This window comes from Zootoca vivipara, chromosome 10, assembly GCF_965207765.1.
Source record: "Zootoca vivipara chromosome 10, rZooViv2.hap1.1, whole genome shotgun sequence".
Classification (NCBI taxonomy): Eukaryota; Metazoa; Chordata; class Lepidosauria; order Squamata; family Lacertidae; genus Zootoca; species Zootoca vivipara.
In genome coordinates, this window is record NC_142593.1 from 33,228,178 (window position 1) to 33,516,535 (window position 288,358).

General features: G+C 43.6%; 5 protein-coding genes and 1 long non-coding RNA gene across 9 annotated transcripts; 3 read left to right on the top strand and 3 right to left on the bottom strand.

Moving 5' to 3' along the window:
- Positions 1 to 16,582: 16,582 nt before the first annotated feature.
- On the bottom strand, positions 16,583 to 19,830 carry FOXD1 (forkhead box D1). Its single transcript, XM_088652868.1, has one exon. It carries the CDS (start codon positions 19,346 to 19,348, stop codon positions 18,002 to 18,004), a length of 1,347 nt encoding a protein of 448 aa, XP_088508994.1. The 5' UTR covers positions 19,349 to 19,830; the 3' UTR covers positions 16,583 to 18,001.
- Positions 19,831 to 27,248: 7,418 nt separating this feature from the next.
- On the top strand, positions 27,249 to 34,193 carry BTF3 (basic transcription factor 3). Its single transcript, XM_035099872.3, has 6 exons — positions 27,249 to 27,349; positions 27,833 to 27,901; positions 30,920 to 31,033; positions 31,212 to 31,413; positions 32,650 to 32,706; positions 33,899 to 34,193. The coding sequence occupies exons 2-6, from the start codon at positions 27,833 to 27,835 to the stop codon at positions 33,943 to 33,945; spliced, it is 489 nt and encodes a 162-aa protein (XP_034955763.1). The 5' UTR covers positions 27,249 to 27,349; the 3' UTR covers positions 33,946 to 34,193.
- A 3,506-nt stretch (positions 34,194 to 37,699) lies between these two features.
- On the bottom strand, positions 37,700 to 48,855 carry ANKRA2 (ankyrin repeat family A member 2). The gene is made up of 9 exons (XM_035099871.3): positions 48,760 to 48,855; positions 47,274 to 47,662; positions 46,706 to 46,864; positions 45,839 to 45,904; positions 44,866 to 44,963; positions 43,771 to 43,896; positions 43,553 to 43,619; positions 43,378 to 43,458; positions 37,700 to 41,260 (listed from the first exon to the last, which is right to left on the bottom strand). Exons 2-9 carry the CDS (start codon positions 47,563 to 47,565, stop codon positions 41,205 to 41,207), a joined length of 945 nt encoding a protein of 314 aa, XP_034955762.1. The 5' UTR covers positions 47,566 to 47,662; positions 48,760 to 48,855; the 3' UTR covers positions 37,700 to 41,204.
- Positions 48,856 to 49,325: 470 nt separating this feature from the next.
- Positions 49,326 to 64,019, top strand: UTP15 (UTP15 small subunit processome component). The gene is made up of 13 exons (XM_035100134.3): positions 49,326 to 49,400; positions 50,961 to 51,134; positions 51,736 to 51,828; positions 52,841 to 53,025; positions 53,699 to 53,877; positions 54,994 to 55,119; positions 55,834 to 55,969; positions 56,851 to 56,935; positions 58,645 to 58,794; positions 59,125 to 59,226; positions 60,336 to 60,475; positions 61,432 to 61,490; positions 63,162 to 64,019. The coding sequence occupies exons 2-13, from the start codon at positions 51,045 to 51,047 to the stop codon at positions 63,350 to 63,352; spliced, it is 1,536 nt and encodes a 511-aa protein (XP_034956025.3). The 5' UTR covers positions 49,326 to 49,400; positions 50,961 to 51,044; the 3' UTR covers positions 63,353 to 64,019.
- Positions 64,020 to 69,131: 5,112 nt separating this feature from the next.
- ARHGEF28 (Rho guanine nucleotide exchange factor 28) lies at positions 69,132 to 211,492 on the top strand. Of its 4 annotated transcripts, none has more exons than XM_035099489.3 (37): positions 69,132 to 69,365; positions 83,110 to 83,153; positions 99,314 to 99,455; positions 103,505 to 103,798; positions 117,588 to 117,771; positions 119,236 to 119,416; positions 122,205 to 122,277; positions 127,713 to 127,765; positions 129,248 to 129,296; positions 155,479 to 155,609; positions 156,500 to 156,735; positions 157,442 to 157,646; positions 158,072 to 158,183; positions 159,091 to 159,133; positions 159,460 to 159,583; positions 160,689 to 160,821; positions 163,192 to 163,247; positions 164,567 to 164,618; positions 166,029 to 166,176; positions 166,263 to 166,384; positions 167,577 to 167,723; positions 168,502 to 168,752; positions 170,207 to 170,329; positions 172,815 to 172,932; positions 173,573 to 173,827; positions 175,289 to 175,365; positions 176,573 to 176,751; positions 177,645 to 177,733; positions 178,224 to 178,406; positions 179,153 to 179,284; positions 180,440 to 180,525; positions 181,307 to 181,345; positions 181,455 to 181,502; positions 183,943 to 184,425; positions 185,996 to 186,296; positions 207,497 to 207,610; positions 210,254 to 211,492. In XM_035099489.3, exons 2-37 carry the CDS (start codon positions 83,121 to 83,123, stop codon positions 210,412 to 210,414), a joined length of 5,157 nt encoding a protein of 1,718 aa, XP_034955380.3. In that variant the 5' UTR covers positions 69,132 to 69,365; positions 83,110 to 83,120; the 3' UTR covers positions 210,415 to 211,492. The 4 variants fall into 4 exon arrangements, with proteins under 4 accessions (XP_034955380.3, XP_060136209.2, XP_060136210.2 ...); XM_060280226.2 differs by having other exon boundaries at positions 69,176 to 69,365; positions 155,545 to 155,609; XM_060280227.2 differs by lacking the exons at positions 69,132 to 69,365; positions 83,110 to 83,153; positions 99,314 to 99,455; ... (4 more) ...; positions 127,713 to 127,765; positions 129,248 to 129,296 and adding an exon at positions 141,259 to 141,584 and having other exon boundaries at positions 155,545 to 155,609.
- A 62,032-nt stretch (positions 211,493 to 273,524) lies between these two features.
- On the bottom strand, positions 273,525 to 276,976 carry LOC118076861 (uncharacterized). The gene is made up of 3 exons (XR_015945974.1): positions 276,908 to 276,976; positions 276,637 to 276,758; positions 273,525 to 274,087 (listed from the first exon to the last, which is right to left on the bottom strand). It is a non-coding gene; the product is annotated as an uncharacterized LOC118076861 (long non-coding RNA).
- Positions 276,977 to 288,358: the final 11,382 nt, after the last annotated feature.

Consider the following 288,358-nt stretch of genomic DNA (forward strand, 5'->3'; position numbering starts at 1 on the left):
GAGGCAGCGGCGCGGGTGATTTGCGGAATGCTGAGCCTTGGCTATAAATCAGCCAGGAAGGAGGGCGAAGCAGGTGTAAAAACAGAGCAAGAACTGCCTGCTTCCCCGGCAAGACTGGCGAGGGAGGGGATCCCTCTTCTGACTCACCAAATGCCACCCTGAATGTGCTGCAACAGCAGGTCGCGCTGGATGGAGGCGGGGACCTCGAGGCGCTGTAGGAGGAAGCTTCGCCTCCTTGCCCCGCCCGGGAACATGCCAATGCGCAAACAGCAACAGCATCAAAACCTCCTGAGGGCGCTTGGGGGTTGGCCTGCCAGTGCCTCCACCCCAACTCTTCCATCTGCCTTTGCCACCACGCCTCCCACCCTTCACCCGGGGAGATTACGCAATCCGACCGGAGGGAAACCCCCAGCGACCAACGTTCAATGCCGGCGCTCCAGCCTAGCCACGACACACGCGACCTTTTCCTATCTTCTTCGCACGCAAGGCGCTCTCTCGCTCTCTCACTCGCTCTCCTTCCTCCATTTATGTGAACAGGATTCCTCCCCACCCCCCCACCCCCACCCACCCCCCACCCCCGCTTCCTTTTCCCAGCCACTGCTCAAAGATTAGGCATAATTTTGTGCACCGCCTGCTTTTCCAACAGCAAGGGAGAAAGAGATGATGCACAGTCCAGTTAAGTCGAAGGGGCTGGATTTAAGAGCATCATAGGTCGCAACGAGGACTCCATTGGCTTTGATCCAAATACCTTGACTTACTTACTTACTTACTTACTTACTTACTTACTTACTTACTTACTTACTTACTTGGGCTCTCTTTCCCTTCGACTGTTTTATCTATTTGGTTACCGCTGATTTCTCTACTGATGCCCAGGCCCTAACCGCAACTGCTTTGAAGTAAATCTAGGTAAAACCCTCCCCGCCGACAGAAACATTCCCAATCAGCCCATTCCTAGTCATCGAAGTCATTCCTAACTACAGTACAGTATGTGCTGTCCCAATGACTTCCAAGGAAACTCCAAGCAAACGAGAAGCCCAGGATTGTGAGTTTAATTGCATCCATAAGCACGCGCGCGCCTTATTCCTTATTTATTTCTATTACTGTAGATCCATTCCTTTGTTTAGAGATAAATAGATGCTCCTGTCTAATTAAAAAGATCGTCAAAGCGAGAGGTTGGAATTGGGAACGTCCTGTGAGTTAGGAATATTTGCGGCCGTTGTATTCCGTGGACACGGGAATCAGCACAGGGTATTTGTAAAGATGTTTAGGGTGGAATCTAAGGCCCCAGGTGCTCATTTGTATCCAAAGTGTACCTAACAATAGTGTATGCCAGAGGACACCAACCTAAGGCTGCAAGTCCAGCAGTTTCTCAGAGCCTCCAGCAGGGCTTCAGACTAAGGTCGCTCCCAGAGCAATGCTCTGTCTGACCATTGAGCCCAACTTATGTCCTGGACGCCGCTGGCTGGCCTCGGTGTGACTTTCGCCCACGTGGGAGGGCAAAGGACCCTGGCCTGACGGTGCTTAGGATCCAATCGCTTCCAAATCAAAATATCTAGCACACGTTGCTGCAAAGGCACCTATTTGCCTGGGTGAACATCTGCTTCCTTGCTGTTAGTGCTACTGGAGCTAACACCCTTTCCCCGGTGGCTAGCTACTGGATTTTAAAATTTGGGAGCCAGGTGTGCATGCGTGCGTGTTTCGCATTGAAAAATATACCGATTTGTGGTAGCTTAAACTAAGAACAAAGTGCCTTCTGCGCCTGGGTTTCCAAAACCCTCCCCAGTCACCAGCCTCCAGGGTGCGCCGCTGTAGAAGAGAGCGCCGAGCTCCAAGCACCGACGCGAATGAACTGCGTCGGTCCTTTCTCCCGAAGAGCGTCTGGGAATACGTGGGGTGGATCGCGGATCTGCCAGGCGTCGCAAGAGACCCTCTTTCCTAACCGCTATCTGTTCTGTAGGCACCCGGTGTTAGGCAGCTCAAACCGTAATCAAGACTCCAAGGGAAATAGATAGCAGCGGGGGAAGCGGAAAACGCGCAAGAAAAAACCAAGGAGGTGTAGGTCTGGCCTTATGCAGCCAACCCTTCCAGTGAGTCCTCCCAGGAAGACTCGTTCCCTTGAGGGCGGCCCAGTTGGGGCTTGGTTGCCCAAATTAGGAGCCCTAATCGGCACAGGTCAGTAGGATGAGGATAATGGACCAAACTCTGCAGAGACTTCCTATGGCTGGATGTGGTGTTGTATGTGGGGTGAAGGTCTGGCGGTGGTGGTGGTGGGCGAATTGTTTATTTGGAATTTTTCCTTTGGGGTTATTTATCGGTATAATAGGGTTTTTTTTTACTGTGTAAGAAAGTTTACTGTCTGAGGGGTTGTTTTTGTTGTTGCTGTTTGAGGTTTACCTACTCTGTTCAAATAAATATAGTTTCCCTCATATATTGACTACCAAAGATCCTTTAAAGAACCTGCAGAGTTAATTGGCACAACAAAGCGAAGGCTTTAAAAAAATGCATTTAGAAAACAATGAAGGAGGGGGGAACCTGTCAAAAGTCCCCGTCAACTTTCTGGCAAAAGTACACCACGGGGGACTCGCGGGCCAGAAAGGCAAGAAACGGAAAGCCCGGTTAGATCATTTTCTCAGGACATTGTTTATGGCCTTGGGAAGGATCAATCGTTTCGAAATGTTGCCAGTGTAGGAGAGAGAGAGAGAGAAATGATCCGGAGTGGAATGCGACTAATCCTCTGGATTCCTGTCAACGGTTTCCATAGAAAGAAGCCGATTTTTCAACCCAAAGATCCAGATTTTGTTTGGCCATGGATTTGTGTGAGCTCCTGAGGCCATTCGTCCTCCTCCGCCTCCGACCCCCACTCCCCAAAATATGAGAACCTGCTGCTCTCTCTGAATACCTGTCTTGGGTGTAAAGCGTGCCGAGACTGGGTTTGGCTGCAGTCTGTAAAAAGACTCACCCCAGAGCACTCCGGCTGAAGGCAATCGGATTGTTACCCAGGCGCAATACACACACACACACACACACACACGCTCACAGCACACTATCCCGTGCTCTAACACGACTACAAACACTAAATCAGCTTGGCATCTTAGAGCGGTAAATTTTGGGAGAGACAACCCGGAAGTAATCTAGTCGACCCCCCCCCCTTGCTCAGGGCCAGGGAGTCTGTCTGCAATGCTAACTCCACTTACCTAGGAGCAAGCCCCGTTGAAGTCAATAGGAATTCCTTCCGAGTAGACATGGTTGAAATTGCGCTGGAAAGCGAAGTTCTGCAGCGATTTACGGTTTTAGAAAATATGCAGAGGATCGGACTGCGGTGAAAGTAAGTTGGAATCAATGGCATAAGCAAATGTGTTTCCGATGGCCTGCCCGTCTCGCTGTTTTCATGAACGGATTCGTAAGTGAGACATGGATTCTACCCATAGACATTCTAAGAACAACTGTTTGAAAGTTTTCTCCGTGCTAAAAGCTGACTTTTTGGAAGCCAGCTACAAACATAAAGGAAACTATCTACAAAGCTATAACAAGCCAGCCCGTGCACACACGTTAATCCAGACACTTTTGGTTTTAAACCGGGTCAAATATTTTCATTCCAACCCCGACACGACAATGAGCACAATTGGGGGGGCGCCTTTGCGCATTGCCCATTGCCCATTGAAATGAATGCCCGTGGAGAAGAAGATGGAGTGATTTGTTTCAAGGGAGTTTCCCACTAAATTGGGCTTCTAAAAACCCCTTTCCCCAAAAACTAGTTTTCTTTTACAGTATTGTTTTTAAACCCTTTGTAATTTACTCTAGCATGTTGATTATTCTTGTAGAGTCTGCCCTATCACTGAAGGCTTAAAGCAACCTGACTTTTCCCCTCTTCCGGCGACCCTGTTTGGTAAACTGAGAGATCCTGAGATGGTCAGAGGAGCACATCAGGCATGTATTTTTTTTAATTAGATAAAATAAAATAGGGCCTTCTTTGTGGTAGTGCCCACATTTTGAACGTTATGCAGTTCCATTGTTCCTAAGCTGTATTTTTGTACACTGCTTAAATATTAATAGGTTAGGAGATGTGTTTAAATAAGGCAGGACCTTTACATAAATGGGATTTATTTCCGAGTAAACACACATTGAGTTACACAGTTGCAGGTGATTTCCTCAAGTCAACTAAGTAACAATCTCAGAAACCAGACAATTAAACAAACAAAAAGGTGGGGGCACAGGAGAGCATTGCGCAAGAGAATGGATCTCACTGGATAATTCGCAAGAGACCTTCCTTGTGGTTTGTGCCTCTCTTCTGCACCATCCATATATTTTTTATAGAACAGCTTTCGCCAGCCTGGTGCCTTCCAGATGTTTGGGACCACAACTCCCATAGCTTCCATCACCCTCAATCAGCAGAGTTGCCTAAGGTCCCAAATATTACCAGGTTGGCGATGGCTGCTCATGGACTGCTCAGTGCAGTCTCTGCCAGTTCCAGAGGAACAGCGCGATGCCATTCAAGTCCAACCGAGTTCAATGGTGCTTATTGCCAGGTAAATGCATCTAGAATTAAGGGTTTTACTTTTGAATAGGCATGTATAAGATTGCCCTGATAATTCAATCGTGGTTTCCTAGTGTTGGTAGGTCCCACTAAAGTAAACGCAGGATTAATTTTATGTTCTTGGGTAGTTACTGTGGAAAGGTCTTTACGCACCCGAAATGCACTGTTCATCTCACCACTTTTATATCCTGCTTGACTGTCAGAAAACGTCAAAGCGGTTTACAAAAGATCTTAATCCATCCAGTCCCGGACCAGATCTTCCATCCTTTCTGTTCTTTGGTAAGGGTTGGTGGGCTGAGCTGGCGCTGCAGAAAAGCAGTTCAGGCCGTTGTGCTAAATCCAGCCCGGTGACTTAATTGGGGTTGCTGGGGGAGATTTGTTGCTGCAGGGGGGGGGGGACGAAGCCGGATGCTGCAGCCTAGAGGTAACAACACCCAGCAGGTTGGGGTCACCAATACCACCGATGCTTAGCGAGCAGACACTCGCCCAGGCAGGTTGACAAGCAGAGATTCTGCCTCAGTGCGGGACCTCAGCCGCTTTCCAGCTCCGAACATTCTTCTGCCGCCAGAGTTCAAGAGCGAGCGATATTTCCCCCCGGTTCCTCCGTTGCCATTGCTTAAACGGGCTTCCTCTAAGAGAGGCAGAAATCAAAGCCAGCTCGCACGTGCTATGTTGATGCTGCGGCCGTGAATTTAGGAGTTTGATACTTACCATAAGTAAGTTCCATTTCGTGCAGCGGGAAAGTCGAGGCCCTCGAGTTTAAGCCAGGCCCTTGCAGGCCTGGGTTGTGGATTAGTTTGGAAGCAATACGTATGGGATGTTCTTCCGACTTCAACAGGAACCTCGAATCCTAATGCTGATATTTCTTCCTTTGCCTAAATAATAGTTTTTTTAAAAAAAGCAGAAAAAATAATTCAGTTGCTCGCTTTACTTGGTTGGGCTGATTCTAGAGATTTAAAGCGCTAGTTGTCAGCGTGCGCTTTAAACACTATCTAAAGACGATTTGGGTATTTTACTAAACAGTTCCCTTAAGGCTGGAAAGCTCCAACAACTTACTCCGTGTGAATATTAATGTCTTTTAAATAACGCACAGTAGAATTTCTGTCGGGGAGTTATAATAGTGATTCCGCAACAACTCAGACCAGTTAAATTTAAACCCACCACTGCCAAATCATGCATCGGATTAAGTGGACTGTAGTCCAGACTCCAGAGAAGTTTATGCCATAATAAATGTGTGTCCTTAAAGTCCTTAAACACTAAGGATCCACAGGACTCTTCTTTGTTTCAGTTAAACCTGATAGCACAAGTGGAACATTCACCTCATGCATGTGTTTACTCAGAAGTAAGTCCCACTGTCTTCCGTGTGCACTGGATCGTCGCCTTAATTGGCTCGTGGCTTCACCAGATTAAGCCCACCCAGCTCCAATATAAACTGAGAAATTAGTGTGTATTTCTGATTTCAATTCAATTCAATGATGATGTATGGTTTTGCCTTAACTGGTAAGACAATATGTAATGCAGTTATTGGTTACTACTTTGGGCAACTGATATATTGCCCTTCAGCCCTAAGGAATCCCTCTCGTTGAAATCAATGGGATCCACAGCCCAAACCTACGCTTGGTTACTCGGAAATAAGACCGGCTCAGTCTAGTAGTGGTGCTTATCAACCTACCTACTGGACGCTGGAGTGAAGGACTGTTCCTTTCCGTTTTCGTTGCTAAAGACAGAAGCCTCAGGCTTTTCTTTCTCTTCTGTTCTGCCTTGTGGGGGTGAGCTAGCCGACCTTAGCCATACTCAGAGGAGGGAAACTGAAACCAGTGGACTTCACACTCCTATATCAAACCAGCTGATATTTCTATGAGACTTCTTCTCCTGTCTATTCCTCCCGCTGACCTTGCTAGGTTTGTTAGTGTTTCAGAGCAGGTTTGCCAAACAATAAAAGACGGAGGTTTTTTCTTTCTTTTCTTTTTTTTTCAAATGCAAACCTAACAGGTCAGGGCAGAAGGCAGGACAAGGGCTATATAAACAGAAGCAGTTGGCAAGGCACACAAAGCGACTTGGGAGGAAGCAGCTTCGAAGCACTCCATAAAATGAGATTGGCAGATGGTCGGCTTTATTTCTTACTGACTTCTCCTCCATCGGGTATCATTGTCCACTGATTTCAGTGGGCCTCCTCTGAGCAGGAGTAACGTCGGCGATCGCCCTGTGCCCGTGTATCAGCCAGATTCACACAACGCAGAAGGTGAAGAGAAGGATGGGAGCTGAGGCTGCGTCGATTCTAGATGCCACAACTAAAAGCTGTCGAAGGCTGCCATCGAATGCACGTCGACTCGAGAGTCGAGTTCTGCTGAAGTCAATGGGACACCTCTGGACAAACACGTAAAGAGTTGCCCTGATTCAGAGCAAAGGATACTTTTTTCATTTTTTAAAAAAACCTGCTTACAGTTCAATATTTAATGTACTTGACATTATATGTAGATCGCGGGCTACTGGGTGGGGTTATTGTTTTCTTGTTTGGGTTTAATTATTGTGTTTCATCTTGCATTTTATTTTTGTGAATCGCCCTGAGATCTTTTTATGAAGGCCGGTGTATAAATTTTAATAATAATAATAATAGGAATCCAACCTAAAGGAGACGACACTTTTAATTATCCGCTGATAATATTAAACCTTCCACTTGGATTTTAACACCTTACTTAGGAAGTGGAAGGGTGTCTGACTTACTTTATCAAGAAAGAACCCTTGTCACGTGCACATAAAGTCTTTATTTGCTCCCCAGTCTCGTATTAAAACAGAGGAAACAGATCGCACATTCCGATGGAAGACGTTTACTGACTGGCAAGTTTATATACAGACCTTGGAAAGTTTTTCCAACGCACTTTTATCCAGAGGACTGACTGAACAGCGCCAAGCCCAATTCCCCCATAGAAATCATTTCCTCTCTAATCATTTCTCTAGATAGGGGATCTGAGAAATCTCTCGATCTGGCGAACGGGCCAGATTCAAACTGCACTCCTTGGCAATCTCTCACCCGGGAGCAAGCGAGCCTCACCGAACCAAGCAGGTCTGGGCGGGGAAAAGGCGAACCTCTCTCCTGAACCCAGACCCGAGTTCTGCGGACCCGTCACGGAGTTTGAATTAAGCGAGGGATGTTTTGATTTAGACTCCTGCCTCGTGGCAGGTTGCTTACTCCCGACGACCGCAAAACGTTTGGAAACGCGTTTGGAAAGGCCTAGGAAGCTCGGCTCGGAGGCAACTCGTGAGGTCCGGTCTTGGAGGCCTCTCGGTGGTGTGGCTCCTCCTCCTTCTCAGCCATGTTGTGTCCTTGCCTTTACTGAAGACCAGAAGGTGCTGCTAAGCAGCCCGTTCATTGGGGCTTCCCCCGAGGCTCTTTCCCATCTGTTCTGCCTGCCCACAAAAAAAATCCTCACAACTCCTGTCCCGGGAGAACCAGTCCCAGCTCCGAGTGGAGCAGCTGGAGCCACAGGAGCCTTTTCGCCAGGAGCCCCTTAACCGTCAGCCCCCGGAGTCCCGTTTAATCTAACTGAAATAGATTGACCCACAGGGGAGGAACAGCGACACACGAAGGACTGGAGGGCAAAGTCTCGTTAGTGCCAGAGGAATTTGCGATCCAACATGGAAGTAAAAACAAAAAACTTCCCTGAAATAAATGGGATGTGTCCTACTCAGAGTAGACCCATTGAACTCAGTGGATATGATCAACAGACCCATCAATACCAATTTGTAAACACCATTGGGCTCCTCCATGATAATATGACAGCAACAATCACAGATAACAATGGCTCTCAAAGTGAACCATTCACAGTGGGATCTGGTGTTAAACTGGGTTGTGTTATTGCCCCAACTTTATTCATTATTTTAATTGCCTTGATCCTACACTTTGTGGAAGGGAAACTCCCCACCAGAGTAGAAATCATATATGGAACAGATGGAAAGCTGTTCAATCTGAGCAGGCTGAAAGCAAAGAGTAAGGTTATCCACCTTCCATCATAGAGCTTCAGTATGCTGATGACAATTTAGTGTGTGCAGGCTCAGAGGATGACCTCCAAATCATCCTAAATATCTTTGCAGAAGCTTAGGAAAAGCTTGGCCTATCACTCAACATCCAAAAAACCAAAGTGCTGCACCAACAAGTACAAAATAACTCCTCTGCAGCGCCACAAATCCAACTCAGTGGTGTAAAGTTGGAAAATGTTATGTTGATCACTTCTCCTACCTAGGCAGTTACCTTTCCACAAGGGCCAACAGTTTTGCTGAAATCCAGCATCGCCTGAGCTCTGCGAGTGCGGCTTTCTCCCGATTGAAGTGCAGAGTGTTTGAGGACCGGGACATTTGCAGAGAAACCAAAATGCTTGTTTACAAAGCTATTGTACTGCCAACCTTACTATATGCTTGTGAAACATGGACCACTTATAAAACGCCATCTCCAACTCCTCTAAAGATTCCATCAACGATGTCTCCGAAATTTTTTACACATCACTTATGAAGACAGACAAACTAATATCAGTGTACTGGAAGAAGCAAAGATCACCAGTGTTGAAGCAATGATTCTTCAACATCAACTTCGTTGGACTGGTCATGTTGTGCGGATGCCTGATGATCGTCTTCCAAAGCAACTACTCTATTCCGAACTTAAAAATGGAAAGCGTAATGCTGGTGGTCAACAAAAGAGGTTTAAAGACTGTCTCAAGGCAAATCTAAAAAAAAAAGTAGTATAAACACTGACAACTGGGAAACACTGGCCTGTGAGCGCTCCAGCTGGAGAACAGCCTTTACCAAAGGTGTCATGGGCTTTGAAGACACTTGATTGTGTTTAAAGTGCTTTGTTATTATTTTCAAATTATATTGATTATATGTTTCTAGCTGTGTCTGTTTTAATTCATGCTGCAAGCCCCACCCCAGATCCTATATTAGGGGAAAGGCGGTATATTAAATACATAAACAAATATCCTCCAGGGAAGCCATTCCCGACCCATAAGTGATTCTTATTGGGAACAGCACTGTGTCTTTTGTCTCATCTGAGGCTTAAAATTAAAAGCCATTGATTTTTTAAATAATCTTAAAACGCACTGTTTTTTCTTTATGTAGAAATCTCAGATATGACCAACATGATCCGAACCCCATCTTGCCCTCTGCTGAAAACTCAACGATGCACTGAATGGCCTGAATCTGGCTGGGACTATCCAGGGGAAGGAAACGATCTTGAGATCGTTTGTGGACATCTCTTTTAATGAAGCAGCATTAAAAACGGGGAGTGGTGGTGGTGGGAGACAGAGAGAGAGAGATTGTTAGGAAGGATTCCGGGAGGGGGCTGGAGATAAATTTGCTCGTCCCTGAATGCCTTTTCCTAATAACAGAATTCTGAGTTGCCCAGGGACACGGGTGGTCCGTAGGGCTAGGGTTCAAAAGGAGGAACTATTGCAGAGTTATTGTATGGCATTTACTAAAACAAAATGTGGAGATAATCAAGCTTATAAAAAAAGTTAGGGCACATTAATGGCTGATCAGCTATCAGCAGCAGTTAACCATAATAGCTAAAGTGTGGGTTATATGACAGGTGAAATATTTCTGAATGCTGGATGATCGTAACAACCTATAATGGGCAGGAGGTCTCTTGAAGACAGGTTACAGACCTGCCTACCAAACAGGTAAACACCAGTCCCTTACCATTCCACTTCTCTAATGGGACTTACTCGCAGGTAAAGGGTTTAAGGTTGGGTACTATCCTGAAGCTGAGGCATGCAGTGTTGCGGATTTTACATTTGTGACGTGGCTCCGATCCTGTGCATTCAGAAGGAAACCCCCCTCCTCTGATGTCACCCTAAAGTTGAAGTCATGAATTGAATAGTGAGTCCTCTCAGCTTCAAAAGGGCCTGGCACCGCACTCGAAATGTATTTCCACTGGACCCTAAACATATGGTTTGTTTGCTAGAAATGTCTGCAAACAGGAATCTCTTCGGAGCCACAAGACTTGGAAATAAAGCTCGCTGATTTCTAACTTCCCAAACGGTGCAATGGGAAGAGCGATGCCAATCTGCTCTGGCCCCGTCCTTCTGCTCACTCGACTGCACACACACTATAAAGTACACCCCCGTCCAAGAATCTTGGGAGCTACGGTTTACTGAGCTTCGATTCCCAGAACCCTTAACAAACCACAGTTCCTAGGATTCTTGCGGGGGGTGCTTTAAATGTATGGCGCCTATACTGTACTAATGCAGTCTTTACCCCGGCTTTTGACTCTTTTGAGATGCATATTTTAGGACACCACCTTATTTCCGTGATTATAAGTTGTTTGGAACGGTTTCTGCATTGTGTTTTAATTTTTGCAGAAGGGTGGGTGGTTGTTGTTGTTGTTTATGGGAATGAGGTCTGTCTCACAGAAGGCAAGGCAAAGGCCTGCCTGGCTCAACGTCCCAAGGCAAGACCAGTAAGTTAAGACCCGTGATAGGTGCAAGGCCCGGCCGGTTCTCGGCTGAGGCCGAGGCAGGGCGCATGTGGACAGTTTCGACGTCAGAGGCGCTTGCGTGCGAGCCGCGGCTCATCCGCATGCAGGAGCAGCTGCCTGTTTCTGCAGGCGGGTTTTTGTCTTTTCTGAAAGCAGCCTCTGGCTCTGGATTTCCATTTTCACCCACCCATCAAAATGCCTGCTGGACACCCATCGTCCTCTCCTGCAATTCCCATTCTTTCAAGAGCCTCTGTCTTTGTTTTAGAAGTCCCTTACCAGGAGCCAGGAATAAACACGAGGCGCAGCTTTCTTAGTGCATCTGGTGAATTTCCTCTGGAGAAGAAGCGGGGCGGGCGGGGGGGTTGTTTCAGGGGCTAGCAGAGCTCCAGCAGGAAAAAATCCCAGAGGAAACAGACCCACAAGAAGAGCTGCAGGAGCATCTGTGCGAGGCGCATAAGCCGATGGCTGTGAACCACGACACGATTGCAACTGAAAGCCATATAAATAAACCATTTGCAAGTGTGCGGTTTGCATGCCTTTCTCTTAGTCTCATCAACCGATTCCCCATCCGCTACACGCCGATCTTTACACTTATCGCTCTGCATCTGGCTCTTGTTTATTGTAGCGGCGCAGATCCAACATTAATAGCTATCAGGCCTTGTTTCATTGAGAATAAAACAAAGAGAAGAGACGTTCAGACCGATGTGGATACATTTCCTCTTCCTTTCTCACGGGCCCGGGATGGGAGTGGGAAGATGCCACTAAAATCCAGGAGACTCATTTTCAAAGTCAGGGGACAGGAAGGAGCTTCCTCAGCGAGCGGCCCCTGCTAAGCCTGATTTGTCTCTACTGTCGCGCATCAGCAAGGAGAGGCTCTAACCACTCACCTTCGCTCATGCGCAGCTGGATTCTAGGCTGCCAGGATGAAAAGCGCCCAGGAGTGGACCTTGGCAATCTCTGATCCTGGGAGTGCCTCTCTCCTCTGCTCAAAGTCAAAGTGAGTGGAGGTTTAAAAGCAGCTGGCTGTTCCAAGAGTATTGGGGGGGTCACTTTTACTGCAGGTTAAGCCTCTCGCAAACGCGCCAACGTGGAGCCCCACCGCACGCTTACTAGGAAAAAAAAAGCGAGTTTCCAGTTGGACAAAGTAGGCCTTATTGTTGTTGTTTAGTCGTTTAGTCGTGTCCGACTCTTCGTGACCCCATGGACCATAGCACGCCAGGCACTCCTGTCTTCCTGTCTTACTTCCGAGTAAACCTGCAGAGCGACACTCGCTGCTGCACGGTGCTTTTGAGATCCCAGAGTTTTACACACTAAACAAAGTCTGCTTTGACGACTTAAAAAAAGAATCGCAAGGGTAGGCTATGTATTTACGAGATGGTGGAGTTTTACTCTGAGGCTGGCAGACGCAAACAAGGCAGGGAGCACAAACTGAAACCCACCTGCCTGCGAAGAAATAAAAAGTCAAGCCTACGCGCGTTATTTATAGGCTCGCTCGCCACCGCTTAGCCATGTGATAAATACGCGTCTCCAAACGAGAGAGTCGACTGTCAAACTAAGCTAGGTAAAATGGGATTGAGTTATGGGGACATAAATCCAAACTGGAAGGAACAGATGGTGGCCATGATCGCGTTTTACACCCACCCCACTCCGTTAAATAATGATAACGCCTTTCAGTGAAGGCGACAGGAATACTCACCGGGACTGATGCAGGAAGGTGTTAAAGGCTGGGAAGCGGAAACGGGGCCTCTTCTCTCTCTTTCTCACCGGCGGTGGCTTAAGGAGCCTGGCGCGCTTTCCTAGGCGATCCTCAGGTAGCGGTGGTGGAAGGAAGAAGATCTCCTAGTTCCGCGACGCAGTTTTCTTTTCTTCCCAAGACTGCGACCTCGCCGAGTCCGAGCCAGATCCGGATCCACAGGCGGAAGGCTCCCCTCCGACGTGGATGAAGAGGATAACTGGGAAGCTAGAAGGTGCAAGCCATTTCCTCGTCCAGAAGGCACCTAAATCCTCAGGAGAAGCTGCAAATTTATTAAGCACTAAGGACTCGCGGGCCTGGGGTCGGAAAGAAAAGACAAGTCTATCTGTTTACGCCATATTCATAAGAAAGACCGTTATGACCCAATGGTTTGTCGAAAAATCACCTGCTCTGTTAAGCGAATACACATATTGAAGAACCACCCAGTTTAAGTTAACAAGAAACATATGGATTTACCCGTCCTCGATGGTAAGCACCTGGAATGGACGTCAATTCTAAGGATTTTTGAGGAACCTTCCCTCCAAAACAAGAAAACCTCCCGAATCCACAGTTGGGCAATGCCTTCCAAAATAGTGTGACTTTGATGGCAGCCAAAACTGGATACATCCCAGGCACTTTTAGTCATTCCCTTCTCTCTTCCCACTCCCCGCCATTCCACCTAATGTTTCTCACTCGCCGTAAACCCCGTTTCTGTGGAAGCTCAGCTGGCGAATAAAGCGGACCTTTTCTTTTTAATAGAGATCCACATGGATGTAACAAAAGGGAAGAAGAGCCCGGCAAGTTGGGGAGAATTGCGTTTTTAAAAGCTAACTATGAACAATATTTGGGGGCGTTGAGGGAGAAACAGCAGCCTAACCGAACATGAATAAATCACAGAACTATTTAGAAAACACACACCCGCATCCATACAAGTGAAGAGAAGCCCTGTTGGTTCAGAGGCGCCGTGTGTGGCATTCGTAAAAGGCTTGCCTCCCTACAGAAGGGCTTCATTACGCTCCCAATAGATAACATTTGGAAAAGTCCATCCCCAGATTAAAACGCTACATAATGGCATCGTAAACGAAGTCGTGGCTTTTTGTGTGGTCTTTGTGGGGGGTGGGGAATTGAAACATTAGCCTTTCCCTTAGACCAGCCATTCCCTCCCAATTCAGCCCCAGTAATTCGCCTTCTCTCCTGCCCACGGGGGATCTGATGAAGGGCCGGTGGGCGAAAAGAGGAAGGCGGGTGAATGAATCCGCACTTTGTACTTCGGGGAGAAAAGAGGAGGAGGAAGGTGGGCTGCGAGGGCGCTTTGACACCGTCCCACCAGCTTGCTTTTTCGGGCCCAAGCCTCTCCACCCGGCTTGATCTCTTTCGCTGCGCCTTCAAAGCGAAAGGGGACCCCGGGGTCCATTTGCATGCCAGTGGGGAGTCCCTGTTCAAACGAGGTTGCTCGGAGTCCCATCAAAGGCTGCTCGGCCTTTGTTGCAGCAGCACCTGCTTGGGCAAACAGAGCCAGCCAGCCAGCAGCAGCCACAGCCTAGCTAGGCGCTTCTTGCTGGCTAAACTACGGTACCCACCAGGGCCGCCAGGGCAAAAGAGAATGGTGCTGAGAAGCCGAGCCCCCCCCCGCCCCCCGGAGAAAGCCCAGACATAACAAACACGACAATGTTGCGTCGGCCAGTTTGGAACCAGACTAAACACTCGCCTGCCCTCGTTTTCCCCATATTAGCGATTGCAAAGCAATATTTCCAACTCCGAGCTGCTGTCAGGTGGAGGCTGCTGTCCAGATTGCACAGCCAATAGCTGATATCAGAAATGCAAGCGAGCGAATGGGTGGGGGGGGGGAGAGAGAGCTCCCTCTCAACAAACCTTGGAACACGATTTGCCTCTTAAGGAACCCCAGGGGGGGAATGCCAGGCACGCACATCCCGAGCATCACTATGAAGTCTCACGCCCTGAACCCAGGAGCTTTTTCCTCCCTCCTCCGCCTCACCAGGGGAAAACTAGGCTTTATTTAACCCGGGTCAAAGACCCAGAATGACACAACCCCCCACGTGCATTTGCGTACACACACACACACACACACACACACACGTACGTACGTTGGGAGCCTCAATAGCTAGTTCCCCGTAGCTATGGCTCTGGCCTCACTGTTTTGCTGTCCCTGTTGTTGGTAAACAAAAAGATGGGAGGGGGGAATAACAAGATAACGAACCGGCTTGTGGAAGCTCTTTTCAGGTTTGTGTGTATGTGTGTGGAATCAGATTACTGCGGTATTCTGGCTCTTTAGGAAATAATATTTACCCAAAGAAAGGGGTGCCGGGGCTTTTCAATAGATCATCCTAAACACGAGTTACCCATGACTGGGGCGGGGCGGGGGAGTCTCATAGATTTCAGTTGGGGGTATCATTGCAGGGAAGCATCTTAAGACCGGAAACTTATTTAGAAGTAAGTGTCAAGGGAGAGGACGGGATGTTTTTACTTCCAAGTCAACGTGTACCGGAGCGAGGTATTGAATTTTCAGAAATTTCACTATCACCTTCTAACTCTGAATCCTCCGGGTGAGTCGTTACAAATGAGGCACCCGGATCTGAAGTTTTGCGGGACAGCTTCTTCAGGAGGGTGGTGGAAGTCAGCCGCGTCGAAGTCTGCGCAATTTCACTTCCAGGCGAACGAGCTAAGGGCAAGCAGAAGGGTCCGCTTCCTGTTTTCGCTGGCTGAGCACCTGCCACTTCCGGTATGCCACCACGTTTTTACAGAGATGATATGGAAAGCTTCGTTTAAAATCTGTGACTGCTGCAAGATTCCAGGCCCTGCGACCTTACCTAGCTGGGAGTACTTCTCAGTGGGTTCAGCGAGATTTACTTCAAAGTAGACATGCACAGGAGATTGGTAATGTATTTCGCCTTGCCCAAGTGCCCTTTGCATTATCCACTGGTTAAATAACCTCACGAGGTGAAAAAGAATTTAAATCGCACCACCTATTTGTGCACTTAAAAAAGAAATAAAAGTAGACCGTAAACATTCTTAAAACGACTTCATAAATCACCTATAATGTGTAATACTTTCCCAAGTTTTTTTTTGCAAGGAAATTAGTTGGATAATGTTTATTTGCTTTTCTGAAAGGAGCACTACATGCTGATCTTGAACACGCCTCAAAAACTCACCGACTTTTAGCACATTTTTTTAAAGTTGGATTTCGACAATTACTGCATTATTTCAAAATAATAATTCCAACTCTGCGCTCCTAGAAGGCTAATCCTGTTTTACAATCTTTTAAAATAATAATAATAATAATAATAATAATAATAATAATAATAATAATAATAGCATTCGCAAAACCCTTAAGGGGAGTACTCCCTTCAGCTTAATAAAGTAGTCCTCTCCAGGTTTGGGGAAAGTAGTGTCAGAATCCAAAAAATACTTGGGGGGGTGTCTATTGTTATTTGCAATGGAACTAAAATGTAGAACCAGGGTATTTAAACCTATCATTATGAACGCTGATTAATTGTTCAGCATTTTCATAAGCGACAAACCGCCTCATACTTGTCCACCAGTCTTTCAAATATTTAAAAGCAAAATGTGCGATATTTATTGTCACCTTAAACGTTAGCATATCTTCTTTTCTCTTTAATGCAATACTTTAATGATGCCCACATAGCGCTGCGACTGCAGTTCTAGTGTGATTACCTTGCAAGGTGGGCACTTATTTGCCACACCGTCATAAAAACCTAAAAACCACAAATAATAACTCTTTCCCCCAATTATCTATTGTATAACCCTAGAGCGGGAGGAAACTCATAGCGATTGTGATGCGGTTGCAATGTAAAATACACTTTAGAAGTTCTTAAAAGAATCTACATTTATTTGATTCAAATACAAAAGGTGTATTTATAGAAGATTATAGCCTGCAGAAGGCTGAAATTATCCATCACCAAAACAGTTACTTTGTTTTCTTTGGTTAGTCATTGCTCGGGTTTACCCATGTATTTTTAAAATTTATTTGTGAAGGCTTGAAAATCATATTACTGTATCACTGTTTGGTATACCATAGCAGTACCTAAACCAGGTTCCATGAGTGAGTGAAGTTTAATACGGTCCAAAATTTAAGCCGGTTGGCGTCATGTCTGACTAGAAAGCAAGTCCCCTTGATTCCAGCTGAACTTCCCTAGAGAGAATTTTCAAGATGGCCGCGATCCTGAGTACCTATTTAGAAGCCCAACTGAAAGCAAAGGAAAACTTCCTTCCTACTAAACCCCATTCTTCCTACTAAACCCCATTGAGCAACATGGGGTCCAACATTAAATGAAGGGGTGGTTTTTTAAAAAGTAAAAGGGGCACCCCCTAGCATTTCTAGACTGTGGAGGATTCTTCTGAGTTAATTATTTGGTGGAACAACATTTTGCACTCTTTCTTTTCAACCATAGATTATTAATCTACCTTGGATTTTAATTTTTTTTTAAAAAAATCCTATTCCCAGGATCAAAATTATAGGTTAGAAGTTCATAGGACAAAGCACTAAATAGGTGAAGGTCTAAAGCCAATTGTGGAATTAATTTTGTTGAAAATTAATTGCTTTATTTTCAAAAAATGTGTAAAAAAAGTTTTTTTGTTTTTGTTTTACAATTAGAATGGTACAATAATACTTGGCAGTAATTTTAACAATATTCCTGGTAAAGAATATGCACAAAGTATAAAAGAAAAGAAAAACCGCACAAGCCTATTATGATACAAAAACAAACACAGGTTAAAATAAGAATTGATAATCTCGACTTTCTTCTGTGTAAACATGTTTTTAAAATTTCTTATATGAAGGTACATAAGACAAGTGAACTACAATGAAAGAAGATGGGTAAAGCTTCTTTTTGTCCTCCCCCCTTACTCCAATTCATAGTTATTTTTTGGGGTGGGGATTGTTGTAGTTTAGCTGTTGTTTAATTTAATCCTTGGACCCGGGAATCTCTGCCTTGGAATGATTTATTTAGAATGCGTGTGTTTCTTAAAGGAAAGAATTAAGGGCCACTTCTTTGCCATTTAATCTTTCTGCCAATGCAGCATATCGAAATGGCTTTGCATAAATAGGAGGTGCTGAAGAGGACCGAACCAGGTGGGCCGAAAGACAGACAAACAAACAAACGAACAAAATCTGGCCTAGGGAAAATAAAAAATACAAACAAAAACTTTCTTTGCCTTCTTTAGCGGAAAAAAGCAAAAACAGCCCCAGAGGGTCCTACCTTCGGCAAGACAGTTATTTTGTGTTTTGTTTTTAACAATTGGAAATCCTAGCAGTAAAGTTCTCGACATTGGCCAAGGCTGCCCCTTGGTGCAGAGTCCCTAGCGAGGCAGCGACGGAAGAGGGTGGAGGAGGCGGCGGCGAGGCGAGCGCAGGCGAGGAGGCCATCAGGGACCTGGCGAGGACCGGCAGGACGGCCGACTGGGAGGCGCAGCTGCTGGCGGCCAGGGGACTCAAGCCACCGCCACCGCCGCCGATGATGCTCTCGATGGAGAAAGGCGACCTGGCCAGCGCAGAGCTGCTCTTGGCGGCCGCCGCGTGCAAGGAGGCCGCGAGAGACGGGCTGAGCTGCGCCGGGTAGCCGAAGCTGGTAGTCCTGGCCAGGTCGGCCGTAGGAGACGCAGCAGCCGGAGGCAGCAGCGCGGGCGGCGCAGCCGGCAGGACGGGCCCGGCGGCGGGAGGCGGCGGCGGCCGTGCCTGCGGCTGGAAGGCGAAGAGAGCCGAGGGAGGCGGGTAAGGCGGCAGCTGCAGGCCGTAGGCGCAGCTATAGGGCCCGTAAGCGAAGGGGGGAGGCGGCGGCGGCGCGGGCGGCGGGTGCTGTTGCTGCCGCTGAGGCGGAGGAGGCGCCTGGTTCGGGTGTTGCTGCGCCGCTTGGAGGAAGGCAGCGGCTGCTGCTGCTGCGGGCTCGAGCCCCCTGAGGAGCAGGTCGGGCGGCTGCAGCGGCTGCCTCTTGAAGCGCTTCCTGCGGCGCAGGAAGGAGCCGTTGTCGAACATGTCGGCCGACTCCGGGTCCAGCGTCCAGTAGTTGCCCTTGCCCGGGTTGCCCGGCTCGCGCGGGATCTTGACGAAGCAGTCGTTGAGCGACAGGTTGTGTCGGATGGAGTTCTGCCACGCGGGGAACTTCTCGCGGTAGTAGGGGAAGCGGGCGCTGATGAACTCGCAGATCTCGCTCAGCGTCAGGCGCTTCTTGGCGCTCTGCAGGATGGCCATGGTGATGAGGGCGATGTACGAGTAAGGCGGCTTCACCAGGCTGTTCTTGGCGCCCGCGGAGACGCCGACGCCCCCTGAGGCGCCTCGGAAAGAGCCCTGAGGGGAAGAAGAAGAGGAGGAGGAAGAAGACGACGACGAGGAGGGCGACCCGGAGCCGGGGGACTCTTCTCCTGACCCGCGCGCCCCGGGCGCCTCAGGCAGCGAAGCGGCCTCCTCGTCCTCGTCTTCCTCCTCGTAAGACCGGCGGCGGAGGGGCTCGTCGTCGTCGTCGTCGTCGTCGTCCTCGTCGTCTCCCTCCTCCTCGTCGTCATCTCCCTCGCCCACCACGTCGATGTCTGTCTCCTCAGCCAAGGCGGACGCGGCCTCGGACATCTCCGCGCTCAGAGTCATCGCGGGGCGCAGCCGGGCATGAGAGGAGGGGGCTGCCTGGCACAAGGCTGGCGGGGCGGCGAGGGCAAGGGGAGGGCGCCCCGGCTGGGCTCACACGCTTCGCCCCCCGCCGGCCCGCCCGCCCGCGCTCCCGCCTTCACGCCACGGTCGGGGCGCCGCCGGAGAGACAGCGGCGCGAGCGAGGCTGGCGACGAGCCTCTCCAGCTGGGCACCTCGGCGCTTCCCTCTTCCTCGTCGTCCTCCTGAGGAGAAGTCGCTTGGTTGCTGCCGCCGCCAACGCCGCCGCTTCCCTCAGACATGAATGGATCCAGGGTGGGAAAGGGAGAGCGACTACTATTGGGGAGGGAGGGAGAGCGGCGGGCGAGGCGGGCGGGGACGGGGTGGGGGGGAGAGGAGGAGGAGGAGCGGGAGGCGCCCGCGAAGTCTTGAGCAAGATCTTGGCAGCGCCCGGGCTGAGGCCGAAAGGGGGCGGCCTTTCCTCCCGGCTGCCCGCCCTGGAGGGGGCCGTCACGTGGTTGGAAACGTCAGAGCCGCCGCTGCGAAAACATTCCTGGAATAAAAAAGAAAAGAGGCGTGCGGGGGGGGGAGGAGAGAGAAAGACTCGGAATTGCGGGCGGGAGAGGAGAGTAAATAAATAAATAAGCGCCCATCTCGTGCCTTGAATAGCCACATTGTTGAGCTTTAGGGTGGCCGAGGGAGCCGGGAGAGGCAGCCCTTCCATCTCCAGCGGGCTACTGCCATAGCTGCCAAGTTATCCCTTTTTTAAAGGGATTTTCCCTTATGCTGAATAGGCTTCCTCGCGAGAAAAGGGAAAACTTGGCAGCTATGGCTACTGCTTCTCAGTCAGCCTTGATCCTCTGCTTCACAACCCAGCCCCCCTCGACGGACCTTTCTGGCCTGGAAGGGGGCGGGTCTAATAAAAGCCGCCTTTGGAATGCCAGGACCCCACCGACACTATCCGATCATCCCCCCGAGAGAAAGAGAAAACGCTCGATCTGACCGAGGTGAGAGAGGTCTCCAGGCTCGCCCTGCGTAACGCAGCTGGCGAGAAGAAGGCAGGCAGGAGGCGTCCCACCCCCGACCGGACAAGCGGGTTTCCTGGTCGTGGGAAGCTGAACGGAGTGCCGCGTTTGTCAGAAGCCTGTCCTCCTCCTGCCGAGCTGAGTTTACGCAGGGGAACCGGGGGCTGTCGTCCGCGTCTCTAGCATAGCTGCCAAGTTTTCCCTTTTCTCGCGAGGAAGCCTATTCAGCATAAGGGAAAATCCCTTAAAATAAGGGATAACTTGGCAGCTATGGTCTCTAGTGCGCTTGGGCGGTTCCAAGCCTCGTCGTGTCAAGGGCTCCAGCTACTCGCTTGTTGTCGAGGAAAAGGAGGAAGGCGCACGCCAGGGGAAAAGGGTTTTAGGTCTGGCAACAAATCGCCGCGGAAATGATTCCTGGGGGGAGCACAGCATCCATTTGAAAGGTCGCCCCCAGTCCCCTTAAGTGATCTTGGTAGAAGTGTGTAAATAATTCCTGTGAAATTCGTCAAGAACTTTTCCAAGCTGGGTCCTCCTCATAGGCAGCCTAAGGACACGATTCTGCGGGAACTTCTCCTGAGCAAGCAACGCTTCCCATTCATTTCAAGGAGGGGGCGCGCGCTGGAGAACTTCCCGGGGGCTTGTTGTTCCGAAAGAAACCGCTCTTAAAGAATAACAAATTATTTCCCCGCACAAACAGATGATGGAGATTCGAAGCTAGAAATGTTTCCAGTTGAAGAAAAGAAAAATAAACGGAGAATGAGAATGTGGGAGATGAGCAGGATCCTATTTATGTGAAGCACATGAAAGTATTTGGTTTACACACACACACATTCTATTTTACACCAAAGTGAAAGCAAAATAACGCAATAGAAGGATTTCAAAATAAGAGATCGACACTCAGATCCTAAATGACTTTCCTCAGGTATTCCAATGGAATTAAAGGGAGTCCGCCAGAACAGATTGGGGAGAGCAGAGAGCGCCTGATATTGTCATTCCTTTGAGGGAAGGCAAGATGAGCTGGCTTCATTTGTTTCCGCGAATTTTTCCTGCCGGGTGAAGCGACCCGATCTTTCACCGGTATCCTAAAGTTCAGGACCTAGAACAAACCTCTCTGAAAATCTTATTTATTTCCTTGCAACTTTTACTTCCGACCAGACGGGCTTCAGAAATTATAGCTGCTTCACTGTTCTTAACGCTGCGGTCCATTAAGGGTGATTTAAAATATGGTTTGTTTGGGGGATTTAATGAATAATTTATCACACGAGAGGTGTGTGTATATATATAATGGCCACACGGGATTATTCAGGTTTTCTCAAAAAATAACTAACATATGTAACACGTTTCTTTTAAATCAGAGCGTTATTTACAAAACACTGAATACAATACTACCCGCAAAGCATAGTCATTTGCCATAGGTTTTTTTTGGGTGTGTGTGTGATAGTTTCGCATATAAAGAGTTTCTCCTGAATAAAATATGATAGGAAACTTTCCCACATATTCCTACCGCCCCTTATGGTATGACCAAAGGTTCCTGAAGTGAAATACTGCCCTCGTACCGGGAAGCCTAACTACTTTCTGTAGAAATAAGATGCACTTGAAGCTATTTAGCAAATGAGTGAAAAGACAGAAGTCCCGCTCTTTCGTAAAACAGTTCTAGGCGGTTTATAGCACCATAATTTTGAATCATCTATTCCCCCCCTCCCCAAAGTAATGGCCCTATAAACATGGGGCGTTCATGTCCCATTGATTTCACTGCAAATTACGCCTGTAGCCTGGCCTTAAGATCACCCAGAACTCAGGCTGTCAAAATACAGTTAAGAATTAACAGATGTCACGAAAGCCGGTGGCGAAAGCGGGGCTCTAACATCAGATCTTTCTACTCAGGCTTGTTTGCCAACTAGTTTTATCACCAAATATTTTAGAATAAAACATCTACTCTCACAAGGAAGCGGGCATGGAGAAACGAACAATTTATAGATATTTAGGATGATGAATAAGAAAGCAAGACGTTTATTTCCCTCTTATACAGCTTTTTAAAAAGCAGTCTACCAAGCTGAAAAGTCTTCTACAGTGATGATGATGATTTCACTTTTCCGAATGTTTGAGTGTTTAGGATGGAATTAGGTGACCTGCGAGAAGGCAGACTTGGAGGCATTTAGTTGGAAATGTCTGATATTATGGGGTGCTAAGTAATTGCAGAAGAAGACCATACCAAAGTCTTTAAATGCAACTGAAGAATGTATCTAAATTGGGATGGAAGCGGGTGCATATTTACTTGGTAGTACTGTAAGTCGCATTGCAATCAATAGGGTTTACACCCAGGCAAGCAAGCGGGTCTCGGCTTTGCCGCCTGAGAGTGAAGCCTGAACTTATTCTCATTCACATCGCTGAGACTTGAAAAGGTTCAGCTGGAAGTGGAAGATGTCTAGGAGAGCGAGGCGGGCGCAAGTCCCATCATCGTAGCCTGAACCTGAAAGCATTTAATTGGGCACGAACCTCACCAATTTCAGCAAAACATCCCTCCAAGTAAGCGTAAATGCCAAAGAAGAAGAGCCAAGATTAAAACGCTGAGCGATCAGGTGAAACCCACCAACCGGCACGCATCGTGTGCAGGGGGACAATGGCCCTCAGTCAGCGGCCCTCAATCAGACACATAAATTCAGTCCATTTCCTTTGGAAAGCTGCCTGTTGGAGATCTTACTTTTAGGTCAAGCCTGATCTCACCCCGGGTCGTATTTCTGGGGAGGAGAAGGTTGCGTTGCTTTAGCGAAGCTCTAAATGCGGCTGGAGAGCCGCCTTTGCCAACCTGGGGCCCGCCAGGAGTTTTGGACTACACCACCATCAGCGGTTGGGGATAATGGGAGTTGTAGTCCAAAACATCCGGAGAGCGCCAGGTTGGCGAAGGCTGCTTTGGAGCTCCCTGTTGTAGCTCATCGATCACATTTGTCTCTCACCCTTCCTCCAAAACCTCGGTGGAGGAGGCGAGGCAAGCACCCAAGGCCAACCAGGAGAGGGGCAAGCAGAGGTGGATGCGGGGAGTGTGGAGAGACGGGAAAAGCCCCGGTGCCCAAAGGAAGATACTGCCAGGCTCTCCAGAAACTCCCAGCGCAAGGAAGGGAGCAGCGCCTTGCCGCCTTCACGGCCTCTGGGCTAAATCATTGCTTGCTTCAGACGGTACCTTGCAAGTGATCTTGCATCCTCCCTCTAGTGGTTGTCTTGTGCAATTACCCGCCTTCCCTCCTCGTGCAACAAATCTCTTTCCCCTTACGTATTTTCTCCGGAGGTCCCAGCAGGTGAAGAGCGCCATCTAGAGGCCATGAGCCCGCAGGGAGCGAGGGGCTGCTCCGTGGAACTGACCGGTCTCATCTAGGGCGGATGCAAGTCAGATATTAAAAAGCATTGCCATTAGGCGTCCTCATCACGGCAGATTTCTTTAGACGCCTGTTGAAAACCGTTTTGCTTCTGTCTAGACGCATACTGTAATGGGAGTTAGTAACCCGAGAGTTTGCCAAGCATTGGAGTCAGAGTGGCGTGGTGTTGAGAACGTTGGAATAGGAGATGGTCAATTCTGCCCTCAGCCAAACACTATACTTTGGGTAAACCAGGGGCAAAACGAGGCTTTATTTCACGTGGGTCAAAGACTCAGTTTGGCACCCTCCCATGCGCAGGGGGAGCCTCTGGAGGCTTCACCCAGGGCAAAAAACCTGGCTAGCCCCCCCCCCCAGGTTGTTTTGAGGATAAAATATGTGCGGCTTTTTTGGGGGGGGGGAGAGAAGTCGTTGGAGGAAGAATGAATGAAAACACCTCCTGCAACATGGTGATGAAACATTTGGACAACAGAGTCCTTGTCTCTTCTTGCTTTTGACTTGCTTCCTATTCCTTCATCCTTAGGTATGTAAGCTACATATTTTCTTATTAATAGAGATGCAGAAACAAAGTAGGAGATTCCAGGGTTTTCACAAAGTTTACAAGCAATCATGTCACAGGAGAATCAAGAAAGAAAGTAAAAAAATTCCTTCCAGTAGCACCTTAGAAACCAACTATGGTAAGTTTGTCATTGTCATGAGCTTTCGTGTGCATGCACACTTGCACACAAAAGCTCATACCAATGACAAACTTAGTTGGTCTCTAAGGTGCTACTGGAAGGAATTTTTCTATTTTGTTTCGACTAAGGCAGACCAACATGGCTAGGAGAAACAAGAGTTATCAAAGCAGAAAAGTTAACTTAATTTCTCTTATTTCTAACCTACTGCATCTAAAAATGATACAAACTGATGAAAAACAGTATAGCATATTGGGGTATACTGCTTCTGCAATACTTTATTAAATGTGTTCCAACCCTGTTTTTCTTCTCGAGTATGTTAGGTTTGCCATGAGAGTGTAGTCCCATAAATATCCAACCAGTCCTTCATAGTATGCCGACTCCATTATTTTTTGCATAAAGTATTGCTGTCCACACCCTAATCTCTTAGCAGCAAGAGACTCCAAGGATTCCAGGGTTTGGTTTCCTTGAATAGGTCAACAGAGACTGTAGTGTCTTAAGGATAAATGGTTTTATTTACACATATATACAACCTGAACATAGGGTGGAGGGGCCCCAGCCGATCTTGCTTCCTTATTAAGTTTCCAGGGAAGCCCTAACCACAGCCAACCCGAACCATGAACACATGTACAAACGGACACACAACCAAGTTACAAAAACATGTAGAATTTCAAGCACTTAATGCACCCCACCCCATGGATCTACTCCTGAATAGACATAAATTTATGTTGTGAGGCCGTTTTATGCAGTCCCTGATGGTCCTACAAAGTTTTACTCACGGTGTGGGAAGATGCTCATATTAAGGAAAAGAAAACAAAGTTTTCAGGTCATAAGATAAAGATAGTCCAAGTAGTTTTAATTGCTTTGTAGGATTCGGGTCAAAGTTCCAGCAATGCTGCTCAGATACTCCCAGGAAACCCAAAAGAGGAATAGGATGGAAATATGCATCCCCTTGTTTGCCATCAACATCTGGTAATCAAAGGTGCATTTGATTATCTGTATGGAACATTAATACATAGATGATTCATGTTTGATGCTTGTGTCTGGAAGCCATTCCAAGTCTGAGTGCATTTCACTGAAAGTACTATTTATGTTCCACAGAAATTACCGGTAGCTTGCAAAAAAGCATTTCAGAAACAATTGGTAGGTGTTGTTACTTGCATCTTATGTTTATATAAGAAAAACAGAAACTCAAATAGGATCCGAGAACTGTTGTACCAGTGATGGACTGCATCTCATTAGTACTGTACTTTTTGCATCTGGTGATTCTGGCTAATGTTTTTGTTTGTGAGTTTGTAACTCAGCCACATTCCTGTACCCTCAAGAGCTGTCATTAGCATGCACAAGAAAGGGGTGTCAGATCCTGGTATGATCTAGTAGACTGTACTTCTTCTGAATGTAATGCTGGGGTGCCAGGTGTTACTGCCTCCCCAACTCTCCCTGCAAGGAAAAAAAGTGAGAGTATCAGGGAAGAAGGTTCAGCTTGCTTATTGCTGTGCTTTCTTACTTTTTGCAGGGTGCTTTTTCCATAGGGAAATATTTTAAAAGTGTGCATGTGGACTGAACTTAGATTTTACCTTTAGCTCTAAGAGTTCTCACAAGTGCTTTGATTAAAGCTTTTGATGATGGTGCCAACATTCACTTTAATTTATTGCAACTATGCAGTGTGAATCAGTCTACCACAGGGATGGAATTCTAACTCAAGGTGGTGATATGAGACACCAAAGACATTACAACTATCCAAGGAACCTCAGATGCCACAGGAATCAGGTTCAAATCCCCACTAGGCTATGAAGCTGAGGATTGTTGTGAGGGTTAAATGGGCAGGGCAGGAACCATGTGCAGTGCCAGGCCTATTTTTCAAGAAAAAGAGGTGCTGCCGGAACCCTTGTGCTCTTATAATGGGCAATGGTGCCCACCTGAGAGGTGCTGTAACTGAGTTCCATAAGTTCTGGTTGAAAAAAATGCCTGTGCAAATGCCTTGTGCTTCCTGGAGGATAAACGAATGTATTAATTCTGGAGCATTCTGGACCCTGCTGTAGTAAAGGCATTAAACTGTATAGAAATATACTGTAAAACTGAAAAGTAGACAGAAAGTTAATTACAGTATGTAAATGCTCTATTAACACAGAAACTCTCAATAAGAACTAGATGGCCTTCAAAATAAATAGGCAGGCAGGCTAGGCAACCAGTTAACCTGGTTTTCCTAATAGTAGTAGTAATAATTTGTTTATTATTAAATTTATATGCCACCCTGTACCCACAGGTCTCAGGGCGGTGCACAGGATAAAATCATAAAATAGAAAAACAAAATACATAATAAAAACTAACCAAGAACAACTCAATAATGCCCCCTGCAAATAATCAGAGGGAAAACTGAATTTAAAACACACATACACAATATTTGCAATGAAACATATAAAAATAAGCACCCATCAGGTATCGTCAAGGAATCTTTGAAAATAAAAAATTAACTGTCTTTCAAATCCAAAGATTTTAGGCATTGCTCCCCCCCCCCCAAATGTAACCATTCATAGAAGCTCTTTGATCCAATCTGTTAACACCACGACATGCCACGACCAGTCGTTTTGCTGGGCGGCGCGGCAATCCACGGCCAAGCTGAGCCGTCACGCGACAAGGACCTTCGCTTCCCACGCCTGCCTGCCTCCCGAAGGCGGGAGCAGAGAGCGCCAACTACGCTCGCGCACGCGCGCTAAAGCTCAGACTCCGGAGAATGCGCATCGAACGCTGGGGTGAGTTCGTGCGTGAGCGCGTAAGGACGTATTGCTTCGTCACGGCGCCGCCGCCGCCTCCTGTTTTCCTTTCCGGCGGCCATCTTCGTCCTTTTCCGCGTGCGTACGTCAGGCTCTGCGCTTTCCCGGCCGCAGCCCTTCAGTTCCTCTCTCTGCCCAGGTCGGGCCGCTTCCTTCTGAGAAGGTACAAAGGAAGGGACACCCGAGGGAGGTGGGGAAAGGGAGATAGGCAGGCGTGGAGGCGGCGAAGGTGGGAGCAGCGGGCGCAGGTGCGTCTGATAGAAGCCCTCTGAGGCCTTTGAGCCGGGGAGAAGCCGCGGACTTCGGCTCGGAGGGAGCGGGCTGCTCTGGGTTCTGCGTGCTCCCTTCTTTATCCAAGCCTCCGGGGTGTGTGTGTGTGTCTTGGGTCCGCTTTCGGCCTAGCGGCTCCTCTGGCTTGAAGGCCATTTCTTGCGATGGCGCAGGCTGCCTTCCTCACGTAGAAAGTTCCTCACGGCCTGGGCCCGGCCGAGGGTGAGGCGAGGCCTCTCTTCCCTTGCCTGGGCCCAAGAGGGTGAGGAGGCTTTGGGAGCGCCGCCCGCCACGATAACTGGGCTCATCGGACCCTCTCCAGCCTCTTCCCTTGGGTGTCGCCCGCCTAATCGCCTTACGTCTGTTCTTCCCTTAGATGAAAGAAACTATCATGAATCAAGAAAAACTAGCTAAGCTGCAAGCTCAAGTGCGCATCGGTGGGAAGGTAAGGTGGCCTCGTTTCATCTTCGCTGCCTCTCGAAAATTCGTGTTTCATTTTATCTTGGCTGCGGCTGCTGCATTTTACAGTACTTGTACAGGCCTTTTTTTTAATTGTCTAGCAACGCTGCAGTTATGTTTTTACAGTTTTTCTGCAGCCTGTATTTTGAAGAAGGATTTTGTTGTTTGGAGGGGAAGAGGAGGTTATACCTGAACGTAGGCATATGTAAATATATTGTTGCATCCCACCCCAATCTCCTAGAGATTTAGGGGTTTAAGGCACTTACTGAGGGTCTGTGTTTCCTTTTGGAACTGGGGCGCATAGCGGAGACTGGCATCCTTAGGGTATATGGTTTATTTACACATGTATATGCGGGTGGCACTGTGGTCTAAATCAGAGCCTAGGGCTTGCCGATCAGAAGGTCGGTGGTTCGAATCCCCGCGACAGCGTGAGCTCCCATTGCTCAGTCCCAGCTCCTGCCAACGTAGCAGTTCGAAAGCATGTCAAAGTGCAAGTAGATAAATAGGTACTGCTCCAGCGGGAAGGTAAATGCTGTCTCTGTGCGCAGCTCTGGTTTGCCAGAAGTGGCTTAGTCATGCTGGCCACATGACCCGGAAGTCATCTGTGACTGGACCTAATGGTCAGGGGTCCCTTTACCTTTTACAGACTGACCCTATGATGAAGAGGTTAACAGCATCAGCAAACCAAAGGAGTCATGTTTCTCCCATAGCACCTTGGAGTTAAAATAGTCATCAGACATTGCTCTCTGACACATACATACATACACACACACACTCCCTCTCTAGCTAGCTGCTTTTTCCTGTAGGTCACAGCTCTGCAAACTCCACTCAAGCTTTGCCCTTCTAACTATCTCTGAGTTGATGGTGGGGCCCCACCCATTTGTTGTCTCGCACAGAGCCCCATTTCCTTTGTTCTCTTAATGACACATCACTCAGGTGCTCGTCTCAACACAGGAAGCTAACCTGGCTTATATTTCAACACTTGCTGGATCTAGGGTTTAGAGAAGGATCTCACATACAGGAACTCAGCTACTTCCCTCCACCCCAAACTCATAGCGCTGTTGATGAAGTAATGTAGAGTAATGGTTAGCGTGCAGGACTTGAGACGTGTATTAAATTTTTACACAGCTGTGAAGCTCACTGGGTGCATCTGGGCCACTTACCATCCCTTAGCCTAAACTGTATCGAAGGATGCTTGTAAGGATAGCAAAAAGATGGAAGAAGCTGTTTTCCCTAGGGAGGGTGGTAATAAGAAAAAACAAATTAACTAGTGCTTAAATGTTTATTAGCTGACTTTAAACAGAAGACGTACTCTTCTAATGTACACTCTTCACAATATTGTTAATGCCTGAATGAGCACAAAGAATGTGATTGTGTTCAAATATTGTTGTTGGTAGATTGTTAAAAAAAAGCTGGTAGATGAAAATGCTTTTACTCATGGTGTAGGGTTGCCATAGGATTTTGTGTTACAGCAAAATTTCCTGTAATTTACAAGGCTGCAGTATGAAAGGCTGAACTCAGATTTATCTTTTGAGGAAACAGGCTTAGGATTCTGCTGTAAAGGTTTAAACTAATGTGTATACAGCCATCAGTTTTTTACCTAATACTTTTGTCAGCTTTTATTATGTACAACTTGCATCAGGAACCTATCTTTAATCAAGGTGGAGCCAGTGGAATTTCAGGTCCGAACATAAGTGCTTTACTGCTGGAACCTATAATTTTCATTATGCTAACTACTTAAAGGTGTCTGTCAATGTAATTGAAGTAAAACAAGCTTGGCCTTTAAAATATAGTACAAGTAATTACTATTGTGAGGCTTAAAAATGCATCAACCTACAGATCTTGTTGGTTTTGTTTTATTTAAAATAATTTCTATTTTCATAATGCTTGCACTGACATTAACATTTCCAAAAAAATTATTAGCTATAGCAAAACCATGGTAGTTCAACTGTTAATAATTACTATTTTTTTCTTAACAGTTAACCTGTATTTGCTTAGCTAGTAAACACGACAACCTGTTCTGGCAAATATTTATGGGCAGATATTTAGGCATCCATAAAGGGTAATTTTTCTAGTGATTATTTGTTACAGGTTTAAACAGGCACATTTATCAACTTGGTGTTCAGACACATCTCTGGATTTATTTAGAACTGCTGACAATTAGGTTCAAATCCTCATATTTTGTTTGATATTGATGGTAGATTAGGCTAAAGTAGAATTCCTGTACCACTGATGTTAAAATAAATAAATCATTGATTAATGGATTAGATTTGTACCTTTTTGGTTTTCCTTGTTTGTTCCGTTTACTACACCTTTTTTGCTTTCCTCATACTCCTCTGATTTCTGCAACAGAACTTCACCTCAGATGTAACTTCTTGAATTTTTTTCTAAAAGTTCCTGAAGATGACTTGTGCTGACATTTGTCTCTTTATCTTCTAATTCTGGACTGTGGTATATGAGACTCATTCTATTGTTAAAAAACAAACAAACCTAGAGTGTGTGGCAATGGTTATGCTTAATTTTTCCCCCCTCTGGAGAATATTTGTGTTTCCTCTCCAGCCAGACGTCTGCTCAGATAAATTATTTAGATTAAAGTAAATGACCAAAAATGAAAAACAAAATAAAAACAAAACCCTAATCTTAATTTGGTGTTGCAACAAAATCTATAGAAACAATTCCTTGCTATCCAAGAAATATTTTTTTTAGGTATCTGCCTAGATATACTTGTGCTGCTCATTTGTGGGATGTTGCTTGCCAGAGGCCACAAGACAAATATCTACTTCAGACAAATATCTACCTTGCTTTCATAATTCCTGCGAACAGAAATTAGTTGGTTAGTGGTCACTCACTTCTCTTTAGTAGCCAGTGTGGTATCGTTGCCTAGCTTCTGAAACAGACATTTTTATTAAGTTACAGCCAGGGATAGAATAGAGTTGCATGCCATTTTGCTACTTGGAATTCATACATTTTGAGAGGGCTTAACATTTAGTCTTCTTATTCATAGGGTACTGCCCGTAGAAAGAAGAAGGTGGTTCACAGAACAGCAACAGCAGATGACAAGAAGCTTCAGTTTTCATTAAAGAAACTTGGAGTAAATAACATCTCTGGTATTGAAGAGGTAACTACTTTTGGGAACTACTTTTTTGTTTTTATGGTGCTTTCATATATTCTCTTTTCTGAGAAGTGCTGGTTTTAACTAATTTGAGAATATTATCACTCTAGTTTTTGTATTAAAGTTCATTTTGATTGCAAAAGTTTGTTTGCTCAAAAATAAATAAATATGTGTTGCTTTGCAGGTAAACATGTTTACCAACCAGGGCACTGTCATCCACTTCAACAACCCTAAAGTTCAAGCATCTTTAGCAGCTAACACTTTCACAATCACAGGCCATGCTGAGACAAAGCAGCTGACTGAAATGCTGCCTAGCATCTTAAACCAACTTGGTGCTGATAGTCTGACCAGCTTGAGGAGACTAGCAGAGGCTCTGCCCAAACAACGTGAGTAGAGCTTGGAAGACTCACTCTGAGAATTAAAATTCTTGCACCAACATAGGGCTTGCAGTGTTTGCTTGCTTGATTTATAATGTTCTTAATTTTATTTACCCTCTTTCTCCAAAAATAAGACGTAGCCATAAAATAAGCCGTAGCAGGATTTTTAAGCATTCAAGGAATATAAGCCATACCCGGTATATGTACTTGGAGTGTTTGGATGATGCTCAGACTTTGGCTTTGGGTGTCCACAGGAGTGACCTCTCTTAGAGAAGCCACTGAGACAATATCTGCCTATCTAATTTCATTTGATGTGTGTGTGGTGCTGCTGTTGCTGCTGGTGGTGGTTGGGACAGCCAGTTGCTTTTCAGAAATAAGACCTGATATCAAAGCTGCTTAGTCATAGAGTCATAGCCCTCAATTATATTATGAAGGCTATTATTGGTGTAAATAAGTGTTTCCCAAATTTGGGTCTTCAGCTGTTTTTGGACTACAACTCCCATCATCCCTAGCTAGCAGGACCAGTGGTTAAGGATGATTGGAAACCAGCAGGAGACCCAAGTTTGTGAAATGCTGTTCTCACAGTGGCTATTTGAAGCTTCTGAAATAGAGAACCTGTTCAGATGTTGTCCTTTATATAACCTTCCCCAGAGGATTGTACCATGGAGAGAGAGTGGATCCCTCCTCAATTGAAAGAGTTTTATTTCAGCTGTTATATTTAGAAACAAATGGTGCTTGGGGTACTCTTCATTTTGTCCTTCAAAGAATCTTAGATTGAAATGGCTATTCTTCAAATACATTTGATTTGTTCCTCGAATATGAGAATGAGTTCAGAAGCTACTTCTCTCAAAGGGATGGATATGGGACTTAATGCCTTTTCTTGCTTGAAGGAACCTCTTCATGACTGAAGTTTGACTGCTTGTTTCTGCTTTGTCAGATAGCGTTTTGGGGTCCTCTGCTTTGGCTGTATTCTAGCAAACAACATGCAGTTAAAGGCTGTGGACTATTGTGGAGGGGAGTGGTTGATGAGCACAATATTCTAGAGCGGGTACTTAGGGATGAAGCACATGCAGTAGAAGCAAAGATAATTAGAAATAAGTCATGCTGAGTTCAGTGGGACTTACTCCCAAGTAAGTGGGCACAGGGTTGTGTAATCAGTTACTGTGTTTTGCTGCAAATTTGGCTAGTTTTGGAAAAGCCTGGCTTAGAAATGTCTTATTTGTGTCAATATGCTTGTTATTACAGCTGTGGATGGAAAAGCACCTCTTGCTACTGGTGAGGAAGATGATGATGAAGTTCCAGGTAAAAACAAGTCTCTATTTATTTTCTTACAAAAGTAATGAGAGAGTGTGATGAATGAACAAGGAAATGAAGAGAAAGTGTTATGGCATTTAGGTAACAATAATAATGAAACAAAATACATCTCTGCTGCAAGAATAGTTAATTCTCTGGTTCATGCTTAAATCAAGTGCCCTAGGTCTTGATGTGTTTCCTTCTGTGTTTTCTTCTGTGCTTACTTTAATGGATTTGGGTAATTGACTTTGTAGTTTCTGGTACCACACTGCATTTCGAGAGCCGAGTTCTGGTCATGGAATGAGGTTTCCTTACTTTCTTTCTCATTGCAGTGTCTGAAAATCAGAGGGTTGGAATTCCTGGATGGTGCATAGGGGCTGTAGTAAGAAGGGGGAAATCGCTAAAATTGTATGAGTGGAAGTGCCTTTTCACTCTCACAGGGCACATTTGACTTCTAGTCATTATGTTTGTTCCTGGGATATCTGATGACAGTGAGATACAATAGAAAAACTGAAATAGGCCTGCCTATGGGGCAATGACTTTTCCAGGTGCTGGCTGTTCAAAAGCAGATCCCAAGTACCTACTTTGTCTTAGACCTGATATCTGTCAGGTTGAGGAGGAGGATGGGGAGAACATGGTGGTGGTTTACCTGCCAGAGTACTTTTGGGCTAAATGCAAAAGCACAGTTCCCTCATGAGAAAGGAGTGAGGGTGAGTGTGCTAGATCTGTCTAATTCTTGCGGTTCCTCTTGGCCCACATGAGTTGAGGTATAACTTCTGAAGTATGTAGGCTCCCTATGTGATTTTAGAGACGTGGAAAAATCGGGTTTAAATTGCACAGGGAGTCTACATGCATGGAAAGGATCCTTACTGCAGAACTTATTCCTATGGCTGATGGTGGGTGATTGGGATGGGGCAGAGCTAGGATCTTCATCTTAGTTCTTCCTCATCATCTGATAAATTTAAAACACCTGAATAGAGCTTAAGTTTCACTTCTACTTCCTGGATTGCAGAAAATAACTGGAAGGTTACAGACGGGTATAGCTGGGTACTTGTCCAGTGGGCTTTAATACTTAATGTGCTGTGGTAGATAACTTGTTTATAATTCAGCAAACTCTGGATTTTAGGATGAAAGACTTTGAAATGGCAGTGCTGATTCTTTGCGTGTTAAAAGCCTGACTGTTGTTAATTCTCCTTTTCAGATCTTGTGGAGAACTTTGATGAGGCATCAAAGAACGAATCAAATTGAACTGTCACTTTGAGTAAGACTTGAACATTACATGGAGCTGCTATTTTATATTGTGACTTTTTATTTGTAACATTTTTGTACTGATCTTAATAAGTCTAAGATCTCTAATTGGAAACTCCTTCAAATTGCAGCTCTCTTCAGTTATTGCTGGTGCACTGAGCATTTAATTATTCACAGCTGGGTTGAAAGTACACAAAATTGAAAAGTACTACATAAAAATGCTAATAAAGACTAAATGTTTAGGCAAATACTTTTAGTAGTGTTTTGTACATGGATAATAATGTATTTATCGAAAGTTCTGATGTAAAATGGAACACCTTGGCTTAAACCGAATCAGAAAGTGTTATTAATTTACTGAATAACCATAATATTCCAAGTTCTTCTATCCCCATTCCCATTTTTGCTTTGCATAATTTTCAATGATCGATATGTATGCCAGCATATGTAGCACAAGCAGAGCTCAAAAGTGAAGTACGTTTAATAATAATAATAATAATAAATTTTTATTTATACCCCGCCCTCCCCAGTCAAAAACCGGGCTCAGGGCGGCTAACACCAACAGAATTACAATAAAACATAAAAACAATTAAAATACAGATTAAAATACAGTATTAAAATTTAAAGTGCAGCCTCATTTCAAGTAGGCCATAAATCCAAATAGCCATGAGGGAGGAAAACACAGGGGTCAGGCTGAGTCTAACCCAAAGGCCAGGCGGAACAGCTCTGTCTTGCAGGCCCTGCGGAAAGATGACAAATCCCGCAGGGCCCTGGTCTCCTGGGAAAGAGCCTTCCACCAGGTTGGGGCCAGTACTGAAAAGGCCCTGGCTCTAGTAGAGGCCAATCTAGCCATCTTATGACTCGGGATCTCCAGAATATTATTATTTGTGGACCTTAAGGTCCTCCGCGGGGCATACCAGGAGAGGCGGTCCCGTAAGTACGAGGGTCCCAAGTCGCATAGGGCTTTAAAGGTCAAAACCAGCACCTTAAACCTGATCCTGTACTCCACCGGGAGCCAGTGCAGCTGGTAAAGCACTGGATGAATGTGATCCCGCGGCCGGGACCCTGTAAGGAGCCTCGCCGCGGCTTTCTGCACCCGCTGGAGTTTCTGGGTCAGCTTTAAGGGCAACCCTGCGTAGAGCGAGTTACAATAGTCAAGCCTGGAGGTGATCGTCACATGGATCACTGGCCAGATCGGGGCGAGAGAGGTAAGGGACCAACTGCTTGATACGGCGGAGATGGAAAAATGCCACCTTTGCTGTGGATGCAACCTGCACCTCCATGGAAAGGGAGGCATCCAAGGTTACACCCAAACTCTTGACAGAAGGCGCTGGTACCAATTGAGCCCCTGCAAAAGATGGGAGTTGGCCCCCCAACCCCATGTCGCCCCGACCTAGCCAGAGGACCTCTGTCTTCAAAGGATTTAGCTTCAGTCGGCTCCCACGTAGCCATCCAGTCACAGCTTCCAAGCACCTGGTGAGTGTGTCCGGGGCCGAGGCAGGGCAGCCGTCCATCAACAGATAGATCTGGGTGTCATCAGCATATTGATGACAACACAGCCCAAAACTCCGTACAATCTGGGCAAGGGGGCGCATAAAGATATTAAAAAGCATTGGGGAAAGGATTGCGCCTTGCGGGACTCCACACACCAAGGGGTGCCGCGGCGACAACTCCCTCCCTAGCGCCACCCTCTGTCCCCAACCTGAGATGAAGGAACGCAGCCATTGTTGGACTGTGCCCTGAATCCCCACGTTGGCAAGGCGGTGGTCTAAAAGTTCATGATCGACCATATCGAAGGCTGCTGACAGATCTAAAAGAATCAGCAGTCCCGACCCACCTCGATCCAGCTGTCTACGGAGATCATCTGTTAAGGCGACCAGAGCATAGCTGCCAAGTTTTCCCTTTTCTCGTGAGGAAGCCTATTCAGCATAAGAGAAAATCCCTTAAAATAAGGGATAACTTGGCAGCTATGGACCAGAGCTGTCTCGGTCCCATGACCAGGGCGAAAGCCGGGCTGAAATGGATCTAGAGCCGATGTTTCATCCAGAAACCTACCAAGCTGTTCGGCAACCACTCTCTCAATTATCTTACCCAGGTACGGAAGATTCGAAACTGGGCGATAATTGGATAGATCTAAAGGATCTAGAGATGTTTTCTTTAAGAGTGGACGCACCACTGCCTCCTTCAACTCCTCTGGGAAAGTCCCTGTGCCCAGGGACAAGTTGATGATCTCACCCAGGGGGGCCCGTACCTCATCTGGACACGCTCTAATCAGCCAAGACGGGCACGGGTCCAGGGAGCAAGTGGTGGGCCTTCCAGCTCGGAGGAATCTGTCTACATCGGCAGGGAGTATCTGATCGAATTGGTCCAATACTGAACTCGAAGACAGTCGAGGGGCCTCCAGTTCCGATGTCAGAAGAAGGCAAATAAAGGAGAATGGTCCAAATCTAGCAAAGATCAAATACAGGTCACTGGCAAAAACATAACCAGATTGTCAAAGGTAAAAGCATTAATGGTATTCCATTAGTTATAGGCATGAAGACTGGCTTAGAATTTTTAATTGAGACAGGACCCTACCTTTCTGATTTACTTTAGGAACTCTCTTGTTCTCTATAATCTGTCCTTGTCCTTATCAGAAGCAACCATAATGTTCACAGAGTGCACAAGAAGCTCTGTGTTACAACAAAATAATTTGTTCAGGAGGTTGACTTCTACATTACACACATGCAGAGAACAACTGTGTAATCTTAGGAAACTTAATTGTGTCACTTTAAAAAAACGGGCAACATATTGTTAATTCTGTTAGTGGAAGCGGCATTGCTTTGAGTGTGGAAATAGTAGACTTAATTGCAGTTTAATGCAAATGTAACTGCCACAGTCAAATTATATGAACAATTGCCTATTCCAGCCCCCCCCCCCGGCCGTTTAAACAATGAAGGGGCAGCTCCTGAGTGCCAAGTTTGAGTTAAATGTTATCAACAAGGTAGTAGCTGGAAATGAAGGGTGGCTAATCTCTGGCCTCTGATGCTGTTGGACTCCAGCTTTCATCAGCCTTGGCCAGTGTAGCCAGTGCTCAGGGATGATGGCAGTCTTGCTCCAGCACCATCTGGAGGACCACAGGGTAGCTTGCCCTGCTGTAAAGTGACTGCTCTTCTTGCAGCAGATGGCTTGTTAAAACAGAAATTGAGCTAATTCATTGTGCTTTTTCTGCAAGGTAGAACTGGAATCTGGTTTTGTGGGCCTCTGAAGAATACTCACTGCTCCTTATAGAAAAAAAAACATTTAATAAGAACTTTTCTCTTGTGTCTGAACTGCAAATACTGCAGTAAGAGCTGCTAGTGAGCACCTGTGCCATGTAAGTTAGGTTCCTGTACCTTAGAAATTGATCTTGATTTTTTCAGCAGAACAAATAAGTTACTGTGGTCTAGTTAGCCAGGCTGTGGCACTTGGACAAAAAACAACACCCTAGTGCTAAAAAACCCTTTATCAGATGGAGTACGGACATTTTGTTTATTCAGCTCCCTTCATTTGAAAGCAATTTACACAAAAGGTGGTATCCAATTGTGTATAATAGGTAAGGGAGTTTTTTTTGGGGGGGGTCAGTTTTCTCTAGATCCCTAAATCTGCCTCAGTGGATCTCCTAACCTTGGCAATAGATCTAGGCCCAGATCTCTAGGTCCTGAGACCTCTGGGTATAGGGCGGTATATAAATTCAATAAGTAATAATAATAATAATAGGTAATATTGGGGGGGGGTTGTCAAAATTGCTTCTCAACTCTGTTCTGATGTATTCCTTCTCAATGGACCATTCAATACCAGCCTATGATCCTATCTATATAAAGGAGACAGGAACACGTCTAGCTGTAATTGTCTTTAATAACAGTCACGCCACTTAAAGGGATAAATTGAATGACTTGCATACACCAAAAGGATGAACGCATGAAGAATATCCCATGGAATAGCAGTACTGTACATGTCAATTATTTTCAACAAGCAAGAACACATTCAAATGTCAATGGAAAGGTGAACATGGTATAACTGCCAGTTAAGTAATATTCTACAAAACCTACCCTGCTGATATTGGCCATGGTTATGCCCAATATTAAGTGGTTAATTAGTCTGCCTGAGCCGTTTGCTGCTGTCTAGTTCTTAACCCATACTCCTTGCTCCAGGAGAGAAACAAGCTGTTGCAGCCAAAGCAGTGCTTGTAGTTTTATTTCCCCCCAAACAAGCCATGAGTTGAAGCTATGGTTTATTCTGACCTCCGCATCATGGCTGGTTGGGGAAAAACAGCATGAGCAATTCAGACATAAGCCTAAACTGCCCCAGGATTTGTTTCCTACTGGAATAAACGAAGAATCCAGGGGGTGCTTCAGTTTCAAAGGAATCAGATGTGCATGTTTAAGTGCACTCAGATTTCTTCCTTAAAAATAAATTCAGTACTGACTGAGAGCTCCCAAGAACAGCCAATTACAGCAGGGCTTATATTTGCCACAAAATGTGAAATGCACTGAATGCAAGCCCTGCTTGCAAAGGAACAATTCATAGTAAACTCTTAAGTGGGTCTCAGTTGCTCCTTTGCAGTTGCAGCTTTACCTGCCCAGCAGTTTAAGTCAGATGTAGAGGCAGGATATGATAGGGGGAAAATGGCCATATAGGCCATATAGGCCAAATTATAACCCCTGGGGTGGTCTCATTGACCTTGAAGCTATATAAAACAGGCATGGGACATCCCCAGCCTAATGCTGCATAAAATGCAACCACTGACAGTTACAAAGGAAAAACCATGTGTGTTTTTCAATTAGCATGCTCAAGAAGAAATCAAGGTAAACAATTTCATTTAAAAACAATTTATTTGCACTATATGAACTTGCAACTCTCAAAATAGGTAATAACACCTAAGACACAACTTTACAAGATCAAAACAATAGTTTAGCTGAGCAGCTTGAGCAAAAACTTGGCAGACAAATTGTAATACATATTACATCTAAGACATAATTTATAGAGGGGTACACTTGCATAGGTCCATCTGGGGTAGGGGGAATGGAGGAATTTAAATAGTCTGCTTTGGCTAATCAAATTCTTGAGAACAGGGAACCTATCGCATGTTCAGTATTGCACAATTACCCCTCAGAGAAAAATGTTCATTTCATTAATGGAAACATGCATTTTAAACAGATGCTAAATGCTTTTAACTTTATAATAAAACATTGTTACTTTTACAGGGTTTTTTTTGTTCTTTAACTGAAGAATAATGGTTCCGTGTAATATGCGATAGAGATAGGGCAAACATGGTAGCAGGCTCGTTTTCATCAGTTGTAACCATAAAAGGATGCCCTGTTCACAATCTGCCTTATACTAAGTCTGAAGCACTTTTACTTGGAAATAAATATTTGTTTTAATTATTGTTCTAGCTCTTAGGCTTTGAGCACTACCTAACTTTTGTTTAAATACATTTACAGGTCACTCTTAACACATTTTTAGGCATATTTAGGCAAGCATAGAAGCGGAAGATAGTCCCATTGCTGTTTTAGACAGCTTTTAGGTACACTGGGTGAAAGGGGAAGGGTTTATTTACATTTATACAGCATTTCATGGTAATCTGTGCAAAATTCTCAGTAATCACAAGTTCACAGTATTGACCATTTGAACATCTTGGCTCTTTGGGTATGACAAAGTCATAATGCATTCTTGTGGATGTACCATTTACTTGTCTACATTTTGAGTATAAGCCTTGACCTGCAGCAGAGGATTATGTTGGAAGTTTGTGGTTCTCAGCCTTTTGGAAAGGGTGCTCTAAGGTTTATCTTATTTGTGTGAAGGTACCTGACTACATTCTCCACTCGTAGTTTTAAGATCTGCCCTATATGCTCAGAAAACACAGGTGTTGCATGGAATCTAACCATTTCAGAAGTAAAGGGACATGATTCAAACCTCTCATGTCAAAAAATCTTGGTTCATAGAAATCTAGCATATTGGAGAAAAGTACTGAAAAACACATTTCTCGCTGATGGCTGATATTTATTTTAAAAATACGAAACAAAAGAAAACATCCAAACAGGAAATTTACTCACTTATATTCTGAAGCATAACCCTGAAAGAACTTCACTACTTACAAAACAACTTTCGGCTCCAAGTAAACTAGCTAATTGGGGGATTTATTTTCAGATGACTTGGGTGGAAAAGTCAGAAAAACAGAGGTAGAGCATCCTTCTATTTAAGCAAGACCCAGCACAGAAAGGCAGCAGGATGCAAATGGGATGAAGCTCGACCCTCCTGCCATTCACCAGTGACCGAGTAACGTATACTGAAGTCCAGTTACATCTGTGGGCTGATATACAAGCTGATTGTAGAGTACAATCAGGGAGAAAGCCTTTCTACCCTCACCTAAGAGTACCTAGCCAGTTCTTGTTACAGGTAGGTAGCCGTGTTGGTCTGGATCGAAGTAAAATAAAAAAATTCCTTCAGTAGCACCTTAAATACCAACTAAGTTTTTATTTTGGTATGAGCTTTCGTGTGCATGCACACTTCTTCAGATACCAGTTCTTAACTGCAAATTTTAATGCATATGCTGCATTCCCTGGCACCAACCTGACTCATTTCAGTAGCATGTGCACTAATATAGTGTTCCAAGTAGGCTTTTAATCGATTCTGAAGAATAAGGAGGTATGCTATTTTATATGATGTGAAATTCTCTCCAATTCCTTTGCCAAAAAGAATATTCAACATTGCATGAAATATTTGCAAGCAGGATAGATGTGGTTTGACAAACAGCCAAATACATGAAACTGAATCATGTTAAAATCATGTTACCAATGAGAGAAGTCTTGCCTGAGCAAAGCCTCAGAAAGTTTTCTTGAATCCAAATGTCAAGCACTATCTTGCCCAAAAACGTAGCTGAGGAAGTTTCTTACACAGCAGTCCCCGTCATGTGATTTTGTACACTGTCTTTTTCTGGTATGATAAAGCAGCACTGTTCCAAGGGAAAGGCCACGCTCAACACTGCAGCTCTGGTGCTGCTAACTTTTCCATCTGGACAACCAATAACTGCTTAAAATGTGCAGGCCAACAGATCCCTCGTTTGGGTGGCAAACTAGAACTGCCTCAAGTAGTGAGTCTCTCCACCTGCCGTCCTCCAACAAAGGTGGGGTCACAGTACTGATTTTTTTTAAATAAAAAAAATCAAGTCTTTTCCATGTTGCTCAGTCCTAAAACCCAGTTTTTCTTCACATACAAAGTCTTGTCTCATAACGAAAATGTCATTATTCTTTGATGTTTTGAAGGAGTGTTAATAGGTGTGACTCAATAACCTGTTGAACTGTATCAGGAAAAAAAACATGATTAGTGTTCAGCGCTTAAGTGGTGATCTATCCTATTTTGGAGATGTAAATACCGTGTTTCTCCTAAAATAAGACACGTCTTATATTTATTTTTCCTCCAAAAAACACACCACGGCTTATTTTCAGGGGATGTCTTATTTTTTAAAAAAAGTAAGTATGGTACAGCGATCTACATTTATTCAATTATAATTGTGTGTTTGCTTATTCCTTAATTGGTAGCAGTCCTAAACATACCTTACTTACGGTACTTCAACTATGACTCACTAAGCTCACAGTAAACATTCATAGGATCCATCTCAATTCTTGTCATCAGAAGCATTTCCCCCTTCCCTCGGCCTTTTGATCGCAAGGAACATGGACATGAAAGGTTTCGGAAGAGGGAGGGGGGTCCTGCTTCGGTGGAGATAAACTCTCTCACGCTCTCTGAATGTGGCAGGCGCGCAAAAACTAAAACAACAGGGGGGACGGAGCGCGAGTGCGCTCAGCACCAAACTGCACAGAGAGGGACGGTGCAGCAACACAAACACACAACTGGAGCCAGCGGGATGGGAGAGCTGCTTCCCTCCTCAGCCAAACCCGGCTTGCAGAACAGAGCGGGTTTCTGGTCGAGCAAGCTGCCGGCACCCACCGGGCAGCCAACCACGTCCCTGTCTGCACACACACGCTCTCCGGAAGGCGGGCGGCAACTGCTATGCCATGGCCGCCACTTCCTCTTGCACTGTCTGCGCTTCAGCGTGCAGGACCCGATAGACGCTGCAGCGAGGAGAGGAGGCGGTGACAGCAAAGGGGGAAGAGGAGGAGGAGGCGATGGCCTCCTCCCTTTGCAAGGCTCCTTGGAAGCCTGGGCATGAGGCAGAACCTCGGGCCCGGGAGCCGCCGGCCGGCACTCACCAAAGGGAAAGGACCCGCGCCCCCTCGGCGCGCCGGCAACGCGGCTTGCGTGCCTGTCAGCTGCACGGCTGCTGCCCCCATTGCTTGGATTCATTCACGCCGCCTCCACCATGTTCCTGGGGCACCGCACATGGCCGGCCCGGCAGCGGGACTGGGGGCGGCACTGGGGGCTTCCGGTTCCCTCCGCCTTTGCATCCTCCCTTTGCAGCCTCCTGACAAGGGCGGAGGGCGCGGGTGGTGGCTCACTCACTGTCTCCGCCGCTGCCACCATGCTGCGGACCCAGCTCGGAGGTTTTGGAAGAGGGAGCGGGGGCGGGAGGTCCCGCTTCGGTGGAGATAAAAACTCTTGTGCAACCTGAACGCGGCAGGCGCGCAAAAACTAAACTACCGGTAACTAAACAGAGGGACGAAGAGCTTGCGGGGTGGCAATGGTGGCGGGGGGGCACCCTCAGGAGCTCTAGCCAGGGTCGTCTTAAGGGAGGTGCCGCGTCCAGCCTAGCCTCTTCCTTGGCGCCCTCCAAAACTGCGCCTATCAGTATGGCTTATTTTCGGGGTATGTCTTATATTTTATTGCCTCGAGAAAATCGTGCCATGGCTTATTTTAGAGGCACATCTTATTTTAGGAGAAACACGGTAGAAGAGCTGAAAAAGTAGAAATTGCATAGAGTTTGTAGTAATCCAAAATAGAAATCCGTGTGTGTGTATGAATATGTAAAATGCTTTTAGCCTCATTCACTACTATTTGTATATCTGATCACATTAAGGAAAGGCAAAAACTTCCATTGGAATGTGGCCTGCGGAGCGTTGGCCACATTTCAGTCTGGCCCCTCTGGTTCCCTGTCGCTGCTCTGGCATGACCTTGGCCTCTTCATACATAAATAGGGGCAAGCTCATCTGCTGGTCCTATCATGACCCCACCAAGTTCCAGGTCACAAAAGAAGCAGCTATCAATCTACAGCATAAAGGATAACAGTCAGTGAGATGATCAAGGGTTGGGGGAAGGGAGTGCAATGCATGCACAGCACTAAGCTGTCTTCCCCCAGCTCTGCATAAACTACCACTTATGTGAATGATGATAAGGAAGGCCTCTCCAGAAGCAACAGTTAAAGCCTGTGCATTTTGCGAACCACCAATAGGTAAAGCGGCTGATACAAAAAAAGAGCACCAACCCTTAAAGTAAATCCTAAAGTGCTTGAATACGCACCACTACGATGGCCCAGGGCTACAGCCAGATCCATGGAATTATATCCGGAGTCTGTCTCTATAGTAGGATCAGCACCGTGCTCTAGTTAAAACAACAGGAAACAAATCATTGATTTACTAACATTCTGCAGTTCTTACAGCCCTTATTGGCTAATAACTGCCTTCATAATACTTACCTAAGAGTATTTTGACACATTTTACATGGTTCCCATGCACAGCATAGAGCAAAGGCGTACCACCATTCTGGAAAAAAAATATGAAAAGAAATAATAATATCAGAATTCATTTACACAGTTCAGTGACCCAAACAAGCTGCATATGAACAGGGGTCCATATATTTTGGCTGCTTTTACTACCCAAAAGTTTGTAATAGTAGCTCCAGTAAAGGGCTTACCCAGTCATATTCATTTACATCAACTCCGCAGTCGAGCAACATCTTGACAATGTCTGTGTAGCCTTTACTGCAGGCCAGTGATAGTGCACTCTCTCGCCCTTTTCCAAGGATCTGTGCGTCTGCACCCTGACAGAAAAAGCAGTGGTTTAAAATGTGTTATGGGTTAGATTAATAAAAACCCTGATGGCTGGAAACCCATGTGTCCAATTATATACTGTCCAGATTCTAGGTACTGAAATCACCCTGGACTCAGCTCAACCATTTACTTCTTTATATGGGGAAGAGGAGATTCCAAAAGTTCCACGGACAATTTGTTAAACTGACCGACTGCCTACACTTTTCCCGCCCTTATGTACAGCCTAAGCATGATATGTTGCAGCTCAAACTACTGCTTCTTTTCTTTGTACCTGGTAAACAGTTCCATTGCTTATGGACTTGTTCATTCATGCCCTTTGGAAAGAAAGAGGCGGAGACGGTGCTGCGAGCTGCCCACGGAGTCCACCTGGTGGACGCAAGCCCCACACTGCCATTTCGGGTAGCGCGGGGCCCCGAATCACCGCGTCACTCCCAGGGGAGACACGTGGCTTGGGTGCGCTGCAGGACAGGCCCTGCAGTGTTTCATTTTGTCACCCCCTCACCCAGGCCGGTACGCACCCCCTTCCTATGCCCCTGCTCACGGGGTGTCAGAACCTAGGATTTGTAGAGGTAGAACAGTTATCAACAGTTAGCAACATATGTTCAGCCAGGAATTGTAAGTGGAAGAAATGGGTACCACCCTCAGTGGCTAGATAAAAATAAAAAAATAGCCCTCAGACTGATTTTTCTTCAGACTTTGTGCATAAATCATGCATTGGTGTTTCTCCTCTGAATCTTTTGTAACATGGCTAAAACATGGTGTTGACCAGGTCTAGATAGAAAGTTACAACCTGGGATTTAAATGATAGCGTAGCATTGTTACCATCTATGTAAGGCTTTGCAAGAGGTCTTCAGACAACCTTCAGAGGCTATAAGCATTTTTCTTGATGGATTTAGAGTACTACAGTTGTTGACTATCACTACAAATGCATGGGAGGGGGGAAACATATTTTCACTCACATTTTGAAGCAGAAATTCTACCACTGCTATCTGCCCATGAGCTGCAGCCCACATCAGAGGGGTAAAGCCTTCTTCGTCCGTATGGTTGATTACATTTTCTATTTAACAAAACATACAGATCAACCATCTCATTCCTGTTGTCTCCATGCGATGCTGGAATAAAGTTATTATGAATATTTGGGGGGATTGGGTCTCAACTCAATGCTGGATAAAGAGGGATGCAGAAAAGCAGTGAATGCTGCCCTCTGCTCCTTTTCAAAGGTCAGTTTAAAGTGAGAGACACCCTTCTCCAATCTTTTGAGTCCCGCAGGGGAGCGGAATTGGTTGCAAACAAAAATAACAGCTGACTACTAAGCCAAGACACAATTTGTGGATCCCTGCTAAGGTGGAAATGCAAAGTAGGCAATGCCATGGAGTGAATAATGCCAGACGTGGGTGAGAAGGAACAAATAAGTCCGCTTCAATCACTTTTGGAAGCAAATTCTGGATGCCATAGGCCCTAAAAATGAAGACAAGGCTTGCTACAATAAGGGGCCAGGGCAAACACCTCCTACTATCTGAAATATGCACCTTGTCCTCTTACATAATTCAACATTAGCCTGTTTGGCTAATGAGCAATAAACATTGCATAATTCAAAGAACAAATATCACCGGATAACTTGGATGAGAGTTATAACCAGAGAATCACAGCACTAAAAAAACAGGTTTGCACTATGTTTCTTTTCTTAAAGAAGAGTGACTAGAAAACATAAAACATTTCTATATATATAATTTAATTTTCTGCAGTGCTGATATATAAGTTTTGACATGTTCTATGAGGCAAAAAACATTTCAGAACCATTTCCACAGTTAATTCAGAACAGGAAATGTATGAAATAAAGACAAATGTGAATAGGGCAAGTTGCAGGACCCACTCCAACCTAGCAGCTTGATCATTTTTTGCCAGAAAAAAAAGAGCAAAATAAATTCTCACCTTGCTCTATGCGTGTAGCTAAATACAGCATTTCCCCTTGAGCTGCCAGCTGGTGAACAGAAAGAGCTGCAAAAACAGCAGAAATATATCAACTTCTGTGGTGCAATACTGCCATGATTGAGGACTATAATACTGACTGCATGTTGTTAGAGAAAAGTAATACAGAGAGGATGATCACATAGCTGACACAACCATGTAGCCTGCTACTATTTCTGGACAGAAAGTTACTTTACAATTAATTCACCTTCACAACCATCCAAAAAGAAGGGTTGTGTGTAGACCCTGATTCCAAAGGAGGCAAGAATGTGGGACCGGGGTTAGAAAAAGCAGCTTGCTGAGAATTCCAACTTTCAATGAGATGTATACAAAGAGCAAAGACACAGACCCTATGGCTACAATGATAAGTCTTGAAAGTATATGAGCAATGCCTTACTTGGATTTTCAGAAGTGTACATGAATAAAATATTCATTGGGTGGGGATAAGGCTTCCATGTCCTTGCCCCCAACATGACTAGCATGAAAAATAATGTAGGTTTGCTCAATGTACAAATGATGAATTAGTTTACAATTTCTTGACGTTCCTTAGGCAACAGCATATCAAAGACATTATGTGGGGTGTCTTTTGGCTTTCTATTCCAGCAGGCTAACATGCCTAGCCCTTTTCTATTTTGAAAGAAAGCTTGGCATCCCAGAATGACAAAGTCATTGCTTTCAGTTAAAGAGATCTTACCCCTAATCAATTTAGAAATAAATAAATGACTGGGTGACTGGTTTAAAGTGAATGCAAATACCACTTTCTTGTAGTAATCCCAATGGAGGATCCCAAAATGAAAACTTAAATTTACCATTCCACGAAGAATCACTTACAGTTTACAAGCAAAGGGGTTGTAGAAACTTCATTTCCCCTGTGCTTGTTAGTTAATGTGGTTGACTGCTTTATGGGAGAAAAGTGCTTCGTAGTTGATGGGGTGTAGACATGTCTTACTTGAATTCCAGGAGAAGGAGAAGTATGGATATTACACTCAGCTACATGAAGAAAGCAAGAAAAAAGTAGAGTTCAGAATAGCTTCTACAAATTTACTTTATTTATAAAAGCATTTATATACCACTATATCATAGTGATATATCATTTGCTCTTTTTGTACACAAAGTGGTGTACAATAATATTTATATATTATAATAACAACCTAAAATCAGAGGCCATCAACTAATCATTATGGAAATATGTATTCTTATGAATTGCTGTCATAAGCCTCGTGGCATAGAAAAGTTCTCAGCAGGCAGTTAAAGGCTGATACAGAAGATGCCTGCTGAACAAGAAAAATGTTAGATATTCATATGTGCATATGCATTCTTTTGCCAATATAGCATTTTCCTGTTTATCTATCTATCCAATTGTAATAGTTAAAGCTAAAGATAAGTTTTAAATCACAACCTTTAAATAATACAGATGCCACTTCAAGGTCAGAGTTCACTTGATCCTGAATGTTTTTGCTGTCTTCTTCATTCAATGACTTGACAAACCGAGAACACACATTCATATCAAACCTATTGGGCAAAATGAATTTCATTCCCATGGCAACACTCTGAGCTGGTCCTTCCTCAACACTGGAATCGAGGTGAGGCTCCACTTTAATATCTGGCATGTGAGACAGGCTATAGCTGCCAGAACAGTCTTCCACAATTAACTGGGCTCCAACATCTAAATTTGTAGATGATTCCATCATTAAAATTTCACTTATACGATGTGTTTTCTTATGGCTTTTACTTCAGTTTTCTTTCAAAAATCAAAATAAAATCTCAACAGCCAAGGGTTACGGCCATCTGCAATTGAACATAAAATAGTAATGTGTTATTGGACTATAATGCCACAAACATACAATGAAAATGCAATAAAGTCATTCTGAACAGATGTGATTATTTATTCTGTGTTGAACAGGGGTGGGCCAAGATTCCCAAATCCACCAACCAGAACTTGGTGCAAAAAACTTACTCTTAGAATTAAAGAATTCAGAGTTCAGCAACTTGTTCTGAGTAGCAGAACAAAAGGGAGTTCACAACCCTTCAGCCCAAAAGTGCTCTTAATTTTAGTAATACTGTATATATTTAAGTGGTGGTGAGTCATCTTGTTGCTGCTACTGTTAAACAACTATGAATCAGAGAGCCATGGTGATCTATTGCAAATCACCTACAGATCTAGCAGCAGATGCAGATCTACTTACCCCTATCATAGAATAGAACTACCTTCTGTGCATAAGAAAATCCCCAAACATTTTTTGTATTGCATATAAAACTTTAAATCACATTGCCTTCAATTTTTGATTACTGGGTAGGGGGCAATTTGCACCCCCAGTGCTATGCGTACTTTATTTCTTTTTACCATTGCTACCAAACTGGTGGGGTCTTGCAGACAAACACCGGCTCCTTCGGCCTATAGAGCGAGATGAGCGCCGCAACCCCCAGAGTCGTTCGTGGCTGGACCTAACAGTCAGGGGTCCCTTTACCTTTACCTTTACAGTTACTACGAAGTAGGGCAGGCATCTCCAAACTTCGGCCCTCCAGATGTTTTGGACTACAATTCCCATCTTCCCCGACCACTGGTCCTGTTAGCTAGGGATCATGGGAGTTGTAGACCAAAACATCTGGAGGGCCGCAGTTTGGGGATGCCTGATGTAGGGGATAGCCTACGTGCAGTATGAGAGAGGCGCTTTTGCTTCTGCAGAGCAGCTGCTGAGGGTGAGTGCGGGCGAGGGCGCTTCAGTCTCTCTCGGATGCTCCCACTGGCCATGGTGGGAGACGGGAAGGGCTTTGCGGCTAAGCGGGGATTTGAACCCAGGTCACTCTAGCCCAAGACTGACGCTCCAGTCTGCACAACCCCGCTCCCCCACTTCCACCCCCCCTCCCCTTCTCCGCCCTTTTACCTTCCTAGTCTCGCGTCGTTCCTCACTGACATCTTCCACCACGGCGCTGTTATTGTTGTGTTATTGCGACCCATGGCGTCACTTCCGCTTAGACCCGGAAGGAAAAAAGTCAAGCAGCCTCGCGGAGTACACTTTGAGTTCGCGGGGAGAAGGAGGAGACCGGTCACCACAAAAAGCTCCTCCCTCCGATTTCCCGAGATAGAGATAGGGTAAGGTGGCAAGCCCTAGGCTCTGTGGTTTAGACCACAGCGCCACCCGCGTCCCTAAGGGTGGGAAAAGGAAGGCCTAATAAAATTCCGGTTTCAGGATGATTTATAATGATGGTGAGATGATATGAGCTGAATAGGACAGAAATGCGGGCACCGTCATGCGGCTCTCTTGCGCTGGGTTATGTTTGTGCCACTTCCCGCGGGCAGCACCTTTCCGATAGGAACCCGAAGTTTAGATGGTGTTATTTTCTTCCTACTGTATCTCTAGGACAGGGATCGTGAGTAGAACACAACGCGCCGCTGTTGGCGGCAGGGGCGGCGCACTGCTCATGACGTAAACATCCTACCCGGAAGCTTGAGCGCGGTGATGGCGGCCTCCATAGGCGGCAACGTGACTCTAAAGCGCTGAGGAAGAAATCTTCAAATTCTGAGGTAAGATTAGTCCCTTGGTTAAAAGCCTGGAGGTCTTGTCCCGCAGGAAACACGCGTGTGTGACTTTCCTCTCAGAGGAAAGCCTCTGTGCCATCGCTGCAGAGTGAGCGCATTCATCAGATTCCCCCCCCCCCGCCTCTCCTATTTCATGTAGGAGAGGCAGGAAATAGGCTGAAGAAGCTGCCCCTCAATTTCAGGGAAAGCTTCAGGAGATCCAAATTTAGTCCAGTATCTTATTTTCAACGAAGACAGAGAAGCCTACAGGCAAGGAATTAATGGCAGCAGCATCTCTCCACAGTTGTCTGTTGCTACCGGTAGTATCCTGATATTTAAGTGAAAACTGCCTTTGAATGTGGACATTCTGTTGAGCTATCCTGGCTCATTGCTATCGATAGCTTTCTGAACTAGTGACCATCTTCAGCACATAAAGAAGTACTTTAATTTGGTCTATTCTGAACCTCCAATCCAGTTTCGTCAGGTGATCAGTTTCATCTGGTGATCCTAAGATCCTAATATTATGAAAGAGACAGAAAAATGTTCTAGCTACTTTATCCACGCTATACATAACTTTATAATCTTGTGTCATGTGTTTCTTTCTCTCTCTGCTCCACCTCTACCTCACTTACCTTTTTTGGGGGGGGATGTCTCCAAAAACTTCTCTTTTGGCTTTGCTGAATTGTAATTATTGAAGCTGAAGTCCAGCAATACCTGGAGTATCCCGACACATTGACTATTCCTGGTTTGTGAAGTCAGGAATTTCCTTCTGTCTTGTATATCAAGTTCTTTGTCAGCTGTGGTCCTAAACATGCTTATTAACTATGGTGTTTGTAGCTGACATTGACTGAGAGTTTTGTTTGCATTGAGCTGATATTGACTTTGCTTGCACTCCACCACCCTTAAGAAACTCAAATGGCAGTGCTCTGAGTTTTTGCTTTTCTGTAGTTTTATCAAAGGGCTGTAGGTCATTGGTAGAGCATGGAAACATAAGGTTATTGATTCCACCCCTGGCATCTTCAGGTAGGGCTGGGAATGTCCCCTGTCTGAAATTCTGAAGAGCTGATGCCAGTTACTGTGGACAGTACTTGGCTAGCTATGTCAGTGGTCTGACTAAGTATAAGGCAGCTTTCTATACTCCTATGATCATTTACTCCCTAGACTTCATGTCAGTTCAGTTTAGTGATTGCTTTGCACAAGATCCTGTGATCCTGGAGAAACTTAAGACAGTTCAGAGTTGTTTTGAAACCACTCGTTGCTTTGCACGTTCAGAATATATAGGTTTTGTTTTTGAGGCAAAATACTGATACTGAGTTCTGTTAGAAGTGTTTGGATAGCTATTCTAGTCTGCTTTAGATACAAAAAACTGCCAAATAATAAACAAAACAAAATACTTGTTTAAGATGAGGATTAAAATGTGTCATGTCAGTCAAAATGAGGGAGAGTAGGTTAGTTCATAGGGGTAACAAATAGTATGTGAATTGTTTTAAACTTTGCAGTACATGTTTGCTTAGCATTGTAGATAGATTTCAGCGTTTTTGTGTACTCTTGTTCTCCCCTCCTCAGAAGCCTGGTCTACTTTTGCCATATGAAATTTGCAACGCTGGAAGATTATATTTTGCGACTTGAAGAACTTTTGCTTAAGATAAAATGACTGACTACAGACCTGTTAAAGTTCAGTCTTTTCCGAAGCTTGGTGAGAAAGTAACAAAGGATACTTCGTACTGGAAGAATTTCAAGGTAATAATACATTGCTTCAATCTCACTAATTTGACTTGGACATTGAAAGAGAATGCATGGAAACTTTGCATTTGAGTTCTGTACTTCCTTATATTAGGATAATATGTTGAAAATGATTTTCTTAAATAGGTGAATGATTTTGAACGATTTTCTTAAATAGATGTACCTCTGCCACAATTATACTGCTTTGTTATGACACCAGAATGCAAAGAGAAATGTAAAACCTTTTTAAAACAGTTATAGTGAAACAGAGAAACAACTATGCAAGAATCAAGAGTACATGAATTAAATAATCAGATGAAATCCTGTACATGCAATTCCATATAGCAGTTATGGCACTAAAATCAACAACAACAACAATTTATTATTTATATCCCGCCCATCTGGCTGGGTTTCCCCAGCCACTCTGGGCAGCTTCCAATAGAAGAATAAAATAATCGATTAAAGATTAAAAGCCTAGTACATGTTCGAATGGTTTTTAAAAGTTCATAATCTAATAAATATTTTAACATTTTGATGTGCTTTTCTCGCACTTTTGTAAATATTCTGTTAAAGGAGCTGTCTTAAAAATGTGATGTTAATTATGTTACCATTTTTTTAGGCTCCTATTCAGATAAAGGAGTTTGGTGCAGTGAACAAAATAGACTTTTCTCTAATTTCTCCATATAACTATGCTGTCACAGCTTCATCAAGGGTAAGGTTTAAAATATAGTCTGGTTTTCACAGCATCTTCTTGTACTCATATTATACAGGGCTCTGCTAAGTTTGCTTGCACACTTATTTTGGCTGCAATGGAACAAGCATCTGCTTGTGTTGCAGCTGCGGAAGTAACACCATAGGACTGTGCTGTCTTTATCTGCAAAGGGCCTTTACAATCCTGTTTGCCTCTATAAAGCCCTGTTGAGATTTTTGTTGTATACAGATAATTATTACCTGATTGTTTGGGGCATTGGGATATGTGCATTATTTAGAAAATAAACTGAAAATGGATGGAACATATGCTGGAAGGAAAAGCATGTCTGGCAATGGAAGGATCGGGGTGGTGGAAATTATTACTTAAGCAGCAAAAGTTTATTTATAGACTATAATTCTTGATGATGTTATCATCTCTGTCTGACCTGGTTTGGATGTAATGGTAAATTGTGGCTTAGAGCAGGGGTGGAGGACTGGATTTGACTGGTGGACTAGCTTGCTATCTCTTCCCTATCCCTTTGCAAGGTTTTGCAATTTGACAGGTGGGTGGGATCACCTGTTTGTCAATCACCTGACATCACAATGATACTTGCATGGTTTGAAATCAAATCAAATGTATAGCCTGGAAGTGGTTCACAAGACCCAATAGTCCACTGGTTGTTGCACTTTTACTTTTTCCCGTGAAAGTAACTGGTTGCCATTCAGACCAATGGGGTGGGGGTGGGGAATGAAATTTTCAGGGCTATCATTGCGTTAATGGAAAACCCTGCCCCTTATTGTCATCCATTTTTGACACTTCATGCTCAAATTCCATAGAGCAATGTACTTCTGTGCACAGAGCCTACAGGTACCAAATCTCCCCCTCTCCATCCATGAAGGGCCTTGTGCTAACAATAGATGGAATGAATGGCTGAAGTCCAGCAACAATACTGCTATTGGGCAAAAGAGATAGCTGGTATTTCAGTTGCATCTGTATGTCATGCTCTCCATGTACACATTACATTTTGTTCTAGATCCACATTTATGGTCGATACTCTCAAGAACCAATCAAAACATTCTCTCGCTTCAAAGATGTAGCATACTGTGCTACATATCGAGATGATGGGAAGTTGCTGGTTGCTGGCAGCGAAGAGGGCATCATTCGACTCTTTGATACCAGTGGGAGAGCAGCGTTGCGACAGTTTGATGGCCATACTAAGTAAGAGAGCACATTTTACTTAAAACAGGTCCATTCTGCAAAGATTTGTTTTACACTCTGCAAGATCATTGGGTATTGAAAATGCATTTAATGAATGCTTTTTGTGTAATCACGATGCATCAAGCTTGTAGCCTGCATTTTGCACTGAATTTTTATTTTATGACTTCCCATTTGAACCTTCCTGCCAACTTGAGCTTTGTGTGCCTTCATCTTGAGAGCTTTGATTGCTAGAGATCCAGGCAAGGCTTTGTCAGTTATGGTCCTGCTGTTCTGGAATACTAGTCACCTAAGGAAACAGGCTCACACCTCAGTCCATTCCAGGTGGATCATTTTAGTATGTCTACTTTTCTGTTTAATAATGTACAAAAGCAGGAAATTTCACTTTGCTTTCTGGTGAATTCATCACACCAGACCACACATCCAAGGTCATCTCAGCAGAATATTCTCAGGATTTCCAATTCATGGATTTGCCTTTAAAGCTTTTGTGTCTAGGTCCTCTAGACATTTGTCAGTAGTAAACTACCTCACAGGCTTGTTCTGAGGATAAAATGGGGAGTGGAGACCCATGTATGCCTCCTTGAACTTGGAGGAAAGGTGGGATATAAATGTATTCATGTATGTGACCAAACATTGCAAAGAGCTAATTTGGGGGATTTTGAATCTTGCTTTTTAGAGCAGTACATGTTGTGGGCTTTCTATCCGATAAATTCCGAATAGTATCTGGAGCAGATGATTACACATCAAAGGTGTGGGACATTTCATCCGCATCAGAAATCTTATCCTACAACGAGCACACAGACTATGTGAGATGTGGCTGTACTAGTAAACTGAATGCTGATCTTTTTGTAACAGGTGGGTGGTTCACTTTCTACTTCTCTAGGTCACTGCTGGGCACACAGATATTGCAGCTTTGCCATAAAACAGGGCTGGAGACCAAATGCAACCCTTCATGATGCTCTATTTGGCTCTTGGTTCTCTCTCCCTATGCCCCCCTCCAGCACATGATCTGGTCAGGCCACACCCCTCACCAGCCCCATTTCATGCCCTCCGTGAGTGCTTTTGCCTGGCTGGAATATGTCCTTGAACTTTGATAATGGCCACTCTAGTTTCCTGGATGGGAGGATAGAGAGGTGTATATGTGAGACAACTAGCCTGCTCTGCACAAAGGTACACTTATTGCTCTGCCCACTTTAGCCCCTGGCCCCACCCACCACTGGCATTTGGCTCTTGGGAGGTTGCCCAGAAAAGAGTATGACCCTCATGCTGAAAGAGTTTCCCATTCCTGCTATAGAGGGCTTGCTTTCCCTATTGCTCTGTAACTGCCATTTGCTTCTCTAATTTAATGCCTTCTTAATATTTTGTTGCAAATTTTTGTGACTCTGTTCTGGCAGAATGATTTTCTGCTTAAGCTGAATTATTTTTTTGCACTTGCGCTTGCTTTTTTTGATCTAAGTAGAAGTCATTGCATAAGAAGACATAATTGTAGTTGGCTCATTTAAAAATATTGCAGCCCAGACACTATGGGTGATGAGAGAGGAGTCACTAAATGGCTACTTTGGATTAAAATCACAAATCAAATGAAAACACGATTCGAACCCCACAGGTGTTTGCTGCACTCTTTTTACTGAGCAATTTATTTTAGACTCTACCAGTAACTTCTGGAATCATGCTTGGGTAAAGTGGTGTGTCCCTTCAGAGCAGCTGCTTTCAGTGTGATTTGGTGTGGAAGGGTGTTGATCATTGATGTTTTATATTACTCCCATGGCTGTTTCATTAATACACTGTGCTTTGGTTCTGGGGGGAAAGTTGCACCTAGAATAACACCCCATTATTCTATGTATGTTAAAAATCTTGGGGTTGCATCCAGCTATGTCATATGCAGTACAGACTCATTGAAATAGTAGGCTTATAGTCATGATGTCAGCTGTTACAACTCTTCTTTTTCCTTATTTCTGGGATGCCTTCTAGGTTCATATGATCATACTGTGAAAGTGTTTGATGCACGTGCAGAAAAAAGTGTCATGACAATAGAACATGGGCAGCCGGTTGAGAGTGTTAATCTCTTTCCTTCCGGAGGTCTTCTTGTGACTGCAGGTATTTCATCAAATGGGCAGCTTCCCTCCCTCCTTTCAACCATACAGCTTGTTTCTAGTTCTATCTGCAATGGTTCTCTTATTGAATTCCCTCTTTGTAATTGATAGAGGGTGCAGACCCTTGTGTACTGCCGTAAGGTTATGCACCGTTTGTGGCTGATGCCTTGTGCTTGCTAGATTGCAGCTTCTAAGCCTTCTTAGACTTTTTCTTTGTTCAAGGGTATATTGAAATGCTGTTTTTAGTCTTGGTTTTCCATCATCCTTTTAAGAAAAAAACATGCAAGGTTGACTTTGGATTGCCAGAGGGAGATATGTTTGTCTTTCCTTTTGCTGCTGCTAATGTAGGTAGGTCTCTGTGTGTAATGCAGTCTGTATGGGAGACAAGTGCTTCCTACTGTAAGGGGATGTTTTATTGGGGTGGGGAATATGTAGCCCTCTAGAAATTGCTGTGCTACAGCTCCCACCATCCCTGATCAGTGGCCATGCTAGCTAGGGTTGATGGCAGTTGTAGTTCAGTAACATCTAGAGGGCCACAAGATCCCCCACCCATCATCCCCAGCTAGCAGGACCATTGGTCAGGGATGATGGGGGTTGTAGTCCCCAAAACAGCTGGAGACCCAAGTTTGGGAAACCCTGGCCTAGAGGAAAAATTGTGGCATGCCTATGAAATGCCTTGTTTACTATTTGTGTACAAATAATCCTTTCTTTTTAAAAGGTGGTCGTTATGTTAAAGTCTGGGACTTCCTTAGAGGAGGACAGTTACTAGTGTCCTTGAGAAATCACCATAAGACTGTAACCTGTTTGTGTCTGAGTAGCTCTGGTCAGAGACTGCTTTCCGGCTCACTAGACAGGTTTGTATTTTTCACAGTTTCTCTTACTGGCTTTTCTAGAGAGCTTTCCGTGTAGAGGTGTAATTCCATACACAGAGCTGTGTGTTTCCTGTTTTGTCTTGTGACTGGTTAAAGGTGCCTTCTCTATCACGATTAGCTTTCAGAAGGAATTTCAGAAAAATTCCTTTTTACCCATGAATTTGGTGGAATTCTACTCCTGGCAACCCGAAGATCACTGGATGGAGGAATGTTTTGTTTTTGTTTGTTTTTACATGTAATTGTTCTCAGAAAGTTTGTGCTTTGTTTTTGTCTTTAAATTGTGGATCTGTTTGCTGTCCTGGGCTCCCTTGGGAGGAATGGTGGGATATAAATTCAATAAACAAGCAGACCAAAGAATGTAGAGCTGAATACAGTGGTACCTTAGTTTATGAACACAATTGGTTCCGGAAGTCTGTTCATAAACTGAAGCGTTCATAAACTGAAGCAAACTTTCCCATTGAAAGTAATGGAAAGTGAATTAATCCGTTCCAGACGGTCCACAGAGTACTTAAACTGAAGCGTTCATAAACTGAAGTGAACTTTCCCATTGAAAGTAATGGAAAGTGAATTAATCCGTTCCAGATGGGTCCGCGGCGTTCATAAACTGAAAATTCATAAACCGAGGTGTTCATAAACTGAGGTTCCACTGTATACAATTTAGCAGTGTTCCAAGAATATTGACTTGCATGCATTCTTACTCTACTTCTGGTTTCCCCCCTTCACTAAAAGATATGACTTGAAAATATGGGTTTAGCCACATCTTTTTTATTTATTTTTGCTGCAACTGGGCGCAAGTCACATTTTCATGAATTATTTAACCTATTGAGTACTCTGAAATCTGTATTTTTGTTTTCTCTTCGTAGGCATGTGAAGGTTTACAGTACAACTTCCTACGAGGTCGTCCACAGCTTTAACTATGCAGCATCCATTCTCAGCCTTGCCTTGGCAGTAAGTACTAAAATAAACCACCTGGCAAGCGATGACTACCTGGCAATTTGAAAATTGAGCTTAGGCACACACTAGGTCGCGCACTGGCTGCTTCATCGAATGGTAGGATTGGCAGGCACCCCAAGAGGTTTCTTTCAGTTGTGCTTGCAATAATGGTATGGAAGCAATGTGGAATTCCCCCCCCCCCCCGGAAAGGGGCTTGTCTGGAATATATTGCACCAGGTTTTTCTTTCATATGGATATTGTTTGCACCAGGCAGGTGATTTCAAGTGAGGTGATGTCCGATGCCATCTTAGATCGCCTGAATTGTAAATAGGTACATGAACCATCAAATTAAAGGCTGTTGGCACCAATGCCCATCACTTCAATCCCTCACGCACTGGACAGCATGCTTATCTTGAAATAAACCCTGTGGAACTTGCTTTGAGTAAACATGCATAAGATTGCATTATTAGACTAGAAGAAGTTGGTGGGGCTTAACCTCACCTGGGTAACAGCTCCATCATACATTTAAAGCTCTCTTGTTCCCACCCCCAAGAATGCTTGGAGCTATAGTTGTTGTTAAGGTAGCTGAGAGGTGTTAGGAGGCCCTTAAATGGACTACAGTACTCAGGGTTTTTTGCAGGAGGGAAGCTATGACTTTTTTTAAATTAAAGATTTCTTGATTTACAAAAGTACGTGCAATGTCTCTCGTAGTTTTCCATGTATCGTTTTTACAAATCAGTTTCATTTGTTGAGACATTACCCTGTTTCTCATATTTTAAGACATACCCATAAAATAAGCCATAGCAGGATTTTAAGCATTCAAGGAATATAAGCCATACCCCGAAAATAAGACATAGTGATAGGCGCAGCAGCAATGCCGGCCGCGGCAGGAGGAGGAGGAAAAAAATAAGACATCCCTTGAAAATAAGCCATAGTGTGTTTTTTTGAGGAAAAACTAAATATAAGACATGTCTTATAATATGAGAAACACGGTAGGAAGAAAAGGGGGAGAGAGGTGGACAGGGAGGGGATGGGTGGGGGTGGGGTCGGGTGACAATGTTTCTATTTTACTTAATATATGTATGGTTTGATGTCAGTGTTACTTGTGCAGGTTCTCTGTTGTTCGTTTGTGTTCCTTTGGTGGTGAGAGAGGTTGGGGTTGGCCTAGGGTGTTGGTTGTTCATGTGTGGTTGGCTTTGGTGGTCCTTGTTATTGTTTTCATGCGTGAGAGGGATGGGTGTATTGAATCAGGTTAGCCATATTGATTCGTATGCTGTTGGTGGATTTTTGTCATTATCTTGTTAGGCTGTGTATGTGATAAAGGCTTCTTCTTCTATTTGTCCCCGTGTCAGTTTCAGCTTGGAAGCTATGACTTTTAAAATGGAATGAGAGTGCAGTGTGCCTTAAATATGTGTCGTGGATGTAGCCTGGGCCAGGTAATTAGGGCCAGGTTTTAACTTGATTCCATTCTTTCAAAGATGTCTTTTCACAATTGCCCTCTGCTCAGAATGGAATGTTAGAAGCCATTGTTGCCTTATTTTATATACTGCCCTGATACCTAACTGCTGAAGGGCAGCTAAAAAACAAATCCTCTTAATAAAATAAATATTATCCGAGGCAATTCTTCTTTGCTGTAAATGGGAAGCTTTAAACTAAAGACAGAGAACTAAAAATGTGTGTCTGAGTTACAGTTTCTGGTTAAGCAAGCCTGTTTCTCCTTTTAGCCTGAAGATGAATCTCTAGTTGTAGGCATGACAAATGGAATACTGAATGTTAAACATCGGAAGCATGAAGGTGGAAGAGGGCTTCTTCAGCAGAGGAGAAGGCCTGCGTATAGGACCTTTGTGAAAGGAAAGAACTACATCCCAAAGCAGGTATGAAACGAAAGGATCCACAGAGCAAGTCCTGTTTTCTACTAGCAAAAGAGGTGCAATAACTGAGTAACAAAGATTTAAGGGGAAATTAGTTAGGCTGCAACATTTCATTGACCGATCAGTTGGAGGAACATAGGAAGCTGCTGTATACTGAATCAGACTTTTAGTGTACTGGGTGTAGGGGAAAATAAACTTGGCAAGAACAAAATGTATCGAGGTTTGCATTTCTATGGCAGGATAAACTATGCAAACAATACAAAGGTGATATTGAAGTAGTTGGAATGGTGGTTTGTGGGTTTTATCATGGATTGTCTCTCCCTTCATTTTAAGGAGGATTTCTTTGTCAGTAAGCCTGTAAAAACCCATTTGAAGAAATATGATAAGCTCCTGAGAGGTTTCCAGGTTTCTAAGGCTCTTGATGCTGCCCTTCAGGTAAGGTAGTAGTACTTGAGTCACCTTTTAGATTCTGTTTCAGTTACACTATTGTACTGTAAAACTCTTTCCAGTGAATCTGATCCATAAACAAAGACCTTCTATTGTTCAAAGGGCTGTGTACAATTAAATAATTGTGTGTGCAGAATGACTTCCACAAGTACAACAGAACTTGCCCTTCCTCTGCTCTGGGGTCCCCCCAGCTCTGAATCAGATTTGGGGATACATAAGGGGAGGAGAGGGAGAGGCTGTTCCATTGTGTTTGCAGTAGTCATCCCGTACAGTCAATAATTTAGTGAGATACAGCCCATAGTTAAAGCATGGATGTGTAGGGTTTACTCCTGAGCCTTAATGAACTTAAAATACTCTTGTGCCTTTTTATATTTGATGAGCCATGCTTTCTTCTATTTTATATACTTACTTATACCAGAAAGCAAAACTCACAAGTGCTAGTCTTGGAGTAACGGTGGAGTGGTCCTTCTGCCTGGCCGATGATGGCCCTCTAGACCTCTCCATCTGGCCCTGGGACTCTTCCCAAGCCACATCCTTCACTGGGTCTGCTTTCCTGTGTCCTTGAGTGTATTTGCCTGCTAGATTGTGTCCTGGAACCCTGATTATGCCCCACATGCCTGGACAGAGAGAGAGAGGAATGAGAGTATGTGTAAAACTAATCTATACACAAGTCAAACATTTCATTGCTCTTCCTACTTTTCTCTCTGGCCTCACCTAGCCCTCAGAAAGTTGCCCAGAAAGAAATGTGTCCTTCTTGCTGAAAAACATTCCTCAGCTCTACATGCCCCAAATCTACATACTCTTATCACCACTTCTGGGCATGGGCTCTATTTGTAGAAATAACATCTTACTTTGGTTAGGAATAGAAGCCAGAGTTATAGATGTTTCACTTGATGGTCTTTGAGCAGCTCCTTGGTGCTAAAGGACTGACACAGGAACTGGAGGCTTAGAAGCCCAATGAGCTGTCCCATTAATGAATTTTAAATACTTTCTGAAAGCATTCCCTTTTCTTTATGGACAAGGAATGATTCAAATTGCTTAAGTTCATGCAATCCCCCTGCTGCAGACTTGTGCTATTGAATGCTTTGTGCTTCTAGGATTTTAGAAGCACAAGGAAAAAACCACCTGAAGTTATAGTCACGGTCATGCAGGAATTAAACCGCAGAGGAACCTTGAAAAACGCACTCGCGGGGAGAGATGAAAAACAGCTCAGTGTCCTCCTTTCTTTCTTGATAAGGTAATTGCTCGGTAATTGCGTTTTCTGGGCCAAAAAATTGTGCTACAAATTGGGAGAAATGGCACTGGGTGCTCCGCTTTCTACAGCAAGGCTTTCAGACAGTTCTGCCATGTCAAAGTGGAAAAAGGAAAGGTCAGCTTGTGAAGGTTTGGGTGGGATGGTCACAGGAACCCAGTACTGGCAAAGCACTGCTTAGTTTCTATGTACACATCTGAACTAGGTGCCTACAGCCAGGGAGCCAGCAAGTTAGGTCAGATCAGCACACGCAATTCAGCCCCCTCTACTTTTAGCTCTCACATCTTGCTGGAGATTGCTGCAGCTGTCAGAATTACTCTGTCAGGAGCTGGAGGAGCTATTCAGACGTGGCCATTGGCCATCCTAGCTGGGGCTGATGGAACACTGAGTCTCTGCAGCACCTGCAATTCATAGTGTTAGCTACCCCTGCTTTTTAGCAACTTTATAGCCCCATAACTCTTTAGACTTCCTTTTCCTGCCCGGCACATGGCGTCTGTTTCTTCTTTTTAAATGTCATTGCATTTGCAAGCTGCTTAAAAAGAAACCCTTTGCCTGAAAGTTGTGGCTCTCTTCTCCTTTTCATGCATCAGCTCTGGTTTCATAAAGCCCAACTATCTAGCTGTTTAGAGGTGGAGCTCCTTCATGTATGTGATTCTTTAATATGGATGTCAGAATGGTATAATCCTTAATTCTAAATTATTTTGAATACTTGGTTCATAGAAGAGAGGCAAATATGATTGGTAGAAGTCCCTCACTTCCTCTCTTGTTAACAGAAATAGTATGGAAGGGAAGGAACTTTGGTGGCGGGCAGTTGTTCTCTATTTGTCACTGGCATCTCACCAGCTCCCTACAGCACTTTCTCCATATGACGGAGAACATAGCCTTTGGTGTGTTTCTTCTACAATAGTGAAAATCGCTAACATCTGGCTATTAACTTGCAGACACGTGACTGATGCAAGATTTGCTCCTGTGCTGATAAATGTTGCAGAAATGATTATAGGTAAGTACTAATATCTGACAATACAGGTGAAACTCGGGAAATTAGAATATCGTCGAAAAGTGCATTTATTTCAGTAATGCAACTTAAAAGGTGAAACCAATATATGAGATAGATACATGACATGCAAAGCAAGCTATGTCAAGCCTTTATTTGTTGTAATTGTAATTATTTGTTGTTAGGCGGGTCAATTATAAATGGAATGTAATTAATGAAATGTAAGAGCGATGTTTATTTTTGTAACTATTTGTTTTATTACTGTGGAATTTCCAAAAGAAAGCATTTGTAAAAATTAAAATAAAAATAAAAAATAAAAAGTTGCATTACTGAAATAAATGCACTTTTCGACAATGTTCTAATTTTCCGAGTTTCACCTGTACTAACAGAATTGATTCATACCCAGGTAACCCAAGACACACTCCCTTTTTTCTATTCACAAAGAAGGATGCACTAGCTGTGTATTGGTATGGTTTGGTCTTTGCTTTGTGTACAAGACTTTCTACACTACCATGATAACCAATTTAATAGAAGTTTGTGGTCTGAAGGCGCACGATGTGGGTCGGGATCTGGTTAGTGACTGGATGAGAGATGGTCTGATTGCTGCACGTGCCACCCTGAATTCTACTATAGAAGAAAGATGGAAAAGGCACGGGGTCAGGCAAGGGGCACTGCAGTAGGAAAGAGGAAATTGGCTGAAACTAAGTGGGGACACCTTGTACAAGGTGCCTGATCTTTATTTCCTTGCTGCCACTGAAGCACCACTTTTCATCCCATAGCATTTCAAGGGGGCCCTTGAATCCATAGTTTGTGCATCTTCAGAGGGCTGCAGTGGAGAGGAGGGGCTGGGGAAATCCCCTTGCATGAAAGTCCTTGTGCTGTTGTGCCCCTGGATGCAACCCAATAATTAAACTTCTTTTTTAAAAAAGGCCTGTGTATATTTAAAGATATTCACCTGGAACGTAAAAAGTGGTTGCCTCTGGGGCCTTCTTTGAGCAGAAGGCCAAAGACAGGGTGCTCCAATTGAAAAGATGCTGAGTCTACTTGCCACCTGCCCGATCTCTGGGTGGCTGAGGCACCTTGATGGTCTGATGGAGATCATAGTACCTGGGCAGTTTCCTGTGTGAGAAGCTGACCCTTTTACAGTTGACACACACAGTTTTGCTTGTGGCTGGATTTAAGTCCTTTCATAGAAAGCCTTCTATGCTAGTCCTGTCCTTTTTTTGTTTTCCACAGAGACTAATTGGAAGCTGGTTGTGACTTGCGTTGCCAGCTGGTTTGGAAACTTGAGCAAAGCATTTTTATAAACGTGTTGACAATAATTAATTTTAAAAAGCAAAATTAATCAAATATCTGCTTATAACAGTTATAAGGGTAACTGTTAATTTAACAATTTTTGAAAGCACTTTTAGACCTCATTGAAATGATTTTATTGAAAAAGCATTGTCTTTTTTTATTATAAACAATGACCGTCAGGATGATGATAGCAATTGTATTGCATTTATTAAAATTCTCATTGCCTCTTTAATTTGATACAAGATGCCAGCCTGCAAAACCTTGCTGTCTTCAATAAAACAATTTTAGCCTTTTTAAAGGTGCAGCTGGAAACTCGTTTTATGCTTATAAGACATGTTAAGCAGGGGAGTTCCATTTAAACTTGTATCTCTTCCTTGGCAGAAATCTACAGGCCTGTGGTTGGACAGTCCTCGGTTATTGACAGGCAATTTCTAGAACTTCAAAATCTCATTGAAAAAGAGATTGATCTCCAAGAAGAATTACTAGAAGTCTTGGGGATGATGGATGCACTGTTTGCTACCATGGCAAGAAAACCCATTCCACAGGACAAGAACAATACTGATGGTTTATAGAGGGCACTTGAACAATGTCCTTTGCTGGACAACTTCACCTGGGAGTTCATTGCATTTGACTCTTCTTTTCACTAGACCTCCCCCCCCCCAAAAAAGGTATTGCTTTGAAGCAGGGGGAAAATGGCAAGGTATCCTTTTGAAGGGTGCAAATACTGGTGATTGAAGAACAAAGACCCTTTGGGATTTATCTTTTTTGCCACAAGGTGTTTTTTTTTAATCAGGAGCAATTTAACTGTTAAAATATCTCTGCCTATATTGTGTAAAGTTGGACTTTATACAAACCCATTGGGCTCTCAATTATATGGTCACAGACAGATAATTCAGGTATCTTCATCTTTTTCTCCTTGCTTTATTGAATACTCAGCTATTCAAATAGAAAGAAATATGGCAGTTTCAGTGAAATTAGATGGCGTTGTTTTCCATTTTAAATTTCTCACATGGAACCATTGGTGGTCAGTAAGGCCTGATTTCATGTTGGAAAACTATATGCGTGTTCAATTCTCAGCTTTTCAACAGAATTCGTGCTGTGTGTGAAAATGACATCATGTTTAAATAGCATGTATGAAAATGACATCATGTTTAAATAGCATCTGAGGCTGCTTATGATGAATATATTTCCCTTTTTAAAAATAACTTTAAATCCTAAGGATAAATTTTTTAACATCAACACTGACTTTGGCTACATTATTTATTCCAACTGATTAAAGCACATGTTGAGTATTTGCTAAATACATGGTTGGTTGATGTCTCCCCCACATCACATCATAGGAATAGGAGCTGTGTGTCAACCAAGGGCTCTGATTATTCATAACTCTTTCTAATCCAAATGACAAGTATCTTTTGTACAATGATGCCAGGATTGCTCAATGGTGGATAAGTATGTTGTCAAATATGTAAGGCGTTTACATATGGTCTGTACCACGTTATTGTGCTTCAAAGCCTGAATATACTTGTTTTACCAAAATAGGAATATCATCATTATCAGGGAAAAAATGTGTGCCTTTTTAAAGGTGAAAAGGCTCAGAAATGGAATCTCCTCTTGTAACATTCACACCAGCAAGCAGCCTCTTCACTTTTAACATTTTTCAGTGCAAAGAATCCAGATGCTAGAAGCTTAGTCAACTGAAGAGGCTATTTCAGCTTCTGTTCTACGCTGGTGGAGGCACATGATCACTGAATAAGAAGCAGTTACTACCTAGCAAGTTATAGTACCAGCTAGGTCCTCATCTCTTTTAGCTAGGGTTCTTGTTTTAGTCTTCTATACTTATGTTAAAAAGGTAAAGGACCCCTAGACGGTTCCCAGTCGAATTCGACCATGGGGTTGGAGCACTCATCTCGCTTTCAGGCTGAGGGAACTGGGGTTTCTCCGCAGACAGCTTCCCGGGTCATGTGGCCAGTGTGACTAAACGGCTTCTGGCACAACGGAACACCTTGACAAATGCTAGAGTGCACGGAAATGCTGTTTATCTTCCCACCTCAGTGGTACCTATTTATCTACTCGCGCTGGTATGCTTTCGAACTGCTAAGGACAAAGCAACAGGAACTCACCCCGTCACATGGATTACAATCGGCTAGCCCAAGAGGCTCAGTGGTTTAGACCACAGCACCAACTGCTGTTAGCAAGTTATACGTTAGCAAACTAAAAGCAAAACATGCTTTTTATATATGGAAGATTTTTTTCAGATGTCGTTTGCATTGAAAAAGACCTTGTTCAAACTAGAACTGCAAGCCATAAGGAAAATCTTCATTTGTATCCCTTCCTGGTATGCTTTTCTTCGTTAATTACATTGGGGGGAATACAGTGGTACCTAGGTTTATGAACTTAATCCGTTCTGGAAGTCCGTTCTTAAATCAAAGCTCTTCTTTTACCAAGGCACGCTTTCCCTAATGAGGCCTCCCACTGCCGGTGCCCTTCGACCATTTGGATTCCGTTCTTAGACCGAGGTAGTTTGCAAACGGGACACTACTGGTTTTGTGGAGTTCGTAAACTGAATAGTTCGTAAACAGGGCTGTTCTTAAACTGAGGTACCACTGTGTATGGATTTTCTCCCTAGAAGGCAGGGCTGAAGAGAACTAAATGTGAACCTATACATCTGTTAAAGAGCTTCTGGAAGTATCTTGCTGTCCATTGTGCTGTGGTCTATTGGTCATCTGTAGTTTTACTGAAGGGCTGTAACTCTGGTATCTTACTTGCTAATGGAGCTTGTACAGCATGTGTTTGCTACCATCCTTGCTTGTGGTGAAGCCTGAGATGAGAGCTTCCCTTTTTTTTGTAGGTGCTCATGCCACCTCTGCAGAAACAGAATGCTCACAGGTAAGTCTGAAACCTTGCCTTCTGGTGCCAGTAACCTGATATAGTTAACACACAGCCTAATTGCCTGTTTCAAGGTGAGTTATTCTTAGCTCAACTATGAGATGAGGTGGCCTCCAGATAAATCTCGAGTCCTGGGTCACAACGACGTTATATTCTTTTCATAGGAAACCTTCAAACTGCTTCTAAAAATTATGACTTTGCAGTGAAATGTGGGGAAAGATCAGGTGACTGGTTTCATTAGGGGTGGAGTAGTCTCCCCCCCCCCCACTCCATTGTGCAGTAACACAGAGAAATGGTCGTGAAATACAACCCAAGTAGTTTCAGTGAGAGAAGGAAATCCAAGATGTTTCCAGGGTCAATGGGAAAGCTTGTGTATGGACTCGGCATGCTGGTTGAGAGTTCACCAGGACTAACTGTTCCAGCACTACAGCTTAACAACAGTTATAAAACACACAAACAATCTGAAAGCTTAATTTGAGGTTTTCTTGCAGAGAAATGTGTTTAAAAACTATGTTTTATTTTGCGAAAGTATCATTTTTTTCTGGAGGCCTGTAAACTTTCATTGGTGCTATCGTCGGATGAATCAACCACCAAAACTTTAGTTGTTTTCTCAATGGGGGCCAATTTTAGTTGGGATGGAGAGTTAAGAGCACAATTGCAAGCAGGCCATTTTGGTTCCCGTGTACTGCTTAAACAGATGGGTGGTGGGAATGTGATGATAACCTTACTTTCCAACAAGCACTAGGGGTCCTTGTTAAAGTCATACATTTATCTTATACTGCTTTCACTGTCTGAAAAGATACAGGACTTGAAGTTCCGTAATTTGCATATTTATTTAAAGAAAATAAACTACAATGGCCTGTTTTTTGAACCACAACCGTCACCAATTTTATCTACTACATACGTTTTTAGAGACAAACGCAGTCTTTTAAAAATAAAAAAGTTACATTTAAGTGGCATGTCTGTTTCCAGTACTTTATATAGCGATGCATGATGTTGGTGTCACTCCTTTGATTTTCAAAGTCCCAGCTTAGGAATGGGGAAACTTTGACCCTCTTAATGTTTTGGGGCTACAGCTTCCAACATTCCTGATCATTGGACATCCTCTGAGGGCTACAGGTTCCCCATCCCTGTCCTAACCACACTAATAGTTTGCTTGATTGACCCCCTAAGATACCTAATTGAATAGCCCGTTGATTGAAATGGATGCTTATATATCTGATAGGATTCTTTATTAGAATGTTAAGTCTAATAAAGTCTTATTTAGTCTTATCCAAATGGCTTCAGAAATGTCTCACAGAAATCAGAAGCATAGATAAACCGGAGTGAGATTTAATAAAGATAAACTGAGATGGAGTAGGAAGGAGAAAAGTAAATTAATTGTAAATGGAATGACTAAGAGTCATACACTTACTGCTAGCTAAGTTGCTCAAGGCAGGAGATAACTCCTGTTGAGATTCATGTTTCCCATGCATCACCATCTATGTGACCAGGAATATTTTCATAACTTGCTTCCAGATGAAAAGTTTGACATGGAGTAATACTGATTTATGGTGCAGAACTTCGGTATATAGTCAAGAATGCTGAACTCTTGACAGTAGACAAGATACTGTTTTTGTTTATTTGTAAAGCAAACAGAGTGGTATGATAGAGCTATTGTTGCTTGTGCTTCATGTAGTCATTTGTTTGTTAAACCATCATTTGATTAAATGCAATTAACTACTTTTTTCGATAATGCTTCATAAACCGGCCCAACCTGTTTGAATAGCTGTAACAGTGGCCAAAAGAAATAAGTGGTTACTTTCAACTCTAGAAAGGGCCTTTGAACACACAAATGGGTTTGGGTGGTTCTTTGTGTGAATACTGGTCATTGATCATAATAGTTGGTTGATTGGGTCATAATGTGAGAAACCATGCCCATTTCAATTATTTGATCATAATTTAAGCCATATTAACTTTGAGTACATAGTGTAGTAGGCTAATTCCCCTTTCTCCGTAAATGCTTCCACAGCTGCATCAGTGTGTGCTCCAGGGCTGCAATTACGTGCTAGTAGCAATGCTATGCAATTCAGTGGCACAAACCTAAAACTGACCAAGTTGTGAGTCCCTCAAACCAGGGAAGCCAGCTTTATTATGGGATGTCTTGTATTTGAACTCCCTCTTCCTCCCTGTGAGGCAAATAAGCGCATGAGCACAGTGGTCTCCCCCAGTCATTTAACCTCTACCTTCAATAGTGCACAAAGATTCTTTTGCCACGTCTCTTCACAAATAACAGTAACAATCGGACAACTGCAGCAGAATCCTCCAGGTCCTCTTTGGACTATTCTTGACCCTCTCATGAAGTCCAGCCTGGGCTGGCCTTAAGCTTATGCCCTGTATCTCATAAACTATCTGTTGCCCCCAAGGGCGCTTCAATGCAAGAACTGGAAGCAAGTTTCAACCGGCAGCAACAATATTTAATCACATTTATATCTCAAGGTGGGACGTGGGTGGCACTGTGGGTTAAACCACTGAGCCTAGGGCTTGCCGATCAGAAGGTTGGAGGTTCGAATCCCCGCGATGGGGTGAGCTCCCGTTGCTCGGTCCCAGCTCCTGTCGACCTAGCAGTTCGAAAGCATATCAAAGTGCAAGTAGTTAAATAGGTACCGCTCTGGCGGGAAGATAAATGGCATTTCTGTGTGCTGCTCTGGTTCGCCAGAAGCGGCTTTGTCATGCTGGCCACATGACCTGGAAGCTGTACCCCAGCTCCATTGGCCAGTAAAGCAAGATGAGCACCGCAACCCCAGAGTTGGTCACGACTGGACCTAATGGTCAGTTTTACCTTTATAACTCAAGGTGGTATACATGGTTCCCTTCCCTCCTTTAATCCTCACAATAACACTGTGAGGGAAGATTAGGCTGAGAGGCAGTGAGTGGCCCAAGGTCACCCAGGGTGGATTTGAACTCTGGACTCCCAGTCTGTGGTTGATCTGACACACTAACCACTGCACTGCACTGCCTCTTTCTTGAGCCAAGCCAGCCCTGCAGCTAGAAAATGACCACAAACTTGCATCTTTCTTATCTAGGGCTGGATTCCCAGAAAGGGAAGAAGGGCTTTGCTAATTACGGAGGTAGAGGGGCGAATGGGCTGACTCTCGGCGTGGTCCTAATGCACGGGCACGAAGTACACTTTGGCTGAAAGCTTCTCCCTCCCAAGCCACAACCCCATCTTGGCAGCAGAGGCGACTCCAGATTTTGCCTCAGCTTGTCCCGGCACTTTTCATGGCATTTCAGTCGCCCGGGTGCAGCTGTTGCCCAGCGCAGAGCGCCGCTAGAGGTCGCTGCCCGGCTCCCTTCAGCTGCCCGGGAGAGTTTTCACGCGCTCTGGGGAGCCGAGAAGCCCAGCCGCTCCCCTGGCCGCTTGGGGCGGCCCTGCCAGCGCTCGGCAGCAACAAGTCGGACGGGGAGGGAGGGAAGGATGGATGGGCGGGCGGGCAGGCAGGCGGCGCCCGGCTCCGCCCCTCGGAAGCCTACTCAGGAGAAGCAGCAGCTGCAGCAGCAGCAGCCTCGGGAGAAGCAGAAGCAGCAGCCGGCGACGGTGCCGGGCAGGCAGAACCCCGCGAGGGCGCGCCAATTCGGAGGTGGCGCCGGAGCGCTTCTTCGGCCCCCGGCTGCGCTCCAAGGGCCACTCCGGGACTCCTCTGGGGGAGCCAGCAACAGGTATGCCCACACCGGGGGTTGGGACTCCGCTTTCTGGCGGGGCTGGGGGAGAAGGGACTTTTCCAGAGTCTGGCTTTCTGCTGCTTTGCTCAGCAGGTGTCTTTCATCTCTCTCTCTCCCTCCCTCCCCCATGGCGCATTTGGCTTTAATGAGTGTGAGAAGCTGCAATTCAACAGGCGCAGCTTTTTTTGTGTGCTATGCCAAGGCAGTGTTTGGTGGTTTGGTACTTCTCCGCCCTCCCTCCCTTCCCCTCCTCCGGCAAAGGCTTATCTGCCTTTGTTGACAGTGAGAGGCAGAAATCCAACCGATGTAGCTTCTTGCTGCGCCAAGGCCATGATGGGAGGAAAGGCTCACCTCTCTGGGATATCTGCCTGTCACGTAAAACGGTGGCACAACCTTGCCAGGTCAGTGTGGGGTGCCAGGGAGAAAAAGGACTCTCTTCAAAAAGATTAGCTGAAGTTTTCAGTGGGATATGCGTTGCGGTGGTGGCATTTTGTGTTTGCAGCCAAGTTTGCCAAGTGTATATGCTCTGAAACAGGGGCGGGCAGACGGCAGATTGGGATCTGCCTGGTGATCTGCTGTAGACTGGGAAGGGTTTCTGATTCCCACTAACAATTAACAATAGCAACAAGAAAAGCAGCTTTCCTCACCTAAATTAGGCGCTGAAATGAGGAAAGCCAAGCAGGTGTGGATTTTTGTGTGTAAGGACAGCCGGCTCTGTTCAAAACAAGTACTAAAACACCTTTCTAGGCTTAGCATTTCCTCAGAGGTGTTATTTAATTCTGTGTGTCTTTTGCATAGGATTCTGGCTGGTGGCTCTTGGGGTTGAAGTTAAACACAAACAAAGCTCTGAGAAGCCTGAAGTTTGCCCAACTCTTCTCCAAAAGGATTAGCTAACTTTCCCATTATGTCTAATGAAATGTTCAGTGTAATTTGAAGGCTTCCTTGCACACATCTACGCAACAGACTGAATTTCGTCTAGTAAAATAACATATTGCTTTATCTTATTTTGTGGATCCAGGACAAACTCAACTGCTTAGTCTAGGGAGGGGGAGCTTGTGGCTTTTCAGGTGTATTTGTACTACAACTCCCATAATCCTTGACCATTGGCCAGGCTGGCTGAGTTACAGATCCCCTACCTTTGACCTACTCTAAGGCAGATTAGGCAAGGTGCATGTAGTGGTTGTGGTGGTGTTTGGGCCAGTGTGCCTGTGAACACCTACTTTTTCCTTCTGCCTGATTAAGAGTTCTGTGTGACTTAAAGGGATACATAGATGCATACGTCTTTGCAGCACCTATTTTCCAGGTCCAGTAATACAGCCACATCTGCTCGCTGGTCTCAGTCTTGTACTGTACAGTATTACCTAGCTCTTCTGACTTGGGACTTGTCTGCACTGGTGCCATATGTAGCATGTCAAACTTGATTTCACAGTGAATTTCATGCATGGCTCACCTGTGGGATCTGCACAATGCAGCTGGTGTCTCAAAATGCCTGCACTAAAAACACCACACCACCTTTCCAAAGAGGTGTTGAAGAGGCTTTGAACAATTTACAGTGCAACAAGTTGAAATGCAAACAGATTTTGCAATTGCCCCAAATGAACTTGCAGCCCTAAGGAGCCTCGTCTGGTGTCACCTTTGTTGGAGCATCAGGGCTCAGGCATCCCAAGCCCTTATCTCCTTGCCTCCCTCCGTCCCTCAAAGTCATATACTGTTAGGCCTCCTTACTTTGGGTGGAGTTCTTGCCTGTCAAGTATCTTGCAGTCTAGGTTGCTGGCCAAACTAAGGGTTGTTGTTTCAATTTTTAAAATTTTATTCGGCATACTGATTTCCACCTAGAACAGGGGTCCCCAGACTTACCCAGCTTTGGGCCGGTGCCCGCCACGTCGATTGCATGGCGGGCCGGAGGGCGGGGGAGTGCGCGCCCGTGCGCATGTGCACACACACTTACTGGCGCGGTGGCGCGCTTCCAGGTCGGAAAAGGCGCCGGAAATCATTTGTGCGCATGCGTATGGGCCTCCCCCGACCCGGAAGTGCACCAGAAATGACCTCTTCTGGGTTGGGAGAGGCCCATACGCATGCGCACAAATGATTTTCGGCACTTTTTTCCGACCTGGAAGAGCGCTGCCGCACTGCGCGCCATAAGAGCGGGCGGCGGCAGTGGGCGGCAGGGATCGTCGCGGGCCGGATTGGGAGGCCAATTGGGCCACATCTGGCCCGCGGGCCGTAGTCTGGGGACCCCTGACCTAGAACAATCACCACCCTTTCTGGTTGCTTCTGACCATGGACTCAGAAAGGGTGATATACCTGTCAAGCTCTAACACACTCAACATGACCTCAAGCCCGACATGTCAGTAATTCTCCAAACTGGCGTTGCATGAGAAATAAATAAATTTAATTATTAAAGGGGCTTGCAAGGAGAAGGCTGCTCATTTCATCTCAATGTTTGAGTGGCTGCTTTCTCTCCACCCAATTCCTGTCGGCATTGTGGATAGGGGTCATTCTGTCCCTTTTGCAGGGCCAATTGAATCATCCAGTGGCTCTCAGTGCAAAGACGTAGCAGAAGTACCCCCTACCCCCCCCCCCGCTCATTGAGGAGGAGGAGGTCTGTTGCATCTCTGTATGAGTGACCAGTGTTCAAAATTAGCCAGGCACCAGGTGCCTTTTGCACCTGTCGGCCGCAGGCAACTAAGTGAAGATGCCTGGGTGCCAGGATGGCTCACCATCTGGAGGTGCATGCCTGGGGTTCGTTGGATCTTGACTGTTTTCACACACTAGCAACACATCCTGTAGAATTCTATTTGTTATATTTCATTCGAATGCTCGGAATGAATTTCAGGCACCAAAATGCTTTTTCTGTGCAGAAAAAGAGGTAGAAATAGACTAATATATAAGTGGACTGTCCCTGGATCAAGTGACTTTTCTTCTTTTAAGTTCTCAAAGTTCTTAACCGAGCTCAAGGTTGTCATCTGAACTAGCCAGATGTTTAACCGAGAATCAATCACAGCCAGCCCATCATTTGAAAAATGAGACTTTAGAGCTGTCTTACCCCAAAAATGACAACTAGACATTCCATTTTGGTGACTGTATCCTTGGTATAAGGAGCCATTTGGCCCATAGCTTATATCTCGGAGTTTCTAACACTGTCAGAATGACTGCTCTGTGCTTGCCTCCTGCCAATCAGCATTTGCTATGGGTTGGGTCATTCTGTTTCAGCTCCAAATTGAATTGTTCAGTCAAACCTGATGTAGAGAAACAGCAGACTAACCTGCCTCCAGGGTAGGAAACCTATTGTACTGTATCTCTGTATGAGCCACTGCTTTGAGATTGCCATATTCTAGTCAGGAAGCCCCCCCCCCCCCCGTGCCATGCCCAGAAATGCAGCATACCCAACTCCCTCCAGCAACAGCCACCATTGCCAATGGTCAGGCATGATGGGAATTGTAGTCTGGCAGCATCTGGAGGGCCATAGGTTCCCTACCCCCGATATAAAATAACCAACCACTGTACATGTTGCATTTCTGCAGAGTTTGCACCCAATCTGCACCCATCCGTTGAAGGTGGTGCATTCTGTGTCCTGCTGTAGAGACTGATTTCCAGGACATGTGTGCTTGCGGCTTTCCCCTTTCAAGTGTGTGCAAGTTATTAGCAATCGCACAGTTTGAAAAGGGAAATGCTCTTAATTTTATTGACTTTTTCATCAAGAAGTCTTCCCCCTTCCTTTCACTGTAAAATGACCTCAAGGAGGCTTATAACAATTAAAGCATTATGCAGTGCTGTGACACGGTAAATGCAGTGCTAACAAAGCAAGATAAAGCAGTGAAACCCCGCAGATAAAAACAGCAGATAGAGGTTTCCACTAAGAGCTCTTGTATACCATTGGGAGAATTTATAGACATGGGATGTGGCCTGCAGAACTGATGCAAATGTATATGGGTTTTTATTTTTATTTTTATAGAGTTTGCAGTTGGAAGGCATCTTCTGTGACTCCTGCAACTATGCAGATGCTAAATGTATTGCTTTTCCTTTCCTTTGGGTCACATCAGTGAGGCCCAGAGGGGTGTGTGTCTTGTCATCTGGGCAGTTCAGGACCTCCATAAACACTGCCCAGGAGAGGTCACTGGCTGTTACCGAGGGATGCCCAAACTTTTTTCAAAGAGGGCCAGATTAGATGAAGTGAACATGCGTGAGGGCTGACCACAGTTCTTGAGCTTTTTTAAGGATTGTAGTTCTTGAGGCTTTTTTTTTTTTTTTTACAATTTTACCCCAAAGTTGTTGAGCTTTTTAAAGGATTTTGCCGCAGGACATATACTGCCACGGGGACTGGATTGAATCAACCGGGGGCAGAATTGGGCCCATGAAACAGACTTTAGGCATGCCTGCTGTTACCCAAGTATAAAAACTCACTGTAAGAGGTGGCGCTCAGATGACACAAATCGAGTAACAGAATAAAGATGCATGCTTCTTTAGGAGTCAGCTACATCAAAATGATTGCATAATGTCTATAGATTTGCTGGTCCATTAATTAAATGCTATGCAAATTCTCTTGGCACACGTTCGCTAAGCATTGCTAGTTGGAACGTAGGATTATGTTACAGCACATTAAACTGTAAATGAGAATTATTGCTACTGAACCAACAAGTTCAGTTCCCACAGTTAAAGGGGGAAATGTAAATGAGGAAGCTATCCTAGTTAGAGTTCTAAACGCCCCCCCCCTCTACCTGGAGTGCTTTTTCTGTGTTGTTTGGCTTCTTCGCAAGATTTAAATTTCTGGCTTGCTTGTTCCTTTGAGCAGACTAGACTTCTCAGACTGATTTGCTGATCGTTATTTCTAGTATCCAGCATGCAAAACTGTTTCCTCTTTGAAAGGCTTGTCCCTGCTGGCTCCCCCCCCCCCCGCCCGGGAGACAGAAATGGGAATAACTTAAGATGCTTTTATGTGTGATGCTTCTGTTGTTGCTGTTAAAAGAAGGGTTGAAGTAGCAGGATTTGAAAAGGAAGCAATGTGCGTAACAAGGGGCTTGGCAGGCTCACACCGAGGAACACTTTTTGACCTAGAAGAAGGAAGTGTGGAAAAAGATAGAGCTTTGAATGGAAACATGAACCCCCTTATATTATTGGAGAGGCAGGGAAGGGGGAAAATACGATGCTATATAGGGGGTCCAGTGAAAGTGGGCAGTGCTAATACGCTGATCTGTGCATTGCAAAGGATACCTCTACTGCATTAACAACCACCAGACACTCATATAGATACCACACGAGATGTTCAAAGACCATTTAAATCTCCCATATGAAATCACTCACAGAGTCAGGTCAGCAAAACATTTGCTATACAGTATAGGCTGCCAGCGCAGGGAGTCCTTGAAACAACTCTTTCCAGCACACTAGAGACAGCAATGGAGTACATTAGAATGGTATGTTCAGAATATGAAAGTAAATCCATGCATGCGTTTTGGCATGGCTAGGACTCTAGCATTCACTGAATAAATTCTTACCGACAGCAACACATGACGTGGGATAGCCATGATTTCCCAACGTTTTTTTAAAGCTACAAAGCAAGCAGGTGGATGGCCCCACAGCTGTAGAACTTGGAGAGGTGTTTAGCCCCTGCCCCTATGCTATTATCCCAGTTGATACACCTGCTTGTTCCTCTCCTTCAGTGTCAGTATTAGTAGCCTCAAATTGGGGGGGGGGGAAAGGTGCAGGAGAAAAGGGTTAACACTGCCCTCCTCAACCGCAGCCATGGTGCAGTTAGGTCATTATATAGACTATGGGCTTAATAGACTGGGGTGCTCTTTAGATGGTAACATACATTATTTCACAATGTGGCAAGGCAGCCTTGGTTCATTGGGGACCCCCCCCCCCGTTCTGCTGAGTGAGGGGTTCTGGATTCCTGCCCTTAAATCTTGCTTTGTTAAGCCCATATCTCCAAGTGAGTTTTTCCAGGTACTCGCAGCTGCTGCTAAGCATTGAAAAATAGCTGTCAGGAGTCTAATCACAGTTCATGGGTAGTTTGGTGCTTAGCAGCTTTGTAATTTTGGACAGCTCTTATTATAATTTTCAGGAGCTGTTTTTTAACTTTAGATTCTCCTCCCTCTTTTATTTGTTTTCAACATTGGGGTGATCCCTCGGGTGAACTCTGGTGTGTTTGTATTGTGTGTTTGTATTATGTTTTCATTAATGACAATACGTGAAACGCCAGAAAAGAAAGAAAGGGTAAGATGTGTCTGTTGGAGTGCTTCTGCTTAACTCTTAGCCAATAAAAATGTTCCTGCTGGGTTTCCCCCCTGCTAATGTGGCCATGGGAGAATGCCCCAGAACCCTTTCCGCTTTTACATATTGCTAATGCGACTGTCAAGTTCTGATTACAGAACCTTTATGATTAGTGGCAGACTGTGAGCTTATGAAATGCCACACCCTTGGTTAAGAAGCTATTGCTGATTCACCAATTGGGTGTGGTTGTGGTGAGGAATAGGACTCCTACCTACAGCTAAGCAAATTTGGTCCTAATTCCCATAAGCGATCCTTTATTTCTAATGTTGAGCAATGTTTTTGTGAACATTTTTGGTTAAAAAGCAAGCTTCCGTTTTCTTCATAAGGTGGAGGTAAATGCTACAAGTAGTATGTAGTGTGGTGCAGTGGTTAAGAGTGTTAGTCTTGTAATCTGGGGAACCGGGTTCGCATCTCCGCTCCTCCACATGTAGCTGCTGGGTGACCTTGGGCTAGTCACACTTCTCTGATGTCTCTCAGCCCCACTCACCTCACAGGGTGTCTCAGGGCAGTCTCAAGCAGGTCACGCGCCCTGGCGCTGAGGGGCGGAGATCGCTCCGGCGCCCCCACCCTCACAGGGCGTAGCATGGCTTCCGCGCGGCTTTGCCACGCAGCATCCTGCCTACCGGCCCGGCACCCTTTCACCCTGCGCCGCCGGGACTCTACCTAGAGCCGGCCCTGGGGTGTCTGTTGTGGGGGAGGAGGGGAAAGGAGATTGTTAGCCGCTTTGAGACTCCTTCGGGTAGTGATAAAGCGGGATATCAAATATAAAACTCCAAACTCCTCCTCCTCCCACTTGTCTAGTACAGTTGACTCCATGCTCTGATGTAATTACACAGCAGATGGAATTCAGCCTGGGGCTGCCATATTTGATGGTAAACCCATGCCCTTTGTAATGTTCAGTTACACCCTGTGATGATAAGGGTTGAATGCATGTGGGCAATGCCTGGTGAAAATTCAGAAGGGAGAGGTGCAATTTGGAATTCAGTTACTCTTCCATTTTTCTTACCTCTAGAAATTTTTGCAATACAGGTGTTTTATTTTGACATATTTTTTTTAATGCAATTTTTCTTATGTGGCCAAACGGGCAGGATGTGGAGAGGAGGCCAGACTCCATGTATCCCTCTTCTGAAGTTATTTTGCTATCACTGTGATGTTGTGTTTAAATATCTGTTTTCTTTTCCCTTTTGGTTTACGGAGCAGCTGGCAGGTGGCGGCGGGTGTTGTGCAGTTCCAAACAATAGCAGCATAAATGTTTCTTAGGGGGAAGAAGGAAGGGTAAATAAAGTTAATCTGTACATGTGATCACTTAGCCAAGTATTCTTCCCTGTTGTGTACTTTGCTTAATCTGATTTCTTTAATGGCGCGCAAACAAAAACAATCTTCTAACAAAACTCATTCTTTCCGTTGAAAATTTGTTCTCATTTAGTATCTCATCACAATGTGCTTTGTTTGACACTTCCAGGCAAAACGCTCTCTTTCTTGGGGCTCTGGCAGTGGAGAACTTTCCTGATACGCAGTGCTTCTAGAAAACTTGAAATTCCTTCATCCTGAGTGCAAGCCCCAAACTGGTCTTCTGCTGAGCAGTTTCTCAGCCCAGGGCTGGCCTTAACGTAAGTCACCCTGAGCCACTTGTCTCAGGTGGCAGTTTGGGAGGGGCAGTGGAATGAGGCCTCCACATCACCCGCCCCAGACCCCAGCCTCATTGCCAGCCACTGCTGTGCTTCTGGGTCTCCCCCGTTGGCGGCAGCTGCCTCAGTGGACATCTTGGCAAAACCTTGTGAGACCTGGGATGGCTTCTCTGTGGTGCAGTAACTAGCAACCAGCAGTGCTGTGTGGTGTAGCATTGGCAAGTCCTGCCTTGCCTCAGGTGGCAAAAATGGCTTGACCTGGCCCTGGTCAGGCCTGCCACAACTTAGTTTTAACGGAAAAGGGGCTGCTTTCACCCTAAAAGGCAGGCAATTATGGCAGCTAAATTGCTCCATACAAGCTGTGGTTTCATGGCTCGGTTAAACAGGAAGCCTGAACGCCAATAAAGGATGATGCAGGTGAGAGGAGGGAGAGTCCATCCCCAGAGGGGGGGTCAACAATCCCTTCAGCTGTGATTTTATTTATTTTTATTGTATTTATTAAATTTGTATATCATCCTTCATAAATCTCAGGGCAGTTCGCAACATAACATTACAATATAGAAAACATAAACTACATCAGCCTTTTTCAACCTTGGGTCCCCAGATGTTTTTGGCCTACAACTCCCATCGTCCCTGACCACTGCTCCTGTGAGCTAGGGATCATGGGAGTTGTAGGCCAAAAACATCTGGGGACCCAAGGTTGAAAAACACTGAACTACATAATAAAAATAAGAACAAAAGCCAACCAATAATCCCCCTCCCATAACACATTTAAAAGGGCATTGGAGGGCAACCATCCAAAGGCCTGGTTGAAAAGGAATGTTTTAGCCTGGTGCCTTAAGGTGTGTAAGAGAGCCAGTGCGGTGTAGTGGTTAAGAGCGGTAGACTTGTAATCTGGGGAACCGGGTTTGTGTTTCCGCTCCTCCACATGCAGCTGCTGGGTGACCTTGGGCTAGTCACACTTCTCTGAAGTCTCTCAGCCCCACTCACCTCACAGAGTTCTTGTTGTGGGGGAGGAAGGGAAAGGAGAATGTTAGCCGCTTTGAGACTCCTTCGGGTAGTGATAAAGCGGGATATCAAATCCAAACTACTCCTCCTCCTCTTCTTCTTCTTCTTCTTCTTCTTCTTCTTCTTCTTCTTCTTCTTCTTCTTCTTCTTCTTCTTCTTCTTCTGAAGGTGCTAGCCACAACACACTAGGGAGAGCATTCCACAAATGGGGAGCCACTGCAGTAAAGGCCCGTTCTCATGTTGCCTCAGAGGATGATTGACCCCCATTATATCTCCCCTGTCCTTCCCACTTCATCTGTTTCATGAGTTTCTCCATCTTATGTTCCACAGGGGGAGATTGTGTGGTTTGAGGGTTCTGTAGCCTGATCCTTTCCCACAGTCTTGGAGCTGTTTCTCCTTTAGAGTATCTTCATTTCATCTCTGAGGCAGCACATACGATCCCCCCCCCTTGCTGCTATAAATGTCCCCGAAACAGCGTATAGACCAACACTGCTGTTTTTCTTCAGATGTTAGTGAGATCTTACACAAGAGCAGGAAGCCAAAGAGGATCAATTATGTGTCCTGTTGCACGTCCCTTTCAGGAAATACCATTATTAATGTGTGACTCTACTGGTGCTTGCTTAAAAGAAATAATTAGCATGTTTTTAAACAATGGTTGCTGTCCTTTTGCGTGGAAGACATAATATGTTCCTGAGAGTGCTTGGTGTGGGGCTTAATGCTGCTTGAGATGCAGGGGAGTGTAATGTAAGAACGCCTATCACATGTCTGCTCCATTGCCAGGTTATGGGTGATAACTAACTCTAGCTACAGGTGAAACTCGGAAAATTAGAATATCATCGAAAAGTGCATTTATTTCAGTAACGCAATTTAAAAGGTGAAACCAATATATGAGATAGATGCATGACATGCAAAGCAAGATATGTCAAGCCTTTATTTGTTGTAATTGTAATTATTTGTCGTTAGGCGGGTCAATTATAAATGGAATGTAATTAATGAAATGTAATAGCGATGTTTATTTTTGTATTATTGTAACTATTTGTTTTATTACTCTGGAATTTCCAAAAGAAAGCATTTGTAAAAATTAAAAGAAAAAGAAAAAATAAGAAGTTGCTTTACTGAAATAAATGCACTTTTCGACGATTTTCTAATTTTCCGAGTTTCACCTGTAGCTAGAGTTAGTTATCTACTCTGAATATCACAAACATAGGGTGATGTGCAAAGTTGTTGTTGTTGTGTATGGGATTTGACCCCTATGTTTTCCTCCCTTATGGTTTTGATTTGGGCTACTTTAAAATGAGGCTGTTTTTCTTTCTTTTCTGTTTTATTGTAATTTTACTGGTGTTAGCCGCCCTGAGCCCAGTTTTGACTATTTATTATTATTATTATTTGGGCAAAGCAGCATTGTGGCTGTCAACAATTTAAAGTGTCCCTAGTTGCATATCTTAAAGAGCAGAGTCGGATCGAATGGCTTAAGGCTGCAATCCTAAAATCATCTCCTCTAGGAAGGGGCCATGGCTTAGTGTGGAGTACATGTTGAGAACACAAAAGGCCCAGGGTTCAATCCCTACCATCTCCATTTAAAGAGTTCAGGTTAGCAGGTGATGGTGAAAGATCTCTGCCTGATACCATGGAGAGCCAGTGAGAGTCAACTACGGTAGTGTTCAGCAACTGCTGTGTTGGGACTAGGGATGGAAGAATCTGTGTTAATTTCAGTTCTCTCCACTTCTCATCTTTTCCAATCTTAAATTTGGTTCTCTACATTTCTGCAGCAGTCTGAAAATTTTCTTTTTTTAAAAAAATCCTCAACTGTGGTGAAATGGCGTTGTATTTCTATTTAAATTATAGTATTTTTTTAAAAAAAATATGCACCTATAAAGCAGCACATGAAAAATTTATGCAAATTATGCAAATCTTTTCGGCTTTTTTTTTTGGTGAGGCACTTCTCTTTTGGGCAGTGTTTATAAGAGGCTACCATAATACGGTAGAAGGGAACCCAGCACTCAATATATTTGGAGGTGATCAAAGCAGAGGCATGGCACATGCTTGGGAATGCTTGGGTGATATTTAATGATAGAGCTATACAGAGTAGACCCAATGAAGTTAATGCACATGGCAACGCTAGGTTCATTAATGTCAGTGGGTCTACTTTAAGTAGGACTTTACTGAATACCACCCTTTGTTCTGCGACTTTTGAGTTCTGCACAGCATTCGTGGTCTGTTTGCTGCAACTATGTTAATTGGGCAGCTGCTACTTCTGTTTGCTAGCTTGACAATGCCCTCAAGGTGAAAAGAAAGTTTGCTCTGGGCTTCCTCCACCCTATGTGGAGCTTACTTCTGGGTACATAAGTAATGCAATGTGTGAATCGGTCCTTATTAGCCCTTTGTAGCATTCTAGCTGGGGCTGATGGCAGTTGTAGTAACAAAACAAAAAAAATCTGGAGGGCAACAATTTGTGAATACTGCCTTATAGAAACAAGGAATTAGTCATAGAAACAAAGAATCAGTTTTGTTTTGTTGCAGTGGAAACGGCACAGGTAGATTTGCATCCACAAGAGAAGAAATGTTTAAACAATTTCTGACTCATTGATGCCACATGGTATGAAATAATAGACTGTGCAAAACAGAAGCATATTTATTTTGGAAAATGTTCAACTTGACTAACAAATCCATTTCTGAATGAAGGTGACCTCCTTTAGGGCAGACTTTTTGTTTCAGGTCCAATTTTTGTTCCTTTTGGTGAGAGTGTTTTGCTTAGCACATTTATCAGCTAAATGATAAATCATTCCAAATTTTGTTTCCACACCCAACCTGAACTAATTTCAAATGAAATATTTTTGAGGCTGCCCACTGTGGCTGTGATGGGAGAAGGAAGGCAAACTGTTCCACGACTTAATAACTGTTTATTTTTGCCGAGTGGGTAGATTGAGTTACTCAGTATTGAAAACTCAGTGTTGCAGTCAACAGGTCTACACATCCTGGAAATGCTACTCCCTGCCATTAGGTGAGGAGCTTCAGATTGCTTTCCATTGCTTTCTGAACATTTGCAACTCAGGAATTACTCACAAGTAAATGCTCAGCTTGTGGGACTCGACAACTTGTAAGTAGTAGTTGTAAGTAGATTAGCTCCTGGAATAGAGTAGTATGGCAGGCTGGAAATCTTAGAATCATAGAATTGTATCACTGGAAGGGACTCTAGGTGTCATCTAGTCCAACCCCCTGCAATGCAGGAATCACAACTGAAGCATCCCTGACAGCCTTGCAACATCTGCTTTAAAGTTTCCAGTGAAAAAGGTTTTCTGTAAGCTGATCCTGGCAAGCAAGAAGCTTGTGGTCTAGTCCAATATCTCTCTTGGGGAAAGAGTCTAAAGAAACAGACCCCCTTCCTTGAATGAAATCAATTGTATGGGGATCTGCTTTGCAGATCAACATTAGGAAAGAACTCTAGGCAGCTTGTTATTTGAAGCAGGAGGTTCCTACTTCGGCCTAACTGTGAGTAGAATTACTTACAAATAGGGAGAAGGGAGAAAAGTACGCCTACCTAATGTGAACTTTCCAAAACAATATGCGAATCTTCGAAATTCAATACTGTACTTATTTGAATTTTACAATGCAGTTATCCTGTTGAGTAATGTTTACAAAACTGGATATACTGGATTAGTGTGTGTTTAATATAGGTATGTTACTGAAAGTAGCATACAAAACTGCATCACATTAGGGTAAATTGTTTTGCAAATATGTGTATATTAGACAAAATCGCACACAATGGTGGTTATATTAGGAGAAAGTCACACTACAATGCTGATGGATTTTCACGAGGACTTAAAAAAAATATCACAAACAGACGTGGAAATATGGAGAAAAATGAAGAAGTGACAGATTCAACCATTCCTACTTGCAAACAACCACCCTGGTTTGCTGTTTGAAGTGTGAAGCTTGCTGGGGGCGGTATAAGAGTTTGTGCAAAATGATGGGGGAGGCAGCAGGCAAAATGACAGAGTATGTTGCGATAATTGCTGAAGAACTGCCGACTTCTCTCAGCTTATTTTAAACCGTAACTTCAGAGCAATAGTTTACTCAAAATATGTTCACTTAATCTATTGATAAAAGCGAGCACCCCTATCAAAAATATGGTCAATTCCTTTTTAAAAAATGCAACGTAATTTATGTGAATGAACACCAATGGATAATTATGACAGGTGAAAAATGTATGGCATTATTAACTGAATAATTTTAAACCAATTGAGCATACTTTTCACCTGTGGTACAGAAAACAAGAGTGAAATAATATGGATCCCTGGATTTTTTTAACCACATTTACTAAAAGTATCCTATCTGCTCAGTTGGTTAGAGCATGGTGCTGATCATGTCAATGCTGCAGGTCTGAACCCCATATGTGACAGCTGCCTATTCCTGCATTGCAGGGGGTTGGACTGGATGATCCTCAGAGTCCCCTCCAATGCTACAATTCTATGATTCTGAGCTACAGATAACAATATACAGAGCTGAAATAAGCCAAGGTTCAGGTTTATAGTAAATAATCTCATGGAAACTGAAGCAAATATATATTGATGCTCTGCAAATGCATTTAAATTTTTTAAAAAAACTGGTGTAACTTCTCCCCTATAATTCTACTTTTGTACCTGCCATGTTCCCTTGGCTATGGAGAAATGCACAAGGAGGAGTGGCTTTTGCAGATGCTAGGAAATGGCTTGCTTGGAAAGCAATTCAGGTGCCATGGTGATAGGCTGAGTGTTAGATTCAGAACAATGCGCAGAATAGTGTCGATGCCTTGAATTAAAGTGTGTGATAATTACTTTGGTTTCCTCTGTTTGTAGATGCTGCAACGATGGAATTGAGCTGCACTGAAGTACCTCTTTATGTAAGTTCCAATGTGTTAGGCTTCTGCCCTAAAAGGTCCTTTTGTTTTCAGTAAGGTCTTACTGAGAAGCAGTGTGAATGAAGCAGAAATTATGTTCCCTGCTTGACAGAGGCTTTAAGCCGTTGAATGCTACTATCTCATTTGAGCTGGTGTAGCAGTAGCACCTTTCATGCATATTGGGGCACGTGTTTCTGAAGTAGCTTTGAAATAGTTTTCACATTCTGGCATAAATATTACAGCACTTTTCTATCCTTTCAGCTGGCAGAATTTGGAATGGATATTCTAACTGTGGCAGGAAAATAGCCTCCCTGGTTTTAGAAGATAAACATTTCCATTGTGGTTGTTTTTCCTTCTTCTTTCTCCTGTCAAAATAGTTCTATATGTCATGCTAGTGACAAGTAAAGGGTATTGTGACTGAGGTTGGCATACAATTGTTGAACGTACAGGCCTTGTTCAGACGTAAGGGGAAACCATGGTTTCTCCGTACAATATGGGGCAGCCACTGTGATGACAAAACCAAATGTTGCTGTGCTACAGTTCCCATTAGCCTGATGGGAGTTGGAATCCAACAACATCCAGAAACACCACCATGGAACAAGCCATGGAAAGGCTTGAGATTCTGCACTCTCATCTCGTTTCTACTCTTCTTTTAGGTACCAGAAGTGGAGACTGGAAGTTTCTGCGCCCAGTTTAAGCTAAACCCAGTTTCCCATAGTAGTGTTCAAATTCTGGGAACTTTGGTTTGTTTAAACTGTAATTTATTATACAGACCAGGATTGGAAACCATGGTTTGACTGGGGTTTGTTCTCACTAACTAGAACAGGGATGGGAAGCCTGTGGTCCTTAGTCCAATTTTATGCACACCTCAGCTCAATTTCAGGAGGGGACAGAAGGAAGGTGGTGCTGGTGGGAAAGCCAGAATGGATGGAGCAATGGAAAAAGAGGCAGTAAAACCTTTCTAAAGAGCTATCCGTATTATTATTACACAACTGCTTTGATTAATAGTTTTGGGTTTTAATGCATTTTTTCAGTTTAGTTTGCCGGTGGTTTTTTGTTTGCTTTCAGTAGGGCTCTTGCTGACTTAAAACCACCTTACAGTACAACACTATGCATTCTTACACAGAAGTAAGTCTGACTGATTCAATGTGATTTGCTCCTTAGTTAGTTTGCATAGGATTATAGCCTTTCAAAGCAATCATAACTACAGTATAGGAAGCCAGCTTAACAAAGACTGGCCTAATTTACCCCTATTGCAAACTCCATTGAGGAGCCTCTGGGAGGGGCTACTGCTGGTTGAGCTGGTGGGTGGTGTGGGCCTGAGTTTTGAGGATTGTGCCCTAGGTCACATGACTGAGATGAACAGGTTTTGGAATAGGGGCAAGTCTCTCCCTGTCCCTTCCTGGAATGCTCCCTTTCTTGGGACTTTCACTGGCATAACTTATGCTGGTTTAAGTTTTGTTGCTTGAGCCTATGTCCCTTACACACTTTGTGCTCTCATGTGTTGGCCTGAATGCTGGAATATGGCTTTAAAACAAAAGAAATAAAAAAATTAAATGCTATAAATAAACCATTCTCTAAAAATTTTCAAAAACGATATCATGGCTTTATGATTGTAGGCATCCTGGTTTATTATGAGCAGGTGCACACAGAGAATATCAGCCACAATTGTCCCACTGAGGAAACGGCAAAAAGTTGTGCCAAGGCTGGCCCATCGCTGGCTTCTAAAGCAGTATATAAACCACTTGGGAGTTCCTTCCATTAGAGAAACTCCTGCCTTATTAGTGTGCCTTTCATGGGATACACAATCAGACCTGTATTTAAATTAGGCACTGAGAGTAGTTCCTTTGTTTGTTCTCATGGAATAGATTTCTGACCTGTTGTGTTTGGTTGAAATTCTATACATTTGGGTTTCTGAGGACTACAAAGTGTCACGATATTTTTCTAAGACAGATGATGAAAACGTTCTTTTACCTGAATTTCCATCCTTTTTGTAAAGTGGGATAGAATCCACATAACTTCGAAAAAAATTGATACTTTCGAACCAGATGCAGACAGGACTTCAGATTTGATTTTTTCAGAGGAGGCAGATCATTTCAGGTGAGGCTGATTCTTTTTGTTGACTTACTGCACTAGGAAGAAATTGACCTAAACATAACTCTATGTCAGATGAGTCAATAAAAATATTGTCTTGAAAGCTAGCAAGATGGAAGTCAAAGGAAAATTGTTGAGTTCAGTGTTTTAAGTTGAGGACTGTGTTGAATGTGGAGTGCACAGGTTTTGAGTCAGCTTCAGCCTTAAATAAACATCATTTTATGAGGTCTGAAGGAGATTATCTGCAACAGACTGGTGTCATAGATTGACAGTGTTTGAGGTGAATAGTTAAGACAACAAAATATTTTTATAAAAGCCAATAACTTCATCATGAAAAACTGATGCTTTTTATTTTTATAACTGTTATGCTTATTGAGGTAGTCAAATTCTGATTTTGTTGTTGTCACTATAGAACTACTGTATTTTCCTGAAATCATGTAATTGCAGTGGGCACAATCCACCATGCAGGCAGAGGTTCCCGATAGGACTATATCTACACCTACAAACGTTCATGGATATGTGTGTCATGGAAGCAGTGTGATGGGAGAGAGAAGAAGCAAGGGTCTAAGGAAGGGATAGCTAACAACCGTTTAGGACTACAACTCCCAACATTCCTGGCCATTGGTTACACTGGCTGGGGCTGAAAGTAGTTGTAGTCCAAAAGAGCTGGAGGACACCAGTCTAAGGTCTGTGCACAGACCCTTCATATCCTTATCCATCCCTCTCCCTGCATTGGAGAACAATTAATTTGTAAGGCATGGAAAGGGAGGGATATGGAAGGCATGCATCCATTGTGTAGCCTTTATTGTGTGTGTGTGTGTGTGTGTGTGTGTGTGTGTGTGAGAGAGAGAGAGAGAGAGAGAGAGAGAGAGAGAGAGAGAGAGAGAGAGAGAGAACAACCAGGCTCCATTGGATCCCTCCATCTGCAGGCTGCAGCCACAGTGCAAGTGGATTATTGAATCAAAGATATAATTAAATGGAGTTGCTTATGCATCACATATCATGCTGTTAATTGTGGCTCAGGAGAGACAGTACTATTTGTTGCAATCTAATTAACCCAGAGACACATATAACCATCTCTTTGGTATTGAATTCATCATAGCTTTCCACCTCCCCTTCAAGCTGTGTGGCAAATTGCTCATGGCTGGTTCTCATCATTCCCTGATATAGCATGGTGGTGGGCAAAGGAAGAAAGGAAGTTGTGCTTTCCCACTGGCCATATGGAAGAATCTGAGTGCATGGAACAGGTTTTCCCAATTGTGGTGTAAATAAACACAGTACTGAGCTCATAGGAACAGACGAAGCTGGTCAAACTACTTGTTCATCTAGCTCAGTATTGTTTACTGCAGGGATGGGGAGCCTGTGGACCTCCAAAGGTTGTTGGACTTCAGGTTCCATCAGGCTCTGCCTGCATAGTAAATGACCAAGGATGATGGGAGCTGTAATTCAGCAGCATCTTGAGGGTCACTGGTTCCCTATTCTGCTTCTTGGCACTTGGAGCTAAAGCACTCCTCAGAAGTTGAACTTCATACTGAGTCCCTGTTGGAGGAGTGTGTTTTACCCTGGATAAAATCACACTGAGCCTCTGAGAAAGTAAGAAATCTACATTTATTTACTAGAAAGGCAAGGTTGATAGGAAAGTTCCTGGTTGTATCTAACTGAGGTGGAGATTCCTGGAGCTATGCTTTCTCTTGCATCTCAGCAGCAGAGACACACAAAATGTCTCCTCTCCCAAGGTGAGGATGAAAATGGAAGTAGAAAATGAGGTCGGTAAGAGTATCAGGGTGAAAGATACCCTGATAATGAGGGTGAACGAGGGGAGCGCAAAATATGGTCTGAAGCTCAACATCAAAAAAACTAAGATCATGGCCACTGGTCCCATCACCTCCTGGCAAATAGAAGGGGAAGAAATGGAGGCAGTGAGAGATTTTACTTTCTTGGGTTCCATGATCACTGCAGATGGTGACAGCAGTCACGAAATTAAAAGACACCTGCTTCTTGGGAGAAAAGCAATGACAAACCTAGACAGCATCTTAAAAAGCAGAGACATCACCTTGCCGACAAAGGTCCGTATAGTTAAAGCTATGGTTTTGCCAGTAGTGATGTATGGAAGTGAGAGCTGGACCATAAAGAAGGCTGATCGCCAAAGAATTGATGCTTTTGAATTATGGTGTTGGAGGAGACTCTTGAGAGTCCCATGGACTGCAAGAAGATCAAACCTATCCATTCTGAAGGAAATCAGCCCTGAGTGCTCACTGGAAGGACAGATCCTGAAGCTGAGGCTCCAATACTTTGGCCACCTCATGAGAAGAGAAGAATCCTTGGAAAAGACCCTGATGTTGGGAAAGATTGAGGGCACTAGGAGAAGGGGACGACAGAGGACGAGATGGTTGGACAGTGTTCTTGAAGCTACGAACATGAGTCTGACCAAACTGCGGGAGGCAGTGGAAGACAGGAGTGCCTGGCGTGCTCTGGTCCATGGGGTCATGAAGAGTCGGACACGACTAAACGACTAAACGACTAAACAACAACAACAAGAGTATCAGTTTAGCACCTCATGGAAGATCAGCACTGGCTAAGTCAGAAAGGACAGTCTAGGAAACTTGGAGGTTTCTTTTTTCCCCTCTTCTGCTCTTTCCCATGCAGACACATCAGTGTCCAGTACAAACTGAGTTGTACCCCAACACTTCCATACCACTCTGACTGTCACCAGCTGCCTAGAATCTTGTAGATTACCTGCTGCTACCTCTTTTAGCTGGAGATGCCAATGACTGACCCACTAGCTCTACAATGGAGCTCTGGTCCCTCCCCAAGGTCCGTCATTTAAAAGAGTCAATTGGCATCGTAAGAGTGATGAGAAACCTAATACAGTGGAACCTCGGTTTATGAACACCTCGGTTTATGAATTTTCGGTTTATGAACTCCGCGGACCCATCTGGAACGGATTAATTCATTTTCCATTACTTTCAATGGGAAAGTTTGCTTCAGTTTATGAACGCTTCAGTTTATGAACAGACTTCCGGAACCAATTACACCCATGCTTCAGTTTATGAACACTTCAGTTTAAGTACTCTGCGGACCCGTCTGGAACGGATTAATCCACTTTCCATTACTTTCAATGGGAAAGTTTGCTTCAGTTTATGAACGCTTACTCCGCGGACCATCTGGAACGGATTAATTCACTTTCCATTACTTTCAATGGGAAAGTTCGCTTCAGTTTATGAACGCTTCAGTTTATGAACAGACTTCCGGAACCAATTGTGTTCATAAACCGAGGTACCACTGTATACGGTAGTTTTTCAAATCTCTTTAAGACAAGAGGAGTACAGTCAAACCTCGGCTCCTGAACGGCTCAGTTTTTGGAACGTTTCGGTTCCCGAACGCTGAAAACCCGGAAGTAAATGCTCTGGTTTTCGAACATTTTTCGGAAGCTGAATGTCCGACGTGGCTTCCACTGAGTGCAGGAAACTCTTGCAACCAATTGGAAGCTGCAATTTGGTTGTCAAACATTTTGGAAGCTGAACAGGCTTCTGGAACGGATTATGTTTGACAACCGAGGTTTGACTGTAATGAAAGAGCCTTGGGCCATCTCTGGCCTTTCCACACAGATCAGACATCCCAGTGGGTAAGCACCATAGCTGCCAAGTATCCCGTATCCGCCGGGAAAACCTCTTTTTTCTTACCGTTTCCCGGCGGTCTCCCGTTTAGGTTAAAATCCCGGTATTGTCCCTTAAATCGGCTTCGGCCCGGCGGCCATTTTTCTGGTGCCACTTTGCCCTTCTATGGGCACCAGAAAATGGCGGCGCCGGCGCCGGAAGTCGCTTTTACGTGTTTCCGGTCATGCACGGAAGCAACTTTAAGCGCCGCCGCCGCCATTTTCTGGTGCCCATAGAAGGGCGAAGCGCCACCGGAAGTTGCGTCACGCAACTTCTGGTCATGCGCGCGCTGCCGATCCCGGATCTTTACGTCCGGAACTTGGCAGGTATGGTAAGCACAAGCCCTTGGGCATGCTTGAATCCCAACGCCAACCTGCTATTATGTAAAATGCCTATTATGTAAGAGGACTTGCACTGCATTTAGCAACGATGACCTTGTTTTAGAAACAGCAGCACCCCATTTTAAGCTCTCTTAAACTATTTCTGCAAGGATTTGGATAAAATTTGGCCCAGGGTTGGGGAGGTCATTTGAATGCTGGGCCTTACAGGAGAGGAGAGGAGAGGAGCTGGAGGCAGAAAAAGACCACCAGTGTATTCCACTGAGAGATTTCTGTTATATACTGTAAATAGGGAACTGGCACCATAGACAGGCCTTAATATGAGTTAAGGCTGATGTAAACCCTATAATCACTTACCAGTGACAGATGGATGCAAACACCGACGACATTTCAGTGTGCTGTGTCCAAGACCTGGAATTTATGAATAATAAAGGAGGGTTCTTAAGAGCATAAGAGGAGCCTACTGGATTGCAACCAGCGGCTCATCTAGTCCAGCATCCTGTTCTCACAGTGGCCAACCAGATCCCTATGGGACGCCTGCAAGATGGACATGAGTGCAGCAGCCAGTGTGGTGTAGTGGTTAAGAGCAGTAGACTCGTAATCTGGGGAACAGGGTTCATGTCTCCGCTCCTCCACATGCAGTTGCTGGGTGACCTTGGGCTAGTCGCACATCTTTGAAGTCTCTCAGCCCCATTCACCTCACAGAGTGTTTGTTGTGGGGGAGGAAGGGAAAGGAGAATGTTAGCCGCTTTGAGACTCCTTTGGGAAGTGATAAAGCGGTATATCAAATCCAAACTACTACTACTACTACTACTACTCCTCTTCTTCTTCTTCTTCTTCTTCTTCTTCTTCTTCTTCTTCTTCTTCTTCTTCTTCTTCTTCTTCTTCTTCTTCTTCTTCTCCTCTCTGTTCACCAGCACTTCCCAGCAGCTGGTATCCAGAGGCACGTTGCATCTGACAGTGAAGGTAGGACTTAGCCATCATGGCTAGAAGCTGTCAGTAGCCTTGTCCTCCATGAATTTGCCCAAACCTCATTTAAAGCCATTCAAGTTGGTAGGTACCACCACCTCATGTGAGAGCAAATTGTGTAGTTTAACCGAGTGCTGTGTGAAGAAGCACTTTTTAAAATCTGTTCTGAGCCCATGCAAAGTGCTTTTCCTTAACTACGGAGTGACTGCAGCTCAGCCTACACATTTGGAATTGGGAAGGTTTTGTGTTCATCTCACACCATGTTAGATTTTAATTCTCAAGCTCAGTCATGAGCACTGGCACACATTTCAGAGAATGCAGCTGGCCTTTTCAGAATAATGTTAAACTTTCATGGAACAAATGTTAGCAGCTCCTGTCCACTGGGCAGCCATTCTTGCTCCAGCCCTATTGAAATGATTGTGAGTTGTACGAATTCTAAAGAGTGCCCTGGCACTCCCAAGAGGTGTGAGTTTTTAGTGTGGACTGGTTAAGCCCTGTATCATTGCTAGCAGCAAGCCGGCTTATCAGGCAGTGGGAAATGTGTGAGCTAGTTTTAGAAAGGTTATTTTATCAGATGACAATATGCATTTATTCTACAATGACAAAGGCACACATTTATTTTAGCGAACTATTTCTTGATATGCCTAATCTGTTTTCCCCCCTCCTGTACTTGTACAGGCATTGTGAAGTTCTTTTGATCCTTTTGTACTTGGCAGATAACTTACCTACCTTGTTGGTTTTGGTTGGCAAATTAGAATTGTAACTATATTCTTATCAGAGCATTTGTACAGTTCAGTCATGGAGTTGTCAAACTTCACTTGGACTTTTCATTTGATCCCTCTGTTCTAGTTTACGCAGAGTTCTTTTGTGGTGTGGCAGTTATTACTGCACTATTCCCCCCCCTTTTTTTGCTTTTTATGAAGATCCTAATGAACATGTAGAAATACAGATCTTAAATTGCAGAAAACCAACATGTATTGCAGTTCATTTATTAGACTCTTCTTATATGCACCCGGACTAAGTTTTATAATCAGTTTCAAACCCTAAGGTTTCTGTCAGTCCTCAGCTATACATGTTAGGGAGAAATGTGTCTGAAGTGGTCTTTAGTTCTCCTTATTGTCAGCTGGTAAGGTGGGAAATTAGTAGGCCTGGTCTCTGTCACCCCTCTCTAGTTAGTTCTAACAAAATAAAAAAATTTTTTTTCTTCCAGTAGCACCTTAGAGACCAACTAAATTTGTTATTGATATGAGCTTTCGTGTGCATGCACACTTCTTTAGATACTTCAGATATGCATGCACAACACGAAAGCTCATAGCAATAACAAACTTAGTTGGTCTCTAAGGTGCTACTGGAAGGAATTTTTTTATTTTGTTTCGACCAACACGGCTACCTACCTGTAACTAGTTAGTTCTAGTTACTATAAGTTGACCCACCTTTTTGGCAAGAGTGTCATATGTCAATACCATATTATTACCGGTACTATATTCAACTATTCACTATACTTCATAAGATATATATGAGCCCAGTGTGTAGTGGTTAGAGTGTCAGACTGTGACCTGGGAGACCAGGGTACCATAGCTGTCAAGTTCTCCCTTTTTAAAAGGGAAATTCCCTTATGCTGAATAGGCTTCCTCGTGAGAAAAGGGAAAACTTGACAGCTAGGGGTACAAATATTGAGTCAGACACGAAGCTCACTGGGTGATCTTGGGATGTGGGATAGTCGTGGTCTCTTGGCCTAACCTACCTCACAGGGTTGTTGTGAAGATAAAAAGGAAGCCATATATGCCGTCTTGAGCTCCTTTGAAGAAAGGTGGGGTATAGATGTAACAAACAAACAAACAAACAAAAATTGGGACATGCAGCTCTCCATATCTGAATGATAAGTGGACTCTTCCCTATGAAAGTTTGTGCTGAAAGGAATTAGGTGTTAAGTGTTGTGGCAGTTAAAGCATTGAATGGTTTTGCCTTCTCCTTGTGACTCTTTAGGCTTGGCTTGGTAGTGTTTTCTTCATCACCACCTCATTTAGGTCATGGTTGTTTCAATACCTGCTTAGGTTTGCTGTATCAAATTTCACTCTATTCATACAAGTAGTCACATGGCTTTCCTTAAACAAAACATGAGCAAATGTTCCCGTAGGCTCTAATCTTCCCATGTATTGACTCACAATTGTAAATTAGATGCATTTTGGTTTTAATTCTTTTCTTTGTTTTATTCTTCCTTCTCCGTGATATTTACAGGCTGCATGGTTGCTACTTGATTTGGGTTACTAAACTCCCACTCCTTCCTTCTTTTATTTCACGTCTTTGATGGTTCAGGTTTTTCTACTCTTGCTCGTAGCAACTGCTGGGCTTATTAAATTGTTCATTGATTAGTCTACATATGTACCGCATGCACACAATTGCAACAGTTAATTATTTTTAAAGTATCACTAAAGGCAATAAAAGCAACCAGTTAAAACCAATTTCAACATGTTTACAAATCAGCTTATGGGCAAAAGGTGCATTTCAGTAACAACGTCCTGCTGGCAAAAGGGCTTTGGAGATGGGGCTTTCAAGGCATCAGTTAGCACAAAATTCTAGAGCCTGGGAGCAACCACTGAGAAGGCCCTATTCTGGATTCCTGCTGTAAGTTGTTAGGGCAAACAGAAGAGTCTCCTCCAAGGAATTTAAAACCTGGGCAGGCTCATACAGAAGTGTGGTGTCTTTCAGATAATCTGGTCCTGTTCTCTTTGTATTCTCCATTTCCTCCCAGGAGCTGATGCTAGTGTTTGTGGCCTCCTTGCTTTTGTCATCACAACAACCCTGTGAGGAGGGTTAGGCAATGAGATAGCGACTTGCTCAAGGCTGCTCACATTCATGGTTGCGTGTTTATTTGAAGCTGTCTCCTAAGTCCTAGCTCAACACTAATAAGTCAACCATACAGATGTCTTACCATAGCAGTTTAGGTAACTATAGGTAACTCTAAGCTAGTGTGTGTTTTATTTGCTAATCCTGCATAGCTCTTATTTGAAGGAAATGTCCTTTATTCTATAGCAACAGAGATCCATAGAGAAGACAGTGCAGTTCCATAGTAATGTTTGCTAAATTTTGATCTGGCAGAGCACACAGCCCTCGCTTGAGCAAAAGGGGGTAGGTATTAGCTTTTAAACATGTCAGGCAAATATGACAGTATCGAATACTGAAAGATTTTGCCCATCTGTTGTTAAGCCTAAAACTTGGAAGGCCACTTTTGTCCCTGGCTGGTTTTGAAATTCCAGGTAATATGTTTGGCCAAGGCAAACTCTCTGTGTTTTCATCTGGCTAGGCATTGCAAACTTTTTATTCTAGATCTGGGAAGACCTTGCGACAGCAATCTCTGTGACTATGTGATTTTTTCCCCCCAAGCAGGAAGATGTCAATAGGCTTCTTAAGACTTATCACTTTCAAAGAGTGTTCTCAATTAAACTCAGCCTTTGAAATTACTTTGCCTGGAGCTCAGATTTAATTATAATTTAATTATAACAGAGGTGTGATGTATCAAGATCTGGCTTGGGACTCTGTTATGATCTCAAAAGTAAAGTTGCATCAGAAACCCAGTGTACACAATTCAGTTCCAATCCAGTCTTTGTAGCCAAGCTGAATGAAAACCAGGTGGTCACATCCTAAGCAGATGCCAGCTGAGACAGTTGGAGACTTGATGATGATAAAATCAAGACAAAGTGTGAAACTGGAGAAAGCAGGGAGAAAGGGAAAACACTGATCAGACCAAGCAGAAGCAGGAGGCAGGAGAAGGGGCGCTCTCTGCCTTATTACTTCCTGCTGCTGTTATTAATTTTTTGTTCCTTTCGGAGCTTCAACATCTCATCATAAGCAAAAGAAAGAAACTGGACCATGCAGGGTTTTGCTTTTTGAGACATGTGGTCATGGTGGTGTGCTTTACCAGGGAAAGGGCCTTCTCAGTGGTGGTGCCCCAATTGTGGAATGCTCTTCATAAGGAAGCTCATCTGGTGCTTACTTCAGTGTGGTTCAGCCCCAGGCAAAACCCTTTTAGTTTTCTCTGGTCTTTTAATTTTAATTTAATTAGATTCTTCTGGTTTTGAAATCTGTAAGCCACCCTGGGAATTTGGGTAGGCTGTGTTGTTGTTACTCAGTTAACAACAACAACAACAACAACAACAACAGCAGCAACAGGGCTGACTGTACTGAACCCACTTTTCCTTTCCTTTTAAAGTTTGAACTGGTGGGGTTCCGCACAGTTGAATTTGTAGATCCAGAGAGATTTAAATGGACCCCTTGAGACACAACATAATAATAGAATCATAAAATTGTGGAATGGGAAGGGACTCTGAAGATAATATAGTCCAGAGGTTCCCAAATTTATTTGGCCTACTGCCCGCTTTTCAGAAAAAGCTAGCCAAGGTCCCAGGTTCAGTTCCTGGCATTTCCAGTTAAAAGGGTTAGATTAGGTAGCTCCTAGTGCCTGAGACCCCCCCTAAGAGGTGCTGCCAGTCAGAGTGGACAATACTGGGCTGGATTATTGGCCTAGAATAGATAAAATTGTTGTCTCCTGTTCCTTCAAAGCCAATGAGGGTTATTGCCAGGTGAGCCTCTGTGGGTAGAATTCCCTGCAGACAAGGCACCACAACCAAGAAGGTCCATTCCCTGTTCATCACCCATCTGGCTGCCAAGGGCAGAAGGACGGGAAAATGGCAGGTTCCTTTGAGAGAAGGTGCTACTTTGGATGGTTACTTGTAGGAGTCTTTCTTTTGGCCCAGAGAAGTCCTGAGGGGAATACAGAACAACCTCAGGAGGTGCAGGTGGTGTTAAAACAGGTATGGCAAGAACAGGGAGTTGAATATGATTTAGATCAGGCTCTCTCAGCCTGAAGCGTTGGTCTGCAGTTCCTTCCATCCCTGAACAGTGACCACATTGGCTGGGGCTGATGGGAGTTGCAGTCCAAAAAATCTGGAGCGCATGAGGTTGGGATGTATCACTGTACATGAAGTACAGTTGCAGTACTCTTACGTAAAGGGGCAGGATGTGCTCTGCTCACCCGTAAGCCTCAAAAGCCTTTTCCTGTGTATAAACACAGATATGAAGGAGATGTGGGGGAAAAGCTGGTTCCAGGTGCAAGGGTGTGTCAGATTGACACAAATGGAGTTAGGTGTCACCTCCAGGCCAGGAACAAACACACACACATATCACACACATACATTCTAATTATGGAAGTCTTTTATTACTATTGTTTGGATGCCAGATGCCAGCATTTATGAGATACTTGTAGGAATTTCGATATAAACTGCTACAGTGGTACCTCAGGTTAAGAACTTAATTTGTTCTGGAGGCCTGTTCTTAACCTGAAACTGTTCTTAACCTGAGGAACCACTTTAGCTAATGGGGCCTCCCACTGCCGCCGCCATGCAATTTCTGTTTTCATCCTGAAGCAAAGTTCTTAACCTGAGGTACTATTTCTGAGTTAGTGGAGCCTGTAACCTGAAGCATCTGTAACCTGAAGCGTCTGTAACCCGAGGTGCCACTGTACTTAATTTTTGTTCTGTTGTTTTATAATTTGCTCCACATGTGTTTCTTTTTGGGGGGGAGGGGTTAATATTTGAAATGATTGTGTGGTGCTTTAGTGTTTATCCTGTGAGCACTTACTAGAAAACAAAAAGAACCGCAGTTGAGTTACGTATGCCAGTTAACTATGTACCACTGTGGGATGATGTTTGGGAAATGTATTGCCTATATTTATTAGTGAGGTGCCCAGGGTTGACTCTAGGTTTGGGGAAGCGTTGGGCAAAGTGTCCTGTAGTGTTCAGAGTGGCACTACTTGCTTATTTTAAAAACTTACATACTGCTTTTCATTTATGAATCTCAAAGTGATTCAGAATATAGATGTAACCCTTTAAAAACCCCACACACATTCAGATAGTCATACTCATTACAGTATATAGAATTTCAGCAACTGTAGCAGTCAGAACCCAAAAAGAAAACTGTATCAACAGTCAAGAAAGGTGCAAACAGAAAATATTAACTGTGGTTTACCATGGCATGTGATTGTATCCAATGCCACTAAATTAGCTTTGCTTGTGTTTGATGATGCTGTTACATAGACAAATCTAATTAGCTGCCTGATAGCTCTCTTACTAGAAAGTTGAAAAAAGCTGTTTTCCAAACAAAAATAGTGCCAAAGCTATAGCCATTTGGCTTGCAAAGAAACAGCAAACTGGTGTGGGAAAGCTAAGATGCACAAATTATACACACGCGTGCGCACACTCACGCAGAATATTTTGAATTTCCATGGTGAAAAAGCACTCCTCCACAGATTAACATCCAGGTACAGTGCGCATGAAGAATCACTCTAGTGATGCGTATTTGAGACACGTACTAGGAAAGGCTTACGGTACTTTATTGGTATCCTCTGCACTAGTTTACAGCCATCATTTCCTGAGTTGGGTCTGATTCATTATCCATTAGTGGACTTGCATCCTATTCCCAAATCATACACAGATAGAAAATGAGATTGCGTGACCAAGTTTGGATAAAAACTGCAGTTGTGACTGCGTGTTGCCTTGGTGTGGCACTTTGCACCATGTTTTTGATTACTTCATCCAATGGCCTCAGGCCCAAATTACATATTGCAAGGAATCTGTGGCAGCTGCTGACCTGCATCTCTTCAGTAAACTTTTAAAGGTGGCAAGATGTGACATCTTCACAGTTTGTTTTGGGGGTTTTTTTGCTTCAACTTATTTGATATGCTGTTTCATGGAAGAGGCCTGGAAACTCTGGATGCAGTAATGTGATGTGGTGCATTTTTAACCAGATGTTACCAGGACACCCAAGAAGATGGTCTGGATTTCATGGATGTTCAAAACACAATTATGTAGTACTGATACACATCCAATGTGATCAATTCTAATTAATGGTGGAAATGGATCCCACCAAGCTTAATATTCTCCCAAAATGGAGGGATCTACCAAGATTGTTTCTCCCAACAGCTGGCTGTGCAGCCCGAAATTTGTTATCACATAGCAGAGGCTAATCTGATTAAGTCCACCCAACTCCCCCAACTCTCTCCATGTTAAGACTGCTTTAGCATCTTTTGCTCTTTCCCTTCCTCTCCCTCATTTTGCTCAACATTCTCCTTGATAGCTTGTGACTTTTTGGTTGATCCTAGTAGAGATTTCATTATAGATTTGGGGTGTATCACAAAATGGATCTATTTCCTATGCCTCAGGCATGATGCCACAATAGCAATACAGTGGTACCTCGGTTTAAGTACACAATTGGTTCTGGAAGTCTGTACTTAACCTGAAGCGTACTTAACCTGAAGCGAAGTTTCCCATTGAAAGTAATGGAAAGTGGCTTAATCCATTCCAGACGGGTCCACGGAGTACTTAAACTGAAAGTACTCAAACCGAAGCGTACTTAAACCGAGGTATGACTGTACCAGTGCATTCAGTTCATTGTGTTGCTGTAGCTATGCATCTTGTTGGATTGAAATGCAAGCTAGTGTTTTGCCTTAAGTTTCTCATGAAATCTCTTTTCTGGTTCATTGACCTACAGCACACACGGGCAACCTGCGACCCTCTAGATCAGTGTTTCTCAACCTTTTTTGGGCCACGGCACACTTTTCTATGAAAAAAAATCCCGCGGCACACCAACTCTGTGCGGTAGCCAGGCGGACCCACCAGGCGCAGAGCCTGCGGAGCGAGCGGGGACAGACCCCAGGCGGGCAGACGCGGGCGCGCAGCTGCCGCCACCCCCCTCCCAGCCGCCCCAGGCAGCCGCCGCCGCTCTGGCCCGGCGAAGGGAAGCCCTGCGCAGCCTTCCCCGCCTGCCTCCTCCTCCCCAGGAGGGCGATTTGCATTGTCACGTGCCTGGCGGCCGCCAATACACAACACTGACCCGCCGGAAAGGAAGCCGGCCGGGTCACGACGCGGGCGCTCGCCTCGCGTCGTGACCCAGCCGGCTTCCTTTCCGGCGGGTCAGCGACGTGACAGTGCAAATCGCCCTTCTCGTCGCGGCACACCAGCCAGTGTTTCGCGGCACAGTAGTGTGCCGCGGAACACCGGTTGAGAAACGCTGCTCTAGATGTTGCCCAGACTCCACCTCCCATCAGCCCTAGCCTGCTTGGTTAATGGTCAGGGATGGTGGGCGTTGTACCCCAAGAACAATGGAAGAGCCACAAATTCCCCTTCCCTTACCTAGGAGAACTGTCTTGGGATGGATGTGCTAAAATGTTATTTTTAACAGTGAAAGCCTTGTCAACTCTTTACGCAGTTTGTTTTCCTGACCAAGCTGCTTCAGTCACTTCAGGACAATTCTGTCTGAGGTTTATTAAAAGTAACTGTAGCAACCAGGAACTCCTTGTGAAGCAAGCAGTTCTTCCCTTAAGCCTTAAGGAAACACAGTTCCATCTAAATTTCCTCCCTAAAATATACCAGATGTTTTGCTGTTGTATTCTGACTTCTTTTTTTAAAATAAATTTTTTACTGTGCTTTATTGTTGCATGAAGGGCTTGTCTTGACTTGTTAATTTCAGTTGCTTAGAAGATGTGTGGGTTGATCTCTGTTAGAACTAGCATAAATTCAGAAGTGTTAATATAAAAGCAGCGATCGCAAGTTGTATCAACAAAATGTTTAGGATTTAATCAAATCATTTGGAATAAATCTAATATGTTTGATATATAAATGCATATGCTGAAGGTATTGTATTAGGTGAGCCAACATATTGTTTTTACTTGTTTATATGTGTTTAACTTTTTTTTTTAAAAAAATCTGCTTTGAACTACAGTGGCAGGAATTGGTTTGAACTGAATTAAAATTGTTTACCTATGAGGGGGCATAATCTATCTGAAATCCCATTGATTTCAATAGGAAAGATTTAAGCAAGTGTTTTGAGTTTTCCGATGATATCAGTAGAAGTTCAAAGTAGAATATTGCCACCTCACACGTTACCTTTTCTTTGAACTGATAGGTTATTTATTTATGTATTTACTTAAATATTTATAGACCACACTTTTCATAAGAATACAGCAGGGTGGTAATTTTCATGATGTAGGTTTGAAAGAAAAGCAGATGTATACTCTATGATACAGCTCAACAAAGTTGCATTCATTTTCTAGGGACAGAGCACTATATATGGAACATTTGACAAAAATCTCCCGGAGGATGCTGAATTCTACTTTGTTTACAGTGGCTCAATCCAGAGACATGTGGTTTTAGCCAAGCACGTTACCGATAAGTCCCTTGAATCTATTATTCCAGGTGAGTCTTGCAGTTATACTACACATTCTGACTGTCTTCTCGGTGTTTTTATTTTTGCAAGGGATAGCCAGTGAATTCTGATGTTTTGATGTTTACCGTGACAGAAGCCTTAAGGCAGTGAGGGAGCTGCCACAAAAAGAGGTGCTGTGGCTTCTCCTCACATAGCAAAGTCCCTGTGGTAAACTCCACTTCACTCAGTTTGTGTATGGCAAACCGGCAAATCTGGTTGCTGTTGTTATTAATAATAATAATACTGATAATAAGTACTGCTTCTAGTATATGATTTATTACTATGAATACTGCTCTTATCATCCCTCCAAGGGAATGCGTGGCTCATCTCTGTATCCTCACAACAACTCAGAGGTAGGCTTTGAGTGTGATACATGCTGCTTAGGGTATAACTGCAACAAATGATGTTTTTGGCTTCAGTTGTCCTCTCCAGCATTGGATGGCTAGACAGCCTCCTATTGCCTGGAGCTGGTTGGCTTGCTCTTCAGCAATTGCTGCTGCTGAGCAAAGGAGAGGAAGGTGCTTTTGTCTTTATCTGAAGCAAGCATCCTCCTTGCTACTGCAACTTTTTGTGTGCTCTGCATGCTTCTTGGTTACATACTCACACCCAGTGCTTTTTCTTCTTCTAAAAAATGTTTAGGGGTACTCTCATTGTCCTATTCATATTGAAATACTGCCCCTCAATGAGGCCAAACTTAGATTCACAAAATGTTTAGGGGCATGCGTACCCCTGTATCCGCCCCCCCCAGAAAAAAGCACAGCTCACACCTGTAGCAAGACATATTTCTATAGCCTGCTTTAATCTATGAAATCAAAATACCTGACAGAATTCTCTTAATCATGGCTTAATACACATTGATTTCAAATGTTTCTTGGTTGCTCTTTACTCAGTTTGCATCATGCATTTTGCAAACTCAGTTAATGGGTTTACAAATCTTATAAAACCTATGCTGCTTCTGCTAATCATTGGGAGAAAAGAAAGCATTGAGGCATTGAGGACCCAGTTCCTGAAACCACTGAAAAATGTGTTCCGCTTGCTCTCTCCACTGCCTCTCATTGCCCTAAGCATTGGCTGCATACTCTAAAGCATATTGTTATAGTCTTAAAGGATAGAAACTTGATTTATTCATTTCTTGTGTTTTTTTTAAAGGAAAAGATGGGACTTTGTGCTGAGTACAAAGTTTTGCGCTTGCTCAGTATGAAAACAAAATTAAAGAATGAATGAGCAAGGAGCCCTTCATGAACCTTGCAGCAGAGAGCCCTCTGTATCTGGACCCTAGTAAAAAAATCCAAAAAAACCCTCCCTTTTCCTGCTAGCTAGAAATGTTAGAAACTGGGTGGGGATACTGACTTCACAAAGGATGAAAAATAAGAGTTGTTGGAAATGTAAAGTAAAGGAAGGGAATTTCTACCATATGTGGTGGTTATGTGACAGAGTAAAGAGATTTTGGGAACAAATTTATAATGAACTAAAAAAAATGTTACAATACACCAGGGGACCCCAAACTACGGCCCGGGGGCCGGATGCGGCCCAATTGGCCTCCCAATCCGGCCCGCGATGACCCCCGCCGCTCGCCGCTGGGGCCGCTCTTACGGCGCACAGCGCGGCGGCACGCTTCCAGGTCGGGAAAAAGCGCCGAAAATCCTTTGTGCGCATGCGTATGGGCCTCTCCCGACCCAGAAGAGGTCATTTCTGGTGCACTTCCGGGTCGGGGGAGGTCCATACGCATGCGCACAAACGATTTCCGACGCTTTTCCCGACCTGGAAGCGTGCCGCCGCGCCAGTAAACGCCCGTGCGCATGCGCACGGGCGCACACTCCCCCGCCCTCCGGCCCGTCGCGCAATCGGCGCGGTGGGAACCGGCCCAAAGCCCGGTAAGTCTGGGGACCCCTGCAATACACTTTCCAACAAACAAACAAACCTGAAGCATGTTTAATTGAACTGATAGGAAATGAGATCAAAAGAGAAGACCAAAAACTGTTTCTATATGCCACCACTGCAGCCAGAATCTTGTTAGCTCAGAAATGGAAATCAACAGACATACCAACAATTGAAGAATGGAGAACAAAATTATTGGAATATTCGGAACTGGCAAAAATGACCGGAAGGATAAGGGTCCAAAGAGCCTGGAGGTTTCAACGGATTGGAGTAAATTCATTGAATATTTAAAAAATTATGACAAAGATTTGAAGATGCTGACAGGCTTGTTATAACACCTGCAATTATAAACTTTAGAATCTCTAACCATAAGTAAGAGAAGTATACAATCTAAACAAAGGCTAGAGACGAACTTAGGAAAGCTGTAAATTGAGTATGGATTTGAAAATCAATAGTAGAGATGGAAGGAAATCACAGGCTCAGCGGAGTTTTGGTATTGATTTGTAGAATGTAATGTATGTGTGTTAAATGTATTTCTTTTGTTATGGAAAAAATATATTGAAAAAAAATACTGACTTCACTCTTAAGCACTGTTTGAGAACAACAAAGAGTCCCTGTTCTCATTGAAGGCTAAGACAACAAAACAAAACAAAACAAAACTGGATATGGGGGAAGCCACTTCCACAGAAGGGACGTTATAATTTCTTGTTCCACCTCTGACTGGAGAATGGACTAACCCAGGGATGTCCTTCCAGGTGTTGTGGATCCCAATTCCCACCAGCCCCAGCCAGCAAGGCCAAAGATGAGGGGAGTTGTATTCCGGTACTAGTTGGTGGGCTACAAGTCTCCTGTCCCTGGGTTAATGCATTTCTGTATGATGTTCTGCCCTGGGACCTCGTTTCCAAGGATTCTGCAACTTCATTGCACCTTTTCCTGCAGTTGTCTGCTTATAGACCCAGGAAAGGGAGGATGTTAAGGAATTGCGGCTTGCAGGAGAGGTCCCTGTCACACTAGTAAAAGCTTGCCATTGGGGAGACTCTGGAACATTTGTCACCTCAGTTGTAGCTGCCTTGTTTGACTTGAGCAGTCCAACCCCTCCTCCCCACATTGGCCTTCTGGTCCATGAAGAGGTTGTAAGTGGGCCCTCTCTACCACCCATTATTCTTTGTTTGTATGATAATTTTTATTGATTTTATACATTCAAAAATAAAGAACAACAACAACAACAACAACAACAAGGAAATATACATCAAAAGAGAAAAAAGAACATACCAAAAAAGACAAAACACACAAACAATAACAGTACCTATAATCATTTTAACTTTCTTCTAACTCTTCAAACCATTGTTTCTGGGACTTCCCCAAGTCCCCCCTAACCGTTTTCCTTTTCTAATCTCCTTTAGCAGTTTCCTAAACATTCTTTTAAACTTTCCCCAAAACTATCTCCATATCTTTACATCAAAACAACTATATTAAATTCATCTATACTTTCTTTCTAGCATCTACTTTCATCCCTATTGCCTAATAAGAATCCCCCCCATAGAAATTCAAATTTTTATACACCACAATGTTTCCCTAAATAAATTTTAAACTTCTTCCAGTCTTCTTCCACCGTCTCCTCTGTCTGGTCTCGGAGTCTACCCGTCAGTTCAGCGAGTTCCATAAAGTCCATCATCTTCATCTGCCATTCTTCTACAATTGGTAGTTCTTGTTTCTTCCAATATTTTGCAATTAATATTCTTGCTGCTGTCGTGGCATACATAAAGAAAATAACATCCTTTTTGGGAATTTCTTCCCCTATTATTCCAAGTAAAAAGGCTTCTGGTTTTTTTCATAAATGTGTTTTTCAACATTTTCTTCAACTCATTATAAATCTTTTCCCAGATGTTTTTACACCACCCATTATTCTTTCTATTGGCCTAAACTAGAATAATGAGGTCCTTGGGGATCTAGGTCTCTTTTTCAGGAAGGACATCAGACTTGCTGGCCCTGCTTTCAACCAGAGGATGGGTCAAACCTTTCTTGCCTGTTCTCCTGCTTGGAAGTTCATGATAAGTCTAACTTTCCATTATTTAAGACAGTGTGTAGGAATGAATCTATTTGTCTATCTTCTGAAACCATTGAGTGTTTAATGGCTAATATTTCTTGCACTTTTTTTCAGCTCATGGAGAACAGGAAAATGTTTCTGTCTCTGTGGTCATGTACACAAAAGAAGGCGTACTTGTGACTCTGGGCTTGGCATCTGTCACTTTCAAACGGGACACAGCTTATGAGTTAGCATGTTTTCTGATGAGCCAAGCTGATTGCCTCACTCCCTCCACTCACCAGACACTTCTCAGCAGGTTTGGTTTAATGGAGGAGGATTTTCAGTCCCTGGATCATGATGTCATGCTAGCTATGGCTCATGAAGATTTTCCACCTGCTTGGATCGCTGTTGGGAATAGTTCTGGAGAGGGTAAGTGGTTCTCTCTTTTTCTCCCACTTTGTGCCTGTTTCTCTATAATACCTCAGGGATTCAGCACATGCTTTGTGTGAGTAGGTCCCATGTTCAATCTCTGGCATAGCCAGAGGGTTGAGTTTCCTGATGATTCCCTCTGGGATCCCTGGAGAGCTGCTGCCGGTGTTGATAATACTGAGCTAAATGGGTCCATGGCCTGGCTTGATGTAAGGCAGCTTCCTGAGTTTCTTATGTCAGAGTCATACTGTTTTGTATGGCTACTTCCTCAAACAATAAGAGCTTCAGGGACAGCCACTTCAGGGTTTTGTTTTGTTGTAAGGTCAGATCTTCCGATGTATGGAATTGAGAGCTGGACCATAAAGAAGGCTGATCGCCAAAGAATTGATGCTTTTGAATTATGGTGCTGGAGGAGACTCTTGAGAGTCCCATGGACTGCAAGAAGATCAAAGCTATCCATTCTTAAGGAAATCAGCCCTGAGTGCTCACTGGAAGGACAGATCCTGAAGCTGAGGCTCCAATACTTTGGCCACCTCATGAGAAGAGAAGACTCCTTGGAAAAGACCCTGATGTTGGGAAAGATGGAGGACACAAGGAGAAGGGGACAACAGAGGACGAGATGGTTGGACAGTGTTCTTGAAGCTACGAACATGAGTTTGACCAAACTGCGGGAGGCAGTGGAAGACAGGAGTGCCTGGCGTGCTCTGGTCCATGGGGTCACGAAGAGTCGGACACGACTGAGCGACTAAACAACAACAACAACAACAACAACAAGGTCAGATCGTTGGAGATGCTAATTTGCATTTCCAATCAGCCTAGCAAGCATGGACCATGGCCAGGGAGGATAAGAGTTGTAGTTCAGCAGCATCTGGAGGTTCAAAGGTTTCCCACACCTGCCCTGAAGCTCTTCCTGCCAGCTACTTACCAAACACAGTTTTCTGCTTTGCTGGTTGCATTCTATAACTCCCAATTTGTTATTTCTCTAATCCCCAACCCCCAACGCTGGTCATGTGGGGTGTGTCATAGCCCATTTACACAGCATACATTTAGAGCAACACTCTCCCCTCTGAATCCTGGGAACGGTGGCTTGTTAAGGGTGTTGGGAATTGTAGCTCAGTGAAAGGTAAACTACATTACTCAGATTTCTTGGGCGAAGAGGATGTGCTTTAAATGTGTGGTGTGTGCGCAACATAGCAGCTAATCAGAAATGTTCATCAAAGAAACATCTTCTAGCCATCAAAAGCTAATGAGGAACTATCTTCAGCTAACACTGAAAAGGTTGGCTGATCATAGCGGCAGGGTAGCTGTTTCCTTGTGGTTGGACAAATGGCATAATTCCTCTCCCATACCAGCATTGCTGAAGTGTGAATTAACATTTAGAAATGAAATTCAAGACTATAAACTTGACTGTCTTTTAGGTTTCTGCTACTTTGTGAACATTATCATTCAGATAAGGAAATTTAGTTGTGTATTACAAAGCCTTTATAATTACTACTGTACTTTAGTCTCTTTCTTTTTTTAAAAAAGCAACAGCAACCCTTTGTTTCCTTAGAGGATTTTGTTCAGTTTATGAATAATGCTTGTCAACAGCTGATGAAAACTTTGAGCTTTGAAACAGAATGAAGATGTTGGTAATAAAATGTCTCCACCTTGATTCCAAGCAGCTGAAGTGTTTTTATTCAAAAATTGTGATTACACAAACAAAAGGAGACCTTTATTGTCTTTGAAATAGCCAAGGGAATGTTGCAGTACAGGAATTTTGGCTAGCTAGCAGCTTATTTACTAAAACACTACCCCCAAAGATCTGCCACACTGGTTGTTTTAACCTTATTGGATATGATTCACATTGAATCATGTTACAACAAAGGCATGGAATATAATTAAAGGCTTATACTTATGTAAATAAGTTTGGGCTTATTTTTTGTTTGCTTTAGAGGAAGTAGAATTTAAAACATTTGAAGTGTGATTCTTTTTTCTGAGTTACGCTTCTAACAGGCAACATCTAACAGAACGTGGGTGGAATCAAAGAGGATGCAAAGTGAGATTAATTTATAAACCTGGGTTTCTGAAGTTTCCAGCTCCCTTTGTTGTTGTTGTTTAGTCGTTTAGTCGTGTCCGACTCTTCGTGACCCCATGGACCATAGCACGCCAGGCACTCCTGTCTTGCACTGCCTCCCGTAGTTTGGTCAAACTCATGTTCGTAGCTTCGAGAACACTGTCCAACCATCTTGTCCTCTGTCGTCCCCTTCTCCTAGTGCCCTCAATCTTTCCCAACATCAGGGTCTTTTCCAAGGATTCTTCTCTTCTCATGAGGTGGCCAAAGTATGCTGCCCCAAAAGTCGCTTTCAGATTTGAGGACTATCTGGAGTGACACCTGATGCAGTTTGAGTAGCTTTGGATGGAAAAAGAGAAGCACAAGTTTTTATGAGTTTATGACAGCACTTGGGTGCTCACAGGAGTCTTTGGATCCTGTGCCTTTTGTAATAAACATGAGGTCAAGTTTGTCTGGTTCCAGGTCAAATGGGATGTTTCTCCCTAGGTAGATCACTTGATTCTGTTGAAATTGCTATATGGAGTATAGTTACGCAAGTTTCACAAAACCCTTATTGGGTGTGATGTGACTACAGTGGAACCTCGGTTTATGAACACCTCGGTTTATGAATTTTCGGTTTATGAACACCGTGGACCCATCTGGAACGGATTAATTCATTTTCCATTACTTTCAATGGGAAAGTTCGCTTCAGTTTATGAACGCTTCAGTTTATGAACAGACTTCCGGAACCAATTACACCCATGCTTCAGTTTATGAACGCTTCAGTTTAAGTACTCCGCGGACCCATCTGGAACGGATTAATCCACTTTCCATTACTTTCAATGGGAAAGTTCGCTTCAGTTTATGAACGCTTCAGTTTAAGTACCCCGCGGACCGTCTGGAACAGATTAACCCACTTTCCATTACTTTCAATGGGAAAGTTCGCTTCAGTTTATGAACACTTCAGTTTATGAACAGACTTCCGGAACCAATTGTGTTCATAAACCGAGGTACCACTGTAGTTACAAATGGCACAGTTCCCCCCCCCCAAAAAAAACCCCTGCCTTGCCATGGCATGTTACAACACTCACTTGTAAATTGGTTTTTAAATCATTTGGAAGTGGTGTGTTCTTTGTGCTGTATAATATTGTGGTGAGAGTTGAATCTGACAAGGCTCCCAAGGAAAGTCTAGGTAAGCCCTTTGTCAATTTTGCTTCAGCAGAGGCTCTCTGGCAGAAGTCTTACGGCAAATTCCAGGTGGTGATATGAGTCAAACCCTTTCCTTGCAGTGGCGTGCCACCACAGGAGTGCTCTTGGCACCTGCCAAACACCATCGGTGCGAAATCTGCTCTTCCTAGTCCCCTGCCTGTAAAATGTGTCCTTATTTGTGAAACCTTTTATCTTGCCTTTCTCTCTCCCATCTCCATTTTCTGAATACCAGTTGCTGGAAGCCACAGGAGGGGAGAGAGTGCTATTGTGCTCAGGTCTTGCTTGCAGGCTTCCTACAGGCATCTGGCTGGCCACTGTGAGAATAGGACGCTGGACTAGTTGGGCCACTGGTCTGATCCTTCAGGCTCTGCTTATGTCCTTATGGAGGCGGTGCTCTTTCTGTTGCACAAATCTAGTACAAGGGACTGGGAAAGGGACAGGCAGAGCTCTCCTGCATAACCACACACAGCAAAACCTGCTCTATTCCTAATCTAGGCACATGGCTGGATTATAGACCCTGAAGTATCTGTATTTGTGGGGATTTGTGGGCCTGTCAAGTGGAAAGAGAAAAATGATTGGTGGGGCATGATTTTTGACTCCTTGTGTGCGGGAAAGCCCTTGAGGTTTTCAGTGGAAGCTCTGTAAAACTAGACTGGCATGTTTTTCATGAAAAGCAGTGTTGGTGGAGTTTTTCCCCCTGTGTGAGTGGGAGTGTTCAAAGATTAGGTCAACTAACAAGCCCGCAAGCCTACAGGGGGAAAACAACCAAACCCCTCCAGGCCTGTCTTTCTGGCCCTTGAGTCTGTCCCCAGGCCACATGCCTCACTCACCAACATCCCCGAGTGCTTTTGCCCGGCTAGGGTGTTTTGTAGCCTGTAATAATGCCTCTTTCCTACCATGGTGATGCCCAATAGGCATGTGAAAGTATGTGTAGCAACTTCTGAAAAAGTAAGCGTCACATGTGTTCCTTCACTCAATTTTGCCTCTTGATCCATGCATCGTTGACATCTGTTCTCCTCCCCCCCCCAAAGGTTGACCCACTATTGGGCTCAAAAAGGTTCCTCACCCCTGGGGCACTTATTGAAGTCCATAATATTTTTTGAAGCTTACTGAATCAAGAGGCTCTGCCTCCTGCATATGCTGCCTCTATTGTGGAGAGTCACTTGAAGCCAATATTTTTTTTTATGTACAGTGGCATGGTAGACTACAATGGACTCTGGGTGTGTGTTTGCCTTCATTTCATGCACCACACCAGCAAAATAGCAATCAGTTCCCTTTGAAAGGAGAGCATGGTGACCCTTTTACCCTCCGAGTCCTGCTCAGGGCCAGGCAATCCTGTCGTGGAGACAGTGAGGATACGGCTTGGTTTTATTTTGGTCATGGGACATTGAATAGGATTATAATGGGACATCTATTGATGGTAAGGCCAGGAAAGTAATGGTGTCATGGTTGGATGGACCTAGGAGTAGGACACACCCCTGCCCTTCCATGAAATACACACCCATTGTTTTGTTAAACAATGTAAAGGAGCAGTAATAATACAACCATGACTTTTGATCCTGCTGAGATCTCCAGTCAAAGTACAAAGGGAATAGTTGGGCACTGGTTCCTAGTATGTTTCCAGGCCCAATTTAAAGTATTAGCTATAACCTTTAAAATCCTCACTGCTTATAGAAAGAGGCCATTTGTTGTTCATTGTAAGGAATGTTTGCCACAGAGAGTAGATGCAAGTGGAAAGCGAGCATACAAGATTATGTGATTTCTTTTCCTCAGTTATGAAGGTTGCAACGAATCACAATTGTAGACTTGGAAGGGACCCAAGATGACTTGGGGGATCATCTAAAACCAACACCTGCAATGTAGAAATCTTTTGCCCAACGTGGGGCTTGAATCCACGACTCTGAGACCCAGGCTCTGCTGACTGAGCCATCTGAGTGTGATAAGGGTAAAAATTTAATAAAAGCGTTAAAAGGAATTAGAAGGCTGGGTTTTTTTAAATAAAAAAATAGAAAACACTGCTTAATTTTTCCTCATGTTTAGTAAATGCCTTATTCATTTCAGAAGTCAATAAATGTAGCAAACTATTTCTGCTTTAAGAAAAGTGGCTGTCTGAACTTGTTGCCATTGGAGTCCCATGGAGAGACTGTGGTCACGGTGGTGTCGGTGGTTGTGGTGTTTTGTGGTTGTGGTGGAGGAGGCAAAACCTCTGGGGCTGGGCTGGGCTGGGCAACCTTTTGTCCTCCAGATGTTGCTGCAGCTCTCATCAGCCCATGGTGGGATGTGTGGTTCAGCAACATCTGGAGGGCCAAAGGTTCCCCACACCTGTTCTTGTAGCATATAAGTCAGGCATCCCCAAACTGCGGCCCTCCAGATGTTTTGGCCTACAACTCCCATGGTCCCTAGCTAACAGGACCAGTGGTCAGGGATGATGGGAATTGTAGTCCAAAACATCTGGAGGGCTGAAGTTTGGGGATGCCTGATATAAGTGTTCTTCATTAGGCCCCACACTCTCAAGCACAACTAATCTTATTCGTCATACTTCAGTAACTTTGCTGCAAAGTAGTTATTGCAGACCGTAGCAATGTCAGCTGGCTCTACGTTAAGATTATTTGGGTGGCTGCAGCTACTTGCTAATCAAGTAGATAAGCATTTGCTGTTTCCTCTATCCTAGGATGTTGATTAATGCTTGATAGGAATTTATAATATTTCAAAATTAGATTTTTGCTGAGTTTTAATGCATGCTAAAATTAATTATAGACTCTAACTAAAACGTAAGTAGGAAATGCTGCCTCTTATTTAATTTTCTGCCAGAAATTCGATCGACTTCATAATGATTTCTTCTTAGATCAGGCTGCAGGCAAATCATTGTCGGGTGTGTTTATCGTTAGGTTCTGTGGGGCTGTTCCAGTTTCTCCATATCATTGCATACCCATTCTGTTGTAGTTTAATTGTTCTAATGTAATAACAAGAAGTTTTTAGTCCAAGTTTTGAAATCTGGCTTCCTTCCACCATGTTTCGTTAAATAAGAAACCAGATCCAGCAGCTTCTATGGACACAATGCCTGCTTACATCAGTGAATGGTGGAAGAATCTCCTTATATGCTATCTCTGTTGCCTTTCTTTTTATTTCTCTCCCCTGCAAAATCCCTGACCTCCAGCTGCACTCTTCTCCCCTTTCTGCTAAGCACTACCCCATGTTCTCTAGCATATGAACAGTTACAGGTGGGTCATTTCTGGTCTGTGTCAGGTTTGAATATGTCCATCCATTTGTTCTTGTTTTGGCACCAAGCTGTTATTTTAAAGATGTCCATAAGCCTCCCCCCCCGCATTATTTGTATGCATTTAATCCTAAAATACATGTTTGGGTACATTTTTTGAGCAGAGAACTGTATTGCAACATTAGAACAATGTGTGTGAAAAATTATAGAATAACTACGATTTCTTGTCCACCACTCCCAGTTACAGTTTTCAGGCGTCCCCAAACTTCGGCCCTCCAGATGTTTTGGACTACAATTCCCGTCTTCCCCGACCACTGGTCCTGTTAGCTAGGGATCATGGGAGTTGTAGGCCAAAACATCTGGAGGGCCGCAGTTTGGGGATGCCTGGTTTATAGGTAGAATGTAGGACTGTGAAGTGCAAAAGAGGAAATGAGAGTGGCAGAAATAGTAGTAAATGGGATTTGCATTTGCTGTGGATCATTCAGACACGGGCCAACCAAGCAAGGAACATCAGTGGAAATATTCCCAGTGTTAAAGAAAGCACTCTTATAAGAATTCTTGGGACGGGGTATTAGCAGATTGAGGATGACCTGAGGTATATATGTGACATACCAGCCTGCCAGATCTGCTGTTTTGTGGTTAGCTGCTTGGGTTTGTATGATCTAGGAAGACCACGTACAAGGCAGTTGCATCCTTCATGGCTCAGAGGCAACATATGATGCTGGTGGCCAATTTAGATTCAGGTCCGTGGAAGGAGCCTGGCGAAGAGCATCTGCTAAGTCCATAGCTATGAGATCTGAGTGCCAACTTCTGTTGTTCGTCGCGGATTAGTACAAAATTAATGGCTCCACCGAGACAAGGCTGTTGACATGTTTTCTTAGGTTTAATTACTAGCTGCTCAAAAGTAATTATTTTGGCACAAATACTTTGATGTTCTAATCAGCATTACTTCTGCACTCCGAAACTGGAAAAAAGAATGTGAATTGGCTCAAATAAATGGAGGGTGTGAGGAAGCGTGGATAATATATACAGTACTCTACTTCGTCCCCTTTGTGTAAATAAAGGCTTTCATCTTGCAAATGTTTATCTTTATAAAAGGCCATGCTGTTTATAGTGGATTGTTCTCTCTCTCTCTCTCCTCTCTCCCCCCCCCTTGGCAAATGTGTCATTCTAAACAGGGGTGGCCAACTGTTTTTCTGTTAAGGGCAGTGGTCAGCAACCTTTTTCAGCCATGGGCCGGTCCACTGTTCCTCAGACCATGTGGTGGGTCAGACTGTATTTTGTGGGGGAGGGAATGAACGAATTCCTAAGCCCCACAACTAACCCAGAGATGCATTTTAAATAAAAGGTAAAAACACGCTGATTCCTGGACCATCCATGGGCCGGATTGAGAAGGCAATTGGGCCGCATCCGGCCCATGGGACTTAGGTTTCCTATCCCTGGTCAAGGGCCATATATCTGGGATAATCTTATCAGGCTTACATGCTAGTAGTGAATGGAGCCAGAGAAAATGATGGGTAGAACCCGGTGTGTGATGAATTAACTAATCTGGAACATAGGCTGCCCGCCTTCAATTTTCAACATGGCTACCTCAGCTCAGAATCCCCAGTTTTAGTCAGGTTTATCCAGCTCTACCTGGATAGCTCAGTTGGTTAGAGCATGGTGCTGATAATGCCAAGGTTGCAGGTTCGGTTCCCATATGGGACAGCTGCAGGGGGTTAGAGCAGATGATCCTCAGGGTCCCTTCCAACTTTACAATTCTATGACTCTATGATTTTTCATAACAGATTGAGGTTGAATCCTGACAAGATAGAAGTACTGTTTGTGGGGGACAGGAGGCGGGCAGGTGTGGAAGACTCCCTGGTCCTAAATGGGGTAACTGTGCCCCTGAAGGACCAGGTGCACAGCCTGGGAGTCATTCTGGACTCACAGCTGTCCATGGAGGCGCAGGTTAATTCTGTATCCAGGGTCTATCAGCTCCATCTGGTACGCAGGCTGAGACCCTACCTGCCTGCGGACTGTCTCGCCAGAGTGGTGCATGCTCTAGTTATCTCCCGCTTGGACTACTGCAATGCGCTCTACATGGGGCTACCTTTGAAGGTGACCCAGAAACTACAACTAATCCAGAATGCGGCAGCTAGACTGGTGAATGGGAGCGGCCGCCGAGACCACATAACACCGGTCTTGAAAGATCTCCATTGGCTCCCAGTACGTTTCCAAGCACAATTCAAAGTGTTGGTGCTGACCTTTAAAGCCCTAAATGGCCTCGGTCCAGTATACCTGAAGGAGCATCTCCACCTCCATCATTCTGCCCGGACACTGAGGTCCAGTACCGCGGGCCTTCTGGCGGTTCCCTTGTTGTGAGAAGCCAAGTTGCAGGGAACCAGGCAGAGGGCCTTCTCCGTAGTGGCACCCGCCCTGTGGAACGCCCTCCCATCAGATGTCAAAGAGAAAAACAGCTACCAGATTTTTAGAAGACATCTGAAGGCAGCCCTGTTTAGGGAAGCTTTTAATCTTTAATCGATTATTTTATTCTTCTGTTGGAAGCCTCCCAGAGAGGCTGGGGTATAAATAAATTATTATTATTATTATTATTATTATTATTATTATAAGTTGCATTGGGCTTGATGGGATTACCCTCAAATAAGTATACAGGTGATCTTCTTCATATGACAGGCCCAGGGCTGACCCAAGATGTTTTGCTGCTGTAGGCAAAATGCCCTGATTGCCCCCCCCCCCGCTTCACTGGCACCTCCCTGGCAGATCCTGGTTCCTCATCATCGAATCCTCACTGCTTCCAGCCCTGTCACTCCAACTGTACCATCACCCCACCCTACGCTGCTGCCAGAATTGAATAGCAGCAGCAGCAGGGAGTGCAGAGGGGGCTGTGTTGGTGGCATGGGTGGGGCTGGCAACAGCACATTGGAGGGTGTGTGGAGGAGGTCAGATCTGCACGTGGCTCTCTCTTGCCTAATGCATGGGCTGCCCCTGGGCCGACCAGTGCAGCTGCTATCCTAGAAAGCAAGTGAAATGAATTCCTTTCTGACTTCAGTGTGCTATGCACAGAGACACATGCATGGGTAGGGAGAAATACCCCCTTTCCCCAAGGCATACTGCCAGGAAAAAAGGTTTTTTAAAAATATTTTCTCTCTCTAATAAAACACTACTCACAATTTCTTTGAAACAGTTTTAGAAGCCAAGATAAATGGGGGATAAATGACCCAGAAGGGAAGAAGGGGTGTAATGGAAGAATGGGGCAACTTCAGGAGGTTTGTGCAGGGCCCGTAAATGGAGACTGGGCATTAGGTTGCCCACATAGGTCCCTAAACATCTCACCAGATGCATTTCTGCCATTTTGAATACCAACATAAAAACCTTTCAAAATAAAATGACTTATTGCTGGCATGCAAACTTATAGCCTGTTCTCATAGCAAACCATTCAGACGACCTGTTTGCTGCGAGCAATGAGGAAAGGCAGCCAACTACAAGGAGCAGCGTCTCGGTAGTAGGTTGGGTGCCTGTAGAATCTGTGGGTTAAATAATGTCCAGATTAAAAATCTGTTATTGGATGGGTACAGCCTGTCAACACAGTCTGAAGGAAAGATTTAAGCCTGGAACAAGTGGGAGCTGTCAGCCTGCTGTGATGTCTTGTCTTCTCTCCAAGACACATCCAGAGTTTTCAGCTTCCTTCCTGGAAATGAATGAGCTACAATCATCCAGGGAAATCTTAGTCACTTCTGTCAGGAGAAATATTTGTTTGGTTTTCAATTGTGTTGGGCAGGGGAAAGGATTCAGGTGCAAGAAAGAATAGAAAGGTTTGTGTAATGGGTTAAACAGACTGGTTTTTGAGCTGATATTATCACTTGAATTGTATATTTTGGCTACAGGCTTGAGAAATGATGCAAAGCAACGTCTAGCTACTAAAGCCTTGCCTGGCTGCACACTGCCTTGCAGTGTCTCCAGCCCTCTATAATAAGAAGTGGCTGGTTTTATTTTCCCAAGGAACTGTTTGATGAGAAACAGTGCTTTGAAATGGGGAACCCTCCAGCTTTCCAAAATGATTATTTCTGTTTTTACTTTTTACTTTTACTCACCGCCAGCTCCGAACTGCTGCCTCGTTTTGTGGTAACTTTCACTGAATCTCTTATAGTTTTGATGCAAATGTACTTTGCAGGTGCCTGGAAATTTATTGATCAAGGGGACTTGGGCTGCTATACTTCTGTCCTGGAATTTGCAATAGTTTCTAGGTCAGTACTTCCCAATTGGTGGTCCGTGGACCCCAAGGGGGTAACCCATGTAACCCACCCAGGGCATCTGTGGCACATTCACTTAACAAACATGACCAAAGACATATCAAAATTTTCAAAAGTAGTGGTCCACTGGCTTGGCTTTTGAGAAACAGGGGGTTCGCAGTACTTAGCAAATTGGGAACCACTGCTATAGCTAGCTTAAAGTCACCCTGAAATGAACAGTCTGACTAAAGGCCTTTCAAGACTGGAGTCTGTAAACCAACAGTGTGTTCCCCAGGTTTCCTGAGTGAGGGATATGGCGATGAAACCAGGTGTAAACTGTGATTCCTTGTTGGTACTGCAGAATACATGGCTGGAATGGACGCAATATAGAAACGAATACAGGCATACCTTGGAGAAATTGCGGGTATGCCTGTAATGTAAAACAATTAATTTGTGTTCTGTTAACTTTCTGGATGTTCTTTTAGATATGCAGTTTTCTTTCATAAAAGTTGAGAGTGGGTTCTGTTTGGTTGGAAAACCAGGTTTGATGGATGATTTGTGTTATGTCCATGGAATACATATGAAAAGACCCATATGCTAGACTTAACCTTATTTGACTGCAGTTTTTATCTGGCTTGCTTTACAAAGGCATAATACAATATAGTTGAAAAGGCAGTGGCACAGTGCCAAAGAGAGAGTGTTGAACGGTGTGCATGGATAAGAATAAAATTTGCCCTTTCGTTTCCCATGTATTGTGTTTGTAACGTCACTGTTACTGTTAATATTAGCACATGCCTATTACACTGGTTACAAGGTCAGCTTGCAAAAGCTCCTTATTTTTCACAGAAGCTTTGGTTACTAAGCTATATAATTGGGAGGGAAACACATGTACAGTTTCACTATTGATACCTATAATTTCTTATAATAACCGAGGAACTGCCCCATAACATAGCTGGGAGACATGGAAATTTAAATATTGCTGTACCTAGGAAAGCACAGAACATATCTGCAGTCAAAATTAAACAAAGGAATATGTTACATTGCACCTTACTTTTGAGATTGTTGTTATGTTTGCAGTGTTAACCACCTCAATCGTGCAAAGCTAATACATGAATCAGCAATGACCAATGGTAACTGTCTCATGCCTAAGTTGATACCGTGCACTTCTGCCAGGAAAGGCTGATAGTGGGGTGCTTAACTCAAAGGGGTGCCTTTGCGGTTGGTTTTCCCCATTTTGAAGTTATTCTGCATTCTAAATCCACAAAGACCTATCCCATTAGCCTGTGCTATGTTCCTGGCTTCAGTGTGGGAGCTTGGGGTGAAGTTCGGCATCTAGCCCTAGTGGAATTTCATTGCTCTTGACACAAGTCTATTGTGCGAGCCTCTATGCTTCCCATTCAGCTTCCTGGGCCTCAGGCCATGCTTGCAAGTGGAGGGCTAAAAGGACACAGGCAGACAGAGCAGAATGAAAAGAAGCATATGGTCCACTATTCGTTGTACACCACCAGTTGGGCAACCCTGATTTAGCATTGTAAACAGTGCAGAAGCCTCAGGAATGCAAGAGCCAAGAAAGATGCAAGAACGGAGCCTTAGAGACCGAGGAAGGACTCATTGGACAAGTTAAAGTGTCAGATTACTTGGTACTTACATGCAGAACAAGGACAGCCCACCAAACTAATTTGGTTGAAGGCTGGGATAGGAGGCATTAGGGAAAACAGCACCGAGTTGCCAGCTAATGTTGACATGGGTGTTTTTAATTTTAATAAATAAGTGGCCCCTTTGTTCTATATAAAGAGCAAACAATGAATATAATGAACTCTTATGAAGAGGAAAAAGGAAGCATTCTCAACAAATGCAGTATAAATTATAACTGACTCTAGTTAAATATCTCATCCTAGAGTTATTGTGGTCCCATACACCCACTGAAGTGAGTGGGAATCTTGGAAGAATGAAGAATGGGCACAATTACATGCTTGCCTGTGGTGTTATGTTCCTCCCACCCCTCTCATTGGCTGTTATTAACTTCTTTCTCTTAGGCTTTTTTTTACATACCTAACTCTGCCAATGTGATTTGAGGTGGTGCAGAGCAACTTTTTTTCCTGCCTCAGGTGTGCTGATTGGGTTGCAGCACCTTCTTGATTTGTGTACATGTGGCAAAAACCTCTAGGTGGTATCTAGTTGTGTCCCTCTGTTCACAGAAGGCTCTTTAGTCCAGTGGAGGTTTCTGTGAATGGAAGTAGGAGAAGCCATTTTTTTTTATAGGGTGGGAATGAAGCGTCCACTGCACCCTCCCAAAATCTATTCCGGTAACTCCACAGAACAATTGGGATAGAGCTACAGCAGAAAGGGGTGATCGTGAAAATCACATTCCTCATCCTTCTGCCCATTGATGTCTCTGTTAGAGGAAAGAGTCTTCTATGGTTGTGTAGACACAACTGGATACAAATCTTTGTAAAGTTGCCAGGTGTTTGCTAGTTTAAATGTAATGTATTTGCAACTGCAGTTTCAGTACAGTGAACCCGCAATTTATGTGCACTTACTGTATTTTTCTGTGTATAACCCCCCCCCCATGTATAAGACGCCCCCTATTTTGGGGGACTCAGAATTAAGAAAATGGGGGAGATTGCCCCTGTGTATAAGACTACCCCCTTTTAACATTATTTTTTAGTTAAAAAACCCCCTAGTCTTATACATGGAAAGTACGGTAACTTACATGCATTCAGCAATAATAATAATAATAATAATAATAATAATAATAATAATAATAAATTTATTATTTATACCCTATCCATCTGGCTGGGTTTCCCTAGCCACTCTGGGCGGCTTCCAACAGAAAAATGAAATGCTTGGCAATTAAAAAAAACCAAGTGGAAAGGGGATGGAAAGGCGGTGGCTGTACTCAGTGATGTTCTCAAGTCTCCCAGCAAAATAGGAATACAACAGAGCATGGAGATTCTGTATATGTGGAATTTTATTTTTATAACTACTCTGGGTCTCAGTAGATGCTTGTTGTTCGATTGAAACATGCAAATGATCAATTAAAAACAAACAAACCCTGAGTTGATTTCTTATGCATTCATGTGCATTTTTAAATTTTAGAATCTAAATGCAAAGAAACACTTCTTCATCTCGCAATGAGACTGGGGTTGGTTAAACTTTCCCAGTTCCTGTTATGCCAGCCAGGTGGGACAGTTGCAATCACTCTACCTAATGAAGATGGGTTCACACCTTTGGACTTGGCTTTACAGAATGGGCACTTGAGGCTTGTTGAACTCATTTCCAGGTAAGTGGTATGCCTTCATGTGAGTTTTTTATGCTATGGGCCAGATTTAATAGCTTCTTTCATGTGTATGCTTCTTTCATGTTCAACCAATACCTTGGATTGGATACTAAAATGAAACAAGTATAAAAATGAGAAGGGGGGAGATCCCATCCTAGTCACAGTTGGAAACAGGGCAGACAAAGAAGGGGTATCAAAGAAGAGGCAGATGAGGTTAATTTTAGGTTAATCCCCTAGCAAATGTGCTTGATTTGCACTGCATTTATTTTCACATGTTTCTACAGGAAATTTAGAGGGGTTTTTTATGGACACTTTCTCACTACGATACATGGATAAATGGATTGGATTTTTAAATTGCATTATCAGCTCTTAGCATCTGATGAAGTAGACCAGGCATAGGCAAACTCCGGCCCTCCAGATGTTTGGGACTACAATTCCCATCATCCCTGACCACTGGTCCTGTTAGCTAGGGATGATGGGAATTGTCGTCCCAAACATCTGGAGGGCCAGAGTTTGCCTATGCCTGAAGTAGACTCTTAGTCTATAAATGGTTATGCCAAGTTGACATTTCTTAGCCTTTAAGGTGCTATTAAGACCCTTTCATTTTATTGCAGCAGATTAGCATTATGTTTGCTAGCCTGTCTCACAATCTTACCCTACTGACTACTCTGTTATTATACAGCTCTTTTTGTCACTTTATGTTGTCTCCTTCCGTTTCTATCCAGTCCTCTCAGCTGTTCACAAAATACATTGGGACAGAATAGTTTTTAGGCTCCATGCAATGTATTGCTGCTGATTTGGTCTGCCACATATTTGCCTCTGTCCACTGGTAAATCGTCACATGACACTGTTAGGAAACATATACAAAACACACACATAGAAAAACAAGAAAAGTAATTTAGTTGCTCCCTCCCCCACTCTTTCAACAACATTGCTCTTTTATTTCTGGCTTTGCACAGTACACAGTTTGTATGAGACGTTATCCATACTTTTATTTGCATGAGAAAATGACTTAATTCTGTTATCACACATGTTGTTCTGAATGTCTCACTTGTTTGGAACATTCAAACAATGCTGTATTCCCTCAAGACTCTCTGTTGTGCACTGCAATATGCTAATAAGCCTCCTGGCTGCCAGTTCAGCTTGATTGCTGTAAATGGCAATGTTCATGTGAAAGTGAGATGCGTCTTCTCACAAATAATAGAGAAAACCAGGCGTCAAACCTCCTATTATTTTATTCTGTTAGGGTAAAGGTCAGTTTGTGGGTTCATGGGGAAAGGTTTCCTGGAAAAACAGTGCTCGCTGTGGTTCCTTCATGCTATTTTGGCCTGAGATTTTTTGCCATGAATAGGTTATAGCCACTGAAAAGGTGGAAGCCACGGAGAGCGAGGAGTTTCATGCCTTTTGCATTACATGCCTCCTGAGCTTTGCACTCTTCTTTTAATCTATTGAACGTGTTGTTTTCAGGAGGCAGCCCAGCCACCCATCTGAGATTTCTAAAGTGGAGCTTGGTGAGGCTGCTCTCCTACAATTTGCTCATTCATCAGGAACTCTGACACTGACGCTTAATCGCACGTCAGACCATTTGCTAGAATCTGATGTTCAGCTCTTCAGGAAATATTTATGGGATAGAGCTTTTCTGCACAAGGTAAGTGCCAAAACAGCAGTACACAGAAGTGTATTTTTATTTTTGTAGAATTTTTAAAGATTTGTTTATTCACATATGATAGTTGAATTGCTCTTCCTGGTAGAAATTAGCTCCTGTGATTTTTTTTTGCACAGTGTGCTGCAGGGAACTAGGCAAAGAGACAGATTCCTTGCTGGTTTCTTCTTTGACCCAGAGACAATAGTGGTGGAGACTTCCATACCTGCTGTTATGTTAGACTTCCTGGAAGATTCATTGACTCTTTTGGCCTTAAACTTAGCACTTATTGCGGAGGGAAGAGAGAGCATAGTGTTGGATGTTTGTCAGTCTCCACTCCTTCTCCTTGCAAAGCTGGGAGAGGGAAAGCAATAACGAGCAAGCATTTCATAGCTTGTTACATGGATGCTCATTGAGAGGCTTTTGCAACACATCCTAGGCAAGTAAACAAATGGTAATTCATGAGGCTGTGGCCCAATGTTTACCTTTGCAACATTTTAATTGTAATATAAAATACATTAAAAACAATTGGCTTCTGTGATTTCTTGGGTTGCAATGTATCCTCAAATCAGAACAGATGAGATTTCTGTTGTCGTCAGGTACAGTGACTTAACTGTGTGTTCTCCCTTCCTCTTGTCCCTTAGATGTGGGGAAACCCTGCTTGTAGACTTGGGCCATGAGATGTGTTAACTAGTTAAGTTACAAACATGTATGTGTGGAGCCTGAATGCAATGGCCATTGATTCCAGTTGAGACCCTGATTTTCTCTGGACTGCCATATCTATCTGCACTGGCACAGATCTTTCCAATTGGAACAGAAACGAAAAGCAATAAAAATTTCATAATAAATAGTTCTACGAAAATAGGCTAGATGCAGAATTTTTCTTGGGTACTGCGGTAAATATCGAAACAGCTGTTGGCAGAGAGTATAACTGCAGCATAGCTGAAAATGTTGCTAATGGAAGGCTGAGGAGTTGGTATGCAATTTACCACTCTTGCCCCTCATGTACGTAAAGGGGGCAGCATGCATATTTTAAGAAAAAGATCTGCACTGTGCCCTAGCCAGCAATATGACTTCTACAATACAGTTCAAGAAAATTAGTAGGAAATGTCTGACTGAGTCCACAGTACAAAGAATAAACAGGATGTCCTGGGCAGACAAGCAGCAAAGGCTGCTCAGAATTTGGAAGAGAGAGATGGTAAATAAACACTCATTTGGCTGCCTAAGTTTAAGAGTGCCCCTGAGAAAAAGCTGGCAGGAGCTGGGAGAATCAGGTAGAAATGGGTTTGGGATAGAATAGGCAAAGAGGATAGGACATGAATGGGGAAATTGTAGCTCTCCAGATATTGCTGGAATACAGTTCTCATCATCCTTGAATATTGGCCATATCAGAGATATTTGGAAAACGATGCCATGTATTTCATTTGTTTGTTTGTTTGTTTATTTAAAGTATGTGTTTACCACCTCTTCATTGCCATAGGAGGGGTGTACCAGATCCAAGCGATCTGAATCTACCTGACTTCCAGCAAAGTACGTGTCTCAAATAAAGCACATTTTTAGCATTCCCAAATTAAGTTTCTCCCATCTTCCCAAACATTATACCATTTTAAATAATAAAAGTAATGCGACGAGTGGCCCAGACATGCCAAATGAGGCCTCCTTTTAAGGAAGCAAGATCTGGGGCAACACACTTTCTCCTTTTTGCTCCTCGGAGTGAAGATGGCTGGAAAGGCTTCAAAGAGAGAGTGTGTTTTCAGGGCTTTATGTAACTATGGTGGTTGCGTCCCTCAGTTTTGAATAGAGCGCCAGTTGTGCTTTCATCCTTGTTCGTCCTCAACTTGTAAATAAACAGATTTACACAGAAATCCTGATGAAGAATCCAGTCTTTCCAGCCAAAAGGGAAAGCTGCCTTCCAAAGGCATTAACTTTCCGTCACTCAGGGATGGAGAGACTAATGGCCTTTTGCTGGCAAATGGGCAAGGGCCAATACTGCTATTGTACAAACTTTTTAACTGATTAAATTAATATCCATTCCTATGATATGAATGAGTTAATTAATTTGTGGGGCTCCTGGGGAAGCCATAGAGAACTAACAAAATTTGCAGCATCCTTGTAAAATTACTTACTTGCATTCTTCGGGGGATGTTTTTAAATACTTATGTATTCATATATTTAAATTCGAAGTATATCAAAATAGGAGCTGGAATCATATTGACATAGCTTGTCTTTTAAACTATTGCAGTCTGGCTATCATTACAAATAGTTCTTATAACATGACATTTGGCCACAGGTGAATGGCTATAGCTCAGTGGCACAGCTTCTGCTTTGCATGTAGAAGGTTACAGGTTCAGTTCCTGGCACCTCCCAGTAGGGCTAGGAAGGATTTCCTGTCTGGAGCCCTGGAGCTGCGCTGCTAATCAGTGTAGTCAATACTAGGCAAACTGTCAGTCTGACTCTGTAAAAGGCAGCTTTCTGTGTAAGTTTTTTTTGCTCTTAACTCCAGTGAGGTTACCACCTCACTGCCACGGCCTTCTGGAGCATGTTAAAAGTATTATTCTCTGAGTTTGCTTTGCGTATGTGATATTGGAGATACAGTTTGTTTTATCTAAAATTTATTCAGTATGCATACAACCAATATATTTTTTTCCAGTTTGTTTCCTGTGCTTTTAAGATTTTATGGTATCTTACTGACATTTTGTTGTTACCCACCCTGAGGTCTTCGGATTAAAGGTGGGATGTGCATCTCTAAATAAATAAATAACAAGATGATTGTTTATTTTATTTTATTTTAAAGAATCTTCCTCCAAAGCAAGCTGAGACCTTGAAAAGAGTGCAGATGCCTTGCAATTCTACAGCTTCTGAAGAAGGTACGGGTTTTCTGTCCTTACTGTGGCATTTTCACAAATTAGGTGTGCAAAATACATTTGAAATCATTTTTGTTTCATGTACAGCCAGAAAAGTGTTCAGTACATAGGCAATGTGGGGTGAAAGCAATCTCATGAGTAAATGTCAAGGTGCATGCTGCTGTTGAACTGAATAGCTTTTAATAATTTGACTGCAGGATGGTTACAAGGAAGAAAGGAGAACAGCGTTATAAAGCACTTTGTGTATAGAAAAGATTTAAAAAGTCATTAGAATATACATTCTATAGAGAAAATTAAGTTTCCTGAAGCTGGCCTGGTGTTGAACACTGTGATATAACTGATAAGATTTGTTAACTATGACCCAATCCCAGTTGAGGGGACCAACATAGGTGTCTGAGTGCAGATCATCCTAGTATATGAGCAAAAAAAGGTGTGGGACAGAAAGGGGGAAGAGAATCTCCAGCAGTTTGGCTTGGATTTGCTGCTCTCTTCTCAAGCCAAAAATTGCATTTCTCATGCTGCATTTGTGGAACTGAATCTCCCGTATGTATGGAGAGAGAACTTCACACACATACGCTCTTCCCCTTTCCCCTGATAGAGAAGGGGTGAGGGGTTTTGATGTGCCTTTGTGATTCCTATATTTATTTATTAATTAAATAAAATACTTGTATAAACCAAAATTTCATAAAAACCACCAAAACAGTTTGCAACAATATATAAACCCACACAGTGCTTTCTTTTTGGTAAAAATAAAAATGAGGTGTTGTAGGTGCCAGCACAAAATGGCTGCCATAGGCAGCAAAGGAAGAAGGTCCGGGAAGGGAATTCGTAGGGCCGCTTGTTGGCCTCGGTGGAGGAGGAAAGAAAGTGAGGCCTTCTCCTAACTCCCACCCCATCGGGTCAGTTCTATCCGTTGGAACTTGGAGCGCAGACCCAGCTCTGCACATGTCCCTGAGGTTGCTAGAGCAACAGGTCTGCTCTAGCACCCGTTATTTTAATGGGCTTCATGATACTAGTATAAACATAACAGTAAAAACCACATGAATATTTAAAATTACATAGCATTAGCGACCACAGAAAATGAGCCTGTTGGCAAAGAAAAGTTTTTGGCAAATGTTTAAAGGCGATGGTAGAAGATGCCCACTGAACTAAAGGCTTAGTTTCATGTCGATGTCGAATGAAGCTCACCAACTTGAGGGACAACCAGGGACACTCAAACAGAGCTGGGATATAAGGGACAGATTTTTGGATAAGGCAAGTGGGCCCTACACAGAAATCTGTAGATGTTAGGATCTAAATATTTTGACTCCATATACTAGCCATCTGTAAATTCTTCAAAAATGCCAGAAGAGGGCAGAATTCCACTGATGCTATTTCAGTGATTGATATATATATATATATATATATATATATATATATATATATAGATATAGATATAGATATAGATATAGATATAGATATAGATATATATATATACGGTATATAGCACTTTTCCAGGTAGCTTTGATAATGAAGTTTTTGCCTCTCTAATTTTGAGGGCATATGGCGCTGTGGTTAAATCACTGAGCCTAGGGCTTGCTGATCAGAAGGTCGGCGGTTCGAATCCCTGTGACGGGGTGAGCTCCCGTTGCTTGGTCCCAGCTCCTGCCAACCTAGCAGTTCAAAAGCACGTCAAAATGCAAGTAGATAAATAGGAACCGCTACAGCGGGAAGGTAAACAGCATTTCCATGTGCTGCTCTGGTTCTCCACAGGCAGCTTTGTCATGCTGGCCACATGACCTGGAAGCTATACGCCGGCTCCCTCGGCCAATAATGCGAGATGAGCGCGCAACCCCAGAGGTGGTCACGACTGGACCTAATGGTCAGGGGTCCCCTTTACCTTTACCTTTATACAGTATATAGCACTTTTCCAGGTAGCTTTGATAATGAAGTTTTTGCCTCCCTAATTTTGAGGGCATATTTGTAATTTCATGAGATTCACTCCCATCACTTCGAAACTCGGTTTTCACAAGGCAGAACTGATTCCATCAAGATTCTGGGTGTTTGCCTCATTGTCATACATCAGAGTTTTTGGAGACTGATATCCACAAAAGATTACTGTATAACGTAGAAACCAAGAGGGGGAAATAATTCATAGTTATTCATTTTTCATCATTTGCATAGGAATCTTCTTCACTTTACATTCCTTTAATGCAGCAGGAAAAAAGTATAGCACATATAAAGCTCAGCCTGCGGATACAGACACAACACATGTTACTCAGAAGCAGGCCTCGCAGTAGGACTTAAATTTACTTGGGTTAAGTGGCTATCAAATGGCGGCTTTAAATGTTCTAATTAGAGATGGTCCTTCGTTTGGTTTCATAAGGGAACTATTTTGGATCAAAGGAGATGTGAAGCATCATTGCAGAGAGTCAATGTAAGTTGTAAAGGAGGCTTGCCAGGCGCCTTCATTGCATATCTTTAGGGACCAGGTGAATACGTTTCGCTATATCCAGGCCTTTGACTGATGAACATTCTATGGGCTTTTAAATATGTTTGTGGGAAGGGGGTTATTGTTTTATTTTGTTATTGTTTTGTTATGTGTGTTATGTTCTTATTTTGTATTACGTCGTGAACCCCCCCTTGATATTCAGATGAAAGGTGGTATACAAATTTCAATGACAACAACAACAACAACTACATTGCAGGGGTGGGGAACCTGTATAGCCAATGGTTAGTGATTGTGGGATGTTGTCCAGCAACATCTGGAAGGCTTCAAGGTCACAATTTCTGTGTTGTTTCTTTCTTAGGAACAGCACAGGAGTAATATGCTTAGCAATTGTTTTCCCCTTTTCATGAGAGTGAATCTCCCATAACTTAATCACATCCAGAATGAGTGAGGCTGAAATTCCAGTCATACACTTTTAATTAACAAAACACTCTGTTTGCTAAATGAGTCCTTTAAGGGAGAGGAAATCTATGACAAATAGCAATTTGGTTTAGAATCCAGTCCTCAGGAAAGTATTTAGAAGAACATAGTAAACCATTCTCTGCACAATAAAAAAATTCCTTCAGTAGCACCTTAAAGACCAACTAAGTTTATATTTTGGTATGAGCTTTCGTGTACATGCACACTTCTTCAGATACGTGCATGCACACGAAAGCTCATACCAAAATATAAACTTAGTTGGTCTTTAAGGTGCTACTGAAGGAATTTTTTTATTTTGCTTCGACTCAGACCAACACGGCTACCTACCTGTAACCATTCTCTGCACATTAATTTTAAAGTTTAGCATTTTCTTTTTTTGTCTGCAAGCACTCTTTATCTCATTTTATCCACTGTTTGTGGCACTTATACATTACTGTGTCAGACTCTTGCAGTCCACCCCCCCCGTCCCGTCTAGTTGGTGGATATAAAAGAAAAAGAATAAAAAGCTTGTTAATGCTCAGAAGCATTTCAGCATTGCCCTCTGTTGCACTTCCAGCAATTTGTCACTAGCAATTCATTTTGGTGCTTTTCTTGCTTCCTGCCTTAGTCTGCCACCTTCAGGCTTCTGGAGGTGGGCGATCAAAGCTGAATCTTTCAGCGTTTAGGAGGGAAGCCTGAACATAGAATAAGATAACAAGTGTTCTGTCTACTAGATATGGATGGCAGAGCAGTCTGCATTCACCCCTTGTTGGCATGCCAGTTGGGTGTTTCTACATTGTAAAACAGGGGTCCCCAAACTAAGGCCCGGGGCCCGGATGCGGTCCAATCGCCTTCTCAATCTGGCCCGCGGACGGTCCGGGAATCAGCATGTTTTTACATGAGTAGAATGTGTCCTTTTATTTAAAATGCATCTCTGGGTTATTTGTGGTGCCTACCTGGTGTTTTTACATGAGTAGAATGTGTCCTTTTATTTAAAATGTATATCTGGGTTATTTGTGGGGCATAGGAATTCATTCATATTTTTTTCCAAAATATAGTCCGGCCCCCCACAAGGTCTGAGGGACAGTGGACTGGCCCCCAGCCTGCTGAAAAAGTTTGCTGACCCTGTTGCAGAATATGATTGTTAGATGTAAATCTTCATGTAGCAGGAGATTGCTAAGTGACTGCTGTGCCTTGATTTCTGGGACCCTATATAAAAAGGTCTGGTCTTTAGAAATGATGCTATTGGCTGTTGGCTCTGAGAAAAACACATTGTAGGGAAAAATTGAATACACTATCATGAGTATTTAATTTTGTTGCAAAAACATAGGCCAGGAAGTTGATGTAAAATGAAGCACTGTTAAGAATGGAGGTACCGATAGTATTCCTCCGAAGTAAAGGTACGAGCACTTTGTTACTGTGGATCAAACGAAGGCTGAAAAATCATACACAGACACTAAAGCACTAAAATGATCACCTGTTTTTATAAAGCAGCACATTTCAGCTATTTTTTAGAGCAGCTTTTCATGTTACAGGCAGAACTTCCCACTCTTCTCTAGGTCTTTGAATTCCCAGCATTTTTCCTTGGATATTGCATAGGAAGTTGCAAAGAAGCAGTATGATTCACTTGGGCTTCCTCCCCCTGCCTGCTTTTATATAATATCTGAAAGTGTTGGTAAGAGTATTTTTTTTAAAAAAATGATAGATTTCCATCCCACGAAACAAGAGAAGTATAATAAAAAATGACTAAAAGAAGTTTTTTTTTGTTTAATAAAATGTATATATCACTTGATTGTAAATAGTGGTTTACAACCCCCCCCCCACTAAACATTAAACAAGGTACCAGCTAAGTTTATTCATTCATTTTTTAAAACTCCATTTATTTTACCTACTCACATAGGTTGTAGGGTGAACAGGAGATTATACAAAATGTGCTTAGGCACAGAATATTCATGTCTCTCTTTCATAATGCTGGCACTGTCTGTGGCTGTAGGAAAATGAATTAAATATGGATATGGTGCAGTATGTCCTTCCTTCAGAGTTTTGAAAAGGAGCCAGGAAACAAAATAATACTGTAGTCACAATTGTTCCCTGTAGTCAAAGGCAAAGAGTTAGCTTTTAAAATGCATGAAATTGCCTTCCCTTTTTTTTCTTCGATAATAAAATCAGGATCTCATGTGTACAGTGCTATAAAATGCCCGTGGCAGTCTGTGCAGTTCGACAAATACATATTAATCCACAAGGCTAGTTTAGGGTTCAGCATGTATTTTCACAGCACACCCCTTTAAAGGAAAAAAGAGAGCTTGTTTACAATCAGCCCATTAAAACAGCACAACAGCTTGTTGAAGAAATGTCTAGTATTTCAACCACAGGCATGCTACTTTGGGAGCCGTTCTTATATCGTAAAAGAACATTGTTAGGTCTATGTATATCCTTCTATTTCTCGCTTTCATTGTGTGTCTGTGTGTGTTTGTGGAGGGGGGGGGGAGAATCAACTTCCACAATTGGCAGCCACCAAATCCTAATGGAAAAATGGGTTCTCTTTAAATAGATCCCGTGGACTTTGTCTCCGAAGAGCCAGCTTTCAAAAATGAAGATCCAAAGGTACAGTTCTATTATCATTTTATGAATGGCTAAATCCACTGAGGTTCTTGTACAGCATCTTCCAGGATTGAAAATGAAGTTGGCTTATGCCTTCCAAGCAGCAGTTCTTTCTCTTCTTGTTCCAAGAGAAATATATAAGCTGCCTGAGTAATTTCAACATTCATCCAGACCGTATGGTTTGCTATGGGGGAAGAAGTAATATTTTTTTATTATTTTTTGGCCTGGGATACAAAGCTACACACATTCTGACCAGTCATATTTTAGTTGGGCATATATTCTGCAGGAATAGCCTCTGAGAACTATGGGCTTTTATAACTGCAGCTCTGTTCTGCAGAGACTTCTATTTATCTTGTTGTGACATAAAGTCAATGGCAATAATTTACTATGTCCAAAATCAAACATGCTGCAGTTAACTTTGCTTTGCAGGAGGAACAGCTGAAACACAGCCATCTTATTCTATGCGTCTTAGAATACGGGGCTCTGTGGAGCTGCTTTATATTTAGTTGGACCCCCTCAGTGGCACTCCTTTGTCTTAGCTCAGCATATTTCCCTGTTACCTGTGATCCCTTTTTGGCTGGTGACTGCATTGCAAGCAACGTGTTCTGTCACTCAGCTCTAGTCCTTTCTTTGCTGTAAGAGTGCCTTGCCTTCAGTGGTAGCTGGTGGGGCAGAAGGCAGGGAGCCCAGATGGTAGGTTGAGCCAGAGCCAATGGCAGGTGGAGCCAATTAATTCTAGTTTCATCTTCCATCCTCTTCTTTGCTGAGTTCTACAAGGGCAACACTGTGATAAAGGAAGGCAAGCGGGCAGGGACTGGCTCAGGGGAGACTGGTTGGTGGGGCAGCACCGGACTTGCCCTATTGGGCCAGCCTTTACAGCTTGCATTTATGGTCATTTGATGGTGGCCCCTAGTTAACCAGAACAGTTATCTCCAGCAGGCCCAACTATGGGCTGGATTCTGGCCAATGTGTTTGCATCTGACATGGGAGGGAGTGGTTCATAGAAGAGATCCCATGTCTTTAAATCACACTGGGGAATGAATTAGACTACACAGGGAGCAGATGGCTCTGATGTTCTGTGGTCTGCTTTGATTTTGTTTACTTTTTGAGAGTAAATTATAGGTTGTTCACCTAAAAGCTTTTGGGTGTGTTTTTTCTTTATCTGATGCCTATAAAAGAAAAGAGCTGGTCAATGTCACCCCCCACACCCCCAGTGACAACCCTCTGCATTATTTGAAATAAACATTTCCCAGTGGCCCAGAATAATGGTTGAAGCCCCTAATATTTGCTGTTTGGGAAAATCAGACCGGAGCTTACTAAGAGAGACGTTCGTCTTTTTTCTTCATGGGTGATTTTGCATGACATTTTTATATATATATATAAAAAAATAACAATCGTGAAATACAGTGAGTGTTTTTTGAAAAACACATTGCATTCTGAAATTTTCCAAGCTGGAACAAAATCTATTTCCCATTTGTTTTGTAGTTTTACAGAGATCATGTGATTCAGCCAAGTGAAAATGAAGATGATTTAGGTAAGGAACAGCTGTGTTCTTTCAGCACCCCCCCCCCAAATGCCTTATTATTTTCTGATTATAACGGAGCAGACTCGTCTCCCTTCTCTGTCTCCCTCCCACTTTTTTCTGCTGCCTTAAAGGGCCAGTACCTTGCTCTATGTTTGTGGGCTGACCACCAGGGGGAAGGTGTCGTGTCTCTGGGCCTCCTCATGTTCCAACTTCCAGCCTCCATTGTTTTCTTTCCTGGTTCAAAGTGGAGGCAGCAGGGAGGCAGGCTCTATCCTAAGCTCTGCGTGCAAGACAGAAATCATATGGGAAATAATGTGCTCCAACAGAGCATGAGCTGAATGACTCCTTATGGATGCTAATTAGTAGTTCTGTGCAGTCTCACATTTAAGCATGTAAGATTAGACCGTTGTTGTTGTTGTTTGTTGTTTAAGCTATTTTCAGTCACAAAAGACCAGCATGTTATTAAGCAACATATTAATGACTCATTTCAAATATTAACATAAATGCTTGTTTACATATTTTTCAGTTTTGAGAGATCAGATTCATTGAAGGTATAATATATTTGCAAATTTGTGTCACCTGAAACAGAATGGGAAGGTTTCTCTGCCTGCAGAAGCCTTGCCTACTGGGGTTGCATGGCAACGGCAGCAGCGGTGGGTGGGGACACCTGTGGGGGCACCGCTCCTCAGGATTCTACCACCAAAGGCGGATTCTTCAGTCCACCTCATGGGCAGGCCAGCCATGGTAAGGCCTGACACAGAGGGGAAGAGTTGTCTCCTAATAACTCTCTATCCCTGGACTCATCTGGTGGAAGCAGCGCAGAAGGCAGTGTGTAGAACAGGCATCCCCAAACTGCGGCCCTCCAGATGTTTTGGCCTACGACTCCCATGATCCCTAGCTAACAGGACCAGTGGTCAGGGAAGATGGGAATTGTAGTCCAAAACATCTGGAGGGCCGAAGTTTGGGGATGCCTGGTATAGCAGTTCTTAAAAGTAACTGAGCTGTTGCAAAGGGGTAGGGCATGGTGATGGTTTATTTGTAATGGAAAATATGCCGCACATGTTTTAAACTGAGTTGTTCCTTAATAAAAGATGAATGCTGCAGTATTATCACACCAAATAGCTTGACATTTTTTTTGAAAAACAACATTGTTTTGGGTTTCTTTCTTTTTTGGGCATTGTTATATAAATAAGCATAATTGTTTTGGCAAGCAAAGAGCACAGCGGGCGACAGGACTGGGGGGGGGAATGGAAAGATGACAATAATCAGGGGAAAGGAATGAGGAAAATGAGAGATAATGGCATCAGGGGAATGTCCAGAGAGAAAAGAACAAGAGAAATAAATAAACTAGGGAGGGATAGGACAAAGTATCTGTGTCTATGTCATAAAATTAATATTACCGTACAAGTCGAGTTATTATAAATTGTAAAGCTGATAAGGCTCCCCTCTTCTTCTGCATTGCTGTCTCACTTAACAGAACATCTTTTGATTAGAAGGAATTAGAAAGAATATTAGGAATTGAAGGCTTCTTTTGAAAAGCTTGTCAAGATCTCTTCCATTGGATTAACATTCTGCTGTTATGACCTTCCATCGCAGACAACAGTAAGACTTTTCTGCCAAAAGGAAACTCTTTATGCAAGGAGGACACTATTCATTTATACAAATGCAAGAAGCCCCTTTTGTTTTACAGTACTTCAGGTCCTTTATTTTAAGGGTTGTTTTCCTCCAATGTAGGGATCTGGAATAAGACACAACTTTTCAAAAAATGGCCTCAGGCAGCAGAAGATCTTGAGTTAGCTCTGCAAAACAGGGACCCTCTCATGATCTCTGATTGTCACAGCGACATCACTGCCTGTAGTCTGTTGCCACATTGTTATGCCATTACACAATGCAGGAAGTTATGTTCTGCAAAGAATCAAGTTATAAACATACAATTGTTTTAGTGACATATCTTTGCTTTTACTCATATATGGAAAGCTGTAGCTCAGCAGCAGAAAAATCTGTTTTGCACACAGAAGGCCCTAGATTCAATCCCTGGCATCTTCAGACACGTCTGGAAACGACCCACTGCCATAATCAGTGTAGATCTGAGGTGGGCAACATGCTCACCAGGGAGTCAAAATAAGCCTGTGGGGCCATTTTGTCCAAACCACTCCCACTTGCCCAGCTGATAAGTGGGAGGATAGAGTTAATTCCTGCATCAGCTGCACACCCCTTTTTCTCACCAAGGAACAGGCATGCGCCGCCAAGGCAGCAAGATTACACTCCCATGCATCAGCAGAGGAGCAGGGCTTAAACCTTGCTCAGTTCAGCAGGATTCCATGCAAACCCCTTCATGATCCTTGCAAATCCATAACTAGAGAATAAGAAGGTATCTTGTGTGCGGTCTTTTCCGTGAGGGCTCTGCTGAGACCGAGGGAAAAGAGAAGGCATTAATTTCTTATTTAATTCACTGAAGTGAGTTAAGTGTGAATATTGCTCTTAATTGATGTATTAGGAAACTTTCTTCCATTGTTTTTTTAATTATTACCTATAACGCACTTTAGGTGAGATTTTTCTGTTCTGTGGGTCCATTATACATTGAATTGCATTAATCTCTTCATCGGAATTGCCTCCTGCCATGAGTAGGTCTGTGTAGGATAGGCCATGTTGCTCAGTGTTGACTACTCTTCCTTGCCTGCAGGTGGCGCTGTGGTCTAAACCACTGAGCCTCTTGGGCTTGCTGATCAGAAGGATGGAGGTTCGAATCCCCATGACAGGGTGAGCTCCTGTTGCTCAGTCCCAGCTCCTGCCAACCCAGCAGTTCAAAAGCACGCAAGTGCAAGTAGATAAACAGGTAACGCTGCAACGGGAAGGTAGATGGTGTTTCCATGCACTCTGGTTTCCGTCACAGTGTTCCGTTGCACCAGAAGTGGTTTAGTCGTGCTGGCCATATGACCCGGAAAAGTGTCTGTGGACAAACGCTGACTCCTTCAGCCTGAAAGCGGAGATGAGTGCTGCAAACCCCATAGTCACCTTTGACTGGATTTAACCGTCCAGGAGCCCTTTACCGTTCTTCCTTGCAGCAACTCTTCAGAATCTTTCACACCAGCTGCATCTTAGAAATGGCAGAGCTTGATATGGGGACCTCTGCGTGCAAAGTTCATGCTCTGCCACTGAGCTATGGCCAGTGCTTCTTTGGTGTGTGCTTTCTGAGGCCCAGATTACATGGGAGGTGAGGTGATGATACACTGAACTGCATTCATTTAGAACTGAGATAGCCAGTGAGGTGTCCTGCAGATGTTTCAGATTACAACTACCATTCACCCCAGCTAGAATAGCCGATGGTCAATAGCATTGCAGTCCGTAACAGGTGGAGGGCACCATGTTTTCTACCCCTGATAACAGATTGTGGTTCGGGAATTTAGCTAACACAGTGGCTGAGCAAGAACTCTTTTCCCCGTTGAACTACTTTAGCTTGCAGAGAGTTGGGTGAAGGTAAAGGGACCCCTGACCGTTAGGTCCAGTCGCAGATGACTCTGGGGCTGCGGTGCTCATCTCGCTTTACTGGCCAAGGGAGCCGGCGTACAGCTTCCGGGTCATGTGGGCAGCATGATTAAGCCGCTTCTGGCGAACCAGAGCAGGGCACGGAAATGCCGTTTACCTTCCCGCCGGAGCGGTACCTATTTATCTACTTGCACTATGACATGCTTTTGAACTGCTAGGTGGGCAGGAGCTGGGATCGAGCAATGGGAGCTCACCCCGTCGCGGGGATTCGAACCGCCAGCCTTCTGATCGGCAAGCCCTAGGCTCTGTGGTTTAACCCACAGCGCTACTCGCATCCCTAGAGAGTTGGGTAGCATTCACAAATGGACAACCTCACTTACAATTGCATTTCTGAAGTATTGGAAAACAGGAAGTTGCCTTATATTGAGTAAGAATATTGATATACCTAACTCAGTGTCATCTGTGCCTTTCCCAGCCAGGGAATGACCATGGGACATTCTGCATGCAAATAATATGCTCTGTGCCGCTGAGCTATGACCCTTTACTAGCAAGATCTAGAGCAGGCACCCTGAAACTTCGGCCCTCCCCTCCAGATGTTTTGGACTACAATTCCCATCATCCCTGACCACTGGTCCTGTTAGCTAGGGATCATGGGAATTGTCGTCCCAAACATCTGGAGGGCCGGAGTTTGGGGATGCCTGATCTAGAGCAGCGTTTCTCAACCGCTGTTCCGCGGCACACTAGTGTGCCGCGAGAGGCTGGCTGGTGTGCCGCGAGTGCGGCGGCGAGAAGGGCGATTTGGGGAGAAGGGCAATCCCCAAAGCGAAGAAGACCTCAGGCCTGGCAGCTAGGCCTCTTCCCCACTCGCACCCCGCGCCATCTCCTAGCAACCGGCCGTCGGCGGCGCTGATTGGCCGGCGCGGCTCCCGCCGCCATTTTCAAACGGCTTTTTTTTTTTTGCCGAGGCGGCCGGGCGGCCCTCCTCCCTCAGCCGCCGCCATTAACCATTCTCGTCCCGGGCTTAAGCGGAGGCGAGTCTGGTCTCGCCCGGCATGCAGAGCGACCCTCTGGCTGAGAAGCCCCCTCTGAGGAGGAAGGGGAGGCGGCGGCAGCAGCAGCAAGCGGCGAGGCTCGCCGCCGCCGCGGGGGGAGCACCTGTGAGGTGCAGCGACGGCGGCGCGCTTCTATTCGAGACCACCGGAGGGGCCCGGCAGGCCTCCTCCTCCTCAACCGCCTCCTCCTGTGGGCGGTAAGTGCCCCCCCACCCCTGCCCTGGGTCCTTAGGGTGAGGGGCGGGTGACGAATAAATTCATGGTAATAGGAATAATAGTAATCGACGAGGGGGGGGCAGGCGGTGTGAGGTGCTGGGGGTGTTGACCCCCTCCCCAATATTATTCGCTTCAAAAGGAGGGGGGCGTAAGAGCCTTCAGCCCCCTACCCGTCACAGGGACGATCCGATTGCATCGCCACCATTACAATCATTATTGATTACAGTACTATTGAACCCCAGGCCCAGTTTTCTCCCCGAAAAGGGGAGGGCGGCACAGAGTTGGTGTGCCTCGTGATTTTTTTCATGGAACAAGGGTGCCGTGGCCCAAAAAAGGTTGAGAAACACTGATCTAGAGGTCAGATATTGGATAGTGGCTTGATTTACTACTAACTTTTATTTTACACATATATCTAAGTGCTTGAGACTAGGTGTTGTGTTATACATAACAGTATAAAAAGAGCAATATGTTTTTAAAAGAAAAATTGACTGCCCTCTCCTGCCCCATCCTAAGGCTGAGGATGTATGCACAACCTATTTTCAAAGTTGCAAAAGCTTGTTTTAACTAGAAGAACATTCATTTTCCATTTTTAAAAAAATTGAAATGTGTTAATGTGAGGTACGTATCTGCTGAAAAATAAGGGCGGCTGGGGGAGTGCACAGTTTTAGATAATAGCAGCCTGGCGTACAGAGTTACATTGTTCAAGTGACCTGGCAGCTGATGTTTTTTATTTTGCTGAGCTCCTTGGCTTGTATTACCGAGGAGGTGAGAGATTCTGCCGACCACAGCTTGCACTCCAGAAGATAAAAAGCACCAAGGCCAAATTTTTGGCATGCTTCATGGTGTGACCAGGGTAGCAGCAGAAGACTTAAAGGATTGTGTCTTTTGAGTTTTTTGGTTCCCTCAGTAATTCTAGTTTAATCGCTCAGCACTCTGAAGCTATTCAACAGGATGGTCTGCTGCACTTTGTGAACCTCTGGGGTGGCAATGAAATTTGTGTAAATTCATGGTTTCAGTATTGTATTCTCTTACCTTTATTTCCTACCCGTGATACAAAAAACTACCGTAAATCTACTTCCCTCCCCCTCGAGTAAATCAGTTAATCCGTTTTAAAATGCTATGGGTTTCCCTGTCCCTACTCCACACAGAAGTCCTGTGTCATCTTTACACAAATGAAATACTTGTTTACTTCTCATTTGGCTTGGAATAGAGTTTTAGGCTGCAGCTCTAACCAAGAGCTACTCAGAAATGGGTTACACTGAATTCTGTGAGGCTTACTCCCAGGTAACTGGAGCAAAAACTGCAAACTTAGATAGCTGTGCCTCAGTCCAGATAGTGTGGAAAGTTGTTTTGTAGAACAAGACAGGGAACAGATGGCGGAAAAGGGGCTTAGGACAGGCCATTTCCATGGTTTCCTTTAGGGTAGGAGCTAGCAAGGCAAGAGGAATCTTTATGTGCGTGGCTTATCTTAATGTAGTGAGCTCGCAATTGGCAAGCAGCAGAGCGAAATAGGCTTGTTGAGCACAGGCTCCTGCTCTGTCTGTGCCAAGAGTCTTTCTGTGGCACATTTATTTCAATGTATGTTGATACCCCCCGGAGATGTTGACACCTGCATTGGTGCTATTCTGATTTCATCTTTCGCCTCTCTTACACACTGGTCCTGTTTCAGAGTTATTAATGGAATCGGCTCTGGAGCTTCCGAGTCCTGACATGCTTATATTTTCAAAATAATGAAAACTGTTTTAAAATCCAGAATGTTACAGCGGAGTTTGTGAATCTTATGCTGTACTATATATAAAATAATCAATATGGGGAGTTGGGTTGCAAGAAAGCAAGTTTTGGATTGCAGAGAGACATGAGAAAACACTCTCTTTTATTGTCTGAAAATTTATGGTTATGCAAGCATAAACAGAGCTTACAGAATTATTTCCAAGAAAAATAATAAGTGGGCACTTTATGTTCTCTCTTTTCTTGGCCTCCTTCAAACCTCAACGCTGAAGAAAAGAGAGGTGAGTTAAAGATGAGGAAACTGTAGCCACGCGCAGTTTGAGTTCCCAGAACTGTACTAAAAGCAACTTCAGGATGGTTGCATAAAAAAACCCTTTAGTCAGATAATTCAGTGCACTTCTTTGCCAGGCTTTCATTCCCTCTCTCCTTCCCTCACATATGTGAAAATACCCTGAATGAGAATGTATGGGAAATAGGTATTCCATGGTTTCCAGCAATGACTCAATTCTGATGATCTTGTAAAATAATGGAAATAGGCCTCCTTCCCTCTCAGTCATTCCTTTGTGTCAAGTTCGTAGTTTAGCACTAACCAGGGTTTGCCGCTATGATTAGTGCTTGCTCTCCAAACCAGAATTGTAAGCCAGGCTTTGAAATGAGCTTCTAGTTCTAACTTGCAGGGCAAATGTTAACCATGGTTTGCAGCAAACACTGGTTGGCACTAAGCTGCAAACTGATAGTGGAAAACACATTTTGAGAGAGGAATTCAAGCTCATTTCAAAACCTTAACTTGGAGGGTCATCTGAACGGAGTCAATACTTTTATTGTATATGGTAGCTGAGGTGTTTCTGTTCATGTTCCCTATCTTTTCTTCTTGTTCATATTGTGTTTACTTTTGACTTACTGACTTGTACTAAATATACACAAATCATTCTTTTTAATTGACCTTAACATTTTGAGCTGTCAGGTGGGGAGGGTGAAGGTGTATTAATCCTCAAAACCATTCTAGAGAGCTGGCTGGGTCAGCAAAAAAGCCCACCCACTTAAAAAAAATACACCATGGGGGGGGGAGAGAACTCCCTTGGCCCCTATAGAGCTGGAGCCTATGCAAGGAAGCCAGGACCAGCTAAAACAGTTGAATTAGCTTCGTGAGTCGGACCAACTTGATCCTACATTTTTCGCCTCCTTCTGGAAGCAGATGTTGAATTGGGGTCTAGGATGTTGAATTGGGGTCTGGGGAAATGTTTGAAGCAGTTTTCCTGTTGTTGGAAATAGCAAAATGCTCGTAATGAGGCTAAATCAGAGCTGGAACTACAGGGAACTGGTCTGAACTAGAGACTGGATCGCTTATGCAACTGTGCCATTAATTCATGCTGAGAATATTATGTAACCGCAGTAGAATATGCCAAGGCTTGTTCGCAGGATGTCTAGTTAATCTTGAGTTTGTTGAATAGAATCAGAGAGTGACAATAATTGATGCAGACCTGAAAATCATCTAGTCCACTCTGAAACTCTGCTCCAAGGCACGATCCTCCACGCTGCACATTTAACAACATTGTGCACTTAATTCCACAGATTTACTGATTTCATATTTAATGCTGTAACCTACCTTCTCACAACTTATTCTGATAATGCTGTGCAACCAGCAAGAGAGTGGCGGAAGCAAGGTGCTCTGTGTTAAAAATAAATAAATCCTGCCTGGAACAAGAAATTATTTGAGCATAATATTTGTTAACTTGGACCAGAGTGTGTTTGCCATGATTCCTTTAAAGTAGATCAAGGGAATTAATGGTACCACTGTATTCTGCTCTGGTCAGTCCTCACCTGGAGTACTGTGTCCAGTTCTGGGCACCACAGTTCAAGAAGGATACTGACAAGCTGGAATGTGTCCAGAAGAGGGCAACCCAAATGGTCAAAGGCCTGGAAACGATGCCTTATGAGGAACGGCTTAGGGAGCTGGGTATGTTTAGCCTGGAGAAGAGAAGGTTAAGGGGTGATATGATAGCCATGTTCTAATATATAAAAGGATGTCATATAGAGAAGGGAGAAAGGTAGTTTTCTGCTATTCCAGAGAAGCGGACACGGAGCAATGGATTCAAACTACAAGAAGATTCCACCTAAACATTAGGAAGAACTTCCTGACAGTAAGAGCTGTTCGGCAGTGGAATTTGCTACCAGGGAGTGTGGTGGAGTCTCCTTCTTTGGAGGTCTTTAATCAGAGGCTTGACAGGCATATGTCAAGAATGCTTTGATGGTGTTTCCTGCTTGGCAGGGGGTGGGACTGGATGGCCCTTGTGGTCTCTTCCAACTCTATGATTCTATGAAAGTAGGAGTGGGGGACCTCCAGCCCACAGGCCACACTTGGCTGACCAGTTCTCACCATTTGGCCCAGGAGACCATTTTCAGGAAGCCAGGCTTATTTGTCCTACACCACAAGTTAGCTGATGGGTGGTTGGAGCATGCCTTGAGGAAGGAAGGGGATCCAGAGCACAGCGCTGAGAGGGAGAGGTCAAGTCCTACCTCCCAGGCCCTCAGAGCACATAATCACCTGACATCACTACAAGTAGGAATGAACCTTGTTGAAAAAAACCATACTAATTGCGACAAAGAATTTATAAAATTCTGGAATTAACAATGGGAACAGTTAACTCCCATTATTTCATTATTAACACCGGCTCTATGCTGCATTTAAATAGGAAAAGGACTGCATATGATTTGTGAGGGTGGGGCAATATGGATTTGGTTACAGAAGGTAGACGTAATTATATAATGTAAAATGTAACATAGATTAATTGCTCCCTGCCATCCCTCCCCAAGTATTTACAAATTGCAAGTCAAGTTCAGGAAACTATAAATAAATTTTGACCTGGCTAGAGGACCTTTGCAAGTAAAGAATATTTTGATGGAGATTGTTTTTACAAGCAAAAAGGCAAAAGAGGAAAGGATTGGCAAGTGGCGGTTTTGAACTTGCAGTGGATGTACTTTGGTGAAACTGGGACAAGGAATAGGCAACTTTTACAAATAGCTGTGTCAATGGTTGTATGCTCTTTCCGGGCTTAGTTAGATTGTGTCGGCTAGAGATGTACTCAAGCCAGTGCATATTTTATCCACGTATCATAGACTTAGAGCAAGGCTGAGTTTATATTACAGGAACATGTTAGAAAGATCAAAGACATAGTGGGGCACAGTATGCAATTAAACTCTCCAGCAAATCTCTCTGGTTACCTGAAGCCCTATGTTCTGAAAATACATAAAACTCTGAGCAAGTTGCTGATAACAGCACGTATTCTTTTAGCAGTGTATGGGGGGCGGCGGAGGAAAGTTTTACCTACAATAGAAGAATAGTTGTACAGAGTCTGGCAAGCCATGTTAATGAATAAGCTGACCTTTTGGGAAAGCATCCATGGGAAGGAACAAAACTGACGGGATACTCTGTTGATCAGTGGAGACTATTTACTATATACTGCTAGAACCAAATAGTCCCAATGCCAATGAGAATGTTGGAGATGTATTGTCAGTAGAGTACTATTTATGGTAACAAGGTTTTGTTTGGATATACTGTTGTTTTGCAATATTTTCTAAAAAAATATGTTTCAATAAAAGATTCATACTTCCCTGAGAGCTAGCAAGGTATGTTATTATAAAGGTAAAGGTAAAGGGACCCCTGACTATTAGGTCCAGTCGCGGATGACTCTCGGGTTGCGGTGATCATCTCGCTTTACTGGCCGAGGGAGCCGGCGTACAGCTTCCAGGTCATGTGGCCAGCATGACTAACCCGCTTTCTGGCAAACCAGAGCAGTGCACAGAAACGCCATTTATCTTCCCGCTGTAGCGGTACCTATTTATCTACTTACACTTCGACATGCTAGGTGGGCAGGAGCTGGGATCGAGCAATGGGAGCTCACCCCGTCGCAGGGATTCGAACCGCCAGCCTTCTGATCAGCAAGCCCTAGGCTCTGTGGTTTAGCCCACAGCACCACCCGTGCCCCTATACAGTATGTTATTATAGGATTGGTCAAATTGATGGAGTATAAGGCTACTACTGTGATGGCTGTGCTCTGCCTCTACTGTCAGGTGGCTCAGAGAATGGCCTGAAGGTGCATTTAGTGAACCTGTGAAAAACAAGCAGAGTGAATTGAGACAATTAAAACTACAAAAATATCAGTTTTATGTAATAATATCTGTTTTTTAAGCTCGTGAAACACGGATTTTAATTCCTGGTGCCATCTTGCCCAACCATTGTATAATTCCATCTTTTTAACTGTATCTGAATTATTTGATATCAGTGATTGTTTCAGTGATCTGTTAAAAATATGCAAGTTGGGGAATCCTTTGATCCATTAGGTACTGACATGGCCCTGCATGGTCTTGCTTGTAAAAATAATTGAGCAGGCATCCCCAAACTTCGGCCCTCCAGATGTTTTGGACTACAATTCCCATCATCCCTGACCACTGGTCCTGTTAGCTAGGGATCATGGGAGTTGTAGGCCAAAACATCTGGAGGGCCGCAGTTTGGGGATGCCTGGGGTAGAGGAATGTTAACAAGTTCATATGCCATGTTCTTTTCTGAATTGACCCCCATATGCACATTCTCCTCCCTGTTAGGCCGAACACAAAAATGCATACAATGTGAGGTGACTTTCCATGGACTTTGGTTAAAAACAATAACAAGCAGTGGACTTGTTAGTTTTGTATCTGCTTTTGTGTTTCCACATTCAAACCCTTAAAAAAACAACAACCCAAAACAAAACATGCAGTTTGTGTAGTGTTAACGATGGGGGAGGGGTAATGAGTTTCTGCTGAATACTAATTGCTGATGAGTTGTTCAGGGAGACTGCAGAAAGAATGGGAGACTTGTTGTAAATTAGTCACTAGCTCTATTGTAGACAGCTGGGAGGGCAGGCCAGTTCTGTAAAGGTGCCAACCTTACCAAAATCTTTCGGGTTCACTGTCAAACTGAGAGTCACTGTGAACAGAAAGCAATCGTTTTCACAATTTTTTTAGAAAAAAGAATGTCTCAGGTGGGTCCTCTGTCCTTGTAATAATAAGGGAGAACTATGCCCCCTCTTTAAATTCGGGAAGGATAAGAATTCCATAATTTAGCTGCTGCTTCACCCACAAATGTCTCTGATCTACCGATGCTATAGATTCTAAAGGGAAATTGCTATGTTTGTGGCAGGGACAGAAGCCAGGGAAAACTTTAGCTTTCACAGACTGACTGTAGATTTTCCCTTTAGACTTCCTTGATTCTTTATAAACCTCAAAGCTGAAAATAATTTTACGTACTGCAGACCAAATGCAGGTTAACATTTTAATATAAAGAAAAGCCCTCTGTCTTTTGTTATCTATTTGAGAGAGAGAGTCCGAGAGAGAGTTCTTCTCTGGCAACTCAAGATTATTCTTCATTTACATTTGGAAAATGAAAAGGTGAGTTAATGATTCATTGGCACACAGTGACCTTTCCTATAACTGCCGTCCAGGATGCAGTAGCCCCACTGCAGGCTGTTCAGATTTTGACTTGGCTGTGTCTGCTTTAATATTTGTCCACATACTTGACGCTTGCAGAGAACAGACCCCAGCTGCCTCTCTTTCTTTCTTTCTTGGTTTAGTGGGCAATTTGATCCTTCCTTCTTGGGTCTTTTTATTTTCTGTCACTTGACTTGCTGCTCAACACAACAGCAGCAGCACTCTCTAAAGAGGGGTTTGCGTAGCCAAAATAAAAGTAAAAAAATGGACTCGGATTCTGATGCACCTTTTAATTACTCTTGGCCATCGTTACCTAAAATGAGAATTAGAAAACGGACATCCAGACCAAAAGGTAGACAAAAACTTACTTACTTATTAATTTACTTATCTCTTAACCCTTCTTGCTGGTTCATTTTGTTGTTAATCACACGCTGGTGGGTATAAAGAGTTTTGCATTTTTCCTTTTCAGAAAAGGCATTTAGAGTTTGTGTCACAGATACAAACTGGTTTGAAGAACAAAATACCTCTATCCCTATAAATGTATGGATGCTCTTTGCTTCATTTCCCAGCAAGTTGATGAGTTGGTCTTCTGCTAGTTCTTTAGCTTCTGATATTTCTGCTGTGCATGCACTCTGATAATAAACATATTTATTTGGAAGGAGCTTTCCACAGTTTCAGTGGAACTTATTTTAAAGTAAGCAGTTTTGAACAAAGAAGGCAAAAACAAAACATATGCCAGAAGTCTTAGGAAAGGATGATCCACACAGATACAATTTGTGGAAAGCTCTCTATATATGACTTTTTGTTTTAACTATTTGTTGTGTTGCATATGGGGCTTGCTAAAAAGAGAGCTCACCTAATTTTCAGAATACCTAATACATGAAACAATCAATGTGTTCTCTCTTTCTTCTCTCTGGGGGCTGCTTTCTTTGGGGAAATGTACTTGGAAATTTGGGTTCTAGATTGTTGTAATTCTCAAGTATTTTGCATAGAAATAATGACAATTTTATAGGAAGACGTATTTCTGAACGCTGATGAATACCAAAATACCTTATGAAAAGGCTACTTTACTGTGATAGAATGAGAAGATAGAAATAAACAGTTTAAACTCTTGGGGATTTTTTTAAAAAATATATTAAGAAGAAAGCAACCCCACACATCCACACATGCATGCATAAATATGCTGGGTAAATATATTTGTTACAGTGAATGAACTTTGAATGTTGACCTTCACATGTGAATGTTAGCATAGATTAAAAAGTCACTAACTAAAGCATAATGTTATTTTATTTGGATGCTGTAGCTTCTGTCTCCATCAGAAACATGAAGGTTCTACTGGCAAAACTAGGTATGACCTTGATTGATCAAGAGATCCAGAGCTGGATTTCCAAAGCATTTTGCAAGGGCAAATGCAGTTCTTTGTGTGAGAGAGATTTGAACTGGGGCATGGTGCTGGCAGGTTTTATCTCCTGGCTACCCAACCCATACGCCAGGCATCCCCAAACTGCGGCCCTCCAGATGTTTTGGCCTACAACTCCCATGATCCCTAGCTAGCAGGAACAGTGGTCAGGGATGATGGGAATTGTAGTCCAAAACATCTGGAGGGCCGAAGTTTGGGGATGCCTGCCATACGCCATTCATCCCATTAACAAGTACCGATATACCAACTCTGAATGTGGATATGGAAAATAATGGGGCGACGCAATATGCACTGTGGCGGCTGCTGCGGTGGGGGAAACCCCCCCCCAAGAGATCCATTTCCAGATCTCCTGATGTCACACATCTAATTGATCCATATGGAGCAAGTAAAGATGGAGAGAGTTCTCAGGAAATTATTTGCCATATACCCTGTTTCTCCCAAAAAAATAAGACGTAGCCATAAAATAAGCCGTAGCAAGATTTTTAAGCATTCAAGGAATATAAGCCATACCCCGAAAATAAGACATAGTGATAGGCGCAGCAGCAATGTTGGCCGCAGCAGCAGGAGGAGGGAAAAAAATAGCACATCCCCTGAAAATAAGCCATAGTGTTTTTTTTGGAGGAAAAATAAATATAAGACAGTGTCTTATTTTCGGAGAAACACGGTAGGAGTACAAGTGTAAAAGCATGGGTTTCCATATGAGCAGAAAGGCACTCTTTAAGCTGCTGATTTCTGCCAACCCTTTATTCCTCAACACCATATTAAGTACCATTCTGGAGGTTCCTACCCTTAACAGCAGTTTGGGGGTTTGTATATTTCTTTGTTTGGCAGTGGGACGTAACAATGGGCTAGAGTAGAAGTGAACAAAGGCCTCTTCTTCAGGTGCATGCCTGCTGGCAGTTCTTGAGACCCAACCCATAAATTCTGTAGCTTGTGTGTATACATGCACACACTGGGTTATTCTGTCCTGTAATTTGAAGCCTCGGCCTGCCTTAGCCACAGTATACCCCAATTAATAGATACACAAGGCAGCAGATAATCTTGGCTGTATCACACTTGGTCAGCTCACACTCACTTGTAAGGAGGTGGGGCTGTGAAAATAGTTTGCCTAGGCTGTGTGTGGGATGTATAAGGCAAGAAACTTGGAAAGGAAGAGGTTTGCATTTTGACAGAGAGCAAAAGAGCAGCCCTGTTTAGGGAAGCTTTTAATGTTTAATAAATTATTGTATTTTAATATTTCTGTTGGAAATATTCTGTAATAATATTTTGTTAGAATATTATTATTATTATTATTATTATTATTATTATTATTATTATTACTGGAGGTGTCTGACTGAAGCACATGGGGTTTGCCTGTTGCTCTGAAACTGAGTCTGGTATTAGGGGATTATTATTTTTTTGCAAATTTCTTCAGTGAGGGGTCTTAAAAATACAATTTTGGGTTTGAGGAATTCAAATCTCTGATTATTTTTGTGATTAGAAAACATCCAGCTTGGTAAATCTACGTTTGACTAAAAAGCACATAAACCGTTGTTGGAGGGGAAAAATCACCTAATGAAAATGTCAGGCAGTGCTATAAAAATTTTAGATTCTCTGCATAAAACATATCCTACTAAGCATACCTTGTAATAATAAAACATTAATGCCATCAGTTAATAAGAAATTTAAACAAGGCGTTTAATTAAGTCTTGCTTTAATTCATTCTTGGACAGCAGCCGCCAACTCATTTCTTGGCCTCTGATGTAGCCCTCATGTTTCTCATGCCTGCTGCCGCTGTGACTTGTTTCACACACACCTCTATAGACTGAGCATGACAGGGTCGCCATTGAACTTGCATGGCTCATCAATGAACTTCTTTCCTTCCAGTATAGTAAATTTACATGCCAAAGGAAATTCCTAAAACCCGTCAGATCTATCAGCTGTGGCAGGGGTGAAGTTGATGGAAGGTGCATTTTTTTTGACGCACAGAAAGATATCCCAATGTGCCATCATCTCCATCAACAATGTTTTGGATACCAGCTCCCCTCTCTTCACTGTTACCTTAACACAGTAGTGTCTGGATTATCATTTCGTTGAATGCATACCATGCTGAGCGCTGGATGGTTGGCAAAACAGCATCCATTACAGCCTTCTTTTGGAGCCTAATTTGCCACAGCTGAAACAAGATGTGGCATGAGCCTTCTGCCCAATAGTATTTTACTTTGATGTTGAACCAGCAGGGGTAGTACACATAAATGATGTATTCCACTAGTCTTGGGTCATTAAGGGTTTTGCCTTTAAAGCTGTGTTTCAAAACCCATAAGTTTGCTGCTGTGAACCACCTTGAATAGATCACTGGACCATTTTTCTGTCCTTATGGCCTGTGTGATATGATACCCTTACACTTGATCAGTAGAGAGATCCTTTAAAACACTGTCACTCAGTGAAGTAAGATTACCGAAGGGTTTTGAGGGAGAAGAGGGAGTGAAGTCCTGTTGCACAAGTGGAAATCTTTCCACTGATGGGATGTGGTAATTGAATTTACTATGAAGTTGGAAAATAGCTGAAAAGCATGTAGGGGGTCTGGCAGAGAGGGCAGTGAATGATGGCATGACCAGGTTGGGTCAGGCTGGTTAAGTACCCTTCAGAGCCTCAATGCACTTGACTGGGGGCGCCACCTCTTCAACTGCTAGACTGAGGCGTGCAAGCAAGAGAAGATCAGCCTAACCCTACTTCAGGGTTCAGCAACCTTTTTCAGCCGTGGGCCGGTCCACCATCTCTCAGACCAAGTGGTGGGCCGGACTATATTTTGAAAAAAAATATGAATGAATTCCTACGCCCCACAAATAACCCAGAGGTGCATTTTAAATAAAAGCACACATTCTACTCATGTAAAAACACGCTGATTCCTGGACCATCCGTGGGCCGGATTGAGAAGGCGATTGGGCCGCATCCTGCCCACAGGCCTTAGGTTGCCTAAAGGTAAAGGTAAAGGAACCCCTGACCATTAGGTCCAGTCGTGACCGACTCTGGGGTTGCACGCTCATCTCGCATTATTGGCCGAGGGAGCCGGCGTATAGCTTCCAGGTCATGTGGCCAGCATGACAAAGCCGCTTCTGGCAAACCAGAGCAGCACATGGAAACGCCGTTTACCTTCCCGCTGTAGCGGTTCCTATTTATCTACTTGCATTTTGACATGCTTTCGAACTGCTAGGTTGGCAGGAGCTGGGACCAAGCAACGGGAGCTCACCCCGTCACAGGGATTCGAACCGCCGACCTTCTGATCAGCAAGCCCTAGGCTCAGTGGTTTAACCACAGCGCCACCTGGGTCCCTACCCCTGCCCTAATTGGATGTCAGTGCCTATTAATAACTCGTCTCTGGTTTTGGCATTCTCTTCTACCATTCCCCTCTACTCATCTTCCCTCATGTGTCCTGTGCTTGAGCCTGGAAGCCTCAGGATAGGGCCTGTGTATTATTTTGAGTTATGCCCAGCACTTCATTAATTTTGGCACTCTAGAAATAATAACAGTTCTCTTAAAAAGCGAAATGGTATCTGTAATGGTTTGGGAAATAGGGAATGTGAAATAAAATATCTCATTCCCTCAAGCCCCCTGCCCCCCTAACACACTGAGAGTTCATCCTTAATCCTTTCCTGTTTGCTTCTGGCTTGGGATATCAGTCTAGCATGGGTGGACTTGTGTCTTCCACATGTTTAGAGTAATGGAGAAAATTTGAGTAAATCTCCCTTTCTGGAAAGCAATTCTGCTGTCTTTTTGGCGACACTGAACTAATTTATATTTATATTTATTTATAGCCTGTCTTTCTGTGACAAATGCAAGGTGGCTTGCAAACAAAAAAATGCAAGTCAAAACAAAATGAAAAACAAAATTAACAACAACAACAAAAGACTGCTGGAATATGTTGTCATGGAACAGCATAATAAAAACCATATATCAACAGTAGCGAATGAAAAATGTATCAAAGGCTCAACTAAAAATACCCACTGGGATAAAATGTTCTTAAGAACCTGTTTAAATGCTGGCAGAGAAGGAAGCCTGGTGAATTTCTCTTGAAGGGCTATTGCATCGTTTCGGTGCCACAACCGAAAGCCCCTCTTGCTTGAACCCACAAGTAACATATCTGCTGCCACAGGGACACTCAGGGAGCCTCAGGAACCAAGTACACATCTCTTGCAGGCTCATATGGGAGGACGTGATTCTTGCTCCTTGGCTGTTTGGGATTTTAAAGGGCCAAAGCCAGCATCTTGGATTGATCCCAGAAACAAATTGGAAGCCAATGGAGTTCTCTCAAAATCAACCTAAGGCAGGGTGACCTGTGAACCCCAAATCTGACCACCACTTTCAGAACCAACTGACATTTCTGGACTGAGCTGTCTTTGAGGACACTCCCACATTACAGTGGAACCTCGGTTTATGAACACCTCGGCTTACGAATTTTCGATTAACGAACGCCGCGGACCCATCTGGAACGGGTTAATTCACTTTCCATTACTTTCAATGGGAAAGTTCGCTTCAGTTTATGAACGCTTCAGTTTATGAACAGACTTCCGGAACCAATTACACCCATGCTTCAGTTTATGAACACTTCAGTTTAAGTACTCCACGGATCCATCTGGAACAGATTAATCCACTTTCCATTACTTTCAATGGGAAAGTTTGCTTCAGTTTATGAACGCTTCAGTTTAAGTACTCCATGGACTGTCTGGAACAGATTAATCCACTTTCCATTACTTTCAATGGGAAAGTTCGCTTCAGTTTATGAACGCTTCAGTTTATGAACATACTTTCAGAACCAATTGTGTTCATAAACCGAGGTACCACTGTATAGTAATCTAATGTCAACTGGAGTTGTCCTGGCTGCCTCCTTCGCAATCAAAGTCCAGAGGGGAAAAGCCACCACCGGGCTCAAACTCAAACAGCTCATACTTTCTTTGAAACACGTAAAAGCACTCAATCTGCTTTTGTTTTGTAGACCACTTAGGGCTGGTTTTTTTTTGTTACTATAGGGGTCATATGACAACTACTGTACAACGTTCCGTATATAATAGCCTACCCAAACAAGATGGTTTTTGTTAACAACTCGCATTAGCTTCAGCCAGCACATCCAGAGAGCACCATGTTGGGGAAGGGTGGTACATAAAAACTCTATCTAGCAATCTCATAGTGCTTGAGAATGTTCAAAGCATTTCATGTGTAATATGTCAGTTGTTGCTGCCCATGTGTAGAGTAATAGCTGAACATTGCAGGAATAAAAACAGTGAATAATATTATGTCACACCCATTCTCTGATGGTTTTGGGCTTTCTGTAGCCATGGAAGCAGAAGCAAAGGTAGACCAATTTTGAACATAAGACTTTTAAATCTAGTATGGATCTAGGTGGTTCTATGCCTGGTCCAAGCTCATACATTTTATCCAGTTTGCTTGAGATTTAGGATTTCTCCCCTCTTTTTTTTGTTTCATAGCTTTAATTATTTCAAGTTATATATTAACCCATGTTCAGAGTACTGAAAGCAATTCTGGGAAGCTATTTGAAAACTATTTGCTGTTTCCTCCAAGTTGGAATTAGTCATATTCCTTCTTGGCTTCTGATTTGCTCATGTTTTTATTCATTACTGAATTGTTAATATATATGTGGCATTTTAAAACTTTTTAAAATGGGCACAAAGATTCATTTATTTATGATTCCATTTTTTAAATCACTTTCCATAAAATATCTTGAAATGATTTCAAAGTATTTCTGTGAAATGAGTCAGCCCAGGGCCAAATTTAAGTTTGATGAGGCCCTAAGCTACCAAAGGTAATGGGGTCCTTTACTTACACAACACAAAGCACTGTTGCTGTATGTAGGTTTTACTCTATTTGTTTTTTATCTTATATTTTGGAAATGTACATCCAGTTGTTTTTTTCCTTTAATTTTTTGGGGGCCCCCAAGAGAGTGGGGTCCTAAGCTATAGCTTGCTTAGCTTATATTGTACGTAAATTCGGCACTGAGTCAGCCTGGCTGCTCCCGCCTTTCGGTGTTCTGTAGCTAATGAGTGAAGTCAGAGCTGTGAATTATGAATGTGCTTTTTGGACATCAGGCAATAGGAATCTGTGTGATCGTAAGGAGCTGCCACTTCCCATTCATCTTTGGTGCACTTTTCCTGCTTCTGTCGCATTTACTAGTCAATGGAATCTGTATCTGAAGAAGTGTACTGTGCATGCACAGGAAAGCTCATACCAATGACAAACTTAGTTCGTCTCTAAGGTGCTACTGGAAGGAATTTTTTTTAAATTTTGTTTCAACTATGGCAGACCAACACGGCTACCTACCTGTAACTGGAATCTCTGCAGTTTGCCTTCCTTTCCCCCTAGCAATGTGGAAGCACCTTTCCTGGGTTCAATGGACATCAGCTACTCCCTAGTAGTTATTTTCTGCTAATACCACTACACAATAGCTGTGGGCAGATGTTAAAGAACCCCCATGGCAAATGCAAAATATGAAAACTGCAAAGAGGCATAAAATTATAGTTCTGTGTCTTCATTAAAATATTCATGCCCCACCTTTCAGCCTTGAGTGGCTCGCAGCATCAATTAAAACAAATATACACCAGGAGCCAGATGTTAAAAGCACAAAAGGCAGCTGGGGCGAGAGGGAGGGACCAAGCCAAAGATGCAGTGGTAAAATGGCAATAAGACAACAAAGTGAGGGCCAGTCTTGGTGCCACAACTGTAAAGGCCTTGTCCTGCATCCTCCAGTGATAATTGGATGCAAGGCAAGGTCTCTGAAGAAAATTGGAGTAGGTGAGGATGCTTGTGAGGAAGAAGACAGTATTTCAGATATTCTGGTACCAATGCACATAGGGCAGGCGTGGCCAAACTTGGCCCTCCAGCTGTTTTGGGACTATAGTTCCCATCATCCCTGACCACAGGTCCTGTTAGCTAGGGATGATGGGAGTTGTAGTCCCAAAACAGCTGGAGGACCAAGTTTGGCCATTCCTGGGCATGCATGCATGCACCTATACCTATACATAGCACAGGTAACACACACAGAGAGAAAATATTTCTCTCTATTATTAGAGCATGCAGATCATCATAACTACAATACAGTAGTTGATCTTCCTTCTCTCTATGTTGTATGTTTTCATACCAGTGTACAGGGGGGCATATATGTATGTAGCCTCACATTAACCTCTTAAAAATGCAGTAATTGCTTTGTTGGGTAAGACCATGGTCCACCTAGTCCAGCATTTCAGCAGCAAGCAACCAGAGAGCCCTGCTTAAAATGCCTGCTATATTTGTTCTGTTTTCATGATTGCATATTTTTGTGTTAGTAAGCAGAGTTAGACAACATCTGAGTTGGTTTCGCCTTAAATGTGGACTTTTCTATTGATTTCATCGGAATGTAGATAAAGTACAGTCTGTGAGTCATGATTGTCCCAGAGTCATGCTGAAAGGAATTTGTGGAACTGTAGGAATGTGATTTATAACCTGTATGTTTGATGTTGCTTTGTCATTTTTTAAAACTGCGTTGTGTCTTTTGGTAGAAATAAATAACTGATGGAGTCAATATATAATTAAGTGTGCTGCCTTGTGAGTTTGGTGAAGTCTTGAAATACCTTTCTAGTTACAATATTAGTCTTAAGTTATTTATGCGCATCGGAAACTTAAGTGAGCCATTCTCTCTCTGCAAAAGAATTCCTGGTGTATTAGAAAGTGTAAGAAATCTTCTTATAGACACACAGCTGCCAAAGTCTACTGGAACTGTCAGTGGTTTTAGCTTTGAAGAGATACCAACAAAAAGCATAGGTTTCTTATGATGCTCCAACTGTATTCAGTTACAGTGAATTACTGTTTTATTAAAAGATGCTTGCAACTTGATTCTCAGAAAGCTCTGCTGGCCCTTGCATTTCAAGGATGTTTATGATGATCCAGGTCATGGTGAGCCAAAGCAAGTTCATTATGGAAATCTTTCAACTAAAAACTGAAAAGTGGGGGTGAAAGGGCCCTCTGAAAGTAGGGGTGAGAGGGGAGGTATCAGGAGCTGCAAAATTTACTGAAAGTTTAGGGGGGGAAGCAGGTTTTTTATGGCTTTTATAATGCCATTGTTGTAGGGAGTAGCAGATCTTCTATAATCTGTTATCTCCTTAGTACTGCCATTCCCCTAAATGCCCTGGAATTGATACTAAAGGTAAAGGGTAAAGGGACCTCTGACCATTAGGTCCAGTCGCAGACGACTCTGGGGTTGGGGCACTCATCTCGCTTTACTGGCCAAGGGAGCCGGCATTTGTCCGCAGACAGCTTCCGGGTCATGTGGCCAGCATGACTATGCTGCTTTCTGGCGAACCAGAGCAGCTCACGGAAACGTCGTTTACCTTCCTGCCAGAGCGGTACCTATTTATCTACTTGCACTTTGACATGCTTTCAAACTGCTAGGTTGGCAGGAGCTGGGACCGAGCAACGGGAGCTCACCCCGTCGCGGGGATTCGAACCGCCAACCTTCTGATCGGCAGGCCCTAGGCTCTGTGGTTTAACCCACAGCGCCACCTGCGTCCCTTTGACACTACATCACTACATACTTTGACAAAAAGTATCATGTCCCTTTGACACTACATCATGACAAAAAGTAAAAACAACTACCATTTTTTTTTAAAAAAACCCCAAAACCTAAAAATGCCATTACAAAATAGTATGCTCCCATGAAACTTTCAGCAGCTTTTGCCCCCCTGCCCCTAAATTACTGAATCCCCCCCCAAAAAAATCACTGTCTGGGAATAAGGAAGGATTATTTTTGTGTATCTGAAGATTAATGCGCTCTAGGTTATGGGATTCCCAGTCAATCATTGGCTTTCAAGTGCACTTAACATTTAGATGGCTCTTCCTGTTTGAGTTTTACTAAATAAAATTGTTCCTTCTTCACTTAATATTTTTCTTGTGCATGAAAACTTGATAAATAAATCACTTATAGCTGTTTAGCATCAGCCACCAGTAAGGAGCATGCAATAGTTAAACGAATAAGCAATTTTAGAAGCCAACCATTCTTGTAAAGCCTTCCAAAAGAGAGTTGAAGTTGCATCAAGGACTCTGGGGACAGCGAAGCATCATGGTGGCTGTGCCTTTGAAAATACAGTGGTACCTCGGTTTTTGAGCGTCTTGGAAGCCAAACATTTCAGAACCGGAACGCCAAAAACCCGGAAGTAATTGCTTCCATTCCCCCCCTTTTTTTCTCCATTGACTTTGCCAACCACCCTTTGCGCCCTGGTTGTCGAATGTTTCGGAAGTCGAACAGTCTTCTGGAATGGATTACGTTCAACAACCAAGGTACCACCGTATAAAAACCAGCAGTTTAAGTTGAATACATTGGCTCATCGCAAGACTAAGAGCCAGAAGTAAAGGAAAAGTCATGTTAACAAAGCTGCAGATTAATGATCGGTGATGCCCTAAATAATGAGTCAATACAAGCAGAATTGAGTTTTACTGCCTAGCTGCTGGTGGGCATAAACCCACATCTTTATGTTGTTAAATATCGTGTTCCTCCTGATCTAGGCTCCGTCTACATGATGGCTAAATTTGATATTCTCCAAAATACACACATATAGCAAGCGGCTATTGGAAAATTAATAGTAGGGTAGTAACCTGGTGAAACCTGACCTCTTTTTCAATAACCTATGAAATGTATCCTAATGATAATATTTTCCATATGCCATCTTAAGACAGGCCGACTTTCCATCCTGCTTAGCCCACTTTTCTTTCTTTCTGCTGAATATCCAACACGAGGGAGACTTATTTGGAACTCAAAAACCTGTTCACTTTGTGACCTCTTAGTCTCAATCTCCCATTATCCCTGATGATTAGCCATGCTGGCTGGTACCGATGGGAGCTGGGAGTACAGTAATACCTGGACGGCCACAGGTTCCCCACACCTGCTTTAGCTGGTTCTAAAAAAGGCATCGCCTACCATTACTCTTTATATCTATGCTGTGTCCAGACTTCTTTGTCTTTGGGACTAGCCCTGTAGGTTAACAGGCTGTCCAACCATTTGTACTTAACCAATAGTAGTCCCCAAATCTAATGGGTCAGAAACAGAGTGGGAAACAGACAACCATTAAAAACCAACTGATAATTTCCTGTGGTGAGCACCCAAACAGGTAGAAAGACAGGGGTCTATATAATCCACTCACAGGGTGGATATAAATTTTACTACTCAGCAGTATCTGACCAGAAGTCCAGAGGAGTGGTGGAAATTTTATCAAGTGGGCAGGCAGCACAGACTTGCAACAGGGAAGAGCACTTGCAATGTCTCACATTTGAGGTTGTAACATGGTCTTTGCAATTACTTCATTAATAACGTAGTGTTTAGTTTTGCTTATGATGTCATTTTGTGGGATGAGGCATCGCAAATGCCATTTAAAGCTGACTGTGCTTTTCGTATTCCTAGACGACTCAAATGTGTACAAGTCTGTAGCATGTTGGGTGATACAAGCTAGAGGAAGGGAGGCCTGTGGCTTTGGCATTTTAATAGCTTTTTAAAAAATTAATAATTACACTTGAAGTCATTTCAGGAAGGAGAACTATGCACAACCTTCACTCCCAGCATTTCACAGTTAGCTCAGATCTTAATTTATTGGAATACGTAGTACATGATCACTTATTAACTCTATTATGTGGGTACTCTCAGGGAAAGGTTGATGTTGTCTCTATATCTGGTTAGTTTCATGCAGGTTTTATCCAAATTTGCTTATGTCAACAAGATAAAGACTTGTGTTTGCTGCTATTACATTATTTGATAGTGTTAATGTATCGGTTTGTATTTTTGTTTGTTTACCATTTTAGGCTTCTAGATTGGCCACATAAAAATTCTACAAATAAAGAAATCATATACTGTATCAAAATGGAGTTTGACAGAATGTTTCTTTTTGTAGTTTGAAATAGGCTATCATTGTGAAAGCTTTTATAGGAAAATGGGGCAATTGGGGCTCATATGTGCAGGATGGGCTCCTCTTCAAATTTTTCTAAATGCAGACCAGATATTGTTGAAGTAAGTTCCATGGGTTGCATTTAGAGCATTTCATGGGCTGGCACCAGAGAAAACCACAAGTTGTCTCCACCCAGTTTGGGGGAATCCCCCTCAGCCCCCTGAACCACAGCATTCAGGAGGTCCTCCTGATCCTCAGAGGAGCTGAAGGGAAGGGGGCAGGGAAGCAAATTCCTGCTCCAAAGAAAGATGTGCTTTTGTTACAGAACCTAATTAAGATGGAGGCTTGCTGTTTATTTGTGTTGATTGCATCCTGAATGAACAGTGAAAGAAAATGTGTTTGGTAGGGGAGGAGGAATTGAGGTTATCGGGAGCTGCTGCTACATATTTTACCTCCTTTTCCCTTCTCTGTGAATTTTTTAAAAACCACGTTCACTTTCCATCTCCTCTCTGAAATACTTACAGAGGGGGGGGGGAAGCAGGTGAGACAATGGTGGTATTTTTGTATCCTTTTATCACACCATGACACAGTCAGGAAGGTTTTGTGTGTGATGCAAAGAGCTGGAACAGCCAAGATCAAGGAGGCACAAAAGCTTGGCTAGATTACAAAGCAGGATCCTGGAAGCATTCTTCCTTCCAACAAAGTGTTTTCTTTTGCACATGCAAGGGAAAGCAGGAGGTCAGGATCTATAGTTCTTTTGGAAGATGCCTAGTGGGGAGGAAACTGGCAGGCTGTTGTTCAGATTCCTTGGTCTTACTCCATTCATTTAGCTGGCAAATTGTCACATGAACAAAAAAGAAAAACCTGGTAAACCCAAACACACTCTGCTTGGCACTCCTACCATTTGAAGGACACATACTGAGTTTGTGTGTGCAGAGCCAGTGTGGTGTAATGATTAGGGTGTTGGACTAGGACCTGGGAGACGACACATTCTCCATGTGTGCCCTAGTTACTTCCAAGCTAGGTTGCTGGAATGTTGTCTATATTGGGGCTGCATTGACGGACAGGCTGGACACTCTAGTTAGTCCAAAATGCAGCCACCAGATCTGGGACCTGGACACCAACTCACAACAACCTGAATTTACAGGATCATCATTGATTGGCTATTCCAGGGGTAGTCAACCTTTCTATACCTACCGCCCACTAATGCATCTTTCTTGATGGTAAAATTTCCTTACCTCTCACCAGTGCTCGATGGAAGGACTATTCAGCTTGTGCCGTAGAACCCCCTACCACCCACCTAGAATCCTGAAACGCCCACTAGGGGGCAGTAGGGACCAGGTTGACAACCTCATGGCTATTCAGTTCTGGGCTCAATGGAAAGTGCTAGTTTTAACCATTAAGGCTCAGATAGCTTTGGACCTGCTGCGACATGAGCTGCCCCTCAGTTAAGTTCACCACCATTGACTCTGTTTCCAAAAGTGAAATTAGACAGGCGGATTCAAATTAACAATTATGGATTACCCTCCCACTATAAATCTATTAGGCACGTTTTCACTTAGTTGCTGAAGGTCATTTAATTTCATCATGCTTTTAGCAATTATGAATATTTTGTTTTGTGTATCTTGTTTCATTGAATATATTCATGTAACTCTTGCAAGCTGTGCTGTGTACTTCTTAATAATAAAACAAGGTTGTATTATTTATTGCTGGCTGCCCTGTAGTCCCACTGGGAGGAGGTATGTGAAATAAAATATATGGAAATAAAATACTAAGTAAATAATCAGACAGAAGTGATATTATTGTGAAAAGGCTTTATGTTTTCTTTAATTCTCATAATGAAACCAGCACCACTTTACTCTGAATGACTATGCAGGAAATAAATTGTTTGTATTTATGATTCTATGAGTTTATTATATGGTTTATTCCAGTTCAACAACATTCTCCATTTGAGGCTTATCGGAAAACCTCAAATCCCTCTACTTTCTTTGCTGCAGCCAGACTTTCTGCTATGCTGAATGGAAGTGAAGAAGTCTATGCAAACCGCATGGTGGTGGATCAGGTAAGTCTGACAGACATGGGCTCTGTTGACGTCTTGCAAAAGTGCACAATAACATCCAGACAGGGGTTGGAGGAACTCTGCAATTGCCTTTACTGTTTCCTTCCTTCCTTCCTTCCTTCCTTCCTTCCTTCCTTCCTTCCTTCCTTCCTTCCTTCCTTCCTTATTGTATTTCAGTTTTCTAGGGGTGTGTGAAATTAACAGTCTGATCTTAGTTGTGGTTCTAAAAAACCTCAATGGTAACGATGAAGATGATTATTAGCAAAACTTTTGTTTTCCTTTTCTCTGCATTACTGGGGTTTATAATCCATTTCTTTCTGCTTCTGTTGGTTACAGATGATATTTAATAGCATCTTAATGTCAGATCATCCGATTACTGTATTTTTGGGGAAATGAATAGGTTTTTCTCATGGTTATTAAGCATAACAAAATAAGAAACCTACAGGAAGATTATTCTTCAAATGGCCTCTGTTTGGGTTGCTTCCAGTCTATCACTATTTTTTGATAGGATTCAGTCACATACTGGCAAATTCAGGATGCACAATTAAAGTTGATTTGGTGCTGTTGAGCAACAGACCTGCTCTTCCCCCCCCCAAAAAAACGGACTTCTAGCAATAAGTAAAATGACAGGAAAATGCACTGCAAAGGGTGGAATAATGGTTGCTTGATACAAGGCCATGTAACCTCCCCACAAACAAATCAGGATAAATGTTCAATAAACAGGTAATCTGGAAGCAATCTTAGAACACATCCTAGGTTGTGTTCCTCTAGCCAGTTTTTGTATTTGGAATGTGAGGGCCTCATACTAGTCTTTACAGATTGGATTAAACTTCATTTCATTTTGTTTTGCATCTTTTGAATATCACCTAACTCGTTTGTATTTCTCGCTTTAGATGGAAGACATGGGCGTCAAGTACATGAAGGTAGGCCAGTCTGCTCCTGAAACGCACAGAGACTGCGCAGACTCGAATGAAGATCCAGAAGCATCAGCAAATAGTGGGGACAGCAGAAACTCCTCCCCCATCATTCAGTCTAACTTGGATGCAGCAGCTCCATACTTGTCGCTTCAGAAGACACATGCATTTGGCAATCAACGGAATCAACGCTATTCCATCATTAAAAAAAGGAGGTGTGGAATTAATTTTAGCCGTGTTATGTTGAAAAGAAACCCCCCCCCCCCATATAAACATGTCTTGCTCAAAAAACAGAGAGAGAAATGAATGAGGAAATAAAAAGATAGCCATAGGCTGCAATGCTAACTATGTTGACTCAGAAATAAATTCCACTGAATGCAAATGGGGTTATGATTCCAACCTAAGGCTATCTGCAAGCCCCCTATCCTATCCTATGCTATCCATAGTCTTCTCTTGGATTTGTGAAATGTCGCCCTTCATTCTTGTATTTTTCTGCACCTGGGTTTTCTGGATGGAAATCAGCTGATTGTCAGGACACAGTGCCACACATGGCTCTCTGCAATCATTGACTACCAGGTAAAAGGGTTTCCCCCTCATGGTTTGATTTCAAACCTTGTGAGATAAATTGGATCATCCGACAGATAGGTGCCCCTTGGGGAAATAAAAATCTGATCCACTTCAACTTCAACTTCAGATACAGATCCCCACTCCTGGCTTAGCACATGCCTCTAATTTCTTAGGTATCTGAGCCATGCAGAAGCATTTGGAAGGTGGCTGTGATACTGATCATAGACAGTGTCTGTAACACCCTCTGCTTAATGTTGAATAGCTGGCTTAAGTTGCATTTGTAATTTGCGCTCTCTCTCTCTCTCTCTCTCTCTCTCTCTCTCTCTCTCTCTCTCTCTCTCTCTCTCTGCTTAGCTCTAGTCTTGATGACTTGGATGTAGACAATGGAGATGAAAGAATTTCTAACCGATCCCATAACTGCTACCCTTCAATGTCCTTCAACTCTTCTACAGCCTTGGCCAATAGGGATGGGTTAGGTTCTTCAGAGACAACAACAGAACTGAATTTTAACATGAGCAGGGCTGAATCCCTTCCTTTGTCCAGCAATCTGCAGTCAAAGGTATTTGTTTGTTTCCCTACAAAGTTAGTAACTCATCTTTCCTATTTCCAGTTAGCCTAATCAATTACATTTAGACGGGGTACCATTTTTCTTTAAACTCATTATTAAATATGGGGTTGGCTGCAGCCTTTAATTGATGTGAGATCATATTTCCCAATTTTGCCATGCCATCTTTTCAGCAATAGAAAAGAGTCTAGAGGAAAGGAATTGCACATAAGTACCTTTACTTACAGTGGCCATAAATGAAATAATTGGATTGTGCATTCATCTAGCTTAGCAAATGTTAATTTGAAAAACATCAACACCTATCTAGCAGTTAGAAAAAGGATGAGGAAATCGGGACTTATGTTGTTGTTGTTGTTGTTGTTGTTGTTGTTGTTGTTGTTGTTGAAGATCAGTTCTCTAAAACATTGGGTGTATTTTAGGAATCGTTACTGTCCGGAATTCGGTCTCGTTCATATTCCTATACGTCACCCAAAGTCTTATTAGGGAAATCACACTGTGCACGGGACTTCACAGTAAGCGATGCAAATGACGGTAAGCATTAGCCCTGTTTTCAGTTGTCATGTTCCCCCTTCCCTATTCCCTGCAGAAGGATGAAGTTGGTGTCCTTTATTCAGCCCACCCAAGTCTAAACCTCCTTTAGATATTTAGGAATGCAGGTTTAGATCCACTTGCTTAAAACTTGGGGTGATTAGAAAAATCTTGCTGCTTAATACAGCCAGGGAGAAAGGCTCCTTCTGAGTGACCCTTCAGCCCTCTGTATCTAGACCCTGAGTCTCTCCCCAGGCTCCAGCCCCTCCCCTCCCCCTAAGCCCACGCCTGTCACTGAGCCTCCTTTGCACCCTCCGTGAGTGTTCTTGCTTGGCTAGAAAGTAGCCTTGAACTCTGCTTCTTGCTTGCCTGTGTGGAGGAGACAGAGGGATGTGCGAGTGTGTGTTGAAGCAAGTCTATTTGCTGAATGCACTGAGCAGCGAATATGGCCCTGCCCAAAGATTGGCATGTGTTTCCCCCCCCCACCCCGAAGGTTGCCTACAAGCAATGTGAAAAAACCTTGAATCTGCACTAGCTGAGGTAAAATAGATGCAGGTGGACCTTGTCCCCCATCCCCATCCTTTGCTGGTTTTACTTTCTCCTCCTTTAGGAACATGCCTTCAAGCAAATTCTGTCAGCCAAAATAAGTCACATTTATTTATTTCACAAAGTTTATATACCGAATGAGTGCATAAATTACTGTTGATATTGACTTCCAGAGAGAGAGAGAGAGAGAGAGAGAAAGAGAAAGAGAATGAATATTTGATAGATCTCTCCCCCCCCCCTTTGCTTTTAAATATTCAGGCATGTTAGCATGCGGTAATTGAAAAAGAATAATTGGAAGTTTTGGCCCGAGGAACATGAGTGAATATTGTGATATAACTGCTTTAAACTTATTATTGTTTTGTAGAACAACATGCATTCAGCTTGCCTGAACAGTCAAGAGAGAAAAGGTATGGACTTTTAAAGGGCACGTTTAAGAATAAATAGTTATCTGGTTATTAGCAATAGCCATTAACCAACTGCAGCTGTTTTACTTTACAACTAGATTTATTACATCATAAAACCACCCCAGTGCCAACCTGATCAGTATTTGTTGGTGATACCTATATAAAGTACCACACCCCATTTATGTAAAATTATGGTTCTGTATTCAGATTTAGGAAATATATTTATTATCTTCTTGTCTCCAATAGCACAGTTACAGTGTATTAATTAGACACCTGATTTCAAGAAAATCATGCATAGCATAATGAAAGATTTCCTGGTGTATTTTTAGGATTCCGGAAGAAGAGTGGGAAAAGTATATAATACCTACAAAATCAGAATCTGAAAAATATAAAGTCAGCCGTACTTTTAGCTTTCTGATGAATAGAATGGCCAGTACACGAAATAAAGCCAAGGTAATTCAATATGATGTGTGCTAGAGGACAGTTGTTGTTTTTATAAAAAAAAATCTTATGAATGCTGAATAAATTTTGAAATGAGAACAGCTTCTAAATGTTTGCAGATGTAACCCTGTAAACACGTATTTTCCCTGGGAAATGAGACATTTTTGCATTTGATGCAGAGGGTTGCCTTGCGTGGGTTTTTATTGTGTTAGAAACATTAAACAAAGTGTTCCCCACCTGCAATCTGAAGCCACACAATCTTCTTCACTAACTCAAGACTCTACTCTCTTATTCTGCTACATGTCTCAATTCCTGCCTCAAGTGAAGATAAATAAAGAAAAGGACAGGGTTTGATACAAGCAGCAACAGTAATAGAACTATTTGTACAGCTGCACCAAACATCCCTTTCCCCTTTTTTTGCATGAAAGTAGCACTTTTGGGGAAAGTATTTTCTGCCATCTCCCAATGATGAAAATTGCCCCTCCCCCAAGCCTGTCCATTGCCCACTTAAACTGCTTTGGTCCCATTGTTCTTAAAATTATTGTGTTTTCTCTGAATCTTCCTATTTCTGGGGATAATCCCATGGGGGATCCTAGTCATTCAGGTATTACATAGCAAATAGGATGACATCACAGTTCTACACAGGGAAATTTGTCTAATGAGTTGCCATTTCTGGAAGTAAATGTAGCAGCCTTCAGCAAGCATCATTGTAGGCTATAATGGGTGTTCAGTCAAGGTTTAGGAGGAGTGAGATCTGAAAAGTCCCCATAAACCAGGAGGGGTGCAAGGAATGTCTGTTAAATGGACGCATGTATTTGGAACGTTGTATTCGGAATGTACGGTAATCCCTTTATGCACATCGTCCGACTGAATGATGACAAGAGATCTGCAAATTGTTGAATTGTTGTTATTGTTGATGCTTTCTTGTGCAAAATTAACAAAATGAATGTATATAAAAGATAGAAGAGTGGGGAGATTTAGATGCAGTTAATTTCCCCGCTTCTTAAGAACAAGGCAGTAAGTGACTAGGGAAGGATAAAACTGCTGCTGGGTTTAATAATACTGGAACATTTCAAAAGCTAATGAACTTCTTTTGTTTTTCATTCGGCTTATCAAGGCCAAAAATAAAGACGCCAAAGAGAAGGAGAAGCTTAACAGGCACCAATTTGTTTCTGCGACTTTTGGTGGGGTGATGCCATGCTTCTCATGTGAGAAAGCACTTTTGGGGAAAGAGGCATTGCAGTGTTTATGTAAGTACCTACGTTTTATGCTGAAGACATTTGACACCCACAGATTCCCCCATGTTCTATAACTCTGATTGAAAATAGCCTTAATCATATCATAGGGTTCTTAGACCTCACAATAGCACTTGTATAGATTGCATCAACATTCCTAGAATCATAGGGTTGTACCAAATCGTGTTGCTAGGCTGATGGTAAGGCTTCCATCTACAGAATGAGAAGGGAAACAATTTTTGGAGATTCTCCCTTTGCAGCCTTCCCAATCTGTTCCAGAGGTTTAGCCCCCGCCGCAAAATACGTTTGAGGTGTTTTAGGGCGGTTGCAGGGGAGGAGGAATTGCTGAAGAATGCTTCCTCCCCGTTCCATGGATGGATGCCTTGTTGCCAGCTGAGCAACACCATCAGACACAACCACACCTAATCATACAATAGGGAGGGACCTCAAAAGTTATCTAGCCCAAATGTATTCATGAGAGGTGCCACCCAGCCTCTGTTTAAAAATCTCTAACAAATGATAGCCCACCACCTTGCAAGGGAGCTTAGAATGTTCTCCCTAGCAGGGCCTGCCTGGTGGCGGCGTTAATATCCTTTTGGTTCCATTGCAGCAGCCTTTGCCATAAGCAATAAACTTGACTGACTCCTTTTGGTTGAGACCTACCTCTTCTGCCAGCATTTGATGGAACTTGATAGAATCTGGGTGTGCTGGATAGCCAGGTCCATATACTGGTGACGCTTTACTGCTGTTATTAATGTATTTTTTTGATATTATTGTTTCTTGTTAATTTACTGATGACTGTTATTGTTTTTTTAAATCTTTTGTACATTTTATATTAGTTTCTGAGTCATCTAGAGAGGTGACTGGTAGGTCAAGTTAATAATAAGGCTCCCATGGTGTGCTCAGAAATGGACCACTGTTTCCATATGTGATCGGTACAGACATGAATTTAAAGAGAAGGTCTGCTGCCATCCCATCAAGTTGGGACCCACGGGATAAAACGCGCATGATGGCCTGAAGATCAAGAAACACATTTTTTCTTTTCTTTCTTTTTTTTAAATAAACTTTCTTTTATTTAAAAACACATACAAAACAAAACAGAACACAAAAACAAAACATACATTCATCAAATAATATCAAACTAAATCAAATCATAATAAATCAAGATGAAATCATACTCAAATCAATATTCAAATCATATATATATATAAATTATGATTATAAATCATCCATACCTAATTATATATTTAACAACACTGAGCAAAAAGAAAAAAAAGAAGAAGAGAATCCCGATCCTTAAATTATAAGAAATTTAAAAAGACATAAAGAAAAATTAAGGATCTTAGGCCCTCCCCACCCCTCTAAAAACACGATTGACTTCCTGTCACCTTGTACTCTGGTCTGAAATTGTTCTTTATCTTTATATACACACACCTTTTCCCTATCTCCCCTTAATATCTTTTAGTTTTTGTGTCTTTTATATATCTGCCAAGAGGTTAATTTTTTCTATCTGTCTTTTTTGGTATATTTTTTCAAGTAACGGGGTTCTCTCCTCCTCATGTCTCCTGGGTAACATTTAGTTAAAGAAAATGAGGGATGTGACATCTACATACTCAGTGCTTCCTCACTTCTGTTCCACTTCATTGGCTAATGTTTGCAGGAGGCAGGGAGGCACTGTGTGTGGTGACATTCCAACATGTATCTGCTTAAGCTAAGTGTTACTGGGGAGAAGTGGGGAAGAGAGTCTCTTGGCGGTGCACCCGCTTATTCTACGCAATGGGTGCTGCTTTGGCCTTGATTGCAAAATGCTATTTCAGTATAAGATGGAATATGTGTTGCACCTTTTGCTCAAGCAGCTGACTTTTTGCTGGCCCCTTTTGAAGAAAGCTACTAATCACCACAGAGGACCCAGGTGGCGCTGTGGTTAAACCACTGAGCCTAGGGCTTGCTGATCAGAAGGTCGGCGGTTCAAATACCTGCGATGGGGTGAGCTCCCGTTGCTTGGTCCCAGCTCCTGCCAACCTAGCAGTTCGAAAGCACGTCAAAATGCAAGTAGATAAATAGGAACCGCTACAGCGGGAAGGTAAACGGCGTTTCCATGTACTGCACTGGTTTGCCAGAAGCGGCTTTGTCAGGCTGGCCACATGACCTGGAAGCTATACGCCGGCTCCCTCGGCCAATAATGCGAGATGAGCGCGCAACCCTAGAGTCAGTCACGACTGGACCTAATGGTCAGGGGTCCCTTTACCTTTACCTTTACTAATCACCACAGCAGGGGAACAGATTGTGTCCTGGATTAGATTATCTAGAAATAAACCTTTTAATGTTCGGATGATAAGTCATAAACTTTACATTTTGAGAGATTTCTTTCTTTCTTTCTTGTAGACTGCAATGCACTTGTGCATAAAAATTGTAGAGAAAGTGCTCCTGGGTGTCCAAAAGTAAGTTTTGAAAGGGTTTGGAGATATCACTGCTTGTTGTTTGATTGCTTTATTTAAATTCCCTCCTTACTGTGTTTTTCTGTATGCTTGTGTCATTTTGCTTGATGTAATCCATAGGGTGACGAAGCTTAGAGAGTTGTGTCTCAAAATGACGTTTCATATGTTACTTCATAATAGATAAATAACTAACAAGGGAATAATTTATTTGAATGTGCCATATTCATCAGTAGAAAAACCAAGGCATTCTTGGGGTAATAGAAAATGTCTTAAAATAGTGGGACAACTTAAATGTAGCATTTTCCTATAGCCTCTTGTTTCTACTTATTTGGCAGACACTTGTTGAGCTTGTTTACGCACTGAAGGCTGTGTAATTTCATTAGGTCTGTTTCAATTTCCCACATCTTTCCCTGCCTTTCCTCACACTGATTGTGCTTCCTATATTTCTTACTATCGTTGTTGTTGTTGTTGTTAGATCTTGGGAAGAGGTGTGGATTAAGGTGGTTGAGATAGGGCTGATTCTTATGATCATTTTAGAACCTTGCTATATGTGACTTTTCTGGTCACAATAAATGGAAAACTGAGGGGGGAAAGGGTGTAGCTGAAGCCCACTGATTGGGAACTGAGGTCCAAGTGGAGCATTTGAATTGTAGCTTCATCTGCTCTATTTTTCATCTCCGGTAACAAATAACAAGAGTGGCTATTTATGAAAGATAAGCCCTCAGAATATGTACAGCTTTCCTTCATCTTTGAAACCCATCAGCTGAATCCAATGTCTATCAAGTAGTACCAAGGGGAGTAGCGCCTCCTGGTGTCCACCAGCAAGGATGCAATAGCAAGATTTCCACTCAACATTACTGACCCACCAGCATTAATTTTTTCAGTCCCCCCCCAAAAAAAATCTAAGCTACCCTTTCCCTCTTACCTCTGAACACTTGCCACACAGATACAAGAATAATTGCGTTGAGAACAAATGCACATATTAAGAATTTATTTTAATTATCTGAAATTGCTACAGCAACATGTCATGGTATTAAGACATTCTGGCAGAATACTGACAGAATACCATGGGTCGAGATTGTGAGTTGTGGGGAGAAGGGACTCTATTCACTTTAAAGGGCATCCAATTGCAACACCCTGAAATTTAACATGGGTATGTATATTGAGGTTTGAGTCTGTGCCAGCAATTGGCATCCTTACTATAGGGAAATCACAGAATGTGAAGTGGCGTATCTTGTGGTGAGGCGCAGCCCTAAAGCCTAGGAGTGTTAAATAATGTCTTCAAATTTTCATACTATTAAGAAAGCATTCTTCTTTACCAGAAATCCCAAGAGAGGTGCCATATTAAGAACAGGATGCAAGCTGTCCAGACAAGTAAGCACTATAGTAAGAAAGCTAAGAGATGTAAATCCATTTTGTTTCATTTGTCAGTTCACCTGTCAATTAAAATAGTTGAATACTAGCAAAATAAGCATAAAATGATACAACTGAGCTTCTACACAATTTGCCACAATATGACTTTATCCTGAATACTTGTGAAAATGCACTCAATGGCTGTATTCAACCAATATTCTCAACCATGGTTTAGAGAATTGGGTATAAGCCCTGGGCTTGTGGGTTCTTTCCTCCTTCTCCCCTTGTACAAGCCCCTTAATGAATCACTCCTTGGTTTCATCAAACCATCGTTTACTTACGAACTAGGATAAAATTTTAAGTGCAGCCATTATCTGAGGAAAACTGACATTGGTCTTTTTGAGCATGCACTAACATCAGGACGAACCATTCAAAACTTTTGAGCTTTGTTGAAATAGCTAGAAATATTAGCCTGAGTGAATTAAAACTATGTGAAATTCTATTTTAAAAACTGTATCAGCCTATGAAATATGAATAATGGAGGTTATATGGGGTCTAAGAACATAATTCACTTAGTATCATAGAACATAATTCACTTAGTATCACATAGTATCATAGATATGAGAAGTAATTTAACTTCATCCTCTGGCGCAATTCACCCTTTCAAAATTCTAAATCCTATAACAATATTTCCAAAAGGGTATTTTAATCTGCAAAATATTTTTACTGAGATCATCATTAATTACATAGGCAAAGACCCAAAGATTCATTTAGATACTTCCAGGGATGCTTCAACGTGTTCCTTGTGCAGTAGCCCTCCACGATACTTTTGATATGTTGTAGTGGATTGCAACTTAAAATTATTACAGTGGTACCTTGGTTGTCGAACTTAATCTGTTCCGGGAGTCCATTTGACTCCTGGAACCATTCGAAAATCAAGGCGTGGCTTCTGATTGGCTGCAGGAGCTTCCTGCACTCAGTCGGAAGCTGTGGAAGCCGCATGGGATGTTCAACTTCCAAAAAGCGTTCGCAAATCAGAACACTTACTTCTAGGTTTGTGACGTTCGGGAGACGATTTGTTCGGGAACCAAGCCATTCAACAACCAAGGTACTACTGTATTATTATTTAAATCAGCTGAGTGAGATATAAGAGCTATTAGTATCATAGCTATAGTTTGCCATTGGGAGATAGAAAACTGCTTTATAATAAATCAGATCATTAGTCCAGGTAGCTCAGTATTGTCTGCACTGACTGGTAGCAGCTCTCCAAAGTTTTGGATAGTGGTCCCTCCTAGCCTTATGTGGAGATGCTGGGAGTTAATTCTGGAACCCCTTACGTGCAAATCACGTGCTCACCCTCTAAGCTGCAGCTTTTCCCCAAAGACACAGATACAGAGCACTTTGTTAAACTTGGAAACTTTGACCTTCCAGATCCATCATTCAGAGATATTCCACAGCCAACAATGTCCTCAATGCACCCTTCTACCTCAACACCTATTGGATTCTCTACTGTAAAAAAAGATGTATTGCAGCCTTCAAATCCCTTATCCAAAAGTGTTCCAGGTACCAGTTTTGAAAGGTAAAATGGCACTCTGTAATGTCTTGCAATTAACGTGATGCCATCTAATTGAGTCACTACACCTGTAAGGTTTTGCTTTACCCTAGGAAATCCATGTCACCTTTGGAATCAGATGCCGATGCCAGCAGCTGGAGATCTAGGTCGCACTCCGAAGAGCTGTTGCAATCAATAGGGACCGCTTCGTCAGTTGACTCTTTTATAATTGAAGGTATATGGGGAACTCAATGTGATACTATCGACATGTGTAAATGTGTAATCTATTAACAAGAAGTGTGTATAAAATAGTACCACTTGTAATGGCGAATAAGTAAACATCTGCTCCCATTTTCATTTTCATCATTCCTAACTCTGCAGCGGGGATCACAAGAGCTTTGCAAAGCTTTATAGTGCTTGCTTGCAAGGACCACCTTCCTTTTCATCTCAGCATTGTGCTTTTTAAAATACGTATCCTATGCTGTTTTCTATCTCCCTCTTTTCTAGTGGTTTTCTTGCCTATATGGATTTATTTATTTATGCACCACCTCCTATGAAACACCTCAAAGTGATTTAACACTAAAAATAATTTAACACATTTATGTATGCCTGCCTGCTAACATTCTTTCCTAGATAGCTCACAACATAAAAATGATAAAACACCATAAAAATTCAGTCGCATAAGAGCAGTTTCCAGCATGATGCTTCTTCCAGCAGAGAGAAATGCAAAAGCATATAAACTATGGTTCAGAACAAGAAGATCACATATTTCTTAAGAAGACCTGGAAAAACTAAAAAGTCTTCATGCTGAAATGACCATAGGGAAGGCGTTATGTGAGCCTCTCTAGGGATGAATTCTATCATCAGAGGGCCCTCTACCAGCAGCCAACACACTTGGCTGGGTCTCTGAACAGGATCTCATTACAGTGGTACCTTGGTTTATGAACTTATTCCGTTCCGGAAGTTCTTTCTTAAACCAAAGCATTCTTAAACCAAGGCGTACTTTCCCATAGCAGTGGGGGACTCAATTTACAAATGGAACACACTCAACAGGAAGCGGAACATGTTCTTCTTCCAAGGCAAAGTTCACAAGCCAAAACACCTACTTTCGGGTTTGCAGCGTTCTTAATCCAAGTTGTTCATAAACTAAGCTGTTCTTAAACCAAGGTACCAGTGTATTTGAGTTAGTATATATGGAAGAAGGCCTGAGATGCAGAATCACACATTTTCAGCCCTATCTGTGACTTCCCGATTCACGTCATGTGCTCATGCAATCTCATAACTGAGGTCCATCAGTGTTGCTTTTGTGTACCAAAAAAGATCAGCCCTATGTCTGATTTATGTTATTATCTAATCACTGCCTGAGTTCCACCTTCGCATGCTCATATTTATGTGGCTGGTGTATTAAATACTGTTTACTTTGATAGCTACAGACGACGTTGATGCCTCTCTGTGGAGTGACCTCAGCACCGATGCATTAGAATTTGAGGCAGAATCCTGGAGTCTTGTGGTCGACCCTTCATTTTGCAATAAGCAGGAAAAGGACATTATCAAACGGCAAGATGTGATTTTTGGTCAGTATTCTAAAATTTAGTCTAATGTTCAGTATAACTAGATACAGATGATGAGGTACACCATGCCAGGACTGCTAGTGAGCACAAAAATAAGGACCCTGCTGTATGGAAACATACACAAATAGAAAAAAAACCAGGGGTTCAGGCCAGCATACAAAGACACAATATATGGCAAACAAAGTACGACGAGTGTATTCATCACAATGTACCCACATTTTTTCTTGCACCGGAGATAATGAATATGCATCATTAATTGCTAAAATTGTACTTATTTTGATGATTCTGGAGTACTGCTTGCATGTATAACACGCCCTGTAATAGCAGATACATTGTGATGAATACATTCCTTCTACTTTGCTTACCATATATAGTCATACCTTGGAAGTCGAACGGAATCCATTCTGGAAGTCCGGAAGTCCGTTCGACTTCCAAAACTTTCGGAAACCAAATGTGCGTTCGGAAACCAAAAGTGTTCGACTTCCAAAATGTTCAGAAACCAAAAGCGCGGCTTCTGATTGGCTGCAGGAAGCTCCTGCAGCCAATCAGAAGCCGCAGAAGCCCCATTGGACATTCGGCTTCTAAAAATAGTTCGCAAATCGGAACAGTCATGTTTGGGAGCCAAAATGTTCAAGAACTAAGCTGTTCAAAAACTAAGGTACGACTGTATTGTGTCCTTGTATGCTGGCCTTAACCCCCGTTTTTTCCCCCTATTTGGGACTGTTAGTTGATTGGAAGTCATTTTTGATTTATTTAATTGTGCACTTTTTCTTCACTGCAGAGCTGATGCAGACAGAAGTACATCACATCCACACCCTATTCATTATGTCTAAAATATTCAGAAAAGGAATGAAAGAAGAATTGCAGCTGGATCACAGCACTGTGGACAAAATATTCCCCTGTTTAGATGAGCTGCTAGAACTTCACCAGCAGTTCTTCTGCAGTATGAAGGAAAGACGACAGGAATCATGTGAGGAGGGCAGTGATAGAAATTTCGTAATTAGCAGAATTGGAGACATCCTTGTGCAGCAGGTAAGGCACTGAGCTGAACAATTTTATTCATTTTTACTCTTATTAACTTTACTGTGCTCAGTGGGTCTTACTACTTAGTAGGGATGGAGGAGAAATTTAATTCAATCTTAGTAATCTGCAAGGTTTACAACTTGAATATCTAACTAGGAATGGGAGGAGAAATTTGATCCAGTCTGCAAAGTGAACCTCCGTAATTTGCACTTTGCAAAACAAAATGTCAACCGAAACAGCCACATTTTTAAATTCTCCAAATTTTGCAATGCTTTTCTCCTGCTCGGTAACGTGTTCCAAAATGCATATACTAGTGTACATAATAAATGCATGTATTAGTGAAAATAACATACTGTTGCACGCCACTCCCAAGTGGTGAGAAATTCCAGAGGTTCCAGGGTTTGATTTCCTTTGAATGGGGGACAGCAGAGACTGTGGTGTATTTCTGATATATGATTTATTTACACATATATACAACCCGACTCCCAAGATGAAGATGCTCACAGCACTACACCCCAGAAGGTCTTGAGCAGCCATCCCTAAACTCGCCCCCCCCCCAGATGTTTTGGGACTACAACTCCCATCATCCTTAGCTAACAGGACCAGTGGTCAGGGATTATGGGAGTTGTAGTCCCAAAACATCTGGAGGGCCGAGTTTGAGGGTGCCTGGTCTTGAGTCTCCCTTGGTCACAGCCTTGGATTCAAACAGAAGTCAAGCATGGCTCTGTCTCCCTGGCTTCTCCCTGCTTCTAGCCCAGCTCTCGGCTCGCGAAACTCTGTGACTTCTTCCTTTCTCACTACTAGCCAGGTGAGGGAGGGAGCCCACCCTTTTGCCCTCTGGCACAGAGCAACTTTCTTTGTTAGACCATACATAGATGGTACCTGTGGTGACAACGATGACTTTTATATCACACAGAACCTGCCTAGCTAATTCAGCAATGGAATCCTCATTAGATTTCAACCCCAGGAATTACAAGGGAGCCCAGTATCATGCAGACTAACCCCCCCACACACACATGCATTATATGAGGGGAAATTGGTTGCAAAAATGTGAATATTATTCAAAACAGCATACAAAAGGCTGATGAATTTCCATGAGGATTTTGGGGGTGGGGTGGCATTTTATTAACCAGTCTCCACTTCTGACCTATGAATGGCTTTACTGATTTCCTTGTATAGTGAATTTGTCTTTGTTAAAAATAAATCCTTTGGATACCTTTGGCCACAATTAAATATTTGATGTGGGGGTAGGCTACATCTTAGTCTTATTACTTACGTGAAAATTCTCCACTGAATATATAAATTGTAGTCAGACATGTGTAGACTTTATTTGATTCCCACTGCCTTCAGAGGTTAACCATTAATCTGACTGATGTCCATGGCTTTGTATGGTTTAGTAACATTTTCAATGTAAGGCATTTGATATTCCATGAGTACTATTTTTAATTGCTGCTTTTTATCAGTTTTCAGAAGAGAATGCAAACAAAATGAAGATGATATATGGGGAATTTTGTAGTCATCAGAAAGAAGCAGTGAGTCTTTTCAAAGAACTGCAACAAAATAAAAAGTTTCAGAACTTCATCAAAGTAAGTTGGCAATAGCAGGTGAGTTAGAATCATAAAACTGTAGAGTTGAAAGGGACCCCAAGGGTCGTCTAGCCCAACCCTCTGCAATCCAGGAATCTCAGCTACTTCTGTAGAAAAAATGCTGGAATGAATGAATCCTTAATAGTAACATGCCTGGACAAAGCTGGTGTAGCACAGAGGCTCGAGTCTGAGCTGCAAATCAGGAAGTTGCTGGTTAGAACTTTGTGTGCCTTGAATTCACTAGTAGCCCTAAGCAAATCATTCTCTTTCGTCCTCAATCTCCCCCTCCTCAATCTGTGCGATGAGAGATAATGATCATGGGGATACTCAGCAACCAGAAACATCATAGCCAGACACAGGAGAGACCTGTCAGGAGTAAGCATGGACCAATGGTACCAAATATTATGGGAAACAGCCCTACTAGAAAAAGTAACCAATAAACTGAAACTGACCCGGGGACGAATAGAAGAAGATACCTTCACCCCAGTATGGCTCCCCTTTATCACATACACAGCCCAACAAGACAACAACAAGAATCCACCAACAGCATACAAATCAATATGGCTAACCTGATTCAAAAACACCCACCCACCCCACTCACACACGAAAACAAAGTTCACCACCGCCAATCACAAACAAGCAACCGCACCCTAGGCCAACCCCAACTTCTCTCACCACCAAAGGATCACAAGCGAATAGCAAAGAAAACCCGCACAAACGACGCTGACACAAAACCCCACACATACATTAAGCAAATTAGAAACATCACCTCCCGACCCCACCCCCACTCGCCTTCCCCCCTCCACCTCTCCCCCCCTTTTCTTCCCAATGTAACCCTAATGTCTCAACAAATGAAACTGACCTATGGAAAATGTAACTTGGAAAAATAGACATTGTGCATACCTTTGTAAACCAAGAAAACTTTAATAAAAATAAACTTCAACCAAAACAAAACAAAAATAACTCGATCATATACACTTGAAAGTGCTATGCAAATTATTATTATTTATTTATTATTATTTAATTAATTAAATTTGCCTTAACAGAGGCTTCTTTTACAGAACTAAATATATTACATTGTGCAGGCACAAAATTAATCGGCATAGGTCATTTATGTTGTTGGGCTAAGTTACATTCTAAAAACAGGCCCATAGCTTTACGTCAGGCATGGCCAAACCTGGCTCTTCAGATGTTTCGGGACTACAATTCCCATCATCCCTGATCGCTGGTCCTGTTAGCTAGGGATGATGGGAGTTGTAGTCCCAAATCATCTGGAAGGCCAAGTTTGGCCATGCCTGCTTTAAGTGAAGCTTTAACAAATATAATGTAAAAATTTAACAAATTGAGTGTAAAGTCAGTTTATTAAAGCTTACAATGAATTTCAACTTACTATCAAAATACAGTATCAAATTGGGGGAACTCCCCCCCCCAAATCCAAATCCAACTCCACATAGTTTATTAGAAAACAACAAATTCAAATACGTACAACGAAGTCAACATATTCAGTATTACAATAAACAATCTAAATTTAATACCAAATGCAAATCAAGATTAGCAACATAAATAACCTGACCCCCCTAGTGCTGATTTTGCTGCATTCTGATGACCCACAGAAGCCTAGCTTGAATATAGTTGAGATCTTCAGGGCTAGGTCTTCCCACTAGGCTTGGAAGGAGCAAAAGAGATATGCTGGGCACCACCACTGATGGTTAGTTGCCCTCTTCAGCATTCCAGGTGTTCCAGCCGCTAGTGCTAGTCTTTCATTTGGATTATTTTTATTTCAAAATCACCACAATAACCTTTCAAACTAAAGTAATAATTCACACTAGTTGATCCATTGAAGACCTTGTTTTCTATTGACCTGAAAAAAAGTGTCACAGGTAGGAATGCTTATTTACATAAGTATTATAGTTGCATTCCAGAAAGCATCTTTCCCCCTGGATATTGTTGGACTCAACGCCCATTTTGCCTCGGCCAGCATGGCCTATGGTCAAGGATGATGGGTGTTGTATTGCAATGCCAGATGGGAAGCAACAGGTTAGCGATGGCTGCTATAGGTGACTCTAATTATTCACTGACTTTGGGGGAATTATCCTATCCCTCAGAACAATTCAGTTACAGTCATACCTCGGTTTAAGTATGCCTCAGTTTGAGTATTTTCAGTTTAAGTACTCCGCGGACCTGTCTGGAACGGATTAATCCACTTTCCATTACTTTCAATGGGAAAGTTCGCTTCAGGTTAAGTACGCTTCAGGTTAAGTACAGACTTCCGGAACCAATTGTGTTTGTAAACCGAGGTACCACTGTATATAGTTATCTTATTGACTGCACCCTACAAATACTATAGCTACATAAAGAGAATAATATGAATTTTCATTGGATTTAATCAGAAAAAGTGGAGCCTGTTAAACATAGGCTAAACATAACCTGCGTATCAAATACATCAAACAAGGGCTGTATTTAAAAATTCTATCTGTTTTTAAAGCTAAGGAACAGTAATCTTTTGGCTCGACGTAGAGGAATCCCAGAATGTATTCTGCTTGTTACTCAAAGAATCACAAAGTATCCAGTTCTGGTGGAGAGAATATTGCAGTATTCCAAAGGTAAGCCATAATTTTAATTCACATGCCATCAGAAATTCTCAAGGTTCGCCCTGTTGAATAACATTAGGGGCACCAAAGATTTTTCCCTAGTTTCTCACATTGCGAACTGGAAAATAGCCACCTAAAGTAAACAACAGGTGGATCAGAATTTCATGTCTCCCTTCCATTTGCTTTTCATAGGAACCCATTTCATCAAGGCGTCCTTTCTTGAACGAAAGCAGTGGCAAGAACTGGACTGGCCATTATATCTTCCTCATATTGATTATTACTGGGACCCAGTAATACTTGGTAGCCATACTTTCAGTAATACAAAGCAAGCATATATTGCATGGAAAAGGAATGCAGATATTAATACTGGAACAATATTTATCATTATAAGTGCTTTTGTCTCAAACCACATACACAAAAAGCCTCAGAACCATGTATTTAATTAGAATCTTTTAGGGTGGAATTCATAGGCTATGTACAGAAATAAATTGTACAGAACTATGTACAGAAATAAATTGAAAAACTTGCGCTTGGGCATCTCTTGTGAAAATCCACTCTAGTTACTTAAGGAGAAATGGCTTCCCTTGTTTGCTCATACAGAGAGTGTGTGTATATTATATATATATATATATATATGTTTGCTTTTCTATAGAAGGAACTGAAGAACACCAAGACTTATGCAAAGCCCTTTGCCTAATCAAGGATATGATTGCAGCAGTTGATTTGCAAGTCAATGAATATGAGAAAAAACAGAAATTGATGGAGATTCTCAGTAAGATTGAAAACAAAGCATATACCAAGTTGAAAAATGGCCATGTTTTCAGGAAGCAGGATCTAATCAAGAAAGAGAGGACACTTCTGCATGAAGGTTTAGTCTATTGGAAAACAGCTACGGGACGCTTCAAAGGTTCTTTGCAGTTTTAAGTTCCTTGCATGCTTTTGAAAAATTGTGTATTATTATTTCTCTTTGGCTTCTAAAGAAGAGACATGGGTTTCTGACACAATGGCATAAAAAGTATTCTGCAGGAAAAGGGGTCTCATATTTAGGCACTGATAGATATACATGATGGAAAAGAGAACACAGTCTTCTGGTTTGCCTTTACAGATTTGAAACATTGTATTAAACAAATACCGGTACTCACACCATTTTCTTACATTAAATTTCCCCCCAAAGTTAAGATTGTTTGATCATTTATCCTTTCCCACAAAAGTAAGGAACGAGAACCAAAGTAATTCTGGTGTGACATATTTGACATCAGTGGCCTGCTTTCTAATGTGATTCTTAAATCACAGTTTTGAAGAGCTTTAAATCTCCCCAAAACTGGGGGTTTAAATGTATTTATTTTTTTCACATATTTATATCCTGTATTTTAGGGTAACGTCTTCACAAGGCAGCTCACAGCAGTTAATAAATACAAGATGTCAAACAATATAACATTATAAAAAATGAAGTCAAACAAAGCTGTCAATGGAAGGTGGAGCAAATTAAATATATATATTTTTAAATCCGCTTAAAAGTCACCAATAAACATGCATTTCCTTTGGAATTCATGCAGAGGGAATTCCAGAGTTGTGGGGCCATCAGTGAAAAGCTCCTGTCCATGGTGCCCACTAATCTCATGGTTCTTAGTGGTGGGCCAGAGATCAAGGCACCCTGAGATTGATTTCAGGGCAAGCTGTCCTTCTAGTAAAGGTGGCCAGACTTCAGGCTAGTGGGATATTTGGGCTGAGGTCCACCAGCCTGAGCCAGGTCTAACAGTGGCAAAGACAAGGCAGAAGTACATAAAAGTATTAAGTAACTGGATGTTTCTGAGCTTACTATATGTGCAGCCTAGAAATGTGTGATCAATACTTGAACCAAGCTCACAAATTATTTCCACACAAATGTACTCCCAAGGTATTTGCAGGGTGGGGAGAGAAGGCTATTTCTTTTTTGCTGCTGTTGGACAATTGAGTCAGAAACCCTTCTACTATAGGTGATCTACGTACTACAAATCTCCTAGCAATCTTCCAGTAGATAATGATTTACCTTCTTCTCAGCCTTGTTTTAAGCAATCTGGCCCCAAACCATTCATATGCAATTTACTTACCATTTTTAAAGTAAAGTTTCTGCCAAGGTCTTGAGGGAGTGGGGCAGGGGAGAATTTCATTGAATGGCGAAGACCTTGGTGAATATTGTTTTGTCTTGAGCCTAGTGCTGGTTTTAAAGGCATTTTTAGAATTTTATTTCAGTCTTAGTGATTTAGATCTAGGTACCTTTCAGACATTTTCATTTATGTATTTTAATTGTGTTTGTTTCCATTTATTTATTTGCTATGATGAAGTAAGAAATTAATTTGTGATACCTATTTCCTTTCTTTTTTGAAAGATATATTAGCCCTTCTTCTAAATGATGTGATGTTGTTTTTACAAGAAAAAGATCAAAAATATATATTTGCAGCTGTTGTAAGTATGATTATCTAAAAATGTTAACTGCACCTTTGTATTATATTGTGTAACAATACCTATATCAAGACTTCTTCTTTTGGTTCTGCATGCTAGTTGTATCTGGGTTTCTTTTTGGTATAGGGTATAATCATAAAACCTTTTATCAAGGTTTATTTGTTTCAAACATTTATATGCTGCTGTGTAGTTTAACAAAATCCCAAGTATGCTGTGAATAATTACTTTTTTACACAAGGGTTAAATAATTTATTTATAATATGTGAACATAATAAACATTGGGCATGATCCAGCCAAAGTTATGTATTTTAAAGCCCAGTGCATTTATAAATACAGTGGTGCCTCGACTTACAAATTTAATCTGTTCCGAAGGGACCTTCGTAAGTCGAAAATCTGTAAGTCTAAAAGTGCCATTGGAAACACGATTTCCCATAGGAATGCATTGGAAACGGAAAAATTCATAAGTCGAAGCAACCCCATCTAAAAATTTGTAAGTCGAAAAAACCCTATCTAAAACCGCTGCGGTTTCCGTTTGGATGTCGAGCAATTCGTAGGCGTGCGGCCATTTGCCCCATTCGTAAGTCGAAAAATTCAGTTGTCAAATCGTTTGTAAGTCGAGGTACCACTGTAAATGGTAGCCTAAGTTTCTCACCCAGAAGTCTTGGAATGTGGTCATTATTATCCATTCAGTAATAAAACAGAGGTTTTTTTTAGTATGCAATAGACATTTTATCAGTGCATTCAGTGATTTTATTCTGCAACACAGGCCACATTAAAGGAAAATGCAAGGCACATTCAGTAACATGATAGACCATGTGCTTTCCTGAATAAAGCGAGTTATACTAGTCCTGATAGATACTGGCATCTGCAAAGACCTGCAGTGCATTTCATACATAATTATTCTCCAAAGGTTTCCATGATTAAAAATTGCTCTGACATTCTACTGACAACAAACCCCTTTACTGTGGCCTTTGATACCTGATGTGTGTTTTCAGGGCCTGCCCTGTTCCTGTGACTTTATTCTGTTTTAAATTCTTAATTTGAAATGTTTGTAACCGGCCCTGGGACCTGCTGTTGTAGTGTTGGTGGTGGTAGTAGAAGTAGTAGTAATAATAATAATAATAATAATAATAATAATAATAATAATAATAATAGCAATGGTGATGATGATGATAGTAATAATAAATACTTTGTGGTTCCTTCTGTGTAGGACCAGAAACCTGCAGTTATAGCCCTCCAGAAACTTATTGTCAGAGAAGTAGCCAATGAGGAGAGAGGGATGTTCCTGATTAGTGCCTCGTCTACTGGGCCAGAGATGTATGAAATTCATACCAGTTCCAAAGAGGAACGCAGTCATTGGATGAGGCAGGTTCAAGAGGCAGTGGAAAGGTACAGGCGCAGACCCTTTCTGCATTGCTTTTTTACATTTATTTATTTCTTTACTTGAGTGTAAATCATGTCCAGAAATGCTGGTTCAGATTTGATTTTGGTTTGGCAGATTTTCTTTTATTGACGTGGTTTTCTTAAGGAGACATATACAGTGGTACCTCGGGTTACAGATGCTTCAGGTTACAGACGCTTCAGGTTACAGACTCCGCTAACCCAGAAATAATACCTTGGGTTAAGAACTTTGCTTCAGGATGAGAACAGAAATCGTGTGGCGGCAGCAGCGGGAGGCCCCATTAGCTAAAGTGGTACCTCAGGTTAAGAATGGAACTCCAGAATGAATTAAGTTCTTAACCCAAGGTACCACTGTACAGGTAGTATGGGAGATCATTAAAATGTAGTTACCAGTGATAGAAAATACATAGCTTTTAAGGCTGCGATCCTGAGCATACTTAAGAGCCAGTAAATTCCATTGAATACAGTAGAACTTGCTTCCAAGTAAACATTCATAGCTTATTTGCTTCATATTGTTGCTCCGTTATAAAAAAATAAATCAGTTGTCACGTTTCACTTCACTTCACTTTTAATTTATATACTGCCTTTCTATATTACTATACACAAGGCAGTTCAGAGCAACAAAATAATCTGATCCAATACATTTTCTCTGAGGTTATTCTTCTAAACATGTCAAGACCAGGAATAGCCATTGCGGAATGACACAAATTGAGATTTTGCATATACTCTTTAAGTGCAAAATGGGAGATTGTCTGCATATGTTTTGCTTCCTGTGCTGTGTGTGTGTCTGCACATACACACCTCTATTTATACATTAATTGCTTGAGAGGGAAAGAGAGAGAGAGAGTTGGCTGTATTCTTTTCATTTACATTTCACCCAGTTGTCCAGAGGAAGAAGGAAAAATGAGCGAATCTGATGAGGACCGAAGAATAGCTGAAGCCAGAGCAGCCAAAATTCAAAAATGTCAAGGTATGGTATTTGCCCTAGCTCTCTTGAAATAAAATGGCTTAAAAATAAAATAAAATACTTGGTGTAAAATCTACCTTGAGCACAAGGCCTGCCTCCAACATTCACACCTGTGTCTGCCGCCACCCCTCAGTTCACCCTGACTTCTGAGCAATAGGAGCTGGCAATGCTTGTGGAGCACCTTTCAGCATTCCAGCAGTGGGGAAACTCTGGCTTGCAGGCAATTGACAATGAAGACCCTTTAGTCTACCTTCACAGGACTCTTTCACAGCCCCTATCGCCACACAGGAGCCATTTCTTCATGGTAAGGCACCATATGACAACTAGGTGAGGTTGCACCACTGAGAAATGGCTGTGGCTCTGTGTGAAGGTATTCTGATGTAGATGCACAATCACTCCGGCAACCCCCCCCCCATAGTGATTCTAGCATACAGAGTAGTGAGCAATAACGATGGTGGTGGTTGGCCTCATGCATGGATTTGTATCTTTGCAGTGATTTTGAGTAATCAGGACCAACAGATCTGTAGCTACTTAGAAGATAAGCTTAATATCTATGCAAAGCTTGGAGACATGAGTGGCTTTGAAGAGGTCCATGTAGAACCACACCTGCTCATAAAACCTGACTCTGGAGAAACACCTCAAGTGGCCTCACTCCTGGCAGCTGCTCTCAAGGAAGGTAAGGCTTCGTCCACGGGCATCTCACTCTTTCCCTCTGGGCATGTCCCCTCCTTTGTCGCTTGTCACACTTCCCCACATTTTTGTTTGTCTCTTGTAAAACCACCACATTCAAGTGACTACTGTGTGGTTGGTCACTATTGTACAACAGCTCCTATTAAGCTGTGGCTCAAAGTACCAGTTATGTGAATCTCTCTTCTTAATATGCACCTCTCGAAAGTATGGGAGAAAGACCTGTTATACCTCTGGTGTTCTAGACCCAAGCTTTAAAAGACAGTTGGCTAAACTGTGGCTGTCCAGATGTTATCAAACTACAGTTCCTGACATCCGTAACCATTCACCATGCTGGCTTGGACTGATGGGAGTTGTAGTCCAACAACATCTGGAGAGCACCAGCTGTTTTAGGTAAAAGGTTCCGGAGAACAGCCTTCTTGCTAAATCTGTCACACCATCAAATTTCTACAGTGAGTTTTCTAATTAATTACTCAGTTTGTTCACTTCAGATTTTTTTAAAAAACATCATGCTTATAAGCTGCTCATTAGAAAGTCGATACACCAATAAAGGTTAAGGAATGCAATGAAAAAATAACTTTAAATGATTCCAATAGTCACTCATAGTTGTTTCACATGGAGAAGAAGAAATACCGGTAGATCATAGTTGATATAAGGGAAACATGCATTCACCAGCATTAATTAGGGGGGGATACCCTAAATTATTGACTGGAAGACTAAACTTTCTTTCTACAGCGGAAAACCTCCATGCAGCTGTAAGATTATCACAGATGAATGAAACAGACCTCTCAACAGAAGAGAGAACTGAAGAATCGAGCATTGCAGAACGTCTTGGTGAAGCTGAAGACTGCGAATCTTTCACTGATTGTTAGTAAGCACTAATACCTTTTAATTGTCCCAGTGCTAAATTTACCATGCTTATTTATTTAATCATTTTCAAAATGCGATGCAAAACAGGACCAGCAAAGAAAAGTGCTTCATATTCTGTATACTTACTTGAGGCCAGTTCATCCAATAAGAGGAATCTCCACATGGGAGTCCTTTGTGGAAATACATTTTCAGGACTGTCCTGTAAATCAGTGGCAAGTTTATATTGCTTTTAAAATATTTTCTCTTGTTCTGTGTTGCAACTTCACTAAATAATCTGATGTGTAGTGTGCGACTTTCTGTTTTGCTTGAGAGACATTACTCATATTAGATATTTAAAACTACCCCTTTAAAATGTGCATGGCAATTTATTTTAATACCTTCTATTAACATTGATTTTTTAAAGGACAGATATTCTGATGAATGTTACAGTTTACAGGATGGGGCCAGTTCTATATTGTGGGCTGCAGCTGTCCTAGTAATGTCTGCTAGGCCCCTAAACACTTGATGTGGTAGTCTCCAGTTCAAGCACAAGCTCCCATGGTTTATAGAGGGTGGGGCTGAATGAATCACGAATGTGTTTACAATCCTACATACAAACTAGAAGCACATTTTGATAAATCATGTGGACAACCAATATTAGGCATGGACGCCTCAGTAGTCTGCATGCCCCTGTCCTCCACCCTTGAAAAACAAAAGTAAAATAATGCAAAAACAAAGATTTGTGTATCTTTTCTTAATTTGCATACTTTATGCACATCACAAAATTCCTGTTGGCACAGAATTGCCATATCAGTTGTTGCTGCTGCTGCTGTTGTTTTAAAAAACAAAAACAAAAATCAAGAGAGCTTGCTCAGTCCTTAGTTGCGTCTATCATCTATCAATTTATTAACTATTTTGGTTTTAAAATGTCAAATACAATTGATTTTTGAAGACAGTGCAGAGAGACAAAAAGCTGAAAATTCAGGTATCTCAACTGGGATAGTAGAACTCAAGGAAATGAGTTGTAGAAGTGGGACAAAAAAGGAAAAAAGGAGGAAGATAGAAAAGTGCAGGGGGGAAGCTAGGAATAATTTATGCTGAATAGTTATGTGCGTGATACACTTAATTTTGTATGTTCTGACTCCTGTCTTTTTCTGATGGTTCAATCATTAGATACAGAACTGAAGGGAGAGAGAGAGCCTTGCGATTCAGATGGTAATGATGCAAACAGCTTTACAGAAGCTCACATGCTGGATCAGGTAGGGTACTTGATGAACTTTCTGTCAAAGCCATGCACACGGTGTTTCTGTTCAGGAATACCAAGGCACCAAATCTGATGCATGCAGTGCCCAGTCCTTTCCCCCTGGTTACCACCTTCTACCCTAGGGGTGGCGAAGCATTTTCAGCCCGATGGCCACACTCCCCTCCAGGCAAATTCCAGGGGTCACATGCCAGAGGCGTGCGGACCCAGAGGCAAAAGTGGGAAGAGCAATACGTGTTTGCACATGAGGCTATTCTTTTCCACATTCGCCCATTCCTTTCCATGCTCTGTCAAGGCAGCCAAGAAGCCTTGTCACAGTTCCAGGTTAGTTCATCCAGGCAAATATATGCACGGAGGGTGTGAAGCAAGGCTGATGGGGGACAGGGGGCAGCTTGGGAAGGTTATGGCCTGGGGGAATCCTGAGGGCCAGATAGAGCAGCCTGGAGGGCCTGAGTCCCTCCCTCCCCACATACTGTATCCCTATTGCCACCTTTTCCAGACCCCCCCTACTTCTCCGTGCCACAGCACTTTCATTGCCTGAGCGTTTTAAATAAACAACCACCTTAAACAATCCTTAAATCCACTTGCTTCTTTTGTATCAAGAATGCATGATTAATTCTGTAGCACACTATTTCTAGCACACTCGATTGCTTAAAAAACAACAAACCCAAACCCCCTGACATTTGCAAAATGCAAGTATTTAGACAGTGTAAGAGACTCACCAGAAGGTGGCAGTCCAGGTCTACTACAAAAAAGCTAACCTCATTGTATGTTTGTAGGAAGGAGGCAAGCATTTTGCTGCTTCTGCACAAACTGAGGTGAGTTGCTTTCATTACAAAATCTACTAGCATTGTTTGCCTTGAACTTACTGTATTTTGTAAACATTAACAACAACAACAACAACAACCATTTCTTTTCTTTCTTTAGATTGTACAGACGATCCAGAATTTAACCCGCCTCTTGTACAGCATACAGGTATTGATGTAATTGTGCATTTGTTGCCCACAACTGCTATCTCTTTTTTTTTTGGAGAATTAGAATGAAACAAATATTTTGGCAGAAATCTGTCTGTTTATAACACCTTCTCTGGATTTTATCCTGGTCCTGGAAAGTATGGGCCTGATCCCATCCTCGCTGTGCAGGGCCCAGCAAATGGAGGTACAGAGCTGTGCAATGGCCCCTTGTGTTTGTTGCAGCAGGCAGGGGAAAGAGTAGCTTGTGTGTGGGCTACTGCTAGATGTCCTGCTGGCCGGAGCAGAGGGCATCCCCTTGCCATGGAAGTAGCGTGACCAGATGCAAGAGGACACCTGTATCTTTAAAGAATTGTGCAGAAGAGAAAATTACAGCAGGAGCAGTTTGCAAAGTGAGCTGCACTTGCCGAAATCCTCTCTTCCACACAGCTATTAAAGGTGCAGGAGCCCTGTCCTCAGGGCCGGCCCAACTGTGAGGCAAATTGGGGTGATTTTCTGGGCCCAGAGATGCTTCACATCGGCGGCAGCTTTCTCTGCCACCCACACAAGGCTCTCCTCCACTCTGGGGCTCTCCTCCACTCTGCCTCCACTGTTCTAGAAAAAAATGGCAAGATGTTTTCGCTTCATTTCAACTTGGGTTCCAATTTACTTCCAGTTACTTGTATGCCTCCTTCCGGCAACTCCTGCAGCCAGACATATTGCTCTGCTTTCTTGTGGATCACATCAGCAAGACTGAGAGGGGAGTCTTGTCTTTGCCATCTGGGCAGTCCAGGACCTCCATGCGCACTGCCCATGCTTGCGCCCTGGAAGCACACACCATTGTCTCTCGAGACAGAAGGATGCCAGCCAATTGAAGTCACCACTTCCACCACACTTCTCATTGTCTGTCTTTACTCTTACATAAATCCACGTCTAACACAGGAGTGGCTGGTGAAGAGGGGGAACCACAGCACACCTGTGCACTACCAGAAGCAGCATCACTGCCATGTATCGGGTGTGTGTGTGTGTGTGTGTGTGTGTGTGCAAGGTGATGTGGAGGTTGGTGCTATGTGTGCACACTGGCAGAACCCTAGTTTGGCCCTGTGGGTGTGCCTGCACAGTGCTGACCTCCCTGCTACCTCACTTTCCTTCCCTCTCCTCTAAAGTCCAGCAGCCATGACACCACATGTGTCAGGCACATGGAAGTTCCCCTGCCTTCCTCCCACACCTGAGCTAGCAGGGCATATATCAATTTGATAGTTATATCATTGTCCCAACTCCCCTTGGAAGAGGCACACAAACTCAGAGGCTGATTCCTTCTCCAAGCTTTAATGTTCAAATGAGTACAATACATTTGCAAATCAAAGGCACAGCCAGCAACACACATCTCTATACACAATGACATAGCAGGTGAGATAATAATAATAATAATAATAATAATAATAATAATAATAATAATAATTTATTATTTATACCCTGCCCATCTGGCTGGGTTTCCCCAGCCACTCTGGGCGGCTTCCAACTGAATATTAAAATACAATAATCTATTAAACATTAAAAGCTTCCCTAAACAGGGCTGCCTTCAGATGTCTTCTAAAAGTCTGGTAGTTGTTTTTCTCTTTGACATCTGATGGGAGGGCGTTCCACAGGGCAGGTGCCACTACCGAGAAGGCCCTCTGCCTGGTTCCCTGTAACTTGGCTTCTCGCAGCAAGGGAACTGCCAGAAGGCCCTCAGCGCTGGACCTCAGTGTCCAGGCAGAACGATGGGGGTGGAGACGCTCCTTCAGGTATACTGGATGCCAGCCAGTATACCAGCCAGTATGGCTTCTCAAGTGAAGACGCTGATCCAACAACAATATGCCAGGTGCATCCCTGTTGTAAAGGAACGGGGCAGGCACAATTTAGCCAGAAAGCAGTTCTGTTTCTTAGTAAGCAACCTGACTCTCTTGAAGGCTGGGCCATCTGTTCACATCTCTTGATGTCTGTGGGATGTAGGTGATGGGAGAGGTGGAGGAGTCAAGCACAACATCCTTCTTTGGACAGACAGGGATAAACTCTGCGTCTGACTCCAAAGGTGGGGAGGGTGGAGCAGTAGGCACAGTGGGAGCTTCAGAGGAGCCAGGTCCTGACAGCTCTGCAGAGGGATGCGGGGCCTCGGTGACTGATGGAATGTGAGAAGAGGTTGAAGGAAATCCCTCCCGCCATTTGGATTCTCCCCAGAATCGACAGTATCAAGTGCCCCAGGATCAGGCAGTGACCCTCCAAGCCCTCTGGGTCATCCCCCCCCCCCCGGTGTGTCCTGACTCAGCCAACCCATGACATTAATTGCATCTGTCCACTAGGAGTAAGATTTTTTGTTTTTTGAAAGCAGCTAGCATTAGCATTAATGCTTAAATGAGGTCACTTCCATTTGCACCTCAGGTCTAATGCAAATCGATGTGCTATGTTTGTCTTTTGGTGAAAAGGCAGCCGTAACCATCCAGGACAGCCACATTGAGATCCATAAGCTGCTCCTGCAGGAACACGAAAGGTCCAGCTGGAGTCCCAGTTTCCGTAGCACCTCTCTCCCGGAGCAAGAAAAGCACCGGAACTTCAAACCAAAAGAGAAACTTGCAAATATCCAGAAGCGGCAGCACCAGTTCCAGCAAGAGCAGCAGCGCTGGCACCGCGAGTGTGAGCAGCGGCAACAAGAACATGAAGCGAGAGAGACCTGCTTGCTGGAGAAGGAGAAAGAGTGCCTGAGCCAAGAGGAGCTGCTTTGCAAAAAACAGGGAGAGCTGGATGTCCAGCTGCAGGATTACCAGCAGAACCTGGAGAGGCTCAGGGAGAGCCAGAGGATGGTGGGGAAGGAGAGGGACACAGTCAGGCTGCAGCAGAAGATCTTGCGCCACTGGAAGCACAGCCGCCAGAGCAGTCTGCCTGCAGTGATCTCCCCAGGGAACAATGAGGTATGTGGCATCTTCTCCAGAAGTATAATAAAACTAATAATACTAATAAAATTTATTTATACCCCGCCCATCTGGCTGGGTTTCCCCAGCCACTCTAGGCAGCTCCCAACAGAATATTAAAAACACGATAAAACACCAAGCATTAAAAGCTTCCCTAAACTTCAGATGTCTTCTAAAAGTCGGATAGTTGTTTATTTCCTTGACATCTGATGGGAGGGCGTTCCACAGGGCGGGTGCCACTACCGAGAAGGCCCTCTGCCTGGTTCCCTGTAACCTCACTTCTCACAGTGAGGGACCTGCCGGAAGGCCCTCAGAGCTGGACCTCAGTGTCCGGGCTGAACGATGGGGGTGGAGACGCTCCTTCAGGTATATTGTGCCGAGGCCGTGTAGGGCTTTAAAGGTCAGCACCAACACTCTGAAGAACATTACTTGGGCTATCTAGCACTTTTCCTAGTTGCCTGGCACACATTAACTTATGGATCATCACCAAAGCCCTCTGAGGGAGGAAAGTTTCATTGCCCCTGCATTGCAGAGGGGATGCTGAGAGAGAGCCAACCTAGCGAGTTCATGGCTGAGGTGAGGTGTGAACAGGGACTTCTCCTCTCACAGCTCATTCTCTCCACTACTGCAATTGCCCCGCTTAGAGTATATTATTTAGGACAGCCTAGGCCAACCTGGTGTCGTCCTGATATTTTTGGACCCAAATGCAGGCTGGGGCCGATGGAAATTGTTATCCAAAACATCTGCGAGGCACCAGGTTGGTAAAGGCTAGTTTATGCCGTAAATAAAATAGTGAAACAGGAAATCAAAAAAAGATATTGGGGAAGTACTTATGGTTGAGATGACTGATTTGAGGCCAAGGGTTGTTGTTGGTTTTTTTTTCAACATCCCTACATCTATGCAAGTATGAGTCTTCTTCTTCTTTGGCGATCACTCGTATCCGAGTAAAATTGTCTTCCATAAACATGGTTTTAACAATGGGTCCGTAAGTGACTGTGGAGGCCAATTCTGGATCCACATGTCCTTCCACAGTGGGGACATTGGTTTCCGGGCGGGAGTTGATCATGGTGTGGATTTGCCAAGCGTGCCTTCCTCTTAGCACGTTTCTCCCTTGCGTCCTGTGTTCGAGTGTCTTCAAAGTCCACGACACTTTGGGTAAAGGCTGTTCTCCAACTGGAGTGCTCGCAGGCCAGTGTTTCCCAGTTGTCAGTGTTTATACTACATTTTTCTATATCTTTGCAGAAGCAAGTATGAGTAGTACCATTCTGACGGGCCTCGCTGTTTAGAGAAGAGAGGGTGATGGGGAGCAGCCAGAGAACAATCCTAAACATGTCAATGCAGAAGTAGGCTTCCTATGGGCATAGGTTATATTTTCTCTTGCATCATGTAAACTCTGCTTCTCTCTGATTCTCTTCCTGGAAGCAGATGGATACGGCTGGTTTTTCTTCTGAATCTTTGCTCTTGGGGGAGGCTGGTTGATGATACCAAGGAGTGAGAAAGGGATGTATCGTCAGAGGATAGGATAGAGCTTTGAGCTGCTTAGATTTCCCTTTTTATTTTCTTTGCACAGATCATGGGGCACAACCAGTCGGACTGTTTTTGTGGTGAGAATTCAGTCTTCATAAATGAAGCCATAGTACAGATGTCATTGAACCGCCTCAACAGATCGAACTCATCTCTAGTTTGCCAGGACAGTGTGCGTGGCGTGAACCTGCCAAATTCAGATTTATCAAGGACTCCTGAAAACCAGGTCAAGCTCAACATGGACATTTCTTCCCAACAAGCATTCACGGGTGATCCCTCAAAATCCAGTAGACTCTGCCATCATACTCTCTCCTTCAGCGCAGGTCACACAGATGATTGTAACAATTGTAAGTGATCATTTAATTAGCTATATCTGGTGAGCGACATTAGACAAAAAAACAATATTCCAAATGTTCTGTGGTCTGGTGCAGATTGAAAAATCCTGAGACTCCCCACTTAACCTACTTATGTTGAGCTTCTGCCTATTATGGCTGCTGAGAGAAGCATGAACTCAGGACTCTTTTCACCCAAAGTGAGAAATATACTAAGGACCAGCACTTGAAGGTCCTTGTAGGGCAATGCTTGGCCCCTGGATTCAGAGGGTGGGTGGCGTGGGTGTAGCAATGTAATTTAATAGCAGGCTGCTTTGAAGGTGTGAGGTTGTAGCTGTGTGTAGAGCAGTGTTTCATATGAACTTCAAACTCCCATCAAATTTAAGAAGTATCTGGTTGCTGTTTGTGGGTAAAAGGGAGAAAGCCGTTCAATATGCATAAGAAAAATTCGGATTGTGACTGTGGAGTACTTAATCGAGTGATTAAAGAAAAGTAAATTAGTTGTTGACTGCATGGCAAATTGTGGTTTTTGGTACAGAAACTTTACGAAGGGCCTTGGGGCAAGTTCCCACAACTGCAAAGTGGAATACTAGATATTACACGCTTTGCTGAAAGGGCGTGTCAGTCAACTTAAGAGGAGGACAGAAAATGAATGAAAGGAGATTACATTCATGCGAGGCTAATCATTGTCTTCTCTTGTGCAGATAAATTAACAACCACTTTGGATAATTAGAAAAAGGAAGGAAACGAAAGCTTATATCAATGTGCCTTGAAAACAGAATAAGTTCTATTCAATTGACACGTCTGGCTGAATGCTCAGTGCAGTAACCAGATATTTAGCCCAGACATGGGCTGAAAATGAATCACATGCATAGTTAAAAACATAATGGAAATTGGTACTTTTAGATTGCCAAATGAACAACTTTAACATTTATTGGTATTCAGCATCTTGCTATGGTGTTTGAACAGAAAGCTTAAGAGAGATAGTTTATTGTGAAGTATGGGTTTTAGAAATGCTTTATGGGTCCTTGCCACGGGATCACATTCATCCAGTGCTTTACCAGCTGCACTGGCTCCCGGTGGAGTACAGGATCAGGTTTAAGGTGCTGGTTTTGACCTTTAAAGCCCTATGTGGCTTAGGACCCTTGTACCTACGGGACCGCCTCTCCTGGTATGCCCTGCGGAGGACCTTAAGGTCCACAAATAACAACATTCTGGAGATTCTGAGCCCTAAGGTGGTTAGATTGGTCTCGACTAGGGCCAGGGACTTTTCAGTACTAGCCCCGACTTGGTGGAACGCTATTTCACAGGAGACCAGGGCCCTGTGGGATTTGTCATCTTTCCGCAGGGCCTGCAAGACAGAGCTGTTCCGCCTGGCCTTTGGGTTGGATTCAGTCTGACCCCTGTGTTTTCCTCCCTCATGGTTTTGATTTATGGACTACTTAAAATGAGGCTGTATTTTAAATATTAAAGTTGTATTTTAATTAATTCTTTTCTTTTCTTTTATGTCTTATTGTAATTTTATTGGTGTTAGCTGCCCTGAGCCCGGTTTTGACTGGGGAGGGTGGGGTATAAATAAATAAATAATAATAATTATTATTATTAATGTAGTATAAACTGGATTTTCAGAATTACATAAACACTGTGTTGAAATGCCTAAGAAGTTCTCCATCTGTTGGTTGTGCAGCTTTCTGAAGCTGAGTTGAGGTCTGCAGTGCTGAAAGGGAATGGAAGCTATTTAAATAGGGCTACCCTTAACAGAAGAATTCATACAGAATTCATACAATTTGTTTTGTAAAAATGAATAAGGCAATTTGGGCTGAAAGAGAGCTCTGTCCCCATGTAGGCATCTTTTCAAACGAGACATCTAATTCCTTGTAGACTTCCTTTTAAAAATGTATGCTACTAAATCCATGCATCTCCCAGGATCCCGTGACATGCTTTTTAATTTCTGGGATTGTGCAGTTTGTCCTCTGCTGCATTTTTCTTGTATCTTCTAGTGCTGCTGACCTAGAACAACAGGAAATGGGGGAAATGATTCTGAGATGCAATTTCAAACCAGGGAAATGGACTTGCAAGACAAGGTTGTGCCAGTCCCAGCCCAGAAATTTTGCAATCCATGGGATTGCGGTTACGCCAGCAGTCCTGTGGTTGGGGCGGCATGTAGCTGCTGTGGCAAAGCAAAACTGTACAGGTCATTTGTGCATTGCTGCACAGCTAATGTTAACGTGATCCCACCTTTTCCAGCCAATGTGGTGCAGCTTGAAGCAGCTTTCACCAACCAACGTACTCTCCAGATATTTTGGACTACAGCTCTCATCATCCATGCTTTCTGGGGCTTATGCATATTTCAGTTCAAAACATCTGGAGTTGTACCCAACAAAGTTGTCCCCATTAGTACCAGGATATCTGCTGCCTACACAATGGAGCATCCTCTCCTCTCCTTGCACCCCCCTAATCTGTTCTGTGGGGGACCCAGCAGATTGGGGAACATATGAAGAGAGCAGGGAGAAGGTCCCATTGCACAGGCAGAATTTCTTGCACTGAAAGGGCAACTTTGTTGTATGCATCCCCTGGGAGTATGTCTTTCTGTCTATGCATTTAATTGAACAGTACTAAAATTTGCAGGTAAACATGCTGTCTAAAGAGCAGGTGTTTGTGCTGCACATACACAGAGAGAGCACTGTGGAAGCATCTCTGTATTATTTATCGGTGATGGTAAATCTGAGCCACGTCTCAGACCTCAGAATACAATGTGTCATGTTCAGCTGTAATAAAGCATCAATTCCAGGATTCTTAGTGGAAATGAATCAGGGGGAAACATATCTTGGGGAATAACATCCCTGTTTGTTTAAGACAGATGGCAAAATGAATTAAATCATATGTCATTTCAGTCCCAATGTGCGGAAACATTATAGTCATATGCACTGGGAATATTTCAACCAGCAAAACTATTTCTATAGGGTGTTAATTTGTAGCGTATCCTGCTTCTCATGCTAATCCTCGTTGAAAATCCTTCCTTTAGTCATTCAGGTTAGCCTCAGTGGATGAAGCAATATTATGCAGCTTTTATCATTATGGTACTGAGCGACATGTTAGCTGCATAGACTTGGCTTATGTAAATAGAGGATTTCCTGTGCAATTTTAACTTCCATTTTCTAAAGGCTTCTAAAATATTATTTTTAAAAAAGAAAGGGACTAAGAAAGAAAGTTAAAGTAGTATCTTGTTTCTCCTGGACGGAAAGGGGCTGAATGATCATACTGTGGTTTTTAAAATGCTTTCTGGCCTCTTTACCATAGCAGCCATTTAGGTGTTTGCAAAATGTATGACTTATTGATGTGGTATGAACTATTAACTTAAAAACCCCCACAAAAAACAGCACAATGAGACAAAGCTGCCTCAAGTGCATTTACAACAGCAGTTTTGATGATGTCAGTATTTCAGAGGGAATCATTAATTGCCCTTTAGGCTGAAGAGACAAAGGTAACCCTATATTTTAATGTATTAAAACCATGTACATTTGTTAAGATCACATTATATCGAAGAGCCATGTGGGTGCACGTAGAAATTATTCATTTCCCCTCAGATTTTCTTACATTGCAGATTTTAGTCTACATATTTTAAAAATCACCCAGAAAAATATGAATCATGTGAACTTAGCTTAGCCCTTCCTTTCACACTTTTGGGTTTTATTAAATTATGGGTGAATCGATTGGCATGCTTGATATATCTGGTTATATTATAATCTTCAACAAAAATAACACGACCAAGATGAAGGATTTTATCCTGTGATCATTTCAGAACTGTTCTTTGCCACAGAACTAATAAAACTAGGCTACTTAATCAGCTGTGTTTTGTGGAAGGTTCACAGCACAGGAAAGAGGCATGCATAGTTCTAGAAAATTTACTAAAGAACGACCCCCCCCCTTTAAAATTCCTAGGTTAACTTTCTATGTTTCCCAGTTCACAACACACAGCAAATTCTCTAATCTTGATGACTAGTTCCTGAGCATGTAAATGGAGAGTACAGTAGTACCTTGGTTTACAAACTTAATCCATTCCGGAAGTCTGTTCTTAACCAAAGTGTTCTTAAACCAAGGTGCGCTTTCCCATAGAAAGTAATGCAAAATGGATCAATCCGTTCCAGACTTTTTAAAAGAACCCCTAAAACAACAATTTAACATGAATTTTACTCTCTAATGAGACCATTGATCCATAAAATGAAATCTGTGTACTATAAAATAAATAAAACAGTATTGTAGATGATAAAAATGAAAATGAAATTTTTTTCTTACCTGCACTGATGATAGTCATTGTTTGGATGGGGTGCTTTTATCCATTTCCGCAGTCAATCAATCAATCAATCAATCAGTATCTGAACTGGGATCCACACAGATTCCCCCCCCCCATGTGGGAAATGCTCCCTAGAGCGTGTGCCTCCTGCAGCTGCATGGGGGGGGGAGTTGTGCGCCTGCTGGTTTGCGGATGCGCAGCTTCCCTCCCTTGCAGCTGTGGGAAACGCCATGATGACCCCCTTCTCTTCTGCCGGACAACGGAAGTGTGGCACTCAAAATGGAAGTGCACCCCCAAACGGAGTACGTTTGGGTTCCAAAAAAAAGTTCGCTAACCCGAACACCTTCTTTCAGTTTTGAAGTGTTCATGTTCCAAATAGTTCGTGAACTAGGCTGTTCGTAGACCGAGGTACCACTGTAGATACATCAGGGTAGATATGAAAGTTCTTTGGCATTGCATCTGTGGTAGACCGTCACTTAAATTTCCAAACGCGTACATGCAAAATAGCCCTTACTTATTGGACAATGCCATAGGTAAAGCTGTAGTTTCTGTAGTAATATGAAAGTTACATAACTCGAGGGTGTGATTACCATTATTTTTTAGGTTTTTAAGGTTAGACTTGCTGCACTGTTTTGAATATAACAGACAGACAATCCCCAGTGTCCTGTGTTGCTGGGCAATTGCTCCACTGATTTCATCCTTCCTGAGTCCCTTAAACAAAGTGTTATGAAGTGTCGGTCGGCACTGAGGTCTCTAGTCCAATGCTAAATAATGAATACCTTCTGAGCCTGCAGAATATGCCTGCTAGGTTTCATTGATAACACCAGTGAAAGTTGCTCTGAATATTCCCAGCACTGGGATTTCAATTGCTGTTTTTCTTGCGTGTAAACTCAAAATAGAAATTGAGTGGTATTTGTATGTAGGTGGTTGGCTCTAGGCCCTAGATGACCAATTTCATAGGGCATGGTTTGAAGCTGTTGCTACAGTGGATCTAAATCTGTTCAATGCCTGGTAAGAGATTGCCTGAGAACCTCTATTACGTAACTGTTGAAAACAATGGGTGAAATATTGAGCTTTTTTTTTGGCCATGTCTTCAATAAAGTTTGATAAGGACTCAATTTGCCGGTTGGCCTGTTCTAGATCTTTCTGGATCTGCTTTAACCACCCGATTTTGTCTTTTAGTTAATTGTTTTAATCATAAAAAGTTTCACAATCAGTGAAAATAAGACTCATCTTATGGGAAAGCTAGAGAGAATGTCGGAAGCAAGCTGTAAAAATGCAAATTATTGGGATAGAAAGATACGGTGGAAACTGGTTTCTCAGATATTACACCTTTTAATGGGAGTAGTATCCGTAGCTTTCTTTTAATAGTTTATCAAAGTTTTATGCACACTTCATAATGCACTTTAGAACTTGGAACAGATATACGGTGAATAAATAATTCATCCTAATGGCTGGGGAAACCCTTTGTGGACTATGAAAATTTAGAAAATAGCAAGTAGGCACAATGTAATAATAAAACCATGATACTTAGTCACAAAATGTACTTAGCTCGTTTTAAAAAAATACCGTTCAGTTTCAATTATTTATGTTAGTATTTTAGGATATTCCAGGAAATATCCTATTGTTTTCAGTATACAATAAGGAACTTGGGTGCAATCCTGTTGACTTCAGTACATTTTACTATTTGGCTGGAGTCCTGAACAACCTTATTTTACGATAGCCACACTGACCTCAATAACTCACTCTGGAGTGGTTTGAAGACCATAGGTTGAGGGTTCCCCTCATTAAACTTAGAACACTTTTTATTGTAACTTCTGAGAAAGTTGTACTATTGCTGACATTTGGGGTATGTATGTGTGTCGTAACATTTATGAGTTACTTCCATAATTGGAGAATCCCAACTTAATTTTTCACTAAAATAATAAAATCCATATAAAAACATAAAAAAAACAGGAGCAGCACAAACAAACGTGCCATAAAAAATGGTACAAAATACCACCACTAAAAATGGCTGGCTAAAAAAAGACTCAGTGTTAAACAGCCAGCCATTCAATAAATAAGTAGTGAAAACAGTAGTGAAAAATTAGCATTCGTAAAACCTGGACCAATATCAGCAGCAACCATATCTCAACCTTGACCTGAAATCTTCCCTGAGTGGCTCCTGCCCTGGCGATCTCTTGCTTGTGAGCCTCCTGTTGGCTTTGACTGTGCTGGAATAATTGGAGACTCATGGAGATACTGGAATAATGGGATTTTGGTGCAAGCCAGCAATTCTGCATTTGCACAGACTTTGGGCTCTATCAAATATTAGTTCTGCAAAGAGTATTGAAATCAGCTTCATTTATTTTAGTGGGTCTACTTTGAATAGAACTTAGTTAGATGTAACCCAGTGTGATTAAAGGTAAAGGGTAAAGGGACCCCTGACCATTAGTTCCAGTCGTGACCGACTCTGGGGTTGCGGTGCTCATCTCTCATTATTGGCTGAGGGAGCCGGCGTACAGCTTCAAGGTCATGTGGCCAGCATGACAAAGCCGCTTCTGCCGAACCAGAGCAGCACATGGAAACACCATTTACCTTCCCGCTGTTTACCTACTTGCACTTTGACATGCTTTCGAACTGCTACGTTGGCAGGAGCTGGGACCGAGCAATGGGAGCTCACCCCATCGCGAACTGCTGACCTTCTGATCGGCAAGCCCTAGACTGTGGTTTAACCCACAGTGCCACCCGCGTTAGTTAGATTAAATCCCTTTAAATTTGTGTGATTAAATCCCTTTAAATGTGTAACTATTGGACTCAAACCTATAGGGAATGCAGGGTTTCTGATCGTGGGAAGATTTCTAGATGGGCTTGGCCGAATGCCCCCTTCAGGTCTTCTGGTTCAGTGCCAGGAAGGTAGCAGTGGAGAGATGTTGTTGTGTCATGGCATGTGTTTCCTCATGGCCCCTACTTGTTTTAGGATTTCCTCTTCAGATTTAACGATGGAAGGCTAGAGGATTTATGCATATTGTTGGGAGAAACTATGATCTAAGGGTTGTTGTGTTACCATGGCAGTGATTTAGGTTCTACTACTGAGAAATAAAACCCAATCCTTTTCAACTGCCCCAATTCCAGGCAAGGACAGCTCTGCCATAAGTTGGAATGTTGAGATACAGGGCAGCGTGAACAACGTCTGTGGCTGCAGAGTTAGTCAACACTTGTGATTTCAGATCAGGGGGTTGAGTTCTCTGTCTTCTTTATTTTTTCTGCTTTAATGCACAGACTCAGAAAAGTTTATGTGCTGGGTAGGTATTGTGATCAGCAGGGCATCCCATGGTATGGAAAGCAACCCCCCACCCTGTGATAAATGTATAGAGATACATTTAAACATTCCACAGTTCCTTCCTTTATTATTACTGTTATCCCTTATTGAAGCCCAGCTGTGTTTAATGAGCTGGAAATGAAGCGAGCCAATAAAACATGTGTTCATTGTTAGAAGAATAGCAATTGGACCATGTGCATGCGTGTGATTGCACAGCCAAAACTTCAAAGCTTAATATAAAGGCAGTTTAATGGACGGGGGTCATACTTAATGAATTTGGGGAAGTAGGAAAAAGCCAGCTGGTGGGTAGTATCCCATATGAAGGTGAGGCCAAAGGTGAGTCACGTCACAGCAGAGCAGGGTTTCAAGGAACACTTAAATTGCTGTTGCTGGTGTTCATTGTGCGGATGAAACACACATTTTCTTTAAAAACCCCCACCTATTTCCAAATTCCCCGAAGAGCCGTTTGTAATCTGCTCATTGCGGAAAGATTGGTTTGGGCCTAGCCTCTGGTAAATTTCTCTTTAACAATTGCTATGGGGTTTAATTGCAGGTCACCTCCAAATGTTAGTGGCATCAAAATCCACAGCAAGCATTGTATGGGAAACAGAGACCCTCAAACAATTTATTTTTTATTTCTTTTCAAGGATCTTTTCTAGATCCCATAGAAAATACGCAACATTTGCATCTGGAATGCTGTCCAAATTCTGTGCTCTCTAATCATCAAGTCACTCCGCACTGTGCTATGACTGTGTCCACGGCAATGCCCTTCCATTCCAAGAACATATAATTCATTTTCATTCATTTTTGTTTGATTAAGGCACTCCCTTTTCTAGCGCACAGACACACCTCTCCTGTCTCCCCCATTGCAACTAGCCTGCCACAACTGTCCTGGAAGTAGTGGCAAAAAAAAAGCAAAGCTGAAAACATATTTATCATTCCCACATGCTTTGGACCTTACTGGCCCCTTTCCAGGACAATTCAGGAAATAATGATTTGACATTTAGATGTACTGCCTTTTCTTTTCTCACGCTACCTTGCACCCCCCCCCCAAGCTTTTAGCTTGTACTGTATATCTAATCCCTTTTCTGGGATTCCCATTTTTAGCTGCATTTTGTTCTAGCTGCAGCAAGGCTCCCACCTTCCTCGCTTGCTTTTGTACGATTGTTAAGTTACTGAATCAGGATGGGGGGCTGTTGTCATGGTAACGGCAAGAGGCAAGTTGCTTCCAATGCTCTGCAGAAATAATGGTCCCTACACAGCCTTGGGGCCAAACTGCACATTGCGGGAGAGACAGGGAATGACTTGAAAATTACACACCTGTTTTGCACTTTCTTCCCTCTCCCCTGGAATGTGTGGTTTCCCTCCCCCTCCCCTGCCTCTTGCCCGTGATGTGATATCTTCACGCTGTACATTTCCCAGGCCCTGCGCCACATCATTAGCTGCTGATGCTGCCAGAGGGCTTGACAGTGTGATGGGTAAGCGAAGCCACATTTGTTAGGTAAAGAGAGGAGAACGTGACACAGGGAGGCTGTCACCTTGGGATTGCACATGGCTTATAAGTGTGTATGCTGAATGCACATAAGGAGAATGAGACCGTGAATCTCCACAACAGAGAACTCTGCCAAAAGCAGAATTCCTTGATCATGCCCTTACGCAAATTATGCTGAATGTGTTTAGGCTGGGAGCAGGGCCAGCAGATCAGTGCTGCTCCCCCACTACATATGCATGTTCGCAGTGCAGCGTAACATATGTGCATGACCAGTGCTGTTTTTCTAGAAAAAGAGGTGCCGGAGCTTAGCATGAATGCCTCCTTTGTTCTCTTAGAATGGCAATGGTGCCCACCTGAGTTCTGGCTGAAAAAACACACACACTGTGCGTGACCCTAGTATCTACCCCAATGTGCTGTTTGGCTATTGGGTATAATAAGAGTTCCTAATGCAATTTGGCCAGCAGAGGGAGAAAAACGTTCTGTCACTCACGAACCTAGAAGCTGACTGTGGAGGAGATGAAATGGGAGATGGGTTTTCAGGAATGCAGTGGGATGGCAAGAGTCCGATGCATTATTACTCACTTATTAACAATTTCTAATAATAAAAAAAGAGAGCTTCGTCTCCAGCTGAGAAGCCACAGCTTGAAATAAATAAAACTATCCAGCAATGTTCAGTTGTGTGATTAAAATAACAAGTTAACAGAGTTTTGAATCCACATCAAAAGCCAATATTCCTTTATAAACAGTGATATTTTAATAGTTTCTTTTAAAAAACCAAAAACATTCCATCTGTTTAGCAGTGAAAGATTAAAAAGGCAGATCATTGCCAGGCTTATAGCCAGTAGGACCCCATTTATTTTTGTGCCAGCCAAAGACTTGGTCCAGAGACCTACTTTTCTAAATAAATGGGGAGTAAAAAAAGAACGCAGCCATAATACTTTTTTTCCAAAAGCATGCAATAAAACAGGGTCAAGCATGTCAGTCTGTGAATTACACGTGGGTTATATCATTAAAGACTACAGGTGGGGAGGGATCATGTGACTGAATGTGTCTCTGTAGCAATTAAATTCCATGCACATAGAAAACTAGTATTTTATTTATTTATCAGAGATTTCTACACTGCCCTTCACTAAAAACGGTTACAGGGCAGTTTACAAAAATAAGATAATATGAAATATAATACATTATAAGCAAAATGTTTAAATAATTTTAATCATAGAATCGTAGAATTGTTGAGTTGGAAGGGACCCTGAGGATCATCTAGTCCAACGCCCTGCAATACAGGAATATTCAGCTGTCCTATACAGGGATCGAACCTGAAACCTTGCCATTATGAGCACCAAGCTGCAGAAACATTATTAGCAGCATTAGTAAAATCACTTATCTAACTATAAAGTTAGGGTGAGGTGCACCTTGTTAAGAAGGCCATTCGACAGATGCGGAGCCACCACCAAAAAGGCTCATCTACACGACCCTACACTATGCATCTCATTAAATACAGTGGCTACCAGGAGAGTTTCCTCCACTGATCTTAATGCAGGTTGACTCAGAGGAAGGCATTATCTCACATACTTTGAACCCAAGCTAGTTTTTGTGTGAAGGAGCATTCAGTCATGTGATCCCAGTGGAACAGACTTGGCAGAAGTCTTTCACCTCAGTGAGCACTAGACCCAAATAGTGCTGCATAAGGATGGGCAAATCTTAACAATTCCATACGTGTTTTTGCAAGCAATTTCCCCTCATATAAATGCAAATGTGTCTGTTATTTTCACTACAAATAGCTGCATTTTTACATACACTTTCCCCTAATTATGTACCCTTTGTACATTTCTTTGATGGGAGGAACTGCATTGCAAAATCAGAAGTGTAAATATTGAAAGATAGTTATGATTCAGTTCCGGCATAGTTTCAGGAAGTGAAAATCAGGTATTTTAATTGGTGGTGGAGAGGAATATACCATACTTCTCCCTCATTTCTAGTGGTGCCGTTAGGCAATTTTAGAATGTGGATCTTCTGGAGAACTCTTTAGATGGCAATGTACTTCACTTCGCAATGTGCTTAGCCAGCCGCCCTGTGTTTGGAGGCCCCCCCCTGCTCATTTTGGTGAATGGACCGCAGATTTCTTTCCCGAACTGTTGCTCTGATTGACAGCACTACTGTGTCCAAGTAAGAGACGAAATAGTTTCTTGCATGTTCCAGGGTGACGGGGACCCTGGGAGGTAGTCTGCATCTGACCTCCATGCTGAAGGTGAGAACCAACTCTCTATGTGCCATTTGGAACCTTGATTTTATCAAGACTTTCCACTAATGCCTAATGAGCATTCATATGCACAACTGTATGCATGTAGAGTCCATTCTTACTTCTGGCTGATCATGATAAGGTTTGGTGGAATCATTGGACACGTTCCCCTTCCCGTTCCACGTTCTCAGTCAACCTGGGTTTTAAAAGGGAGAAAATTGCATATAATTGTTAATGTGTCGTAAGTCACAAGGCCTCTTGCACAGGAAGGCATCTCTCCCTTATGAGATTTGGCTACTGTCTTGCCCCTCAGCATGAATGGTGAAAATTAGGAAGTACTGTAGAAAAAAAGGCTTGTGCAAATCACGGTACCGAACCAGTGATGTGTGGGAAGAGCCATATGTATAGTGGAGATGTTTATTTTCTTCTCTGCACAGATACCCTCTTGCCTTTTTTATTAACATTTTGGAAGATGCTATTTAAACTCTTCCAAGTTTCAAATACAGTTTCTGATAAGTTGGGTGTGTGTGTGTGTGTGTGGGAAGCATAAAGTTGATGCTGTCAACTTATGGCTGCCTGATGGTAGTAATGCCCAGATGGTATGGAAGTAAGCAACAGCTGAAACATTTTAAGCTTCTTGCAACTCCACCTGTCAAGCTATTGGGTGTGCTGTTGAGCTAGAAGGAGATCTCAGCAGTCTCAAAGCCATAATGAGCTGCTCGACGGAGGAAGACAAATTAAGAGTGAAATCTAAAAGTAAATTGAGAAATATGAAAACATGCAGACATATAAGCCTCAGGTGGACTTAAGCAACCAACACCCCCCTCTCATGAACTGTCATATTCTTAGCTTTATTACATTTATATCCTTACCTTCCTTGGAGGTTATATGCTCTTTCACCAGCAGCAACCTTATAGGTGATGCTCACCCTCCTCCCAGATGCACTTCTCGGACTGAATGCACAGCCACCAAGGCCAGTGCAGCTTTTGAGGGGTGTGCCTCCAGCACCCTATGCAATGTCACAATGGATCTTGGGATGCACCTCTCAGTTTGTGTATACTGCAATGCTATCCCAGGACCTTTTGCTGCCCAGATGCTAAAGCCAGCACTTTAGAAAAGCTTGCTATACCATTCAGCCACCAATTTTTGTCTCCTTCCCTCCTAAGGCTTCAACCATGCCCACATTTACCTGGTAGTAAGTCCCATTGAGGGACGCGGGTGGTGCTGTGGGTTAAACCACTGAGCCTAGGGCTTGCCGATCAGAAGGTCGGCGGTTCGAATCCCCGCGACGGGGTGAGCTCCCGTTGCTCGGTCCCAGCTTCTGCCAACCTAGCAGTTCAAAAGCACGTCAAAGTGCAAGTAGTTAAATAGGTACCGCTACAGCGGGAAGGTAAACAGTGTTTCCATGTGCTGTTCTGGTTCGCCAGAAGCGGCTTTGTCATGCTGGCCACATGACCTGGAAGCTGTACGCCAGCTCCCTTGGCCAATAATGTGAGATGAGTGCCACAACCCCAGAGTCGGTCACAACTGGACCTAATGGTCAGGGGTCCCTTTACCTTTACCCAAGTCCCATTGAACTCAGTGGGACTTACTTCTGAGCAGACCTACATAGGATTGCTCTGCATGTACACACACACACACGCACGCACGTGCGCGCACACACACACACACCCCTCTTAACCTTCTTGAAGTGGGAAGAACCACTAGGTTGGAACAGGGAAGTAAGGAAGGAGAATGGGGGAGAGATAAGTTATCTTAAAATTAAAAAAAGAAAATTTGACTACAAGATTCTGGCACCTTTCTGTACAAACTTTGGCATTAGTATAAGCATTAGCTAGCTGGGCTGAGCCCATAACATGACATGAGGGTTTTTTCAACCATCATAGGTTCTACTAAAATAAAGAACTGGAAAGAATTGCTTTCAGCTTTGTACAGTACAGTATAGCTCTTTCTGTTGGGGCTGTTGGGGGCACTGTTGAGCTAGATGAGATGTGACAATTTCCATTTCTATAATGCAACAAAATAATAAGGTAGTCTACAGCAGATTCGGGAAAAATTAAAATCCAATCTAAATGTAACTTTGGAAACGATGAAATAAAACCACAAGCAGTTTTGCAACTAGTTAGATGAACAGAGGGAAGATGGCATTAACAGCTAGTTTTAAAAAATTGGCAAGGTAGCCTTTTCTAACTTTAATCCCTATTGTAACAAGATTTGGCCGGGGGGGGGGGACTATTGTTTATTCCTAACAGAGGATTGCAAGCAAAGGATTGCATGCAATCCTAACCATGTTTACTCAGGACAAAGTCCCATTTAGTTCAATGAGATTTTACTCCTTGGTAACCTAAAGCTAGCAAGCACATTGTTTGTATTGGGAAAAAAAATCTCAGCTATTGTACTTAAGGTTTATAACAGTCCTTTAAAAAACCAACCAACCAACCAACCAACCAACCAACCAGTGAATGCATAGGGGAAGCTGGCTTGGCCTATCATAGCCCCATATGTAGGATGTGACCGCTGTACCTGGACCTATCCCTGATTGATTTCACAGTTCTTCCTTAGCCATGTTCAAGTGTTTGCCTGAACATGCAAAACACGAAGCTGCTAGCACGAGGAACAGGGACACAGATACAAGCCCAGCCCACAACATCCTTGAGCGCACTAGCACCTCTTCAACCTTTGTGCAATTAGCGTGAAAGCAAGGGTGTTTAATAAGCATGTTCCCACTGAACACACTTGGAAACTCTTTCCATGATCAGAAACCCCAATAGGACAAGGTTCCCACATGCAAATGAATTTCTAAGTGGATTTGAACAATTTATTTTTTAAAAAACACCTTTGCACTAATCACACCCAGATATCAAGAGCACCTGTTCCCATAACCCAGGGAAGTTACGGGGAAGGCTTATATATACATACCCCTGCCCATGTGAACTGAACAGGGCTACTGTCTCTGTGCCATCTCACATATAGAACCTTGCACACATAGACCACATCTCTGAACCTTCCAGCACAGGACTAAACATGTGGTGTCCTCCTGGTTTTATTGCACTACAACTCCCATAATTCCTGGCTATTGGTCATGCTAGTTCATGCTGATGAGAGCTGTAGTCTGGAAAAACATCTGGAAGACACAAATTGGTTATTCTTCTAGAACTTCTGACAGGAATGAAGGTTCTCCTCCTCCTCTTCCTTTAAGGTCACGATGGACTAGAACACAAGAATAGCTTTTTCTTTAGAGCCAATCCCACTAGATTGGAGGCATACCTGCCAAGTCCCTGCCTGAGAAATAAGGGACTGGACTGGAAGTAGCAGACCGGAAGTAGCGCTGCCGCCATTTTGGAACTGGGCGGGGCATGCTCAAAAGCGACTTTTGATGCTGCTCTGCCCTGTTCCAAAATGGCCGCCGCGCCAGAAGTCGCGCTGCAGCCATTTTGGAACTGGGCAGAGCAGCATCAAAAGTCGCTTCTGAGCATGCCCCGCCCAGTTCCAAAATGGCAGCTGTGCCAGAATAAACCGGGGAAAAACAAAAAAATCCGTTTTCCCGGCTGGGAACAGCTGGAAAAACTGGGGTTTCCCGGGGAATACGGGAGACTTGGCAGCTATGATTGGAGGTAGCAGCTCAGGCAGAAGGTTATGAAGGGGTACATGAGGGGTAGCCAATGTGGTGTCCTCAAGGACTACATCTCCCATCAGACCCAGCCAGTATGGCCAATAGTTGGGGATGGTGGGACTTGTACTCCAACAACACCTGGAGGGCTCCAACTTGACTCCCACTGCATTAATTATATCACAACATAGTTGTTTATGAATTCTTGCTGGGAAGGTGCTTTGAGGATTTTCTACTGCAAGTGGCAACCTGTCTTGGGCCGACCTTCTGTCTGTAGATGCTGCATGTGAAATAGCTGTGGTTTTTATAATCACAAACCACTAATTGCAGGCCACCTGATTATTGGAACTGTATACTGGCCCGATAACAAAGTTACAGCATTTCATCAGCCTTTGAAATGAAAGCATTTTCCTAGGAAACATAGTCAAGAGGGGTGGGTATCTCCCCCCTTCCCCCTTTTAAGCTTCAAATGAAGGAGAAGAAAGTCTTTACCCATGTCATCCTTTTCCTACCCACCCCTTCTCCTCAGAGGTAGCATTATCTTTATAAAAAGTGGGATTGTGAGGCGTGCCTGATGCCAATTTTTCCAGATGTGATGATGAGGTGTGCACGATTCTGAGCAATATTTCCGGAGCTCAGAATTAACACAGACAATGGGCGCCACCCACTAAGGCCTGATTTAAATGCCTTGATCAAATCCCCTTGATCACAGAGATTGGAACAGCTTGGAAATGGAGTAGTGATTTTCCGTGTTCTGTCCTGAGGTTATGCAATGATGTCCCAAAAGAACAATATCAAGAAACCCTCCCCTTTGAAGTTTTTTAAAAAGATCATTTTGGGTTGTTGTTGTTGAGTTTTTTTTAAGGAAAGCTTTTGCTGTTAGTTGTGCTAATTCTCATTGATTTTAACAACTGGGTTTTTCTCTCGCTTCTCGATATGAGAGTGGTATTTTATTGGGAGTTTTGTGAATTGTATGGTCTTCAGTTTGTATTAAGCTTATTAGAAGTGGGGTGGAGTTGATGAAAGGCTACCTGTAAAACGATTTTAACATTTTGAAGAAAATTACACAAAAGTTTCTCTTTATTTCAAGTTTGGGACATAATGGAAATTTTAAAAAGGGATGTAAAACAAGAATAGTAAGAACATTAAAAAAATTGCAGTGGGAATATGGGAGTAACAAGACTAATGCACAAGACTAAAACACAATAGGGAGTAATAATAAAATTTTAAAAAATCAACTGAGAATGCTTTTTTATAAAATATTTGATAATGTAAGAAGAATAGAAAACTGCTTTCCTTTTAAAAAAAATACTTGGTTCTATAAAGTTTAAACTCATTTAAGTATAGCTAAACTTTGTCACTAAAATTTCCCAAATCTTATCATACTATCCCCAAATAGTTTTTTCCTATTATTAACTCTTCCAAACAATTCTAAAAGGATAGTGAGACAATACTTACTATATTCAGAAGCCACATTCACCATTTTGGGGGGGGGGCAGAAAATGTTCATCCTCATGATAATTGCATATTGCACAATGCTGTCCACCAATTTATAGGTCAAATTATCTTCCGACTTTTATTTATTTTTAGACAGAGCTATCATAAATGGAACATATGAACGATTGTTACGACACTTCGTCCAGGAAAATCGCAGGCACTATTTACAAATGTTGCTGCTGCTACCCTGTGGCTGCTCCCCAAGGCATTTTCATAATGTACAAAACTTCTGGCCTGCGTGGCTAAGGCAGATTGCATTGTTACGAGCCATGCCTGCCATGCAAGTGACAATGGGTTGTAAAAGTTGGCCCTTAGAGAGAAAGAAAGAGAGAGAGCGCGCGAGAGAGAGCGCTCTGCTGTAGAGCCAGGAAAGCCCTGGACTTGGAGGCTTTCATAGCACATAAATATAAAGATACGGAATAAGTTAAGCGCTGCCCACACCTGAGCTGCTGATTTGTTGCTCCCAGTTAGTGCTTGTCGGACTTTCTGTTTTCATTGTGGCATTTAACAGCCTGCTGTGCGACCAGCTGCTGCTCCCTGGATCAGACCCAGAGCCTTGTACCAAGTCCAAGCTGACTGCGGAAAGCATGGTGACAGCAGGCCTTCCTCCTCCACTTTCAGGCTAACAGTGTCATCTGGGTGACACATTGTGTGGGGTTTTGTGTGTGTGTGTGTGAGGCAGGCCATGCGAGGTTGTACTCACTCACATGGCAGCCAAGGGTTTGGTGCTTAGAGCTTGTCTGGTGCTTTTGTTCCTCAATCTCCTTGAAATGCTCTTGACTTTCTGCCTTGGGTGCCTTCCACCTGATGCTTTTACTGGAAAAGCCGCAACTATGTGGTAAAGCATTTTTTTTTGGGGGGGGGGGTGGTAGAACATGTCACTCAACTGTGGAACAGCTGCTTTGCATGTAGAAGGAGCCAGGTTCAGTCCATGGCACTTCCAGCGAAGCGAAAGGAGCGAGTGATGCGAGCAGCTTCTATCCAAGCCCCTAGAGCAGGCATCCCCAAACTCGGCCCTCCAGATGTTTTGGGACTACAATTCCCGTCATCCCTGACCACTGGTCCTGTTAGCTAGGGATGATGGGAGTTGTAGTCCTAAAACACCTGGAGGGCCGAGTTTGGGGATGCCTGCTCTAGAGAATCATTTCTAGACAGACAACACTGGGATAGACAAATAGTCCCCATCCACGCTATAGATTTAAAGCAGTATTGATTGATTGATTGATTGAATTTATATATCACCCTATGCCCAGAGGTCTCAGGGCGGTCCACATAAAAAGATCACAGTATATAAAATAAAAATAAAAGCAATAATCCAATAATACACCCCCCAAAAGTCACATTTTATATGGGTATGGGATGTTGATTAGGTCAACTAAAGGCCTGGTTAAAAAGGAATGTTCTTGCCTGGTGCCTAAAGGTGTACAATGAAGGTGCCAGGTGAACTTCCATGGGGAGAGCATTCACTTAAACAGGCAGGGCTTCCCCGAAAGAATCCCAAGAACTGTAGATTATTGAGGGTGCTGAGAGTTAACCACTCTGAGAATTATAGCCCTGTGTGGGGAATCTCCCTAGCAACTCTCAACACCCTTAGCAAACTCCAGTTCCCAGGATTCTTTGGAAGGGAAGTCATGACTGTTGAAAGTGGTGTGAAACTGCTTTAATTGTATAGTGAAGATCAGGCTGGTATCTTCCAATGTGTTTTGCACGTATTAAGTTCTAGGAGAAACATGCTACTCTCCAGTTCCACATAAACGGCCTTATAGCAGCTCAGACCACTAGTCCATCTAGCCCTGTATTGTCTACATTGATTGGCAGTGGCTCCCAGGGTTTGAGACAGGGAACACTCCCAGGCCTTCCTGGAAAGTCTGGGGATTGGACCAGGGACCTTACGCATGCTATAGCCCTTCTTCTTAAATTGCTGTTCGGGTGGTAGAACGGAGAAATACTTTTGCCCAAGGAGCTGATTCTAATCTGGGACTAGCTTCGTTGGTCTTGCCCGACATCAAAGTGACTGGTGACACCTTCATATTTCAATCCGCGCATTTAAAAACAACAACCCATAATATCAAAATTCTGAATGCTGCCAGGACCTCCTTTAGATCATGTTATCCAGAGAGGTGTTACCATGGCAACCCCTAGGAAAGATACGATACAGGCCACGCTGGATCCATTTTCTTCTGATGTACATTCAACCTGTTTGCAGAAGGTGCACAGGTTGTGCTGCTTATCAGTTCATCAGGTATCGCTGGGAAAGTGCGCTGTTGTCTGGGACACTACCGTATCCCGGGAGGTTGCTGAATGTTTACTTCAAAGCGTGCAAAACAAAGGATGTGGAGGTCCTTTTTTTGCATTTAGATGCTGCAGGATGTAATGGAGTCTAGGTTTTTCACTGGAATTCCCAAGAGAAGCATGAACACTCAAAGGAAAAGCACCTGCGCAGTCTTTGTTCAGGCGCTAGCCCTTCCGAGGCCCCTGGTATTGAGAACACAGGCTAAGGGCACACTGTAGCATAGTGGCCTTTCCCAGGTGTCGAGGTTTTCCCAAGAGGACTTTGCAGTCAGGGCCAGGGATATAATTTTCTAGGACTAGCAGGAGGAAAGCGCTAGCAAAAGCAGACGGCATCCTCCTGGGAAAAAATATATTACATCTGGAAAGATACACAGGCAGATTTCCAATAGGCCTTTGAAGCAGGTTTTAAGTGCCACTAAATGCAAATACAGTATTCACCAAAAAAACTAGTGTGCATAGGATTTCTGCTTTGCAATTTTATGAATCTGAGTATCCAGCTACAGTGCGATAGGACACTGTTGCATGCTGTGACAATTCCTTGGTGTGGTCCATCAAGTTTAGCTTTGACTGGCAGCAGCCATCCAAATTCTGTTCTGGAACATATGTGCTGCTTTCAATAGGGTTGCTTGCGCACTAGAGCCTTTCCAGCACCACTGAGGCATAATTACCTGGAAGTGGGCTCAGTTACTTTGCTGACCTCAGGTGTGGTAGGTTGAGGATGCTGTCCCATCACTAGAGTTCAAATACGAATCATAGAACAATCATAGACTTGTACAGTTGGAAGGGACTCCGGTCATCTAGTCCAACCCCCTGCAATGCAGGGATATTTTGCCCAACATGGGGCTGGAACCCACGACCCTGAGATTAAAAGTTTCATGCTCTGCCGACTGATCTATCCCAGCAATTCATCTCATTAGAAACTGCAACCACCACTTCTCCACCAACAATTGGGTGGGCAGGGCGCCTGCAGGAGCTCTGCCTCTTAGTGTTCTGCTGTCTAAGGCAGCTGCCTCAGCTTGCCTTATGGGAGGGCCAGCCCTGCTCTGGTCAAGTTCTATTATGGGGGAAGGTGGAGGGGGGCGGCGCCAATTTGTCCTTTGCCTCAAGCAGCAAAATAACTTGGGCCAGCACGTAAACATTTGGGACTACTGGTCCATCATTCAGTTGAACCTTGTGCGAAAAATGTTCACCCTTAATCTCTTTCTTGCCCCATATATTGATTCATGCAGTACTCTGATGAGGGGGGGTTGGGGGAGACCTGGCTTCCTTATTTTTTTCTCCTGGCTCCCTGCATTAATATTCTGAGAACCCTGGAGGTGCATATGACATAGCTAAGATTGGAACGACAGGAGGGGAGCTCGTGGATTCCACTAAACCCACAGTTCCTCCATAGGTTTATGGCATTTATTGTTGCTTTTTCAGATTAATATTGGGACCTTTCTTAAAAAGTAGGTAACATCTTTTTAAATTACAGGCAGTCCTCCCAAATGATGATAGTGTTAAGTTCTGCAATAACTATATATATTTTTCGGTTACATTACAGGGCAGGCCTCATAGATATAACACCCTGGTTCTTTTGCCATATGAACCTAAAAGTTTTAAGTGCCACTTGGACTACTGCAATGCGCTCTACGTGGGGCTACCTTTGAAGGTGACCCGGAAACTACAGCTAAACCAGAATGCAGCAGCTAGACTGGTGACTGGGAGCGGCCGCCGAGACCACATAACACCGGTCTTGAAAGATCTACATTGGCTCCCAGTACGTTTCCGAGCACAGTTCAAAGTGTTGGTGCTGACCTTTAAAGCCCTAAATGGCCTCGGTCCAGTATACCTGAAGGAGCATCTCCATCCCCATCGTTCTGCCTGGACACTGAGGTCCAGTACCGAGGGCCTTCTGGCGGTTCCCTCGTTACAAGAAGCCAAGTTGCAGGGAACCAGGCAGAGGGCCTTCTCGGTGGTGGCGCCCGCCCTGTGGAACGCCCTCCCATCAGATGTCAAAGAAAAAAACAGCTACCAGATTTTTAGAAGACATCTGAAGGCAGCCCTGTTTGGAGAGGCTTTTAATGTTTAATAGATCTTATTTCCTTTTTCTGTTGTAAGCCGCCCAGAGTGGCTGGGGAAACCCAGCCAGATGGGTGGGGTATAAATAATATATTATTATTATTATTATTATTATTATTATTATTATTATTAAAGACTTAGGATGGTACTGTAGTTATTCCAAGGACAGTGTCCATAGGTTTGCTCTCAATAATTTGGGGAGAACAACTTTTCTTCCCAAGATATTTGAACTTTAAGATGTAATTGATTAGGTGCAATTAATGTCCACAAATCTTTCTCTCATTCCCTTGGATTAAGAAATGGATGTGAATGCAGTAAAACAATGCTATAATGACACCATTGTTGGATTTTCTCTTACTTTTCTGCCCTTTTGAAATGATGGTCAAGGAAAATGTTGGTCAATTAAAACAGCATTGCTTTGTTTCACAGGCAATTGCACAGAAGCCGTGAACAGCAGGATGAACTCGGCCAGTGAAGATTTCGCTAGGAATCCAGGAATGAACTCGGATCTATCACTGAAAAGCCAAATACCCAAATATCAAGGTGAGGTGTGAAGCTCCAAGCAAATTGCATCTGAACCTCATTTGAGGAATGCACACAAACAATTCACAATTGCTCTTGTAAGAAGCCAGAACATGCCTCTTAAGTTGTATTAAGTTGTGACTGGCAGACTCTTGGGCACTGTAGGCAGTGGCTTCTGGTCCTTTTCTCTAAGGATGCATGGCAAGGGAATTTTTGTCTTATGCTTCTACCTGTCAAACCAGCCCAGCCCAAAGAGACCCATTTGTCCATATTATTTCTCCCTATGCTTCCTTTGCAAATAGCATGGCAAACCACCCACACTGCCCTAAGGTTAGATCACTGGATCCTAGCTCATTTGGGGGGATGAGAAACCATTGAGTAATATTCTAAGAGGGAACTTTCCTACAGACCCTTGCTAGGTAAACAGCAGTAAAATTGTTTCTAGGCTGTGCTGCTACAGATTGCACAACGGGGATCCAGCGTTTGACCTCCCCCTCATATAAAATAGTCCCTGTGTATAGAAAAGTAACATGCCAGGAAGAAGGGTTCTGGCTTAGCCTTCAACCTGATACTCTTGCTTTTCTATGTGCAGGGTTTTTCATCTACAAAAGGAAGCAATTCCTCTGTCTGAACTCCAGAGTGGTATAGTCTGGGTACAACAGCAAAGTTTTAGGAGGGATTGTTTTTGAAACTTTTCAAAAACCCAACAAAGCTGAACGTGGCCAAATGATTCCTAAATCGTTCATCAATCTGATTTTATTATTCATTTATATTGTACCTTTTAAAAAGCATGGGTTTTTTTTAACCTTTTCTGATTATTTTCTTCACTCATTCTAGCATTACGACAGGGTTTCTTAAATCCAGGCCAAGAACGGCCCTGAGTAACACTATACCCGTTACTTGATCTGGCTATCCTGGCAATTGAAATGGTTTAGTGACATGATCTATTGCAGTTTCTATGGCTTGTTTTAATATATGTTGCAGCTTTATTTTAAATTTAGGCTCTCACTTTGTGCCTGAATTCTTGTTGATTTCAGTGAGAAATATTCAGTTCACTGGCCAACCAAAAAGATTTTAACTCCTAGGAAAGATTAACTCATGTCCTTTGCTCTCATATTCAAATAAAAAGGCTTAACTATGGCTAGGATTTAGTCCTAATTTTGGGGAGAAAAAATGATATATACATTTTAAAACCTGCTCTCAGGTTGCACTTATGTGATGGGTACGTGCGACTTTTTGTACACTAGTAACCAAAAAAGAGAACCATTGTATGGGGGAAAATGTACGGTATATCGCTTCTTTAATCATAAAAATGCCTTCAACTAATGAAATCATTAGTTAATTATATAGGTGATACAGAAAGACTGTCACCACATTATGGTGACATTGAAGACCAGATTATAGCATGCACATTGCTATACCCTGCAATGCTCTCTAGATGTCAGTTACCATCGGTCTCAGCCACCATAACCAATGGGCAGGGATGATGGGAGTTTAAGTTCAGCAACCTCTGGAAGGCCACAAGTTCCCCCATCCCTGCCCTGGACTCTGAGTAGAGAGAGGATCCTTTCCCAGGGAAAGTGTTCACTCCAGTCATATTTTCTTCCCACCCTTTTTGGCGTGCCACCTTTCCCAACTCCTCCTTCCATAAGCGTTGCACCCAGCAGAGTGTCAGAAACACTCCAGGACTTCTGCCTTTATGTCCTCCATGGTTCTGTCTGGGAAGTGTTGCCATAACTGTGGTTCTCCACTGAAGTGGCCCAAGGATGACAAGCTTAGTAAGAGCAAGTTTGGGCAGCATTCAGCGTTTACATTTCTGTGTTTGGAAGGGGACCAATATCCGAGTCCCTTGGTGACTTGTTGCTGAAGGCTCCCATTGAAGAGTGTTGGGAGGCTGCCACATGACCCAGTTGTAGAGCACCACCTATTTTCTCGCTCCCCTGGCACCTGCTGTATTATCTTTCAGGTGCCAGATTAAGCTGCTTTTATTCTCTCAAGCATGTTAATGGTTTGTATTGTAAGGACTGGAAAGAGCATGTAATTTTGAACTGTGGAAGTGAAGCTTTTGCACTGCCGTTCTAATGAAAATCTAATGGTTATGCCTACCGATTGGATTTTGTTGTTTTTGTTGCAATCTGCCTTGAGATAAGTATTAGGAGAGGCAGTATATAAATGCCTTAAATGACTAGGTAAGCAATATGAAATGGCCACTGTTAGAACACAGGGAAATCCTCACCTCCTCCCTGTAGCCCCCTGCACGTGCCCAAAATCTGTTCCAGAGGGTTGGAGGAGAGGAAAGAAAGAAAGAAAGAAAGAAAGAAAGAAAGAAAGAAAGAAAGAAAGAAAGAAAGAAAGAAAGAAAGAAAGAAAGAAAGAAAGAAAGGGGAAGTCCCATTGTGCAAACATAATGTTGCTCACTCAGCATTGGATGCAACAATCTGTTTGCTGCAGGTGGTTTAGGTGCAATGGTGGCATTGAAAGAAGAAACTGGTGTTGTGGAAAGGAATAGTTCAAGGCCTCCCCAGGAAGGTTACTGTACTTTATTTTTTACCAAAAAAGTATTGGTACAAATTCAGACCTCTTGTTTTTAAAAGGGATCCTTTGCTAGGTGCATGTACATGTGGCAAGTGGAGCTACAACTTTTAACTTGTCTTTGTGTTCTAGACATGAATGCATTGCAGAGCCACTGCCCAAGACCACACAGTTCAAGCCTTGTCACTATCCAGCCACAACACCCATCAGATGTTCGGCTGCACAGTCTACCTGGTGATAGGCGACAAGATTCAGAAAATGGAGACACGGAAGAAAATATTGTTTATCTCTAAAACCTTTCCTTGTTTACTACCAGTAGCACTTTAGGATGGCTTTTCTCATTGTTCATAATTGGTCTTCATCCAAATTACTTTGAAGACATCTTATTTATTGTAAAAAAAAAAAAGTTTCCCAGATTCATAGGATGCATATTAAGTTATTTTTAAAAAACGTGTCTGTAATATTTATCTTGTGACACACATATTACATCTGAAATGCTCTACAAGCAACATTGTTGGGCTAAAATCTGCAATGACTTGTGTATGTGATGTGAATACCACAATTAGATCTTGGGTGGAAACATTTCTATTCCCAGGCGGAGACTGCACAGTCTTTGTGAAGGTAGCGCTGTGTGCAATAGGAACATTTGAGATTTCATAATGCAACTCAGTAACTTAAAAAATAGTTGATGCATCATAGCAGACCATCCTTACCTACATGTCCACACTCTGTCTGTCATGGGTTCACCACCATATCAGCCTTTGTCTCTGGATGGGGAAGCATACCTGAAATATTTCTCAAGTGACTTTCTGGCTCTCTTGGTCACACTATGATGCATTGTCGCTATTGAAGATCTTTTGCCAAATTGGAGTTGGATTAACACTTTCTTTTCACAGTGAACAATTTAGTGGCCCAGCATTGCCCCAATATTTTATTGTAAAGGTGAGGAGCTTCAGGAAATGGATCCACATCTGCAAACTAGATTCCTTGTGGTTTCAGATTACTCCTTGGCAGATGTCTATATCAGAGACCTAGCATGTATATAACTTTCTTTTCAAAGCATTCGAGGTCGGTTTTGTGATGTATTGCTTTATAACTTGTTCTTGGCTACATCATGTGCCCCCTTTTTATCAAAGCACTGAAATTCATCACATAGACATTTTTATCCCTGTGGAATGGAGAGGAGGATGGTGAGAAAAATGTAGAGTTCCCCCGCTCCCCGCCTAATCCAAATACACTACTTTTACACACATGGACTACAAATCAGTGTGCTTCTTTATAAAGTAATGAATGAAGGTGTTTTTTTCCTGTGCATTTTTCATACATAATTGTATACTTTTTTGAACTTAATAAATATTCTTTATCTCCAAAGAGAGCTCTTCATAATTCCTAGCGTTCAGCAACTGTGTTACTTTGGCCCATTGCTGTTTCCACTATTACAGTCACTACAATGATCTGACCCATGTTTTGAAGCATATTATAGTTCTTGTTCAGCAGAGGGGAAGGACCTTGCTCAGCGCAGATGCTCTCAAACTCTTCCTGCATGTGAGTTTCTGGGGGCCAGAGCAAACCAGTGCTAGTGACTGGAGGGAGTTATATGCAGGCTGCTGTTGGTTTCAGTATCCCCTTAGGTTGACAGTGACAGTCAATTACTTGACATCTACTTACTCCTACCACTTAGCAGTTGCCACTAGTGAACTCTCTTTGGCCATAACTGTGTTAGTGCAAATAGGCACAACGGCTGTTATAATAAATTTGGGGTGGCTGCCATTGCACAACACAACTAAGCAACATTGGTTTCCATGCACTGAAAGGCAACAGTGACTGGAACTTACTGATGGTATCAGTACACAGTGTTTCTTTACTACATTTATTGTTGTTTGTCATTTCCGACTCTTCGTGACCCCAGAGCATGCCAGGCACTCCTGTCTTCCACTGCTTCCCACAGTTTGGTCAGACTCATGTTGGTGGCTTCGAGAACACTGTCCAACCATCTCGTCCTCTGTCGTTCCCTTCTCCTTGTGCCCTCCATCTTTCCCAACATCAGGGTTTTTTCCAGGGAGTCTTCTCTTCTCATGAGGTGGCCAAAGTATTGGAGCCTCAGCTTCAGGATCTGTCCTTCCAGTGAGCACTCAGGGCTGATTTCCTTCAGAATGGATAGGTTTGATCTTCTTGCAGTCCATGGGACTCTCAAGAGTCTCCTCCAGCACCATAATTCAAAAGCATCAATTCTTTGGCGATCAGCCTTCTTTATGGTCCAGCTCTCACTTCCATACATCTCTACTGGGAAAACCATAGCTTTAACTATATGGATCTTTGTCGGCAAGGTGACTACATAAATTACTACATAATTTCTGATTAAAATTGTAAAGCCTGTCCTGCAACCTCTCCTCCTACACTTTACTGTGACTGACAGATTTTGAAGTCAGTGGCTGTTTTTGGATGTAATGCTAAAGCATGGTTTAGCACTGTGTGGATGAACTTCAATTAATTTCTTCTTCTTCCCTTTATTATTATTAATAATAAAATAATGATAATGATAATAAATTAAATTTGTATACTGCCCTATACCCACAGGTCTCAGGGCAGTTCACAGGATAAAATGACGATATAAAAACACAGAATACATAATCAAAATAAAAACAAGAACCACACAATACCCCACCCCCAAACACATTTTAAAAGGGCATTGAATGTCAGTCAACCCAAGGCCTCCTGTCCTCTTCATGTTGCTTCCCTCCTTTCTCCTCCTTTGGTTGGTGCGAGTACAGTCATACCTCAGTTTAAGTACGCTTCAGTTTGAGTACTTTCAGTTTAAGTACTCCGCGGACCCATCTGGAATGGATTAATCCACTTTCCATTACTTTCAATGGGAAAGTTTGCTTCAGGTTAAGTACGGACTTCCAGAACCAATTACACTTATACTTCGGGTTAAGTACGCTTCAGGTTGAGTGCTCTGCGGACCCGTCTGGAACAGATTAATCCACTTTCCATTACTTTCAATGGGTAAGTTTGCTTCAGGTTAAGTACGCTTCAGGTTAAGTACAGACTTCCGGAGCCAATTGTGTACTTAAACCGAGGTACCACTGTATTTACCCTGGGTTTAGTTTCAATTTTAAATAACTTTGGTTGAGCATTATGTTCAAACCAGGGATCCTGGTTTAAAGTCAAGCTGTGTGTTATGAAACTAGCTTCTTAAACTAACCAGAGTTTATTTCAAACCAGGATCTCTGGTTTGAACATAGTGCTCAACCATCGCTATGTAAAAGCAACAGAAAACCCAGCAGAGAAGGGACAGGGACAGTGCATGAAGCTGAAGCTTCATTTGAGCTCATTGAATCCTGTCCACATAACATGGTTTAGTGTTATGTTTGAACTATCTTTTGGATCATGCGGTTATAGTAAACTCTTATTTAACTGCACTTTCAAGGATCTTCAGACTTTGTACATAGAACATTATCTACGTCATTCACCCATATTCCTGGTAAAAATAAATCTTGACAGAATAAAGGAGGTTCTTTATTAGGGATGCATTGGCGTGGGGGGGGGGAGGAAAGATTTAAAATGTAAACCAATAAGCTAGGCAGTCCTTAAACCAACATGCATCCTGTAACTCTATCCATCATTTAGACATTTTTAATGTTTAGTTGAATTAAACATGAGCTTTTGGAAAACATTAAGGATTCACTAACTCTGGATAACAGAGTTGCACTTCTTGCACTTCCCCTCTCCCTGAACTGCTGCTGCATTAGAAAAGACTCCCACCATATGGTCAATAAGCCTATGGTCAATTGCTCATGCAATCCCTCTCTGGATAGGTTGACGTGCGCTTGCACAGGGTTAAGGGCATAGGGAAAGACTGTCGAAGCAAAAATGTCTTGCAACTGCTTCCTGAAAGTGCAGATTGTGGGCGTCTGTCATATCTCAAGAGGGCTGCTATTCCACAGAACAGGGGCAGCCACACTAGAAGCCCTGTTCTGAGTTACTGTGGAGCGGGCTTCTAAGATCTTTTGAACTTGCAAGAGAAACTCTCCTACTGACCACAGCAATCTACTGGGTGTATGAGGAATAAGGCAGTTATGTAAGTAAGCAAGCTGGTCCTGAGCTGTACATTGAACTTGGCCCAGTAGCAAATGGGCAGCAAGTATAAATCGTGCAAGCAAGGAACTACATACTAGTGGTATTTCCCCCCCCCCCCACACAACCAATGTAGCCACTATGTTCTGTACCAGCTGCAACCTCTGGGCAAACCCAAGGGGAGCCCCACATAGCATGCATTGCAGCAATCTAAACATGAGCCTACCTTGAATCCCTGCTGCCTGATCCCAGACACATTTAACCAGCTTTAAGACCCAGAAAGCTGACCCACATTTTTTTTCTATAAATCGCTTGCTGCTGCCTGTCATGTTGTGCAAAATCCTTTCCAAGCAAAATTGAGAGAAGCTCTCTCTCGGTACTGTATTTCACTCGGATGGAGGAGGAGGAGGAGTGTGTGTGAGTAGCAATTTGACAAAGCAACTGCAAAAATGGTATTCAAGCAACCATTTACTGGGGGCAAGGTAAGAAGACAAGAGCAGAGGTCAAGTGGTAAATCCACATCAATGTGGATTTTTAATTTTTGACCGCAAAGAAAATATGTCTTTTCATGAGGTTCAAATAGGTTTGAAGGAATGGCTTCTTGTAAATCTTTTATTGAGTTTTCTGGGATTCAACTGCTGCCTGTATTTTTCAAACAAAGAATCCTAGTCTCTTCCTTGCTGCAGTTGCTTGACAATATGGCATCCTCCTATCAAAGGAAGCAGCAGTACACAATCAGCTATGGGGTAATATTACATTAATTACCAGGCTGATGCTCGGGTCCCTGAAGGACAAATTAATGACCTTTTCCATCTGGAATGCTCATCCTGTCTCCAGCTGGAGCCCCCAGTGCATTGCCTTAATGTGTTTCAATTAATTTGCCTGTTGTAATTACCCACCTGTAAAAGCACGGTGGAATAGCTGGAGGTCCTGACTTCAGCTACTTTTACATATCAAAAAATTAGCCCCCAGCCCCATTTACTGATATAGTTATTCAAATATATAGGAACAGGTATTAAAAGTGGACTATATTGCACAGTTCCTCTAAGTTGGTTAGAGCATGGTGCTGATAGTGCCAAGGTTGCGGGTTCGGACCCCGTATGGGACAGCATATTCCTGCATTGCATGGAGATGATCCTCAAGAGCAGGCATCCCCAAACTTCGGCCCTCCAGATGTTTTGGACTAAAGTTTCCATCTTCCCCGACCACTGGTCCTGTTAGCTAGGGATCATGGGAGTTGTAGGCCAAAACATCTGGAGGGCCGCAGTTTGGGGGTGCCTGCTCAAGAGCCTAAGCCTCAGCCAATGCCAGAGCCGGAGCCACCTACACACAAATATCATTACTACTCGTAATAAATATTCAATAATAATAATAATCCCCAAATCTAGGACATTTGCTTTGAAATGTAAAATCCCCACCACATGGAGGTATAGGACCCCCAAAAGAGGACATGTCCAGGAATTACCAGATGTATGGCAACCCTATTTAGACCCAATTCCCATCAGCCCCAGCCAGCATAGCCAATGATGAGGAATAATGGTGGTAGTAGTCTCTTAACATTTACAGAAAGTCATGTTGCCTAGCTGTGGGTTAGGCTACAAGTTTTACCCTGTAGAGTCTTAGGTTTGATCCTTGCTTGGCCATAAATGGAGAATTGTTGCCCAACAATATTTGGAGGGACACATACCTGGGGTACCCAGTATTGGGCTGGATGCGGGGCCGGCCCACACATGAGATAACGTGAAGTGATCACCTCAGGCGGCAGGATCCACAGGAGCAGAAGATCCCAATGTAGATCTTGATTTCCCCCTTCTTCCGGATGTAGATCTTCACTCACCCTTTCTTCCTTGGCAGGAAGAGGGGGGCACAATTTTGTGGTTCACTCCAGGTGCCAAACTGTCTTGGGCAGGCCCTGGCTAGATGGATAAACAGAAACTATGTCAGATGAATCTCCTGAGGTCAAAGAAAGTTTCCTCAAACCACCCCCACCCCCAGTCATTTAGAATGGCATCACTGGCTATCTTAACTGTTTTAGCATGGCTTATTTCCTAGCCTGTCTCCCGCATTCACAAAATGCCTTAGCTCAAAATTCATCAGAAGAGCTGCTTTGTGTCCTATATGTCCTTTACAGTTTCTTACTGAAATGCTGGCAAATTTTCATGGTTCATTACAAGCCTTTGAAAATGACAGCATGCAAACACTCTGCTGCATCCCCCCTCCCTGAAAAGTTCATTCATATGCAGCCTGCATATCTGGCAGATGTAAAAGAAGTAGGGCCCCAAATGTCCTGTTATTCATTTGGAACTTGAAATATTAAACTTGAAATATTAAAAGGGGCTGAAATTACCAAAAATAATTTCTTCCCATCGCAAAATCTCAATCAAATGCCATTTCATTTTCAGTTTCTGGTTTCCATAATTCTGGTTCCAACACAATTACAGAGACAAGCAGAAAAGCAACATCGATGGTCTCAAAATCCCAGGGACCTTAGCATTTTGAAAAATTCAGGTGTACTGTAAATCCAAATGTTGTGACTTGGGACCATTTTGGGCTAATTCACATAATCTAAAACTCACATGAACAGGCTATCTCAGTAACATCCAATTAAGGTGTTGAATTTGTTTTTTTCCTTTCTCTTTCAAACACATCAAGCCCAAGTAAAAACATTTGAGTGGGGGACGTAACTGGCAGCAGACTGTAGGCCTATTCTAATCAAATGCTACAATCTGGCATTGTACCTTCTGGATGTAGACCCAGAAAGATAATTTGTCTCTGTCGTGAAGCGAAGGGATGGCAAGAAACGATGGGCAAAAGTAGGAGTTCTCATTCCTCTATCTTATTTTACTTGTGAATAGGAGGGAATGCATGAATTACGGGAAATGCGCCTTAAAGATATTGTGCTGGTCAACTTGAATGGCTTTAAAAAGGGATTAGATTAATTCACGGAGGATATGACTCTCAGTGGCTACTAGCCACGTAGACTCTGTTTTGCCTCCACTGTTGGAGGAAATATGCCTCTGAAAACCAGTTGCTAGGAATCACAAGTGGGAAAACTGCTGTACATTTGGGTGCTGCTTGCAGGCTTCCCATTGCCCCCTGTGGCACCAGGATGCTGGACTAGATGGGTCTTTGTTCTGATCCACCAGGGCTCTTCTGATGTTCTTATGAAACTGCCTAATGTCCATATTTGGAGTTGGGAAGGAATTCTTCCTTGGGTCAGGTTGACAAATGAATTTGCTGTTAAGTCTTGTTTCTATGTGGCAATGCATGGCTTGACTTACTGGAAATTTTCCTCATTCTGATTTCATTGCACTTTTTTTTAGATAGGTGAGAAATGGGGCATTGCATAAGCTTGGGTGCTCAAGTGGTGTCCATCCCCGAGTGGTCCCTCCCATGTGTCCTGGCTCCTGTCCCAAATGCTACAAGAGAGGCTCTTACCTGAGAGTAAGTAAGAAAGCTTCATTCAAGGCTTGCTATGGTACAGGTACAAAATAGAGAGTTTAAGAACAGCATCTGAGGCCAGGCAAAAGCTGTGAAGATGTCCCAAAAGGTCACACCCCTCTCACCAGTTTTTAAAGGTGAGAAACGGCACGCTCACTTGCAAGACTCTTTCTTCCTAGGAGACTGGTGCATTTGTGGTGCACTTCTCCAAAGGCCTTGGTCTGTTGCCAATGCTGGAGGCACCAACAAGTTCTTGGTGATGGAACAGAGGTCAGTGCCTCTGACTCCTCCCCTTCCAACTGGCCAAGCCTCCTCTCCTGTCTGGTCCATGCCCTGCCCCATTGATATGGAAGCTCTCCACTCCACGGATGAGGCAGGAGAGGGAGCCGGCAGGACTGCCTCCCCTTCTCAAGGCAAAGGGGTAGGGGGGGCATCCTCTCTCTTGGGCTGCTCTGCATTGATGGTCCACTCTGTGCCCTCTTCCTTGTCTTCCTTATCTGACAGGAACTGCCACACCAGCCTTGAACCAGTTGGGATTAGGAGACTCATGGCACAATGTGGCCACTGGTGCTTTCCTCAGCCATTTCCATTTCCCATCTCGACTCATACAGAAGGCAGGGTTGGCTGGAGGGGATCTGAGAACCACATGCTACAATTGTTTAGAACTTTGAGAAATACAGTGGTACCTCGGTTTACGGGCGCAATTGGTTCCAGGGAGCCGGTTGCTCGCCAAGCAGTCCATAAACGGAGTGCCGATAGAGCGCTTCTGTGCATGCGCACGCCATGGAACCCAGATGTAAGCACTTCCAGGTTCGCGGCGTTCACAAACTGATCAATCGCAAACCAAGGTACCACTGTAGTAGCACTAGCTTTTCCTGGCACTAAAAACATGGTGCCGGACACTAGTTCAGAGATAAAAAGTTGCTGCTTGTCTTACAGTGGTAGCACTGGTGGCTACAGGGGAATTGTACAAAAAAGCAGGGTATATACTAGTTGCAGAGCCAACACCACATCCAAAATACCCAAGTGCTCAGGGTGGGCCTTGTTTCCAGGCTAAGCCATAGTAACTGATGTTCCCCATCATGAAGATTTATAGAGGAACACAAAACCATCTGTTAGACGTGGCTATGAATGCAGGCATCTCCTCCCCTGCATAAGTCACATTGCACCAGGAGGATTATTATCACCTTTTTATTAAAGCAGCAGAATCAAGGGCATTTTTCAAGGTCAAAAAAACCCCAAGCAAACCCTAGTGCATGAAGTTATTGGAACAATATGTTTTGCTGCTACATTGCACTACTAACTTTCACCTTAAGTTGAGACGTATTCAAAGGATTCACTCAGCATTCCCATTTGTAAAGTGCATTAGTTACCGTGTTTCCCCTTTTTTAAGACGTAGTCATAAAGTAAGCCAGGGCAGCAATTTTAAACATTTGTAAAATGTAAGACATACCCCGAAAATAAGACGTACCTCCGTGCCTGCCAGCTCAGGGCCTGGAACTGGCGGCTGCTGCAGCAGCAAGCGTGCGGAGCACCCAAGCCAGCGGCTGGTCCACTGCCGAGCCTGTCCGAGGAGCCTTACACCCCGCCGCCCGGAACCGGCTGCTACTGCAGCGCCGAGCACGCAACATCGCCGAGCACTTGGAGTGCGCGGCAGCACTGAGCGGAGCCCCCAAACCAGCGGCCGGGCCTCTGCTGAGCCCGGCCGAGGAGCCTTCCACCCCGCCGCCTGGAACCGGCGGCTGCTGCAGCGCCGAGCGCGCGGCAGCGCCGAGCGGAGCCCCTGAGCCTGTGGCCAGGCCTCTGCCGAGCCTGGCCGAGGAGCCTTCCACCCCGCCGCCCGGAACTGGCGGCTGCTGCAGTGCCGAGCGCGCGGCAGCGCCAAGCGGAGCCCCTGAGCCCCGAGGAGCCTTCCACCCCGCCGCCCGGAACCGGCGGCTGCGGCAGCGCTGAGTACTCGGAGCGCGCGGCAGCGCCAAGCGGAGCCCTAGAACCAGCGGCTGGGCCTCTGCCGAGCCCGGCCGAGGAGCCTTCCTCCCTGCCGCCCAGAACCGCCGCTGCTGCATCGCCGAGCGCGCGGCATCGCCGAGCGTGCGGCATCGCCGAGCGCGCAGCAGCGCCAGGCGAAGCGCCAGGCGGAGTGGCCCGCCACCCTGAACCAGCTGCTGGAGCGCACCGAGTGCTCAGCAGCTCGGAGCACCCTTGCCCCTTTCTTCTTCTTCTTCTTCACTCTCTTTTTTTCCCCATACGCCCATCCTGTCAACAGCATATCCTCTGCTTTACCGGTAGGTGATAGAAATAAATGAGAGAAAAGCTACATCAGCAGAAAATAGACAGATTTCTGTCTGATCTTTATTTCCTAGGAAAGTCTTCCCACTGCAAAAGTAGACTGCATGCAGCATTAACTCAGATCTCATGCACATTCAAAGAACTTGCTTTCCCTCAAAGAATTCTGGGCATTATACAGTAGTTTACTCCTCATAAATTTACAGTTCCCAGCCAACCCTTAACAAACTACATTTTTGCATACATTGTATTGTTCTAATACATACAACAGCCTTGTCAGGTAGGACAGAGCCCAGCAGCGCCGTGTGCAGTGCCCAGCAGCGCCCTGAGCCAGCGGCCTGGCCTGGCCAAGGAGACCGTAAGGTAATAAAAACCATAATAAAAAAATAAGACATCCCACCAAAAATAAGCCGCCCTGTGTTTTTTTGAGGAAAAAAAGTTATAAGACGGTGTCTTAAAAAAGGGGAAACACGGTAGATTGTGTCTGCCACACAAAATAAAGCTTCCTTGTTAATTTCAAAGGGGAGGGAGAAAAAAAGAAAGAAAGCAAAGAAAAAAGAAAATGTAGTATAGTATTAACAGCATGTAAGTTGCTTAATCTTCAAAGCTAGCTTTACCTTGAAATTTCCATAATCCATTCAATAAATATTGTTTTGCATACTTCAAAAGAAAAAATAATAATTAGATTATCCTACAGCTGAGATTAACAGAATTTGTACATACCTTTGGAGTAGCAATTTTGTCTTAGTAACAATAGGAGTATAACATTCTTTTCAAGTTCAGGGACACGGTGTACTTGTTCAGCGGAAATTATTAAATATCGAGCAGAAGAGAGACATTATTTATTCAATGCAAGCAAGTTCCAGATCTGCAAAGACTGTGCACTTTCCATTCTGATGTCCCCTATCGAGATCATCAGTGTCCTATTGTACTTATTAGAGCACAAGACTGAAATCTTTAGGCATGATCTTTAAGCTCACAGAAGGTTTGCATTGATTAGTCTTCATTGTACTGAGTGGATTTGCCCTGACACAATATGCTTCTGTCCTACTACCGTGTTTCCCCTTTTTTAAGACGTAGTCATAAAGTAAGCCATGGCAGGAGTTTTAAGTATTTGCGAAATTTAAGACATACCCCGAAAATAAGGCATACCTTGTTGCTTTCCTTTAGAGCCTCAGAGAGGCTTGAGACCAGGTGGGAGTGGGGTGCATGAATTGAGCGCGTCGCCAGGCAAGCCGCGCTAGGAGGACTCCCCGCCCTCTTCCCAGGACTTTTTTCCACTCCGGCGGAGCGCCTGGATGGGGAAACCCCTTGGTGTCGGGAGGCCTGCTAGCCCCTTCCGTGCCGCCGGAGCGTAGTGGGCTGCATGGCCCAAAGCTGAGCGGCGGTGGGAGTCCCACGGGCCCTTTCGCGCCGCCGGGGCGATGGATGGCGACGGGAGCGCTGCTGGCCCATTCCGCGCCGAGGCAGAGCGGCGGCGGGAGGCCTGCAGGCCCTTCCGTGCCACCGGGGCGACAGATGGTGGCGGGAGCGCTGCTGGCCCCTTCTGTGCCACCAGAACGTCGTGGGCTGCTTGGGCCAAGGCCCGCGCGATGGACGGCGGAGGGAGCACTGCTGGCCCCTTCCGCGGGCGAGTTGGCGGCTGATTGACAGGCGGCCTCGCCGATGCCTGGAGGGAGAAGGGCGGCGAGGAGCAAGCGAGGGAATACCCACCTTGCTCCGCCCGCTAATGGAAACGGCCCGGGGTGGGGAGGCGGGAGTGCCTCAGGGAGCGCAGCTACGGCGCTGCTAGCTGTGCCTCAGGCACCGCCACCGCCGCCGCTTTGCCCAAAAAACCCACGGGGGTGATCGTCGGGTGGGCCACGATGAACTCGCCCCGTTCCCTCTGGAGTCAGGGTGCCACCGCCGGCGCCTCCTCCTGGGGCAACTCCGCGGGACTTCAGTGTATCAGTGTAAAAAAAGCGTGTTTCCTCAGAGATGTAGCGCGCGCGGGGGCTGGCTGGCTGGCTACTCGACCTCCTGAGTTTAAGGGCGCAGAGGAATCCCAAAGGGGGTCCCTGCGCGCACCCTCGCCTGCCTCCGTGCGCGCTCAAGCGGGAAAGGAAGTTTAGCTCCTCAAGCTGCCGCCCCTTATGAATGCGTGTTTTGGTGGTGTGGACAAGGTGTGGACACGGGTCTCATTTCCCCCTCACGGGACAGGGCGTACACAGGCATCTTTCAGACGACCTGCTTCGCGTCTCTCTCATCTCTTCCCCCCCCCCCGCTCTCCCGCCTCGATTTCGTGCCCCTCAGCTCCCATGTTAGCGATGGGATGGATGGCAGCACCCCGAGCCAGTAAGGTACCGGACTGTGATAAAAACCTAATAAAAAATTAAGACATCCCCTGAAAATAAGACACCTTGTGTTTTTTTGAGGAAAAAAGTTATAAGACCGTGTCTTAAAAAAGGGGAAACACGGTAGTTACTTATGGGCAGATTCCCAGGCATACTGATTTGGGAGAGAGAGAGAGAGTGAGAGAGTGTGTCTGTCTAGTGCCTGTCCATTGGACACTGAACAATTAATATTGTCTTTTTAGAAATCTCAGTTGGCACAGCATCCTCATGACAACATAATCCATGAGTGCTGGCAGGTTTCATGTGTCTAAATATATGATTGACAGCCATACAGCAGGCATCCCCAAACTGCGGCCCTCCAGATGTTTTGGCCTACAACTCCCATGATCCCTAGCTAACAGGACCAGTGGTATGGGATGATGGGAATTGTAGTCCAAAACATCTGGAGGGCCGAAGTTTGGGGATGCCTGCCATACAGCATCTAGCACAGTAAATTAACAATTGGTACAACAGGCAGAAAAAACATTAAGTGGTCTGTCAAGACCCGCAACAATTATACCCCTCACGCAGGTGGGATGTTTCTTAGCAAGATATATTGCATCCGTCTGCAAGCGACGTAATGAGGTAGCCAGAACCTATGCAGGGCTACACCAGAACCACATTCTTCTACAGATACATATGTGTTCACATGTGCACAGATATGACCACTCTTTACTACTTTGCATAGGAAGCCCATCAGAGTGAAGTAGCTGCAGAGCTGGGGAACTTGAGAAATTTTGCCAGTCTGCATTTTGAAGCAAACCAACCTGATCAAAGCCTTCAGTCTAATGTATGGATCAGAATGTCCTCTGCTGCAAGCGCATGAATGCATAAATACTTATGAATAAATACTTCCTAGTGCCCAAGGAGGATGTAGGGGCAGCCAATGCTGTCTTCTTTCCTTGGACAATGTCACTGTGAGGACAGGTTGTCGTAATATCCTGTCACTCTCGGAATCCCATCTTTGAAAACATGCAGCAGTGCCAGCAGGTGGGTTTTCTAGCTGCTTAGAGTGGCTCTTCCTTAAAAAAAGAGAAAAGAACTGAATAATTTAAAGGCAGCCCTCAGACTGCCACATAACAATGTAGGCTATGCTAATTTTAAATATGAATTTCAGTGCCTTTTTTTAAAGTGAAAGCAAACGGAAACAGGTTACGTACGTACAAAGTACCGTATGTACAAAAAATGACAGTGGAAATGGTGCGATCCCTCCCTCCCTAGTTAAGAGGAAGTGTTGTAGCAATTGCACAATCAGCCCTATAGTCTCATTTTGTAAATTGACATAAATTATGCAAAGCAGGTAGATTTGCATAAGCATTAAGTTGTATTGTTTGCATAATAGGATTCCCCTTTCTCTAGGAAAGCTTCTGTGTCTGCACAGTGCTAGGGACAAGAAGATAATGATGAGATAATGACAGTAAATGTTCTCAGTGAAGAAATGAAACTGTCAGATAACAAGACCTTCCCAGATTCTTTTTGCAAAACCAGCAAAATGTATGCTTTTATTCGACAATTTTCTGGTCGTGCAATATGCAAGCATTACAGTAGCTTCCTTTTATGGAATGTGCACATTCTTTATCTTCAGTTTTCTGCTTCTTTAAATCCCTAAATTTAAAAAGTCTATTTCAACTGAAATCAGCCCTGAGTGCTCCCTGGAAGGACAGATCGTGAAGCTGAGGCTCCAATACTTTGGCCACCTCATGAGAAGAGAAGAATCCTTGGAAAAGACCCTGATGTTGGGAAAGATTGAGGGCACTAGGAGAAGGGGACGACAGAGGACAAGATGGTTGGACAGTGTTCTCGAAGCTACGAACATGAGTTTGACCAAACTACGGGAGGCAGTGGAAGACAGGAGTGCCTGGCGTGCTATGGTCCATGGGGTCACGAAGAGTCGGACACGACTAAACGACTAAACAACAACAATTTCAACTGAACTCTGTGATCCACTTTTAGTTCAAAACTATGAGGCTGATACAAAGTGAGGTATCGGTTTCTGATTAACAAATCACAAGAAACAAAAGGTTATATGAGATACAGTCCTTACAGTTCTATGCATTGCTGAATTGCTATAATTCAGGCACACTTTTGAAAATGATGATACATTTTTGAAAATGAGTATGTTTCATTTGCTCCCAGGAATATTCATTGGACATCAAGAAAAGGTGGCAAATTTCAAATGCAAGGTGCCTTTAAAGAGAGTGTGCCTGCTTTTATGTTCTCAAGCATGAATGCCGTTCTGCATGACAATAAGGCAATTTATGAAATAAGGTCACTTATATAAAGGGATCCTTCTGTTACCATCAACCCTGCCATTATGGAGCTAATACAGAAATATTTCAATAATGACTGTAATTTGAATAAATATGTAGTGCAAGGCTTTCTATTGAACAATCTGAGTCAGCATAGTCTGTTAAGCATCGTTGCTATGGTGACAGTGTGGAGGTTGAATTAATTAAGGCCCTAACAGATGCTGTGAACTATGTAGTATCATTTGTGCTTTCTACTTGTAATTAGTATATATGTGTTACACTCAGGAGCGTGTGAGGTGGAAACCTGACATCATTCATGCACATGCAAATACAATGAACAGCAATTGCAAGAAGTCATTCTCTCTCTCTCTCTCTCTCTCTCTCACACACACACACACACACACACACACACAAGAGAAATATGGCCAAAATACTGTTCCAAACAAGGCTTCCATATCGGCTGAAAGAAAAATCAAGTTCTTTCTGCATATCTCCTCACATGAAATAGCTGGGGATCCAAAATCATAAGTATGCCTATTTGATTCAAATCAAATAAGCAAGTGAATTTTGAACATCATGGTAACCCCTCAATCTTTCTGAGTTGTATTTCTGATTCTTTGTTTTTGTATTTTGGACATAAAGACGCAAATACACACACAGAGAGAAAAGCCCTGTCTTTCCCCTCGCATAATGTCTATAGCTACCAGTTCCACAGGTAAGCGATAGTGGATGTTGCTGGATGAAGTGGTACTGATTTTAGGGAGGAGAAGCAAGATTTCTTAGCAAGGTAAAAGACTGGCTGTTAAATATATCCACAAATAAATTGCCAAAAGGCAGCATATTTACTTAAGAGCATTTGCTGTGGCTATTTTTCCATGTCTCATCATATTGACAGCAATGCTACTATAGCACAGAGCCTAGGATTTGCCCATCGGAAGGTTGCCGGTTCGAATCCCCGCGATGGGGTGAGCTCCTGTTGTTCGGTCCCAGCTCCTGCCAATCTAGCAGTTTGAAAGAATGTCAAAGTGCAAGTAGATAAATAGGTACCGCTACAGCGGGAAGGTAAACGGCGTTTCCGTGCGCTGCTCTGGTTCACCAGAAGTGGCTTAGTCACGCTGGCCACATGACCCAGAAGCTGTCTGCGAACAAACGCTGGCTCCCTCGGCCAGTAAAGCGAGATGAATGCCGCAACCCCAGAGTCGTCCACGACTGGACTTAACTGTCAGGGGTCCCTTTACCTTTACCTATCAGCACAGCTGATGTTGGTCTGAAGCTCAACATCAAAAAAACCAAGATCATGGCCACTGGTCCCATCACCTCCTGGCAAATAGAAGGGGAAGAAATGGAGGCAGTGAGAGATTTTACCTTCTTGGGCTCCTTGATCACTGCAGATGGTGACAGCAGTCACGAAATTAAAAGACGCCTGCTTCTTGGGAGAAAAGCAATGACAAACCTAGACAGCATCATAAAAAGCAGAGACATCACCTTGCCGACAAAGGTCCGTATAGTTAAAGCTATGGTTTTCCCAGTAGTGATGTATGGAAGTGAGAGCTGGACCATAAAGAAGGCTGATCGCCGAAGAATTGATGCTTTTGAATTATGGTGCTGGAGGAGACTCTTGAGAGTCCCATGGACTGCTAGAAGATCAAACCTATCCATTCTTAAAGAAATCAGCCCTGAGTGCTCCCTGGAAGGACAGATCGTGAAGCTGAGGCTCCAATACTTTGGCCACCTCATGAGAAGAGAAGAATCCTTGGAAAAGACCCTGATGTTGGGAAAGATTGAGGGCACTAGGAGAAGGGGACATCAGAGGACAAGATGGTTGGACAGTGTTCTCGAAGCTACCAACATGAGTTTGACCAAACTGCGGGAGGCAGTGGAAGACAGGAGTGCCTGGCGTGCTATGGTCCATGGGGTCACGAAGAGTCGGACACGACTAAACGACTAAACAACAACAACAATCAGCACAGCAGTCCCCCATGCCCTTTAAAAGGAAAGCCTTTGGCACTGACGCCCAGTACCTAGGCCCATGCAGCTGCTTATAACAATGATCATTCATTGTCCCTATTTGTTCGCAATAAGGAAAGGTACTCATAAGGAATAATCATGTGTGGTCTGATTGGATTCTATCACATACCAGCTCTAGGCATTGTTAGGGATTTGTGAAGTTTAGAAATGCATGCAATACTATTTTGCATGTGGATATGAGTGCATTGGATTGGAGCAATTAAATACATTTTAACTTGTTTGTTTTAGATTTAGAAGCTATTTTAGGCAACTACAGGCAGGCATTGCATTTTACAACACTGAGGGCCATGGTGTGATAATTCCTCAGATGCCACCACAGGAGGCATCAGAAGATGTCATTAAAAACCTACTCTTGCAAGGAAATCCCTTGCGGTCAGCTCCCATTTGGCATTCAGCAGCCCCATACTGACTTTGGAAACTGTTCCCATGAAACACATGAAAACATTTTTCTCAAAAAGGATGTGAATACAGCACTCCACAAAGACCATCTCGTGTATTTGGGCAGGAACCAGCCATAAGCAACATCAGTCCCCATCTTGCTAAAAAGCGCCTGAGGAGGTTTTGATCCCAGCTGCTGCTTTCAATGAAGGTGCTCCAGATTAGTCGCTAGCCAAGCAGTATGTTAGAAAGGAAAGCAGGAAGAAACAATTGGTGCAGTTGGTGAAAAACCACACCAGCACCCTCTATTTCATTCAGGTTCTAGAAGAAAATTCGTCCAGCCAGCAAGAATCTGTCTGGAGAGTTTGGCTCCCACTGCAACACCTTAAAGTAGACATGGTGATAGGAACAGGAGTATCACCCCAAGGTTCTCTCCCTCAGGAGCTGCTTCCTGGTGCTGCCTCCCACTTTTGTTTCAGTCATGAACAAGCCTTTTGAACTCCCTTATCTACAAGCGGCAACCATGGTGTTATGTACTGAGCTGAATCCTAGAACAATAGGATTCAGAATCAGCGGGAGCTACCCAATCCAACTCCAGGTGGAAGTGAATCCGCAACCTGATTGGCCTGCTGGAGCAGCCAATCAGGCGGCTGGCAGAAGTGAATCTGCTACCTGATTGGCCTGTAGGAGCAGCCAATCAGGCTGCAGGCAGAAGTCAATCCACAATATAATTGGCCCACAGGTGTAGCCCTGAAGTAGCCAATCACGCAAGGCCCATTGTGTAAATAATGTATATAAGCAGATGGTTTTGGGAAAAGAGCCATTCGTCTTCTCTTCTTCTCCTTGATGAATATGAGCTGAATAAAGAGCATGAAATTCACTCTCGACTCCGAGTATATTTCACTGGCGACGAAGGTGGGATCCTGCTGAGCTGACCGCCACCACGCACTGCACCGCAGCACCGCCACCTGCTGCACCGCTGCATCGCACCGTGCATCCAGGCTTCAGCTCCAGGACCCAAGGAACCCAGAATGGCAACCGACAGCAGCTTCTTGCCATTCAAACCAGCATCAGGAGACTGGGAAGGGTACGCCGCCCGTTTCAACTTCCTCCTGCAAGCGAAAGAAGTCACCAACGATGCCATGAAGAGGGCGACATTCTTCAGCGTCTGTGGAGAGGAGACGTTTGAAATCGCCCGGGCTCTCCTTGCACCTAGAGATGTCGCTACCGTCTCTTACAAAACAATAATGGAACGGCTGAAGGAGCACTTTTCACCACAGCCCTCGGTGGTAGCTTGCCGAAATGCCTTCTACGCAAAGCGGCAAGCCCCGGGGGAAACCATAACTGGGTTTGTGACCTCCCTCCGCCAAGCCGCCCGGTTATGCAACTTCTCAGAGTTGGAGAACATGCTTCGTGACCGCCTCGTCGGTGGCCTGAGGGACGAGATGTTGCAACGACGCCTCTACGCCAAAAAAGACCTCACGTTCCAGATTGCTCTGGAGGAAGCCCTGGCAACCGAAGCCGCCGAGAGGTCAACGCAAGAGGCACGACCGGCCCCGCCATCCCAACCGAGGGTCTACCACGAAGACCTCACCGACGAATCCGAATCTGACAGGGAGGAAGTACACCGAGTACAGCGGCGCACTCAAGCAGCACACACACCACAGCAGCCTCGACGAGAAGGAGGGAACTGTGCAAGCTGCGGGGAGAACCACGAGAGGAGGACCTGTCGTTTCCGCAACGCAGAGTGCAGGCAGTGCAGAAAATTGGGACACATCGCCTGGGTGTGTCGGGCTCGACTCACCCGTCGACAAGCATCAGATGACCGACCCAGGAGCCCCAGGTCACACGGCACCATGCACCAAGGCAACTCGACGGAGATCACGGACTACCAGGTATTCCAGTTGCCCCATCCCAGCACAGAGAAAATTTATATAGAGGTACAGATAGAGGGAGCCCCATGCCGCATGGAGCTGGACACGGGTTCAACTCTATCCATAATCTCGGCCCGAACATTAAGGGAACTGTGCCCTAATGGGGGTCCCAAACTAAGGCCGGCCCCATTCACCCTCCGGGACTTCCAGAAACGTAAGGTCCCTACAATGGGGGTGGGGACCTTCAGGGTGCAATATCGAGGGCGAAAGCAACAATTGGACTTGCTGGTAGTTAAGGGCCCCTACGTTAGCTTACTGGGACTGGCATGGTTTGGACCTCTGGGGCTAGCCGTTACCGGGGTGAACCGCACTAGCTTACAAGTGGACGTGGACGCCATATGCAAAGAGTTTCCAGGGGTTTTCGATGGGGCATTGGGACGATATACAGGACCCCCCATTGCCCTACAGCTAGACCCCGCTGTACGACCCATCAGGCACAAGGCCCGCCGGGTCCCGTTCGCCCTGAAACCCCGCATAGACGAGGAATTGGACCGGCTCGTGGAGCAAGGAGTGCTGGAGCCGGTGCCCAACGCCCCCTGGGAAACTCCAATTGTCACACCCGTCAAGCCTAACGGTTCGGTCCGCATCTGTGCAGACTACAAATGCACCATAAACAAGGCTCTCACGGCCCATGCATACCCAGTGCCAGTGGTCAGCCATGTCCTCGCCACCCTGGCTGGGTCAAAAATCTTTGGCAAACTGGACTTGGCCCAAGCGTATCAACAGTTGCCTGTGGACGAAGCCACAGCAGAGGCTCAGACGATTGTGACGCACAGAGGGGCATTCAGAGTAAAGCGGCTGCAATTTGGCGTTAGCGTGGCACCAGGCATATTCCAGAATCTAATGGACTCTCTCCTTAAAGGGATTCCTGGCGTCACCCCCTTCTTCGATGATGTACTGATCGCCGGGCCCACACCAGAGGAATTTGAGGACCGCCTCCGCTCCGTCCTGCACCGTTTCCAGACGGCGGGCCTCAAGGTGAAGCGGGAAAAGTGTTTACTGGGAGTGCCGCAGGTGGACTTTCTGGGATTTAAGGTGGACGCAGAAGGGGTCCATCCAACCGGTGACAAGGTACGGGCCATTTGTGAGGCCCCAGCGCCCAAGAGCAAGCCCGAACTTCAGTCATTCTTGGGACTATTGAACTTTTACCATGCCTTCCTTCCCCATAAGGCAGCGGTAGCGGAGCCCCTACACAGACTCCTAGATAAAAGGGCCCCTTGGGTGTGGGGCCAGCGACAAAGGGCCGCATTCCAGGCAGTCAAGGACTTGCTCGTCTCGAACTCGGTCTTGGCACACTTCGACGAGAGGCTGCCAGTGGTGCTGGCATGCGACGCCTCTCCCTATGGCATCGGCGCTGTCCTGGGACACCAACTCCCGGATGGAAGAGAGGTGCCGGTGGCATACTTCTCCCAGACGCTTGCTGCAGCCGAACGAAACTACTCACAGATCGACAAGGAGGGTCTGGCAATCGTGAAGGGCGTAAAAAAATTCCATGATTTCTTGTACGGGCGGCCCTTTACCATAGTGACTGACCACAAGCCGTTGCTTGGCCTGTTTGCCCCCGAGAAGCAGACCCCCCAAGTGTTGTCTCCACGTGTCCTCAGGTGGTCAATTTTCCTTGCCGGCTACCAGTATGCACTAATCCACCGCCCTGGGAAGGCGATGGGCCACGCAGACGCACTCAGCAGGCTACCACTACCAGAAACAGGCCCCGACCCAGCGCCTGCGCAAGAGGTTATGACCCTGGAGCTGCTTCCCGACCGACCCATTCAGGCACAAGAAGTTGCGCACCATTCCACAAAAGATAGGGTCATCTCCCGGGTCCTGGACTGGGTGTGGCGAGGATGGCCCAGCAGCAGCCCCGGGCCAGAATTCGCTGGCTACACAAACCGCAAACATGAACTGTCGGCCCACAAGGGGTGCCTGTTATGGGGAAGCAGGGTTGTTGTTCCCCAGCCCCTCCGCAAAAGGGTCCTCACAGCCCTACACGAGACACACCCAGGGGTAGTGAGGATGAAGGCCCTTGCCAGGAGTTATGTGTGGTGGCCGGGGATTGACAGAGAGATAGAGGCCTGGGTCCAACACTGCCAGACCTGCCAAGAATCCCGCCCGGATCCCCCAAGGGCCCCAGTCCAGCCCTGGGAGTCCGCCCGACATCCATGGTCACGCTTGCACGTGGACTTCGCTGGCCCCTTCCAGGGAAAAACATTCTTCATAGTGGTGGATTCCTACACCAAATGGCTGGAGGTCGCACTGGTACCGTCCACTTCTACGGCGGCAGCCATCCGGGTACTACGTAAGCTGTTTGCAACCCACGGGCTCCCTGACACCCTCGTCTCGGACAATGGAACCGCATTCACGTCAGAGGAGTTCCAGACCTTCACAGCGCAGAACGCCATCCGCCACATCCGCTTAGCACCATTCCACCCTGCCACCAATGGCCAAGCGGAGCGCATGGTGCGGACCACCAAGGACAGCCTCCGTCGCATAACACAAGGGGACTGGGAATACCGCCTTGCCGCATTTCTTCTAGCACAGCACAGCACCCCAAGCACAACGACGGGCCGGAGCCCAGCTGAACTACTCATGGGCCGGCGCCTTGCAACTAGACTGGACCGACTTCACCCCGACAGAGCTCAGGATGAGGTAGTGGTGGGGAAAGGCAGGAACCCCCGGACATTTGTGGCCCAGGACCCAGTGTATGCAAAGAATTTTGGGGCAGGCCCAGCATGGGTACCCGCCACAGTCACCAAGGTGACCGGTCCCGTGTCGTACGAGGTACTAACGGAAGGGGGGCAATGTTGGCGCCGCCACTGCGACCAGCTACGGCGACGATTCCCAGGAGGAACCCGGGAGGAGAGCGGGACAGAGGGGTCCCAAGGGGACAGCAGGGCAGTGAGGCCTGTAGAGCGAGAGGGGTGGGCAGGGGAAGCAGAAGCAGTAGGCACAGAGGGGCGCCCCGAGGCTGGAAGGACACCGGAACCAGAGTCACAACCTAGTGGTTCAGTGGCGCCAGACCAGACAGCCCCGGCACAGCCAGCAGCCTCGGAACACGAGCCAGAACCAGAACCCCTGACCAAGGAACACCCCAGGCCACAACGCACACGGAGGCGGCCAGCAGACCTTGGGGACTACGAATGCAACTTCCCGGGCAGGACTGGAACTTAGAGGGGAGGGGTGTTATGTACTGAGCTGAATCCTAGAACAATAGGATTCAGAATCAGCGGGAGCTACCCAATCCAACTCCAGGTGGAAGTGAATCCGCAACCTGATTGGCCTGCTGGAGCAGCCAATCAGGCGGCTGGCAGAAGTGAATCTGCTACCTGATTGGCCTGTAGGAGCAGCCAATCAGGCTGCAGGCAGAAGTCAATCCACAATATAATTGGCCCACAGGTGTAGCCCTGAAGTAGCCAATCACGCAAGGCCCATTGTGTAAATAATGTATATAAGCAGATGGTTTTGGGAAAAGAGCCATTCGTCTTCTCTTCTTCTCCTTGATGAATATGAGCTGAATAAAGAGCATGAAATTCACTCTCGACTCCGAGTATATTTCACATTCTAAACTGGTCATGCTGTATTGCCAACATGTGTCTCCCATAATTTCCCTTCTATTTCCCTTCATAGAGGACCCTTGTGATGTGAACAAGGGGAAGATCTGAATGCCAGTGACAGTGTGCATGTGTGTTTTCCCCAGGAGCAAAGCCCCCTGTGTTTAGCACAGGATAAAGACCTGAGTGATCCAAACATAGCAGCACTGACATAGACAAGATTATAAGGTCAGCAGAAAGATTTATACGGCTGAGCTTCACAGAAAGTCTGTTATTCATTAAGTGGACAATTGGATTTCTTGGTTTTCAAGGGCTCCCCCCTCTCCTTTGGCTGATGTGTGCCTGATATGAAAGTGGGCTCTTTTTTCAGATTTAAAAAAGAACAGGACTATTCTGTTGAAGCCTATCACATATCCCAATCCAAAGCTCTGTAGCCAAGAACTGGTGGTTGGATGTAATCTCAGCGCTTCTGCCTATAATCTTTGAGAATTCTTGGAGAAGAAGTGAGGTCCCCTATGGACTGTAGGTGGGCAAATGTTGTCCCCATCTTCAAAAAAAATGACCAAGTGTCTGGAAACCAGTCTTCTGAGGAACGGTTGAGGGCAGAGGCATAGCTGGGGCGCGCACACTGGATGCCACACCATGGGTGAGGGACTTACTGTGGGGCCTGCAATGTGCTCGAGCCACGCGTCTCTCCTGGGAGTGATGCAGTGGCTCGGGGGCCTGAAGGCTCCGCGCTGCCCATCTGCCTGCCTCCTCCCCCTCAGCCGCTATGGGGGAGGCAGCAGGCGGACTCCATGGAGGCTCTGCACAGCTTGCCATGCCCTGTGGGCAGCTTGCTCCGCCCCCATGGGTGGCTTGCCCTGCTCCCGGGCGCCCAAGTGGCTAGCTACGCCACTGGTGGAGGGAGTTGGGTATGTTTAGCCTGGGGAAAAAAGAGACCGAGAGAAGATGTGATAGCCATCTTCAAATATCTAAAGGGCTGTCACATGGAAGATGGAGCAAGCTTACTTTCTCCTCCTCTGGAGGGTAGGACTTGAACCAATGGGTTCACATTACAAGGAGATGTTTTTCTGTCAGTAAGAGCTGTTTGACAGTGGAACAGACTCCCTCAGGAGGTTGTAGGCTCTCCTTCACTGGAAGTTTTTAAGCAGAGGTTGGATGGCCACCTGCCCTGGATGCTTTAGGTGAGATTCCTACCGTGCAGGGAGTTGGACTCAATGACCCTCAGGTTTCCTTCCAATTCTACAGTCCTGTGATTCTATAGTTCTGCAATTCCTCCCAAAGATTCCTGGTACATTAAACTTCAACTTTAATTCAATTCACGAATGTTGAAGCACCAGCTTCCTCTATGTACACACACCAGAGTTCCTAGATTCATACTGTATTTTAGAGAGATGTAGGTATGGACAAATTGACCTAGTTCCTCTCCATGTTAGTTTCACATAAACTCAATCCCAGCCCATTCCCATTTTGCTGTAGATTCTTTTTAATGTATAAAATGCATTTAAACCCTTTGTATGCATATTATATTATCACTATATTATTCTCTACATGTTTTCTGTTGAAAATGCACAGTTTTGAATGCTTTTCAGTGTTTCCTCCTAAAATACACATTTTTGCATGCATTTCCCCATGTTTTTGTGAGCAAAGGAAATGGAGAGGATTGTGCATTCCGATATACATCTTTGTTCAAATTCACATACTGTACAAGTCTGTCACAGTGGGGTCAACGAAGAGTCGGACATGACTAAACAACAACAACAACAAGTCTGTCACAACAAATTAGGTGACTTTGACTCAAACAACATTTCCCTCCATTCTTAAACTGGGATATATAAAACAAAAATGATAAAATGTTTAAGTCATCATCAAATACAGGTTTAGGTCCACTGATTTCAGGGAGTTTAAACATGTCTCGTTTTGTGCTGGACTCTGGCCTTAACCATTTTAGTAATGTCTGTTTAGGGGACTCCAACCAGCTTTGGCCAAAGAGGATTAATCATCTCAATGACGACTTGGAGGATTAGGTAGAAACAAATGGACAAAATTAGCTGTTCTTGGGAGTTGACACAGCAGGGAAGCAGGTAATGGGGGCAAAGTAAGAATCCTACCCAACTCCAAGCTCATAAACTGTAAAAAATTGTACTGTCTTTTATTCTCATCTTATTTCAATAGAACGACCCAATCCCACCCACCCCACTTCAGTGAAATTTAATCCCAAGCATTTGCTGCCCACCTAATAATCATGGTGTTGAAAAAAAAAGTTATGAAATGGAATTATCTGCAGCTTAGAAATCTGTCTCCATGCTCTGCGTGGCTTTGTGGTTAAAGGCGATCTGCTTTCCTTCAGCTGGTGAGAAATGGCCGTCGAACAATGCAATGAAAGCAGAAGCATGCCTCCTGCTCTCGTGCCTCTTTGCCTTACATCTCCCCATGTTACGAAGTCTGCTTGCATTTTCTACCCCTCCTTTAATATTCAAGGATTATCTTGGCTCCTCTCATGGGACAGCTTCCTTGGGGTTATGGAATAATTAGAAGAGATTAAGGTCTGCTTTTTGAGTGAGGCAAGATTGATTTCTATTTTTCTTCTAGCTAATGAGAAGTTTGCTTGTTCTCATTTGATTTGAATAACTATTCTCCTTCAAGGCTCCTCATTGAACCAAGATAAAAAAAAAAGTACAATCTGCCACAAAAAGAGGAATTGCAAGCAAGGGCGATAATACAAGACAGGAGTAGGGCGGGGGACTCCAAATGCTTTTGTTAAAGCCTAGCCATAAATGTTTTTGTGGGTGGTTTTTTTTTTTTTGGCAGCTTTTTGAGTTATTGACTGGCCTGGGGACTGAAGACTGGTTCACACGCGCTTGCTCCTCACCGGACAGCTGTGTGGCATTGCTTGGAACTGCAAGTGTTAATGGCTCATCACAGATTAAGCTCCATAGAATTTACGCAGCATCTTATACAAAATGCTTTTCAACCTAGTCCAATAATTCCCCTGTAAGCAGGGAAGTGATGGTCATATATTTGTGAAGCGGCCTTCACAAATCAAGGGTGGGACACCTGCAGAGCTGTGTCTGCATCAAAATTGTGTACGCTCGAACCCACTCAATCGCACCCCATTCTGCATTCATTCCACAAAGTACATACTATAAGCACAGGACAATGCACCAATTGTTGATCCTGCACAACTCGTGTTTGTTTTGATGGGGTCTGTAACAGGAGAAATGGTCGGTGAAAGGCAGGCACTTGTTTTCGGTATGTAGAAGTTCTTTTCCCCTCCAATTGTTACCTCAAATGCAGAGGCATTGACCTCAAAGGTCTTATTTTAAATTTGGGAAGAGAAGAATGAATGTAAGTTTACTTAGCATTCACGCCCTGCCTCTCTTTACAACCCGCTTTCCTGAAAAATACCCTTCTATGTCCAGCACAGAAGAGTTGGAAGATCTCAAATAACTCATACAGGACTTACCCACTTCCATATGGGGACTCACCCCATAACTCCCTGGTCAGATGCCAATTTATCCTGGAGAAAACAGCCTCCAGACCACAAATATGGGAATCCGTTAGACCCTGGAAGAGAATGAAACACATCTCATTGACACCATGGCTCTTTGGCAGAAGCAGTCCACCCTGACTGATGCACCATCTCTGGCCATCCAAATAAAGTCAGTAGATATTATTTGTAGCGAGGCACCCTTGATCTCTGGTTCTCCATTTTGCCTTGTGGGACAAGTCACTTTGTCCCCTCAATCCACAACCAACAAGATAGGTTCTGTTTGATAGTGACACAGAGAGTTGTAGTGATAATTAAAACAGGCAGTTTCCCCACTCCTGAAGAAACCACCATGAGGTGACACTTACTGTAAGTGGGTGGTGGCAGCAGAGAAAGGGGAAATGGGACACACACACACACCCCGGGCTACTAGGCTATATGACAGTGTGGCCCTGGAGAAGGGGGCCACTCTATTGTTATACCATTCACATCTCCTCCCTTCAAATACCCAGTGTAAGTTCTTTAAATGAATTTAAATGCAGGGGTTCTCATCCCCTGTCAGCTAGTACAAAATGCTTTCAGTTTAATAATAATAATAATAATTTATTATTTATACCCCGCCCATCTGGCCGGGTTCCCCCAGCCACTCTGGGCGGCTTCCAACAAAACAGAAATTCTAAAATACAGAAATCCATCAAACAGCGGCTGCATATAGATGTTAAAAAGCATGGGGGAGAGGACAGAACCCTGAGGCACCCCACAAGTGAGAGCCCAGGGGTCTGAACACTCATTCCCCACCACCACTTTCTGAACACGGCCCAGGAGGAAGGAGCGGAACCACTGCATGACAGTGCCCCCAGCTCCCAAGCCCTCTAGACGGTCCAGAAGGATGTTATGGTCGATGGTTTGTGAAGTGGAAGGATTCCACTCATTTTTCTGAACAAATACTTTTCGCTTCTTAACTACATTACAGCGAATCACCATTGAAGAGGGCTTGCCAGATATTGCACAAAAGATTGTATCATCTCAGTGTTGAATTTGAATCAGGTGTCCCTTAAAGCAGTGGTTCCCCAACTTTCCCCCATCAATGACCACTTGAAAATTGCTGAGAGTCTTGGCAGACCACTTAATGGTTTTCCTGCCTGTTGTAGCAATTGTAATCTGCATTCTCATTGCTTCTTTTATTTGCTATGTATTACAATATGAAATTCACAGAACTGAAATTGCAGTACAATGCAGTACAACGAAAGAAGTAAAAGAAGCAATTAAATACAATTAAAACTTAGTATGAATATTGAAAGCAATAGATGTGCCATCTCCCGCCACAAATCCACAGACATGCAACGGGCCACCTGAATAAAGCTCATGGGGCTGTAGCAGTCTGTGGACCATGGTTTGGGAACCCCAACCTTAAAGATTTCTCAAGCCACATGGAAGCTACGTGTTAACATAGCCAGGGGAACATATTGATGGCCTGTACAATGGAGTGGGACAAACTGGGTGGAATAAGCACCTAACCAGATGAGTCTTCTTATTTTCCCCTCACCAAACAGTGAGAGGATGTAATTTTTAGTAAAAGCAGCCCCTTCACCACTCATCTTCCACTCTGACAAACCACGGGGGGTTGCTTTCAAGCACCCAATACAAAGGGTAGGAAGACCTGTTGGCATCTATAGGACAGAACAAAGGCTGAGATTGTTAAAAAGGAGGAAGCTGTGACGATTTAGTCCAGAGTGGACCACAGCACTGGAATCACTAACTTGGGAGTTTTGGATGCTTGGGAGAAGCTTGTACAGTCATACCTCATGATACGTCTGCTGCGGGTTGAGTCTTTTCAGGTTACGGATGCACCAAACTTGGAAGTCCTGGAACAGGTTACTTCTGGGTTCGGCGCGCCTGTAACCTGCGCACATGCGCATAAGTGCTAAATTGCGCTTTGTGCATGCGCAAAAGCGCCGCATTGCGTCACTCACGTGCCCAGATGCGGCGCTTCAGGATGCGGCCTTTTCAGGTTGTGAACGGGCCTCCGTTCAGAGGTACCACTGTAGTGTATTTAGCGGCTTGCAGTTGTAAATTTTCTTCCTTGCATTTATATGTTAAACTTTTTGAAGCCTAAACACAAGCAGTTCAATAAAAGAGAATAATACATACATATTTTCCAGCGAGAGAGAAAATTATCCCACTGGAGTAAGTGCTGTTGAATATGGAAATATTTCTTAAAACCTTCATGGATCAAAAATGTATGTGCTATTTATAATAAGCGTCACATTTCTCTTCCCTCAGAAAACAGTTCAATCATACTGGGAAAGTGAAAGTGGGTAGCTAAACTGGTAAACATATGGATATATACTGACAAAGATTTAATAGGCAATTCCAAATGTAGCTGGTATTTTAAAGACAAAGAGGTGTGAACTCTCTCTCTCTCTCTCTCTCTCTCTCTCTCTCTCTCTCTCTCTCTCTCTCTCTCTCTCTCTCTCTCTCTCTCTGTATTCTCAAGGCACTGAAGGTGAACCATATTGGAAAGTAATGAACACTCTGAAAGAATGGTAGCAACAGATAACAGTTCCAGGGAAATTAGAATAACAAATGCCTCCATTCTCCGTATGAGAATCATGATGATATGCTGGGGTTGTGGATCAGGCACAGCTTTGTATTTCCCTATCTTCTTTTCTCATTAATGGTGACAGTTTGTTTCAGGATTGTTAAAATAAGGAGCAAAGGCTGGGAAGGCATTTCTTGCATCTGTCACTTCTAAAGAAGACTTCCCCGTTCATTTCATTTGGCATTTTAAATATCACCGGTGCTTCAGACATTTCTGGTGTCAAGATGTAGGAGGCCTCTCCTGCTGACAGCCTCCCCCCCCCCACCCACCGCTACCTCAATATATTCAGCAAAGAAATGCAAATTATTGTGTTTCTGCTGAGAAGGAGGGTAGAGAAGCTCTGTCAAGCGCTTCTTTTTATTCAGCTTCAAGAAGATTATAAAATGTAGGGCACTAGGTTTGCTGATACACTTATTTAGTTGCACTGTGTGTATTCTTTTCATCATTCACATGAAACACCCACATTTTGTGGTATATGCATGAGGCACAAGGAACTTTTCTGTCTCTGCACAACATGGTCCAGGAGCAGCCCTAAGAACATGAGAGCCCTGGACAGCGGCTGAAATCTGCACTTGAGTGGCAAGACCCACTGAAATGAACGGAGCAAACTTCGTCGTGTTCATTCATTTCAGTGGGTATACTCTGAGTAAGACCTCATTGAATACCACCCCATGTATCTTCTCATGGTGTCCACGATGCCTTTCTCCACCCTATACAGTTTCTCCTTCATATTTTCCCCTTCTCACCCACCTCTTTCCTGTGCTGAGTAACAATACTTTTCTCCCAGGCCTACCAAACCTTCCTTTGACACCATGACACTTTCCGCCCCCTAAGTAGCCCTGAAGTTCCCACACGACCCTTTTCTCCTGACATTATCTTTTTTTTTTGCTCCGAGGATCCAGGTTGCCACCCTGCCTTCCTCTCAACTCTTATTTCCTTCCAAACCTGGAGATATTTAGGAAGAGCTTTCTGTGGTTGCCTAGCAACCATAACATGTCAACCCAAACCAAGCTCTGGGGAGATCCAGCTAATCTGTATGCTTAAAATGGCAGCCAATTTCCCTGCATGAATTGCCCATCAAGCAGAAGCAGCACAACAACAATGGCTCTCAACAGTTGACTTGCCCTGACTACTGAGGGAAGATGAAGCCCTTTCTTCCCATTTGCTGGACACTCCACAAAGCATCTCTCTTTACAAAGCTTTCTATCCACAAGTGTGTAAAATTACATTTCTTCGCAAAGATTAATTCTGGGGGGGGGGGGGAGAACCTAGACAGTTAATAATGTAGTTTGAGCCAGAAAAGCCTATTGTTCCTTTAAAAAGAAATTGCAAAGGTACAGTAAGGCCAGATCCAACTTTGTGAAAGTGACAAAGCCCGATACGCCAGGCATCAACCATTGAAACAGCAATGGTTTCCTCCATCCCCACCCCACACCCCTTTCCAGTTTCCAATTACCTTCCAGAAACCCATCTGGTAGAAATGGAACAATAAATTTGTATACAGTCTTGTCATTTTCCTCATTCAGCCATTTCCAGGATCTGTCTCAGCAGAACAGAGCCTGGGGAATTTATTTCAGACTGCTCCATGGAAAAAAAAGGGAGGAGGGGTGGGATGAAGAATTAATGACAATTGTTTCTGTTTGGCCAAGACTTGGCTCTGTTGCCTTTGAACTGTGTCTGAAAACCAATACCTTTCTTCTTTATTTCCCCCTTAGGACCGTCATTTGGTCTGCTTTCAGGTGCTTTAATGAGAAACAAGCCTCTGTCGACAGAGTTCAAGGGCCATGATTAAGTGGCTGGTTGACTGGGTGCCTATTGGGGAAGCGAAGGGCTGCTTGTCTAGCGCTGTGCCTCTTCAGTGCCATGCAACTGTTCCCTGATGCCGCAAAATAAAAGCGACATTCCTCACCCCACCTACCGTAGTTCCCGTTTGAGCTTTTCTTCTCATTTGCACAACACTTTTAACTTTTGTACCTGGGAAAGAAGCCTCGCTTTATCAACTCCATGCTAAGCTTGACACTTAAGATGTTGTAAAGGGGAAGCCAGCAGCAGCCATTTTCTGGGAGTGATCAATCCAATACCCAATCCTGTCCATAGATGCCCATGATTTATATTAAAGCATGTTTATCATTCTCTCTAAAATGGCACTCTAGACTGCTAAGCTAACAGTGACTTGAAGTCTCTGGCTCAGCTAGCCTGCTTGGGTGATGTGGTCTGCATGCAACTTTCAATTCTTGCCTTGTGCTCATGATGCAGTTGTTTGGGTTGCCATATTCCAAGAAGTGAAAATCTGGACGCAAAGAAATTGTTGACTTTTTTATAGAAAAATCTCATTATTATTTTTTTGCTTCCTTTAGAAAAATGCCAAAGTTGTTGAACTTTTCTGGAAAAAAACACCCCACGATTTTTCAAGGACTAACTACCACTTTTTGGAAATTTCCCCCACATGTCACTTCCACCCTTAGCTGCCAAGTCTCCCGTTTTCCCCGGGAAACCCCCATTTTTCCAGCTGTCCCCAGCCGAAAAAACGGATTTTTTTGTTTCCCCCCGGTTTATTCTGGCACGGTGGCCATTTTGGAACTGGGCGGAGCATGCTCAGAAGCGACTTTTGATGCTGCTCTGCCAGTTCCAAAATGGCTGCAGCGTGACTTCTGGTGCGGCAGCCATTTTGGAACTGGGCACAGCAGCATCAAAAGTCACTTCTGAGCATGCTCCGCCCAGTTCCAAAATGGCCACCGCACTACTTCCGGTATGCCAATTTCGGCCCGGTCCCTTATTTTTCAGAGAGGAACTTGGCAGGTATGCTTCCACCACTTCCCACATTTTCCTCCAAGGAGCTCAAGGTGGTGTATATGGTTCCCCGTCTCCTCATTTAATTCCCACAACAACTCTCTGTGAGATAGGTTAGTCTTAGATTCAGTGACTGGTCTAATATCACCCAGTGAGCTTTGCAGCCAAGTGGGAATTTGAACCCCGGTTTCCTTGACCCTAGTCCAACACTCTAACCACTATACCAGGGGTCAGCAAACTTTTTCAGCAGTGGGCCGGTCCACTGTCCCTCAGACCTTGTGGGGGGCCGAACTATATTTTGGGGGGGAAATGAACGAATTCCTATGCCCCACAAATAACCCAGAGATGCATTTTAAATAAAAGGACACATTCTACTCATGTAAAAACATGCTGATTCCAGGACCGTCCACGGGCCGGATTTAGAAGGCGATTGGGCCGCATCTGGCCCCCGGGCCTTAGTTTGGGGACCCCTGCACTATAGCATACTGACGCTCATGAATGGACATATCACTTGGCAGTTGGAGACTTGTAAGCACCTACAAAAGCATTTTCTGTGGGCTCCATGCTCTTTACCAATGGGCCCTCGCCCGTAAGTGGCAAGTCTTGACTTTTATTTCTAACAAGCTCTGCTCTGGGCAGAGGCGTAGCAAGCCCAGGTGGTACCTGGTGCGGATTGTTTTTTGTCACACACACACACACACACACACACACACACACACACCGCTTTGCCGGGGCACTGGCAAAGCTGTGCCCTCTTGGGAACCATGGCTCCCATCCGCCCCCCCCCCCTCCCTGGCTTGCTGTAAAGCGGCAAAGTGGGAGCCGCTTACGACGAGCCATGGTGGGAGGAAGGCTGAAAGGGGGGCCCCTTACTCGCCATAAGCAGCTCCCACTTTGCCGCTTTACAGCAAACCAGGGAGGGAGGGAGGGAGGGAGGGGGGAGCCATGGCTCCCGTCCACCCCTCCCTGGCTTGCTGTAAAGCAGCGAAGCAGGAGCCGCTTACGGCGAGCTGGGGAGGGAGGGAGGGAGGCTAGGAGGGGTGGGATCCTCTGCTCGCAGCTGCAGCGGCGGATGGAGGATCCTCTACATGTGGCTGCGGTGGCTGCTCGCACCTCCAAGGCGGGGTGCCACCTTGTCACTCCTGGAGACGTGCCACTGGGAGCGCACCGCCCCCCCCCCGTTGTGGCGCCACTGGCTCTGGGGTCTGTCCCAGTACTGGTATTGCTTATTCCAAAACAATGCAATCCTATCTAACCCAAATATTCAAGATATATATGACTAACTTTTATAGCAGAGCTTTTGTATTTATTTCTTCTACTGAGTCTTCTCTGTAGTTTTAGGAACAGGAGTGCTGTTCATTCTCCATTCAGCATAGTGATGCCCATATCTATTTTCTCATTATGTTGATCCCAGGTTCACCTACAACTGTTAAGTGAGGAAGTTCTTAGACATCAAGGATTCTCCTTGGACTTGGATGACAGGGATTTATGACTCTCAGAGGATTAACTCCATTTGAAACCTAGCCAACAGTTTCAAAAGGTGTTCATAGAGCTAATTCCTTTGTCAAGCTATAAATAAAAGCCAGCTGTTCTGTGGGGCTTTAGACAATTTCCATATCTCGCAGTAATTTTGTGTGCACATACCTGCCTCATTCCTCTTTAGTTATTTTCCAGCTGTGCATCCTATTTAGTAAACAGATACCATTTTTTTTTTGGAGAAAATATATATTTGCAGGCTAAATGATATTATTGCAAATCTACAGACAGGTCACAATTTTAGAAGAGGGGAGAATGATGTTATATGGTACTTAATATGTGCATGTTTTAAGGCTCAATTCCATACTAATAAAGGAGGGAATAACTGCATGGCTGAAGGTAATGAAAAAGCCAGAGGTGACCAGAACAATAACATTTAAATGGAGCAAATATGGAAATTCAGTCAAGAGGGAGCTATGAAAAATGATTGTTTTTCCATCAAGAGAGAAGCATGAAAGATGTCTTTACAAAATAAAGTTTACCGCCCTGATACACCACCAAGTAGCAATATGTCTATTATCATGGCATAATCTTGCAGGTTGGTTTTTTTTAGATTGACAACATTTGATTCGAGGATTACATTCAGCTTTACCTTACCATACACGTAAAGTGTTTTGGCCTTGTATATGTTATAGCCAACCAGGAGACTTCACAGTAATGGCCCAGTCCAATGGGGTGGGTGGTGGGTGGGATGTAGCTCATAATTTTTAAATCACTACAAACATTTGAAAAACAAATAAATGTGCCTCATGGCTATATTCATTCATGGGAAAGGCTTTGGAAGTATACCCTCAGGAAAAATATATACCCAATGGTATATATTTGGAGCATCTTCAGGAGAAGAAAAGGCCAGAGGGTAAATCCTACAGAAATCCAGAGTGGATTCCTAAGACACTTGTATGCCTCCTTCTGGCAATACCTCTGCAGCCAAGATAGTGCCAAATGTATTGTACTGCTTTCCTTTGGCCCACATCAGCAAGGATGAGAGGGGGAGGGTCTTGCTGTCTGGGCAGCCCAGGACCTCCATATACCCTGCTGCCCAAGTTTGCGCCCCAGAGAGGTTAACTCCATTTTTTTCTCTAGACCAGGTATCCCCAAACTTCGGCCCTCCAGATGTTTTGGGCTACAATTCCCATCATCCCTGACCAATGGTCCAGTTAGCTAGGGATCATGGGAGTTGTAAGCCAAAACATCTGGAGGGCCGCAGTTTGGGGATGCCTGCTCTAGACAGACGGATGCTAACACCACCAACAACCCCATATACAGTATCAGAAACAGCTTCCTCACTCTTAAGAAATTTGGAGCTTATTGCACCACAAGTTTTTAACCTCCTTTACAAATCATCTCCCTGAATACAATACACATCACATCAATTTATTCATGGCGACCAAAAGAATGCTACTCAGCAGAGCATCGCAGAGATAATAAATGATGACACCCATGAAAAATCCTAAAGTTGCTGAGTCTGAACAAGAAAGCAACTTGTATAATAAACTATTCTATTAAATTACATTTCCTCTCGACTAGGAAATAGGCTCACACCAATCACATGCTTAAAATCATTACTAATTCATTTTAATTAATGTTTCCAATACTTGTGACAAGCAGGCGATCATTAAAGCAAGGGGACCCTGGAGCTGGCTGCGTTTCTCATGCTGTTCATATTTCATGCTTTAAATTTATTATACACCCCATATTTCTTTACTGAAAAACATACAGCATGTGCCTTGCCTAAAGGTTCATTTGCTGCATCCATTAAACACCACATGCCCCCTGGTATGAAATTATCTAAAGAAAAAAAGAAAGAAAATAGTGGGCAGGAGAGAAGAAGCATGATTTATCTATATGAGATCTTGTTTCTACCCAAGGATGCAGGCAGCATAAATATTATTGTCAGGCGACACACTAATCTACCAACTCCCTTCAAAACAGCTATGCAGCTGTTTCACACAATACACAGAAGCAAATCCAGGTTTGCACTGAATGTCTCCTTAGCAGGGAATACCGTTTTCCCAAAAATAAGAAGTACCCATAAAATAAGCCGTAGCAGGATTTCTACGCATTTCCGCAATATAAGCCATACCCCGAAAATAAGACATGGACAGCTCGCTGCCCTCAGCCATGCCGCACCGTGCGGAGCCCTTCCTGCTGGAATAAGACCCCCCCCCAAAAAAAGCCATAGTGTGTCTTCTTGAGGAAAAATAAATATAAGACAGTGTCTTATTTTCGGGGAAACACGGTAATGGTCATTCCTGATTCTCTGACAAGGGTATCTGTGTGGTCAGGGTCGGATTTAGGTTTGATGAGACCCTAAGCTACTGAAGGTAATGGGGCCCTTTATATGTCCAGCTGTCCTTTGTCAACAACAAATTGTCACTGTTTTTTTGTGTTGAATATATGCTATATGGTAATTTATGGACCTAATAGGTATCTGAAGCCACTTGCACATAACAAAATACACTGTTGCTGTATGTAGGTTTTATTTTATTTCATCTTATATTTTGGAAATGTACATCCAGGGTTTTTCCCCTGTTATTTTTTTTGGGGGGGGGGCAAGAGAGTGGGGCCCTAAGCTATAGCTTGCTTAGCTTATACGAAAATCCGGCACTGTACGTGGTGTGTAGGTTTGCAAACACATCTGTTGCATCCCTCTGTCTTTAGACATACACATTTACAACCTCTTAAGTACACAGCCAAAAACAGAGTGTGGAAACTGGCCATTTAATGACTTAACACCCAGCCTGGTGTCAACAGCAGCCCCGTATCTTGTGGGCAATTACAATGACACCTGCCTGGTGCTCATAGGAAAAGGCTCTGTTGCCACTGCTATCCTGACCCCCTCATATCTGACAAAACGAGGAGAGCGGGAGAAGGGAAGGGCTATCTGCCCACATGGGAGTGCTACCCATCAATATATGCCTTCTCCCCCAAATAATCTGGAGCGGCTCACAGAAGTACTGTACTCTTGGTTCAGCACAAACAAAATTCCATACTACAAATGGAGATCCATACCCTCAAACATTCCTCAGATGAAAATAGGGACATTCTATTCTACATAGAATTGAGAGCAAAGATTCTACATAGAATCTTTGAGGAATCTTTGAGCAATTCTATTCTACATAGAATTGAGGAAAGATTGAGGGCACTAGGAGAAGGGGACGACAGAGGACAAGATGGTTGGACAGTGTTCTCGAAGCTACGAACATGAGTTTGACCAAACTACGGGAGGCAGTGCAAGACAGGAGTGCCTGGCGTGCTATGGTCCATGGGGTCACGAAGAGTCGGACACGACTAAACGACTAAACAACAACAAATTCTACATAAGGAAGCTTCTCCCGTGTTTAATCTTCTCACACATAGATGTCATATAGACGTATACATCTGTCACCTTGAGCCAATTACAACCTCTCAGCCTAACCTACATCGCAAGATTGTTGTAAAGAAAAAAATACATGTGAGGGAAGGGGATCATGTCCAACACCTTCAACAGATAAATGGAATGAAATAAAAATTTAGCTGAAAGCTGCCTTAAGTTCTTCTCAGGGAAAAGGTAGGAAACAGCAGCAGCAACAACTATGAGAATGTTTGGGGTGTGTGGGGTGGGATCTGATCTATCCACCACTTTTAAATGTTCTCTGAGATGAGGAAGGAAGGTAAAAGGAAAACCGGTATGTTCTGGACTCAAATCAGAAACAGGGATGGCTTCTATAATTCTGGGACTGCCACTGGAAAATTGGGACTTGGAGGGTATGGAGGTTGCATGAACCTAGGTACTAGGAGAAAGCTGGGAATGGAGTTTCCTGGGGTGCTCAGACAGATACACCAGGGTCCCTTTCAAACACCAAAAGACTATCACTAATTCTGAAAGGCTTTAATCCAACACCCTTTTTGTACTTGGCCTTGCTACCTCAGCATTGTTTCAGGGCAACCAACAAAGCAGGCAGATCAGGAAGATGGTTCCATGTCTGCACTACAACCAAGAGAATGGGATTAGCATCAAGCTGGAAGTCTTCCAAGGCCATAGTGTCCATAGGCTAATGCAAGAGGCTCACTATACGGAACAGACAATTACCAGAAGAGAGCCTTCAATAAAGGGCTCGATAACATTTGAAAAGCAACCTACTAGATGATCTGCCACTTCCCTAACATGGTAGGATAATTCCAGACTAAGAAGATTGTTGACAGCAGCTAATTACATCTGAGTTATCTGGCCGTTCCTATGGAGCAAAGAATATATTCCTTGGTTGTGCTGCAATGCAAATTATTAATGCATGCTCTCAAGACTATCTGCTGTACATCAACACGGATTTCCCTCTCTCCAGAAATGGCCACCTAAATTACATACATAAATCTTGCTGGTGGGCCTGTGCAATGCACCAAGAGGTGCAATGCAATAAGAGCTCAATTATCAGCCATTGCTTCACTTTCCCTTGTATACAAATGCATGTGCTATATCTATGGGGCATGCAAATGGAGAGACCCTGGGCAGGTTGTGACACTGAGGCCCAACAAACGGAATTCTGCACCCGCTGTTTGAGATAACATTGTGCTATGAGGGGTTGGTGTTTGTTTTTTTAACCCATCTGTATCTTCATTTGCATGTCCACTGACCAGAGTTTCATACTGTTCCTTTTTTCATCTGCTGTTGAACTTTCCTTGCTCTTTTCTCAGTTTTATATTAGTAACTATGGAAACATGAATGTAACAAGGGCAGAACTTAACAAAAATATATTATACGATGACTTTTGAAAAACTGTTCAAATCTCTGACAGCCAAAGCAGATGTGACACAGGAGATCTGTGATTGTTGCTTCCAACTTTAAAAACAAAAACTTCAAATCAACTTTAAGGGGCTTCAGTTACCTTTCCTATTTTCTGACTTAACTCTTCCGTAGGTAATGGTTATGGCCCTGTAACAGAACATATGCTGATTCCATCTCAGGTGCTGGCAGCGGAGCCCAGGGCACGAACCAAAGGCCCCACTCAGCAGAATGGGATGGCTGACCAGAAATAAGCCTGACAACATTCTGAAGTAAATGAGGAGACACCATCTAAAAAGCCTCATGCCATGTACTGTAATATTAATATGTCCATTGCCTAAAATTACCTAGCTGCACTAATGGGTGTAAAGACTGGGAAAAGTTCTGGAGAACCTCTGCTAGGCCCAAGTGCACCATACTGAAAGATTAGATCAGGATGAGGAACCCTTTGCAGAGTGAGGGCCACATTCCATTCTGGGCCACCTTCCAGGCAGTGGGCAGGACCAGAGGCAAAAGCAGGTGAAGCAATGCCATGTAAAATTTTACCTTTGTACAATTTCTACACACATTCACACAACCCTCTCTCTGCTCTCCCACCCAGAGAACTAAGAGGCACTATCAGAGTTCAAGGACACATTTCAGCCAGGCAAAAACATTTAGGGAAGGTATGAAGGAGAGCTGGTGAGAGGTGAGCCTAGTGAGGTGTGTTGTCATAGTCTTGTTGCTGAGCAGCAACATGCAGAGCCGAGTGGAGTGGGAGGCCAGCCAACCAGAAGAGTCTCTGAGGTGTACTTGCCTGGAGGCATCCAAAGTCTGCATCCAAAGTCAGGTCCAGTCCTAGGGTTGGGTGAACAGCAGCCCATGTGGTCAGATGGTCCAGGGGTTAGGGAATCTGATGATCGTGGGGTCAAGATGAGCAGGAAGCAGCAAGGTAGGACCAGAAACTACAAGTATTGCTACCAACATGAGACTGCTGCTGGACGCTCAGCTTAAGAAGGCTGAAGCCAGCTGGTTCTCATCAGTGCCTTCTCCTCTGTGTCCTTGAAGGCTGATCAGCTGCAGGGGGAGTCATTCCACCTTCTCCCCCTTCAGGCTGCTGTTCAGCAGGCCAAACTGACTCCTAGCGCATGACTTGTGCATGGTGTGGCAAGAGTCCCCAGGGTCAGGCAGAGAGGCCTAACTATCCCATTTGGCCTATCCCAGGACTAGATACATGCCTTGTTACTCTATGACAATGGTTTTCAGCTGATCCAAAGTGGGTTGCAACAGGAGCACTACCATCATGCAAATATATGGTAAAAGATTAAGAAATGGGTCGCCTGTGTTAGGGTTAGAAGCAATTGAGTTGCATCAGCAGGAGCTGGCTGAGGGACTTACACATAGAGTCATACCAAGACTTAAACAAATGCTTGGTTTAATGGAGAAAGTAAAAATGACAAAAATTAAATTAGGCTTACACAAAACACCCACACAACCAAACCACCCACCAAGAGCACACTGGGAAAACGCCCAGCACAGAGACAACACACAACACCCCTGATATACCCTGCACCATCAGCTTCACAGCAACACCTGTCGAGCTGCTCCACAGCTGCAGAACTCCAATCACTAGATCTTTCCTGACTCTTAAAGGTACAGTGAAACAATAATGACACTTTCACACAATCATTCAACAGCCTGGTGCTTATTTGCGTTAAAAGTGGGCCCTGGATCTGAACAGTTTGAAGAAACTTGTTCTTTGGAATACTTCCACCACTTTATCACAAATGCCTATGGAAATCCTTCATGTTTTGTTAGCTTGCTTCCTTAACCAGCAGGTTGCTTTTTTAAAAATGATGAACACAAGAAAATGTGGAGCCAGGTGAATTTTGTTGTGATCAGGCTAGAATTTCATTGGATACTTAACAATTCCACCACCCACAATTTGCATGGCAATTTCTGACTTGGTATTCATTCCGCACGTAATAAAATCAATGTACTTAGTCTGAAACTTCCATGTGAACAATATTGATTAATTATTGACTTTGTTACTCATTGTATTTCACCAGTGGTGAACAGCATTAATCTTCAAGAACAGCAACAGCAAATTGATAACGAAGCATATTAATCTCACAGTGACATTTAGAACCCATCCTCCTTTGGTGGGGAACCTCCTTCCTTCGGAATAACTTCTAAGTTTGGGTTTTAAAGTGCTGTGCTTCAAGGGGATCTTTCTGCTGTGCATTTTTAAAGAGACATTTAAGTCCTCAATCCTCATATTTCTGAAGCACTCTCATCAAATTATCACAGCTCTGGGGTGCAAGAGAAATGAGAGCAATCAGTCACTATAATTAAATGTTCTATATTTTATAAGAAAATGCAGGGCGAGGGTTTGGAGCTCTACATCACTCAATAGCTGCAGTTTACACCTGTCATACACTATCAAATCAACTCAGACAAGAGCTACTCTTTGTAGGATTTCTTCTCTGTTTAAAAAGCTGCATCGACAGGTGAGATGTTTACAAGGACAACCGGTCCTGTGTTCTGGATGGCTGCAGTAATGAAATACAAAAGCTTGTATTGTGCTGAGAATATGCATCTATTGTTCCCAATACGAGCGAGGATAACAAAAAGGGCAACTCTGTGGAGCCTCTAGGAGGATACCACGTTTGCAAAATGTAGGGGATGTGCAGTTATTCCTGGCAGGGTTTTGAAAATAACTGAAAGGAAATTCTGTTTCTCCCTTTTCTCCTCCCGCCCACAATCTGGCGATCAATCATCTGTGTGATAAACAATTGAAATGATGGCTCATGCAAGGCCCTGCGAGGTGCCAATAAGATAAGAATTTCCCATTAAAAAGTGCTGCTGAAAGTTTGAGCATTGCAGAATAATTTGCTTTCCGCCTTCCAAAACAAAGGTGCCTCCTTTGTGCTTAATGTAGTATCTTGGCCCATTGCCCTTTTTTTCCAATTTGAGGTTTATGCTGACTATATTTTGCTACAGATTTGCCATTTGTGGTTTTTTAACCCTAGGTGGAAGAGGGTAGGAAACTGGTGGATGTCCTCCATTAGTTGAATGGGAGGAAGGATATGTTATTGGGTAGGGGAAAAATATTGTTAGTGTAGGATCAGGCATCCCCAAACTGCGGCCCTCCAGATGTTTTGGCCTACAACTCCCATGATCCCTAGGTAACAGGACCAGTGGTATGGGATGATGGGAATTGTAGTCCAAAACATCTGGAGGGCCGAAGTTTGGGGATGCCTTGTGTAGGGGCTTTCCTTTCAACTGGCTCACCACCCAGTTGCCAAATCACAAGGAAAGCTGGTTGGTCTCCATTAGGATTAACTGGGTTAATGACCTGTTAAAACCCTTTTGGATGCAGAGTCAGCAGGCATTTGGGCGAAAGAATCTTGGTTAAAGAGTAGACTTTACTTCTTGCAATCACACACACCCCGAGGTGGTTGTAGAGTAAGAAAATAACAAAGTTTTATATTATAGGAAATACATAACTCAGATAGGAGAGCTTCTAGTCCTGGTCTAGGTAACTAGTCTGGAAAACAACAGTCATGCTTGCTCCTTCGTTCTCAGAGAATAGCTTCAAGGTGGCCTCTCATCTTGAGGTCCAAAACAGGATGCAACCTGAGACACATCAGTCTAAATATCAAAGAGATAGAGAGGTCAAGAGGTGAAACATATAGCAATAGTCTGGGAATCTGAAGGTCCCTAACTATGTCTATGCAGGAACCCCCCCCCCCACTACAAAGAGAGTTGCACTCAAACTTCCAGCCATCTCCCATGGATCCTCTCTAAATACGCGTTCCTCTCTAAAAATATTTAATCCAATTGGATAATATTGCTTTGGTATTTTCCAGTGCTGAAGGGTAAAGTGCAGGTGTTCTTAATCATTTTAGATGCTCTTAATTAAAAGAAAAAATGTTTTAAATGTGTTTTGATTTTATATTTAAGTGTCTTGTTTTGCTAGTTGTGTTTTGCTGCCCGCGGCGGCTCCATTGGGAGGAAGGGCAGGATAGAGATCTAGTAAGTAAATAAAAATTATTATTATTAATAAAAGCCATGGTTCTCCACCTGTGTTCTTTCTTTGGGCTTATGAAAAGGGATTCCTGAGTGAGAAAACTAGTAATAGGCAAAGAAGCTTCCCTAAAAGGAAACTCACTCATCAATGTTGAGCTTCCCTTGCAATGTGTAGCCACAGGGGATGTTGGGTGTGTTCCTGAGTTCATACGGGGTGACTCTGGGGCAATGCTACTTTAATGAGTGCCAGAGACTGCTGCACTAGGTTAATAGTAACTCTTCTATTGTCTAAAGAAATATATATATACAAAATAAAAAATTGTCTAGTAGCACCTTAGAGACCAACTAAGTTTGTTCTTGGTATGAGCTTTCATGTGCATGCACACTTCTTCAGATAACTATACTACAGCTCTAACAAACACACTAATAGAGACCTTCTTGTGCTTTCAGTCCTAGTTCTATTTTCAGAGCCGTGAAATAAAAAAATATTTTTTAATTATTATTTTATTGATTTTTTGAATTATTACAAAGTAAACCAAATTATTTTAATTTAATACATTTTTTTAAAAAAACAACAACAACAACCAGGGTTCCCACTCCCATTGCAAACACATGTCCATCTCTTCCTGTTGTTGCCACTTCATTTTTTCTTAACATCCACTTAAAATCTTCGCTAGATGTAAACCATTCTCGCAGCTACCCAGTATGTCTTCCTTACAAACTGCACTATTTTTATTTTCCATAAACATGAGCTTCTTCTCACATGTGTAGTCTTTCGAATCAATGTTCTCAGACCTGCTGTAAAGGGAGATTTGGTTTCTCTCTTTGTTCTTTTGTTTCATTCCTTTATTGTGGGTGCCAACCCAAAATGGCTGCCAATGGGCAACAAAAAAGAAGAGCTGCTGGTACTCCCTACAGGAGAGGACTGTTACAAGGTACCACTTTCTATAGAGTGTGGAGGATACGGTATGGAGAGGTTACTGGTTCTTCTCCCTTTTTCTACTGCTGCTCATGGTAGCAGAAACCGAGGAGGCTGCATGAATTAACCATAGAAGAAGGAGGAGGAGGAGGAGGAGTTTGGATTTGATATCCCGCTTTATCACTACCCGAAGGAGTCTCAAAGCGGCTAACATTCTCCTTTCCCTTCCTCCCCCACAACAAACACTCTGTGAGGTGAGTGGGGCTGAGAGACTTCAGAGAATTGTGACTAGCCCAAGATCACCCAGCAGCTGCATATGGAGGAGTGGAGACGCAAACCCTGTTCCCCGGATTACGAGTCTACCGCTCTTAACCACTACACCACACTGGCCCCCTTCTATAGTACATCATGAGCCTCAGTGGGTGCCTGACAATATCTCTGGTCTTGAATGTACAGAATGAACTGAGCAGGTGTCCTAAAACATCCAGAATCCTTTCCTTTATATATATATATATATATATATATATATATATATATATATATATATAAGATTATCACACATTTTTGTATGTACCCAGAATCCTTTTCAGAGCTTTGGTGACAAGTCTCTGTAGAAAATAACTCCTGATTGTAGAAAGTTTGAACACAAAAAGCAGTGGCAGGATTGTGTCCCAAAAGGTCTAGCCTTTGGAACCTCAGTATTTGCAAGCTCTCCCCCCCCATCCACCCAGGAATCGGTAGTGTTGGCCCAGCAATGCTGTTCCTGTCCCTCCTTATCTTTTTCTTCAACAAGTTATTTAATTTCCAGACCCATTTCTCTTATTCCCTTGGGCAAGAAAATAAAAATGGGGAACCTTGTGAGAGCCGCATGAAACACACCAAATTGATTGAAACCTTGGTGTCCAGAGAGAGATAGGGGGGGAAAACAATTTAAGAAACCATATAAAAATATATATAATGTAGTAAGTTGAAGCATGTGGGGAGGGAGCAGGGAGGTACAGTCATAAAAAAACAGCTGAAACAAAAGACACACATGAAATACTTATTCCAGCACACAGGGAGAAATAGAAGGAAATGAAGAATAGAGAGGATGCATGTTTTTTAAAAGGTTTCGGCACAATAATGTCTGCAAATATTAAATTAGGCTGTGTTGCCTAGGAACCACACCCCAGGCATTGGTATATTAGGCAATGGAAATTGTACTGGAGAAACCTGAACAAACCAAGATTACAGGAACAAATATCTGCACTGCTAGTACCCAGTAATTAATATCTCTCTGTGCCCTGTTTTTATTATACCAAAATTGCAGCGCATGAAGTCCACTACTCCTTTAAATGCTGCTAACTTTAAGTACACCTTTAAAAACCTTAAGCAGCGACTGTATTCTATTATTAGGCAGCTTGTGACACCTTAAAGACTGATAAATTTATTATGGCATAAAGCTTTCATGGAAGAGAGTCTACTTGATCAGATACCATTACGCTGTAAGCCTGTAGGCAGGTTTGCCATTTAATAAACTTTTGAGTGGTGTGCCAAGAGATTTAATTGTTTTGAATTGTCCTGCACTCTTTTGATATGTAAGCCATTTTTCATGGGCTATGCCACAAAAGGGGGCCAATTAATACTTTATAAACAAACAAACAAATCACTTAACCCCCCCCCCACCAACAGGTTGAGTCCCAAAACTGGGATGTGTGTCTTCCTGGCTGTGCTCCTACACAAGTAATCTGACCCATGTGAGATTACAGAGTCCAAAAGATGCGTTTTTTGGGGGGCGGGGATGTGCTCTCACATGAGAGCACAGTGCCCCAAAACACACATTTTGGGGCACCACATGAGATCATGGGCACCCAAAAAGTGCGAAATCATTTGAGATCATAGTGTTCAAAATGGTTGTGCTCTCGCATGAAAAAAACAGGATCTTGTTTTACTGAGATACTTGCGGGGTATGAAATCATAGAAGCAGTGAATAAATGTCATAGTGAAATACAGATCCTACTTCAAATATAAGGTAAAGGTAAAGGGGCCCCTGACCATCAGGTCCAGTCGTGCCCGACTCTGGGGTTGCGGCGCTCATCTCGCTCTATAGGCCGAGGGAGCCGGCGTTTGTCCCCAGACAGCTTCCGGGTCATGTGGCCAGCATGACAAAGCTGCTTCTGGTGAACCAGAGCAGCGCACGGAAACGCCGTTTACCTTCCCGCTGGAGTGGTCCCTATTTATCTACTTTCACTTTGATGTGCTTTCAAACTGCTAGGTGGGCAGGAGCTGGGACCGAGCAACAGGAGCTCACCCCATTGCAAGGATTCGAACCGCCGACCTTCTGATCAGCAAGCCCTAAACTCTGTGGTTTAACCCACAGCGCCACCTGTGTCCCTACTTCAAATATAGCTTGGTTTATTATTATTATTACTTATTTATCATCTTTGCATCTCACTCTTGCATTTCCCCCATTTTCTGCCTGTGAGATAGGCTACACAGAGAGATTGTGACTGGACCAGAGATCGTGTTTGGCCCAGTTTCTTTGACTCAGTTGCGATTCCCAGGTTTATTGCTTTATCCAGTAAACCACACAGCCTTTCTTTTTCACCGGAGCCCTCTTTGTAGCTATTTCTGTCTTGCCTTTCTTTCTGACCTTGTCTTTTGCAGGCTTTTTGTGTTTGCTGCCTAATTAATACATGAACAGGTAATTATTGTGTTTTACCTCTTGAAGACTGCTTACCTGTAGCTTCCATCATGGAGATAGCTTAGTTACTGCAGCAAAACGAGAACACGTGGCTCTTCATCTCACACAGTGAGACAAAAGGTCTTGAGGATAGGCGTGATGGAGAAATTGACCAAGCGAATAAAGGCATTAAATAAAGTCCCTTCCGCCGTAGGAGGAGGGGAGATTGTGGGCACCCCGAGACCTCACATGTGCTGGGGGGATGGCTGCCATCCTCCCAGCCCATTGGCTGGCTCCCGGACGTGGCGCTCCCTTAGCGCATCCAATCCGGACGCTCCAGGGGTGTGTGGCTTGCCAATTTAAGCAAGTGCGCGGCCGGGATTCAGCCTTTCTTACCTGACCCCCCAGCCACTTCGTAGGGGGGGGAGGGTGCTGCCATCACCTCCACCAAAATGCAAAAGGGTACTCCCTTAAGGAGTCCGGGGGCGTGGCCATGTCCGAAGTCGTGGTAGGTGAGGGCCTAAGGCACACCCCCTAGCGGTGGCCCCAGGGTGAGTTCCTAGTTGATCTGCATCACAGGGCTCACCCAACGGCGGTTAACCCTTCACAGACTGCCAGCAGAGCGGGCTGGAGTTGGATATAGACAGTTAGATCCAATGCCTAAGCCAATACCTCTCTACATCCGTAATCAATAAAGTTGTGGCCTTTCACACCCATTAACCTCATGCAATGTGTCCTGTGTCTTTATTTACTTGGGGAGGGATCCGGGGTATCGCCACACAACACTCAAGACTCAGACAATGTTATTGAAATATAGCATCTATTTGTATTGTTTGATACCACAGACACCTGGCATCCACCAGCTACACGTGCCCATCTCTGGAGAACTGTTTTTTCTTAGTAAGGATGTTGCACTGAGGCAAGGAATAAAAGGGAAACGGCTAACTTCTGCTTATTCCTGCTTATGATTAATTCCAATATTTCTTTTTTTAAAAGTATTGAAAGCAGGATTGTGTATACCCTGATACCATCATGAGCACAAATAATCATGAATGCACAAAAATGACACTTTGACACCACCACCACCCAATCAGTTGTGTGAGCTGCCTTCCATTCACATAATGTTGGATACAAGACCCCAGACTACCCAGACGGATTTGAGGGCCTCGGGTCTTTGAATCAATATGTATAGGAAGCAAAGAGTGCCACCATTTGTAGGTCACATTGAAGGCTACACTACACTGGAAGCAATTGGGAGGCCGAGCAGACAGTCTCAAGGCCTCTAGGCAGGCTGTCTATGACAGTATTCTTCTCCATATGCTATTTCAAGATAAAATCATATTCCTCCACCACACAGGAGAATTATAAGGCTCCATCCTGACTACGGCCAGAATATAAATAGCCAGGCTTGCGTGTGCATTCTAAAGCAGGGGACCTTGACTAGAAAAAACAACAACTTGAAAGCAGATTTCATAGTAAGAATCTATTAGGCCAGATGTGAAATGAAAGGGAATCAGCTTATCTAATCTCTCCAGGAAAAGCATTTCAGCACAAAAGAGCATTGGACGTGAATGCCTGAGCCCAGGCTGAAGGCCAGTTTCCATAGAAGGTTGTGGAGAGAAAGACGGTACCTGATGATGACTGGAGATAAGGCCAGGATAAAACATGGAGACTGGCTGAGTGTTTAACCTCCTGGTTTTATAGTCAAGTCTTATCGCTTGGAAAAGAAAATTGAAGTGATTATATAGTACTTTGAACTAAATGGAAAGACAAAAGATAACAAGTGGAGGATTAGCTTCCCCTTGAAAGTATTCAACCTTATTAAATGCCTGCCAAGGCATCACTGGAGAAGACAACTTGTTCGGCTGGAAGGATGGGGGCAAAATCCCTGGAGAGAAGGAGCTAAAGTTTGATGGTTATGATTGCCTTTATTGTTGTAGATTTGTTCATCACCTTCTAAGCCACCATTTCAAGGTGATGTTACACATAAAACAATTACAGTGGTGCCTTGACTTACGAATTTAATCCGTTCCGAAGGCACCTTTGTAAGTCAAAAAATTCGTAAGTCGAAAAATGCCATTGGAAACGCAGTTTCCCATAGGAATGCATTGGAAACAGAAAAATTCGTAAATCGAAGCAACCCTATCTAAAAATTCGTAAGTTGAAAAATCCCTATCCCAAACTGCCGTGGTTTTCTTTCGGGTGTCGAGACATTTGTAAGCGTGCAGCCATTACCCCCATTCGTAAGTCAAAAAATTCGGTTGTCGAGTCGTTCGTAAGTCGAGGTACCACTGTAGAAAAATAGCAGGTGCTTTTGAGCCAAAACTAGAACCTTAACAAATGGCATAGCTGTCAAGTTCTCCCCTTTTAAAAGGGAAATTCCCTTATGCTGAATAGGCTTCCTCGCAAGACAGCTATGAAATGGACACTTGTAGTAAAAACCCACTTATTCTGCTGGAAAAGTCTGTTGGAACAAAAATATCTTCAGCTGCTCTGTTAAGTGCCAATCGTGGGCACCTGTTGAATATCAAAGGGGATGCTATTCCACAGAACAGGGGCAGCCACACTGAAAGCCCCAATCAAAGTTACTGTGGAGCAGGCTTCTGATATATTTGGAACTTGTAGGACCTCAGCAATCTACTGGGTGTATAACAGATAGGGAGCTGTATAGCAATTTATATGTTAGTGCCAACACCTTGAACTTGGCCCAGTAGCAAATTGGGAGACAGAGCAAATCCTGCAAGCAAGGTGTTAGGGAGTGAGTCTTACAAAGATTTTGATGACCATGTGTGTAAATATTCCATGACTGCTGTGTGTAGTGTAGGGACAGAGGAGAAATGTGGTTCAACTTGCATTTAGACGCAAACCCACCTCAACTGCACTTTGCAAAATGAGATGTGAACTGAAACACAGCCATTCTTCAAAATTTACACTTCTCTGAATTCTGAATTTTGCAATGCAGTTCTCCAGCCAAGTAACGTGTAAAAGCGTGCATATATTGGGCTAAAGTGTGCATAAAAATGCATACATTTGTGAAAATGACATTTAATTGGGGGAAATTGCTTTGCAAAAATGTGCATATTAGGCAAAAGTACATACAAAAGTGTGTATATAATATAAGCTGTAAGTCACAAAATGCTGATGAATTTTCATGATGACTTAAAGAAATCACAAACTGATATAGCAATGTGGAGAACTGAACTCAAGACTAAAAAAAAACACCAGAACTTGAGAGAAACTGAAATTGACAAATTTGCCAATCCCTAGCATAGCAGCAGTTCAGTTGCAATCAGGAGAAGCTAATGGAGCAAAGCTGTAGGATTAATTGATAGGCATCTCTCTGGTGACATATTACAATTACATGTCTACATGTTGGTTGCCTTCATGTGTGTATATTTGTACAAATGATACTTGACTGTTCTTGTGTTTCTTGGGAAGCTGGTGGACAGTGAATCCTTATCTCTATAATTTGCTTGTCGTGTGCTGCCTGTGCCTTGATAATGGGACCAAACAGATACAGTTGCGCCTGTGTCCAATACATCATTTGTCATGCGATGGAGAAATTGGATAGATGCATGGGACAAGTGTCTGGTGATGGATGGACAATCTGAGATTCATCACTGCAAAGACAGCTTGTGACTGACTTGACAATGACCAGATCATAGCTAAATGTTTCATGTAATCTGACCTTAACATATCACTATATCATCCATAACCAAATGGTTCCTTGAGCAGAGTGTTGTGCCTTTTCAATGTGAGGTAATTGGGGGGTGCCTGGGGGTGGGATCTGGGACAGCACCATTATTGGCTGCAGGTAGGAGATGAGTGACAACCCCAGGTGAGAGCTGGGAGGGGAAAGAGTGGATAAACCCAGGTTGGGGTGAGGTTGAGTGTAGGGGAGAGAGCATGAATGTGTGAGCGAGAGGTATTTTGTGAGAGACAGGGCGGGCGTTTGTGCTGGGGTCTGTTTTGTGTTCCAAGTTGGTGGATATGTTACCCTGAGTTTGTTTATTATTTCAATGATTGATATACTAGTTTTCATATGAAAAGAGTGAAAAGTGGTTTACAAAGGAAATTGGAAAAAATACAGTGTATAAACCAATAACAAATGGATACAATAGTAATGATAAAACAGACAAAACATCAAAATCCATGAAACAGGATTGCACTCGCTCAATACCCATACAAATTCCACACAGGTTAACACACTCAAACCTCAATCATCCTCCACCTACACACCTAAGGTGAGGTTAGGATGGGCTGCTTCTTGAAATCCTGGACAGCCAGATGGTATCAATAGTATTGAGCTGGACGGACCAATGGTCGCCTTTTACCTGATTCAGTACAGGTAACTCACAACGTAGGCACATTTAACTTGTGCACATTCAGCTTTAAGTGCTTGGCCATTAAAATAAAAATTAAAAGGGGGCAAAAAGGGAATGGGTGCTCAGGAAGAAAAAACTCTGGCCATCCCACCTGCCATTTCACCCAAGGTGTTTTGACTATATGCAGTTTTGGCTTTACGTGCGGTTCCTGGAACATAACCCCCCATAAGTTGAGCATCACCTATATAAAACAACTTCCTATGTAACTATTTCGTGGTAGTGAAGGAAGCTTAGTTCGCAAATTCCACTGCATCCTCAGCCAGCTGTCTGGCAGAAAAGTAGTGAGAGTTTTCTTGACATTTGTTTCAGCAAATGGGATGTTTGAACCTCTGGAAGCTTGCTGTGAATGTCATAGTTGTGGCAGGTCTGAATGGGGTGCCTGGTTGTGCCCAGCCTTACCCACCAAATTGGATCTTAGCAGATGCACGGGAAATTCAAAGAGAGATTTTCCTACTGTGGACTTTTGGAGATTCGCCATGCTTGTTTAAGTTGCATTCTCTATCAAAAATTCAGACTAAAAAAAAAAACTCTGAAAAATTAGCAACATCTCCCGCCCCATCCTTCTCCCATAAAGATGTACAGCCTTTCTGGATGGTTAGTAAGATTCCTTGTCATGAGTGCAAAAATTATTTTATAACACGACAGCATTATTAGTGCAGGAAGGCACTAATTTCAATTAGCTAAAAGCAAACTCTTGCTGAATGCTAAAAAGGGGCAAGAAAATGACTTCATTCTGAAAATAAACATTCTCTAGTGCAAAAGGGAGGGGAAGAGAGATTTATACATCATTTCTTGAAGCCAACAACAGGGAAGGTTACAATCTGACAGATGCAGCGGTTAGATGCGAATATACATCATCTTACAGTAGTAACTGAAAAATAGCTTTCAGTCCATTACACTATACTCCAAAATTTGTGTCTGAACTGGAACTTACTAATGAATCAGCAGTGTTCTGCTGTCAGTCATACAGACTTTCTATTACAGAAGCAGATTGTGGAGGGGGAAGCCATTAGCTAGAATGTCATTATTAAAAAATAGATACAATAAGGGAGCACAGAGGGAACAGGGACATGGCTGTTATTATCTCATTATAGAAATATATGAGGTATTTTGACACCCATTCAGCAAACAGATAAGCTTTGTGTTTGGCTTCCACAATACTCTCATGTTATTACACCTAGAAAATCTAATCAAGCGGAAGTGAAGATGTCATATCCCTCACTCATGTAGACATCTAAAGCCTCTTTTAAGGGTGCAGCCAGCTTCAGACATTGTCTTGGGTGTGATGCTATGCTAGTAATGACATCCTTTGAAGAGTTTGGATTTGATATCCTACTTTATCACTACCCGAAGGAGTCTCAAAGCGGCTAACATTCTCCTTTCCCTTCCTCCCCCACAACAAACATTCTGTGAGGTGAGTGGGGCTGAGAGACTTCAGAAAAGTGTGACTAGCCCAAGATCACCCAGCAGCTGCATGTGGAGGAGTGGAGATGTGAACCCGGTTCCCCAGATTAGGAGTCTTCCACTCTTAACCACTACACCACACTGCAGTGTGGTGCTGGTTTATGCTCATGGCATCTTGCAGTAGCCCCAAATGAAGTTCTTTTTTTAAAACTGGGCTTTGAAACTAAAGATACTGACTTGGTAGAACATCTCTGAAATGTCAGTGCATCTCATCTGTGGATGAGAGAAAGCGTTCAATTGAACTTACTTTTGAACTTCATGTTTTAAAATGTTACTGAACTATTGGCTTGTTTTCGGAGAAAGAAATGTAAAATGGGGGGGGGAGAGAAAAAAACACTTTATGGGACATGTATTTATTCTGTAGGGCATGAAAAATGGGAAGCACTTCCCAATGGTAGTTTTCTTTAAATAATTGCTATCTTGGGAATGATTGCAAATTTGATACAATAAATATATGAACCGGGATAAAATGCACATCACTTGACAGTCCTGAATTTTGCGAAGGCTAGAAAATAAAAAGGCAGAGCACACACAGGAAATAGTACAAAACCAACAAAATCAATAGGATTTCTGCCACTGGCTTTTTGGGGGTATGGATTCCACATTAATATGCTGGGTGTTAAATCATCTATTATAATTTAAATCAGGAAGAAACACATACACACTATAGGCACTGGATTTATATCATAACAATATCAAGTTATGCCAGAATGCAGATTTGGGCTGAATCTACACAGATATTAAAAATGCTTTTCTTAAAACAAACAAAAAACAAACCAGTTTTACAATGTATATGGAACATGTCATCAGCGCAATCTAGTGTCACATTTGTATAATGCACTTAAAACGCACTTAAAACGTTATATTTGCAGCTGTTTAGCTGAGTACCTGGAGTATATTCATGTGAATTTGGCATTCACCTGCAATTCACTACAGAGAAATAACCAGAAAATCCGTTGCAGGAATTTCCATCAGGAAACACAGGCTAGATGTGTGTAGGATGTTGACAGTTGTGCAACAAAACAATGGAGATGTTTTGTAATGCCAGAGTGATGCAAAAGAATAGATGCACAGAAGTAGACCTCCATTTTATTCACGCATGGGCTGAAAGTAAGCAAATAAAACTAGGCAAATAAAAAGTCTCCTCATCTATTCATATCAAAATTCTAGCTGTGTCATTCTCTTAAATTGCTTTGCTTGGTTGACTATGGTTTGTGGTTTTGTTTTGTTTTGTCAAAAGTCACAGGCTCATGGGTGAGGAAGGACTACTGACACAGGTGATCAAACCCAACCTTGTCCTTCACGGTAGGATTAGCTGCATCAGCACTTACTCTGAAGCTGTTTGAAGAGGTCAAGGATGGGAAACCTATGCCAAAAGCTCTGCTTCTCATAAGGGAGCCTGCAATGAAAGATAATCCTCGTATGCAGGAAAATCTCATTACAAAAATGCTGCATTATTCCAATACGATCTGCTGCTTCCAATGAAAGGTGTCAGAAAAATTATAATTGCCAACATATAGTGAAAGACAAACCTGGCACATGCTTATGGGTGCACACCACTAGTTTGCTACAAGGTTGGATATTGACACACACACACACCCCGGACATCTTTACTGAAAGTTCAAAAAGTACATAATTATACACGGCCTAAATATGGTGAGTCGTAAAGAAAAGAAAAGAAAAGAAAAGAAAAGAAAAGAAACAGCACCCGTTTAGAAGGGGAAATAGGGGGGGAAGGAACCCCCCCCAAAACTGTATACTTTACAAAGTTGCTATTGTACTTCACCAGATATTAACCTATTACAGTATTTGTAAGAATGGATTCCAAATACCATTGAATTTGTCCATGGCAAGTCTGCGTTTTTATTTGCAAGTTGTTCATATATTGCGAGTTTGTATAGGTCTTCAATCCAATCATAGAAGGGAGCTGCATTTTTTATTTTTCCAGTTCATCAGTATCAGTCTTTTTGCTGTGGTAAGGGCACAGAGAGTCCACTCATATTGTCCTTTTGTAGGGTTCCGTGTGCTGGGTATATAATTCAAGAGGATATTTTGCTCTACGGTTGGATATTGATTTTAATTTAATATCTGTCTGCCACTTTCCCAACAATCAAGTGGCTCACAACAAAGCACGTTTTCAGCTACAAATGAGCACAAATCTATGCAGATTGATTCAGGACAACCTGATCCACTCTGTGGTGATTTGTAGCTGCTTCAACGCAATCTGGATAGGGTACAAATCAACGCAAGTCAGCCTGATTTGGTTTGGGATTCAGCCCAATCCTATGCACAGCCCTGGCATGGACAGACTGCCCTCCTCTCTATCACCCTGGGGCAGAAACCACTTTTATTTTCTGTCCCACTGCAGCCCACAAGCCAGCAGACAAAAATGCTCGTTAGCCATATGTTATAAGAAACAGAGCCTGGAGAAAAGAAGAAGAAAATCCTACAAACCTAGCATACAACACCTGCCCATCTCCTGCTTCCTTCTCAGGACGAGAGGAAAAATCAACAACATGGAACACCATCTCCCTCTGCTACTGGCCCAGGAGCAGATAATAAACATCCCATACAACTCTGCAGAAGAGCTTAGCTTACACACACACACACACACACACACACACACACACACACATATACGCCACAACAAAATAAAATGAAAAAAGGAGGAGGTGACCCCAAGGGGCAGCCCCTACACGACCAGCCCCTTTGGTATTTGCTGTTCAGGATTTACCCACCAAGGTCAGCCTACCACACTGTAGCAGCTAGATGGTTTATACATCCCAGTATCGAAAAACCTCACAACTGTCCAGAGTGGCTGCATTGTCTTTCCAGCACTTTGCTTCTCGTGTTTGTCTACAAGCCAAGCAAGGTCACAGGGAGCTGGAATCAGAGCAACTGTTTTTAATAGCAAATCTTCACCTTATAGCTAGTAGGCTAAGCCTAAACCAGGCACAGGCTTTCCAGAAAACCACCACATGCCCAGATGAGCAGGGCTATTGTGTTCCCAGAAAGAAGCTGTCGACCTCCAGGCCTCAATGGCTGGTCTCACAAAATACCGTGTTTCTCATATTATAAGACATGTCTTATACTTATTTTTTCCTCAAAAAAACACACTATGGCTTATTTTCAAGGGATGTCTTATTTTTTTCCTCCTCCTCCTGCCACGGCCGGCATTGCTGCTGCGCCTATCACGATGTCTTTTTTTTGGGGTATGGCTTATATTCCTTGAATGCTTAAAAATCCTGCTATGGCTTATTTTATGGGTATGTCTTAAAATATGAGAAACAGGGTATTATCAGATTTTTATTTGTAGTGGCTTTCACAAATGTTGGCAAGTGAGGGAAGAGCTTCAATGGGGAAATGCTAAGCGACAAAAATCCTTGGGCTTCTGCCCTAGTAAAGAAATGCTGAGAGGAACACAAAGATCTTTCTGCGAATGTAGCTCTTCTGTCTCAAGGGAACTATTATCGAGTAATTTGACTAAACTGTAATAGTAAAAGGTATTAAGGAATGAAAATGCTTCTTTAATCTCTCTAGACTTCAGAATTCTCTTTTAAATAATATTTAAAAAACACTTTACCTAATGTTCACAAGGAAGTAAAAAGCAATATGCAAGGAAGATCATGGAGCCTGCAATTTGGCAGATTTCAAAGGCTGATAACAGCTGTTGCATCATCATCTGGGAGCAAAAATTTCCACTTTATTTGTGGGCCAAGGAGAGTGGGGTGGAGAACCATTTAACCATATTTCTTTAGGGCAGGAGAAATTATCCCAACAGTTCTTCACAGGTAAAGATCACCAGTAACAGCAGCAGCAAAACCTTTTACTTTTTTCCTAACTTTGTTGGCTGTCATGCCACCTTTTATTTTACATCCTCCATTTTGCCTCAGGCGTAGTGTTATTCCAGGACCTTAGTGTGGGATGTGGGGAAGGGAATATGAATCAGGACAAAATAATTGGTGGAGAAATTTCTGATGATATTCTGCAAAGGGAAGGTGGAAAAAAAGAAAAAAAGAAAATCTCAAAAGAATGTTTGGGAAATTCGGGTCACCTCAAGAATGTCACATGATGTCATATTTTCGTATCCCAGGTTGGCTTTGAGATTTGTTCTGTATTTCGCATTTCTGCATATGCATAGTGAGGTTTCCATGGAGTGTCTCCTCTCAGCGGCATAGCTAGCTGCTTGGGTGCCAGATGCGGTGTGCGCCTCCTGCAGCCAGGGGCGGGGCAAGCCACCCATGGGGGTGGGGTGCTTCATGGAGCCTCTCCGCCATCTCCCCCTCAGCTGTAGGGTGGCTGATGGAGAGGCGGTGGGCAGACGCAAGTGTTTTGGGCATGCTGCAGGCCCCGTGGTAAGTGCAAGCCCCCGCAGTGTGGCACCCAGTGCCAGCCACGTTTCGTCACATTTGTTGAGTGAACTAAAAAGTTTCGTGAACCCGTGTTTTTTTTTAAAAAAACACAACCTTCATATTTTTGTCATTTTGTCACCCCCCTCAGTGATGGCCATAGCTGCCAAGTCTCCCGTTTTCCCCGGGAAACCCCTGTTTTTCCAGCTGTTCCTAGCTGAAAAAACGGATTTTATTTGTTTTTCCCCGGTTTATTCTGGCGCGGCGGCCATTTTGGAACTGGGCAAAGCAGCATCAAAAGTCACTTCTGAGCATGCTCCGCCCAGTTCCAAAATGGCGGCAGCGCTACTTCCGGTCTGCTATTTCCGGTCCGGTCCCAGCAACTTGGCAGGTATGGTGATGGCACCCAGGGCAGCCTGCACCCCCGCACCCCCTTCCTCCACTACTGTCTCCTCTGAGGAATCTGCTCAAGGATGATCCTGTGAACTGCCACTTAGACTCCTTTTGGGATCATTTTTGGTGCAAAGACAGTGTTGCAACATAACTAGTTCTAAGACTACTAGGTATATTGAGTCAGTATCAGCTCAGACAGATATACAGGCTACTGGGTTAGATTAGATAACAATTTACAGGACCTATCTTCCATCTGGATTCTCCAAGGCAAATAAAAAGGGTATATCTGTGAGCCCAGGAGCCAAAAATATCTTAGCAGTGCTTATGCCTGAAGTTTTGATCTAAGGCTGTGGGTCCCAAAGGCATTGCTGTTTTCTTCTAATCTTTGCCTAATCTTTCACAATTCAGACCATCTTTTCTTTTCCAGTCTTGAAAGTTTACTGGCTATTGAGCAAGAGACAAACTTTTAGACCATGATCTTCCTTTTGAGAAAAGTGCATTACCCGTCTCCCAACAGAACGCTGTCAGCTTAATTTAGACATTCTGTCTAGTTCCCTTCTTGTAAACAGGAAATGTAGATGCAATAAAGAAGCCATAGGAAGTTCACGTGAACAGTATGTAAAGCCAAGGATTTAAGGAACTTTATTTATTTTAAAGCATTTCTAAACTATTTAATACTTCAGAACTCTCTAAGCAGTAGAAGAAAACACACAACAACCATTAAAACAACACCGGGAACTAATTCTTTGAGAGGAATAGGGTCTCCTAATTACTCTCAGCACCTTTAACAAACTGCTAATCCTAAGATTCTTTGGGAGAAGTCATGACTGTTTAAAAATAGTATAATACCATACCCTGCATGTGTCCCGGAAAAAAACAGGACTTCCTGTTTTCCCCCATGAGAGCATGATGGCCTTGTTGGTTGCCATAATGTCATGCAATTTCACACCTAGATCTCACTTTCTTTGTAGCCATGATCTCGTGCGGCATCCCAAAATGCACGCTTTTGAGTACCGTGGGAGAATGGCCCCCTAAAAGTGCATCTTTGGGGCTCTGTGATCTCGTGTGGGTCATGTGACCTGCACAGGAGCACGGACGGGAAGATGTGTGTCCCAGTTTTGGGACTCAGCATGTTGGAGGGTATGTAATACTGCTTTAAATGTATAGCACAGTTGGGGTTTTACGGCCCTTCCTCTACCAACATCGCTTTCTCCAATTGCTTGGGGAAAACTCTGGAGAGGAGGGGACTTAGACGGCTGTGGGGACTTTCAGTCTTGGCAACAGATCCATGGGACAAGACCTACCTAATGCTGTGCTCATTAGATCTGACACTCCACCAAATCTGTGCAGGTTGTGTTTTCCCTAATGCAGTCGTTCCGGAAGTCCGCTCAACCTCCAAAGCATTCAGAAACCAAAGCACGGCTTCTCATTGGCTGCAGAAAGCTCCTGCAGATGCGAAGCCCCATCGGACGTTCGGTTTCCAAAAGAACGTTCGAAAATCGGAATAGTCACTTCCGGGTTTTGATCGTTCGGGAGCCAAAACGTTCGAGAACTAGGCTGTTTGAAAACCAAGGTGTGACTGTAAAGAGTTAACTCCAACTTGCACAGCTTGATTTACTTCTTGCTCCCTCCTGACATAGTGTGTTGGTACCGTGTTTCTCCTTTTTTAAGACGTAGGCATAATATAAGACATAGCAGGATTTCTAAGCAATTGTGCGATATAAGCCATAACCCGAAAATAAGACATAGTGATAGACCCTTCCCCCCTCCCGCCAGCAAACTCCCCCCCCTAAAAATCTCTCCCCATTTTGCTGTCGCTCCAAAGACACGTATTTCTTTTAAAAGCTTGTAAAAATGCACCGAAGAGCCATAGCTGCTGGTTGCTGCAGACTCGTGATTTCCCCTCCCGTTCGATTTTTTTTTTTTTAGCTAGGCTGTGTGAGTGAAGAGGAGAAAAGTGGCATTTGCGGTGGGGAGGAGATGAAACAGGAGGAAGAAAAGAGGGGCGATTGAAGACGCTGCCTTCCCCTTTAGGGAGAGACTCTGTGTGCGCGTCTCTCTCTCTCTCTCTCTCCCCTGCGTGTCTCTCTCTCTCTCTCTCTCTCTCTCTCTCACACACACACACACACACACACACACACACACAGAGCCCACCTCTCGCTTCCCCCCACCTTCCCCCCTTTTAAAAACCTTTTAAAAAGTGAGGATTCTTTTTCTTTCTATTGCTTGTCTGTAGAGCTGCCCCTTTAAGGATTTTTACTGGTACCGGGATCGCTGCCGGTGGCTTCTCGCTGTTTAGGAGCTGCTAAAAGTTAACATTTTGTGGGTAAGAGAAGCAGTTAGGACCAGCAGATTATCTCACCCCGCTTTCCTGCTGGCTCAATTGCTACAATTGCTACCATTTACCATTTTAATTGCTGCTCAACTGCCTTGTTTTCTACAGTATCTCTTATCAGCCGGTAGCCTCTTTGCTATCAGTGCTACAAAGTGCTACATTGTTGGAACTTTCGCTCTTAAGTCTTGGGCTGGCTGGTAGAGATCCTTATTTGCTATACGTACTGCATCACACAGATAGATTCCATTATACTGTACTGGTTTAAATTTAAGAAGCTCCAGTGTAGCAGATTGCTATTAAGTGAGTCCCCACCTGGGAGGAGAGAGAGAGAGAGAGCAGCCCTTCGGAGGAGCTCCCTCCCTCCCTCCCTCACGAACATCCCAGGGCCGGGGAGAGAGGGCTGGGCCAGGGACGCACACACTTCCCTTCCCTCAGACTCCCTCTCACGGAGTTTGGTGGTGGCTGTTGCCCGTCCTTTTCTTTCAGTCAAGAATCCTGCCCCGCAGGGAGCCAGGGAGCAAGAGGGGCACTGCTCCTGACGTAATAAAAACAAGACATTCCCTGAAAATAAGCCACCCAGTGTTTTTTTGAGGGAAAAAAGTTATAAGACGGTGTCTTAAAATGTGAGAAACACGGTAGGAGCTGGCAGTTTTAAGGACAAGCTGGTACGAGGCTCACTTGACGTCAACACAAAATAGAGCTTTTAGTGTCATCGGCCCAGTCCTGTGCTTTGTTTGTAGAGATTCAACAGTCCCCTTCTGTTTCAAACTTTAAATCTTACATTGGCAATTAATAATACGTATGGTTAGCTGATAGTCTCTGTTTTCAAAATTTTATCTGTTTTTATATATAGATATTATTTCAAACCCCTTTGATATTTTAAATGATATAGCAGTACGTATATATTGTTATAATTAAATACATAATAAACAAATAAATTAAAATATTTGTAAATAAAGCAAGCGTTACAAAAGGTGCCACAAGTTGCCAGCGCTCTTTCACTGAAGGGATGCTAAACCCAGAATGCCTCCCAGGGCAAGGAAATGGGAGCTGGGCATGCAACAATTTTCCTTCAAAGGCTTTGAGTTCTCGGCATCTCGGCATTTCCGCAACCCAGTATGAAAGCAGCATGACAATTCTAGGCTTCCAGTCAACTTACAACATCAAAGCCAGTCTGTTCAGCTTTAATTGGCAGGTAAAACCTTAGGCAGGTGACAACACCTTTGAAGATAAAGATGGAAATCACATATTTCTGGATTCATGCAGAGCTCCCCCTCTTCACCTCAGAAGAATCATAGAATTGTAGGGTTGGGAGGGACCGCAAGGTCGTCTAGCCCAACCTCCTTCAATGCAGGGATCTTTTTGCACAATGCGGGGCTCAAACCCACAACCCTGAGATTAAGAGTCACATGCTGTACCAACTGAGCTAGCTTGCATTTGAAACGAGAAGATTGGAAGTGGAACTGTGCCAGCTTGGAGGAGCTTTCTGATGGCTGCAAGATTGAAGGCACACCATGAAACCCCCCCATGCTCCCTGTTCTGCAACAGCAAGCAATTTTCCCCCATATGAATTTGTATTTCACTGTGCTTCGCGCTAAAGCTGAAAATGCTTCTAGATTCAGGTAGCTAGCTGTGTTGGTCTGACCCAGTCGAAATATATATACTGTATATAAAACAAAAAAAATTGTCCAGTAGCACATGTGTGCTCTAAGCCCCAAGTAGGACTAAGAGGACCATATCCTAATCAAAACATGGCAAGACACAACCTACAACAGTTGCCTTTATCACTGCTCGACTGTGATGGAAGATACTACATAACCAATACCAGTACAGTCCACCTCAAAAGATGCATGGAGTGCCATCTTCAGTTGCAGGTATAGATACATGGAGGAGGGGAGAGGCGTGTAAGATTGTAAGAGGGAATATCCTCACTGCAGCTGAGAATAACACTTCAAGCATCTGATGAAGCAGACTCCCAATAAATTGTTGTTGTTGTTGTTGTTGTTTCTTAAATTTGTATGCCGACCTTCACCCGCAGATTTCAGGACGGTTCACAACATAAAAATACAACACAAAAGCACAAAATGCATGAAAAAAGCAAAAGCAAAAAGCCCTACAAATCAATAACTTCTCTTCCCGCCACACCCTGCCATGAACACATTTAAAAGGGGAATAAGTTGTTAATTAGCCAAAGGGCTGGTTGAAGAGGAATGTTTTCGCATGGCACCTAAAGGTGTAAATGAAGGTGCCAGCCAAACGTCCCTGGGGAGAGCATTCACTGCAGAAAAGGCCTGTGTCTCATGTCGCCACCTTCTAGATCTCTTGTGGAGGAGGCACACAAAGAAGGGCCTCGGAGGATGATATCAGAGTCTAAGCTGGTTCCTATGGAGAAAGGCAGGGTCCAAAGACAGGGTCCTAACACTGCCCTAAGTCTGTGCTGCAGTAAAAACAACAAACATGTCTGGCCCTCTGGAAATCTTCTCTGTTAGCTGACACATTGACAGAGGCACATAGCACAAGCCGGTGCTTATTAGCCTAATGACTTCACTATTTGGAAAAAGATTGTACAGTATTTTTCTAAGATGGTGTATGTATTTTTTAAACCCAGCCCTTCTCAGTATTTTCAAGGACACTTGCTACTCAGGGGTCGGCAAAGGTTTACTTTGCCTGGGCCATTTCACACCAGTGGAGATCCCTCTGTGGGCCGGATCGCGCGTGCCCACCCGTGATTTTCGGCATCTGCGCAGATGTGATTTTGGGTGTTTGCGCATGTGCAGGCGTGATTTTCGGGACCTCAAAAGCGAGTCCCTGTGCTGTGCTGCACTGGTTTAGCGCAGCACATGGGGACTCAGGGGCGGCTCATGGGTCGGTTAAACAACCCCCATGCTTAGGCTGAAGACCCCTGTGCTATGTGTTTGAAGTCCAGTTCTACAGCCACATGGTAAACATGAGCATAGGTGGCACTTACTGCTGTCCTATAACCAGCAGACCGACAAGTTGGCATCAGTATTTGTGGTGAGCTCCCTGGACATGCAACCCACACCACACAGCAAGTGGAGGTTTGCTATTATCCAGAATTGGGGGAACCACAATTTTGGGAACCCGTATTCAGTTATCACTTTAGTGCTGCAATTTGAGGATCAACCTTTACTTGAGAGACATTTTCCATCTATCAAACTGTCTTCAAACCCCATGGCGAAAAGATATAGATAGAGCTCTGGAGTGTCACTTTATAAACTGCTGTTTTCAGAATTCTCCTTTGAAAGAAGGTCATTAATATCACTGCTACAATTAGCCAGTGATTTCAAGAGAATTAATAATCAATAAGGGGAAGGGAAGCCTTTAAAGCTAATGCTAGTTATTTACTGCACGTTTCATCTTTGCTCTTGAAAGTTCACTAGACGTTCTTGGGCCCTGCGTAAGTATTCAGTTTCAGCTTTCCTTGGCAGTCTAGACTGTTATGACTAGCAGAGAAGTTTTCAATCACAACTGCACACCTTAATCAAGGCTAATCCCCTGAAGTAGACTTGTTTCAGTAAGTAGAACAGCTTATCATGAAAGGAGAAATTGGAGAGAAAGGGACAGGTTACATCCAAGTGTCCCAGCTTAACTAGTGGTACTTAAAAGACAAATAGACCTATGGATATATATATATATATATATATATATATATATATATATATATATATATATATATATACTATTACATGCTTGCATCATTCTCCAAAGATACTTTTTTTTGATTCAGGATCGCATAGACGTATTCAATTTCATCATTGCTAATGCATCGTTGGTGGGTGAATGAGCTGGTTGTAAATTATGTTCAATGCTGTTTGTCTTGTGACAAGTGGATGGCTGGGGATTAACTGCTATGGGCATGGTTGGGGGGAATAGTTATGGGAGAGGTTTGTATGTAGAAGGACCGCTAAGGATGTGCTTTGGAAATGTTACTGTGGAAGTAAGTGCAAAGCTGCTAACGATGCTTTAACATGTGGAATTTCTATTGTACTTTTGTGTTTGATTTTTATTTGTAATGTCTTTGATGTTTCTGTTTCTGCAGCTAATTATGCTGGTTAGAAATGTGGATTTTTATTTCTGTATTTTATTCTGTTCTGTAGTATTCAGTTCTGATATGTTGCAATGTTGCATTTGTATTTTGTGGTGTTTTAAGATTGGCTGTAAACCTCTTAGATTTTTTTTAAAATGTAATTGAATTGTAAAGTTGGAAGGGAGCCCAAGGGTCAGGAACATCAACTAGATCACCCATGATAACCTCTGCTTTAAAACTTCCAATTTTTTGGAACAGGTCTTACTGTCAGAAAGTTCTTCCTGGTGTTTAGTTGGAATCTCCTTTCTTGTAACTTAAAGCAATTGGTTTGGGTCTTATCCTCGGAAACATACCCAATTCCTTCAACTGTTCCTCATAAGGCTTGGTTTCCAGACCCTTGATCATCTTGGTCACCCTCCTCTGCACACGTTCCAGATTATCCTTCTTAAATTGTGTTGCCCAGAACTGTACACAGTACTCCAGGTGTGGAAATCCAGTGCTGCCCTTCTGGGGGAACAAGCCCCTCTTGAGATGTAATGCTCTGAAGTTTCTCCAAAGTAGACCCAGGTGTAAATATGTGTTAATAAGCCATTCTTAAAGACACAACGCAGTCTCTGCTGCTTCCTGATTCCCTATGGAAACACATCCCCGGTGAGCTCCTGGAACCCTCTGGAATCTTGCTGCCGCTCAGCAGAGATTGTAACTGGTGTGCAACCTTCATAACCATATTAGAGATGGCCTTTCCTCATATGGTTATTTCACACTTCAGTTACCGTAAAAGGCACCTCGCCTGAGGATTTTGCATTGGTAATAAATATTGTGATTAATCAGCTAAAAGGTCTTTTATCACTTCAGCAGACGATGGCAAGGAAAGCTGCAATCCCAAACAGATTTGCTAGGAAGTCACACTGGACTCAAATGGCCCATCTTTCAGAGTAAACATCCTAAGGATTGCAGTGCAAGTCCTTTGTATACTTTAAAGGCAGGCAGAGCAATCCTAACCTCTGATATGCCTGCTGGAGGGAGTTTGGACCTGGCAAATGTTTTTGGCTGCTTGGATGCACAGGTAGCGGGGAGGTGGCTGCCGCTGCAGACATCCCTACTGCACCTGCCAATGGTGTGGTCTGTTAACAGGCTACCACCAACAGAATCTGGCATAAGGGCCCAGAAGAGGGTGGGGGCAGCCAAGGATCCACTGGATCCTAAACTGGTCCAGCAGTTGGAGAGGGACCTGATCTGGGCCTCTATGCTGCAATAGTCTGGAGGTGGCACACCAAACATTCAGAAAAACACTGCCCCCCCCCCCAGCTTTTACCCCAGCCGGCATGAGCAGCACGACTCTGATTCAGAAACAGCAATAGTGGTCCTGCTGCTGCATTCCCCCTTAATCCTCCCAAACTGGGAGCTGGGATTGCTCTTCCATTGACACCTTTACTCTTCCATTGATCACTCTGTTGGTTTGAAACTGGGAGCTGGGATTGCTCTTCCATTGACACCAATGCTCTTCCATTGATCACTCTGTTGGTTTGAAAGAAATTCTCATAGGCCACCTCATCAACAAATGTATGGAATTATACATGGCTTCTATACCCAGGTCTGTGCAAAGTTGCACCCATGAGCTCTTTTTGAGCTAGTAATTTCCACAGTCCAATCCTCTGCATATTTACTTATAATCTGTTTTCCCACTGGCAAAACATACCGGTACCATGGCAGGCAGGGAGGTCTACCATCGCCAACCTTCATTTATCGCACCTTATTAACATGGCCTCAGCATGGAAACTTGCTGCTGTGACATTAGCCTTGTTTGGTGGAAATCCATTACTTCTCCCATTTATGCGGTTTCAGATCTGATGCGTTCTTTTAGTACGATAGAACAGGCTATAGATAGTAGCTGCCCTCAAGGTGGCCTAGAGCAAGGGAGTCAAGAGGAAGTCATCAGGATCTTGCCAGAAACTCACCCGAGACCAATTATCGTGAAACTTGATTGGTTCTACTAGAGACACAGTGACTCATACTCTGCCTCGCTTCCTCTCATAACTCTGCAAACTTAATAAATGTCAGTTAGCCCTGCAGATGTTTGCCTGTGGCTGTGGTCCTTACTTGGGAATAGCTTCCCCTAAAATCACTGGAACATTTTCTTCTAAGCATGCGTTATATATTACCGTACTTTGCAACAAAGGTAGTAGCTATATAGTAGTGCTGGCTTACCTGGTAATAATGGGTGGCGTGAATCCACCATTCTAATTTCCCACAATGCACCTACACACTGTTATTACTGTTGTTATTATTATTGATTAGATTTATATACAGTACTGCTGTTCATCAAAAGATCTCAGAGTGGTTCACAAGAGAAAAATACAGCACCATAGCACAAATAAATAGTTAAAACAGAAACAAAACAATAGCCCCACCTCCCACAAACACATTTAAAAGGCTGTAGACTATTAATCAGCCAAAGGCCTGGAGGCATTGTGGGAAATGTTGGGGGCATTGTGGGAAATTAAGTGTTGGTTTCCCAGACCCAGCTGCCCTGCATTAAGGGGAACAGGGCAGGTGTTAGCAGGGAGCCCTGTGGGGTCCCTAGCACCTGTCTGAGAATGCTGCCTTTTAAGCAAAGAGATGTTCAGTGGAACCTCAGTTTATGAACTTTCGGTTTATCAACCGAATTTTCGGTTTATGGACCCATCTGGAACGGATTAATTCATTTTCCATTACTTTCAATGGGAAAGTTCGCTTCAGTTTATGAACACTTCAGTTTATGAACAGACTTCCGGAACCAATTGTGTTCATAAACCAAGGTACCACTGTATCTGGAAGAGGGCCATGAATGGAATTTTTAAAGCTTTGAGAACATCTAGGAGAAAGAAACAAGTTTTACTCCGAGAGCTGTTTTTTTTGCAACATTTGCTAATGTAGCTGCTACCAGCATGACTGTAATAATGCTTCTTTATGCAACCTTGCAATTTCTACAAATCCTTTTGAAATTCCACTGAAAGGGGAGAAAAGGGAGGATTGAATACTGAAAAGGGAGAGTTGGTAGAAATCACCCCCTCCCCTCACACGAATGGAGCAGCAATTAGGACCCAAGCTGCCATTTTTTACATGTATTCTTTGACTCAGTCGAGAGTTAAGTGGTACACAACTGTTCACCCAGGATGCAAAGCCAATCAGTAAATATGAGACAAAACTATTTTCCGTTTTTAAAAAGTAAGATATGCAAAGCGGAAAGCTGTTCCACTCCCCCTCCCCTTCCCCTGCCTGACTCGATGAAAGGCATTCTGGTAAAAATATACCAGGAAGGAGTCAATTTTATTAGTTGAGTGGCTTTGGGTCTCCATTAAGATGACAGTCCTCCCTTTAAAGACCTCAGTTTTAAGGTGTTGTCCATTTGAAGTGTTGCCTGTCCCCAGTCTGCTTTAAAGGAAAAGAGCCATGAGAAGGGGAGGCCTTGAAGTTGCCCATCAATGGTCAGAGGCCACATGGGCACCCAACTGAGGAGCCACACCTCATCACCATCTCCCCCACTTGGGTGAGATGTATTCCTATTTAAATTACAGCAATTATTTCTAAATTTGCATCTATACACATCATTAACATATTCAGTTTTTATGCAAATCTGCCAGTTCTTTTGTCCTCTTTCATGGCAATGCCTAAGTGGCCATCCTACTTATTAGATATTCAAGAAGGTGTAATTTGCGGGGAAACCATGCAATGTGCAGATGGCGGCTGGAAGGGCCCTGCCTTACAAACTATTATTATTATTATTATTATTATTATTATTATTATTATTATTATTATATTATTATTATTATTATTATTTAGTGGACTTTTCAGTTGCTTTTTAATGAACAGTAAACTCAAAGGGTCTAGCAATATAATACAAAAAAATTAAAATACAAAGCAAACACAAAAAGCACTGATATACATTAAAAAAATAAATAAATTCTGACATATTCCGTCCACTAAAAGAAGGCACAATATCTAACACTCTCCAAATTAAAAACCTAGCTAAAAAGAAATCTTTTTGCTTGGCACCTAAATAATTAGGAAAGGGTGGAGCTGGGGCCAAACCTGTGTTATGATAGTTATAATTCAACTTTAAAAGCACACACACAACCAAGATTTGTATTATTTTCAAGTCAAGTATCTAGGTCATGGCTTGCATCATACGTTTGCGACATTTTGTAGGCAGCGATTTCTGTTCTTATCCTGGGACAAAGTTCTTAACCCGAGGTACTACTTCTGGATTAGCGGAGTCTGTAACCTGAAGTGTTTGTAACCCAAGGTACCACTAATGCCCTCTCTTGTAGCCTTCTATAAACAGGGAACTGATACAAAATTGTTTAAACACTGTTTGTTTGTGGCACAGTTTGGAAATGGTATGCTGTTCCCAACTTTGCTACATCTGTGCCCTACTGTGCAAACCACAGAAAACTCCTTGTATAAATTAGCTTACCTGAAGTTGTGGATAAAGACATAATGGTGAATTAAAAATCATGCTCTCACAGATGTCATCGTTTGCTCATTTAAGTTGACACCAAGCTTTCCTCCTGTACATTTGCACAAGAATTCATGAGCCTGCAAGGCAATAATAAACCATAATCCTGAACAACTCCTCTGTGGCTACTGAGGCACAACTTTAATTAACAAAATTGGGAGTAAAGCACAGGCTCCTGATTGACTAAAATCTTTAAAGCCTATTAAAGTGTGATCCCTTTCGGTCTTACCGCAATAATTGTCAGGCTAAGCGAGAGTGATGAAATTATCCTTGCTGTATCCTACTAAGCTTTGAGAGGGTAAAGAAAATGTACTATGATTTGGATTTGCAGTGTCTCCTCCTTTTACGGTGGGTCATAGAACATAAAATGTGATTGTCTAGGAACTTCATGGCATTAAAAAACAACTCGCTGTTGCAAAGAAAATAACTCCGGAGTCTGCAACAGGCTGTGAAATTGAGAGGACAGCCACATGGCACATTCACAGAGACAAAAAGTGGGAAAGGAAGCAGCTAAGGAGTGGTTGCAAAAATGTAGATGAAAAGAATGCAGCTGTTTAACAAGTCATCCAACCATCAAAAGGGAGGGGTATAAACTCAAACATCTGTCTGCTTTTTATTTTATTTTTAAAGCAAGTTAAGTTTGACTTATTGCTGCTGGTGCCTGGTGCCTGCATTTTATATAACCAAAGAAAGGAAAACATAGTCTAATGTAGTCCAATGGCGGGTTAGCGATTATAACATATGAAACAGGAATGGCATGACCTGAAGTTGGAATGCAATGTGGTGAACTACACGAGACTGTGCAACATCAGCCCCTGTGATTGGCAAACAGTATGGAGCTTCCAGATTGGCCAAGTATAATACAAGGATTCTGATCTCTTGCCTTTGCCTGGTTGGCAACAGATCAACTCTTCCTACTATATGCTGAAATCCAGATCTTGGCCACCTGTTGTTTCCAGCATGTTCACACCCTCCAGATTTGGGTACAGCCATATTGTGGCATTGTTTCAAATAATACCTAGTTCAGATGGGAAATATGCCTATTAATCCTCAGGGCCCCCCACCCCATGCTGTACACTTGCCCCAGTATTCAATACAACACAGTGCATGTGAAGCTGGCTTGGGGGCAAACTGACTACCTGAATAGACTAACCCACACCAATAAAATATTAAAGCAGGCTCAGACCAGTAATAATTCCAGTGCTTACAGATGCTTGCAACATACTTGTGCTAATCTTTCTGAGCTCTACATGACATGTCTACATTAATGGATAGGTTGGCCCCGCTTTATCCCGGAAGGAAATCTGCTGGTGCAGAGACAACAGGATAAACCTTCTAGGTTATAAGTGTTCCGGCTGAGAACCTTTGGGCACAATTAGAGGTCAAAGTCTTTGTGTCCAATCTTGACACCGTGAAGTCAACAAACAGTTTGCCCTCAGGCTTTAACAAGGATCTCTGGTCATCTCCTGAGCTGAGTTCAAGAGTACTTTTATGGGCACATTGCGATTATCTTCTAATGAATGAACGACTCTTTAGAAAATAACAAGGCAAATGCTTATTAATGGTGAAGGCTTCATTCATTATCAAAGTCCAGGCCCCTGCAGAGGTCAGAAAATGACTGGAGGAGGAAATCTTATTTTAACCATCTGTCTCAATAATTCAGCATGTCAAATTTAGTTGAGAAGACAGACTTTGTTTAGGTTTCAGTCATTTAAGAAAAAAGGAGGAGGAGGAAGAAAACAGAATTTTATAAACTCCTCAGGAAGAGCCCTTCATCAAAATCCAGGAAAAATCTAATCACATGTTTAATTTGATCAGTGTTCAATTTTAAATCTTTTTTTCCTACCTGTGAAAAATACGGCTGCCTGGCTGTATGTTGGAAAAGTATCATACACCATTAAAAAAAAATTTTTTAATAGATTTATATTCTACCTTTTCTCCACAGAGTTGGTGGTGTGCGAACTTTTCCCCATCTCCATTGTATCATAACAACAACCCTGTGAGGTAGGCTAGGCTGGAAGATAGTGACTGGCCCAAAGTCATTCTGTGGGCTTCTTGACAGATTGGGATTTGAAACCTGGTCTCCCAGGTCCTAGTCCAGCACTAGTCCATGTAGAATTATACGCAGTAGTGTTTTGCTGTTCTTCCCCAAGAACAAAGCCCAAGTTGTTGAGAACAATTTTGAGGAGGAAAATGCTTCTCCGCCCGATTGCTGCCTCACAGCCTCCGACACAAAGCCACAAGCAGCATGCAGCCCGAAGTCTCCAACACGCAGCTCTGGGTGCCATGCCACTATACAGCGGCTGGTACGCTACAAAGAGGTGCCAGAACTCACCAAAGAGGGGGTGGAACTAAATTCTGGTGAGTTCCAGCTGAAAAAAGCCCCGCATCTACCAGGCATCTTTTGAGACACAACCAGGGATAAGTTTCATAACTCCCATTCCAGCAAATTTGGAGGAGCTATTTTTAAAGCTACAATCCTACATGCACATACCTGGCAGGAAGTCCTACAGGGTTTAGTAGAAGCAAAATAAAAAAATTCTTTCAGTAGCACCTTAAAGACCAACTAAGTTTATATTTTGGTATGAGCTTTCGTGTGCATGCACACTTCTTCAGATACACTCATACCAAAATATAAACTTAGTTGGTCTTTAAGGTTCTACTGAAGGAATTTTTTTATTTTGCTTCGACTCAGACCAACACGGCTACCTACCTGTAACTAGGGTTTAGTAGAGTTTATTCCTGCATCATATATGATAGTAGCGTCAGATGCTCTTTGAAGGCTCTGCAGTCTCCTGTCTAGCTTCAGTGTGGGAGGACTGGAAGATCCACACTTACTGGTAATTGTCTCGTCATTTGAAAATATATTTTTCTCCTATTCAAAGAGTGGGGACAATGGTATACAGTAATTTGCAAAACCCAAAACCTGTTTGCTAACTGTGATAATAAGAATTTAACACTCCAGGCAGCCATTATTGCCTTTATGACGTCCAGGGAGAATCAATTGTATTTTGAAACTGTTGTATTGACTGTTGTCGGGATGAGAAGATCTGTTTTTGTGTTTATACATAAATACAAATATTATGGAGTTTAATTGAATGATAATTGGATTTCTAATGCTGTGCTTTTATTGTTTTTATTTGCCATGTGTTTGGTGTTGCGTTGTATGGCTTATGCCCAAACAAATAAAATAAATTCAAACCATCAAAAACAAGAAATCCAGACTTTGTTATATCCATCTGCTGCTATTGTTCTCACAAAGACAGTCTGTTGCTTTAACTTTAACAACACATGCATGACAGATATTATGGGTTGCCATGTTTCAAAAAGGAAAAACCAAGACACAGCCCTACAGATATCCACCAATTAAAAAAGGAAGATTGGCTAATACTTTAACTGGGTACAAAGCCAGCTCTTTGGACCACGCAACTCCCATATTACAACAACTCCACTGGCTACCAGTCTGTTTCTGGGCAGAAACTGGTTATCACCTATAAATCCCAATACGGTTCAGGTACATATTCTCCCATATGAATCTGCCTGGTTTCTGAGATATTCAGGGGAGGCCCTTTTCTCGGTCCACCACTCTCACAGGCATGTTTGGTAGGAACATGGGAGAGGGCCTTCTCAGTAGCTGCTCCCAGGCTTTGGAACTCCCTTCCTAGAGAGGCTAGACAAGGGTCGGATTTAGATGAAGAGAGGCCCTAGGCTACTCCACTTGTGAGGCCCCTCCCCATCCCCCACCGGCACAACTAGAAGAAAATGGAAGAAAATGGAAGACCGTTATAAACAAAATTGAGTGAAGCCAAGGGTGGTGACGGGTAATTAAAATTCTACAATTCACAATTTCTCTAAAGGAAACTGAGGCAGAGGGCAGGCTGGTGAGGCCCCCTAGATTTAGAGACCTGAGTTGCCCTGCCCTTGCATGAAGTCTTGGGGATACTGCCTGCTGGGGAGCGGGAGGGCTGGCGAGGCCCCCTAGATTTAGAGACCCTAGCCTATTTAGCCTATACATAAATCCGGCACTGACAATCAGGTAGACTAATACCGTATATTCTGGTGTATAAGACGAATGGGCATATAAGATGACCCCCAACTTTTCCAGTTAAAATATAGAGTTTGGGATATACTCGCCGTATAAGAAATACGACCCAACGTATAAGACGACCCCTGACTTTTGAGAAGATTTTCCTGGGTTAAAAAGTAGTCTTATACGCAGGAATATACAGAATTTATTTTACTGATTTTTTAAAAAAATATATTTCTATTTCTATTGTTATTTCTGTACTATGTACACAGTCGTTGTTGTTGTTGCAAAAGTGTGTTTTATAAATAAACTTCATTTTTGACAGTTTGTACCCCTGAGTTACAAATATATTACAGTTCTGAAGATGAATCTCACTGCCAGTCGCTCCTATGACCTTTCCTCTCTTCTCTCCCCTAAGACTCTGGACCTAAGCAGATGAGATGATAGAAAGCTCCACTTTTCTACAGTCCCTCTTTAATGGAAATGGAGCATATCTGAAGCCAAATGCCAGATGGTGCTTGCTGAGACTGGAACTGCAAAGGGCTCCTAATTAAACCATTAAACTAGGGGTTGAGAAACAGCAGCTCCCTATTTCCCTCCCCTCTGCTTTTTGAGAGTCACATAGAAGATGCCCCAGCAGGCTGCATAAAGATCCTTTCAAGCTCACCCCTACATTGATCCTTTGGGAACCCAGAATGCCAAGAGGCAGTTAATTTAAAGCTAATTGAGAAATCTCTTTCCTGTCTTCACATCACCAAGCAAGGTGTCAGGGACTCAGCTGGTCTTTGTACCCATAACGGGAAGAAAATGTACAGAATAAGGGAAGGGAAGATGCTACCTTGTTTTCATTTCTCACACAAAGCATCATGGCCTCTGAGCTTTTACTGCCCGAACAGCAAGTTAGCTCATCACTTAGAGCTTCTGAAGCATGATAGTGGAACAGAGGTATAATCCTAAGTCAAAACAAGTTGTAAGCCTCGACAAAGACTTCTTGGGGTCACACAGCTGTGTGGTCCAGTGAAAATGACTGATGTGACAGAGTAAGGGCAGCTGCTGTGAGAATGGGCGGAGGAAAGAAAATATTGAGGAACTACGTAAGATGCAGGGAATCTAAATCACGGCTGTCAACCATTTTGAGAGACGATTGTGTCTAGAAAGATGCCAAAAAGCCTCTTAAAGAAACACAAAGAGAAAGGGAGTTATGGGGCACTGGTGCTGCCAACAATGTAAGCTCCACTCCTCACAGATGTGGCACAAGCACCATCTGGCACTTGCAAGTTCTGCTGAACGAAGCAGTCAATTGGGCACAAAGGGAGCAAGGCAATCCCTCCAGTAACACTGATCCCAAGCGATTATGGACTTGATATACTAATAGTACGTCTTTGAACTTGGCTTGGTAGCATATCAGCAGTTGGTGCAGATCTTTAAGCAGAAGAGGAATGTGCTTCCAGGATCTCACCCTTGTCAGCAATTGTGCTGCAGCTTCTGGGCCAACCACACAAAAAGTCCCTGGATGTGCATTTGCTTCCATCGCAGTTTGGCAAGCTTAAGCTTTGGAGAGGCTCCTTTGCCTGCACATTTCATCTGCTTCTGTCAACAGTGAACACAGCAGCAGTGTAATATGATGGGAGACAGATGTATATAGATATATATAGAAAGAGAGGCATAGATGGAAGCCATGTGGGAATCAGGGACAGTCATTCCCACCCCTGGCCAGAGGTTCTTCCCTAAGCATGATTCCAAAGCTTTTCCCCGCCATGAATGACTTGAACATTGTTGAGGGTCTTGTTGGGCCACTTGCTGATTTTTCTAACTATCATATCAATTGTAATGTGCTATGGTAATGCTGTATGATTTTTAATTCTATTTTTACAGACATGCCGCAGACCACCTGAATGAAGCTTCTGGACTACTGGTGGCCTGTGGACTACAGTTTGGGAGCCCCTGGCATAGATGCCTAGCACTAGTCATACAGAGAGTTGACTCCAAAGATGACTTATTTAGTTATCTATCACCCATAGATACTATCCATTCAATTTATCTCCACTGTAATTAGGAGACTAAGTTTGCTTGGCCAGAGAATAAAGGATTCTCGGAGATTTGTTCATTTGCAGCTTTGTATGCTGCCTTTCTGTGATAAAATCAAACTCAGGATGGCCTACAAATAAATATATAAATCATGACAAAAATTAAAAACAAACCTCTGCATCAGTTTTTTAAATGGAATAAGATGTGCATTGAATCAAAACAGATGTACAGCCCTGCCTATGATCCTTCTCCTACCTTGTGTGCAGAACAGAAGACAGCAATGTTATTTAAGCAACCAAATCTGCTTTCAATGTGTTTCTGAAATGCAAATGTTGTACAAACATCTTCATGTGTGCCAGGGAAAAAGTTCAACTCAAATCTGCGTACAGGAAGCAAATTGTAGGGAATCAGGGACTGTACGATGGGATTACCCATCCTATTATTTTCCTAGTACTTCATTTCTCAATGAGTGATGCAATCATAAAGACCACGGGTGAGGCAACACATCAGGAGAGTGGTGATCAATGAGTCAGTCCTGGACACAGGACAGAAGAGTGTTGAGCAAACGATCCAGTCTGCTTACAGCAACTGATTAATGTCAGCCTCTGTTCCCTCCAGCAAATGAAAATTAATGTAATGTACTCTATGTGCAGCTGCCCTTGAAGACAGCTAGTGCAAAATGCAGCCGTGAGGGTGTTGACTAGCACGACTGTACAAGACGACACAATATCTCCAAGGTGCCTGAGCTCACTCCAAGGTGCTTATTCTGATATATGAAGACATAAACAGCTTTGGTTCTTTCTATCTCAAGGAGCACCTCCTCATATTGTCCTGCCCATGTTTTGAGATCTACCATGGAGCCCTTTTATTTATACCATCACCATACAGGCCTCAGGCTGTACTCAAAACAGGGCCTTCTCAGTGGCAGTACTCTAGCTGTAGGATACTTCTCTCTCTCTCTCCACCCCTACCCCCCCTGTCACCTTGACAATTGGTTAGTTCTGAACACCAGGGCGAGACGCTTCTTTTTCACCTGGCCTTTGCATAAATGTGTTGCATGAAAGCTGCTATAAACAGATTCGCCTGGCACACTTCCGCTGTGCCAGGCATTAGCAGAGTTGAAATACAGTCCACAGCAAAGCTTGAGGAAATTGGCCCTGAGTCTTGATTGATAAGCAATGACTGTTCTAAGCAGATTACTGTACTTTTTTGCCTGTCATTAAGCTTAATGGTTGCTATTTACAGAGACTGCTGTGGATCCCCACAGCAGCAGATCTGCTTGCATCTCCTCAGCAGATCAAAACCCAAACTCTCTCTTAGTTACACTCACATTACGCACTGTGCATGTCCATGACTTCACTGTCTTATCTTTGTACCTGTGTAAACAATCCAGCTTCACAGCCAGAGTTTCATCTTATATGCAGAAACACGTGAAGACAGTTTTCTGAAAATGAATAACCAATACCCCCAAAAAATGAGGGGTAACCAATGTGACACCCTGAAGATGTTGCTGGAATACAAATCCCATTATCTCTGATGATTGGCCGTGCCACAGACAATGGATGACTCTCAGTTCTGGACATAGGTGCCAACTCCCAGAGTGAAAAATCCGGGATCAGCAGCAGCGCGGCACCGGAAGTCGCGCTGCGGCCATTTTGGAACTGGGCAGAGTGGCACCGGAAGTTGCTTCTACGCATGCTCTGCCCATTTCCAAAATGGCTGCAGTGCCAGAAATCGCTTTTGTGCATGTCCAGAGACTCCAGACATGCACAGAAGGAGCCTCCCCAGGCCGGTAAGAATCCAGGGGATTTTAAAAATCTGGGCTGCCAGTGGGAAATGGCTGGAAAAAACGGGGGTTTCCCGGGGAATACGGGAGACTTGGCAGCTATGGTTCTGGAAGCAATAGTGAGATGTGGGGAGGGCAGAGAAGGTGTCAGGAGAGGGAGAAAAGGACAAGACCAGCCCAGCTGGTTGGCTTCCATCAAGTTCCATCCAGGTGGAATACACTTCCTTCCCTTGAAGACTTCTTAAACAAGGAAGCCGATATAGACTGGGAATGAGGAAGGTGTACCAGAAAAGAGGGTCAGTAACTGCTTTAAACTCCAACAGAGTTACCTCAGGCAGCTCAAGAGAAGTCCCAGTAATTTGTTGGGACCCTTCTCCCTACAGAGGGTGAATTCTGAGCAGGCTTCTGTAACCTTTACAACAGCCTTTTAATTTATTGACATGCCAATTTGTAAAACTAGGAGATGATGGCAATGCATTTCATACTGAACATCTTGCTTCACTCTAGATTTTGGCATACCCTCCAAAGTTTGACGGAGGAAAATAGGTATAGTGGTTTCAATGAAGCAAACAAGAGCTTTGTAGCATAGTAGCCACCAACTTAGAGCAAGCAACTCCCATATCTTGGACTGTGATGAAATGTTCACTTCAGAGATTCATTTCCCTGCAGGCCAGAAAACCTAGTTGTTAGATAGCTGCTGCTACTTGTTCTTTGATTGTATTTTTGTACTCATTAGTTGGCTGGGGAGCTGCATCACAAAATTCAGAGAAGTGTGAATTTTGAAGGATAGCATTGTTTTCATTCTCATATAGTTTTGGAAATTGTAAATTATCACTGACATTATGTGTGCAGCCACAGTGGCTTTTGCCCACAATGAACATGAGTACTTTTGCCTATTAAATACGTGGAGAGGAGTGTTATGAGCTCCGCTGACGGATAATTGTGAATGGGTCTAATCGTGATGGGTTCGCCTTAAAGGGATGCCTGATTAGTGTCTGGGATTTGACAAAAGAATGTTAATATTTCTTAATGGCTGTGGATAGTTCCCTGAATGGGCTATTCACTTACAGGGGTGGGGTCCCAGACACCGCTTGGCAGAATATGAGAAGCAGCAGTTTCAAAACCACATTAGCCCTATTCAGTTATTCAGGCAAATGCAACCATCCTGCAATTATAAATATTCAATATCCAAGATTCATAGGCAGCTGTCTTAAGATGGATGCTTAACCATGGGGATTGCCTACACCAGGCATGTCAAACCTGCGGCCCTCCAGATGTTTTGGACTACAATTCCCATCTTCCCCAACCACTGGTCCTGCTAGCTAGGAATCATGGGAGTTGTAGGCCAAAACATCTGGAGGGCCGCAGGTTTGACATGCCTGGCCTACACCGACCCAAATGGCAGTGCGTCAACAGAACTGCTGGGTAGATTCTTTCCCAATCCTACCTGACAATGCCAGGGCTTGAACCTGGGTCATCCATGTGCTCTTCCACTGAGCCACAGCCCTCCCTACTGTCTCCACTTGGCTACTGCATGCATGGAAGAGGGAGTGGGCTTGTGCAGCCAGCCACAGCCCCATTTCTGATGTGCCCAGTGGCCATGTTTTGCAGAGTCCACATGGTTGGTGAAAGTCTAAAAGCGGAAGCTATGCAGACACAAATGGATGTTTAAGGAAGTTTTTAATGTTTGATGTTTTATTATATAAGAACAAGAAGAGTTCTTACCAAGTCTTTTATTCAATATTCACAGAGAGAGGCTTTGAAAAGTGCCTCTATTGCAGTAATGGCATTGCTCCGAGTAAAGCCCCACCCCACTCTCTTATTATACACCATCCTTACATTGGCAGATCTGTGCTTTCTGCCTCTGAGCTTTCTGTTCTCCTACTTTCAATGCCCGCCGGGTTCTGGGAGAGACGGGGTTGGGTTGCGTCGGGTCTGGAATGCTTTCTAAAGACACTGAGTCTGTCAGCTGTCTCTCCCCTGGGGCTTCTTCCTCCCCCTGCTCCTCTCCCAATATTTCCCAGCTTCTCCCCTCTGCAGCCACTGAACTGTGACCTTCTGCAAACCACTGTTCTAAATCTATACTGTCTCCCTCTTCTCTGGGGAGTGTAGGAGGAGGGGGACAGTCTCCACCATTCCTCCTCAGTCCAGTTCCTGACACACAGTAGAAGGAGACCGGACGGGGCCCATCTTGCCCTCCAAAATGCCTGATGGGGCCTAGTTGCAGCTGTAGGAGGGTTCCCTCAGTGAAAATAGGTGGGGCTTGGCTCCCACGGCCCCACATGGCATGCCTGTGGAGTGTCTGTGTGCTCTCTCAGCCCAAGGAAATGAAACCCGGTAGTGTTGCCAATAGAATATCTGCCTGTCCAGGAACTGATGAAGGCTTGTGTCAGTACCTTTCATCAGACTGGGGGCAGAAGGGGGCACGGCAAATGGCACACAGAGACCACTCTTAAAATGGAGAATGTGGGCTGGATCGAAAACAATACCTAGTAATAACTGTTTTAAATATTAGGTTCTTTTTAAAACAACAACAACAACAACAACAACAACAACAGGGAAACAGGGAACAGGACACACCCGCAGGCGGTTATTAAGCCGACACGTTAAGACGCCATGTGTCAAGTGCAGCAGGGAATGCAAAATGAGAATAGAGCGAGAGCGTCAAGCTCTGGAAAAGAGAGGCTGGGTTTTCCTGCCTTGTGGGCACAGACTGTCCAGAGGGACTTGGAAGCTGCTGCTCCTGCTGCCCGTATGCCCTGTATGAGCCACCAACCATGCTGGTGACTGGCATCATGCCCAACAGCAAGCTTACAGAGAAGCAGGAGGTGCAAGGAGAAGCCAAATTGTCTCTGGGTCATTAATAATAATAATAATAGTACCCACTAGCCACCAATTGGAGAGACACCATTTGGTGTTGAAACCGTCTTCTCTCCACCCTCCCTTTCCCCTTTAGCATTCATTTGTTCTCCTTGCCACAGTGCCTTCCAGGGCCTCAGCCTCCTCGTGCGCATATAAAAACAACATCCCCCTCTAAATGAATTCCGTGTCTGCAGTGCTGCTGGCTTGCACACTTGGAGCCGCTTGAATTTTTTTTTTTGGCAGCCTATGTGCAGCTTTTTATGATGGTGGTGGGAGGGAAGCGGCTTCTCTTTGCAGAAGAGGATCCATTAAAGATTCATGGCTGATGAATAATAGAAATTTTAGTCCTTTGATTGCGCCGGGCACACCACGTAGACCTCAGTCCTCATGAAGCTAATTTACAGCAGCTTTTGCAGGGATTCGGAAAACCGCAGTGTGGATTTATGATTAAAACAAACACACACACAAAAAGGCAGGGTTATGGTCCAGCCCTCTGAATGGTTTGCACATGTCAACTTTGATTTGATAGGGAGCAAAACTTTGGCCCCTTGACCCCCCCCCATGCAATTTTAGCCACATTGTAGGCCCCCCCCCGCCTCCATCCTTCGAAAGTCAGTGTCAGGGGACCTCCAATCAGGGAGCCTCCGCCTCTCCTGTTGACCAGCACTTTGCCCAGTGAGAGCAGCAACAGCAGGTCAGGTGGGGGGAATGAGGAAGTTAGTGGGCTGGAGGAGTCAGGGCTCGGCTATGCTAGAGAGCCATTGCAATGCCCTGACCAACAGATGGAGGGGAACAGGTAGCCCCTTCCGGCGCCCGAATTAAGGCGCACCACCAAACGTAAGGTCGGAAGGAGGCATTTTGGGGTGCCCAAACACTTATGCTGGTCACGCAGCCGGAAACGTCCACTCCCGAATTCTGCGAGTGACTAAGAGGTCATGTTTTCTGCTATCTCTGCACTGTAAATGCAATGCACAATA

Bases quoted from the DNA above. Each gene is read 5' to 3' on its own strand.
- BTF3 (XM_035099872.3), top strand. From the start codon at position 27,833: ATGAAAGAAACTATCATGAATCAAGAAAAACTAGCTAAGCTGCAAGCT. The intron at 31,414-32,649 runs GTGAGTAGAGCT...TTGTTATTACAG, and splicing joins AGAGGCTCTGCCCAAACAAC to CTGTGGATGGAAAAGCACCT. The intron at 32,707-33,898 runs GTAAAAACAAGT...TCTCCTTTTCAG, and splicing joins AGATGATGATGAAGTTCCAG to ATCTTGTGGAGAACTTTGAT.
- UTP15 (XM_035100134.3), top strand. From the start codon at position 51,045: ATGACTGACTACAGACCTGTTAAAGTTCAGTCTTTTCCGAAGCTTGGT. The intron at 51,135-51,735 runs GTAATAATACAT...CCATTTTTTTAG, and splicing joins CGTACTGGAAGAATTTCAAG to GCTCCTATTCAGATAAAGGA. The intron at 59,227-60,335 runs GTAAGGTAGTAG...TTGTGCTTCTAG, and splicing joins CTCTTGATGCTGCCCTTCAG to GATTTTAGAAGCACAAGGAA.
- FOXD1 (XM_088652868.1), bottom strand. From the start codon at position 19,348: ATGACTCTGAGCGCGGAGATGTCCGAGGCCGCGTCCGCCTTGGCTGAG.
- ANKRA2 (XM_035099871.3), bottom strand. From the start codon at position 47,565: ATGATGGAATCATCTACAAATTTAGATGTTGGAGCCCAGTTAATTGTG. The intron at 44,964-45,838 runs GTGAGAATTTAT...TTTGTTAAATAG, and splicing joins AGCTACACGCATAGAGCAAG to AAAATGTAATCAACCATACG. The intron at 43,459-43,552 runs GTAAGTATTATG...TGTTTTAACTAG, and splicing joins ATGTGTCAAAATACTCTTAG to AGCACGGTGCTGATCCTACT.
- ARHGEF28 (XM_035099489.3), top strand. From the start codon at position 83,121: ATGGAATTGAGCTGCACTGAAGTACCTCTTTAT. The intron at 172,933-173,572 runs GTAAGCCATAAT...GCTTTTCTATAG, and splicing joins AATATTGCAGTATTCCAAAG to AAGGAACTGAAGAACACCAA. The intron at 177,734-178,223 runs GTATGGTATTTG...GTATCTTTGCAG, and splicing joins CAAAATTCAAAAATGTCAAG to TGATTTTGAGTAATCAGGAC.